Below are 288,358 nucleotides of genomic sequence, written 5' to 3' on the forward strand. Positions count from 1 at the left end.
TAGATTATTTGGTCAATATTTGTCCTGGCATTTTGAACAGAGTGTGGGAAGTTGACCGGCTCTTTATCGTTGATTCCATCATGATTACATTGACTTCCATTTCATCATCGTCATCACCACTATCATTATCTCTCTACTTCACAGTTCATAGATGACAACAGTAAGCCAACGGCTACATCTCATAGAACCGCATCTGTAGACCAGGGTGATGGCATGATCGATGTCAATGACCATCGCCAGCATGCCGGTGAAAGTGATAAAACCGTCTCTCGTAAGGTAGGCCTATAATTAAGCTGTTTATTAAACAGTTTGTATGTTGAATGTTATTTAATTAGAAAATAAATAAATAGTACAAATAAATGATATCAGAAGAACATTCCTTGTTTTCAATATGCATTTTGATATGTCTGATGTGCTCTCAGGTTCCACAAAAATACGTGAAAACGCCGCTATCCGAGCCCTTAATGCGTAACAGTCATTTTTGTTTATTTATCTGTAGAATGATTACTATCGCATAGTAATCTATAACGATAACCCAGACCAATGGCCATATATTCGGAAAACGAGGACAAGTTGGTAAGTTATCTTTAGGCCGTATAAAATTAATGTTTTGGTTCTCGTCCAGAGGATTTTCATGAATTGATGAGGGAGGGAGGTGGTTTTTTTTGGGTTTTTTTCAATGTAAAATTAGCATTGTCAGTAGTTTTCGGTCTTCTCCAACAGTGCTCGAGGAAACGATGAGGCCCCCTTTTTTTTTTTTTTTGTGAGATTCTGAGGGATAAACCCCCTAGAGTACCACAAAAAGCCTTGGAAGTGATGCTTGCTCTCTAATAAACTTATTTATATGTATGAAGATTTCATAAATCATTCCAAAGTCTAAAAAATTGAAAAATCTAAAAAAGAAAAAAATCTGACAAATCACAGAAATTGAGGAGGGAGGGGACGAGAACCAAAATATTAATTTTACACGGCCTTATGCCTACATATTATTCCGGGGTCACTCTCACATAAAGGTGCCTCCCACCCGCCTGAACACCTCTCTGAATGCACCCTTAATGGCTAATTTTCACATAACCAAATTGCACCCCTTAAAGGCGGAACACATGCAAAATCCTACCCTAAATGGCGTAGCACATGCAAAAACCATACCCTAAATGGCGTCAACTTTTAAATATCTAAATTTATATTGATACCCTAAGTGGCGTAAACAGGGAAATGAGCTAATTTGAATTTGATACCCAAGGTGTCTTTTTGATGTTGCAGACATATAGATAGGCCTACTGAAGAAAACATGCACAAAAGTAACAAGAATCAATTAAATAGTGGTGATTGTTATCAAATTAGTGCAAACTCACTCAAACAATAATATTACTAACCCTAAACGCCTAAGGATTTGGCTGGAAAAGGACCCTAATGAAATTATACTAATCAGAAGAATAAATCTATTAATTTTATCATAATTATTTCAATTTAGACGCATGCTGAAAAACAGCAAATTGCAAGTGATGGTGGCATGGTCATGATTCCACTGTCAACGGATAATGGGTGTACAGAAACCATCGAAAATGGCATCCCGGTAAGTAAAAATAACTTTTATGCTCACTTTTAAGTAAGTTGATTTAATGTATTAAAATGGCAATCGATATTAAAGGTAGGCCTAAACAGGATTAGAACTGAAGGTTTTGAACAAAAGGAAACAGATGAGAAAACAGCGAAGTTCAGAAGCCACAGCAAAAGGCTTTATCATTGTTTTACAGAATAACATTAGGTAGGGTACCGTAATTACTGTAGATTCTTATACAGTGGAAGGAATAAAGTATAGATGTATTATTAACACTAAAATCTCACATATTATTAAGGACATAATTTAGCAAAACAATTTTGTCTAACCACTTGATATTCATGTTCATATCAGTATATCAGCTGCAAAGGATACCGAACTTGGAAGGACTACGAATGGCCAAGATGGTGGTATATCACCATCCAGAATTGTGGCAGTTACAGCAAACCAGGAATAGAACTTTCCTACCAGTTTAATATGACCAATGGGGATGCGTTCTTGACAAGACATTTCTCTGTAGATGAGAAGAGTAAGTCTTGTCTTAAAAAATATTTGATTAAAAATTGAATGAGAAATGTCATTGCACACATTAAAAGTTAATAGTAATAGTGTTACACTATTAACAGTTAACAGTGTTAATAGTTAACAGTGTTAACAGTTAACAGTGTTAATAGTTAACAGTGTTAACAGTTAACAGTGTTAACAGTGTTAACAGTTAACAGTTAACAGTTAACAGTGAACGGTGACAACAAGTCAACAGTGTTCATGTGAATTTACAATTAGACACATGGGCAACTTCCCCAGCATATTTACTAATCTCTATTGCAAAGTTGTACCAAATTCATTAGAGAGGTGGAGGGAAGGGCGTAAGAGAGACAGTCAATGAAAGAAGATTGCACATTAACTTACACTTTACCTCAAGTGCATACTATTATAAATTAATTAATATTATGAAAAATCTTTTTTTTTTAAATTGTTTTGTGTTTGTTTTGTTTGTTTTCATCAGTCATATTGCAGACTAACATTGCCTATCTGAGCCTCTACGTCGGAGTGATTATCGTGTTGTTCATCTGCCGATGTAAGTACCTTAAAACCTAAAACACAATGCTTTATGAAGCATAATGAAGTTTCATCAATTTACAACTATCCCACACATCTAAGGATGGGAGTAGGGCCTAGGTACCTCTTATTAACTATAATTTCTGTCTCTTTTCATATTTTAATAGCCACATTGAAGAGCCGCCGAATGCTGCATTCAACTTTTCAGTTATTTTTCTGGAGTGTAGTTGCGCAGTTCATTGGTATGGTATGCTTGGTGGTATCACAGATGAATTTTGCGAGGACTGGATACATGTCACTGGAATGGCTTGAAACTACTGGTGAGAATATTGAGACTTCAGTTTCTTTGTTGTTGCAGACTGACTGTAATAAAGGTTACGGTACGCTAGCATTTGCTGATAGCTTACCATTTGTGTACCTTCCCTTTATTCTATTACTTTTTATTTTGTTCCTTGCATTATTATTTTGTATTTCCATTCGATATTTATAGAATGCCTTTCTATATTTTCTTCATCCACAGGCCATGTATTGTCTACGATTTCCAAGCTGACATTCATCCTGGATTCGATCCTTATCGCCAAAGGATTCACATTGACAAGGTACAAATTAGGCCAAATGAATTAAATAATTTTAACTTGACCTTAATTTCTTGGTGACTTGTTATGCAATCCTGACACTTTGCAACATTTACATGTTGAAATAAATAATTCTTATATAAATTATTCTTTAAAAGATAATTTTATCTGTTTGGCACTGTAGGGGCAAGATCTCTACCTCTGGATGCATCAAGATCACCATTGTCATGGTGTTGCTCACCATCGCCTCTGCAGTCCAATACCTCTACCAACATGCATTAGCTGATGACAGGGACTACTTCAATGTGAACCAGACTCCTGCAGCATATGCTGGAATTGGACTGAATATCTTTGGTAAGGAAACAAGTGAGATTGTAAATTTAGAAAATCTGATCAAGTTGCTCTGCCATATTCAATTTCATGTGTTTTCAGTGTGTATGGATGTACAAATTTTGTATTTTGGGACACATTTGTAAGTTATGTACAAACCAACCCAGCATACACACAACGTTTTACAAAACAAAATGTTGAAATGTCAGCTTATATAAAGGGCAATAAAACGTTTTAATAACATTCAGAGAACATTTTTGAAAATGTAAAACAACTTTTCAATGATTACAGGTCTTGCTTGGGTGCTTTACGCTTCCACTATCTCTGTAAAACATTACCCGGGTAAAGGGCGCTTTTACTGCTACTTTGGCCTATTCTTCTTGGTTTGGTTTTTGAGTGAACCACTTATGATTTGGATAACCAACAGCGATGTATCATCACATTCAAGGTGAGTTATTATTGGGTAAAATTGCAATAATCTTCAGCAAAAATAGAGTAGCTTATTGCATTTAAATGTGTTTTAATTTGATATTACCAAACCAAAAAGGCAACACTGCCTGGCAACACAGTTACCATGATTACTTTCATCTGCACCAGCTCTAAGGGCGGAAAAAGTGCTCAGCACAATTTTTGTTGTTGGTCAGTAGGAATGACCACTGTAAATTTAAGCAATACAATAAACAGTGATAATATAATTGACATGTAGCATTTGTAATTTTTTGTCAGATCATTTCAGCATCAGAATATCAGTGTGTCTTTGATTTTGTTTTCAGGGCCCAAATAGTGCACTGTGCACACCTGACCGTGATTCTCTCTGGACATGTATTCTGGCTGGTGGTTTGTTCTTTCCTCAAAGCTACAACACCCTGTTCCCTTATCACATGAAAGCCAACCAGGTGAGTTTGAGGGTTTCATGCAGTTGCGTTCTTTTGAAAACAAAACTTTCTACAATACTGCCATGCTATCCCAGCATGTTATGGTCATGTGAGAGAGACCCTACACATGTAAATAGAAAAATAATAGTATAGTGTTTGAGCACATGCCTTTTATTTATCAAATTCTTGGAATGCCCACAACAAGTTTGCTTAACTTAATAAAAACAATATGCTATAGACATTAGACTTCAAAGTCTAATGATGTCACTTAATTTTTAAATAAAATTTGTTATTTTTAATAAAATTGAATTGAATAATGCCATAAAGTTTTGAAATGGTATACACACTGCAATAAACATTCTCATTGGACTGTTGGATGATGGATGATAATATATTGCAACGCATGATGAAACAGCCCCAGATGTGGACTGTACAGAGATTGTGAAAGACTTGGTTTGATTGACTAAAATCTGCTCGTTTTTGTTCACCATAACAGGTTGGCATCCTACAGATAAGTGACGTAGAGGACACGCCTGACAAATACTTCGACAGTGTAATTGTTGATGGAAAAGTGGAGAACAAAGTCGTTAATGAATGTGAGACAGCTGCTACAGCAAAGGTAAGCTGACATTTAAAACGACCCTTCCCATTTTTTCCTGACACAGTTTGAACAGACACATGTAAAACCCAAGACAAAATATTGTCAATCTTATGTGTTTTCATGTTCTGCAACAGTATAAGCATATAAATGCATTCATATTGTTTGCTTCTTTTTGCTTTGCTTTGCTTCCTTCTTTTCACATGCATTTACTACATGAGCTACATTTTGTTTTTTCATTACTATAATAGTGTGTGTAATTATTTTAATAGTCCTATAATAACAACATTTGTCATTTCTTTTTATTACAGCCTGTTCGTCCAAAATATAACAACTTCTTCACAGATACCAAGAAAGTCCAGCCTGGCAAACCTATTCCCATGTGTGATGTAAGTTAGTTGCTCTATTTACGTATGCTTCCATAAATAATTCTTGTAATATTAAACTTACAATTACAGATGATATGTTTATATTGAGCGTGGCTTAACGCCGAATACCGATTCGTCCACTTGTTAAATTCAAGTTACTCATGAATTCTGGTGATTCAGCATGATAAGTGAGCTGAAAACACCTGCATACAGGGTTGGTTAGCAGTGTGATGGCGGCTGCATGATCCCTGTTCTATAATATCAGAGAATAAACATGATAAAATGCATATTATTATTAAAACAAATGTAAGATTTATGTGCTGTTTAGCAATATTAAATTTAGAATCACTGGTATTGTATGGAAAAAAGTTAGATTACACTGTTTGGCTATTTTATTTATCAACTTGTCTAATAATTTGACTTGCTACAGCTCCCTGTATCAAAGATCTTCTATGCATCTGGCCCTCTACCACAGCCACAGCAGGTAGCCCCTGAACAACAGACAGCCCAGGTAGCCAAGAAAACACAGAATGTCCAGGTAACAATAATAAATACATTTTAATTCTAACAGTATTAATACTGTTGGACATTAGGCGATGCCTGTAAAAAGTGGTTCTTCTATCCATGAATTCCATCCTTCAATTCCAAGTGCATACTTATAATTATGATACCAGTGTGCACACAAAAGGAGTATTTAAAGTGTGTAAAATGCGGAAATTGACGACTATATACTCACTTAATGCAGCTCCCCCATACTTATAATTTGTGTATCTGTCATATATCTCCATAAGGCTATTTGCATTGTTCAATAACAACACCTATGGGCTGAGTGTGCAATTCTTGCTCAATATTCACCATAAAGACACCAGTTATTGTTCAATTTCAGGCTTTTTCAATAATTTCTTTTCTTATGGCTGTGATTTAAAGTTTCAGCTTTCTGTAATGTAATGACTGCCTAATTAATGATGTGAAATATTCACTTTGTTCTTCCTTATCTTAGTACGCACCAGTTGCGCCGTCAACAAAAATTACACAGGTAATGCAGCTCCCCAATTTATCATAGATAACTTTGAATTCACCGTTCTATAGATTATTAATAAATCATTAGTATCAAAGTTATTAAAAATCATTATTTATCACAATTATTATTTTCATCATCATCATAATCATCACCACTCTCCTTACCATAAGTATCATTATAATCATCTTCATCATTATTAAAATCATCATCAAATTGTTATCTTCTTTCCAGCCTGCTGCTTGCAAGGATTTCTCCATATTTCTGGCTTCATCTATTACGGTAAGAGGCTAATAATATTTTCAATGAAGAATGAACAAATCTCAGTTTCCTAAATTCAGGAGTTGAGCACAAACAATGCATAGAAACTGACTTGACATTGCAAGAATATGCATAATTATAACAGGTTATCAGTTTATCAGGTGACATTTCAACAGTTATCAAGTTGTCTATTGAATTTGTCTTGCTACAGCTTCCTATATACTAGGACTGACTCAAACATCGCTCCTGGCATCTGGTCCTATACCACAGCAACTGGTCCATGAACAACAGCTAGTCAAAAAACCAGAGATATCCAAAAAAACACAGATAGTCAAAAAAGCACGAGTAGCACATGAACCACAGCTTACACATGGATCACAACTAGTGCAGGTAATAATGATAAATGCATACTAGGGCCTGTAAATAAATGAGATATCTTTATCTTTATACACTGTTAACGGATATAAATACAGACCTATGTATAGAATGGAAATATTTCTTTTTGTTTACTAGAATTAGTAAAACTTGAGAATTTACAGGGAAATTGCAAATTTAGGGTTGCTTGTTATAGAGGTGCTCATCAACATATGCTTACCCCGAGAGTGCATTATTGAATTATTATTGCTGCATTTATATTTAATTGGTACACGTTATTTATGATACTGCACCCTTCATTTATGGTTTTCCTAACCAGCTATTTGGAGTTGTGACTTAACCATTCTAATGACATGACTGCATAATTAATGATGTAAAATTCACTTTGTATTCTTTCTAATCTTAGAATGCAGAAGTTGCACCATCAGCAGAAATTACACAGGTAATGCATAATAAAACATTTGGTTGCTACCATGTCATTTAGTACATTGTCTGTGTTCAATTTTGGATGCATTTTGTTTGATTGTGAGTGATAGCCAAGGCACCCGCTGCCCCGCAGCTATCATGTAAATACATACAGAAACATAGATATATATATATGCGATAGCCTTGGATTATTATTTATAAATAATTATTATCACAATTATTATTATCATCGTCATTAGAATCATCATCCGCGTTATTCAGCATCATCATTGCCCACAATAATCATCATTATTATGTTCTTTCCAGCCTGCTGCTTGCAAGGATTTCTCCATTTTTGTTGCATCTTCTATTATGGTAAGAGGCGAATAATATTAAAAATTAAGTAAAGATAATCTTAATTTCTTAAATTCAGTTGTTGAGCACAAGTATTAGAAGAATGTGCATGGTATAACAGGTTAATAGTTATATAATTATCAGATGATATTTCTAGAGGAGAGCAAAAAACATAAGAAAACAGTTATAAGAGTACTGAAACAGAATTTTTTAGGATTTTAAGGTAAATTAGCATATAACTTGAAAACATCTTTGCAATATTATCCACGGTTTGTTTGATCAAGTTATATAAACCATGATTGATTGATTTTCCCCCTCACAGGCATCCATTCAGGCACAAAGCAACTCAGGACAAGATTCAAAAGAAGACGATGCTAAGACCGAGGGACTTCAACAGTCTCATGAACCAGCTTCAGAATCATCATCATTCACTAGTATTATAATTGAATAATTTTGTTTTTATCTCAAGTGGGAAAATGGGATCGGGGCCTGGTATAATGATGTTTGTACCAACCATGTCATATTCTACTCAATTGATAGTTTATACTTTTTATTTTATTTCTTAATTATTTCCCAGGATATAAGTTTTCAGGATAAATAACTCAAGATTTTTTTATCTTCCCCACCAGTACAAAACATATTCAGATATTCAAGTTTGTTTCCAGGATTTCAAGTTAATTTTAAAAATCTACTTTACATCCTTGCATTTCCTTTTGTATTTTGGTTATCAAATCTGAAAAAAATAAAATTCAAATTAAATACAGTATTAAAAAAAGCAGTTTGCGTCTTACGTCCCTGTCAATCAAACTCTCACTGCCTGTGATTGGTCAAGCATAGCATAATTAGGGAAGGCGACACCCTATTTATGCTTTACTGACTAATCATTGGTCACATGGAGTTTGATTTGACGAGGATATCGTATGTAAACTTCATTTTTTTAATTTCTGCTTTCCAAGTATAAAATTTCATAGTTTGGTAATTTTAAAACATACATTTAGAATTTACATTTTTAAATATAGCATTTAATTCACAATTTCAATAATTGATAAACCTTTTCATATTTTAGTCATTTAAAATGAGATATTCACATAATAATTTAGTAAACAAAGGTTGGTAGATACATATCATTATACCAGGCCCCTTCCAGGCAGGGGAGATAGTGATCGAATGATACATATAATTATTTACATGTCGATTAAAAAGGATATTCGTAATTATTATCTAAACATTACAATTCCATAAGATGTTGATTTTGTTGAATATTTATTTGCTGTGGTTGTATTTAGCTCATTTGTATTAGGCCAAACAAAAAATGGATTGTCTCAAAGCTCACGAGTGGTTTGAAAGCAAATGCTAAATGCAATTTTTTTTATTCCCGACTTTTTTCCATGGTATTTGAAGAAAAAAATCTGATTTTCGCTGAATTTTTCTGGAAAAACTATAAAAAAAAATTTGTTTGAAATAAAAACAAATTCCGCATTTTTTTTTTTCCAAATCTCACGATTTTACAAATGCGCGAACAAGTTTTGAGACGAACCTTTTTTTTTTTGCCTTAGCATTTACTGTTGCTTAGGGTGTGGCTAATATAAATAGTGGGTTATGAGCATCTTGCTTGGTATCCCATTGATGAGATACCTATCAGAAACTGCTGGTAAGGGAGTAGGAGACATACTTGGTATCTAATGCTGATGAGTGTGTAAATACCATACTTGGTATGCTTCTACTGATGATTTGAATGGCATAGGCCTACTTGTAATGCAAGCTATTGCTGACGATGGTGTAGATGACATACTGCTGGTATGTTATGCCATCTACTGATGATGAGGATGTAGATGACATACTTGGTATGCTATCTACTGCTGATGAGGGTGTAGATGACATACTTGGTATGCTATCTACTGCTGATGAGAGTGTGGATGACATACTTGGTATGTTATCTACTGCTGATGAGGGTGTGGATGACATACTTGGTATGTTATCTACTGCTGATGAGGGTGTGGATGACATACTTGGTATGCTATCTACTGCTGATGAGAGTGTAGATGACATACTTGGTATGTTATCTACTGCTGATGAGAGTGTGGATGACATACTTGGTATGTTATCTACTGCTGATGAGGGTGTGGATGACATACTTGGTATGCTATCTACTGCTGATGAGAGTGTAGATGACATACTTGGTATGCTATCTACTGCTGAGGGTATGGATGACATACTTGGTATGCTATCTACTGCTGATGAAGGTGTGGATGATAAACTTGGTATGCTATCTACTGCTGATGAGAGTGTGGGTGACATACTTGGTATGCTATCTACTGCTGAGGGTATGGATGACATACTTGGTATGCTATCTACTGCTGATGAAGGTGTGGATGATAAACTTGGTATGCTATCTACTGCTGATGAGAGTGTGGGTGACATACTTGGTATGCTATCTACTGCTGATGAGGGTGTGGATGACATACCTGGTATGGTATCTACTGCTGAGGGTATGGATGACATACTTGGTATGCTATCTACTGCTGATGAAGGTGTGGATGATAAACTTGGTATGCTATCTAATGCTGATGAGGGTGTGGATGACATAATTGGTATGTTATATACTGCTGATAAGGGTGTAAATGACATACTTTGTATGTTATATACTACTGATAAGGGTGTAGATGACATACTTGGTATGCTACCTACTGCTGATGAGGGCGTGGATGACATACTTGGTATGCTACCTACTGCTGATGAGGGCGTGGATGACATACTTGATATACTATCTACTGCTGATTAGGGTATGTATGACATTACTCGTATGCTATCTACTCATGGATAAGGGTGTAGAGGAATATTAGGTATGCCATCCACTCCTGATGAGGGTGTAGATGACATACTTGGTATGCTATCTACTGCTGATGAGGGTGTGGATGGCATACTTGGTATGCTATCTACTGCTGATGAGAGTGTGGATGACATACTTGGTATGCTATCTACAGCTGATGAGGGTGTGGATGACATAATTGGTATGCTATCTACTGCTGATGAGGGCGTGGATGACATACTTGGTATGCTATCTACTGCTGATGAGGGTGTGGATGACATACTTGGTATGCTAGCTACTGCTGATGAGGGTGTGGATGACATACTTGGTATGCTATCTACTGCTGATGAGAGTGTGGATGACATACTTGGTATGTTATCTACTGCTGATGAGGGCGTGGATGACATAATTGGTATGCTATCTACTGCTGATGAGAGCGTGGATGACATACTTGGTATGCTATCTACTGCTGATGAGGGCGTGGATGACATAATTGGATGCTATCTACTGCTGATGAGAGCGTGGATGACATAATTGGTATGCTATCTACTGCTGATGAGGGCGTGGATGACATACTTGGTATGCTATCTACTGCTGATGAGGGTGTAGATGATATACTTGGTATGCTATCTACTGTTGATGAGGGTGTAGATGACATACTTGGTATGCTATCTACTGCTGATGAGGGTGTGGATGACATACTTGGTATGCCATCTACTGTTGATGAGGGTGTAGATGACATACTTGGTATGCTATCTACTGTTGATGAGGGTGTGGATGACATACCTGTACGCTATCTATTGCTGATGAAATGGTGTTTAGTCATTTGAATTCATCACTACTATAAAACAAAAATAATGCAATAAGTTATTGTGATAGAGTAATCAACTTCACATGATTTTAAATAATACTGCTATAAAAACAAAGTTTATTTTTCATACAAATACAAAAAAATACAAAAATATCAAAAATACAATTATTGCTGTAATTACTTATAAAACTATTGGTGCATATACTGTACATTGTCAACTTTAATAAGATAATTTGCATAATGAGACAATTGAGATTTTTGGCCTCAGCCTTCGATTGCCCTGTATAATCTACCCATGACATTTACCAATCAATAAAATCATGCTTAATTATAAAGCAGTTACAATGTATTATGTCAATTCATTTCATTAATTCATCCATTCACTCTTTCATAAATGGTTGATCATTATTCAACAAAAACAAAAACTGAAAACTGAAATGCAAACTGTATCAAAATGATGGAACTGGATATGTGACATTTTCAAAAAAAAATTGAAAATATAAAATCGCCAATATTTGTAATGTTTGTTCTACTAATAGAAAGGGGCATAATGACACTGAATGATCTATGGAAGCCAATCCGCCATATTGGGTAGAGCCTCAAACTGGTAATAGACATGAAAGAAAGAATTATGTCACTTTACACAATGTTATGACTCATTCAATTCCTATTCAGATCGAGGGTCTACCTTCAAACTTGATAACAATGCAAGAAATTAATAGGCTGTTGCATTGTCAAATGAAGACAACACACACAACACAAGTTGAGTAGCTTCACTGCTCGAAATATTTATTGCAATGCATAGGTGCTCTATGTCCATGGGCAGAAAAAGCCTCCTATGTGTCTTTGGCCCCTGAATATGTTTAAAGCAAAACCTACTTTTTGCAGTTTTGTTTTAAATATGTTCAAGGGCCAAAGACACACTAGGCTGTGATCACACAGAAGTATACTGTATACGGTATTCACTATACGATATGTGAGTGTATACTACGAATGAGCCGTAAAGTCTGCAAATTGCATTCTGAGATACAGTATAAAATGTGTGTGAAGGTCGTATTCATAGGTACCTCGATTAGGCGCGACATGTTTCTCATTTGATAGCGATTAAACCAATCAATAATCCTATTGCTGAAGAGGATAATAATCTGAAGGAGTTCAATAAACCATAACCCCGCTTAAAGCTTATGATATATATTTTCTAAACACAAAATAAAACAAAATTGATCGGGGGCCGACTTTACGGCTGATTCGTAGTGTCCGGTCACATATACGCTCATTCGATCAGGCTGAGTTCACATAGTATACTCCTATGTGAACTCGGCCTGATTCAATGAGCGTATATCGCATGCACATATTTTTTTGGGGGGCTTTGGGGGCGAGATGTAGATATTTATATAGCGCTTTATGCCGTAAACAGCCTCAAAGCGCTTTACATTTATTTCGCCGTCATTAGATTGTGCCGGAACCACGTTTGCAGCCTACAAATGGCGCAGGGTTCATCAGAACAACGACTGTGACTAACCCTAAAAGCTTCCCATTGCACCTGGGTGGGACGGGGACTCGAACCCACGCACGTCGAGCAAGCTCTCGGATTATGAGTCCAAGGCCGTAACCACTGAGCCACCGTGCCGTGTAGGGGGCGGCCAAAACGAAGGGGCAGCGGAAAAAGGGGCGGCAAAAAGAAGGGCGGTGGAAGAAGAAGGGGCGGCAAAAAGAAAAACTGAAAAACTGAGTGTTTTTCAACTTTATGAGAAAGACACACAAAACTACCCACACACCCACAAGAAGTCCCTTACACACACCCACGTCTGAACATATAACTACCAATTACCCATAGGCTAAACTGGCGACAGCGCTGACAAATCATAATTCGCCGGGTGAGCGCAAAATTTTGATCAATTTGCAGGAGAATATTTTTTTGTGTTTCAACTTGTTTACTTATTGTTTTTTATCTTTTAATAACAAAAATTTAATCAATAGCGTCTAAGACTTGTAAAATAGCTTGTGTGTATTTACCTATTTCATTATGGTAATCCTTTTTAAAAATGGGTAAAAAAAAAAAAATTTTTTTTGTCAAAAACAGCGCATACAACTCACTCACCCATCAAATTGTGAACATATCTATGTTTATTTACTGATATATATTAATTCACTTCACTTTGGCCTATACATTAATGTCCTACCTATGGCTAAGGTTGGTCACATATTTCCACATTGGGCCATTCCATTTAAAATGTGCTCTACATTGTACCCCTGTGGAAGATTAAATAGCTAAAGTCCTCTACAGAGGGAGTACGAGGTTTGAATAGAATAGACAATTGTATAACTTCCATTTGAAATACGCACTCCAGTTATGGAAGGATATTATAGGTAAAGCCATAATACAGAGGGTATACATGTATGGGTTTCAAAATGATGACTGTGATCGTTTACATTTGAAAAACATACTCCCCCTGTGGCAGATATTTCCTAAATCTTCCACAGGGGTAGTGTGGATTTTAAATGGAATAGCCCATTTTACATTAAATCAAACAATATTATGACACATAATTCTGAGTAGTTGCATTATATACATCAAGTGCAAAAAAAATATAGTACTGTTGTGTCAAAATCCATCTCTGATATATCTAGTCCGGCTCCAGTGACACCTCATTAATTTCAAATAGGGCTGTTAGTCCTAGTTTTCATGCCCCTCCAGTGAACATGAACATTAAGGCTAATCCTACCCATGACAATATGCATGAGATGTATCTGGAATTGAAATAGATAATAAGACTACATCGTCAGCCTACTACGCTAATTGCCAAAATAATTTGTTGTTGTAATTTTGAGAATCAAGTACAAAATATACTTCAAACATGCATTTAACCCTATTCTATTACCCCCTTTCAATTTCGTGCCATGCATGTGAAAAAATTATTTACACAAATAAAGTCTTATCTTGTTACAGTTTTGATAATTTATCACTTCTCTATCCACAAAACACCTTTTTTCCTAATATAACTACCATTAACACATCATAAAGTGGTTTAAAATGTTGGAAAACTGCATATTTTAACCATTTTTAGGCCAAATTTTGCCCTAAAATTAGCCCAAAAATGTCCATAAACTTTTCAAATATAGTCCAAAGTAACTCGGATTTCTTTTTATTATATGTAGAAACACGGCAGTGTATTTAAAACTGCATAAAAATGCCACATTGGTGTACTCATACACTTCAAAAATGTAAATCAAAATAATTTTTTATCATATTTGGCTATGAGCTCATTAATTATTCATGAGCTAATTTGCATAAAATTTACATAATTAAATATTAATCTTGTTTTTCTTAAAGCTTAAAGTCCAAGCTTGCCAATGGTATGCCACTTATTGGTTTTTACCCAACCAATAACACTGCAACGCAGTAGTTAATATGATACCTCCACACCACTCAAATATACCACTTTTGTGGGGGTAATAGAATAGGGTTAAACATATTTATTCACCAATCTTTGCACATGTAAAAATGATAAAGATACAAATTAAAGGGAATAATCCAAAATAATTAGGGTGATAATGTAACTGATGTATGCTTGAACCACATTTTGTACTTTGTTCTCAAAATTACAAAAAATGACTTGGCAATTATCGCAGTAGGGTGATGGCATGTAATTAACAGTTCTACTTTTGCTACATCTTACCCCTACAGTAAATTGCTGTAAATCTTTGATGAGAGTGTACTTCCGCGATGTTGACAAGGTGCAGCTCACAACGAATACAACGTGTATGGCAATGGAATAAACATGCATATGACATGTAAAGCACACATACTACGCTTCAGAGGCACCTTGTTAATCATCCCAGAAGTGTGCTCTCATCAAAGATTTACAGATTTCTTGATTAATTGAGTTCTCAAATTAATTTCTAATCATTGTACATAGGTCGACAGAGCCATTATGTTTAATAGCGCAATTAAGAAGCACAGCAGGGGGCACAGAGTTACACCCCTTTCTATCCTGGATAGTTTGGCATTTCTCTTGACCGTTGGTAAATATTGCTAAAAAATAAAACAAAAGGTGCAGATACAAACTAAATATGTTCTGGTTTACACATTTAATAATGTAGAATTCAAAAATAGTAGATCTGGCAAGCCTATCATCCCACCACTAGAAGTTCCTAATGTGGAATCAGAATCCCCATGCAGCCTAAGCTGAGTCTTCATCTCTTTTAAATGGGCATGTTGTGATCCACAGTACAGCCTCATCCCCGCCCCACTTTTCTCATAAAAAAGTTGAGATTTTTTTACCACCTTTTGCTTATCAAAAATATTGTCAAATTATTATTCAGGTTCTGTTAAGAGAACGAAATTACAGCACAGTGGCCAAAAGAACTATGTAAAATATACATAATAAATCATGCAAAATCAGAATCACCTGAAATTTTGGGAATAAACTTTTTTCATGGATATCTACTCAACATACCATAAAAAGAGGATGCTATATCATAGAATCACAAAATACTCCTATACAGTGTTGTATTTGTTAGAACCTTATTTTGCATCAAATTTTGTACCTTCTAACACATGCACACAGGGCTCTTTATGCAGATGCGCAAATTAGGCTGATATAATTTCCCCCCTTCCTTCAAGATCTTAAGGTGGGATGATCTTCGAAATGATATCAACTGCTCAGTGCCAGAATTGGGTAAGTGCATTACATGTAGCTGTCATGTGTAGATGAGTACAATATACTGTGTGTAAATTGCCAAATTCACAAGGCAGCTATTGTACTTACCCACTTCTAGCACTGAGCAGTCGATATGCATCTGTTTATCCCAGGCTTTTTACTGCTTTATAAAACTGCCTGTCCTTTTTCTATATTTTAAATTTTCTATTTTTATTATCTACAATAATAATGCTTGATGTAAATTTAATACCACTGATGAAGTTTTATAAATAAATATATAAATAAATACTTTTCTGTGCAAGATTGATAATTACTGAATTTAACCCAAATATTAGTGCCTCGGTGTTTAAGTCAGTCATTTTCAGCACTTTTACATTGTGAAATGAAAGTCACAGTTGGGAATTCACACATATCGACATTAAAAATACAGGTTATATGAATGCAAAATCATCATAAAATCCTAAACTGCAAGTAAAATCATTTCTTTTGAACAATTTCTAGTGAAGATCATTTTACTTCAGATATTTGATGGAATTTGTTCATTCAGGTGCATTGAAAAGAGGCAGTTGTCACTCAAAAAATATGCAAGGGGCATTTATTAGCGATTTAAATGTATGTATTTAAAATGGGTTTGGAATTAAATCTAATATTGGAACTTACTTTTTGCAACTATTGCGACGTTGCGTCTGGAACCACCAGACTTCATCAGGCAACTGACCCGTTGGACTGGTCACGTGATAGACGCAACGTTGCAATAGTTGCAAAAAGTAAGTTCCAGTATTAGATTTAATTCCAAAACTCTGTTTGAAACTACTGGATGACTAAGAACATTCACTCATTTTTAAAATGGGTTTGGTTACTTTTTCAAACCTTATATTTTTGGCATATTTGTAATGTTTGCACATGTACCAACTTGCATTTAATTTGATTCATCCTAATTTGTTGTGCCTTTATATCACTCATAGAACACCACAGTTGAGTGGCTAAGAAGATATTAGAGAGCTTGCGAAATGGCGTTACTTTAACTTTAACGTCTAGAGGATTATAGAGGATTATGTATTCAAAACCACCTTGGTTTTGAATACATAATCCTCTATAATCCTCTAGACGTTAAAGTTAAAGTTAAAGTAACGCCATTTCGCAAGCTCTCTAATAATTGGGTTTTCTTTCCTTTTACCTCATTAGTTTGTCTTAAATGACCAGAAAACTTTCCTGATAGTAAGTTGCTACTAATATTTTATAATATTTGGCAAAGAATAATGCAATTAAAATTTGACCAAAATTGTATATTAAGAAAGAAAGAATGAGAAAGAATGAATCTTTATTTCCATAATAAAAAACAACAAAATACAAAGAAATCAACATCATAAAAATAAAACAGACAATTATGGAGGAGATGATCGAAAGGCCAATAAGGCCAGCATTGAACATCCCCTTACACAACTAAATTAATACAACAACAAACAAACAGAGTATATTAAGCCTATCACACAAGAACAAAAAAGGGGCTCCAAGAACTAGTTGTAAAATGAGATTAGCTGTGTTTTATATTTGTTTCGAAAATGTTTGATTGAGTTTGCTACTTTAAGGTTATCGTTCAGGGAATTCCATAACAGTGGGCCGGTAGTCCTGATTGAATGATCAGTGAATACTTTCTTGTTTCTTGTTTGATTATACTTATTACTGTTTCTTGTGTGATAGCTATGAATATCGGATCGTTTTAGAAAGAAACTGTCAAATGAACATGGCAGTTGTTTAATAGAATATTTATACATGTATACACCTAGTTCTAGTTTGAATATATCATATACATTGAGCATATTGAATTTATGAAATAGTGGTCCAGAATGGCTTCGATAATGGCTATTTGAAATAGTTCTCATGGCCCATTTTTTGAGCAAATGTATTTTATCAAGATATGTTTTACATGCATTCCCCCCCTGTAAGTATACCATAATTAATATAAGGCAAGACGAAGCGTATAATAAAGCGTGTGCAAAACACGCCCAGGTATAAAAAATTTCAACTTGTTTATCATACCTATATTCCGTGAGATTGTTTTTGAGATTCCGTTGATATGGTTTTTCCATGTGAGATTTTCATCGATAATTACACCTAAAAATTTGGTTTCGGTTACCCTTTGCAAGTTTGTACCATCCAAAGTAATATATCTGTTTTCTTGTGAATTATTTATCGAAGTCATTCTAGGGGTACCCATAATCATGTAATTAGTTTTACTAGCATTTACAGAAAGTTTGTTTGCTTTAAACCAGTTACTCACTTCGGATAACTCTTTATTTATTAATGACATTTGATTAGCAATATCATTGCTTGAGTATAAAATTGTCGTATCATCAGCAAACAATACAAAGTCTAATTAAGGGTGGTCTTAACCCTGGAATTATGGAAATGTTTGGGCCTCATAACTGCTGAATTGTTGGTCTAAAGAATATAAAAGTATACATTTTTAGAATGGCAAAGACTTGATGAATTCATCTATGAGGACAAATTTGGGCCAAAATGCTCATTTTTGGAGAAATTCCCCAAAACGTGTGTTTTTATGGCTCAAATTTTTTCGTTCAACTTAACAAAAAATTTCTTTGGTCAAAATTTTTTTTTTTAAACTAGATAAAAATATCTAGGAACAATTTTCGCCCAAATTTCAAATATTTTTGGTGAAGTTGGTCAAAATTCAAAAAAATATAAAAACACTTTTCCTAAATATTTTTGTCTAGTTTAAAAAAATTAATTTAAAAAATTGGCCCAAGAATTTTTTTGTTATGTTGACCGAAAAATATGTACTGATGAGTGAATGGATCCATCAGGATATAATCAACAACACTTAGTGGTAGCCATTATCACCATAGCTTCTTTGATTCATTGGAATACTACTACCATCACCATCAGGAGAGTATCCACTGCTCACATTCGCACTGAAGTCACTATTATCATATCCACTCGACGCAGTCTGGCCGCCTCCGTCAGAAGCATGATAACGTGCTCCAGCTCCTCTACCCATACCAGCCGAGGATGGGTATCCACTGCTTGCATTCGCACTGAAGTCACTACTACTATATCCACTCGACGCAGTCTTGCCGCCTCCATCAGAAGCGTAATAGCGTGCTCCAGTCCCTGTTCCTGTCCCTGTACCAGCCGAGGACGAAACGGGGGCACTACTCCTCCTCCTATCATCATCTCTCCGGCAGCAGCACCACGCCTTCCATGCTCTCCTTACCTCATTCTGACGAACGCAGAACAACAGGAAGATAAAAAATCCTTGCAAAGAGTTCAGTACGCAAAAGATGACCTGGAAGACAAAATTAGCGCCCTCTATAATTGTGAAGAAAGCGGACACCCACGTCAAACCGAGTAGTATGGAAATAATGATTGCGTTCTGTAGACGTTTGATAGTCTCTTTCCTTCTCTCTTTCTCCGTGCGAACAGAGGATTTTCGTCGTCCGCAGGTGAGTTTGTAGTTGACCATCACGAAGATTATTAAGTTGAAGAGGAGGATCAGGCCTATCAGTAGCAACTGTCCAAAGTAGAACACATTGCCTACGTTCATGAAACAGCTGAAATGGGAATAAATACGCATTTGTATTTTAGAGCAACAAAATAATTTGAGATTTTGCATGATTTTGCAAAGACTAATTCAGATACCAAATGAGCTGTTCTATCTGAAATATACACCCCCTGTGAGATCATGTCACAAATTAAAGTTGAAAACTGTGGAAAAATAACAGAATCCAGTTGCACTTTACACAAATTTGGCTTGTATTTGAGAAATTGTGTTTAGAATTCCAAAAAATCTTTTTCACATAGCTGTATTTTGATGAAATTTGTTGGACCTGGAATGCTTTAAATGGTTGAATTGGTTTGAATTCCAAAATATATGCTGGGTGTATGGTTTTCAAATGGAATAGCCCATTCAATGATTTTTTTTTCAAAGTACACAGCGTCGTTGGGTAGGAAAAACCTTGTATGTGCATTTGGCCCCTGAACATGTTTAAAACAAAACTGCCAACAGGTTACATCAGAGGTTTTGCGTTAAACATGTTCATGGGCCAATGACACATAAGCGGTTTTTCCTGCCCAACGACGACATATACATTCTAAATAGCAAATTGTACACAGCAAGAATCAGTTGAAATTAATTTTATAAAGCTTTAAAAGTCAAATATATAATGGTGTTCCAGGGGCTTCAACTTCTACATGCTGGCTACTATATTATTATGATACACTTAATATCAATGGGCAGGCTCCACTGAAAATTTTCCATTTAAACATTTAATTGTTGAGTAATTATTACTAAGAACACTCTACAGAATCTGAAATTAGTAATAAATCGACAACCCCCCCCCCAAAGAAATTCTACGGGCCTGACCAACCCTGATTTTGTATTTCAGGGTTTTATTGTTTTGCTGTATGCAAGTAAAAACAACTTTTTTTGGCTGATGTGTACTGATTTTGACTGAAATTTAAAAAACAATATTTCAGAATAGTCAAACTTTCTGTGATTTTTTTACGGTTTTTAAAGCATTTCCAAAGATAAAAACATCCTGGCTGGCCCTTCTTGGAAAGTCTGTCCACCCATAGAACAGGTACGTTTTTTGTCGGCTAACCTTTTAAAATATTTACTCTACTTCTAGCCCTCGAATTAACCCACGGCACCCATGGCATTTTGCCGTGGGTGCCCATCCCCACTGCCGTAATGCCCTCAAAATATCATGTCCTTTACCCAAAGCAGTCACTTGCCGTGCCCTCTAATGAAGTTGCTGTCGGTGCCGCAGCCCTGCCCCTTCATTATAAAATCATCTATCTATGTTTGTGTGTGTTTTCTTCACTTTTGAGAAATTGCCTTGGTGCCCTTCTCAAATTTTCAACAGTTGCCATGATGCCCTCTTGAAATATTACAAACTGCTGTGCTGCCTTGCCTTTTCAGTGATAATCCAAGGCAATTATCAACTTGCCCTACAAAGGTTGCCGTGCCCCTTCAGATCCTTAATTCGAGGGCTGTCTACTTCAACCATCATATACTGAGCAAATTCAAAACTTACTGAGACTCGTTTTCATAGACCTTGTAATCCAATGCTGCAGACACAACTACTACAATAAGTGGTGCACCTGTCAAGTACAGAAAAGAAATAAAACTTAACTTGCATACTGTCTAACAAAAATATCATTCTATTCCCTCCCGAAGAAAACTTAACAAGGTAAGGTAAAAGTAAAGGAGACGATCCTGTATAAACAGTGATCGGAGTGCCCATCTCTCTTTCATTGGCGATTGGGCCAGACTCCTCCATGTAATGGTGCTATAGGGGGATCGCTACACCTCCTCCACAGCGAGTCTGTTACCTTCCCAGCATTTAAGAATGCCGGTACCCATTTAAACACCTGGGTGGAGAGGAGTAATCGAGATAAAGTGTCTTACTCAAGGGCACAACACGATGGCGTCGCCGGGGCTCGAACGTAGGCATGTGTACAACCTTTCGATTATGAGTCAGTGCCCGTTCCGCTAGGCCACCGTGCTCCTTAACAAGTATAGTACCTAACATACTCCCTCCCAAATACCACATTTTTCTTTCAACTCCCGTATTCATTCCAACAAGCGCCCAGGGTGCTTCACAAAGTCATTATGGGTGGGCGCTTATTTTTTACCTGGTTTTTAGTCATCAATCACCGTCTGAAAGTATTTAGTTACTCTCAGTTAGTGCGCCCTCATATGTGTCTTAATTTAATATTATATTGACAAAATTTTTTTGAGGGCGCACTATAAAGATGGCCGCTGCCGCGCCGGCAAAAAAATATGAATTTGAGACAGAATTAGCTCAAACTTGGCCTTTTAAAGGCATTTGCAGGTGGTTATTGTGAAGTATTTTTAATATCTATACATCTGCATACCATGAAATAGCGTCATAATTTAATTTTGGTGAACATTTTGGATACTTTTGATGCTCAATTTCCCTCATGCATGCATGTAAAATCCCTCGACAGGTAAGCTTACTGGAAGTATTTTGACAACATTGGATGGGCGGTTAATAATTTCATATTGTGTTTGTTGCAAAGTCGCTGGGTGGGCGTGTATTGGGGCATGGGCGCTTATTGGAACGAATACGGTACGTCCATTCTAAATCATCCCTCAACCTGCCCAACAGTATGGTATTTTCTATGCCATTTGATCCTGTCCATACTTGCATCTCTGAGAATCAGATTTTCAAGTGATCAAAAACCACTAAATACGGTTGCATGCTGCTTTTAGTTAACTATGAAACTGCAACCCTGTGTAAATTGATTCTTTCCTATATTTGGGGAAAAATTGCTCTTTTACTGATTTCTTCAACCCCCCCCCCCAAAAAAAAAAATTGACTCCAACATGTAAAATTTCTATCGAGTGTGCAAGTCAAGCATGGTGTTCTGTCTTCACTTTTGCTGGGTTTGGGTTTCAGCCAATCCCAGGTAGCTTTTGTGAATTTGGTTTTCAGTCCATAATCATTATTGCAGCTCTTGTCTGGGTACTCCAGTTTTCTTCTCTGGGTACTGCGGTTTCCTCTCTGCACCTGAAACTGCTATATGGGCTTTTTACCCAGTGCACATTATTTGGAATGGTCTCCCATATTGATTATCATACATAGAGGTTTTGGAAAATGGTGCAAATGGCCTGATAATCGACAAGTGGCAATAAATCTAAGCATATAACCTAGCACAACCCCTGAAGTATTGTTTTCAGACAATAGAATGAGTCATTTTTACTGTAACCCAGGGGTTCTAAACAGGCACCCCACGAGCCAAATCCGCCCGCCAAACAATGCTATTTGGCTAAAATGTGAATGAAAACTGGGAGAAGAAACAGAGGTTTTATTTGACGATGCAGCATGCATATTTGACATTTGTATGGCCCCTTTTGCGACCCTCAAACATAAAAAGTTCAGAACACCTGCCATAATACTTACCCCATGCAATAATAGATGCTTTTAACAAGAACCGATGAATATGAGCATTAAGAACTTGTACAAACAGCATGTACATATTAACAGCTTCCACAGCCATCCACATCAAGGAAGCCAGGGTGAAATAGTGCAGTAGAATTGCCACTATGATGCACCCAATCCTGGAACTAGTGCCTTCAATGCCGGCTAAGAACACAATGTACAAGCCAATGAGAGCAAAACACAGACTGAGGAGGATACGCTGAGGCTGGGCCCTACGCAGTGTCCTGTAACAGGGCAAACAAGAATAACAATCAATATAATAATAAGTCCTTGCTATAAGAGGTTCATTGGGTGTGTAGAAACTCCTAAAATATATTTCATCTTGTCAAAACCAAAACTACTGACCTAACAGTTTTGACCATCTTTGAGTCCTGTTTGTCAGACCAACTTCTGTACACCAATAGAGGGTGTACTAACACCCAGAAGAGGATCATATATGTGACTAAGGTAATTCCTTGAGATGGAATGTAATTCAGGAGCCCACTGTTACCTTATGCATGTAAACAATGTCAATGTGCCCAGAAGTTGGTGTACATCACTTTAAAGATGACCATCATGCATGCAACATGGTCAAAAATGTCAGTAAATCATTTTTGGTTTTGACAAGATGGAAATGTATAGCATGAATAGTTAGTGCTATGGCAAATGAGATCTGGAAAATATTCAGTATTTTGAACCATTTTCGCTGAAAGACCCATTTCCTAAAACAACATTATTCCTGAAATCAGAAATTTCCAGAACTTACATCCCTGAATTAAAAAACAAATGATGAACAATTTTAAAGGTAGCTTTGGCAGCAATGACATTTTAAGTACAGGTTGTATGTCACTGTTTAACCCTATGAGCATTGCCAGCCCATTTAATCGGTCCTTCATAGTATAACAGTAACGGAAAGAAAAGTGCAAATGTTCATCATTTTTCGGCACAAATAATTTTGTCATAAAAGATGTCACAGACATAAACTTTAATCTCCTAATTTGCATATAACTGCCATGCCTCCAGCTAGCTCCTCCTGTGATTGGTCCTTTATCTATCTTGGTTTATATCTAATGTATATAAGTGGAGTTTTATGGCTATGTTATGTTGGGATGAAGATAATGCCAAGAACAAAAAATACTTGATCCAATGCTCCATTTTAATCAGTAGCGGCAGTCAGGAGCAGTTGGTGACTCGAGTTATGTTGTTGAGTTTATGTTTTGTGAAGTATGCACACCTGCTAACTGGGCTGTGCTTAGTGAACAAAAAACATATTTACTAGCTGTGAACATCAAGATTATACCAGTGTAAAAGTGCTAATAAAGTATACTAACCGTATGGCAAGGTATGTAATGATGGTAAACACCAAAGCAGCTATTGAGATGGCACAGCCAATCTTACTGACAAGATCTAGAGCTAAACTCTGTTTCGTCTGACCATGGATATCCTATAAAATAACGAAAGAAAAAGTTATTGTCCCCTGATGATGAGTGTGATGCTTATAATCACTACAATCACAGGAAAGCTTGTCAAATGACCATAGTGGCACTCCGGATACCATTTTTCACCCCGATGCACAGTGTCATCGTCCCGATATCTTCATGGCAGAAAATGCCATGGTAGGGTGAATCCACAGCCACGAATGGGTGTTCCCACCTGTTTATAAAACACATAATAGGCTGAAGGACATCCGACTAAGGCTAATGACATTAGCCTGTGACTGACCTCTGTGCGGTCAGCGAGCATACATACGCCATTGTCATATGCTTTTAACTGCCTTTATGATAGTCTCCTACACAGTCAGTTTGTGTCAGTCGGTCTGACACTCGTCGATCCTGTATGTTCGTGATAGCCACATACAGTCTGGCCCGAGACTACCCCCACGAGGGTCTATGCTGCGCTATATAAAATCTGATGATTTTGGTCACTTTTTCAGCTCAAGACGCAAGCTACTTTTTCAAAGCGCAACCTAACGACGATAATATATGTTGAACATATATGTTCAAGTGCAAGGAACCACATCTTGTTTCTTTATACGAAATCATTTACAGGAGATATTCATCATTTTCCACGCCGGTATCAAAAGATTTATCGTCTGAATATCAATCGTGCATAGCACATTTACGTGTGTCGATCCCGTGTATTCATTTCAGTGTCCCTGGCTGTACTAATGTAATTATTAACCGGGCGATGTCGGTGTGCGATGTGGCAGTGACGTACAAAGCGTTGTGCAGCTGCATGTATTTCGCGGCGTCTTTAAGTACATGCAAACATTAGCAATTTGTAGCTGCGCCCAATGAAATGCGCACTGAAGTCACTACCACATCAGGGTGGAAAATGATATATCTGTACCAGGTATGCGACATTCTTTAATATTATTGTAGACTAGTCTACTGTGCCATTACATGTACAACCATATAAAGCAACTAATACTGGCTAAACTGTTGAATACAATATAAAATCACACCAAGTCATGGTTTATTATGTGTCTCTATTGTATGCTGCATTCAGCAGTTACCGTAATACTTACCACAATCACAGCAAAGCTTGTCAAATGATCACATTGGCAGACCACTCTATCTGTGCCAGGTTCTATGACTCTCTCACACCCCTCTTCAGACCAGTCCCCTGTGCCTTCAAGCAGACTCCAGTCCCAAAAGACACACTTGCTTTCGACTATTTCTTCATCATCCAATAACCTCTCATCCTGTTTGAAAGAATTGAATTGAGATTTTAGTTTTTGAACTATTATTTTTCAATTTTGACAGATGGTAAAAAAGTCTACATGTTATCTATAAAATCATGGTGGCCAGCATCTCACGGGGGAAGAGGGAGGGCGAGGGGAGCTTCTCCTCTTCCCCAACCTTTGTTTTAAACCCACTAAGGTATAGAACATTTTTGTTTTGGCTATAGCCCCTCTTCAGAAGGCCTTATTTTTCAGCTCGAGTCAAGTTAGTGCACAAATTCAATGCAGGCAGCAAGTCAATACAAATCTGTCGAGTCATGCAAATCATTTTGAGTCAAGTCCCAAGTCCCAATTCTTTACAAGTGACTCAACTCACTACAAATTCAATGGAGTTGAGTCGATTGCAATATTTATAGCTCATCATGAATTTAACAATCCCAAAGTATTATAAACCTCTCTTTACAACATGTGCAGTTTCTTGTATGAAGTACTAAGCCCAAAATGGTTCTGCACTGTGAAAAACGTAATAACATCACACCATCATCTGGAGTAACATAATAAGAATGATTCATGGCAGTGGTTCTCAGTAGGTGACCCGCATGCCAGAACCAGCTCTGTACAGTTCTGAAATGTACAGTAAACATAGCAAAACAAGGAATATTTGGCCCTCATCAGACACTGATCTTTGAAGTAAATTTGCCCTCGCATGGGCAAATGTAACTGAAAACCTCAGGTGTACAGCAATATCAGATTTGTCACTATGGGGACACATGAAGATATGGAAAGTTTGATATGCTAACGGTAAATCACCTTTATGATGTCAAAAGCTGAAATAATAGGACTCATCAATCCTTGTACATCAGCGCCCTCTACTGTTGCAGATATAATACGTGACCCCACAATAAGTTTATATTCTCCATCAGATTGCAGCGATTCCTCAATAAGGCGGGCAGATTGGTATAACTTGGCATTTTGGTAGATGAAGAAACTGACTGGAACCATTGAACCACGGCCTGGTCTCCCTAAAATATTTAAAACGAAAAAGATGATTTCCAACAACATGTTTAATTAAAAATTATCTAGAAACACTACACGGATTGAAAGTTACACCAGGGTTCAATTCAAATTGTGCAAGAATGAATAATGAACGATCACCACACACTGTCTACCCCAGGTAATAAATTACAGTGAAACGATCGGTCTATAAATGCTCCACCAGCAGCCGAGATTACAACAATAACTCTGCACGTAGGAAGCGATTGGTATTGGTATCTCATTGGCTAAAAACCCGGCTAAAAACTAATCGCTGTAGCTCAGCGATTACGTATGAGTTGTCTTTCAAAATATCAAGGCCGTTATTGATTATTCTATTGCTGAATGTCGGACAATAAAACTTCTATTGACACAGTCTCTATAGAATCGAATCGCATTCCTTTGAATTGAAATGAATTGTGTGACCAACTATATACTTCCACTCTAGATAGACCTACATGTATGGCGGTGTATATAATAAAATCTCTATTCCTTGAAAATATTTCGTTGCAATTTTTTTTTGAATAAACCATATTTTGAGGCTTGCACATGAATATAGGTGTGTTGAAAGAGTGTGACAACCTTAACTCTGCATATTGATCCGCTTGTTTGCGTCTTGAAAACAAAAACGGACCAAAATAAATCAAATTTCCATGAGTTAAAAACGTTAAACAGGGTTATAAGCATGCCCAGATTGTGATTTCAGCAGCGTAGCATGCGTGGAATAGAAACGTTACGTATCTATCGTACATAGGTGGTGTTCGTAAAGGTACAGGTGGAGTGTTATACTTTGCCTGAAGTGCTCGGCCTTTATCTCGAAACCATAAAATCACGGCGGAACAAAATCACTATACCGTGCTGTTGATTCACCATACTATCATGGCAATTTCTGACACCAAGATATAGGGATAATGGCACTGTGCACCATAATATAATGTTTTTAAATTAAATATAATACGAAAATAAGCTACAATAAAAACAAAAATTTGAAAAAGGAAGACATCATACCCAACTCCCACCCACTCCACTATACTTCCCTCACACCCCAGCAAAGTTCTTCCCACCCCACACACACATTGCAAGACCACCATCAAGGTCCCATAAAAAGACAGAACAAAACATGGCTAGCGGGTAGCCAAGAATATGGCATTGATTTTAGGATGCTACAGAACCAATGACCAAATGCCCAAAGATGAAAGTGCAAAGGACAAGTGAGGGCGCCAGGGCAAGGGGATGGGGCAGACCATTAGAGCTAGCACTACAATCCCGACTACAATCTGCTTTCTGTACTTTGCACATTGGTCAATGTGGCACATACAAGTAAGAAATTTTCGCTGGTTATATTATCCACTCATTAAACTCCACAGACATTACCAGCCAAACTATTGACTTATATAACAACCATTTTGATTGGTTACAAAGAAAGGTATTCCATGTATTCAGCCAATCAGAGATATAGAATAGTCAATATAGGGCAGAAGGAGGTTAAAGCTTAATATTATAGCAGAGATATCTAAAAAGCTCTATTTTGATTGGTTATGCTGATGATCAAATCATAGAATGAACCAATCAGGAACTATGTAAGAAATGTACCCATGGGGTTAAACATGTTAAGTGATGAGAACAATTTACTGGAGTCTACTTTTTTGATAATCAAATCAAAACACACAGACTCCCACCCACACACCCACCTACTCATTTTCACCGACAACCGTGGACCTGTATTGTGTGTGGTTGTTAACAATGAAACCGTGGACCAACACACACAGACATATCATATTAAATCCAAACGTGGTCTTCTGTGATATTTCACTGCTAACTGTGGACCTTGTATTACACCTACGATAGAGGACCCTACCCCATATGCAATGTTATGCTGTATAGCACCCTCTGACACTGTCTTACGATCGTGGATGTCCACGTTTCGCAGTGTGTGTTTTTTCACTACATAAGTGCGGACTCAAAGTCCATGTTTGTAAGTGAAAACTACCTTACACCTACACACACACACACTAAAAATGCAAATCTTACTTGTGTTTAAAGCTTCTTCAGGTACGCTGATAGATGCCTCAACCTCATTCCAATCAATTTCATCACTGTCGTCGTAAAGAATCTCGGTGTCGTCTGGGACCAGTGTATCATCAAAATCGTCACTACCACCACCTTCAGGATCCCAACTGACAAATCCCAATCCCTCTTTCAGAGACTCTGAGCTCATTGGCAGTAACACAGTGCGTACTCCAACGTTCCGCCGCACATCGGTGAAATTGCGCCCTCTCTTTTGCAAGTTTGTGATCTGTCTCTCGAGTGATCGCGCAATACGAGAGGGAGCATCATAAGCCACTGTATCAATGAATTCTTGCTCGCCAATTTCAAGGACGTTATTGACCGTTTCCACGACGGATGTTGATACCTGTAGAGAGATTAAAGCGAGTAAAAATGATAATAATAATGTGATAAAAACATATAAAATCTTTTTTTCCCCCACCCACACCCATTTTCTGGAGCTCATCCATTATTATTTTCTTTTCTAATTTTCAAGAATAACTTACTTTTATTCATTATGATGATAAAAAGTTGATTAAGCAATATCAACCACTCTTTAGAATTCTACCCCTTATCTTCAAATAAATAGTCCCTCAAAGGATGTGTCAAAAAAGAATTAGAACTGATAGCAATGCCAATTTTGCGTTGTAAAAAAACAAAAACAGTGCACGGTTCTGGAACCACATGCTGTTTTTGCGATTACCACACCAAACACATTGACCTCAAATGACCTTCGACCTCAGTATGTGACACAAACTGTACCATTAAATGTGCTACAGCACAGCACTGTGATGGTATACAAATATTAACTGTCTATGAGTGTGATGGGCGAAATATAATCACGAGGTGAAAGATGGATTGTTCCATTCCACGAGCCGGAACGGCGAGTGGAATGGAACAATCCATCTTTCACCGAGTGATTATATTTCGACTATTACACAAACTTAAGACAGTTAATATTTGTTTTATATCACTCGTACATAAATTCTATTACTAAATACTATTTAAGGTAGGAATTATACATTTTTTCGTCAACATAACACCATGTTTTGCCGTGATATACTTCACATTTTGGGGTCCACCCCATAACTAAATCGGCGAGTCCAAGAGACAGCTGACCGCTTGGCGCAGGCGCACTACGGGAGAGCGCAATGATGGTAAAGACTATCACACGGAGGAGGTGATAGTAAAAATGGCAAACGGTAATCAACCAATGAACTGTCTAGAATTTATGTATGAGTGATATAATAAAACTTATCACAAGACTAAGCTGATGGTAAAAATGCTAAATGGCAATCAACCAATGAACTGTCAAGAATTTATGTACATGTGATATAATTGCAACTATACCACTATTATAGTTGAATTAGTTGAGCAATCTCACAACGAGTATATAAACAATATATGAGGAGCTTTGTTGCAAAACCCCTTACATCCACTTTGGACTTTTTGAGAAAAACAGCTTTTTTTAATTGTGCAAGTATTACTTGTTCGATTTGATTCAATTTGGGATTGGATAAAGTGTTGATGAATAGAAACTAAAAGAATAGGTTTGGGACAATTTTCAAGGCTTCTTATTTATTTTATTATTTCTTTTATATCGCACCTTTTGTGGATATAAGGGGTTTTGCAACAAAATAAATTTACCCCTTTTCTAGAAACCACCTTTGCGATCACATTTGAGCCCATTTGTTTGCACTACATTATGTAACTTGACTAATGCTTTGAAAATCAAAAAGAAAAATTGAAATACCTCATTTACTTTTTTAATTATGAATTTTTAATTAAATTCGGCAATTATGAAATTTTATACACCTTTTGTTAATTAAAATGATTTTTTCAAACATAGTGACCCAAAAACAGTTCCTTTTGGTTTTAAAAGGTAAAGAACATTCCAGGCTATCATTATACATCAAAAAATTTAAAACAAAACAACTCTATATTCATTTTAAGTTCAGATTTCCGGAAATTCCCTAAGATTTCCCAAACGGGAAATATGTGATGACTCCGGAAGGGAAGGTAGTATGAAGATCAAACAACCACCAAAATTTTTACCCACACTATAATTTTATGCCAATAACTCAATTTGGCCAAAAGTGGATGTAAGGGGTTTTGAAACAAAGCTCTTCATATGATGAGCCTAAAAAAATAGTTTGTATTGCTCTTTCAGGGTTGGTTGGTACAAAATACAATATTAATGCTAAACAATGATCTACAACTAAGGTTTGTCAAGTTTATATTTTTATTGTTGTGTGGTACAATGTACGAATTACAAACAGGCAACATTTTGTGAATTTTAAACCAAATATACAAAAATTCAAATATGAAAAAAAAACACCGCAACCCTTATTTTTCAGATTTTAGGGTTGGTCAGAAAGGGCAACAAATTATTTTCAGGCCTGATATCAGACTACCACTTACACCATCAGAGTCATCACCAACATTGGCGATGTTCTCCAGCACAATTGAAATGTCCACCAAGCCATATGGAGTTATATTAGCAGTGTCATTGGATATAACTGCTATATCAGTTGCTATGCTATCTATGTTGTCATTTGTTACTTCAGTCTGTAGATAAAAAATCAGAGATAAGGTCAAAAGAGAATAGAATTACGTATAAAGCTGTTACACACATTCGTTTTGCAGTGCGCATTGTCTCGTAGAAATTGGCCAATTTTATTTATTTCCCCAAATTTTTTGGTTGGGTAAAAATTGTGTAATTAACACTCTGAATTATTGAAGATATTTCATTATGTGTTTAAGAACGTAAAGTTCCGATCAACTCAACTATTATCAAGCTTATCCGAGTTTGAGTCGGGGGGGGGGGGGAAAAAAAAAAAAGCAAAAATGCATTCCGCATTGGTTTTTAAAATCCTTGATATAATTGATTGGGTTCATGGACCGTCGTTGGGCAGAAAAAACCTCCTATGTGTCATTGGCCCCCGAACATGTTTAAAGCAAAACCAAGTAACCTATTGGCAGTTTTGTTTTTAACATATTCAAGGGCCACAAGTACATATGGGGCTTTTCCTGCCCAACGACAATGTGCAGTATTATAGTCAGATTAAATTATCACTGTGAAACGTTAACCTCTATCTCAAGTTTGTGCCACATAAACATTTCTTCCTCTTCTTTTTTTACTGATTGTTTGTATTAAATTGAAAAGTATACCTGGTAACATAAAGCCAGAAATAAGGACATTGAGCCAAAGCTGTGTCCAGGTACCAACCACGTTTGGTTCCAAGTAAAGTGTTGGATATGCATGTGCAGTTAAGGCCTATCAATACAAACCCAAATGCCGACTCAGATAGAAGTCTTTGAACAGGCTATGGTTCCAAGTTAGCAAAAGCATCTAAATCCAGCGATGCTGAAGTCTTCATCAATGTTTGGGCCTATATTCTATTGGCCTTGTGGTATTAATGCCAGGTATCTGTCACTTTACTCGGAACCCTACTTCTAACTTTTACTTTGAATGCCTGCTGCACTTTAGCATTGTCTTCTAACAGATATGTCAGGGTGCATGGAAAAGGGAACATTCAAACCTTAACAGCTGAGGGTTTGGGCATGGTTAGGATCCAGGGTATATAGTCTAGTCTGGTCTGGTCAAGTCACAATTGATTAGATGGCATGCTGAAGGGAAATTCTGACGTGAAATTGACATCATGCTTTTACGGTTGAAATTAAAACATCTCCAAGATTGTACAGCAATTAGGGACCGTCTCTATGAAAAAAGCACCTCACCTCTGCAAGCAGGTCCAGTTGGTCATTCTGATCCTCCCCTTCAAAGCAGTCGTTGATAGTCCGTTCCTCCCACATAGGCGGTGAAATCAAATCGCCAACGCATCGTCTGTAAGCTCTTGGCATGCCAGCTGTAAACATATGAAGAATTGAATGTGAATATTGGGGAAAATGAATGATGGTATATTTCAAAATTGTGATAAAGTTTGAATGTGAATAAGGAATAAGAATTTATTTGGCATAGTTCAATATCCTGAGATCAGTTGTAATAGATATGGACTCTTTTTCTTTTTAAATTATTTGGAACTCAATTTCCCTCATAAAAAATTGAACTTTTGGAATTGTTTCACCAAGTCCAAGAGTTATGGCATGTTTCGTGACAACAGTAAGTGTCCCAGCTAAAACAACCAATGGGATGAAGCGATCTAGAGAGTGATACCATGTTGATCGACAGAATATTTTATGAAAAGGATATGATAAAGTTAGTGAGAACCAATCAGAGCAAACATTAGTCAAATACGAGGTGTGCATAAATATTTTATTATAGAAATAGCAAAAATCACTTCAGTTTTTTTTGTGTATGAAATAGGTTAATAAATGCGTATCACTTGTTGCTCGAGAAGCTATACAAAATAATGCACTTGTACTGCGATGTCGATGCGTTTAATGCACAAGCCCCGTAGACGTATCAACATCCCAGTATGTATGCATTAGTTTGTACAATTTCACTCCCGAGAAGTGATATGCATTTATTAACCTATAAATAAAAACAGGTTAGCCTATTTTTGATTGTTGATTGTTTGGTGCAATACTATATGTTGTACTGAAAATCTCTGCTTGTCACTTTAAAAAAGATGGCAAGGAAAGCTACAATTTACCTACCTTGTGCTGAATATGCCGCACATGTTTCCACTGACTCAGCTACTTGATTAATAGCAGTATCAGGCCATGTCAATACATTGCCACCTGGTTCATTAGTCACTCCTCCTGGACATGACCCTGAAGATTAAACAAAATCACTGTTTATCAGAACTTACACACTCAGCATTATAAGAGTACCTCTTTTTTTCTTAGGTTAAAACAAAATGATGCTATGTCTCAAAACCTGGGCAGTTTCAAAAACAAATGCAGAATGTATAACACAACTTAACCTACATACCTGACCTGCCAACCCACCGAAGTCAAAAAGAGGGACATTAAGGCCAAAACCTTGTACATGTACGAAAACCAGGTACCGACAAATTCACAGACTTGAGGTGTGCAATACTTTCAGAATTCAGGGAAGGTTTTGCAGGTCTAAATTTATCACAATAGACTAAAGAGATTGCTATAGCAAAATTTTAAAGTAAAATTTGCATCATTTTCTGCTGTTCTGTCATTTAAATTTGCCATCACTGAAATTTTCAGAAAGCAGGACTGTCTCTCTTTTTCACTTTGGCAAACCCCAAATGAGGGACAGTCCCTCAAAATGAGGGACAGTTGGCAGGTCTGACGTCAAAAATATATAGTTTATATAGGCCTAATTAGGGATAGTAAAAGTAAAGTATGTATGTTATACAACATGTTGGCATAATTATAATGATTGAGTACTTGAATACCCCGGAAAACATAAAAACAGCATATTATTCCTTAAGTGACAAACACACACACTTCTGTTGTTGACTAGAACTGGCAGGAAAGCTGGTCATTCAGCAAGAGAAAGTACTTCAGAGATGCCAATGGGTTATGAAAAAAAAATCTGAAATTTGCGAATGGTAAGACACCATTTCTGAGGGTAAAATTACATTCAAATGGATTAAAAAATAAGGTTATTTTGAGAAAACAATTTCAAGGCTTGTTTTCTCAAAATTATACCATAAAATATGCAAATTAGGTACCTAAGCCCAGGCAATTTTAGCAGAATTAGCACCCCCAAAGGCCATTTTTAACATAAAAACCAGTTTTAGACTTTTTTGAAAAAAATGCTTCCTTCATCCCAAAAAAGTGGTTTTAAATGTTCAGTTTCCTATACTTTTGTACATGAGAGACATTTTCCAAAGTATTTTTTTGGCCTAATAACATGGCCTACATGGCTGAAATGGATATATATAATGCCTAATATAAAAACGATGATTCATCAAATTTTTGACCCCCCCCCTATTTTTTTGTTAAATTTTCAAAAAATATTTTTGGCCAAAAGAAAGAAGTTATATGCCTAAATTACTTGTTATTTAATGTTGGAAACCATAGAAAAACTGCTACTTCAAAAAAAAAATTGCCAATTTTATTTTACAAAGTTGGATAAAGTTGTACATTTTAATTACTTTTACTTCTACTGAACAGCTAGCAATGTATATTAATTCAATGTGTTCCTGACTGTCCAATAGAAGCAAAAGTAATCAAAATGTACAACTTTATCCAACTTTGTAAAATAAAATTGGCAATTTTTTTGTGTGAAATAGCAGTATTTCTATGGTTTCCAACCTTGAATAACAGTAATTTAGGGCCTATAACTTGCTTTTTTGACCAAAAATATTTTTGAAAATTAAAAAAATAAAATTTTTTTTTTTTTTTTTTTTTTTTTAGAAAATCTGATTTTTTTGGGAAAAATACAAAAAAATCGGAATTCGATTTAAATCGGAAGATTGGTATCTCTGGTACTTAATATATTATACAATGTTTTTCCGTACAATTATAGAATGCAGAAATTGTCCAATGTCTGTAGGGCAGTCGACAGCTATTGCAGATAGTGCCTTCTTGCACTAATGACTTTGGATTTGGGCTATTCCAATTGAAATCCATACACCCTCATGGAAGACATGACCTTAATTCATACAGGGATGTAGATTTCAAATGGAGTCATCCATTCAGGTAACCCCATTTGAAATTCACACTACTTCCTGTGTGGAAGATTAAGGTAATGTCTTCCATAGGAAGTGTGTGGATTTCAACTGGTGCAACCCTTTGTTGAAACAGATCCTTTTGAAATTGGACACTAGCTATGATTAGAGCCAATCTTGAAGAATATCTTTCTGTGTATAACTAAGATCAGATCACAGTGTTTGCAATAATTATATTAATTTTAAGGCAGAGTTTGTACCTTTTTAATACTTGATCGCATGGTTTCAGACTTTGAAGTCGGCACTGTCTTGCTTTTTAATTTTTTGCTCATGGTCTTAATAAGGAGTCTGATTACATAATCACTGTAATATCTAGGGACAAGCGATTTGCGCGGAACTTTTTTTCCCGCGCAATTGACTATTTTTTCCTATGGGCAGGGATACATGATTTGCACTGAAAAAAAAATTCCGCGCAATATGCTTTTTTTTTTTTTTTGCGCAAATCGCCTGTCCCTGGTCATATCTAAACTACCTACCAATGTTCTCCACAGTAATACTTTGAAGATCAACCATTCCAAGTTCATTCCAGTTAAAGTAGGATCCTTGATCAAAATTCACATCATTTTCAAAAAACATTTGCAAAGCCATTGTCAGCTCAGTATCATTGTTGCTCGCCTCAAAGTAGACCAGCGTCTCCACGATGAGACTTCCTTTTATGTAATCTCGGGTTTCGGCACCGTAGAATTGAGCCAATTGAGGAGCAGTGTCGTCTTGGAAGTTATACCTCAATTGTTTTTCAAACTGTACGATAAAGGAGCAAATGCACATATTAAGAAAAGTTTAGATAAAACATAACCTCAGGCTCCTGATTTCATCATATGTGAGTGGACACTACAAATGAGCCTTAAACTCGGCAAATTGTATTCTGAGATACAGTGCAAAATATGCGTGAAAGTCGTATTCATAGGTGTCTCAATTAGGCGCGACATGTTTCTCATTTGATAGCGTTTAAACCAATCAATAATCCTATTGCTGAAGAGGATAATAATCTTCAACATATAGAATCATTAAATAGCTCTAGTCTTTGTATGATTTGGCTAAATCCTGTTCAAGTGGTGGGTTACAATTGCATTGTATTTTGTCTAGGTATGTATAAACAATAAACAATGAGAGGACTTTCCTGAACCTCGTTGACTTGGGGATGATTTGAAATGACCGCCAATTATGACTTAATTACCAGCAATATGGAAAAAGAGACATATGTAAAACCGAAAAAAAGGGTACCATTTTGTCGAAGGAGCAGAGTTCAACAAACCATAACCCCGCTTCTGGATATTGTTTGAAGTCAAATTATATACTAATTTAAAGCTTATGATGTATATTTTCTAAGCACGAAATAAAACAAAATTGACCGGGGGCAGAGTTTACGGCTGATTCGCCGTGTCCAGTCACATATACAGGCATGAGACTGCACTTTCCTAAAAAAAACTGAAAAAACTGAAAATGCACGTGAAATTGGGCAAAAAGTACCAAAAACAGGCTGAAATTAAATAAAGTTGCGGAAATTTTGACTATAAAAAAAACTGAATTCAGTTTTTAAACTGAAAATTCTCATGCCTGCATATAGCAATCATTGGGCTCTTCCATTTAAAATCCACATTAGCTAACATCTTCCACAGATCCACATTAGCTAACATCTTCCACAGAAGGAGTATGAGTTTAGAATAGAATGGACAGTTGCAGTTGGGCAACTTCTATTTGAAATACTCACTCCAGTTGTAGAAGATATAGGTAAAGCCATAATACAGGGGGAGTATGGGTTTCAAAATGAATAACCCTGCGAAATTACATTTGAAAAACATACTCCCCCTGTGAAAGATATTTCCAAAATCTTCCACAGGGGTAGTGTGGATTTCAACTGGAATAGCCCATTTAGCTGGTTATCGAAAGAATTAGCCATTAAAAGCAATGATGTGTGATTTGTATAAAGAATAGATTCCTGTTTAAAAAAATAATAATAATAGCCGAACAAATGAGGTACGAGGGTCATTCAAAAAGTTCTACCTCCATCATCACATCCCTGTTATATTACGCGCCAGGATATTGAAATTACCCATGCTCACACTCTTAGATCTTGGCTACAAAATAAAGGTTATTTGATGAAAATGTGATTTTTGGTTGTTAAGATGTGTTGGTTAGAGTGAATACAGATTTGGTATGTTGGAAACAATCTGGAAAGAAAGGCTAATTTTGATTAAAAAGGTTGCCCACATCTATGTAAAAATCATTACAGTTTTATTTCTGAAAATGATTAAATTGATTTATTTTTGTTCAAATAATTTAATCAAAATATAATGCTTGCAGATAATAGAGATTTACTGGGTATCATGTCTTTTGCACATCAAAACTGATACATGTTCAGAATATCCTTCATATTGACCCTTTTCCACAGGTTGTTGACTTCGATTGGGTGAGCACTTGTTGGTTCAAGTCGTATTAATTGGTTAAAATCTAGTTAGTCGTATCGACGTATACACAGTTTTTGTATTTTGTAAGTATATACAAGGTTATTAATAAACTGTTAATCTTATTTTCACATCAAGATGCATCCATTGTTTAGAATAAGGACGTATTACGAATTACCATGAAACGTGGTTTAGTCGAAATCTGGCAAATGTCACTATCATTTCTGTGTCTGTTGAACCCTTCGATGTATTCTTCATCTAAAACAGGTTTTATTTTATTTTGAAGTTCCAATGCATGTTAGGGAGCTATTTATCCTGGGTATAGGCAGAAGCGCATCTTAAAAACATTTTTTATGCAGATTATCCAAAGCTACAGTATGATGCTTACTAAACTGTTGCATCAATTTTTACTGTTTATACTGTATATAATTACCCAATTAGCCGGATCCCCTTGAGTTCCATCTCGCTCTATGATACTCGCACCATATATTGGATCTGGTATGGTAATAGACACCAAGAATGTTGATATTCCTATATTGAAAAACAAAATACATGCATCTTAATGAAATTAGGCCTAAAAACTAGAATAATTAAGGTAAAAAGACCAGCTTGTTTCCCGTAGGTGGCCTGAAACCAAAATGCAAAATACATTAATTTTTTATTTTTAGAGTCAAGATTTATGCCAGTAATGGTGAATATTTAATGTCAAATCAGTGCAGAGCAGGTTAAGGCCAGAGTAATGGAAGACACATTCGTTCATGCCCGAATTTGAGATTTCTTGATATTTATCAACACTAAGATGTATTCTTTCACTTGAAACTGATAAAATACAACTTGCTAATATTTACTCGAATTTTTGCTTGATTTGTTTCACTTTTCTCAACTCTAAAAAGTCACATGGCTCAAGACAGCTTAGTAAATTGGCGGGAAATAATGAGTCAGAAATGCGCGAATGCGAAATATTTTGATTACGCGTGCGCATTCGCTTAGCGTGATGCGGCGCAACTCTGCGCGTATGTCCAACGCAGTCTAGGCGCATTCGGTTTGTTGTTCACGCCAGCAAATGTGGTGTAAACAAAACAAAAATTTGCAGTCAAAATGCCACTTAGATTTTTTAATTATTTTGAATTTTGGCGCACGAAAGCAGACATTATAGATTTATTGGTGAAAAAAGATGCATATTTAGACCATGCACCAGATACAGCTTTTACAACCGTGAAAGTCTTACCGTTTTAAAATATAAGGACGTTTTGTGCATAATTTTGAAATTTTTTCACTAAAACGTCGATTTCTCAGAGTTCACTTTTGACAATATTGCACGATTTTTGTGACAAGATAACTCAAAAAATATGCAAGCATGAGGTAAACTTTTTGCACTATCGCTTAGAGTACATCAAAGCCTAGGGATTGCTTTTTTCACATGTTTTTTTCAATATTTCAAAAAAATAAAAAAACCTTCCCTAAGTTCATGTCTCTTCTTTATGAAAAGCTAACTGAATTTTTTTACTACGAACGGATTTTTTTCTAAGTTGTCACCAAAAAACATGGGGTAAAAAGTGAATTTTTGTGATTTTTTCAAAAACTCGAGATTTTTGAACAAATCTGACGTCACCATGGGATTCCTTGACTCATTTCCTTTCCAAAAATGTATAGTTTTATATACTTTAGACATACAATTCAGAAATAAGGATGCTCGAAAAGGTCCATGTTCTCTCCCATTACACTGGCCTTAAAGTTTGTTCGGCTTACACTTGGCAAAAAAATAAGACTCATTACTTGTGTATTGATATACAATGACGTGCACGCAGTTGCGCCAACACCTATGCTAGTTGCGTGTTGCGTAATGTGCAACTGGCACACACTTATGTGAATTTACATAAGCAAACAAACGAGAACAAACTTTAGATATAAATATTAGAAGTTTTTATAGATTGATTTTTGCATGTATTAATTTCATATTGCTTGTAAAACAGAATGTAGGAGAAAAAAACATCTTCGAAATATTTTGTCATTCATTCATTTTTTTCCTTGAAAATATAACTCAAATGAAAAAATGAAATGCTGTAAAATTGCTCTAAAACAGACAAAATGCCTGCGGCCTTTTGGAAACAAACTTGGGTTGGTTTTATTAGTCTCACCCCACAAACATTAAATATAGGCCCTACCCTAGACTTCTTAAATTACGGCCCCAAAAAGAATTGTGCCATGGTGCTGAAACAATGAAATGGCATAAACATCAAGATGGTTGCGCCCAGTACTAGAAGCAACAAAACATTTTCGGTGTAAATGCTTGCAAAATGCAGGGATTAAGATATTTTTGTTCAGCCCATTACTTACATCCCAAAGAAAATGTTTTCCCTTTACGAACAAACAGGCCCGTACGCAGGATTTCATTTGGGGGGTGCTGATTTTGAAAAAGTGAACTTTTTTCCAAGGGAGGGGGCGATTTTGTGAAAAGTGGCCAAAATTTGGACCTTTTTTTGTCCCAAAAAGTGTAAAAAACCTGGGGGGGGTGCATCGAATCCCCAGTATCCCCCCCCTGCGTCTGAGGCCTGTGGACAAAATACTAATTTAATATAACTGATCATAAAACTCACCATCAGCAACAAGAACTGCCACCTCGCTCTTTGCTACCATATCCGTATATTCTCCACCTCCGTACCCTATACATTGATACGCTCCCTGGTCCCCTGCTCGGAAGTTAGTAAACCACAATGTATTACTGGTGATGCTTGCCAGGTCTTGATTTCTTATATCGGTACTGACTTTTTGCCACTCGTAGCTAATGGCGTTGCGTATATAACATGAGAGCCTCTCGTTCTTGCCGAGTGATGCTTGCTGCGATCTGGGTTGGACTACCACTATCGGTTCTGTGAAAAATGTGTCAAATAAGTATTTAGGAATTAATGATAAAATGTTATGGATTGATTTAGGCATACATTTATAGAATAATACACCAAACTTGACACACATGTAACACAGAAGTTACTCTGTCAAATAACAAGGTTTCTTTGTAAATTTCAAACTTTCTGCATCTCACAAGCAATGGGCTATTCCATTTAAAATCCACACTACCCATGTGGAAGATTTAGCAAAAGTCTTCCACAGAGGGAGTGAGAGTTTCAAATAGAATAGACAATTGAGTAACTTCCATTTGAAATACTCACTCCAGTTGTGGAAGACATATGTAAAGCCATAATACAGGGGGAGTATGGGTTTCAAAATGATTTATAGCTGTGACCATTTACATTTGAAAAACATACTCTCCCCCTTTGGCAGATATTTCCAAAATCTTCCACAAGGGTAGTGTGGATTTCAACTGGACTAGCCCATTTCACCAGGATGTAGGATTTGTAGATATACATTCTAAATGTTTCATTGTAAATTTCAATTTTTTTGGGGGGGGGGGGTGCACAGGCCTTAAATTTTGTTCTCAATTTTCACTAGTAATACTATTAACTATATACTACAGCCATAATATAATCCCATGGTTCGTTCTCATAATAAAAAGGGTACATTTTCGTTGTCTATTCGCTGTCGTAGTGCACATTAGTAACCATTGGTTACTGGTTCAAGTCTAGGCTCATACACCTGTTCCGAATTTTGATATGCCATAGGCTTTGTGTTGTGATCATTTTCGATCAGTGGTTCGTAACGAAGAAAGTGTGAGCCAGTTGACCAGTTGACCTATATAACTGCAAGAGAGCTTGTTATACTGATTGAATTTTTACTATTACTCATTTGGGAAAACAGCGAACAGTACAAAATGTCAAATTAGAAGGTATTTTCATTTTGCAATAGACCCCAAACAGACTTCGACAATTTGTACTGTTCCTTGTTTTGCCAAATATGTAACAGCAAAAATGTACATAGGTTTTTCATGCCCAGCGATGACATTGACAAAAAGGTGTTTGCGGAGATAAGGCTTTGTGTTACTCGAAAGAGCTATTTCTGAAAATGTTAATACCAAAATCTCATTTCTAAAAAAGGGACACAAGGCCTTGTTTTTCTGAGCCCTCTCAATCTCAATACTCATAATTTACCTTCAACCGCTTCTCCTAAACAAAGTTGTAGCACGTCATATCGCTTATCATCTATACCACAATCATCCCTTTTAGCTTCCATCTCGACCACCGTCAAATTGCTGTAGAGGGTGCGGCACGTCAAATCAATGACAGGCTCTCCAGGACTCTGCCGTTTTCGTCTCCTTGGGTCGTCCGGGTTTGGTTGACCATCCCCAAATCCTGGTACGCTAATCTGATTCGGTGGGCAGGAAATATGATGGGCAACTGCTTGGATGGGGTCTTTGAATCGGAACATTTGATTTCCAGTGAAGACTATATGGACTTCAATCTGTGGTGTGCTACTGCTACTCAGATCACTTGATCGCAGGGGAGGATCAAGCTCGAAAGTGACATTGCCAGAATTTGGTTTGAAGAAAACGTCTTCATACCGTCTGCCATAGAAAATGGGATCAATAAAGCGCTTACGTCGACGCTTTTGTGGCGGTTGGCTTCTGATGACAAGATCAACTGTTGCTATAGGAGGAATCTCTCCTATATTCCGTATTGTATCACCTATTATGGTGATGGCGTGGAGAAAGCCACTGGAGGAAAGGACACCATTAGTTGTGAATTTAAAAATCAATGCCTCGGATTGACGGACAAATCTGTCTTGTAGTTTTTCCCTCTTATTTGAACATGTATCAAAGGTACTATAGTAGTTGTCTCTAGTGTCAATGTTTGTCTGACATTCAGCAGCTGAAAGAAAATAAAAATCACAGTCAGTTAAAGCATTGTACGTACATACATATACTGAGAGGTCAAAGGTCAGTATATGCACATAGGGGTCATCGCCCAGTTATGTGGAGTTTGCTATGTCCTAATGCCAGCAAACATGATAGAAATAAAAACAAAGAATGGCAGTCAAACATAATGACACTCAATACAATACATTTTCAATTTGTTGGTGCAAAAAGATGCCAATGAAGACTATGCACCAGATGCAGCATTCACAAGAGCGAAAGTCTTACCGTTTTAAATCATTATCTTTTGTACATTGTACTGATTTCATTTTTTTAAAAACATTTTTACTTAACAACTTTAATTTTCAGTGTTAAATTTTGACGATATTGCATGATTTTTGTGACATGATATCTCCAAAAATATTCCAACTTTCAATCTGTTTTGGTCTGTGTACGTACCACATAAACCTTTTAACATTTTTACTCACTATATGATTTTACTGATGCAGCATATAGCTTTATTTAGTGCAAGATAGCAGATTTGGTGTACAACTGCATATTATATTGCTTGTTTACTTAAGTTTGTCTGTAAGTGACACACGCTTGGATCCAGAAAATCCATGGTCACTAGGATCCACAACATGCTCATCTATCAGGGCACAGTTCTTTAACCCCAATACATTTGTACATTCATTAATGACATTTGAAAATTTGAGTACAAAACTTATACTCTGCAACTTGAGGTCAACATATGCGCTATAATTGTTTATTTGAGGTTATTGAACTATGCCACTAGAATGAGGCCATCCATTGTGGTATTGAGAGAAAGATTGGACAAATCAATACATGCATACTCAATGAGATGCTAATGCATTGTAAACAACCATAAACATTCAGCACAAGAGCATTGATTTGTCTAACTGGACTATTCCAGTTGAAATCCATACACTCCCTGTGGAATACATGGCCTTAATCTCCCACACAGGGGGTGTGGATTTCTAATGCACCACCAATTCAGGTAACCCCATTTGAAATTCACACTCCCTGTGTGTAAGATTAAGGCAATGTCTTCCATAGGGGTGTATGGATTTCAACTGGAATAGCCCATTGTTTGAGGAACAAGTAATATACAGTATTAACATATTTCATACGCACGAAAGAAATCCTGTGATTTTTGCTATTTTTATAATAAAATATTCACTACAAATGTTGGAAAATATACAAGCAATATCAATGCATTTATATAACTCATACAAAGATTCTTTTCATTTGATTGGTCAATTACTATAATTGATTATTTTTGCCATTTCCATTTAAAGAAAAAGACTATTGCATTCCGTGCAAGTGCAATAGTCCATTTTACGCTGCACTCACGCGCAGCTACCTTGGCAACACTGACAAACGCGAGCGTATAGTGTGCACAGTGACTACCTCGACTCGCCAATTATGGGTGTGGGTGATTCTAAAATAAATACACTTCAGGCCTATATTTTTGAATTTATTTTGTTTTCCTGGTGATTTATTAAGTGGAAGAAAAGGAATTTATATACGAGTTATATAAAACAAATATTGAATGTTTTATTTGTTCAATATTTTCATTCGGTGAAATATGAACTGTTCTAGTCAACTCGGCAAAGCCTTGTTGAATGGAACAGTCCATATTTGACCGCATGAAAATATTCTTACCATTGTACTCATAAACATTCAAATGAATCAATCTTAAGTGACGCACGTGCAATTTTACATTCTCAATACACTCCACATATTTTTCTCCTCAATGTCTTTGCTAATTGGCTACATGGTTCAAACGCGTTGTGTATGAAATGGAGGATTGATCACTGACACTATTTTTAAGCAAGCTAATATTATTTTATGATAGATAAGTGCATGGTATGATTAAATACTGCAAAATTATATGTAGATGTATCATTTTTGGTTTGTCTGGTGATTGTTTTGGTTTTCACTTGGACATGGGCTATTCCATTTAAAATGCACACTGCCCCTGTGGAAGATTTAGCTAAAGTTTTCCACAGAGAGAGTAAGAGTTTCGAATAGAATAGACAATTAGGTAGCTTCCATTTGAAATACTTACTCCAGTTGTTGAAGATATAGATAAAGCCATAATACAGGGGGAGTATGAGTTTCGAAATGATTAACCCTACTACATTTGAAAAACATACTCCCCAAATGGAACATATTTCCAAAATCTCCCACAGGGGTGGAATTCAACTGGAATATCCCATTTGTAACACTGATTGTATCACAGAATTAGAGAAGGAGAACTGAGACTCGGTCGCCATCTTGATACAGGCATGGGGCAAATATTGGGGTATTTGGTTTCCTTAGGAATGCGCTTGAGGCAATTGTTGTCATGCAAGCGCAACATGGATGTAATGGGCGCATTTGAGACACGCACTTGATGTGACCTGCACGCGAATCAAAGATTTGTTCAGATGAGATGCAAAATTGTTTTCATTCGTCATCTCGCACCACCGGCAAGGACCCAATTTTCTCCCCATAGCTGACAGCACGATTGTACATGGCGGTATATGGATAATATGGAGACCTGGTTCTCCTTCTCTAATTCTGTGGATTGTATATACTTACAATGTGTCCCCACCACTACATTTTGACTACTGCTTCCAGCAAAGTTTTGTATTGTACACTTGTATCTGAAAAGATAAGATTCATATAGTTTCATTATATTAATTTCAAATGTAAACCACTTTAATTTTAAAACACTATAAATGAACTAAAGTGTGCATACTGGAACAAATTAAACATGAAATTACACACTCGCATGAAATGCAGAAGTAAATAGACCTTGGGATATCCACCCCTGCTGGGACTTGAACCTGGGACCTTATACTTGCATTGGCACATACCCTAACCCCTTAACTGGCTGGAATGACTAAGCAGTCCAGGTAAACAATACACACAAGACACTCCAGTACACAAGATCAATACAGTTGCCTCTAGCAGGTTTAATATAATTATCAGGAACACAAAGAGGGTAAGAGGCTCCACACATTACATTATACATCTCTCCATCATAGATGTCAAGTGGATGCAGCAACAGTCCTCTACAAAATGCACACCAGTTTGTCCCCACCAGACCTGGAGGCACTGCTACCAAAGTCATTTGTAGTCAGAGGAGCTATACCCACTTCAGCTTGTCCATGCCATGCCATGCTCTCACAGTACCAGTTTCTAGAACCATATCTACTGGCAAGACCTTCATCCACACTGCAGTTCACATCTGGAATATAGCCTACCAGCTCAGAGACATATCTGACAACAGCGCACCATCCTTCAAGAGCAGAGTGCATAATCGTCTTATTTCTTGTGTCTGATGCTTTACTGTACCCCTTCACTCTTGTTTGTCCTAAGCTACTGTGAACCACTGATTGGCCCATGTGGTTGTCTTTTATAGTGCCTACATGTAGGTGCCTATTAAGTTCTTGACCTGTGTCACTACTCATCAGTCCAAGAGAACGCCAAATATGGATCAGGAGTATTACATAATAATACCCTGCTATGACAATAGCTGCACTAGGTTAATCGTATAATCTCCTTATGTGGTTAGCATGGCTGGGCCAGGAAATCCACAAGGTCAGCCAATGTATGTACATGTATTCGTACATGTGCCATATCTTTACAATGGGTGATAAATTTCTGGTTTGTTTTATTTCAAAAGCGCAACAGTCGATATTCTAAAGCTTGGTCCAAATCCAAGAGAAGAACCAACTCTAGTAATTTATGTGGTTTCAAATTATATCGGCCGTTGCCTTTTTGATAGAAATGGTGTTTGTTGATGTGCACAGTTTCCCATTAGATCATAACATGCTGTTGTACATCCAAGGTCAAAGGTCTTTTAATCCATATTTGGCGTTGTTCTGGGACTACTCATGGGCTATTGTTCACTCTAGCATTTTATAAAAAAAACCAAATAAACATCGTACAAAGGAACACATAAATGTTTGTGTGTTCCAGTGCATGAGGCCCAAAAAAAAATTGTTTGATTGGCATAACCCAACCTACCCTAAAATTATGCCCGACCCTAACTTTTTTTTTCAATTTTTTTCCCAAAAAATAAAGAAAGAAATTTACAGCTTAAAAAGTAAAAAAAAAAAAAAAAAAAAAAAAAAGAATCCTGACCTACCGACCCTAAATTTTTTTTTATGCTGCGCCAATCAAACAATTTTTTTAGGCCTGAGTTGTGAGCCTCTTACCCTCTATGTGACTATAAAATGAACTTAATTTTGCAAGTGCTCAGATTAGATAAATTGCATGATTCTGTTGAGAAATTTAAGGTTGATAAAGATCATAAGGGTTATAGCGACCTCTATTCTTAAATCAGCAACAGAGTAATTCAGAATAAGATGTACCATAATTGACCTAATTTTATAGCATTCCAAGCATGGAAGACAGTCATTTTCAAGAGGACACTTGTAAATGATGCCTTATTTCGAGGCATGTGTTTGATCGTCAATGGCGTAACCAGACCTGACCTTCTGAGGGGGGAGGGGGTAAAAATGTCACAATTTCTGATCAAAAGTTGTAGTATTTATGTGCAAGCCTAATTTGCCTATTTTTTCCTCTTCTCTTTCAAGTTTTTTGTGGCTGGGGGTGGGGGGGCAACTTTCCGCCCTCCCCCACTGGTTACGCCACTGTTGATTGTGTTATTTATAATTTATGTCTAAAACAATATGTATACATACATTTCATCCCTTGAAGGCACCATAACAGTCACCCCCAGCACTCCATCAGTGGCATTAGCGATGATCATGTTGTCACTTGAACGTATCCATTTCACTTCAGGGGGTGGCAGTCCAGAAGCAATACAACGCAGATTGATAGATGTTCCTGGCTCGCCACGTTGTGTTGGTTCTACAAATTCATACTGTGGTGCACCTGGAAGTTATGAGCATAAATATGTATTATAGTACAAATGCTAAGATCCCGAATTGGGAATCACTGCACACTTTCTGTGTTAGAAGTATGTGCGTCTCTACACGTACAAGGTCTAATGTTGATTTTAAGATGTGGAGCCATTTTGGATTCAAACCCTGCTGATCAGGGTACCCCATTTGAAATGTTTATTAAAGTTCTAAGAAATTATTTCAAATGTTTGAAAGCAGTTTTTGTTTCATAACACAGTAAATAATAATCAATGCCCAATAAAATATTACTTTATACTCAAGTCCAGAGTGAAAAAGTTAGGACAAAATGATATTGAGTTAAAATGTTAATCTTGCTACTTGCTGCTTGCTTTACCAGATTGACTTGAACACAGCACTGTATGAGATCCGACTGATATTGTATTTCAGAATCAAATGCATACTTAAAGCCTTAATGTACAATTTCCTTCACATTTTTAATTTGTTCTGCAATACTCAAAATGCTGAAATAATACTAGTAATAATTGTTAGGAAGGGTTTGTTTTATTTTTAGCTGAAATAACAAGGTAAAGTGAAAGAAACTCGATTGCTTATTTAATTGGCCATTTAACATGCAATTTTTTGGGAGGACATAAAGTCATAATAATGAATTATAACTTTATGTCGAACTCTTGCTCTGTTGACCTATAAACACAACAAATTTGGCTGATTCCATTTAGGTGCAATTTGGGACATGTGTAAACATTACAAATATGCCAAAAATCAGGTTTGAAAAAAATTAACCAAAAATCATATTATAAGATCGTACATTATGGCTTTAATGAAAAGTACTAACCAATCCTCTTCCGCATAGACCGTGTTATGTACATGCGGGCATTCATACACAAACAATCATCTTGCTGTTGCCAGCTGTGTTCATTCAAATGAAATTTTTACTATAAGCTATACATTTTTGCTTCTAGAATCCAAATCGTTAGAGCAATTTATCTCAAAATGGAATAAAAAATGTTAGGGTGATCACCTAGGTTTCATTATCATTGAGGTATAGGACTTTTTATTTTTTCGGAGGAGAGCAGGTAGGGCAACTACTTGATAATATTTCTACATGTTCATACTACATACATACTCTGAAAATTTTAGAAAATTCGCATGAGTCCGTTTTTTTTTAAATCACATTTTGTTCCTAAAATGGGGTTATAAGCGCCCTCAACGGGCACTCTCTCCATAGGGCTACATGTAAAGACTAGTTATAGATAAATGGCCCCAAAATAAAACGGACTCGTGCGAATTTCCTCAAATTTTGCATATGATGTAGATTTAACATCTGGAATGTAATGCAAGTGATGCCGTTGCTGCTCTTCTAAATTCATTTTTAAAATGTCCGCCCCAGACCAAGGTGTGATGGGCCTCAATATAAACTGAGCTCAAAAAGAAACTTTTAATTTTTTACAACTTGTGAATCAGAAGGTCATATCTTAAAATAGTGTCAATCAAAATGAACCAAAATTACACACAGGATTACTTTAATACTCTACTCAAAACACATGTCAGTAACCAAGCAGTTGTCCAACTGACACAACAGCAAAATGCACTGTCATGGGACAGCTTCCTGGACTTCCTCCACTTTCATAGCCCATTCTTAGTCAGTGGGAGTGGTCTAGTTCGTAGACGCATTTCTGATTGGACAATCGCATGATTTCGGTGCCGTCTATCAGGCCGTAGACGACCCCACGTCATCATGAGTCTTGATAATGCGTAACACGCTTGTAGAGGTGCTTGCGTGCGTATCGCTGCTATCGCGTAGACTAGTGCGGAATACGCGAACGCGCTAGCAGTACGCACAATAGAATACGTGAAGTTGTAAACAAGTTTCGTTCATTTTATAATGAGGGGAGTTTTTATGACGGTAACTTATTGCTTTAAACAATTGTTTACAGTTATTAAAATAATATTTAACTGACTAAGAATGAGAATAAGCGATAGGAATTTTTATTTTGCCTATCCTCTACCGTGTGATAGAGCGACAGGCAGGTCCAATATTTTTATCGTAGTGGATACCGCTGCGGGCATCCACTACTCAAAATATTGGACCTGCCTGTCGCTATCACACGGTAGAGGATAGGCAAAATAAAAATTCTATCGCTTATTCTCTAAACATTTGGCACCCAGCACAAAAAATCTGTGAGAATGCACACAAGATCCTTGCGCAGATGATAAAACGGTGCTGCTTTCTGCTTTTCATACACTTTTTTCATGAAACAGGGCTGGGCTGTGAATGTGATCCAGGAAGCTGTTCCATGTCAGTGCATTTTGCTGTTGTGTCAGTTGGATAACTGCTTGGTTACTGACATGTGTTAAGAGTAGAGTATTGAAGTAAACCTGTGTGTAATTTTGGTTCAATTTGATGGACAGGATTTCAAGATATGACCTTGTGAAAAATTATAAGTTTCTTTTTTGAGCTCAGTTTATTATGAGGTAGAAAACACAATGTGTTACAACGTGACCACAATCTGATCAAGCACATTAAAAATAAAAATTCCTTTTACATGATTCGCATACTTTAAGCATCCAACACATGTGTTACTGATGATTGGTTGCTCATAAAATTTAACCAATATAATTATTTATATTTTTTTATTTATAAATAAAAAAAATAAAAATAATTATATTGGTAAAATTTTAACTATAATTATAATTATAACATTCGGCCAAAGCCAGGCTAATCCCAATTGTGCTCAGAGGCTACTAATTTAAGGGACGCCATCCGGATATGACGGAACAGGGATATGGGAAGAGGTCCGATTTTAGACGCAGGAGGAAAACCGGAGCACCCGGAGAAAAACCTGCGAGGACGAGCATGGATTGGCAACCAAACTCACATGTGGCACCACAGGGAATTGAACCCCGGCCACAGTGGTATGTAGCGAGTGAGAAGACCACTACACTAACCCACCCTCCCATATACAGTAGGCCAGGGATGTCAATGGGTAGCAGACCAAATTTTTCGATCTGACCTAGGTAAGCAACGATATTTCGCTCAAGTTGTAAAAGGAATTCTGCTTGACATCATGTACTGACAAATTACTTACTGAAACACTCGTCATACAGGTCTCCATACACCCTCTGTTCCTCTGCTCTGATGCAGGTTTCAATTGTCGCAGTGGGTGTTACTCTCAGTGCTGCTTTATACACTGCCATCTTTTGCAGGCAAACTGAATCATATCCACCTGCGCAGTCAGGCCGAAAAGCGTGTGTGCGTGGAAAGACATCGATGCAATTCGAGCAGTAGCCGACTTGGAGTGGCTCGTAATCTCCGTTGAGGTAATTTTCCGTAAAAAACACCTGAACATGGACTTCCTCGCCTCTTCTAAGTTTGATTGGTGCACGGAAATATCCGTCGCTTGAGCCTGGCGAAATATAGGAATTAGGCGAGATGACCTTGCGTCCTCTTCCTTCTTGAGGCATATTGGCAATCTGCAATTACAATTCAGAACACATGTATAAATTGAATAATCATCACCTTATGCCTTGCCTACCATGCGCGTATTTTTGGGGGGCTTTGGGGGCTCCAGCCCCCCGGGGTAAAAGCAGGGGGCAGCCAAAATGAAGGGGTGGCGGAAGAAGAAGGGGCGGCAAAAACAAAGGAGAATTAGTAAATACAAAAGGGCGGAAAAATTTGATAAATCATAAATTTTTTGAAAAAATGGTACTATACATAAAAATGTGCTGCTTTTAGGGCGCTAGCGCCTGAAACCCCTTTTTTTTTTTTTTCTTCACTTTTTCAAACGACCGATAAAAAAATTGGGTCAACCTTTTCGGGCTGTTGAGGAAGGGGTGGCAAAATTGAGTTTTCTTCAGCCCCCCCGGGGTTGGGGCGGCCACGGTACGCCACTGCCTACCAGGCTTTCAGTGTGCTTCTCATGCACCTAGTGTCTGACCGACGAGGTCATTATCTGAATCGGCCAATTGGCCGATCAATTCCCTCTTTGATCGGCCGATCTGATCACCGATCACCGATACCCCAACAGTAAACAATGGCTGAATGGACTGTGAGTAAATGTCACCCGTACGTTGAAAAGGTACTTGTACGCAATGATTTATGTATGCACTGAGCATAAAAAACACTCCCGTATTAATTTAAAGTATTTAATTCGGCCATGATTATGTTAAGTTCAATTTACATCCCCCCTAATGTTCGAGTCCGTCGAATCAATCGATCAACCCATTTAATATTGTGTGTATAATTTGTGTTTACGTTCAACCAAAATCGGCACGCTGCACGTCGCTCTCTCCGATTTGTGACAAGCACATGTTTTGTACTTTGTACACGACCCGAATCACAGAAAAAATGTTGACTCGCTATGTAAATTGAATATCGACCCCAGCATGCTCACTGCTCAGGACATACGTAATCATTATTATTATCATGTTGACGTCACGTCAGTGAGAAAAGTTTTAAATAAAGAGAAATTTTAATAGAAAACGGACAAAAAATATTTTTACAGGTCCCCTCGAACACGAGTAGTGGTACGACAGCTGATTTTAACCACTTCAGCTCCATCGACATAATAATAATTTATGTATATGACGTACTCGTGTTATTGTCAGACAGAGAAAATCCAACACAAATCATCGTATGTTATGTGATAAGAATCTTATCAATATTAAAACTGCAATCATGCCAAAGAGAAAGTCTCTCACGAAATCATGTCTTGCGACATGGAACGCTCGCTCACTGAAAACCAAAACCACCTCAATTTCAGATTTTATCATAGACCATAATGCAGACCTACTTGCTGTCACAGAATCTTGGTTGACTGGTAGCGATCGTGACAGTCACCCCCTGGCTGATCTGAACAACACACTGCCTCATTTTCGTGTGCACCATCAACCTCGCACAGGTAGAAGAGGGGGTGGAATTTGTCTTTTGTCGCACAAAGGATTTAATGTTAATGAAAACCAAAATCTGACATTCCCCTCTTTCGAGCATATGGATTTCACAGTTGTCGCTAGTGACTCATCGCTCCTCAGGCTTATCATCATATATAGGCCTCCGCCATCTAAAGAAAACCAACTGACAGTAAATGCGTTTTTCAAAGACTTTTCTACGCTGCTCGAGATGGTGTCAGACGACCCTACCAGAACCATATTGGTTGGAGATTACAACTTCCACGTTGATGTATGTGATGATAGAAACGCCAGTGCCATGAAAGATCTTCTGGACTCTGCTGGTCTTCAGCAACATGTTATGGAACCAACGCACCGTCATGGTCATACCCTCGACCTGTTAATCACCAGAAATGTTGAAGATTTGGTTTCCGAGGTAGAAGTGGTCCGAGGCCTACCGTCAGATCATTATGCAGTAAAATGCAGCGTTGATTTCTCGCGTCCTGGACCTGTAAAGAAAACAGTGTGTTACCGCGAGCTTCGCAAGATCGATGCTGCTAAGTTCCACGACGACATCAAGACCTCGATGTTATACCCAGCGCCATCGGAAGATCCTTCTTGCATTGTATCTCAATATGAACAAGTTCTCAGTGAGCTTCTCGATCGCCATGCTCCTCTTAAGACGAGAACTATGTCATTGCGGCCAAATGCGCCCTGGTACACGGAAGATCTGCGTGCAGCAAAAGCGCTTAAAACGGTGCCATGGCGCAAATGGCGTAAATCCAAACTAGAGATAGACCGCCAAATCTTTGTTGATCAGTGTCAAATCTACACTCGCAAGCTTGAAAAAGCTAAGTGTGATTATCACCGCAATAAGATTGCTGAATGCGATGATCGGCAGCTATTCAGGCTGGTGGATAAAATGTGCAGACCAGAAACGGCTTCATCGCGTGTTCTTCCATCTCATGATAACGCCGAAGTCTTTGGCAAATAAGTTTGCCGACTTCTTTCATGCAAAGATCAAAAATCTGCGTAAGGATATTGATAGCTCGGTTCACAACTCTCCATCGGTTGACATACACGATACACGCTTGCTGCAGTAGTTTTAGATCTTTTAGTGCTGTTACTGAGGACACAGTCGCTAAGACCATCACTGGGTCGGCTGCAAAATCGTGCCCGTTGGACCCAATACCGCTGTTATTCTCAAGCAATGTTTGGAAGCTGTTCTTCCTACTATAACACGTTTGGTAAACACTTCTTTGTTGACAGGAGAAATGCCATCGGGCTTAAAGTCATCCCGCTGCTTAAGAAATCCAGCCTTGATCAAGAAGAGCTGAAAAATTATAGACCTATCTCAAACCTGAAGTTTTTGTTCAAAACTATTGAGAGGATAGCTTCTTCTCAACTTCATGCTTACCTAGATAAGAATAAGCTGCATTCACCGATGCAGTCAGCCTATCGTAAATTTCATAGCACTGAGACGGCCTTGCTACGTGTGCAGAATGACTTACTTCGGGCAGTAGACAAACATCAAGAAGCTGTGTTGATATTACTCGATTACTTAGCTGCGTTCGACACAATTGATCATAAGATTCTTATTCGGCGCTTGTGTCAACGCTACGGCATCACAGACACTGCCCTGAAGTGGTTTTCTTCATATGTACAAGGCCGTACTCAGTGCATTGATATCAATGGTACTTTATCTGACGAATACCCGCTTGATGAAGGTGTCCCACAGGGCTCGGTATGTGGCCCCTTATTTTTTTCTATGTATACGGCACCTATAGGTGACATAATTGCAGCCCACGGTTTGAGTCACATGATATATGCAGACGATACACAACTGTATCTGATTTTAGATCCATCAAAGCGTCTCGACGGTATAAACAAGCTTGAGAAATGTGTGTCTGATATCAAAGCATCGGCTGTGTGCAATAAGTTAATGCTAAATGACTCTAAAACGGAAGTTATCCATCTTTGTTCTCGTTTTATAAATAGACCTTCTTTGCCACCTCTTGCCATTGGAGACTCAGCCATTAGTGCATCAAAAGCAGCGCGTGATCTTGGTGTGGTCATTGATGAGAGCCTTGATATGAAAGATCACCTTAAAAATGTGTCTAAGGCTGCCTCCTTTGCCATTTACAGGATAGGTAAGATTCGCAAATATCTTGACCAAAACGCAACAGAACGGTTAGTTCATGCTTTCGTGTCTTCGCGATTGGATTGCTGTAATAGTCTTTTATTTGGTCTTCCTCAGTGTGACAGCGAATTCAAAATTCTGCGGCTAGATTGGTGTCAAGGGTCAAATATCGCGATCACATTACGCCAGTGCTTTTCGATCTCCACTGGCTCCCTGTTGTGTACCGTATTGAGTTCAAGATATTGCTTATCACTTTTAAAGCGTTAAATGATCTTGCTCCATCTTATATTACCGATCTTTTAATCACATACAATCCTGGCCGATCTCTGCGCTCTGCGTCACAAAACCTACTCCGTCTACCAGCAAGGGGTAAAACTCAATTTTATGGCGAGCGGGCTTTCTGTAATGCTGCACCCCTTCTGTGGAATAAACTGCCGGCTCACATTAAATCTTCTTCATCTCTTGCACACTTCAAAAGTCAGCTCAAAACACATTTGTTTAAAATTGCTTTTAATAATTCATAGGAGCCTTTTTTTGGTCTACATTTTTGATCCTTCGTTCTTGCATCGACTTTTTAATTGTCTTTGCCTCCGCAGTTTGGTTCCCCGCGTTTTGATACTGTTTTTTCATGTGTAATTAATTATGCTGTATTTTTAAATGATTACTTAAGCTTTACCTTGCACATAATTTTTTTTTTTGGTTTGTTTCAGTGTACTTGCGCTCGTTAAATGTGCAATGTTAGCTTATCTTTTTGCAGTGTTTTGGTATAGGTTTTAATTATTGTTCTTAATCATGTTAATTGGTTTTTAAATATGTGCCTACTTTTTAACCAGTGTAATATATATATTTGCTTTCCATGTTTAAATTTGTATAATGTGTTATTATCATGTTTATTGTAAAGCGCTTTGAGATATTATATTGTACTGCGCTATATAAGAAATAAATTATTATTATTATTATTACTAGGGAATACCTAGGAATTCCCTTCGTGATTGGTTGGTTGTGCAAAGCTGTTTACAGAATTCATGTGTTGGGAGATTAAGAGATGAAATCGTCCTCAACAGGATAAGCGCGAAAGTGCGCGATTCCAATATGATGGTCGGCTCATGTTTATGAAGTAAAATTGACAACAATGCAAACATTAATGTATGACATAGATAGCCAAAATGGACTTGTACACAGTCTAGTAAAAACACACGCTCATAAAACATGCTCTTGGATTAGTCGAAGAACGATCCAGTTATTTTAATAAGCTTAACAAACCAATCACAAGTATCGTTTTATGTTTGGATGGACCTGCGTGACATCGTACATGCTCAGTCAAACAAAACCAACAAACACGCTGCGCACGCTGGCTGATACACATGATACATGCAGGGAATAATTTACTGATTATCTCAGCTGAGCTGCATGCCTGAATCACGGTATGATTATAGCAGGGATGCAAGTAACCCTGAAGAAAAAATACGGAAAAAAGTGCGTAAATTCGGGCTAAAAAGTCCAAAATGGGCTGAAAATAAAAGAAATTGCGTAAATCTGGACTACAAAAATACAGAATTCTGTAAAAATACAGAAAACTTACATCCCTGTTATAGGTTTATAGCCTATGCCTATAAGCTTGTTCTTTCGCTAAATATCGCTTGATTTAACTAATTTAATTATCAAAATTTGAAGAAATTTACCAATAAATGTATACTTGTTTGTCTTGTTATCCTTCAACAATGATACTGGGTGATCGGTGCATTTACATCGGCGGATGAAGGAAAGATCGGCCGATGCCGATCACCACCGATAAGCTAAAAATAGGGCCGATTCGGAAGCTACCGATCTGATCGGTCAGTCTCTACATGCACCATATTGCTCCTCTCGGACCTACCTATTCGCTGTAAAAGTAGTGATGTAACAGGCTAAATTAACCACAGCAATAGGTGAAAACAATTTTTGATTGTATTGCCTTGCAGTAGACATACTCTGTAATTCTGCATTGCACCATTAATTAGCCCTGTTCTTTTGTTCCATTATCCATTGTATTTCTTTGTTCAAAGTCTGATCAACTGTCGATTATATCAAGTAATGTGGACAGATCAAGATAATCTTGGTCAGGTCAAGACTTTTGTATTCAAGATAATCTTGGACAGGTTAACAAATTTTGAACAAGAGAAATACATATTCGTATTTAGAAACACTGTTTTGTTAGTCGGGTCTTGCCCTTCCAGATCGACTAACATGCTTACCATATGGAAATTTCACATTATGCAGAGTCATGTACATGTCACTCACACCTGTACGATTAGTGTCTTTGAAAAGAGAGGTATTGTATTTAATCTATGATGTGTGCAGCCTACTTATAGTACGGGGAAATACATTCAAAAATTGTTTTCACCTAATCCTGTTACATCACTATTTATACAGCGAATCCTGTGTTTTATTTTCCTGTGTGTCCTATGTCCTTCTGACCTTAATTAAGGGTCACTCTTAAGTAGGAAAGTTTAGACATTGTTTCGTAAATCGTATATCTTTAAAGGTCTAACATCGTTGGCCAGTCCAACTTTGGACAAAGTCTTTGGTAAAGTTGTAACATTATATATACCACATAGCAAGAAATCTCAATCTCAGATAATATCCCATCATGCATGCACTAGGACCTTGCACTTATTCTGCATAAATGTAAGTTTCAATTTTACACCACCTGCTCCTGAAGGTCACCTGAATCAATTTGCATTGTGGGATATGGTGCAATAAAAGCCCCGTCTTGTGGGTGAATGTCACTAATCTGTCCTCATAAAAATGATGTTACTGGATTAAATGGACTTAAACATGCTACATTTCCAGATGTGTTGCTTTCACTTTAACAGTAATGATGATAACTTCTTAAGGGATCTGGAATGAGCGTTTATGGCATTTCGACAGTATTTTTTGTGGGACATGAGAGCACCTCAGACGTATTGAATTGCATTCTGAATACTGAAGCATGTCTTTCTGATATCAAATAATTTTCATTTTTTGAAATTCACGATATAATACAAATTTTATGACAAATTATTAAAATTTGATATTTTTCAAATTTTGATATATAACAGTCCTCAAAGTAAATTTGATCAATTTAATGATATATTCTTAAAGTGTATGTAGCTGGGAGAAAAGCCGACGATCAATTGAAAATTTTGACCTTTTATATTGAAGATATGGATTTTTTTCCCAAAAAGACCTAATTTTTTTTTGTGTTTTAGGAAAAAAATCCATATCTTCAATACGAAAGGTCAAAATTTCCAATTGATCGTCGGCTTTTCATCCCACCTACATGTATACACTTTAAGTATAAATCATCAGATTTATAAAGTTTACTTCGAGTACTGTTAAATATCAAAATATCAATTTTAATCATTTGCCATAAAATGTGTATTACATTGCAATTTCAGAAAATCAAAATTATTTGATATCAGAAGGACATTCTTCGTATTCAGAATGTAATTCGATATGTCTGATGTGCCCTAATGTCCCACAATAAATACTGTCTAAACGTTCATACCCCTTCCCTTAACAATTATATAATACATTTTCAGAAAGGCAATCGCATAAGGAATCCAACTAGCACAGTAATTTCGGACAAAATGAAAAAAGCACCAAATATGATTTTCTACATGAATACCAATTTTATTTTTGCCCACGATAATTAACAACTCGTCCTAAAATTTCAAATCAATAAAAACTACATAAATGTATTTATGTTATAAAGAAACAAAACAAGCTCTTTTTCAAATTTAAGAACTTTTCTTTGTTTCAAAAATATTATATAGGTCAAAGAGGAAAATGTGATAATTTTTTTCAAGTTCGACCAAAGTTTTGGATATTTCAAGGTACAAAACTAGCGTTAAGGTCATAATTAAAAATTTGAGAAATATAGCAACTAGTTTTGAGTCTTTAGAACATAAATATGCAGTTTTCATTCGGTCAGTTGGCATATGTCACTTGCTGCGGATTGTTTCATTGGTTGATTTGCCGGGATTCGGATGTTCCGTCTCGCACCCTCTGTGACGAAGGGGACACATACCGTTGCACTCAATGGGCGAAAGCACAAAACATGCCATAAAATAAATACCTCTTGGCGAAACAATACAAAATCTTTGATTTCTTATCAGGGAATAAACTCTGATTAATCACAAAAGAAAAGGCAAATTGGTGTTCTCTATGTGGAGAAAATCAGCTGGAACTGAAAGGCCCTGTACAAACATATATTGTGGGATTTTGCGAGAACATCCTCTCTGACAGACGTGAGAAATGGCTAAGTGGAATAGTTGGAACAACCCCGACCGAGAGAATCAATTTTGAAATTTAAGGAAAGTTGTTATGCTGGTTCTATTGCACATGCATTCAGTAAGAATTTGGTTTAATTCCATTTCCTATTTCAAGCAACGGTCATGGTTCCATGCATTTTAATATCCTCAATATTATATCGTTTACATCTATATTAGAATGATTTGAATGAAGGTTGCCTGCCCTCACCCAGCAACAGGGGAGGTGCATGGCAGGGATTGAGTTTTAAGGTGTGCAAGTGCGATCACACACCATCGCACACCTTAAATTGCCTGCCCGAGTGCAATTTATAGCACACCTGATAGCCGGCCTTTCCAGAAGCGTGATTTGTAGCATGCATGTTATTTTCAAAACTCAACCCCTGACGCATGGTATGGTTATTTTGTGTGAAAGCAGGTGAAGCTTACCTTAAATGCTGTTACAGAATGGTTCGATTTTGTAGTGAACACATCAACCCGCCATGCATTACTACCTTCTAACCGAAACTGCTCAGAAAAAAAATTGATCTGTAAGATTGGAAAAACAACATGTGAAACAATTAACAGGAGTGTAGCATATCCACTTGGCTATTCAAGTTTAAATCCCTATTCCCCTATGGAAGACATAACCTTAATCTCCCACACAAGGAGTGTAGATTTCAAATAGTAACTATACTTGAAATTCACACTCCCTGTGTGGAAGATTAAGGTATTGTATTACATAGGGGGTGTAGGGATTTAAACTGGAATAGCCAATCGCTGTTACACAGCCTGCAAGATGTTGATCCACAAGCCTCAGCACACTTTACAGGTTGTTGCTGACCACTACGGCCCCACATCATTTCATAAACTATATAAGAGCAACTCAGGGACTTTGCTGCTTAGAAGCGCACACTCTAGACATTCCACAATTGACCTTTCTCAGACAGGATCAGCTCCTTAAGTTTCGTAAGGGTTACCATGTGACAATTAGCAGTAAGTTCCTTGTCGAAGGGAATTTCAAGCTAACTCAATTTTTGCACAAGAACGTACTAAACCACCATCAGGGTTCAAGCCGCAACCTCTCGCACCACAGTCAAATGCGTTGTCATTTGAGCTAACTTGACTGCTTGACAAAGGGATTTTTTGAATTTTTTTTTTTAATTCACTATATCCACTCACCCCAAGTAAAAAGATATCGCTTCTGTCTATCGGAACACTGTATATTACTTCATTGTCTATCGACGACTCTCCATCATTGGAATATGAAGAAGAATAGTGACCCTCCTCCCCATCATTGTACCTGTTATCAATTAGATATGGTGGCTCTGGCTCGGGGCACGCAATTTCAAGGGCTTCAAAGCGTTTGTCGAGTAAGCTTTCACAGAGCGTGTACCCTGATGTGTGGAAGATAAAAAAGATGGAATACAGTATTCATTAAAAGAATTTGTCAAATTTTTAAAATTTCTTTACACTAATATTTATCTTTGACATTGCCAAATGTTGGTCAAAATATTTGGTAAGAAGCTGTGTATAAGTGGTGTATCTCAGTGAACTTAGGCCAAGAAAAAAAAATTGTTTGCTTGTCCTTAATTGAATTTTAACAATTGGGTCGGTCGGTCGGGATTTTTTTTTTTTTTTTTTTTTTTTAATTACTAGGAAACTCAAATGTTTGTATTAATTAAGGCTCAAAATATGAAAAATCAGACAATTTTGGTGTCAAAATGAATCAACTAACATTAGAAAACAACTAAAATGTTAAACACAAGCTCTAAAATAATTTTTTTTACATCTTCAGAATGCAAAAATTTGAAAAGAAAAAAAAATAGGGTCGGTATTCTTTTGTACAGTAAATAGAAAAAAAACTTTTTTCTGATTTCCAAAATTAGGGTCGCTCGGTTGAGGGCAAGCAAAAATCTTTTTTTTTTTTTTGGCCTTAGAGTACTGGAACATTTGATTTTGGGATTCGCCAAGAGATCAAACTGACGTATGGAGATGAAGATAAAGTACCTTTGGTATCAGTAAAAACTTGATATCAAATGAAAGCTTACACCTTCTGGGGGTTTGTGCATTATCGGCACAACGCATCAAGATGCAGAACTTTAAGCTCTAGGCAAAATAATTTGGAGGTATGCTATTTGAGCGACAAACAACCATGGTCGAGTCATTTCAGATCCCTGTCAAAGGCTGAAAAATGATTGACGTTAAGTTGTTCTCAGTAGGAACTCTGTAGCTCACTGTTTTTGATGTTTAAGTTAGGCCAAGTGTATAGATTTTAATATTATGTGCCCTATTAATTTGTTATGTAATGCGCCCAGAGGTTGCCTGCATTAGATGCTACATTAAATCTCTCTTTATTAAGCCTACATCTGTTTGGTACCCCCTTAGATCAACTATTTATCCTGCTTCAAAGTTTGTTATTAATAAACTATCAACTACTTTAATTAGTATGTTTTTAGCAGCTTCATCGTCGGACAAGTTTAGAACTGTCAAGCTTTCGTCAGGAGTAGCTCTGACTTCTTCAGGACAAAATACCTAAGTATGAGACATGCAGGCCATCTCTTGCTTACTCTGAAAAGAGCTGTTCACTAAAGACTACCCTTTGTCAACAGAGAACAGTATCAACTAATTAATCAGAATTAATGGTCAATATCATTACATGCAAAGATTCTTGTGTCATCACAAATAACAACATTAAATAGATGCCATAAATAATACAGATCTACCAAGCATTGATGATTGATCAAAAGATCAATCTAACTTAGTTCAATTGCTATACCTGTTGGGCAACTAGCCTCATCGCTCCCATCACCACAGTCATCAAAGTAATCGCACTCATATTTCCTGGGTATGCATCGTCCATTACTGCATTGGAATTCACTTGAAAGACATGTAGCTACAGTAAAAGATAAACAGAAAACAATCATTAACATCACTAGACAGCACAGTGGCAGTTGAGATTGGATTAAGCATGCATTTCCTTTCTCTTGACCCAAAGGCTGACAGTAAAATTCTCGCTATTCACAATAAAAGGCGCCGCCAGCGAATTTGCGATGTAATCGTGATGTATCATGGGAAAAGGTCGACATCAAGTCCGCGCCAATACAAATATTACCATGCTATTACATAGGAACACGTGACAATATTTTTTAGTTTGTCAATATAGCGGTATTACACGCAAATCGATAGAGCAAAAATTAATTCTGCACATTTCAAATCACATTATTAAGTATTATTGAGTATCGATTAGCGTGTAACACCTTTATTTTAAAAAACTAAAAAATATTGTCATGTGTTCCTATGTAATAGCATGGTAATTCAGTATTATGCTGGACTTGGATGTCGACCTTTTCCCATGATACATCACGATTACATCGCAAAATCCGCTGGCGGCCTCTTATTGTGAATAGCGAGAATTGTTCACATGATTGTTGGGAGTGGCCTTCTTTTCCTTGTTTTTTGTCGTCACATATGTTTCTCACTTCACTTTCCATATAGGCCAGCATGCTTACAGGCTTTTAAGCCTGGCTGGTCCCACCAGGATCCAAACGTGTCTCCACACTGAGTGACCGTTTAAACAAACAAACAAACAAACAAACCAAATCCCTTTAACAAAATGTGTGCACTATTTAGAAGTTAATGACTGCGCATCAGTTGTTTTTAGTGTAATTCGAACCAGAGGGTGTTGGTTCAAATCCTGCTTGAGTCAAATTTACTTTGTTCCCCTCTGACATTTGTAATTATTACTGCCAAGACAGTTTCTCTACATAAATTGTGTTTGATGCCAAAAATGAGAAATTACATAATTCTCTTCTAGTGTTTATTATGTAAGGGATCAGATAGCAACGTTTGCACAGTATTTTTTGTGGAATCTGACAACACATCAGACACAAGACAGGACACACATAAAAAGTTTAGGTCTATTTGGAAATGTACATATTCAATAAGAAAGGTCAACATTTTCAAATGAAGGGCTGCTTTTCCTCCAAGCTACATACATGTACACGTATAAGTAGATATCATAAGATTTATAAAGTTTACTTCGAGGACTGTTAAATGTTGGAAATATCAATTTTGAATAATTTGCCATAAAATCACAAATTTCAAAAAATCAAAAATTATTTGATACCAGAAGGATATTCCTTGTATTCAGAATGCAATTTGGTGTGTCTGATGTGCTCTTGGGTCCAACAAAAAATACTGTGAAAACATTGCTATCCAATCCCTTAACCCCATGAGAACTACCTGCCGATTGGTCAAAAAGAAGTTTTCATTATCAATTGGACTAATCAGCAACATTGTTAGAATAATTTCTCCATGCAAAAAAAAATGGGGTGAATTATTTGCAAAGCTCCATTCTGATTGGTGATTAAAGTAAATATATCATGTAATTGACCAATCAGAGGCAATGTTAGATCTAGTGCTCAAGGGGTTAACAAAAGAAGGATAATTTTGTCCACTTCAAGATTCTGTAAATTTGCAGTATTCTTTACCTTCCTCTCCCTTAATTTGGAAGTCACACTGAGCTGACTCATATGAGTATGTGACCATATGAGTCCCAGGTTCAAAGATATCACCAGGACTGTTAGAAGACATTGGGAAGAGACTCTCTCCACTTGCTGAGAAGAACTGCGGTTCTGTCCAGATGACTGAACTTCCAGTTGGAGCAACTTCAAGAGCAATATCTTCTGGACATCCCAATACAAATATTGAGTTTTGTTCATAGATATCAATTGTATCTGAAAAAGAGAGTAAAAGATATTTAAAATCATACATGGCAATAGCTAACACAAATATAGTCTGTGTTACAGACCGTGTACCTATATTACCCATAGGGAGAGAAACTACTGGGAACCACACACTCTCGGAAACCATAGTGGGCACACGGACCGGGTACCTACATGTATATTACCCATTAAGGAGAGAAACTACTGGCTCGAATTCACCGCTTCGCGGCTTCACCGCCACCCCCCCTTGACCACGAGTCCGACACTATCTCGAGTCAGTCTTTGACCAAGACTAACACAAATATCATGATTGTATTATTTTTGCAATTTTGAAATTTATTCTGTTGCCAAAAGGTGCTGAATTAACTCTGCTTCAAGAATTTTTTTTTTCAATCCAATTTTTTCCTATGTCGAAAAGAAATCTATGCCACTGCACAAGTTCACATACCGGGTCCACATGCAAAAAACATGTTCTCTTAATCAGTGGCGTAACTAGGGTTGGTAGCGCCCGGGACAAGAAACAAAATTGGGCCAGAGCCAAAAATGGTCATCACTCAACCTAAAATTTAGAAATTGTCACAGGAGTGAATTTCTCCTCTGATTTAATAGACTACTAACCAAAGATTATGAATCGGCAAAAAAAAAGTAAAATTTGCTCGTCAATTTCGGACTGCAAGCAATTAAATACACATGTAGCGCCCTCTCGGTGTGGCGGGACGGAATTGTTAAATTTGATGTTACTACATACTTAAAAAAGATAGGATTTTTTTGTTTATGGTATTATAAAGGGCTTCTGTATAGACAATTTCAGCACTAAAAAAAATGTCAGTGGACTTTGCAAAAATAAAGAAATAAATTAAAATATGTGTAAAATTCTGTCCCGCCACATTTTGAGGTGATTTTTTTTTTTTTTTTAAGGGACGAAAAAAAAATTTTAGTCAAAACTTTCCAAAATATCAACTATTATGGTAATAAACATTCCTGAGTATACAAAAATTGAATTCATCAATTTTGCTAGACTCAGAGCCATTTTAACTTCTTCTTTTTCAGGCCTTTTGTGGTAGGATGCCAGCAATAAGGCTATTTTCAGGGTCTGTGGTGTAAAACATGGCCCTGCCACATTTTAAGATGATTTTTTTAAGTTCAGGAAGGGATGAAAATTTTCTTTCTCAGTTTATATTTTGCAATAATTTTTCATTGGAAGTGAAACAAAAGACAATTTTGTCAGTTTTAAAGTGAATCAATTGCTTTTTTTTCTTGATTTTGACATAGTGTACAAAATTCCGTCCCGCCACATTCCGTCCATACAATGACATGATTTTTAAAATTTATCAGCGCTATAAAGAGGGGTGAATTTTATAATTCCTTCCATAACAAAAGAAGGATAGTTGAAGTTAATACCAATGTTAGAAACAAATGTTTTATCCCAGTACTTTTGACAAAAATTCAACAAATGTACTGTGTTCACAAATACATGAAGTTTATCATTCCGTCCCGCCACATCGATAAATGTGTGTTACCATGGCAACATGTTGATTCTTTGGACTATTTTTCTTGCGTGTGAATGTAGTCTGTAACTTACTTGTTTATATTAAGAACATGAAGAATCCATAAAATATACAGTCACAGAGCTACAATTTAAAAGGTCTATCAAAATTCCGTCCCGCCACAAACGGGAATTTTGGCTCTGGCCCAATTGGTGCCCCTACCACCCCACCCAAGAATAACTTAGACGCAGGGGTGTGGGAATGGCATTGGCATATTTGCGAGGCCGATTTGGCGCCCCCCTATAGTGGTAGCGCCCGGGGCACATTGCCAACTTGCCCCTACTAGTTACGCCACTGCTCTTAATTGACACTGCACTCACAGAAGATATCTTACCCTTCCCAGAATCCTTTGCAGCATTAAGTATCACATTACATCAAATGACACTCCTATTACTTTGTACATGTTCCCTTTCTTTTCATGTTGAGAAAAGACTGGCTAAATATGAGTCAATATAGTCACAAAATGAACATATTTTGCAAGATCTGGATCTATTCTGTTCATTGAGGTACTTTTTGTCACTATCGACCCATGTTGCACTGGATAGCAAATCAGTACAGAAAATTGAAATGGAAGAAATACATTGTGGGGCGTGTAAGGGATCTTCTCTGCACTGCACTTACCCAAACATTCACCCCACAGGCTGCGGAATGCTGTGGCCCACTCCTCAATGATACACTCACTCTGTGTGCTCACTACATGATCCCACTGATAATAGCTAATTAGGCATTGAGTATCATATGCCAAATACCTATCACAATTAGATTGCAGTGGAACAGAAATATTAGGGCTGACACAATTAGAGCAGTCACTATTATTGTTGCTTATTGGAACCATTGGTGCATTGTTAATGAAGTCTGGAGTGTACGATAGATACAAATCGATGAGGTCTAGGCGCTGCAGAGGGAGTGGTACACGGATGTACACACCTGCATTTTCCGCGATGGGAGCGCCTTTGGATCCTGGTGGAGGTGGTAGAAATGCCTGCAAAAAGTATGGACAGTGTACTATATGTTAAAATCACGCAAATGGGGTATAATAAAACCCATTACAATGAACCTTGGGATCTCACATATTGAACTCATACCTTTCACTGTGAGTGTGGACTTTACATTTCTCAATACTTGAGCACAAACACCGCTAGCTCAGGCACCGCTCCAACTTGCCTTAAAGAGTACTCTTATCACAAAATTAAAACAAACTAAACTAGGAGTGCTGTGATCATGCGACCACAGAAGACAGTCGTTTTGACCGTTGACCCTAGAGATATAAACATGCAAATTTGTGACAAACCCATAAAGAACCGGTTAATGTCAATGCATGTGTGCGACTTACAACTGGCGTCACTCTGCTATCTTGTTTGTTGCAGAAAAGGCATTTTGAAGTTATTTCATCTCTGACCGGAATTAAACCCTTAATGACCTTTGACTAAAAACCTGTGAACACCCTGGAGACATTGGCTAATGTCAATGCATGTGAGCAAGTGGCATCACCCTGCTATATTGTTTGTGGCAGAAGAAGCATTTTGAAGGTATTTCAATTCAGACTGGAAGTGAACTTCTGACCTTTGACCCTAAATCTGCATTTCGTGGACCCATCCTTAAAACTTTTAATGCAAAGGTTGACAGCTAGAATTTCTATACTGAATGTCATTATTGACCAGTTTAACAGCAGGTGGAGGGGTGATATGAACGTCCCATGACCTCGGGTACATTTCTCCCACAGTGAAAACAGTATTAGATCAGTTTATATAATTTTCACAGCAAGCATATATTCACTACAAGTTTTACTATTATCTATTTTCTATTGGTGATATTGAGAAAAAAGTCAGTATGGTGGCTGATGATACCACTTGTTTACTTCAGGGTGACCTGCTTTCCTTTGAGACCCTGTTTGATACTTTGAAAAGCTTCGCTACCATCTCGGGATGCAAAATTAATTTGACTAAATCTGAGGCTATTCATGTTGGTTCTCTTAAAGGCAGTGATTTTAGACCCTTTAAGGACAATGGTTTGCTTTGGAAGTCAAACACTTTTAAAAGTCTTGGTATTAACTTTTCTCTGAATACAAATGCACTTTATGAGCTCAACTTTGTTCCCAAGCTTTACCAACTCGAACTGATTTTGAATTGCTGGAGAATGAGAAATTTGTCTTTGATTGGTAAAGTAACTGTTATTAAAACACTCTTGCTTCCCCAACTACTTTACTTATTTTCTGTTTTATGTATTTCCATTCCCAAGCTTTTCTTTAAGAAAGTCAACACTTTATTTTTAAAATTTATCTGGAAAGGAGGGAATGATCGTGTCAAGCGTAACTTGTTTTATAATGACTATGAGGAAGCTGGTTTGAGAATGGTGGACATTGAAGCTTTTTTGCAAGCTCAAAAACTTTTTTTGGGCAAAACTATTGCTTGATCCTGGTTATGTCTCTGCTTGGAAATGTATTGAACTAAGTATTCTCAGTAAATTCCATGAAAATACATCTCTCTTGTGGAAAGCAAATGCCCCTATAAGGCCGTTCTTTCCTCTTTGAAAAACTGCCAGCTCTCTGAAACCATCAGGACTTGGTATATTTACAGGGATAAAATTAAGCACAATATGGGCCTTGGTGATTATCACTTACAGGATCTGCTGTGGTGGAATAAAGATATTCGTCTAAAATGCAGGAGCTTCTTTTGTTATCCTGAATGGATTGATGAGGGTATTTATACGGTTGCTGATCTGGATCGGGGCTATAATTTTGTTAAGACATTTGAGGATCTTGTGATCGAGTTTAATATTCCCATCAAACATAGGAGAAAGTATAATTCCCTTATGAATGGTATCCTTCTTGACTGGTTCTACAATCCTCCTAATGTTGATGTGAATATATTTGATGAAATTGTTGAGGGCCTGATAAAAGCTGACAAGGCAACTCGTCATTGCTACTCTGTTCTAAAATCTTGTAGTAAAGCTGATCATGCTGAAAACTTTTGGACAGAATCCTGTGATGTAGCTGAGGACGACATTAATTGGTCCGATATTCATGCCAACAATTTCAAATGTTCTATGGATACTAAAATCAAATCTTTTTACTTCAAAATATTCCATAGGGCTATTTGTACAAATGAATTCCTGCATAAGATAGGCAGAATTACATCGCCCAATTGCTTCTTTTGTGACAGGTCCACGAAACCCTTGTGCATTTATTTTGTGAATGTACTATTATCACTCCTCTTTGGGATAATCTCTTGGTTTTCATCAATGATATCACTAAGGAGAATCAAACCTTTTCCACATTTGAGAAATTATTTGGAGTTACTAAGGACGTTTCTCCTCATAGTACTGGCATTAACTTTTTATTTCTCTTTCTTAAATTTTATATTCATAGATGCAAATTTCAACAGGTGGCTCCTTCTCTTCAGAATTTCCGCAATTTTGTTAAGATTAAATTCAACATTGAGTACAAAATTGCTGAGAAAAATGGCAATCTTGGCAAGCACTTTAAAAAGTTTTCTTTCGACATTGATAAAATTTGATTGTGTGTTTGTTTTTTCAAGTAACTTTTATATTATGTATATTATGTATATATCATGGCTAGTTTTTTTAAGTGTGTGAGTAGAATATGAATCGTTTTTTTCTTGTTTGTCTTCTGTCCTTTTGTATGTTCTGTTTGAGTGTGAGTGTTCGTTGTCTTCGTCCATAGTCTTTGCCTCGTCTGTCTCTCTTTGTACCTGTTGCTCAAAAAGAATATTTTGATTATGTAATTATTGTTCATGATCGTTGGGAACTGATGGCTCATTATGTATGTGTTTTCTCCCTCCATCAGTTCCAAGCACAGGGAATAAAAAAAAAAAAAAAAAAAGTTTTACTATTATCTAGAAACCCTAGACTGTGGTTATCATGTTTAACTGTTGCTGTTGGTATTTTAAATTACTTCTTTGCACTAAAAACAACAGCATAAATTAGTTTCATATATTTACACGAGGAAACTTTATGAAGTGAAAATAAGTAAAAATAAAATAGGATACAAATATCATGGTCAGTGCATGGTCCAGACAGAGACTAGAAAATGCCCCAGGCAGTCTATGTGGCCTGGCACTATTTAACTCCTTGCATGAAGCAGGTATATGTTCGAGAATTCAATGAACTAAGATAAAATTATTACTAAAGAATAAAGGTTTAGAAAATATGAAGAGAAAGAATAACTCATCTTCTGATAAGAAATTACCCCTCCATGAGATACTAGGATAAGATGCTAATTACCACATGTATGTGCCAAATGTGCAGAGGTTCAGGGAAGAAGGGCAAGGGTTAATATTACACATGACTTGGTTGGAGCCAAGTTGGGTTGGAGCTCCCCTGCTGACAGTGGAATTTGAGAATAAGAAAATTTATTACCCCCTTTACTGGCTAATCGAGGGTAAAATCTTTCAAACTCTTTAAGGATACGTCGACCAAATGGTGAACATCCTATAGACACTGGCTATAAATGTCAATGCATATGGTGTTATTCTGCTATGTTGTTTGTGGTAGAAGACGCATTTTGAATGTATTTTGTCTTGGGCCAGAAGTGACCCTTACTGACCTTTGACCCCAAATCTGAGAACACCCTAGAGACACTGGCTAATGTCAATGTTGTTTGTGGCAGAAGCATTTTGAAGGTATTTCGATCTGTGAACAGTCCTAAAGACACATGGTAATAACAATGATATTCGTTCTAATGAGTTCAAAAGATTGAAGGAAAGTTTAGAAAGGAATGGTCTATTATATGTATGGGAATTATTTATTACAAGCAACATTGATAAGAAATTATTTATCTTGCTTGGGGGTGACTGCACCCAATTTTTACCAACTTTTCCTAGTGACTTAGTTCACACTTCTAATGTTTGTTTTGATGTCACATGTAAATCTTTACTGAAAAGAACATGGAAGGCACGTAATGATTTCCTTAAGTAATTAATTCTTCACCACAGGGACTACAATCTTGTCTATTGTATAATGTATATATCCAGTTGATGTAGTTCTAAGTGGCTGGCACTCAGCTTCCACCCAGGGGCCAATTGGCTTTTGATGCTGGCTTCATTTGCTTCATTCTTTTTTCCTCACTTCATTTGACCCATGGGCGGACGATGAATGCAAGCCAACTTGGTATTCTTTTTAGTATTTTTAGTTTAGTATTTTAAGTATTCTTTTTAGCATTTCTGTTTGTATTGTTAACTTTTGTAAATACTTTCAGTATCATCTTTTAATTCTTGTAAATTTTTGTTTATATGGATGCACCACCAAGACGATGGGTGCCACGTTTTCCAAATAAATAAATATATAAATAAATAAATAAATGCATGTGTGCAAGTGGCATCACCCTGCTTTGTTGTGGCAGAAGAAGCAGATTGACAGAATTGAAGCAGATTGACAGTGACTTTGTCAATGACTGTCTAAAAAGGAAATAACCACACAAAAAAACCCACAAATATGAAACACTAGATGTTGCTAATAGGATTAAATGAAAAGACATTATACTTTACTGTGTAAGATATTTGCAAGTCAAAGGGCAAAATCAAATTTTTAATACATCGCACCTTAAAAATCTTGCTGCCTGCTGTAACTGTTTACAATATAAATGAAGAAGCAGTATATACTTACAAACATCAATCTTTCTTCATGTTGAGATCTGGATGTCTTGACAATGAAATAAAATGCTGGAGCTGGAGCAGCTTCTATATCTATACCAAAAATACCAACAACACTGGCAAATTGCAAATTCAACTGATGGGGAAAAAGAAACAAATAATGTATTAGGGAACCAATCAATAAAATCAATAAAATAAAAAAAACCTGATCCAATTCGCCGTAGAAGTGATGATGTAACAGGCTACCATAGCAATAGATGAATACAATTTTGATTATCGTCGGGTGTATACATACATGTATGATCATGTAGTGACAGATGTCAAACCCAGGGTGTTTTTCATATAGTGACATATACAGATGTCAAACCAGGGTGTTTTACATAGTGACGGATGTGGATCGCAAATTTACCAAGAAATGGACATCAGAAAAACATTTGTGAATTGTATTGGGCATAGATTATAAACTTGCCAATACTGTTCAGCAAGTCATGTGTCTATTTTTAAAAGTAGACCTTTGAAAGTCATTTTCAAAACGTTAAAATGTTGTAAAATCGTACATCTCACATATATGTAATAGATTGCCAAAGTTATCCATCACAATGGATTTTGTGAAATCTCAACATCCATCACTATCGATTTTACCTTATTGTTCAGATCCATCAGAATGTAAAATAGTCTCGGTCCCAGCCGATTTGTGCTCCTGCGTCACTAAACAAACCATCTGGTGACAACCTCATAGTACACCTTTTCTGATTGGCCAATCATCGTCATAAGAAAATGTTCGATTGAGAATTCGTTGTCAATCAGTGCTGGGCTTCAACGCATGCAGCGGTTGAGTGACAGCTATGCGGTTACATAAATACACACAACGTACATGAGTACGCGCTGCGAGTCGCTGACATGAAAGGCGATATCAGACGATTGCCGCCTCAGTGGCAGCAAAGCTAGCGTATATTTTGCATTTGCGGTATCTACAAATAGTGAGGGGCCTACGATGTTTAGTGTCACTTTCAGAAGTCACGTCATATAGCCAATTGAAAACAGTTTTATTTGGAAATTCATTAACCAATCAGCGATCGTCATTTTGGGGTTGTCGCCAGATGGTTTGTTTAGTGACAGAGGAACACAAAGCGGCTGGGACCGAGGCAAATAAGTAAAACACATGCCATTACGTTGTTTACTTCATGAAATCAAAGCAAAAGAAAAAACTACTCCCTATTCCAGAAAAATACAGAACTAATTTTTTGGGATTAAAAAAATGTTATCCTGTTTTGCCAAATGAAACAAAGCAAAATCCTAATCCTTTAGTTAGTCCTAACTGGCAATAAAAGTCAAATTTTAATATTTGGTAGTAAATTTTTGGAAATAAGGGCCAAAAACATGCGTTTTTAGGGTGTTTTTCGTATGCTGTGACAATCAAGCCCAAAGACTTGTACCAAGACTAATTTCAGTTTATGCAGTCTAATTTTTGGAAAAGACATGTTTCATTCCGATAACCGATAACTTAATTAGAGAAACAAAAAAGTGAAAATAATAGCAAAATTTTGGCATATACTCAAGATTTTGAATGCTTAGACTTGTTTTTGGCTCTTTTTTCAAGAAATTAGTAAAATAGTGAATTTTTTCTTTTATTGCCAGTTAGGACTAACTAAAGGATTAGGATTGAGCTGTTTTTCATTTGGCAGAACTTGATAATATTTTTTTAATCCCAAAAAATTAGTGCTGTATTTTTCTGGAATAGGGAGTAGACTTACATTAACTAACGAAGCAGACGTAGCGTAATTTGTAAAATTCCATGGGTTGACAATGTTAGCAACCGAGTTTTGGTAATTAAGACCATTTGGATATAGTGTGTCAACTCTAACACAGTTAGATGTTAAGTTCCTAGTCTTATCAGTCACATCTTGACATGCATTGCCTATAGTTCAGAAGAAAAAACAACAAATGACATTTGAATATTCCTTGTTTGTGTTTTGGACAGGTTGGTGACCTTTATAGCATATAGGTCTAAATTTATTTACAATATCAGCAAAAAAAACCCCATCTTGACATTATGGCTGGAACATTTGTTTAGAGTTCAATTATTACTACATGTATATGTGACAAGATTTGGTCCATGGAGGCCAAAGGCGGCAAATTTGAAATTGAGATAAAGGCAAAAATATGGAGTAGAAAAACAATAAAATACATAAGAAAATAGACCTCAAAAAACTTCATAACTTTAGAACCAAACATGCCACATATTTGGTGTTTTCAGTATATGATAGCCTGATGTTTGTATAAGGTAATAATTATAGTGTCTCAATTTTCAAAATGTCTCCTTTGGCCTCCATGAACCGGATTGTGCCACAAATGATCTTCAGTGCAGTGGCGTCTGTTTTAACTTCTGGCCGTGAAGCCTGGAGCATAACTCCCGAACTATCTAAAAAGCTGGATGGCTGTTACACCTGAACATTTAGGGCAAATAGCGCATAATTAACAAAGAGCAGTATCAGTATGGAGACTTTGAAAAGCCAGTAAATGCGAACCTGACACAAATCTAAGCAATTGGACACCCAATGATGGAGCAAGAAACCTTTGTAGACCACCCCACAGCATCTACAGCAGGTAAATAATTATTTTATCCCTGCAATGAATCACATGGAATTGGAATAACACCATCAAGTGCCACTGTACTAAAATAAGCTGAGATATAGGCCTAATACGTTGGTGAGTGACATGCGATTGTTATTTCACCAATAAGGTAGTTCGCTTTTCCGAACGCAAGAGAAGGAGTCATATCTGATTGGCTAGAAACTTATCACTATCTCTCAGTGATGTAGCACAAACTCAGATGAAGAGATGTATTCAATTCCATTTAAATCAATATTCTATTATTGACGCAGACAATATAGAAAGTTGTATAGTGTTTCACTATATGCTCCATTGTATGATATGATATTGAATGATATTCAACTCGCCGTACCGGCTCGGAGATACCGGCGAGTTGAATATCATTCATGGCAAGTGCAGTATATTCTAATACAAGCCTCAAATCCATTCAATATTATATAATTACCTGTACTATCAACCACATACTTACTATTCTTGTTGCAAACCCCATTATCTTCATACCATGCTGTGATATCACTTTGATCACTACAATCTGTATATAAATCACACACATATTCTGATGGAATACACTCTCCAATGTTGCACAGAAATTCTCCTGCTGGACATGAAACTGTAACACAAACAAGAGTTTAAATACAGGGATAAGAAATTTATATCTATCAGCCCCTTCAGCAGTAGAAATAAAACTATGCAACTATTTTACACTGCCATTGTGTATTCATCAACACATCAACACATGCAAGCATCCATGATTTCTCACACATTTATGTGTTATATGCATCCAGCATTAATTGTATAGTGAATAGAGAGCTTGCAATTTCGAAATGTACGTTTCAACGCCCATGCATCTATTCAAAATCCCGTCCCATGAGAGTTATTTTGAATAGATCCACAGGCGTTTGAAATGTATGTTTGGAAATCGCAAGCTCTCCAGTTTTCAATTAACATTGATCATATCTGATAAATGCACCCAATGCACTTTTTTGGATGGTACACTCTCTGAAACTTGTAACATAACATGTGGAATGCCACAAGGGTCAATTGATGGCCCACTTGCCTTCCTTATTTATATTAATGACTTACCCAATTATGTTACACACTGTAAAGTTAATATGTATGCTGATGATACTATAATTTATTTTGCTTCCAACTCAACTACTGATATAATTAATTGTATAAATAAGGATCTTCAAATAATCAATAATTGGCTTCAAAGCAACAAACTTAGCCGTAACATAAAGAAAACAGAATTCATGATCATAGGTTCCAGGCAACGGTTGTATTCTGTTAAAGATGCTATTGAAAATGCTTCTGTAAATATAGATGGTATTAACATTAAGAAAGTTTATGAATGTAAACATTTAGGGGTCCTCATTGATGATACATTGTCTTGGACCCAGCAAATTGAACTAAACTGAGCTCAAAAAGAAACTTATAATTTTTTACAACTTGTTAATCACAAGGTCATATCTTAAAATACTGTCAATCAAAATGAACCAAAATTACACACAGGATTACCTTAATACTCTACTCAAAACACATGTCAGTAACCAAGCAGTTGTTCAACTGACACAACAGCAAAATGCACTGTCATGGGACAGCTTCCTGGACTTTGTTCACTTTCACAGCCCAACATTTGGCATTCAGGTCAAAAAATCTGTGAGAATGCACACAAGATCCTTGCACAGATGATAAAACGGTGCTGCTTTCTGCTTTTCATACACTTTTTTTATGAAACAGGGCTGGGCTGTGAATGTGGTCCAGGAAGCTGTCCCATGTCAGTGCATTTTGCTGTTGTGTCAGTTGGATAACTGCTTGGTTACTGACATGTGTTAAGAGAAGAGAATTGAAGTAAATCTGTGTGTAATTTTGGTTCAATTTGATGGACAGGATTTCAAGATATGACCTTGTGAAAAATTATAAGTTTCTTTTTGAGCTCAGTTTAGTTAGGAAAAAAAATCTCTTAATTCAATTCAATTCAAGAAACATTTATTTCACAACTTCAAAAATACATAGTATAAATGACAAATGCCATAATTTTCAAACCAAATACATACAAAGCAAAGTAGTGAATCCGATCACAAGCCCACTGATGACAGTCAAATGCGATCACGTAAGAACAAACAACCTATTAAAAGGCAAGAGACAGGACAAGAGTGGGCCTGAGACAAGATTAAGAGGGCATCAATAAAAACCTAAAATAAAGTTGTGGGGCAACACGCTGGGAGCAAGCTCGTGGAGTGCGGGTTGCCGACAAACAGTACAAACGAAAAACAAACAGGACAAGACAAGACATTACAAAAAAATAAGATGTGAACAGGAGTCAAAGAATAATTACTGGTAAACCGGTTTAGAAAGCAAATTGCTCTTAAAATGATGTTTGAAGGAGCTTGTGGATGTGGCATTTTGGATGGAAATGGGAATGGAGTTCCAAATGTTAACTCCATGCACTTTAATCGAGTTAGCAGCAAGATTAGAACGAACACGAGGCGGATAGAAATTATTCACACGCCTTGTATTATGACTATGAATTGTAGCACTATATTGAAAATAGTTGTCAAAAAGTGCAGGAAGCAAGCTATTGTGAGCTTTGAACATAAAGATAGCTGTATAAAGTTCATTTATATCATCCAGACGAAGAGTTTTAAGATTGGCATGTAAAAGGTATGTTTATGTTAAAGAAATGTAAATCTAACTTTATTTCTAAAGATATTTTGAATATGGTATATAATACAATCATACTTCCTCACCTAGAATATTGTAATGTAGTTTGGGGAAATTGTGGTACGACTGTTGTAAATAGATTGCAAATAATCCAAAACAGAGCTGCTCGCATTATCTGTGGAGCCCCCTGGGATACCTCCAGTGCAATTGTTCTTGATCAGCGTAATTGGAAGCCACTTTCGTATAGGCATCAATATAACATCTCAATTTGGATTTTCAAAATTTTAAACAACCTTGCACCTCCTTACCTTCTTACTGTTTCAACTTTTTCAAATAAAAAGTACAATTTTCGGCTAAGTGTTCACAACATCAAAACGAAGCTTTTCCTACAGAGGTGCAATATCATTTGGAATAACCTTGATAACAATGTCAGAAATTCTCCAAATTTAAATATTTTCAAAAATAAGCTGAAGGAGGTTTTGTTCTAATTTATTATATTTTAGTTTAAATTTATATATTATATAAATTTAGTTTTCTCTCAATGTAATGTAAATAGTTAGTCCTCACAAATTTGTGTATCTGTATTTAAGTAAGTTTCTGTAAAAATGTGTATATTTTATGCATGTATTGTATTTATGTCCATGGCCCCAAGGAAGAACAACCTTTGGGTTGATTTGGGCCCTCCGTGGTTAAATAAAGTTGAATCTGAATCTGAATCTAAACAGCTAGAATCAGGCTAGTATTAGTTCTGATTGGCTGGTCCATTGTGTGAAAAAAAAGGTCCAATTCAGGCGGGATCATTTCAAATTGTTTGGGATGGGTACCAGGTCGAGTTGGTATTGTAGTAAAATGGTATTCTGCTCATTCAATTTAGTGGTGTGCGCCTGTAAGCTGTTATTTTTGTCAGTGACCTCTGACCTTGGTTGCACGTGAATTGGAGATGGCTGCTTGCACGAGTGTGTTTACAATGTGAAACTTGATTGGAAAACCGTTTTATACAAAGGAAAATCATATCAAATCAATAATAATGAGGTGACATTGACATTGCAGAGGAATATTGTGATTGCAGAGCATGATTTGGGACGATTGACAGTGATTTTTGTGTGATTTTGTACAGTAAGATTAAACATTGGAGATATTGAAAGTACTTTCATCATGTTCATATTGTGATGTTAAATGAACCAAGAAAAGAACAAGAACGTTGAATGATTTTGTACATCTTGTGTGAAGTCTCGGTTACTTTTAGACATCACCACCCTGGTCTTCTATCGACCCAAACTTAACCCGCCATCGCCGCTCGGCCCGCTCGGGATCAGAACCCCGTTTTGCCAAACATGGTGGCAGCGGTGGGATTTGTTTTGTTGGTGCATGGATCATTATGGATGAGAACAGGATTGTAAACATGAGACTGTTGATCTCAACACATAAACCTATAATGTGATGGCCAACACATGTGTAGGCGATTTATTTCACCGCGAACTTCTTCCAATGAGTAAAAGACTCTGCTCTTGTTGTTAGAAACATGACATGAACATCAGGTACAGAAGATAACTAAAAAGTGAAGATTATGACATGTTCGTCGGGGGATTTATTTTGTGACGTGTGTCGGAATTCAGGATTGTGGACTTGTGGTGCCTGAATATTTTGTGATGTGGAGAAAAAGTAAATAATTTGGATGCTGAAATTGGGGTCAAGTGTGACTGTGGCTCCGTGTAATTCTAATAAGTTAGTTAAAAGCGAACATGGACTGTCTTCGATGTGAGGAATGTAGATATTTGAGATCTATTGCAAGGCGCAACAATGGAAGAAAGACTGACTTGCCTATTATTTATAAATGTGTGTTGAATGTCATTACTGAACTGAAGTGATAAACTGTAGATTTGTTATATAGATGCACGTATATAGACATTTATTATGAGATTGTAACTTAGGAAGGAAATTGCTTGCACTGAAAATCTGTGGAGTGTTTAGCATGGTAGTTAATGCATTATAGACATTTACTAGAAGATTGTACTGGGAGAGGAAGTCACTTTTGTTATTTTGGGTTTTTGTGTGCAACTGTGAGTTTGTTGATCTTCAACAGCTGGGTTCATTCTTGTTGCTTGTTAAAATGTATTCAAAATGTTTCTGATACACAATTTCAAATCGTAATCATTTTTTAAAGCATTTCAAGTTTCCAGTCTTGCCTTAACTGGTTGGGCTTGGGACTTGGATCTCCACGGTTGTCATCTATCTTGCTTTAAGTAGTTGGATAGTTGCCTTCCAGGAGAAGTTTTTTTAGATAAGTATTTCAAGTTTCCAGTCTTGCCTTAACTGGTTGGGCTTGAGACTTGAAATTTCGTGGTTGTCCTCTGTCTTGCTTTTACTAGTTGGATAGTTGACTTCCAGGGAAAAATTTAGCTTTTCTGAGTGATCAATCGTGTACTTTATTTTTTATTTTTATCATGTGATATTATGTGCCAAATATTGCTGTTTAAAGACACATTCATCGTTGATACTGCTCTGTAGACATTAGGGGCAGCTTTAAAGTTCTTGGCAATGCAAATTACTTTACCCAAATTATTTTTTCTTGTTTTTGTTGTTTCTTGTTTTGGACGCGCTGGATCAGCGCTTGCGCGAAGGAGGGGTTGTGTAGTAAAATGGTATTCTGCTCATTCAATTTAGTGGTGTGCGCCTGTAAGCTGTTATTTTTGTCAGTGACCTCTGACCTTGGTTGCACGTGAATTGGAGATGGCTGCTTGCACGAGTGTGTTTACAATGTGAAACTTGATTGGAAAACCGTTTTATACAAAGGAAAATCATATCAAATCAATAATAATGAGGTGACATTGACATTGCAGAGGAATATTGTGATTGCAGAGCATGATTTGGGACGATTGACAGTGATTTTTGTGTGATTTTGTACAGTAAGATTAAACATTGGAGATATTGAAAGTACTTTCATCATGTTCATATTGTGATGTTAAATGAACCAAGAAAAGAACAAGAACGTTGAATGATTTTGTACATCTTGTGTGAAGTCTCGGTTACTTTTAGACATCACCACCCTGGTCTTCTATCGACCCAAACTTAACCCGCCATCGCCGCTCGGCCCGCTCGGGATCAGAACCCCGTTTTGCCAAAGTATTATTCAAGATATGCCAGGATCGAGGTAGAAATATTCTTGCCCCGCAGGGCACTAATCCTAACGCTAACCAATAATCTAAGCCCTAATCCTAACCCTAACTCTAATCTAACACCAATACAAACGCTAACATAATCCTATCACTATCACTAACCCTGATTCTAACCCAAACAGAATCCCAAACTTGACCCTAAAACTAATCCTAGCCTAACATGCCCTAAACCATAACTTTAACCCTTTTTTGAAAATGACCCTTTGGACAAACAGGATGTTCCCTACATGACATATGGGAACTATATGTGACATGATCAAGAGGAATGAGTCACATGTCGACAACTTTTCTTTACAAAGTTACGTCAATTTATCAATCGATGAAAACAATATAAAACAAAAGAATTTTAACACTTTCTTTGCCAATATCTCAAAATCAATATTAGCGACATCGGACTCATTTCCGTTGACCGTGTCACATATATATTGCCTAACTCCATTGACTTTATCAAACTTTACAAAGAAATTTAAAATATTCAGGATAGTTCTGCAAGTATGCCTCCTACATGTATAAGACACTGTGTAAATAAGCAAACATACAAAAGTACAAGAGAAATAAGAAAAGGCATCAACAGCTAGCAGAAAAAACAACAACAAGGCAGTCATACAATTCATACACATTACCTTGTTCAACTTTAACAATGAACTGGCATTGCGCAATCCCTTGCCCAAGGAAGAATGCATATGATACTTGGGTTTCACCAAGTGGGAACATATCCCCAGGGAATGAGTCTCCCTCGCTGGGCAGAAAGTTGCCAGACACATCGTACACATTCAATGCAACAGGCCTTTCAAATAAGACCGGTACTGAAGATGTCACTGGAGCTACTGCAATGATGATGTCTTGGTCTGGGCATCCAAAAACTGTTATATTGCCCTGCTGGGACTGTGGAACATTTTCTGAGGAAAAAAAGGAAACAAAAAAGAAATAAAGTTACGTACAGAAACATTTAATACAATCATGTTTCACACAGATTAAGGATTTCAGCAGGTTTGAAGTCGAACAAGTATGAATCTTGTAATTTTTTGTTAGGATTACCTCTGACCTCTTCAGGACAAATTTATTGGGAGTTCTGCACATAGAATACGAATATTCCTCATCTATTCTTCTATACAGACAGTGGCGGAGCTAGGGGGGGCAATCAAGGGAGCATCAAGAAAAGAAAAGAAAAGAAAAGAAAAGAAAAAAACAAACAAACAAACAAATAAATAAATGGGAAAAAGAAAGGGAAAAAAGTAAAGGATAGGAAAAGAAAAGAAAGGAAAGGAAAGGAGGAGAGGGAGGAGAGGAGAGGAGGAGGAGAGAGAGGAGAGGAGAGGAGAGGAGAGGAGAGGAGAGGAGAGGAGAGGAGAGGAGGGAGCGGAGAGGAGAGGAGAGGAGAGGAGAGGAGCGGAGAGGAGAGGAGAGGAGCGGAGAGGAGAGGAGCGGAGAGGAGAGGAGAGGAGGGGAGGGGAGGGGGGGAGCGGGGAGGAGAGGAGAGGAGCAGAGAGAGGCGGAGAGGAGGGGAGAGGAGAGAAGAGAGGAAAAAAAGAAAAGAAAAGAAAAGAAAAGAAAAGAAAAGAAAAGAAAAGAAAAGAAAAGAACAGAACAAATAAAAATAAAAAACAAAAAATAAAATAAAAGGAACATCAACAAGGTTTCTGAGGCAGAGTAAAAGGTTTCTTTCTGATATGCATACTTACCACTACATGTTGAAAACAGATCTCTAAATTCTGCACTATTTTCAGGCTCATACAGACATTGAGGATTTTCAGCCTCTAACTCATCCCACAGGGAATAGTATGCCATACACATCAAAAAGCCATCACCGCTGCAATCTGGGTACTTGTTGTAAACGTAAGAGACTCTGACACAATCCGGGCATTGAGCATTGAAAGGGACTTTTAGAAACGGTTCGTTGTGAATATCTGGGGTATACTTTAGAGTAACTGTCACCTCATCATTTGGTGCTAGAAGATATGCTAGTCCTGTTCCTCCTTGTTGGTATGCATCCTAGGAAATAATAAAGGCATGAATACTGAATATTAGCTGATCAGGCAATGGTGAAAACTATCTATCAGAGACTCTAAGGCACTAAGATACTCATACCCGAGACCATTAGTACACCTATGGCAGAAAGTCCAGAAGCTCTGGCAGGTTGGCAAAAACGGCGGGTACACGAACCAATCTATAGTGCAGGCTACTTTTTAGAGCATATATAAAAACAAAACGTATTAAAAAAAAAGACACACACACACAATTTGAAAAGCACAGTTATAGATTTTTTACAGTAATCAGGTTTTGATTGAGTAAACTTCAACCAAAATCAAAATTGTCATTTGCATAATAAGTCCCAGGTATTTTTGTTGAAGGGTTTTCCTGTGTTTTCAGTCCTGTAGGTCAATAAGAGACAGAGCTATGTGTTGTGTCATCATTAGGCAGACACCTGTTGTGCATAAATGCCTCGTCAGGTCAGCTGCCACAAGCCAATCACAGGCCGTGGTGCTGAGACGTTGGCTGTCTAATCATAAATTAGTGCCAGGGAAATTTCACAAGGTGTTTTGATACTATCCGAAGAGGTCACAAATTTTTTTTTTAAACCCACCCACCACTCCCTTTTTGAAAGATATGAGGGTAAATGGCATTTTTTCTTTTTGTCATATTTTCCAAAATAAGAATCAAAATAGAATTGTTGCATTTGGGCAAGTGATTGGGGATGTTTTTTCAAATTTAATATGTAATATAAAATTCCAAATTATGCTGTTTGGAAATTGAAGTGAGTTGTCCTACTTCTTTACAAATACGTAATTCTTGTTTGTATATGTCTGCTTCAAATTAGCAATTTGAAAATTTGAATTGGGTTGTTCCATTTCCGGGCCAAAAACTTTATCAGATGATATAGCTGTCTGATGTGATAATAATATTAAAACTATGCAGTATGCACACAGTTGAATCTTGATTAACGTTAGTAAATTACTAGCTGTGTATAAATATTGTGTAATTGCACGGGCGCTCACTCTGCGCAGTACTTTCGGGGCTCATGCATTAGACTCAGCACGCGTGCATTATTTTGTACAATTTCACTCCCATCAAGTGATACGCGTTTATTAACCTATAATTGATTTTGATTATAGAGAAACTTAAAAGTCTGAATATGTACCTGCAGAACATGCAGAAACACTACTTTTAGGACTGGAATCACATGGGGATATAAGAGTATGCATGGTGACCACTTACCGCAATAAAGCTGAAGCTTTGGCCTGACGAGGTACTGAATATGGCTTCAAAGACTTCTGCATTTCTATCACCATCACCAGGAAGGCCACCTCCAGCTTCCAACAGTGTTGAAAAATCTATCTCAATCTAAATTCATAACAAAACACACGAAAATGTCATACAGATTGTATTTTGCCAACGTTTTTAACAGAAAACATGTTAACCCTATGATGAGAACTACCTGCCGATTGGCCAAAAAGAAGTTTTCACTATCAATTGGACCAATCAGCGACATTGTTAGAATAATTTCACCACACAAAAAATTGGGGTGAATTATTTGCAAAGCTCCATTCTGATTAGTGATTAAAGTGAAGATATCATGTAATTTACCAATCAGAGGCAATGTTAGATCGGCAGGTACGTAGTGCTCAGGAAGTTAACCATACCCAGGAAGGTAGGATCTTAGCCCATGGGGATTGACGATGAGTGCAGGTGTTTATTAGTGACCTCAAAAATAAAATAGTGCATATAGCATGAGCGTATATAAAAGGGAGCTTGTGCATAATTGCTAACAAGTTGAGCGCTATGTGTATGCTCAGATGATCAATGTCGCTAAGTTTAAACACTGTACCGGCGTCAGCCACATTCAAGCGTACGTAAGGCTCAGGCATGGGACTTTCCTATCTGGAGTTTATAAACTCAGAAATGCCTCCAAATTTGGCCACTTTAATTAAGTGCAATACAAAACAATTCAAGTGCAGCCATGTCCCTTATCTGTCGTTACCGTACTTCTTATTCTTAACCCCATGAGAACTACCGGCCGATTGGCCAAAAAGACGTTTTCATTTATCAATTGGACCAATCAGCAACATTGTTAGAATAATTTCACCAAGCAAAAAAAGTGGGGTGAATTATTTGCAAAGCTGGTGATTAAAGTGAAAATATCATGTAATTGACCAATCAGAGGCAATGTTTGATCGGCAGGTAGTGCTCAGGGGGTTAACATAAATATAATCATCATAATTTTTTTTAAATATCAGCCATCAGCTCAATTTATTTTGTTTGTTTGTTTGTTTGTTTACTTACATTAATTAGGTAGCTGTTGACATCCAATGACACCTTGTATTTCCAAAAATCACTTCCCAACTCGGAGGTTGATGTAAGGTATTCATTGTTAAAACAATTGGCTTTCATTTGCCCATCGAACGCAAAGAGGCGAAAACAAAAGGGATCTGTGGCAAAAAATCAGAATGAATTAAATCACAAATTGTTGCAAGACAAATATCAGATACTGGGTAAAAAATAAGCACATTTGTGATGCGATCAAGCAAAGTGAGTCGGAAGTCAGGAATATTGATTTTGAGATAGCCAATAATAGCGTTCAACTTTCTTTGTATTTTATTGTTCTGAGCACAGCAGTACTAAAATGGCCATAGCTCTGTAACCTTACATCTAATTATATAATTATGATGGGGTTTCCAGCAAAATAAAGCTCTGAGAATAGCTCATGTAATGAAATTGAAAACTAAATTTTGATTTGGATCAACATCATACTCATTTATATAGCTTGATCACATCACATTTGTGACGCGGTCTGGTCCATGGAGGTCAAAGGCTGCAAATTTGGTATTGAGATAAAGGCAAAAATATGGAGTCAAAAACATCACAAAACTTCAGAACTTGGGAACCAAGTATGCTATACCTTTTGGTGTTTTCAGTACATATGATAACCTAATGTTTGTATACTTTAAATTTTTAGGTAATAATTATAGTAACTCAATTTTCAAAAATGCCTCCTTTGGCCCCAATGGAGCAGATCGTGTCACACTTTAAACCCAAAACTAAAACTCCTGGAGTTCTGGGGATGTACAGTAACTACCAAAATGGGCTGTTTCAGTTGAAATCCACACTACCCCTGTGGAAGATTTTGGAAATATTTTCCACAGGGGGAGTATGTTTTTCAAATGTAATTGGTCAGAGTTATTCATTTTGAAACCCATACTCCCCCTGTATTATGGCTTTACCAATATCTTCCACAACTGGAGTAAGTATTTTAAATGGAAGTTACCCAATTGTGTATTATATTCAAAATTGATACTCCCTCTGTGGCAGACTTTAGCTAAATCTTCTACAGGAGGAGTGTGGATTTTAAACAGAACAGCCCAATGGTGTCAGTACAGGATGTGATCACTAATGATAGTTCAGAGCAAGGTGTACATGTACACATATGCACAGTGACAGTATGGCCCTACACAACTCATTAAGAAATGGTGTTGTACCATCGCAGGGAGTGACGGAAGATGATGCCCACCCCACCCGATGGGAAGACAAAAAAAGTTCCCGGTTGCATTAGTGACCTGGTATTATTGTTGGGATATAAACATATACTGTTTTTAAGAGAGACTGTGTATAAAAGTCTTTGAGCTCCCAAAAAGGGGTTTATTGGGACAATGTACATATAGCACGCAAAAATTTGGCGTGAATTTTGGTGGAAAACAGGCAACACAGAAGATGCACCAGACAATGTTTGGGAGCTTCTTTCCTTTTTTCCTTCTCCTGCATTTCTTTTCCTTTTTTCTCCTTTCCTTTTTCTTTTCCTTTGCCTTCCCAATTTTCTTGTTCATTATTTGTTGTGGAGACGGTACTTTTCTCTTTCATTTTTTCCCTCCTGCCCAGCGGCGGCGCCAGGAATTTGAATGTTTTTTTGGGGGGGGGGCATGGGGTAAAGTGAATTTTTTAGGGGGGGGGGCAAACTGGGGAGGACAAGTGACGCCACTGCCCCTGCCCAACTGTATACGCTGCTGTATGATTCTAACCATGCACGTACAGCTCTGTACTTGCTCATGGATTCATTCTTACCTTGTAACTGAGGACACTGACTCTCATCATTAACTTGTCCAAAGCAATCTTGATGGTTGTTACATCTCTGCTCTAATGGGATACATCGTCCATTGTCTTCACACTGGGCTTCATCTTTACCACATGTAACTGTGAAGAAAAAATAAACTTCACTATAACCCAAAAGAAATGAATCCTATGCACACCAACATTTAAAACAAACACAACACTATGCAATGTTGTTAATATTATTTCACACCATGACAACGAGATCATGCTCATTTCAATTGTGAAGAAAAAGAACGAATATCCAATGGGTTCCCAATTGTGTGAAATAATTAATTCTGAGGTAATTTATACCATGACAACCCTGCTCAACATGAACTGTGAAGAAATACATGAATATTCCATGGGTTCCTTCTGTTAACTATAACTCTAAGGTCATTCAAAAAGTTTTGCCTCAAGACTTCCTAACTTGAGTTCTAAAAATGACAGCCTCTTCACTCTCATTGTTTAAAGTAAACATTGGCAGTTCACATGCAATATGTGGGTTGTTTTTCACACATAAACACCCCCACCACACCCACCAACCCGGCCCACCAAACATGTGTAAAACCACTGGCAAACATGTGTAAAACCACTGGCAAACATGAACAGCGATACACAACTTTTCAATGTTTTCACCATCCAGCTAGCACACACACCTACCTCACCTACACTCATCACACACCACATACACTTTTCTCAGGCAATGAGAATGATCATTCATGAAAAAACCTGAAAAGTTTGAAAAAGCCTGAAAAAGTGTGTGAAATGTGGCTAAAAAGGCCCAAAACAGGCTGAAATTAAAAGAAAGTGCAGAAATTTGGACCACAAAAAAGCAGGAAATCCCATCCTGCAAAAGCAGGAAAATTCTCATGCCTGTTTTCTACTTTCATATAAAAGCAAAAGAATTAAGGTACCATACCAGTTATTTTCACCCCTGTACAAAATGTATCATCATTTCTTTAATTCTCAACTAATTTCAACAAAGGAGGTTTTAAATCAGAGCTAAAGGGTATAGAGTACAGGTATTGGCTGCTGGTTTTAATTTGTACAAATTTATGTGTCTTTGTTTAGGATCTATACAGAGATGAAAATAACTGGTACCTTTTACCCCTGGACACTAACAGCATTTCTGATTGGCTGATAACTTGAAATGCTCATTTCAATTGCCAATTATGACTAGGATTTAAACTATTTATGGTCAAACTTGCATTTGCATGTGATCTTATTAATACCCTCCTTGATCGGTTCAAAATTGGACACAATTTTCATTTTGGCCAATCGGCAGGTAGTTCTCATGGGGTTAATTATTTTGCTGTCTATAGTTTCTTACCAGGTGCAATACTTATCGTAAAAGTGCAGGTATGGCTGCTTTCAGATTGATCAAAAAAGGTGTAAGTGACTGTAATCAGCTGTCCAACATAGAAAAACTGGCCAGAATAAACAGACGAAGGTGATATGCTTGGTGGTGCTAATGCCCCTATGGCAGTAGGTGGATCCCAGTACACCGAGGTACCTTCATTATTATACACATATCTTGTGATGTTGGATGGGCAGTCTTTGATCTGAAATTGGTTGTCACCTGAAACAGAAATTAAATAAAAATACTTTGCATGTACACTGTCAAAACATAGTAAAATTTATATGACAATTATATGTGATGTTATCAAACAAAATCAGTCGTAAGTCAGAAATATTGATTTTGAGATATATAGCCAAACAAAGTAAAAATTTCCTTTTGGGGGGGGGGGCAACTTTTTATTTAATGCTCATATCTTTTGAACTGGTTGTCCAAATTCAATGGAGTTTTCTGCAAAATATAGCTTTGCAAATGCTGTTTACAAAGAGAAACTGAAAATTGAATATGTCCGACTTCAGAATGATTTTGCTTGATCACACCACATATTAGTTATTATTAGTTATTAGGTGAAGCGGAGGTATGGTACGGGAAATTATCGTGCGCGAAGTATCATACTGGGTGAAGCCGAATTTATCATACCACTAAGTCATTCTAAATATTGAAATAATTATGTTTTTAAACATTTTAATTCCTGCTAAATAGGAAAAATATTACAAAAAATAGATGACAGGTTGCGTGCATTTTACGCGCCCGGTTTACGCGATTCGCCTTTGAACGCGTACCTCGCCGTACACGCGTATCGGCCTTGCGAAATACGCTCTCACTGACTAGATATAAAGCGTAAAATACGCATTCACTGACTAGATACGAAAATATATCAGGTTAGCGGTGTTCTTTGATGTTTACCTTAGTGGTATGATAATACTGAATCCCCCGGACTGCATCTAGAAAAAGATGTACATTTTTTCCAAAAAAAAATGTGTAACATTTTCTGGACGAGATACTTGCGTATCGCATCCGGCCATGAAAAAAGACCATTTTTACTTCCTTTTTTGTATGCAGGTGATATACAACTTGAAATACAAATGCCCTGCACCTCTGTTTAGAGACCATTAAGTGTATAATGGCATCCAACACCATTCAGGGACACAATGTATACAATACACATGTATATACATGCATGCACTGAAGACCTAGATCAAGAGGGTCCAATACAGGGTTTGAATTCGTTTAAAAATTTTACACAGCAGTTTTTGGCTTATTGATCATAATCAGGATACTTCCATTATAATTAAGCAAAAAAAAATGCAAAATTGGGTAGCAGTTACTTCAAAATAAGGAGCAAGCTGCTATGCGATACAACCAAATTCGAACCTGGTCCATGTATACCAATTCACTTCACATAATTGTGCTTGCAAATGTTAAGGTATTTTTAAATGTTGAAATTTGATTTTCATCAAAACATTACAAGGTCTTAAAAGTATGCACCTTCCTAAAATATGAACATACGTATACATGTAGCTACATGTATATGACATTGCTCATGATCATGCAAGCATGAATACTGGCTACTGTTGCATAAGATTATTTTTATACATGAACAGAAAGGGGAACATACATGTACCTTATAGCTTTGTCAAAATATATCAAATAACCCAAATTTTGACATATTATTACTGGTTTTGTGGGAACAAGTCACAAATATTTTAAAAGAAGTGAGGACACAGAGTGTCATATAAATTATCCAATTATATTCAGACAAAGTTCTAGATGAATAGAAAGATTCCAATTTTATGACACCATATGAATCTACATGTCCGGGGTAATAAAATTATGTAACGGGTTGCCAAACTCGCGATTTGGTAGCCCAATTGGGCGACTTTTGAAGATTTTTCCCACGACTTTTGACAATTTCCTGTCCTATAGAAATCAATGGTTAAGAAAAAATTTGGGCGACTTTTCAACATTGGCTCCTGTGACTTCCAATAGCTTCCTGCCCTATAGAAACCAATGGCAAAGAGAAAAATTGGGCGACTTTTCAATTACTTGACCCGCGATTCAGGCTGAAATCTTTTGGCAACGCTGTGTGTAACTGGCCTTTAATTGGCAGGTGACTAATTGTGTTCAATCTTTATCACCAATCAGTGTTAACAGAATTCTTTCATACATTTTGCAGACAGTAAAAATCTATCTAATCTTAGTGTAGTCCTTCACCAAATATTACCATTTAGGTTATTTTTAAATACCATTAGTATATGGTCATTTTCTTTGTAACTTTGGATTTTTAACATTTTAATCCGTAGTGTTCTAATAAAGCCACAGAATTCCATAATTTTTGGCCACATAAGTCATCTAGTTAGCAGCTACCTTGGGTAGCATAATCAGCTTTGGGAGTTACTGCGTTCAGTTTTAGCAGGCTTAAATGTACTTAATATTGCCATTTTGAAAAACTATAAAAAACAGTAACATTTTTGTAAAACCCTGTGTTTTCTTCAGTTAGTTCATGGATAATTTTTCTTATCCTGAAAGTACAGTCATATGTTCAGTAAACACTGCCACATTAGATTTAATTGTGAACGGCCCTGTATTTTTGAGAACCGGACTTCATATTTATCGTTTCGGAGGCTTCATTTTCCGTTTACAATTGTTAACAAACTTTGTGGGTGTAGCTTTGGTTCATAATTCTTTGTTATTTCTTCACTTCTTCTTGATTTATAACAGTTGTTATCTTAACTTGAAATGGGTAACAAAAATTAGCCGATTTGCAAGCTTTTAAAATTTTTATAAAATCTTGACTTCAAATAGCCGTTTTTCCGTTAACTTTTTGAAGCCTCGAAACAAACTGTTCAGCAAGCTTGTGCAAATATAAATAAAAGAGCTCATCCAATCTATTTATCAAAATGTAGCAAAGTAGATCCTCAAGTCACATGTTTTTAAATCGTGGAGATATATATCACCGTTTGAAAATGGGACCCAATACAAACTTTCCGTTAACAATTGAAGCCTCCGAAACAAATGAAGCCTCCGAAACAACAGTAAACTTAATTATCATCTATGCATATCTAAATTGGTGTGTTTCATACTGATATCTGCATTGTAATTATTACTTGATATGTGCAGAATGTCATAAATTTTTAAAAAAATTGACATTATGGTTAATGTTTGAAAAATATACTGATACCTTAAAAAGCCTGTTTCGGAGGCTTCACATGCAAAAAACACCATACTTAACAAATGGGTGAAAAAATTAATGTGTGATAAATCTACAATATCTGCCGCATAGAATCATTGATTCAATACACACAAGAAAATAACAGCTTAGATGATCCCAACACTGTTGTTTTCAAAAAACTACTTCTGCAATGTTTAACAATTGTTAACATGAAGCCTCCAAACAAAAAAAAAATGACTTGCTGTGATAATTTAATTTTTGTCACAACTGAAATTCAATACTTAGAAGCAAAGCATGAAAATTGGTAATTGTGATATTTTTTACCTATTTTTTTATGTCAACTTGTAGTACTTAGCTAAATATTTTACTTTTATGATCACCTGTGTTGTTAACTGAAGCCTCCGAAACACAAATCGCTTGAATTGCCAATTCTAAAAAATAACTCCAATTTCTGTGAAACTTGGATGGGAGGTTCCTTTCATCAAGTAGTATTTGTACATGAAGTTAGACATTCAAATTATTTTAGGAACCCAATTAAAACTTAAAAAATATGTTTAAGGTTTGGACATTTCCATTGTAAATGACACTTGATGTTAAAAATTTTCAAAACTGCAATTACAAACATAGCAAAACATGGTATAAAATTTAACTTATATCTGTTGACTTACTTTGGAATGGAATTTCACATGTATTCCAGCTTTCATGTCAAAATTTTCTGAGGTTATGTAAAATACATTTTTTCTTAGATTTTAACCAAAATGTTATGCAAATGTCAAATTTTTTATTAGCAATCAAAAGGTTTAAGCCTTGAAACATTATTTTACTTGAATTTAAGTTGCTTCTATGCATGATTTCAGTAAACAGAAACATATTTAAGTGGTTTGAAATTTTGACCCTAAAAATCAAAAGTTACACCCTTTACCGTGAAAATCACCATATCAAAGCAATTTTAAAATTAAATGTGTACAAAATGTGTTGTTTTGATTTTTTTCTTTCTTTTTCAAACTAAGCTTGAGATGATCAAAACTTTCAAAACTTATCTCATAATGAGTCATACACATACTACAGGGGTCATGAGGTGTGTGAGTGACCACAGATAAAAAGTCTAATACAGGTGAGAAAAGTCAGAAAAACTCTGAAATTGGAAAGCTCCTACACTTTTATACAGAGCGATTGTTATTACTAAAAATATTATTATTGGAAAAGAAAAACCAAATTAAATCTGACAGAAATCGAAGGAGAAAATGCCCTTTGGAAAAATGTTAATAGAGTTGTATAGCAGCTTGATGCCCATGAGAGTCGATATATCTGTGATAAAAAGTAATAAAACCATCCAAACTAAATGATCACAAAATTAATGTCCATTTTAATGAGGGCTGGTAATGCACAGAGTACCTCGATGCAAAATAAAAATTATACATCAGAGTTTGAAAGGAATATCTTGAAAAAATCTCTTTAACAACAATTTTTAAACTGTTGCGATTTGGTAGTTCACAGCATCATGCGAAATGGTAGTGAGCTTTGGCAAAAATTGCATTGATCATTTCATAGTGAGTGTGTAGAAGAATTCAAATATCACCAATATACTTTTGTAGGTCCTGTGGTTCTTGAGTTATGTTGTAAAGAGGGCTGAAACAAAAACACTTTTGTAAAACGTACATTACATGTACTCATTCACATCAATAAATCAAGCAAGTATATGATATGTAGAATGAACTTTTGCAAAACATCAAAGTGTTATTTGTCAATAACATATTGATTTAGATTTAATAAAAATCATTTTTTTGGCTGCATCGACCAACAATACCTACATGTAGTCTACCCTTAAAGCCATATTGTGTGATTTGCTTCACAGCAACGCCCTCAATTTTACTCGGGTTTCTACTTTTTGCATAATTATAATGCCCAGTGGTATACTAAAATACCACGTAAAAGACTAAGCCTGAAGTGCTCTAATAACAGTAAAATGTAACTTTTTGTATTAAATTCAGGTCGACCTGGTTTTATTCAGAGTTCAACGATCAAGTACACCCCAACATGTACCGTGGATGTCAGCTTATATGTACACACGTCGAGCGCAATGCTCCGTGCAGTTACATGTAATACGATCGGCGAGCGTAGTACACGCATTGTAGGCGTTGGAATGAATTGCAATTTTCTTCGTTATAACTCATTTGTTTGGCTCGAAATTAAAAGGGGATAATGTGATCAGTGAAAATTACAAACATTTAAATAAGAATCTATTCTTTATGTAAATCACACATTATTGCTTTAATATAAACAACTTACCAATTAATTCACATCGTGTACCAGTGTATCCAACTAAACAATTACACTGGAATTCTTGGTTGCTGGTTGCGGAACATGATCCACCATTTTGACAGGGGTTTGTGCTGCACGGCCCACCTGACAAAAAGAACATTTAATAAATATACAGATTAATAATACTAATAGTTAAAAATGTTATCACTGATTCAAAGAATCCGAGAACCGGTTCTCCTGAAGGTTCTGGTTGGATTACAACTACGAGAACAACAATTGGTTCTTGTAAGCTTCCAAGTCTCAGATCGCATATATACTATCACCTGTACAAACATACCTTTCATTTTGTCGAAGCTTTATTTTGTTCCAAAATTCATGTTTTTATCACTATATTTGATGTCATAGAGCTAAATGCAAACCGGTGAGGTGAGGCTAGCTAAAAAGTTTGGTGGAGAACGAGCGCATGATATACGCTAGCTTTGACAGTAATTTATGCCAGCGTATCATGCATTTTCAAGCGTGTTTGTCATCTTTTCACTGCATGATGCAATTCTGTATTTATTCAAGATGGCGCATTTTCTCAAAAAATGTTATGTCTTTTTCTGAGAAAATTTCCTCATTTCTCAAATTCTCTGCCACTTAATTCCACTCTTTGCTCACCTCTTCATGTCACAGAAGTGATGCTGATTAAATAAAGGTCATGAAGGTATGCTTCTTGCTACGCTCACAAATGGGATTTTTTGGGTCAAAAGAGGGGACTTTTTGGCTTTTGGATTTGGGGATGCCATACATGTATATGCCCCCTTACGGGCCTGCACATTGCTAAAATTAGGGCCTACATGAATTTAAAGAACTTATTTAGCTATGTATAATTTATCAATCTGTGAACCAGATAAATGTAGAAATCATTGAGAATAGCTTTAAAATGATGTGAATTCCGCACCCAAATGATAAGGAAAAAAAAGAGCAGTGATTTATAGTGCACTACGCAGTACGCACAGGCACAACGCCTAGATGTTGATCCACAAGCCTCAGCACACTTTACAGGTTATCGCTGACCACTACGGCCCACATCATTCCATAAACCATTTAACAACAAGGACCACATGATGATTAATGATTCCATATATGTGAACTCAGTGGGTATTGAGTTGTGTCTTAGCTTTTGGGATTTTATGGGATTTTGAATGGTTAATGTCTCAACTAAAAGTACTATGGACTAAGACGAATATCACACCAAAGTACTCTGACTGACAAAAAATGGACGGTAAAATTATGTTTACTTTGGGAGTTCTGCCCTGCCCCAACCCCACCCTGAAGTTGGTCCTGGATGGACGAAGTTGCATTTTGAGGGCCTACAGGACTTGCAAGTTTTCTGATGGCAGGTTTGAATTCTACACAAAAAAGTACCCTAGGATCAGGGTCTTAGCTAGACACCCGTCTGGCCGTCATTTGAGACGGCCAGTTTGCTCCTGGGACGGGCAAAATTAATGCCTTTGACAGATGCTATATTATAAATTGTATGTTTTTAGAAGCTAATTGTCCTTTTTAGTAGACCCAATTTGTAGAACAAGGCCATATCAGCACATATTTGAACTCTTTGAACCCTCAATAGGCTATAGATATCTGGTAAATGTTTTAAAGGTCAAATTAGGACAGGCAATTTTATTCAAATGACGGGCAACCCTCAATTTCTAGCTAAGACCCTGCCTAGGATACATATTTTTCAAAGTTGTATGAGGTCCCTTTAAACATTTATGGCCCTCAAAACATCGTCTTTCGCGTTGTGACGCATTTTTTACGCTGACCCCCTAAATTTCAAATTGCTGCCACGGGAAATTGAAATAATGTTTGTATGTAAATGACCCAATGCACTGACGAAATACGCTGTTTTCATTGGTGGTGGGGTTGTACGATAATACCCGTCGGGGTCCCGTCCATTTGCTGTCAATCTTGCGGTCGAAACAGCTGTGCTGCACATTTACGGGGTTATGTGCATGCACCACTGGCGCGAGTGTTTACGTTGCAAACAATAAATGACAAACAAGATCTCGGTACCGTACATGATTTCAAGTTAGCTGTGTCAATCATGTGTGTGACACTAGTGGGAATCAGCACACTTCAAAATTTTTTTAAAAAAGGCGATCGAATCGATGTACATGACATGCATAGTTTTTGCATACAGGATTATACAGAGATTAAATTTTGCTAAATTTGACCTTTGGCAAGTTGAAAGTACAGCCTTAACTTAATTTTAAAGTCTGAAAAGGGGGGGCCCAAAAAATTTTGCAGTGAAAGTTTTTTGCATCAGGCCCCCCTTACATTTACAAGTGTTTGTGAACGGTCTCTTACAAACATTGCTTTAAAACCATGTTAACAAAGTCCTGCATGCAAGACTTCAGTCTTATAATAATATTTATTTGAATTACTTGCAAAAATACAAAAGTAACAAAATAACAGTAGATTTATACACACTCTACATTTCTTACACATGACAAAAGCAAGTAATTCAGGATGAGTGAATGGGCTGAAAAGTCCAAACACAGAAGTGCCCACTCATCCCGCACATTTGAAAATACATAAGCCAAAACATGTGACACCACAAAATCATTTAAGTATATTCAAGTAAAACGATTTACATTCAGACTTAAATACGACAAGGCTGTTAACATGATGTAATTCGGAGGGAATTCCATTCCAAAGACGTGGAAGTGAAACAAACATGGAATTAAAGAAAGAAGAAGATTTGGCAGTTTGGTGCAATAGTCTAGAATTATCCAAAATACTTCTTTGAACCAGAGAACTAAAAGAAGCAGGCCCAAATTCATTGATTATTTTATATCCAAAGGCTAATCTTTGACACTTGTAAACATCCTCAAGCTTAATCAATTTAAGGTCTACAAGCCTCTTAGAATAAGATGGACGATCTTCAAAATCAACTTCAGGAAAATCTTTGTAGAACAAAGTACGAGTGATTTTCCTCTGGATTTTTTCTAACCTATCAATATGATTCCTTTGAAATGGAGACCAGACACAAACACAATAAACAATGTGAGGCAAAATAAGAGATTTGTAAAGATTGAGTAAAGCATCAGAAGTCATATTCCTGGTACATCTAACTATGAAACCAGAGAGTTTAGAAATCTTATTAGCGACATTACTAATATGAGAGTCAAAGGAAAGGTCCTTACTGAAAGTAACTCAAAGCAGCTTGAATTCATCAACTTCTTTAAGCTCATCACTGCCCATAATATAAGAACTACAGAATTTAGGAGACTTAGATCTAGTCATGTGCATGGTGGAACACTTTGAAAGATTCAAAGGAAGTTTGTTACAAATTGACCACTGAAAAATGTTTTCAATGTCCTGCTGAAGAATCTTATGGTCTAAATCACCATAAATAGGACGGACAATTGAATTATCATCAGCGAACTGGAAAAGAGAAGAAGAAACCACATCATTTAAGTCATTAACAAACAGAAGAAATAAAATTGGACCAAGAACAGAGCCTTGAGGAACACCTGAAGTTACATTACACCATTCAGAAACTACACCTTTGAAAATAATCCTTTGCTTACGCATGTACAAAAAGTTCTGAATCCACCGAAGAAGTTGACCTCTAATTCCCATAGAATGAAGTTTACCAAGCAAAAGATTGTGATCGACTTTATCAAATGCAGAACTAAAATCTAAGAAGATGCCATCAACTAGCCAACATTTACGATCATCCAATGATTTACTAAGCAGATGGAAAAATGTTGACAATATTTGCTCACAATTTCTGCCACTGCGAAAACCAAATTGATTATCAGACAAAATACCATTTCCATTGACATAATTCATTATACGAGAAGAAACTATCTTTTCCATAACCTTACCAACAATGCTTGTCAAAGAAACTGGGCGGTAACTACTAACATCATCCTTGGGTTTACCAGAACCCTTATAGATAGGGACAACATTGGCCTCTTTCCAAGCACTAGGTACTTGACCATGTTGCAGAAAAATATTAAACAGATTACATAACACTGGAGCTAACTCATTACAACAGACCTTCAAAAAGACAGGAAGAATGCCGTCAGGCCCAGGAGATTTGGATGAATCAAGATTATTAAGAACATCCACCACTTCACTTACTGTAATAGGCTCAAAAGAAAGGGGGGCTGCACCATGCGAAGGAATAGAATTGGGCAAAGAATCAAGATTTATAGGATCATACATGTCATCAAACTTGCTTGAAAAATGATTATTAAATACATCAGCAATATCCTTTGGATCAGTAATTACATCATTATTAACAGTAAAACAAGTATTTTCAGAACACTTTTGGAAGAAGCAACATAAGACCAAAATTTCTTAGGATTACTTTTAACATTTTTGGAAATATCATTAGTATAATTTCTATGACTCTTTCTAATTGCAGCTTTTAACTTATTACTACAGACCTTAAACTGCTGCAACGCAATAGGAGATTTACTGACTTTAGACCTTTTATACAGCATCTTTTTCTTTGTACATAGCTTTCTAATATCCCTATTGATCTTTATCAATGTATTAAATTTAAAACATTATAAATGACATAGTAAATGAAGTGAGATGTTATTGTTAAAATTAAAACAGACTGTAAAATTTTAATGTTATTGACTACAGTTAATTTTTTATTACTTCCGTGGTCCGGCCGGTGCTGGCGCTGGTGAATTGCGATTATGTAGAAGTGACAAGGTCGCCTAGTATGCGCCCGCGCCGACGACCAATGGGTCAACCGGCTTGTTGGCAAGTGCGTTGATCAGCCAATCTGTCAGCGTGATTGTTTATTTCTTCTGTGTGTACGCTCGTCTACGCTTGGCGCACAGCTTGGACCACGGAAGTAATAAAAAATTAACTTTATGACTATATGAAAGACAAAGATAAAAAGACTAGTTTGCGTCTGACGTCATCTGTCAATCAAACTCCGAGCACGGTTTGTTTACAAGTGTCGTGAGGGGTGGTGCAATAATTATGTGTACCCCGGGGTGAATTATAGGGGGGCAAAGATTTTTTGGCAGGCCAAAAGGGGGGGGCAAGCCATTTTTGGCAGGTCAATAGGGGGCAGCGATTTTTGGCAGGTCGAAAGGGGGGGCAAGCAATTTTGGAACAGATATTTTGGGCACCGTTTCTATATTACGCCCTAAAAAGGCGTAGGAAAACGTTAGGAACACGTTCAAATATGCAAAATTTCCTGCTCGCTGCGCTCGCCCTGTATGATAAGACAATTTAAGGTTTTAAATTCGGGTTCCCCAAAATCTTGCATGTGTAAGGGGGGGGGCAAAGATTTTTTGGCACGCCAAATGGGGGGGGCAAAGGGCACGTCAAAAGGGGGGGCCAAGATTTTTTTGCACGGCCAAAGGGGGGGGGCAAGCGATTTTGGCAGACCATTTTGAGAATTCACCCCGGGGTACACATAATTATTGCACCACCCCTGATGATATGAGTTGCTGAACACGGCGGTAAAACCGGGCGCCTTATTGTTAATTTTGCACCTTCTAACATACAAACCATCTCAAAAGTTAGGTCTTAATCGTAGGAAACTTTCTTTGGTGAAGGCACCATGTCCACAATGCTTAGAAAAGTTGCTTTTTGCCTTGTAAGAGTACGTAATTTTTCGCCATTCACTGCTATTCCTTTTTTCCGATCGGCACCAGCCAGATGAATCGACCTTCCTTATACGCGCTATTAGCCAATCAAGGATCGTAGAGAATTTGATTGACAGTGACGTCACTGACGCAAACTAGTCTTTTTATCTTTGTCTTTCATTATAGTCTATGTATGTAATTACCTGTCCCTGACCTGCTTGCATCCGGCCCTGTGACTGATGCAAAGCTTACCTATTTTTAGTATTTAACCTTGATAAAAATATAGTCATTGATGGTGGTCTTAAAATCCGGATCGCTCAAACTCATAAACTTTATCCAAATTGTCAAACTTGGTTGGAGACGGGTATTTTTTGCAATGTCAACTTAATTGCCTTCAATGATTAGGAAAAATTAAAATTCCCTGCACAGCACCGCTAGTCCGCTACAGAGAGCTCGCACCTGCTGTCCAATCAACAGCTCGTCATCATCAGGGAGTGACACAACAACAACAAATGAGGCATGAGGCAATGACAATGTAGGAGGAGCCCGGCCCCCAACTCAACACAAAAGTTGACACCCATGAGAGTTACCAAATCTTTGAAAGGCCCCCTTTGCAATGATTTTTCATCAAATTTACCCCCCTTTTTCATTCAAAATCAAGGACAAATTTGGCCAAAAACAACCCCTTTTTTGTGGTTTTCAATGACTAGAATTTCACCCCTTTTCAATAATTAGAATTTGAAACTCAAACACCCCTTAGCAATTACACTAAATATTGACATAAAAGTTCAGGATTTTCTCAAGTACCCCTTTTATCCAAATTTCGCGGACAGTGCAAATTAAATACCCCTATTTTGCTGATTTCAAATGTTTCACGGACAGTGCAAATTAAATCCCCCCTATTTTGCCAATTTCGCGGTCCTTGCTACTGGTAAAAAAATTACCCCTTTTCCGCGCAATTTGGTAACTCTCATGGTTGTCAACTTTTGTGTTGAGTTGGGGCCGGGAGGAGGAGGTGGGGTGCCTGGGGGCACTTTGGAGGTGACGCGTATATGTAGGGCTGTTAAGACCCCCTTTTTCAGCGTCGCTGTCACCCAAAGACCGCATTTTTTTTAACGAACACATGTTCTGTCACCCGAAGACCTCATATTTTTCCATTTGATGTGTCACCCAAAGACCCTTACAAGTTCAATTTTAATACCAACTTTCATTTATCACTGATTTTGTCACTTATTTTGAAAAAAAAAACGCTGTTTCGGCTCTCACCCAAAGATTCCATTCAAAAAAATAGGTCATGTTCTCACCCAATGACCCCATATTTTTTACATTTTGCTCTCACCGAATGCCCCTTAGTGCGAAAGTGCCAGCCCTACACCTATATATATCCATTTCAAATTGAAGTGCCCCCCCCCCCCGGAGTGGGGTACTACCGTGCTGTCGATGAGAAACCCTAAAACAGTGGGTTATTTGGGTGAGAACCCTTGAAAATGGTCATTTAGTCAGACCTACTCCCTGTTCCAGAAAAATACAGAACTAATTTTTTTTGGCTTAAAAAAATATTATCCTGTTTTGCCAAATGAATCATAGCTAAATCCTATAATCCTTTAGTTATACCTAACTAGTAATAAAAGTCAAATTTTAATATTTTTGCAATTCGAGGGAAAATGGTCCAAAAATGCAATTTCGCATGTTTTCTTACAATTGTAGTCACAAATTTGTAAGACTTGGCACAAGTCTTAGCATTCAAAATCTTGAGTAGGCCCTATGAGTTAGCTCATAATTTTAATAATTATTATATGTTGTTTTTGCTAATTGGTTATGAAAAAGATTGGAAAATGTGTTTTCCAAAAATTAGAATGCATAACTTGAAATTAGTCTTTGTTCAAGTCTTTGGGCTTGATTGTCACAGAATACAAAAAAGGTCGAAAAATGCCGTAAAAATGCATGTTTTTGGCCTTTATTTCCAAAAATATGACCAAATATTGAAATTTTGCTTTCATTGCCAGTTAGGACAAAGGATTAGGATTTAGCTATGTTTCATTTGGCAAAACAGGATAATATTCTTTTAATCCAAAAAAAAAAAAAATAGTTCTGTATTTTTCTGGAATGGGGAGTAGACGCCCATGGCCCCATAGGCTTAGGCCCAAATAAATGTTGAAATACAAAAATGTCAAAAACTCCTAAATTGAGTAGGCCTAGCCCTACAATGTAACATTTTGAAAAAAACAACAACACTGGGATTCTTGTCATTTTATAATTTTTTTTAAAAAGGCAATTCATGGGACTCTCAAAATAATCTAGTCAAAAATGAATAAAAACTATTCAAATTTGAATAAGCACAAAATTCCAAAATTTTGCACACCTTTTTCACTTTTTGTGGACAAAAATGGTTGGATCCGGAATAATAAACTGTTGAATTTGGTTGGAATTCTAAAATCTTCCCCGGGTATGGTTTCCAAATGTAATGTCCAATATTATGCTTTTACTCGAGTACTAGGAATTAAAATTCTATGATAGAACCAAAAGAGGAAACATTAAGGAATCGGATAGCAACGTTTGTATAGGCTTATTTTTTTGTGGGACCCGGGTGCACATCAGACATATCGAACTGCATTCTGAATAGGAGCCTACGGGGAATGTCCGATCCTTCTGATATCAAATAATTTAGATTTTTAAAAAAAATTAGTGATATAGGCCTAATATAAATTTTATGGCAAATTAATATTAAAATTTGATATTTTTGATATACAGTCTCTGTAGCTTGGATGAAAAAGCAACCACCAATTGAAAATGTTGACCTTTCATATAGAAAATATATACATTTTCCCCCCACAAAAGACCTAAATTGTTTTGGTGTTTTGGGGAAAAATCTATATCTTCAATACGATTACGAGGGAAGGTCAAAATTTTCATATGATGGACGGCTTTTCATCCCAGCTATATACACGTAGGGGGTAAGTAGATATCATTTGATTTATATAATTTACTTCGAGGACTGTTAAATTTCAAAAATATCAATTTCTAATAATTTGCCATAAAATGTATATTAGACCATGCAGCTTAGACCCAAGGCCTATATCGCGAATTTCATATACAAAAAAAAATCAAAATTATTTGATATCAGAAGGACATTCCTCGTATTTAGAATTCGATATGTCTGATGTGCCCCCAGAGTCTTCACAGGTCCTGCAAAAAATACGTGAAAACGTCGCTAAGGGTAAAGTAGGCCTACGATTTAAAACAGAATAAAAATCAACATTAAGCCCACATGCTTCAGCGATAAACTTTATGCTCCTATTCCCAACGAAATTATATTATACAAGTTCTTTTTTCTAACAATCTTTTGTTTTGGCCACAATTTGACATTTTCCAAAAATAACTTTGAGAGGGTAGGAAAATGATTCCTTTATTCACAGGTTTTTAAATGTTTCAAATCAACGAAATGCAAAGAAATATTTTGTAATTTTAGGGGGGGGGGAGTTATTTTTGTGAACCCTTTATAATGCCATGACTCAACTCAATTTAACTCAATTCTAGAAAAATGGTTTTTTTTATAATTAACAATGTAAACATGGTAAAAGATAACTTACCTATTTGTCCATAGCAACTTCCAATTACCACCAAGAACACAGCTGTTATAGTAACCAAAGTGTTCGTCATCTTCAGTAGATAGTCCTATACAAGTATTGAGTTTGGCCTATGGAGATATCGAAACTTATTTCCCACGTTTGACCAAACACAGAAGTTCTATCATAGTCTATATTATTTTTTTTATCGGAGTAAATGGTATTGAAATAATATTCGTACCATCTGCATATCACTATAGTAAATTAAAGTTATTGCATCCAATTTCGGTAATGTTTACCGAATTTTTACCAAATCATATTAAATGAATCATACGCGGATTCATATCGGGCTGATCATGCCAATTGAGGACAACCAAAAGCGTGCAGTGTGAGTCACCAAATAAAATGGCAATTTATCGGAATTCCAAAACACACGTCAAAAATGTATTATTCTTATTACAGCCGAGGTCACCACACACAACTACCCAACCCTTACCATTTTCTGGTTCGATAGTTTGCTTATTCTATTATTTACAAAAATTAACAATAGGTGATCACTAGTAAAAGACGCAGGTATTGTGCACATATTTTTAAGTGGTAAAATATTCACGTAGCCTACTGACCACTAGGCACTAGACGACCACTTGACCTACTTTACTTTCAACTTAGGCCTAAAAAAGAAAATTGTTTGATTGGCGTAACATAAGAAAAAGGTCCGCATTTTTTTATTTATTTATTTATTTACACACATTTTAAGCGGTAAATTACGTATGATAAATTAAGGCCTTGGAACTTTTGTGTTTCTTTTTTTTATTGAGTTTTCTTTTTAATTTAAAAAAATGTTTGCAAAAAAAAAAAAAAAAAAGTCTAGGGTCGGGTCTATTTTTAGGGCAGGTCTGGTTACGCCAATCAAACATTTTTTTTAGGCCTTATCGACGACCAAGCACTTCAAATTTCTTCACAGTGCAAAACTCGGGGTAAACCCCGTTAGAAGGGGAGAGCTGAGAGGTATAATAATAATTGTATAGGATCATCTCTATCATCCCTATTCCCATGGTGTGCGATCCAATGATGCCCATTCACCCACGTAAGCAAAATTTGAACTTTACCATCATGCAAGGGTGGTTTTTTTTTAATTCGTGAACATTTTGTATTATTTCATATTTCATTGTTCAAATATCCTGGGAAGTTTTCATTCACAAATCTTGGGTCAAGTCTTAGCAGAGAAGATGTAAGGCAAGAAAGAAGATGCGACAGGATTTACCGACGGGATTATCTCAAGTATACTGCGCCAAAAAAGTATTCTTACACTTGGAAAAATAATCACAATTTCAAAACTGAATTGGGGTAAATGGTTTTTTTTAATAGATGCGCTATCTAATCCTGCACATTATGACACCACATTGAATCCAATGTGACCTCAAGAAGTAAAGTTAAGCAAGTGAAAAGACGAAGGTCCCGTTTTAAAAGTGACACACTTTGCGCCTACAAGGCGCAAAACTTGAGATTCCAACATTAACAAGCGCAACAAGCGACAACAGTACAACACCGTTTCTTCAATAAAGCTTCAGTTAAAGCAGTTTTTATTTCAGTTTTTACTTCTCTGTACTTTTCATTTCATTTTATTTGTCAGCTCATTTGTTTCAGTTTTCTTTTGTTCTTTTTGTTTTAAATTAAAGGCACGCACGGCTATTCACCACTCTCAAACCAGATGTCTAATCCGTGGAGTTTTGAATAGGCCAGTTACTGGACCTTCTATACCTACCATGGTCTAATCAAATGCTTGTAACTTCGCTTCTTTGAAGTCACATTGGATTCAATGGGTGTCATAATGTACCAGATTAGATTATGCATCTATTAAAAATAAATTTACCCCAATATGTTTCAGTTTGAAATTGTGATTATTTTCCCAAGTGTATGGATACTTTTTTGGCGCAGTAGGAGTAGGCCTATATATAATTCTGATAACGCTCCTCTTTCTTACCATGCTTTACATCTTCTCTGGTCTTAGATATGTAGGTCTAAGTTTAGCAAAAAATAATGCAAATTATTTTGTAACTATTTTTGTAACTATTTTCAACATCATTTTGTCCCCTAAAAATTCTCCAATGTAAAGTTTTAAAATGGCTGCCATTTGGTTTAGCTACTTTTTTTTAAAATTTATTACTTTCTTTCCTAGGAGGTTGAAGAGATTTGTAATTATTATTTCAAGGATAACCCAAAAAAGTGTTACAACTATTCTAGTGCTCCAATTAGATTGAAAGGTTTATATACTGCTCAGTGGCGTAGCTGCCGAGGGGCAGGGGGGGGCAATTTCCCCCTGGCAATGCCTATTTTGGGCCCCGCCCCATTTGGGTCCCCGCCCCCCCCCTAGCGCAGGGCAAAATAATAAAGGAGTGAGAAAGATAAAAAAAAGGGGAAAAGAAAGAGAAAGAGAGAATCCATAGGCCAACGATATAAGGTGCGGATAGAATTTGAACAATTTTAAAATTTTGTTAAAAAATGGAACTATATTATATCAAAATGAAGTCGCTACCCCTTGTATTCCTTTTTTTTTTTTTTTTTTTGCTCTTCACTTTTTCAAACCACCGAAAAAAAATTGGGTCAACCTTTTTTGAGGAAGGGGCGGCAAAATTTTTGTTTGGTGGATTTGGGCCCCCGCCCCATACAGGCTTGCCCCCTCCCCTGAAAAAAATCCCAGCTGCGCCATTGATACTGCTACGGATATCTTCAAATTAATTTTACACAAAGCAGCCTTTAGGGTTAGCACCTTTTGGAACCAAACTCTCCATAATTATTTAAAAAGGAATGGAAAGGAAAAAAAAAGAAGAGAAAAGGACAGCGAGCCTGAAGATCAGATAAATTTGTAGAGAACAGAACAGAACTGAGAACAGGACCATAAGGAACAAGAAAGAGAAGAACAGAGAAACGATATCTGTAACGATGTGCGAATTTGCGTAATAATGGCCATTTTCATTTTACAGTTACTATAGACCCTTCACCCCAAAGTAATTTGCAAGGCTATATAATAATAATAGAAAGCATCTCAACTTCCTATAAACTTTCAAACAAAATTATAACTGAATTGAGAAAAATAAAAATAAAATGAAGTAGTCTCAAAACACTAGGAACAAGAAACACTTTTTTAATTTTTACAGTACATGTACCATTTTCTTGTATGCCCCCTACCATGCCTACGAGTCGACCCAAATAATTGGTCATCTTGAGTTATGTTGTAAAGAGGGCTGACACCACATCACCTTTGTAAAACGTACATAACTCATTACAATAAATCAAGCAAGTTTTCAACTTCGAAACATCAAGGTGCTATTTTCCACTAATATATTGATTTAGACAATGAAAATCGATCATTTTGGCTGCCTCGACCAACAATACATCCTTTCGTGATCCTAGCACCCTCTTTTTATGAAATTATTCAGTAGATATCCACGAAAAAAGCTTATTCCCAAAATTTCAGTTGATTCCGATTTGGCGTTAGCGAGTTATGCATGATTATGTATTACACTACTCCATAGCCAATATGTTGTAATTCACGATATCTTTGCTAAACGAATCATTATCTGCAAGAAATTTTTTGCACATAAACATTGTGTAGCCAGAGGTTTTCAGTGATATAAAAATCGCAACTTTTTTTGAGAAAAGTGGGGGATGATGCTGTGGATCACAAAATGCCCTTTTAATTGACCTTATTATACAATATTTGTATGAAATAACTTGATGTTGAGTGGAATATTTTCATGAATTTCTATCTTTTTTGACATTTGACCTACGTTTATCATAATTCAAACATTATACCTACTTCATCAAAAATATTTGTATTTGGGCCCAAATCAGGTTTTTTTTATGATTTTGTTTTTGTTGCAAAATTTAGCATTTTCAACAATTTTTGGTGAAAATTGTCAAAGTTAGTAAAAATTAAAAAAAAATTCTACATATGTAGGCATATACTTTTATAAACTTTAGACCAACAATTTAGAAGATATGGGGCCAAAAATTTTCCATAATTCCACCCTTAATTCAGGTACGTCAGGTAGCTTTCATCTACAGATTTCGGGCACAACTTCCCTGGGTCCTTCCCTGAGCATGTCACGAATATTCATTAATGATATCATTCATCTCATGAATATTCAATTTAATGATGTCATCTCATGAATAATCAAATTAATAATGTCATCTTATGAATATTAAAACTACTGCCAGCATCTCATGAATAATCAACTTAATGACATCTCATAAATATTTATTAATGAAGTCATCTCATTACTCAAATTAATCATGTCGTCTCATGAATATTCAAATTAATGAGATCAACTCACAAATATTCAAATTAATGACATCATCACATAAATAATCAAATTAATGACATCATCTCATGAATATTAATTAATGTCATCTCATGAAAATTCAAATTAATGATGTCATACCAAGAATATTCAAATTAATGACGTCATCTCATAATTATTCAAAATACATGACATCATCTCATGAATATTCAATGACATCTACTGAATATTCAAATCAATGTCATCTCATGAATATTCAAATTAATGTCATCTCATGAATATGCAAATTAATGAAGTCATCTCATGAAAATTCAAATTAATGTTATCTCGTGAATATACAAAAATAACATCTCATAAATATTCATTAATGACATCATCTCATGAATATTCAAATCAATGACTTCATCTCATGAATATTCAAATTAATGACATCATCTCATGAATATTCGTTAATGATGTCATCATGAATATTCATATTAATGTCATCTCATTAATATTCAATGTCATCTCATTAATATTCAATGACATCTCATTAATATTCATTAATGACATCATCTCATGAATATTCAAATGACATCATCTTATGAATATTCATTAATTACATCTCATGAATATTCATTAATTACATCTCATGAATATTCATTAATGATATCATCTCATGAATATTCATATTAATGTAATCTTGTGAATATTCAATGTCATCTCATGAATATTCAAATTAATGTAATCTCATAAATATTCATATTCATGACGTCATCTCATGAATATTCAATGACATCATCTCATGAATATTTGTTAATGACGTCATCTCATTAATATTCATATTAATGTCATCTCATGAATATTCATTAATGACATCATCTCATGAATATTAAAATGTCATCTTATGAATATTCAAATATCTTATGAACATTCACATTAATGTCATCTCATGAATATTCATTAATGACATCATCTCATGAATATTCAAATGCTGACATCTTATGAATATTCATTAATTCGTTAATGATGTCATCTTATGAATATTCTCATTAATGACGTCATGAATATTCAAATGACATCATCTCATTAATATTCAAATTAATGTCATCCTCATGAATATTCAAATTAATAACGTCATCTCATGAATATTGGAACTAATGACATCATCTCATGAATATTCAAATTAATGACGTCATCCTCATGAATATTCAAATTAATAACGTCATCTCACAAATATTGGAACTAATGATGTCATCTCATGAATATTCAAATTAATGACATCATCTCATGAATATTCAAAAGACATCATCTCATGAATATTTATAATTATTAATAACATCATCTCATGAATATTCATCTCATGAATATTCAATGACATCTCATGAATATTCAAATTAATGACATCATCTTATGAATATTCAATGACATCTCATTAATGACATTATCTCATGAATATTCAAATTAATGTCATCTCATGAATATTGGAACTAATGTCATCTCATGAGTATTCAAATTAATGTCATACCAAGAATATTCAAATTAATGACGTCATCTCATAATTATTCAAAATACATGACATCATCTCATGAATATTCAATGACATCTACTGAATATTCAAATCAATGTCATCTCATGAATATTCAAATTAATGTCATCTCATGAATATGCAAATTAATGAAGTCATCTCATGAAAATTCAAATTAATGTTATCTCGTGAATATTCAAAAATGACATCTCATGAATATTCATTAATGACATCATCTCATGAATATTCAAATCAATGACTTCATCTCATGAATATTCAAATTAATGACATCATCTCATGAATATTCGTTAATGATGTCATCATGAATATTCATATTAATGTCATCTCATTAATATTCAATGTCATCTCATTAATATTCAATGACATCTCATTAATATTCATTAATGACATCATCTCATGAATATTCAAATTAATGACGTCATCCTCATGAATATTCAAATTAATAACGTCATCTCACAAATATTGGAACTAATGATGTCATCTCATGAATATTCAAATTAATGACATCATCTCATGAATATTCAAAAGACATCATCTCATGAATATTTATAATTATTAATAACATCATCTCATGAATATTCATCTCATGAATATTCAAATTAATGTCATCTCATGAATATTGGAACTAATGTCATCTCATGAGTATTCAAATTAATGTCACTCATGAATATTCAATGACATCATCTCATGAATATTCTTTATCTCATGAATATTCAAATGATGTTATCTCATGAAAATTCTTTTAAGGGTCATTAGTCCAAAAAGGGTTAAAGGGTATTTTATGATAGTAGGGATGCGTTTAGGGTTAGTATTACTGTTAGTGTTAGGGTTAGTATTAGAGTTGGGGTTAGTGTTTGGGTTAGGCTCATGTTTAGGGTTAGGATTAGGGCTTAGGTTATAGGTTAGGGTGCAGTTTAGAGTTACGAGTCTCGGACCATCGACCTGCAACCCAAAAATTAAGTACATGTACTTATTATTTGATAATTCATACCATTCACAATAATACAAGCTCTGTACTAGAATACTTTAGTGTAAGACCGTGAAACAACTCGAGACTATTTATTTATTGCACTATACAATAGTAAGTGTGTGTATGTGTACAAATACTATGATACATCAAGGTGAAACACACTACTAGATAGAGATATTTTAAATACATTTATACATATGTATACAAACATACATAATATACATACAAAACAATTATACATGCTATATGCTTAATTTGTAACTGACCTTGTATACTGCACATATGAAGTATCCAAACACTTAAAACAATAAAGCAATTTCTTAAAGACACTAAATCGAAATTGGAGATGCAGAATTTTGTTCTCCAGACTTAAATACCTTATTTGGCACAATGCGATTTTATTCCACTAAGTTACTCATTTGAATGACAAATGTTAAAGTTTCAAAAGTGACAAATTAAGATATTTCCCCCTTCAAGGCGATTTCTGCTATGTTTTGTTGTGGGTTCATTAATGCCTGATGGATGAACACTCTCTCCACTGTGAAAAAAGTGAGAAAAGTCAGTGCAAATTTTTGTCATTTTTGAAAAGGTCTCTATTTTTCTTCAAATTGCTTAAAGGTCTACCACCACATCGGGAATAATGAAATACATAATTGAGTTATGTGGCCCAGGGCATGTCAGTCCAGACACCACCTTAGTCCAGACAAGTATACAAGTATACAGGAGTGTGATCTATAAGGACATGGTCACCTACCAGTTGACCAGGCCAACGATTGTGGACCTTTTAAGTCATATCATACCAAATGAGGTATCAAAATGTGCAGAACAAAATCCTCCATCTATCGACTACTTTAACTCTTTAAGAAATGACTTTTGTGTTCGGATACTTTTTGTGTGCAGTATATTTGGGAAGGGTGAGAAATTCCCTTTTAAACTTCAACATTCTACATTATTTTAAACCGATCTAAGTATAAATACAATGACCGGACATATTTTGTGCAATTTTCGGTGGAGCAATGTCAGATATTGAAAAAAAAAGCAATTTTGGCAATCTTTTTTGTACGCCATAACTATACAAATTTCTTATCTGGTGGCCTATTACAAATGATTTCATAAAAACAATTATAACAGAGTAAATTGTTTTCTTCCTCAATATCAAACAATATAATTTAGACAAATATTGGAATATAGAAAAAAGGAGAATAATGAAATACATTGCAAGCTTAAAACCTTAAATAAAATAATGTAATCCTTAACCTTTCTAAGGTGATGAAATCAACGACAGTCATGTTCTATGGGCCCCACTGACCCATGTTATACTAGTCTGTGGTCATGTAATCAGGTGGATCCAATGAAGAGGCAACAGGCAAGCATTTCAAAAACATAAAAAATGGGCTATTCCAAGGGGCGTAGCCAGCTTTCTTGGTCAGGAGGGGCAAATTAAAATTTTTGGGGCACAGACGAAAACAATTGCAGTTGCATCATACAATACATAGAGACGGTATGTTTTCGAGCTTCCTGAAAAGGGCCTTATTGGGATGATGTGCGCGCGTAGCGCGAAAAAAATGGTATTTTACACTATTTTTTCCCATTATCTGGCTAAAAGGGCTTTTTGTTACAATGTCTTGCCAGAAGAAAAAATTTTGTATTTTACACTATTTTGGCCCTGAATTTTGCTAGAAAAGGGCTCCTTGCCCTTTTCTTTTCCTTTGCCCTCCTGATTTTCTTTCATTTTTTGTCAGAGGGGCACTTTTTCTTTCATTTTTTTGTCAGGGGGGGGCACTTTGCCCCCCGCTGGCTACGCTACTGGCTATTCCATTGAAATCCACACTACCCCTGTGGAATATTTAGCTAAAGTCTTCCACAGAGGGAGTAAGGGTTTCAAATAAAATACACTTGGGTAGCTTCCATTTGAAATACTCACTCCAGTTGTGGAAGATAAAGGTAAAGCCAGGGTGCTATGACCAATTACATTTGAAAAGCATACTCCCCGTATGAAACATATTTCCAAAATCGTTCACAGGTGTAGTGTGGATTTCAACTGGAATAGCCCAGTGGATGAAGAAAAATCGTTTTGATTCAGCATGTATGACCAACTATAGGAAAAGTCTCTACTGCTATGTAATACTACAGTGCGCAAAAGAATTAAGGTACTAGTTATGTTCACCCCTGTATACCCTAACAAAGACATATGTCATAATTAGTACCAGCAGCTAACCAGCAGCCAGTATATAGCTGCAACTTTTAGCTTGGATTTACGACTCATTTGTTGAAATTGTTCAAGAAATAAAGCCATGATAACCAAAAACCCAAGAAAGATGCAAATTCAAAAGCTGCAGTTTGCTCCACATGCCCTATTGATTTATTCACAAAGCGTTTTCGAACAAGAGAACTAGTAAAGTGTTTTCCATTGATTAGCACATTAAAACTAGTGTTGTGCTCTTATTGCATGTGATAAGAACATAAAATTACAACTTTTGATTTTGTTCTTTCCTTTGGTTTTAATCACTGTTTCTTTAATTCTCAACAAACGAAGTCTTTAATCAGAGCTAAAGAGTACAGGTATTGGCTGCTTGTTTTAATTTTGACAAATTTGTCATTGTTTAGGAAATACAGAGGGGTGAACATAACTGGTACTAGTACATTAATTCTTTTGCGCATTTTATAGCACTTAAAATATTTAGATAAGTTAAACTTAATAATATTAAGTAATAAACAAATAATTAAAATTTTCATGGTAAAAATTATGCTGCGGATATATACAAAATAAGAGCGTTTTTGTTTTAGCAAAATGAACCAAGTGATCAGCCTTTTCTTATTTGTTTGCAAATAATAGAATGCAAAATATAAACATAAAACTGCAGTAAACATATATTTTTGGCTTGATAAATAGAGGTAGCAGAAAGACATAGTGCAATTTATAGGAATATGATAATGGCACAATTTATAAAAATAAGCAATACATTTATTTACATTTATATTGTCGATCTATTCTCTATTAACCTGTTTTTACTCTAAATTTTACATAACCCTAACATGGTGCATGGTTTTTTGCTTTAGCAAGGCAGAAAAGGAACAAAAATGAGGGAAGATGAACTAGTGTGTCATTGCATCACACGGAATGCATGCATGCGCAGTGTTTTGTTTTTTTGTAAGATTTTATAGAGTTAGGGTTAATACATTATGGAAAATATCTGTTGAATAACCCTAACACAAACCATGTTTTTTTTGCTATCGGAAGGCAGAGATGAACGAAAAAGGAGAGAAGAAGAACCAAGATTTCACTTGGTACCCCAGGGAATCGACCCTGGGACCCCTCGGCTACTACGCACACGATCACCGACCTCATACCACAGGGGTTTGGTTGACTAAGCCAGCGATTTTGGGAGCATATATGACTTGGGGTGATTGCATCATCACATCATGTGGAATGCATGCATTGCACGCGCAGTGGTTTATTTGTAAGATTTTGTAAGATTTTATAGCCTTTAGGGTTAATGCTCTCGTGTGCTAGCCATAGGCTTCAACATAAAAAGTCAAAGTTTTGAGATATTTTCTCAAAATATCAAGAACTATAGATCTTAAGAACCACTGAACCAATAAAAGGCTTGTTTGTACCCATTTTATTGCACTTTTCATGCTGATTCCAAATGTGGTCATGCAACTTTACATTTCTAAAATATTTTGTCATGCATCACTTGGAACCCCCCGGCGCTATTTGAGAATGGCTGCTTTAGGGTTTGTTTTCAATGTCAAAATTGAAATCTATTTTGCTAACAAAATTACTACATATCTTTCTAAGCTACATGGAAATTTATACACAAACAATAACTTTTTGTAAAAAATAACCAGTCATGTCTGAAATGCCTGCAAATATTTGTCTAAAACAAACTAGTTGTTTGTTTACTTTGCACACAAACTTAACCCACGACTCACCCCTTTAGAAGGCTCATCAGAGTTTCTCAAAAGTGTGATAAAAATATGTGACACAATCAAGGGAAATGAGTAGGATGTCGCTAATATTGATTTTGAGATATTGGTAAAGAAAGTGTTGAAATTCTCTTGTTTTATATTGTTTTCAGCGATTGATATATTGATGTAACTTTGCAAAGAAAGGTCGTATCAACATGAGGTTTCTGAAAGCTCTAAATGTCCCCTTTAGAAATAGATGTAAAAACCATTTTCGACCAGGGTCGACATGTGACTCATTCCTCTTGATCTGAGCGGGAAAAACATTGTATGTACTTTTTGCCCTTGAACATGGATGAAGCAAATTCAATATAAAGTCTACACCTACATCCTACAAGCTTTATCCATTTTTAAGGGCCAGAAGTAAATATGAGGTGTTTCCTGCATGTACTCTTGGCCTTTGAACATGGATGAAGCAACCTCTTCAATATAAAGTCTACACCTACAAGGCTTTATCCATGTTCAGGGGCTAAAAGTACATATGAGGTTTTTCCCGCCCAGTGACGATATGTGAAAGTCAATTTCTATTGGCACACAAAAAGCAAACTTACATTCAACTGAAATCAAATAATAGTATTTCTTGTTGAACCATACATTTTTTGATCAAATTCAAATTTCAGGTTACAAGGTCACTTAACAATATTTAGTGATGATTTAACTTCCTTTTTTAGCAAAATTGTAATACTCATCCAGTACTGTGTAGAGACTACAAAACAAATTCATAAAGTGGGAAGTAATAAAAAATAAAACTATTTCCTAATTACAAAAAGACAATATATTACCATTGTTAATTCAATGCTTTAAAGTCAGAAATGGTTTATTTGTTTCAGTTGTTATCCATACACCTCCCTATGGAAGACATGACCTTCATCTTGCAGACAGGGGGCGTAGATTTCAAATGGCATTTGACATTCACACTCCCTGTGTGGAAGGCTAAGGATATGTCTTCCATAGGGGGTGTATGGATGTCAACTGGAATAGCCCAAATAGGCCACACCTTATTATTGGCTAATTTTGTCAGATCTCTCATATGAATTTTGTGGTTTTATTGATTGAGTATGCTTTCATCAGGATTTTCAGAAATATGAACTGAGCTATTTTTTACCTCCAAAAAATAGGAAATTCCATTAAATATGAAAAGTTGGCCAATACGTTTATCACTGAGCTAATACCCTTTGTGCCAAATATACTGGAACTATATCAAAACTATATACTTTATGTATATTGGAGGGGATCTATGGACAATTGAAAAAGAAATTTCTGGCCTAAATCTAATGCACACGGGGCACAGCATCATCATCCCTATATCTTTGTGTCAAAAATTGCCGTGATAGTACCATGAATCCTCTTGTTTTTCAACAGCTACGCATGGCGATTTTGTTCGAGATAGGCCGAGCGACTCAGGCTAAGCATACCATTTTACACACGATATGAGATTCCACAGAGCCTGCCACACAGTTTCTATTCTATGTTTTTACGATTTGCGCATGATCAGTATCCCATATGATATTTCTATTACAAGAAAATTTGATTTGTTGTCAGGTAAATCCCAGGTTTTATTATTAATACACTAACTGGGAATTAAATACACTAATTAGCGGGGACCGGTATTTTGCTGTGGATATATTTTACTGCATTTTATAAGTATCGATTTTGATCTTCAAAATAAAAATTGTGATATATTCAACTGTTTGAGAATTCCAATTCTATAAAGGAACACCTGTATTAGAAAATTAAATCACAAGTCATACAATACACACTATGCCACTTTCTTTATCTCGCCAATAATAGAATATCGATTTCAATCGAATTGAATACATCGCTCCATTTTGAGTTTGTAGTTCACCACTGAGCGATCCAGCGATCAGATAGAACTCCTTTTCTTTAGCTCGGTGAAATACCACTACCGTCAGCTCACCAACAGAGAATTAAGTTTATATTTATAATATAGGGTGTCGACACTGTGCGGGGGACATGAGACAAACTATTAATTGTTTTTTGGCCTAAGCACCTGTCTGACACAAAATTTGTTTCAATGTTTTTTGTGACTCTGTTCCATTCACAAGTAAGCCATATGAAATATTGGGCTATTCCATTTAAAATACACACTACCCCTGTGAAACATTTTGGCAATATCTGCCATGAGCGAGTATGAATTTCAGATGGAATTAGTACATTACGCTGCTCCATTTGAATTTCATACACCTTCTGAGAAAGATTCAACCTGAATCTTCCCCTGAGGGAGAGTAGGTTTCAAATGTAGCTGCTAATGTGTTAATTCCATAGGGGGAGTGTGTATTTTAAATGTTGCCCATTGTTAATTACTCAATAATGGAAAAACAAAGCAAAGCAAAACAACACAAACAAACTGGGCTGTTCCATTTGAATCCATACACCCCCTGTGGATGACATGACCTTACTCTCCTCATAGGGAGTGTAGATTTCAAAGGAATGATCCATTCAGGTAACCCCATTTGAAATTCACACTCCTTGTGTGGGAGATTCAGGTCATGTCTTCCACAGGTGTATGGATTTCAAGTAGAATAGCCAAAAGGTTACTTTCAAAGTTAACATTTTCACGCATGAATTTTTTTTAGTTTTGCAAATTTTGAAATTTTTCACTGGTCTTCAAATTTGTGGTTCTAAGCTTCTAATGAACTATACACAAAAGGAAAATATTTGCGCATTGTTATTTCCACGATAGCGCCTTGGAATGCGAAAGGCACAGAAATAATTGAAGCCCAAAAATTTCCAATTTACAGTACTAATCTTTTCTAGTGCATTCAAATATACTTTTTAAAAAGCATGTAGACTAAGATTGGACATACTTGTGTAAACAAATTCTGCCAAAATGTCATAAATTTTGACAGTCGATCTGTAAAGCCATATTGTAACATATCCATAAAGAAATAGATTATAATTTCTTTTCCATAAAATGTTAGCTTTTACAGTCAGATATGTCCCCTTTTAATTTTGAGCCGAACTGAGGTAAAGCAAAGAAAATTGGAATTTACTATCAGCACCTATACGTATCACTCTATTGGTCATGATGTGTTACGACCCTTTGATGTGTGTATGACCGTCCCGCACGCCATGTACGTACTGTGTTATTTCCATCGTAACTGCGCTTTATACAAAAACTTAAATTTTGACAGCTAAAATCTTGCAGGGTATGCTAGTTTAATGAAATACATTACATTCATGTAAAAAACAGAATTGTGAAAATATTGAGGGCGTCTTCCTCTGCAAATGTTACAATATGGCTTTAACTGACGATTTGAACACTCAAAATCTTGAAATGGTGGAAATTGAAAGCTTGTTTAACCAATTTTTGCCATAATTTGGAACTGTCCAAAAGAATCCAAAGTTTTGATAACTCCTGAATTTGGCACATCAACTGTCATTGTCATATTACAAAATCATGACCGACTGTTTCAGAATCAAGAATTGCATACACTTTGCACTTTACAATAGATTTATTCCAATTTCATACACCCTCTGAGAATGATTTCACCTGAATCTTCAACAGAGGGAGAATGAATTTCAAACGGAGCAGCCTAAAGTGTTTATTCCATCTGAAATTAATTCTCCCCATGTGGAAGATATTTACAAAATCTTCCACAGTGCGGATTTTATATGGAATAGCCCAATGCACAATACTGTAATAGCCCTTGTCCACATTGCCACAGCATCAGATTAAGCATGACTGGATGCATGGAAATCAGTCTATTACATTCACTTGCAATGCAATTTAAAGCAACAGATATTTACATTTGATACCATATTAACCTAATTGTAATACGTTCCAGCTTCGGTGACACCTCATCACGCTGGACAGATTTCATTCACTTCCATAGGGAATTTGTGGGTGTCAATGCAACAGAACAAAATTAATAAACATGTAATCAATACAGCATTGAGGAGGGCTCATCTGTCTCATCAAACCACTCCAATACCTTTTGAAAGTGACAGAGGTGTCATCGAAGTTGGAACAGATAATAGTAAGATTTGTTCCATTTCCACTATTAGCACTTGCCCATATGCAATATTTCTTTTCCTAGTCAACATCCGCACAAGAACCTCATAGTCAGAGGCAAGACTCATTATTAATCGCAGATTATATGCACATTTTCATTAGTAAAAGTATATTGTGTATGAGCTTTTTTTCTTATAAGTAAGATTAGCAAAGGCCTCTCTGTCAGACTAACTCATGTACATGTGCCATAGTGGTGTAGCCTCTGTTTCAGCACCCTCAGTTCACCAGTTCCAAAGCTCGGCTCAACCAGTCCTGAGAGAGATGTTTAAGTTTGTTCGGCATATATAAGGCAGAAAAAAATAGACTCATAACACCGTGTATTGATATAGAATGGCATGCACGCAGTTGTGCTAGTTGTACATTGCGTAATGCGTGACTGGCGCACGCTTATGTGAATTTACGTGAGCGTGAGTTAGGACTTTATTGATGCGCGCAGCAACAAAAGCCAAACAATTTCTGCCTTATATAATCCGAACAAACTTTACCAACAGCCACCCTCCAGAAGCTGTAGATGTCCAGATTTTTACTTGCACCTGTTGTATAATATTGTGAGCACCTACACACAGCACAGATTCCTCTGACGTCAAGCTTTCTACTTGCTTAATTGGAGTGTATCATATCAAGCATCAAGTAACAAGAGATTGTGGGTTCAAACCCGGGTCGAGTATTATTGATCAAATCAGTGTTATGTACACCATGGAACCTAGCTTCATATACATATTAATAAGCGATGTTGAATAGGATACAAAAATATTGCTGCCTATACATTATATAGACACTTACAACTGTATTTTCCTATACTATATCAGGTTTTGAGTTTTAAGGCTAGTGAGTGCAACACCCATGCAGGGCTCCTCTTAAATCACCTACCTGGATGCGATTTATACCTCACCTTACAAATCTGCCAGAACCTTAGCTTCTTCACAAGTGCAATTTATAGCACACCTGACAGCTCACCTTAACATTTCAAGGAGTGCGATTTGCAGCACGCCTGGTATTTTCAAAACTCAAACCCTGACTATATACTTCCTGACAGATCAAGTTATCAAAAAATTGGTGGGAGTTTACTTTTCCTAGTCACAGGAATGGGCATGTTATCAACCTCATCAGATTCTTCTTCCTTCAAGCTGCGACTTCCACCCGTACTGGCATGGTGCTTCCCATTGGCATGCGTTTGCTGTAGATTCTTCACTTCGGCTTCTTCGGACAAGGCACCTGGGCACGACAACTTCTTCCTCCTCGGTAGCCTACTTCCACTGTTCGAGATTCGCAATCGCAAATGGAAAACATACTGCCGTAGGTATAGCAAGAGCTGGGATGCATAAAACGACTCGCTGCCATTATCATCCTCGTCTTCGTCATCACTAGGGGTCTCAGGAGACTTCTGTAGCTCTTCATGTGGTATATGACACACAGCTTGGATGACACGGTATAGCATTGCATCTTCTAAGTCACGGTCTATGGGTTGTAGGCAGGCTACTAGCTTCAGTATACACTCCAATGTGTACTTTGGCCCCTGATTAAAAACAAAGAGAAGCAAAAATGGTGCACATGAAAAGAGAATAGGGATAGTTAGCAGTTGGATGGGATTCAGCAGTTGCAGGTGAAAGGAAACACTTTGTCCTCATTTGACAGAAATCACCCAGTACCAATGTACCCACACATACACATAACAACTGGCAAAAGTGGACAGTGACACACCACTTTTAAGTCCTTAGCGCCTTACTGTGGACAGACCCATTTTATTGGGGACTGATTCACTAAAATTCTACTGATTCTATAACATCAGTATACACTTGCCCTGATTAAAAACAAAAAAGGAGCACATGAAAATAAAACATGGATAGTCCGCAGTTGGATGTGAATCAGCTTTTGCAGGTGAAAGGAAACACTTTGTCCTTATTTGACAGCAATCACCCATTACCAGTGCACCCATGTACACCCACTGGTAAACGTGGATAGCGACACTTTTAAGCTGTTAGCTCCTTACTGTGGACAGACATATTTTCTTGGGAATTGATTCTACAACTGCGGACATAGTTTATAAAGTGGTTAATGCTATTTTTGATCTAGAAACACTGTCCTGCATGGGTGGACAACCATGATTCATGTGTGTAATATTATGGACTGTTACACAACAATTTCGTGTGTGCGAGTCAATGATTAATGATGCTTACAAAATAGTGCATCATAAACATAGTGTATCATAAAGCTCATCGGGTCATGTGACTTGGGATCAATACCCAGGTTACGTGATCCGATTCAAGCCTTCAACGTCTAGTACCAACAATCCACCAGAGTGCTTTAGAAGTGATGCTTGGATGAGCCACGAAAACACATGTGAGTGTTAATTCAATTGCTTGTGTAAATAGGTCAAAACCTACACTAATATTATATCATAAACACACACACACACACCCCCACCCCACCTGTATTCGCCGACAAATGATGACCATGTGCAGAACTATGCAAACATGAATGTATACATTCTCTTTCCAACAGCTAACTGCAGACATTTTATGTAATTAACAGTGGGCATTGTGTTTAAATTTATGCCATTTAGCATTATAGACCGTGGACTGCTTATTTACCGGCTGATAGTGGCCACATTTTAAACCTGCTTTTAAATGCAAGTAGTCGACCGCGGAAAGAACACGGTCTCTGTGATGTCCATGACTGGATAGCAGGGTGGAGTTTTGCATCCATGTTTGAGCATGGCAAGCAATATCTGTATCATACAAATGAATCATAACAGTATGACAAAACAAAGGATTACTACAACTTATCTATCCTCACCTTTTTGAGAGATTTGAATGCACCCACTGCATCATCATCTGAGTTGACAAGTTTGGTAGCTTCAGCTGGGCTCAAAAAGGGTTCCTACATGTAACAAAAAACAAAGAGGGAACATTTGCTTCATAACCACTCTTCTGTCAGTTGGAACAGATTGTCCCTGTTTTTATATTTAGTTGATCTATAGGGTCTATAACTAATAATTTTAAAAATTAATCGAAAAATATTTTACGAAATGTAAAAAGGTATGTATAGCCCTATTTGTTTGACACAATGTGGATCAATTTATAGCATCACACATCATTGCGTTCAGACACAATGGTTCACTGTGTAAGAAAAGAGGCTGCTTTAAAAGTTGCACCTGAGTCCATAGTATTCTTTAACAATCACATGAATAAACATAGCCAACGGTATTGTTTGAGAGTTGACTCCTATGGACTCAGATGCAACATTTAAAACTGTTTAAACCGGTCTCTTTTTAACATAATGAGCCGTTGCATTTTGTCAAATATTACTTTTAAAAAAGTATTGGGGGAGGTTGTGGACAATATACAACATATAGTTATTTCCATGTTATTTCCATGTAGTTACAAAATGATAGTCATCAGCATGGGTGTTAATCACCAGTAGTATTCTTCTGTGTAAGTTGCTTCAATGAATAGGTTGCCACTACTCTGCACAACAAATCTGTTTCACCTTCTCAGCATATGCTGGTAACCATTTATACATATGAGAGTGGAGAGAGGCAATAGAGACAACGGGTCTTGACAGATGGGTCATACAGATGAAATCAGTAATTACAGTAATTCCACCAGGAGGATTTTAATTTGTGATTATCTTAAAAAGTGTTTTTCATCACATAGACCAGTACACATACACTGCCAGATTCATACTGGGCCCCTTGGACAGGTACACCATCGCCAAAGTACTTGCCTGCTACTGTGCAGTACTAGGGTAGTACCAGTGTAGTACAAGTGCAGTACCACTGCTGGTGGGTCCTGTCCAGTCTTGATATAATTTAAAATGCTGTGTGACCTGCTTCATGTGAAAGAAAGAAGACAGAGTGATGGCTACTCATGTAAACTAACTTTGTCTAAAAACTGTGGAAGGACCCAATTACATAAATTAAGCAGTGCATTAGCTTACCTTAAGATGCTCCAACCAAGACCACATGAGAAGGCACAGAACAAAGGGATCCTCTTCAGTCATCACTATCTGCCAGGCTGATTCGCTCACATTCAAGTTTTGCTGTTAATCAAATCACAATTTAATCACTCAAGTTGGAATTACAATGCGCTATTCCAGTTGAAATCCATACACCCCCTGTGGAAAACATGACCTTAATCTCCCACACAGGGAGTGTAGATTTCAAATGCAGTCACCCATACAGGTAACCCTATTTCATACTTCATGTGTGGAAGATTAAGGTCATGTCTTCCATAGGGGGTGTATGGATTTCAAATGGAATTGCCAACATATTCTCAATCGCCTTCCCATTTCCCATTTGCACTAGAAATTGTCTAGTGCAATGACGTCATGGTTATTTGTGCTCAATTGTTGTCAGCCTTCTTATATTGTATTACTAGGACGTCATTGCACTGGACAATTTTGGCGCCTGGGAAATTTGAACATCGTGTGCTGCGCGACTGCTGTATTAATTTGTTTTTATCGTCAATATGAGTTTGTTTCAAATAAAACCATGCGATTCGTGCTTGATAATTAATTTTCTAACATAAAAGGCATAATGTTGTGATTGCCGGAGTGTTCCTTTAAAGAAGCTTTAGGCCAACAGTAGCATATTAAGGCGAGTTGGAGCCTACAGGCCGTATTTGTCCAGTTTGGATAATTTTGCAGTCTATTTCTTATTATCTTACAGGAAATGGGTCAAGGAAGCCACTGGTCACATTTATATTTCCATGTATTTTTGAGTTATATTATATGTGTTAATTGAGTTATGGTAAATAATTAGGCCAAAACAAATGTTTTTGCTATTTCCCACTCTCAGTGAAAATCATGTCCATGGGGGTGCCCATAACAACAAACCTTGAGATCTCACGCATTGAACCCATACCTTTCCCTGTGAGTCTGGGCTTTACTTTTCTCAATAATTGTGCCCAAACACCGCTAGCTCAAGCACCACTCCAACGCCCCTTTAATGGTGTTTTAAAATTATGTGTAAACTGCACCAAACTTACCTGTAATGATGCAACTCTTGCTTTTAAGCTCTGCAGAGAGAAAATAATAATGATATCATAAATATATTACATTAAAATTTGCCACAAGACCTAATGCACTTGTCCATGAAAACAATCTTGAATAAAAAAAAAAGCTAGGTTACACCATGCAACATCCTACATGCAAGTCGCAATATTGCGAGTCCGCGAAATCGCACTTACAACACAAGTCACGATATAAGTCAGGGGAATGACATAAGATAAGACACCATGGCACGCAAAGACCAAACATTAGCACATTTCAAACGAATTGCCTTTTTGGAGTACACATTGGTGCAAGTTTCTGTAGATTTCCTTAATAAAACAGGGCTTTTTAATATTTTCAATATGTTTCTGTACTCTATCAAACCTAACGGAACAGACCTATAAATGACTTTGTTAGGGAGGGGGTCAAAAAGTCCAAACTTTTACCTTTTGACGTTGGAATTTTCAATACTAAGTACTTCAAACGTAGCTGTATGTTACATGGAGGGAGAAAGGCGGGGTCAAAATCTTAATGAAAGCACTTTCATTTACAGGATGTCATTGAAGTTTTGGGTTGTGCCCTAACTTTTCATTTTCCCAGGCCACCTCTCATCAACTCTCTTCTGCCCTCCTCCTTTCAACCCAAACTCCTCCTTTCAACCCAATGAACTACTATTTAATCATGGGCAGGAAAAACCTCCTATGTGTCTTTGGCCCCTGAACATGTTTACAGCAAAACCTCCTATGAAACCTATTTGCAGTTTTCACTGTTGACAGTTCTTTTTATACAAATCCAATAAAAATGAAGATGTTAAACTCACATTTTAGTGACGTTTCACCACTACACTAGTAGTTTCTTCAGACTGGCAACTCATCACATCTGACTGCTTCCTTTTATAGGCAACAGGAACCGCTATAGAGGGCGTGATGAGTTGGTCAAAGATGTTGTTGAGTGAGTAGGCCCCCTCATCCTTGTTTAGAGTGTCTTTTCCTTTTGACTCAAAAGTCATCGATAGAGAAGCCAGATGGCTGAAAGAAGCCATCTGGATACGCTTAAAAAAGTGGTGAAACGTCACTAAAATGTGAGTTTAACATCTTCATTTTTATTTGATTTGTATAAAAGAACTATGTCAACAGTGAAATCTAACAATCCAAATGAACTTGTTCAAATATTTGCAGTTTTGTTTTGAACATGTTCAAGGGCCAAAAACACATAGGAGGTCTTTCCTGCCCATGGACGTAATATATTTTACCTGTACAACTCCACCAGGATTGTCAACATCATCGCCTTCATCAAAGGTATCCAAATCAAACATCAATGCCTTAGCCACCATATAAATCTCATCAAAATTCTCCAATGACCCATTGTGTACTAGAGACGAACTTGACAACCTATGCATTGGCATTTTGGTCACCCGATGACCCCCTGGCAAGTTTTTGGTCTTTGTAAAATCTCTTGAGTCGGCCGTCCTCGGAGCGTGCTTGGAGAGTCCTTTGGTCGGTTTCATATCGCTCTCTTCATCTTCATCAGAGCCTGCTGTTTCTCCAATCCGCTGACTCTGCATCTTTTTCCGTAAATCCAAGAGTGGACTTACGTGACCTTGATTTGGCTTATCAGGGGTAAAGTAAAGACTCAGAATTTACGTCTTCCATGCTAGAACTTCTTAGCGTGCTGCTTGAAGACTCAAACATCTGACGCGCTGTCACCATAAGGTTTGTTACTGGCGATTTTGAAATGCCCTGGGGCAGTTTTTTCACAATGTCTATGTTTTCTCTTGGACTTTCTGGCTGTGCTTCCAAACATTTGGCTAGTTCCTGTAGTCTTGTGCAAACTGTTTTGACCACCTAGAAAAGGACAAATAATCAGAAGATCAGTGAACAGCTCTTTTCAGAGCCACCAAAACCTTCTAAATTAGCAGATAGGCGAGATCTGCTTGTTCTCTATTGACAAGGGGCAGTCTTCACTGAACGGCTCAGTAGGCAAGGGGCGGTCTACATGTCTCATTCTTAGGTACTTTGTCCTGAAGAACTCAGAGCTACTCCTGACGAAAGCTTGACAGTCCTAAACTTGTCCGACAGCGAACCCGCTAAAAACCCCACTAATTGTTATGAATCCCCGTCGTAAAAGCCTATCCCACAATTTAAGATCAGAGTAACATTTTGCAGAATGGAAGTGCCTATGGTGAATGTAAAGGCAGAAGTATGTTTGTTACCACTACAACCTCACTTAAGTCAAATAAGTAGAATAATACATGTACAGTCAAATCAAAAGGGAGGGCAGCTTGTTGACAGCACATGAATCTTTTTCCACATGAACCACATGAAGATTGGTCTATAGATATGCTTGAACGAACCACTACACTGTTCAATCGCTTTCTTGTACTATATGAAATGTGGAGGGCGATTTAAAATGCATGTGGCCTGAGCAAACTACAATGTGTACGCACACTGAAGGGCAAAGAACAATGAAAATTGCCATAGTTCGCGCGCAAACTGCCGGGCAATGACGTCACATGTCAAGTGGTCTATACTTTCTGATACTTGCACAACAATCTGGTACCACAAATTAAGCTTTCAAAAATCATGTGCCACAAACAAGTGTCACAAACCTACCTTTGGAATGTACTTGAGTTCTCTGGATTCTAAACCATGCAGCATAAGCTTCTGTCTGTTCAGGTACTGGTCCAGTGTATATGGATATGCGCTAGGATCACTATAATACAAAACAAATTATGAATAAATAGATTGAATATTAATTAACCCCATGAACACCACTGGCTAAATTTTTTCAGCCTCTAAGAACTTTTGTTCAAGGCCTTGAAGTTGACAAAAGATTTGGGGCACTAAGACTAAAACAAAAAAAGGGCAGGTAATGGCCTTGGTGGCCTCCCTGAAATTTGAGCCCTGCAGTTGACGGGCATGTGAGAATTATATTTTAAATTCATTGCCATCTCTCATCAGGCCAATTGATGATATCCATGGTTTTAGCCATGACATCATTTAAACAATTGACTATTTATATGAAGTTCAGATTGAGTTGAACATGAAACTATTTCTAATAGCTGAGGTATACTTACCATGAAGAAAATACCACTCTGAGAGGAATGAGAAACTGTGAGAAAGCAGTGGCGCATTCTATCTGGCCTTTGGTCTGAATGGCTCCTTGCCTGTGAAATAAAACAAACAAACAAACAAACAAACAAACACAAAATATAAATTTCCATGCATCAATGCCAATAATCCCAGTAAAACAATTATTACATGTCAGTCAAGATTCTTTAAAGCTTCACAATGATCAGGATTTGACTTTTTCTTCAACACCTCAAAGTTTAGCCAAGGGGAATACAGAATGTCGAGTGGTTGTCATGTGCAGAACATGGTTGCCATATCCAGCCCATGCAAGTCCAAGGACTATTCGATCTACTGTGACTCTGTCTTGCACATGACACCTACTCTCTGCACTATGTATCCAACTCTTAGCTTTGATATATGTGATGCGATCAAGCAAAATCAGTCGGAACTCGGAAAAATAAAATTTTCAGTTTCTTATAGGATAGTAAAAGACATTTACAAAGCTGGATTTAGCAGAAATCCCTATTGAAATTGAACAACCAGTTCCAAAGATACGAGCAATTAAAGAGTTTCCAAAACAAGAGGAAACAAAGGGAAATATTTCCTTTGTAAGGCTATACCTCAAAATCAATATTTGTGAGTTCCGACTGATTTTGCTTGATCGCATCACATATGTGTAACTGATTTTCATGTCCAGGTATTAGATCTACATGGCAATGTGTTATTCAGTTGAAATCCATACACTATGTAAAACATGACCTTAATCACCCGGCCACACAGTGGGTGATGATTTCAAATAGAGTCACCCATTCAGGTAACCCCATTTGAAATTCACACTCCCTGTGTGGGAAATTAAGGTCATGTCTTCCATAGGAGGTGTATGGATTTCAACTGGAATAGCCCGATATACCTCTCATTAAATGAATGAAATTCTATGGGGCAATCGCCCATGGACAGTAAATTAGGTGTAATAGTCAGACCTTTCACTCATGTTGCAAATTTTGGGCAAAACTGTCAAAGCCAATTTTCTTTGAATACTAGCATCTACATGGGTAGCCTGTTACATGCACATGAGCAAGTCTTGACCTTAACAGTTCTAAAAAGTTGCCCATTGGGAGATGGGTCAAGGCCTTGCATACAGCAACAGTATACCTTGATCTTCTCCTATCACTCACATTCTATGGTGGATTTTATCATTTCCCAGCGTATTTCTTCCTTACCTCTTTTCCCTAACATATGTTATAGCATGATCCCCATCCATCCTCCTGCTGTATACCAGATAGCAAGCTATTAGCACACCTGTACGCCCAAGTCCAGCATGACAATGTACAGCCACCTGAAAACAAAATCAAGGAGTCCTATTGATTAGGCCTTGAAAAATGTGCTAAAAAGTCACAAGTATGTTGAGCTAGCTAGTCCCAAACTCCAAATCTTATTATTTTACATACCTTAAAAATGCAAAATGTTTTCACCCTTGGACAAAGCTTTAGAAAGCTTTTCTTGTTTCACTTGACGTACGTACCTTTCCTTGTGTGATAGCAAATGACATAACTTTGACCATATCCAAGATTGAATGTAATGATTGCACACCATAGTCGTCCCAACCAAAATTATAGAAGAAAACTGCAAAAGAGAGATAGTATATAATAGAGCTCTAATTTAAATATTTAAATATTTAATACCAAAACAGGCAAAGTTCGATGGCCAAAACCATTACCCACTTTTTTTAAAAATAATTATAGTAACTCAATTTTCAAAAATGCATCCTTTGGCCCCCATGGACCAGCTCATGTCACATAGGCAGTTGTCTTGTGTGTCAATGGTACATACCAGTACATGTCAAAGGCCTTTCATTTGCACCCCTGTGTGGGAGATTAATTCACCATAATGTATTATCAAACACCGCTAAATTATTTGTTACTTTAATTTGCATTTTATAACTTAAGATGGGTTCTTTGTATGTTTTGTGTATAATTAATGTTTTGATTATTTAATGTACAATTATAATTATATGTTATAAGGTGGTACATCGTTTTCAGGTCTATTGGCCTTGTGATGTACCTGCCTTCATCAATACTTGTTAATGTGCAATAATTTAATTTACCTCTGTTGTTACATTGTATGCTTTATGAGATTGATGAAAAATAAAAGATTGATTGATTGATTGATTGATTGAAGGTCATATCTTCCATAGGGGTCTATGGATTTCTACTGGAATAGCCCACTGTTGGATCCTCAGATAGGTTTCTTTACCATCTCAACAACGTTAACAGCAGTGCTGCACAATGCACTATGACCCTTCACGCCTTAGCCAGATACATTATATGTGCCTTGCACATGCAGGGAAGAGACTATTTCCTCAGGCAACTTGCATCATACACATGTCAATTCAATTCAATTCAATTCAATTCAATACAAATTTCAATCAAATTAAAAGTAAAAAACAAACAAACAGTAATTACTAATGAAATCCATCCATCTGACACAAAAGTGATTGTATTTCAACCAGTAGGCCTACACTCATAGCCAGTTAATAGTGGTATACTCTATACAACACTTACTATCATTATCCATGAAAGTCTGTGGGACATAAGAGAACTCATCTGGTTCAAGTGGTCTGCCACAGCTGGCGTGCTCCCCAGGCCTCTGAAGATTGATCACAGATCGAATACCTTGTCTGGATGAAGAAAAAAAATGGTTAAATGTGACACGATCAAGGGAAATGAGTCGGATGTCGCTAATATTGATTTTGAGATATTGGCAAAGAAAGTGTTAAAATTCTTTTGTTTTATATTGTTTTCAGCAATGGATAACTTGATGTAACCAAAAAGAAAGGTCGTATCAACATGGGGTTTTCAGTTTCAGAGAGCTCTAAATGTCTTCTTTAAAACCTATGTAAAACTCATTTTTGACCAGGGTTTACATGTGACTCATTCCCTTGATCATGTCACAAATACATGTATTCATTATAATGTAAGCAGGGAGATTGAGTTCTGATTGATAGCCAAATACTCCAGATACCAGAGGAATAACAGAGTACCTGGAGAAATACTTATTGGGATGGAAATGGATTGATAATCATGATCACTTTCTGCATTATGACTATACATTGGTTTGCTTCAAGTTTGATAGTGACGTCAGTGCTTTATTTCCGTTGCGCCGCAAGTGTGCCAACAAATCGTCCTGGTAGGCGTGTGAGTATGCTCTGCATTATTGAATTTGATGCGTGATTCGATACTGTTGCTAACGAAACATGCATGTATGTCACTACCAAACTTGAGGTGAACTAAATTATGAACTCTGTCCAGATGATATTGTACATCTATCTAAGGAGCAATTTGACAATAATTATTACAACCTTTACTTGGAGGTATACCAATGCCGGGCTACCGCTAGCTTTCAAATTATGGGGTCCATATATGGAACCAATAATCTGACAGGATTGTTTTGGGTATGTGGACATAAATTCTGACATGGTTCAGGATCATTTTGGACTGGCAAGTCCCAAATTAAGATCAAAGGGATAATTCTAACCTCCATGGTTAGACCATGTCTAAAGTTAGACCTGGAATAACTTGTTTTGTGCATAAGGACCATAGGGTTAGCTCGAGATACTCTAGCTAAAATACAGGTTTACATTTACTATCTTACATTATCTTGCTGTATTTCAGCTAGAGCTCCAAACGACAAGCTTCCGGGTTTTTTTGGAGAACAATACTGTTACGTAAGATGAAGAAGAAATCCGCCTCGGAGCCCGCCCTACTCATTATTTCATTGTACTTATTACAATTTGCCTCCACACATTACGTAATCAACACAAAGCTTTTGTGAGGATTAGTGAGTGGATAAGAAATTGACAGTGGAGGATCTGAAGGACACGCCGATTGTTAGTTGTCAATCATGAATTGCCGCATAGCGTATTAATATTTTACTGCATGGCATTCCGCAAACACCAATACAAATTATGCCGTATTTTTCCAAAGATCATCTCATATGAAGTAAGCTGAATGCGATCTGTACTTTTGTAACATTCCGATCGCTTTTGATCACCTATTATCGGCGAATTTGCTTGAAAACACATGAGTTCATGTTGTGTAAACATAATTAGCATAGACACAAATGAAATTACGATGCAATACAATGCAATCTGAATGCGCAGCAGATCTATAGAAATAACTTTGCCCGGTTTTATGCAGAATTAGACCCTGTCTGCATAGGGTCACCACAATAATATTGCAACAACAAAAAAACACAAAAAAAACCAGCAACACCAAAACTCAGTCTAGTGGAAACACTGAATAGAAAAAAAAAAAGCATTGAGTGGATGATGTGCTTGTATTAGCCTATAATTACAGCTGAATATGAAACCCTGTTCTCTGTGCAACATGCACATCAAAGTTTCAGTAGGGATTTGGAGGTGTAACACAGGTGCAGGTTCTTCACAAAGCAATGTTTTGTTTGGTGGATCACATACTAAAAATATGGGTGATGTTGCATGCATGGACAAACACAACAAGTTAGGTTACTTACTTTTTGAATTGTTTGACGATGTCATATTTTGCAATATTTTCTGTATTTGGCCTTGCCATGGCTAGTATGCTGTCAGTCACCCTGCAATAGTACACAATTCAAAAGCATTAACAGAAATTTGTAACTTTACAGTGTACGTACAATATTTATTGCAATTTGTAGAATCAAGAACAGAATGAATCTATGGCACGGTTTAGAGATGATGGTCATGGATTATGAGTTATCTTGACCCTTTAAACTGACCACCTAATATCTTCTCATTTGCAATATATACCAAGACTTCAGCCTGAAACTGACCATGATGACTCCAACTCATTTGTAATACGGTACTTTATTATTGCCTATGCTTCAGGGGGTATTATCCATGAGTAGCTACTAGGTGTGGACATGCCCATGCTGTCCTATAATTGGGTAAAATGATCTTACTCAAAGTTAAGACTTTTTACTTAATTAAGTGATCGGGTAGCAACGTTTGCACATTATTTTTTGTGGGACATGAGAGCACATCAGATATTGCATTCATCATTCTCTAAATATCTACCAACAACAAGAAGATACCACTCACCATGAGGAGTAGAGTCCTTTGATAGCCATCTGATCATCTCTCCAATAAGTACCCGATTCATACTTGCAGGTTTTCCCACCACAGAACATGGAGCATGAGAACCCCCCGGATGTCATCTGTCTTAGACTGTCCGACAGCGGGTTGTACTTGGCTGTAGGTCGTACGGTGCTGCTGATATGTGACCCTGTCCCTGCTGAGGAGGACCATGGGTCCCCCTCTTTTTGACGGCTCATTGCAAACCCCAGTCTGTTGTAAAAATGTACATTAGAAAGTGATGTTATCAAACTGAAGCTTATTGGGCTATTCCATTTAAAATCCACACTACCCCTGTGGAAGATTTAGGTAAAGAATTCCACAGAGGGAGTATGAGTTTTAAATAGAATAGACATGGGTAACTTCAATTTAAAATACTTACATGTACACCAGTTGTGGAAGATATAGGTAAAGCTATCATACAAGGGGAGTATGGGTTTCAAAATGATTAACACTGACTAATTACATTTGAAAACATACTCCCCGGTTGAAGATATTTCCAAAATCTTCTACAGGGGTAGTGTGGATTTCAAGTCAACTGGAATAACCTATTGCTAGCCTTGTCTTCACCAAGGGTGAAAATAAGAGAGCTTGAACCAGGGGCCACTTTGGCAAAAAAAGTGGCCCCTGGTTCACCAAGATTTAGAAGAACCAGGGGCCATTTCCAATTACCAAAGGGCCAATAAAAATAAAGATGTGCTGGATGAGTTAAATAAGCACTATTTGCTTGTAATTTGATATTTTTGGTTCACTATCCAGGGGGCCAGTTTTGTGAGAAAAGTGTCCCCTGGTCAATTAAAATTGAGATGGAACCAGGGGCCATTTGAGAGCTTCTGGGGGCCAAATGGCTCCCGTCTCCCACTTAATTTCACCCTGGCATAATGTAGACATTTCTAATCCTATTCCAACAATGTTAATTATGAAACTTTGATCAAAGTATTAATTATAGAAATAGAAGTGTGGATGGTTTACATGCAAGGGTTAATGAATTAGTACATTAAAGTTTATTGCTAATTTTAAACAAGGTGGATTACATGTATTATTACAAGCAAAAGCAAAATTACAAAATCTCCCGGGGGGGCCACTCAAATATAATGATGTAAGCATGCATGACCAAAAAAACACGTGAAAAGGGGTGCTTTTTCTTGGTTGGGCACGTTCTGCTGCGTGACGCGTTAAGGGGGCAAAAACGGTCATTTTCATGAAAAGGGTAGTTTTAAAATCGTTTGTAACGCATTTAGGGTACCATTTTAATCCGCTTTTCAAATCTGCTGAAACTCCGATTCCGAAAAAAGTTTATTCCACTGCCGGAATTCCCCGTTCGTATAATGTTTACAGATATGTATACTTCAAACCTAGAGTGTCACTATGTTATGCATATATATTTCATGACGTGTTACATGTGATTTAACCATGGCCTCGAACAATGTACTTCTATGTAAAATACCGTTTAGATTAAAAAACGTGCATATTAATTAATGACGACATATAAAATTATGATGGGTATATAGTTCAGTGGACAAACGGGAAGACAAAAATCCGGGACGAAAATATTTCAAAAAGATTTTCAGGACCTTTAGAGATTCCTCACATTATTTACAACTCCTGTTGTTAGATTTGTGAGTTTCCCCTTCTCTGGATTACTTTAGGAAATTATATTTGCAGTAGAAAGCTTGAAAAGGGCACACATGTGAGGGCACACGATATCGGGACACGATAATCAACTTAAGGTGCCTAATTCGGAACCAATTACGATGTGAATAATGCTAACGTTATAAATTACGCTGATATTGGTATTTTATATTCTCACAAAACTACTTCACGAGAATCCAATCAGATTCAAGCTACGAATATGAAGGCCTCATGCTAGGCCTACACACTGAATTCATTGTGTCATTATTTATCTTTTAAAGTGGTACATGTATGGTATACCGAGGAGGGGGTGGGTGTATCCGGGTAGAGTTAGTGTTCAATGACAAGTTAGTAGGCCTACAAAAAATTGTTTAATTTGTCAAAATCCATCAAAACTTGTAAAATGGGTCAAATTTAGACAAAAACTTGTTTAGGGGGTCAAAATTAGACAAAAACTTGTTTAGGGGGGTCAAAATTAGACAAAATCTTGTTATGGGGTTCAATTTTTTGCTGAACCATGAAATGGTATCAGCCTATATTAGTGTATGTTACTTACTTACTTGCTTACTTACTTGCTTACTTACTTACTTACTTACTTCCTTACTTACTTACCAACCATTTGGTCTGAAATGGACTTATCTTTAAATGCCACGAAGGTATGAACCCCCAAGTGGTGTCAAATGAAAGAGGAAGGAGTAAAGAATGTAATAAACATATTTCCTAACATCTGAGGTCATCCAAGGGGTCACAGGGGTCAAAAAAGGTCATTTTAACCGAAATGCTCCAATTGAGCTGAAATTTATATGCAATGATCCTTATGACATTCTAAACATGTTTAAAATATTTTAAAATTCAGTTAAGGTCATTAATGGGTCAAAGGTCAAGTTTTCAAAATGGTCCAATTAAGCTGAAATTTAAATGCAAAGATTCTTATGACATTCTAAACATGTTTAAAATAATTTAATATGTATTCATTTATGGTCATTAAGGGGTCATAAAGGGGTCAAAGGTCAAGTTTTTACAAATGCTCCAATTGAGCTGATATTTAAATGCAATGATCCTTATGACATTAAGGGTGATCCATGTGCCACAATATACTGCCAAAGCCCATGGTTCAGCTATGGTGCGGTAACCGCTCTAGTTTTGGGAAAGCACGCTAAAAACTTGCTTAGGGGGTCATTTTGCTCACAGAGGAAAACTTGTTTAGGGGGTGTTCAAAAAAAAAAAGGTCACGCATGCGTACACTCTCATATTTGAGTGCCCCCCACCCCCTCCAAAGTAAAAAACATCATACAATTCCACTTACACTGTACCCAAAATATCACACGTTTTTGGGACTTGTAACTTACATTTGAAAGACAAAACAAAATCTATCTAGGCTTGTTGTAGATCAAGTACTGATTACACACACACACTCTCTCTCTCTCTCAGCTCACCAAACTTGCCTTCTAATTCTATAAATCATTGTTGATGGTTTAGTTTGTCTCCCCAACACATATGACCATAAAGTTAGTAGGCTGAGTGATAGGCAGAATTGCAGATTTGCATGGTTTGATATCCAAAATTTCAATGCATACATGTATGTACATGTATGCAGAGTGCATTTTCAAATTTTGCCCTATGTACAAAAACAAGACCAAAGTATACACCATACTCATGACTCACTCACACAATTCATGTTGAAAAGCCCATGATCAAACCTCTTCTCCCACTTACGGTAGGCTACTATAATAGTTTGTCATTTTATGCTTTCTGCATGTGAGCATATACAGTATGTATCTTACATAGCTTCTCACCTTATTTCATTGCTAGCTACATGTATCTTGAGGTTAATGAAAATTAGTAACTAGTGCAAGCAGTGCACAGTGCACACTCCACAAATAACCATACAGGCAGAAATCTGGAATGGTACAAATGGGAATACAGGAGATGGATGGAATGAACATTTGAAAGGGAAACACGTGGAAAGGACAGGAGTCATAGGCAAGGAAGACAGTTAAAAGAACAGACAAAAGGATTATGTGTAGTTAGTGAGAGGAGCATGCAGTGTTATTAAATTGCTTTTTGACAGGCATGCTGCAAAGAATAACAAGGATTCTCGAGTACTAATATATACTATAGGATAAGCCACTCGTTTGCGCAAATGAAGTAAGGAGCTCTCCACGCATAAATTTGACCAAAAGGGTGAACATTTACCTGTATTGGGTCAGTTGAAGCATTATTTGATTTAAAATGATGGCTTTCTTGGATAAAGGTGTAACACTCATGATGTGACCACAAGAAATTGGCTGCATGCAGTTAATTGGCTGAATACTGACTTCCAACCTCCAATCTTTGTTGGCCATTTCTTCTTTGTCATGTACGCCTTTATTCAAGTGAGCCGTTGCTATAGATCTTTGCAACTGTTTCAGTCTACAATTTGCAAGTAAATTTTTCATCTTCTAGCCAGCGAAAGAAATGAGCATCACAATGCAAACCTTATTTTTACTCAATATAGTGATTTTACCATTTTTGAAACACCGACTGAAAACCCCATTCATGTCAAAATTCATGTCAATGAATAATTTTTTTTTATCCTGAAAGATGATTGCATGGGTGACTGAGTAATCGGATAGATAAAATTTAAGGGAACAAACCAAAAGATCGATGACGTCCTATAAACGTAACTGGTTTCGTTTAGGGGGGAGGGGGTAAAAATACTTGATTACGTTTGTAAAAAAACATCAGTCTGAAAAAATGTGTCATTATTACTGTATTCGTCCGAGTATAGTCCCACGTTCGAGTATAGTCCCACCCCCCATTTTTCGAAAAATTCAAGAAATTGTAAAAAAAAAAATCAAAATGCATTCAAATTCAATGCATTTTGATATCATTAAGGTTAAACAAAATCTGTTATGGCTTTGTCAGCTCAAAAAATATATTATCATCTTACACGTAAGAAAACATGCATACCAATCATGTGAAATTAAATTATTTTTTTTTTATAGTGTAAAAATGACCATTTTAGCTTATTTTGTCACCTTCAGTCAGCTCCTCTTGTTAAATTTGTTTACCGATGCTTGGTAACAAATTTGATTGACAGGCAAACAATAGCTTGTCACCTGTCATGCATAACACAATTATCTCTATAAAACATACTAAAGATGTCAGCCTCATGCAATTATACTGATCATCAGTTGCAAGCTCGACCCAAGACGCACTCGGCCTAAAAGACACTGCCCTATTGTAATGCAGCCAGAAAAAACCCGACCGGCCCGGTCAATATTTTTCTAGGCTTGTGATTGGTTGGGTGGGAGTGGGGCACCCAGGGGGAGTCGGTGGGGGGGATCATCCCCACAGATAATTTTAAGGAATACATGGGAACAGCAAAGAGTCCTTAAAACCGGGCCTTAAAATGATTAAAAATGAGATAAGAAATTTACAAATTGGGATAAAAATTTGTCTTTTCGGCCTATCCCTCACACTAAAAGCCTGGCCAATAACGGGCTGTGCTGGAGTTTGATTGACAGAATCGTTCCGGGTAGGCCTATCACATTCATGCTTTATATAGCACGAACGGCCGACGGGCTTGCGTTTCAAGATGTATTTGTTTGTAGGGCTCTGTTTAGTTAGTTCGTTGGGGTGGCTGTTTCATGTTTATTTTGTTTGTTTTAGCAGAGAAAATGGGGACATCTATAGGCTGTGCAATAATTATGAGCCCTGGGGAGGGAAAAATTAGAGGTGGGGGACAAGAAATTTTTGGCGAGCGAAAGGGGATGGGAAGCAATTTTGGCAGGCCGAGAGGAGGGCAAGTGAATTTTGGCACATAAAACACTCTAAAAATGCTTAGGAAAACCGTGCGGAAAAGCTTAATGCAAATTTTCCTTCATCGCTATCTTTCATAACATATATAAAGACCATTTAAAGTTGGTAAATTGACATCCCAAGAATTTGGCGTGTGCAATGGGGGGCAACAATTTTTGGCGGGCCAAGAAGGGGGGGGTGTTTATTTTTGGCGGTGGGGGAGCAATTTTGGTCTCATTTTCCCAACAAATTACTCTTATCATACAGTGTATTCTGCATGTACATTATTATCCTAAATTACAAATTACTCTTATATATCATACCATGTATTCTTCATGCATAAGTACCCCATGTGGGCCCCTCCCACATCCCGATTGGGGGGGGGGACAATTTGATGAATCATTGTTTTTATATTGCACATTATAGGCCTATACTATCAATTTCAGTCATGTAGGCCATGTTTAATATTATATTAGGTCAAAAAACTTTTCAAAAAAGTCTAAAACACTCAGGTTTTTATGTCAAAATGGTCTCTTTTGGGGTGCTAAATCTGCTAAAATGTTTGTCGTCTTGAAATTTTAACCAAAAGCACACTGAACGTGAAGGCCCAGGATGGGGTGCGGTAGGTGTGGTGGGGTGGGGAAGCAGTGGATACCAAGCACAAAAAATGTTTAATTATTGCCTTATTTTTCTGCTTCAACATCAGCCATATTGGTCATTTAATAAAACATTTTTTTAAGAGTGTCTCTTGTGCATAAAAGTATAGGAAACTCGTAACTTTAAAGCATGTTTTCTGGAAGAAGTAAGCATGTGTTATTAAAAGTGTAGAACAAGCCAGGAGCTTTGAAATGTTCTTTTTTAATAGCCTCTGAAATGTCCTTTCCTGTGGTGCGAAATGGGCAGAAAGCATCTGGCTTACCCCCACCAGGGCCCTTGAGTGGGCCCCGAACCCCCGGCCGTGCTGGGCGACAGCTCCACTGCCACGCTCGCTCACGATTTGCAAGTTCAGGATTTTTGGGGTCTGTCCAGGTGCATCTCTGAATTTTGTAACAATCCAAAAAGCTGAGGGGTCTCATTTTTTTTAACACCCCCTTAATTGTTGGACTGGGATTGACAAGCCAGTAGGCCTATACATGTATAAGCGCCGAGTATTTAGGTCCATTTTTAATATCATTAAAACTTTTTGCTCCATTCGTGCGAATTTGTTCCAGCAAAATCATTTTGATAGTAGGTCATCAAGACACAGGTTTTGCAATTTGAGGCCCTGCACTGGTACCACCCCGATGGTCGCGCTATTCCTGAATCCGCCACTGCCCTCTCGGCCTACTAAAAATTGCATGGTTTTTTTGCCATGCGGGGGGGGTATTTTTTGCAATGCGCAAAGGCCATTAAATTTTTTCTCCATATTAGGCCTATTTCACAACCCATTAGGTATAGGCCTACTTTCCATGTTTTTTTTTTTCTCATGGATTACTTTTATGTATTTAGGGGGCTGTGAAGTTTTCTTTGGAAAGGGGGTCCCAAATTTACAAACAGTCAGCGCCAATAAAATTGCGCCCCACCCCTTCCCGGCCACCACCGATACACCTTACCCCTTAACAGGCTAAAATTGTATTGAAATTGGTCCTTTTAAATAAAATAAACACACTATCTGTAGTCATCTTGTGACTCAGATTCTCTACATTTGGTCATTAAAAATTTTATGAACCCCCCTATTCCCTATTTTTCTTTCCAAAATTTATGACTCCACCAGTATATTTGGGACCCCCCGAAAATGCCAGCCCCTTAATATTTTTTTAAAGATTGGTTTTAGGCCTATTTTTTTTATATTTACGTATACTATTTAGCCCTATTAGATTTCATATTGTAGGCCCTATGTATTAATTATATTTTTCTGAGAGAAAGAGAGAGAGAGAGAAAATAGAGAGGGAAAGCAAGAGGGACTGAAGGAGAGTGCGGGAGAGGAAGAAAATGGCAAAGAAAATTGGACACAGTTGTTTGACATAAGCGCCGATAAGCGGGTCAAATTGAAATAAGGCCGAGTTGGTACTAGATACGAGTTGTCACAGGGCACACAACGTGAGTGACCTTGTGACCTCTTCAGAAATCAACACACGCTGAAATGCTGAATTCAAATCAAGTGTCCGGAGGATAAATAATTTGAAATTTTGGCATCTTTGGACCAAATTGGTAAGAAGTAAGTTACTGATTAGCATGTAACGCTATTCATTAATCGTCATGTCCATTTTGACATCAACAGAATGAAAGATGTTGATGAAAGAGCAATTTTTTCGGCGTGTATTTTATGGAGTGGCCGTAACTCGATAATTGAAAACCGTCACAAAATGACAGCGGAGTGTGCCTAAACGCCCAGATATTTCATTTTTGGTGAATCCTAACACTAGCATACCACATATGTTATGGTAAGGTATCATAGAAATAATGTAGCTAAGAATTCTGGCGATAATATGATACACAAAAACAATATTATTGTTACAAAAAATGACAACAAGTGGTACCAGATTCCATGCAAATTTTGTCAATGCTTAAGCTTATAAAATAAAATCAACACAAGCTTTATACAGGCTGAATAGTGACATTATTTTATTGAACTGTTTATTATCTGTAGCCAAATTAAAAGCAAAATCGGGGCATGCATCACTAAATTATGGCCACTGTCACAAAAATCTTCATGCTCATGTGACGTGAACAAAATTGAAACACTGACAAAGTACATTTGTGTCTGAGCTAGATTAATAAATCATAATTAATAATAATGCTTAGAATGTTAGCTTGAGATGACCTATGATTTTTAGGTCTCACGATGTTTATTTTCTGGAGAAAAAAAATTGGTTTAGGTGGCTACGTACAGCCCAAATTAGGATGAGAACCATAGAAATTTAGCGTAACCTTAATAGAGTATGACATGAATACAAATGATCAATTTTCATCTTAAAAATACAAAACATCTTTTTATTTTTTATTTTTTTTTTAAATTCGAGTATAATCCCACCCCTCAATTGTGAAAAATTTTCACCTAAAAACGGGTGGGACTATACTCGGACCAATACGGTATTATTATGTCAACATTTTCAAAATTGTATTATTATGTTTCTGGCAGGGAGGGAGGAGAGTTGGCTGAGAAACGAAACCAGTTACGTTTAAAGGACGTCATCAATCTTTTGGTTTGTTCCCTAAGACAAATTAACTAACAATTTACATTGATCACATTGATATCGAGAACGGTTTTGTACATTACATGTATACATAGGATGTTGAAAAGTGCAACTTTTATGAAAGCATCATTTTTGGAAAATGTGATAATTTTGAACAAAAAAAATGATTTTCAAAAAGAAGAAAATTGGGAGGGTAGCAAAAAGATTCCTCTATTTAAATTTTTCAAATCAACCAAATGCATGTCAAGTTATGCAAAGAAATATTTTGTAATTTTAAGGGGGGGGGGTTATTTCTTTTGAACCCTGTATTTGAATGGGGTTCAACTTTGTCATTACTGTGGTTTCCTCATTTTTGACAAATTTTCATTTCCAAAATACCTTGAGGATTTGATCCGATTTGTGCATAATGATGGATGCATCATAATATTTCGGACCGTGCTTGTACACGCCGTACTGGAAGTCAAGTTGTTTTAACCGATAGTTTTTGTTAAATTTCATGATAATTATGTGAGACCTTATACTTTGGGACGAATATGCTTTCTTGCTGATAAATAAAACGTTCAATCAAAAATAGTATATGCCTACAGAGTTTTTACGAGACATAGTTACTTGTTCCGCAATAACGGGAATTCCTTTACCAACCGGACTTTGCTGTCCTACAATATCGGGTAATCCTGTCATAACAAGACATTAAGTTTTTATCATGCTCTTCGGGCTAAACGATTGAGTATCGCATGTTGTGAATAGCGCCATCGTGTTCAGCGTGAAAAGAACCCCTTAGTCGACCATGGCGGGGGGTTACGGCAAAATGGGATGTTACTGATATTTTGCTATTTCTTGTTTTCCATTGAAATATCTATATCTATAGACATTTCAACAATGCAATACGATTTAGCAACGTAGGCCTAATATAAACAATTTTTGATTTGACTTATTTCAAACAAAATATATTTTATTTGTTCCAAGAAAGAATTTCCAACAACTGAGGAGTCAAATTTTACTATGTACAGTTAATTTCCCGACTCCAAACAAAATTTATAAAAGTCATTTTTTTAACCACATTCCACTGCATACATTTTCAAAATATCGTGCTCACATTCGTGGAATTATTTATCGATAAGCTGCTCAAAAAAGTAGCATAATTTGCTGAAAACTGAATCAATTCCCATCGGGTTTTCTTTCAGTGGGCCCCATGATGCTTATTAATATTCTGACGTAAAAAGGTCATAGGTTGCGTATTGGCATAATTCGGAAAACTCCAGAAACTCCGCTGCTAAATTTCATTCATAAATCCAAAGTCGGAAGCTTTTTCCGACCGATAATGGTGGTGACGCGTCATTTAAAAATGAGCCATCTGCGCTATACCGAGTGAAAATAACAGCGGTCATTTACACACTGCTGAATGCATACTTTGATCATGTCCTCTCATGGTAGTTTTCACGTTATAACGGGACTTCCTTCAATCACCGGACTTTAGGGTACGGTGGGAAATAATAATTACGCTTACAAGTGTGTCATGAATTGGGGGCCAAATGCGTTACATGCTCAAAATTAGAAAAATAATCACGCTTTCACACAAAAATGATTGTAATTCATCTCATGTTTATCAGAAAGTTGCAAAAACCTACAATTTTTATATCATCATAAAGCTGAAAGTGTAAGGAAGACAATTGTTCAACTTTTAAGTTGATATACAGGGTGCCACAAATATTATATAGGGTGGAAAAGTTACATTTTCGCTCAAAAAGTTAAAAAATTGGTTCCTCTCTTACTCACTAACATAAACACCTGTTCTGCTAAAACCTTTTTAGATGTGCTAATAACATTGTAGGCTCTCAAAAAAAGCAAACTCGTAAGGATGAGTTATGTAACCTAACTGAGATACAGGGTGTTCAAAAGTCGTACATAAATTTGTATGATTTTTATGACATTATCAATCAAAACTTTTTTCCTTCATGTCCTACACAAAAACCAATGGCATATTTGAATTCCTCATCAAATTTCCTTCTAAAAAATATTAACTTTTACTGAAGTAGGGTAACTTCTTCAAGAAATATCACTGTTGGCAGGGCACCCTTTTTAAAGGGTGCCACTTGGAAATTTGGAAAATCCTTAAAAGGGTGGGGGTTTAAACTTTGTTGGTAAAAAGGGTGGATTGATATAAAGGATGGGAGTAAAATAAAAAGGGTGGGAGTGCCAGCTTACAATATATTTTCATTGAATGATAAATCATCCTAGTTTCCAAGAATAAGTGCCAAACCACAAGAATAAGTGCCAAACCACTGCCAGCAAACCATATCGCAAGATAAAATTCCATTTGATGCATGTTTACATCCATAGGCTATCGTGTGATGATAGGTGCAGAATTCGGCGTACTTGATTTACTTCGAACCAAATTGCCTGTGACTTCATCAATGTATACAAATAGGGGAAAAAGCAAGTGGTGGGGGTCAGGAATTTTCAGTGTAAAGGGTGCCTCAGTATAAAGCGTGGGGGTCAGGAATTTTCAATATAAAGGGTGCCTCAATAAAAAGGGTGGGCGTAAAATATAAAGGGTGGGGGTCAAATCCCACTGCCAAGTATGAATATGACATTCAGAACATTTCGGAGCACAAATGCATGATTAGTACAGTAACGTATAGGAGGCTAGAACCCATGACACAGAATGCAGCACATTAACAACAAATTAAACTAGCTTGGAGTAAAATTAGTCAAGTTACCTACTAGACATAAATACCAAAACAATGGTACATAATCCATCCTAATACCTTGCTGGGTTATGAAGTTACAGTAAAAATAAATTTGAGAGGCACTGAAAATCAATATTCCCTAAATACAGTACTTTAAAACACACGCCTCAACCGTAGGCACCTCATCAGTAGGCACCACCACACAGTGACATCGCCCCGATATCTTCATAGTAGAAATCGCCATGGTAGGTTGAATCCACAGCCACCCATGGCCATTTTATTCGGACCTTATGAGATGCATATTATTAGCGAAGTGACCTGACTAAGGCTACTGACAATAGACGGGTAACTGATTTCTCGCTGTGTGAGCAAGCTTGTATACGACATTGCGGTCAATGGTTATACTGTCTCCACTTGAGTGAGTGCCGCTATAGCCTGCTGCGCACTGTAGTCCATACAGGACCAACGCAATATAAAATTGAGAGTTTTGGTCAAATTTTGAGTTCAAAGCGCACGGCCAATTTTCAAAGCGCACGCTAACTACTATAATATCTGTTCAACACGTATTTTCAAGTGTATGAGACCACATCTGGTTTCTTGAGAAAAATTCATTTACGGGAGATATTCATCATTTTCTAACCCAGTATCCGAAGATTTTCGCCTGATATCAAAATCGTGCATAGCAATTCACGTGTATCGATCCCGTGTATTCATTTTAATGTCTCTGCTGCACCAAATAATTATTAGCCAGGCGATGTCGGTGTGCACCACCCCTGGCATCATTTGAATTTCAATATCTCAAAAAGTAAATACAGTGTGAAGTTTTTACTTTCCACAGTTTTAGGTAGATAAATTAGCAACAAAATGAGACCATTTCTAGTTCAGTAGCCCTCTACATTCTGAAATTTAAAAAAAAATGTAACACCACCACCTTTTCCTATTATACTATACCCCAATTCATGACGCACGACCATACAAATATTTAATAATGTCTGTTTATTGCAAGACATCCTCTAATAAAGTCCGGTAAAAAGTCTGTGCGCCCGTACTGTACATACATGTAGACGAGTACAGCTGGTATAAACCAGCCAAAAGCCGGTACTGTGCAGTCCCGGTCTGCTATTCAATTGCGTGGTGCATTGGATGACATCTATTTTCTACAATGTACGTCATTTGCCTAGATACGATGATCCACCCAAAAATAAAAATCATCGTAGTGGTCATGAAAGAATTCAAAAGATATAAACCTCTGGCTCTGCCAGCTGCCCCAATATAGGTATGCTAGGTGAATTCAAATTTGCCATCAAACTGCATCAATATCAAATTAAAGCCCTTGAGTAAACAAAGCCAAAACTGAAAACCTTTTTTTCATAGCACTTTCCGTAGCAAAGTTACATCTTGTCAAAGATTGACTTTCATCAAAAAGATTCAGCTAGCAAAATCCCCCAAAACGGCATTTCGGGGGTGTTTCTAGATCTTAGTCTCATTATGTCTATGATAGCAGCTTTTTTTAATGGAACTGCTATCAAAATCCCTCTAAAATTCCATGTGCGATTGTCTTATCACCATAAAAAATCATATATTTGGGTCAAGTGAAGTATAGAAAACATATTTATGTAGGTTTCCTTCTTCGACCAGTTGCTTTAAATTAGACTATGTAAATATGCATTGACATTTTCGGCGAATTTGGCTGACTAGCAAATGTGTTAACTAAGGTTTGCCTGGCCCTGGGTGGGATACCTACCCAATAATAGCGAGTTCGGTGGAATTACAATGTAGGATTTTCCAGTTTATATCTGATCGTGTGTAAAAATTGTTCACAAACTTGATTTATTTAGAAGGGTTCAAAAGTGCCATATCGACAAATATAAACATATTTGGTAAATATATAGATGAATCTACCCAAATATTTTCTTTTTTGCACGAAAACCAACCTTAAATTGGTGAAATTTATAAGTCACTGAATATGACGTACGTAGAGTGAAAATTCTACGGTCTAATCAGATCCGACACCATTTTCATACTGACCTCGAAACAACAACGTTGTTTATAATTACTACACAACTGTATCTGATGATGTCATCTAATAAATATTCATATCAATTATCATGTCAAAGTTCAAAGAATGACCTTTCTTCTGATACCAACATAAACTCATTCAGACGAAGCAGAAACGGAGTGCGATCAGTCCAAATTAGGTGAAAAATACCGGATAATTTTGCGATTTTCTACTCTCAAAATCAGTTTAAAATGCATAAGGAGTTGATGAAACATATATGAAACATAGATTGTGATAAAATTTAGAATTTTCTGAGTATATTGCCAACGTTTCATTGGGATTGGGGCTATCACAAGGAAGCACAACAGCTAAATGTGAAAATTACGTGATCATCACCATTGTCAAAATGTGTCGTCGAAGCCAGAACTTCTTGGTGCCGCGGCGCTGGTGCCGCATTGAGAGCATCATCTATGTGATTTATGATCATATTTCATGTAATTATTACTAATTTAAAGATTTATAACATGTTTTAAGACATTTTGTGTATTATAAAAGAAATATAATCAATCCACTTTCCACATCAACAAATTCTTAGCACCATGTGCATGATGGGAACAGATATCGTGTGATATCAAAATATTGGGCACTGGAATAGGGAAACCCTGAAAGTGTTGTATGTCTTCCCAGGATGCATTGCAGTTTATAAACACAATTACATCACTGCATTGCATTGGAAAAACCTCAGTCGACGATGGTTTTCTGGGATGTGAATATTTTGTGTGTGGTGTGTGTGTTTGGTGTTACACTAAAATGCAGCAAACCTTTTACGAGCGCGACTACCGTGATGTTGCAAATTCGGCGCTAACAACGCGTACAGCGCACAGTTCATTCATAAATTTCCACTTGGCAACAGCAGATCGCCTCAGCAGCCAATCAGAGACAAGTGCGTGCAACGCAGTAAATATGCGATGTATCCTTACACTACGCGCTCGTCTAATAAGGTTTACTGCATTTCAGTATAGTGTATAGTGATAACTATTAATTGTCCTCGAACATCTTCCCATAATGCACTGTGTGTGACCCATCCTCACTGGTATAATGTTGTGTATGAACATGAGAAACCAGTGTATTCCTGGGGTGTATTCATGTCAACTTCTAGAAGATTACAGAAAGGGAGATCTCCAAATTATTGTTTAACTACTTCTGGTAAGTTGATATACCATTTGAATCACTCCTGTGTAGTCAGCAAAATGATATTTGCACCTATAGTGTTATTGTTCATGGTACAAAATGGGTAGGTAGTAAAAGGTAGGAATTTGTGAAATGCTGACAAATGTATCTAAAGTTGTCTTTATACTTTAAGCTATGAGGTTGATATAATATTTAGTTAAGTTTACATATCTATATAAAAAGTCTTGCAACAGCATAATTCATAAATTCAACTACTCAAAGTGTTATTAAACTGGTTTCAAAAGTGTATACCAAATGTTGGTAGACCTTGTGTAAGACAAAAACCGTCAGACACAAAACAGACATTTTTGACCTTAAGTTTAAAAGAGCATATAAACTTCCCTATACTTTGTCGTATTGGGGTACTTTTTGCATCATTGGCTTTCTTTTACAATGCTCTTTCCAGTGATACCAAATTTGTGCTTGTGGGGGTTGGTAAAAAAATCCAAAATCCACCGAACTCGCTACCAATAAAATCAAGCAAGCTATTGTCTGAAACTGCACCTCGGAAAATGTATGGTAAGAACAAAGTCCTCAAATGATAGTCATATAACGACCAAAAGATAAGTGACTGACTATCATTGAGGACTGAGTTCCGCAGTCTATAGCTGTACTAACTGACATGCTAACATGCTAATGTAACTAAATCATAAATGTTCATGTGTTGTTGACAATTTTTGATGCAGACACTGAGCATAAAATGGTCTCAAATGCATCGAACCAACGATGACTCCACTATTTTCTGATACGATTAATTAACTTACCAATGACGCATTGCTACTTTGTATATATCACACTGAATCTGTATACATAAACGGCAAAATCAGTCAAAATCGTTCGACACTAATTTACGTTGCTACGAAAAACATGAAATATTTAGCTCAGCTCAGTGAAAGTGAGGTCAAGGGTCAAGTCAATCAACAGCCGCTCTTTAGAGGGCGCTCGTTAAATTTTTTTCGCAGTGTTTTTTCGTATCAGCTGGAGATGGACAAGATTTTCAAATCATTGGAATTTATAGGGGCAACATTATGAGCTATTATGCTCATCTTGGATGTTTTTTTTTTTATCTCGATGGTATCCCGGGGGAGGGTATCAGGTCGTCCGATCATCCGAGTCATCATCGTGATCTTCTTCATCATCATCAACGAATACAACGTCATCATCATCATCATCAATGGACTTAGTCCGTTTACACCCCGGTTTACACAAGTTTACTCTCTATCCTACCGTACCGTTTAGGGACCGTTCACAAACACTGATGCAAAAAAGGGGGGGGCCTGAAAATTTTGATCCTCCTAAGGGGCCCTGAAAAAATGACCACAAATTTTCCTGGAAAAATTGAGTTTAGGCTATATGCTTTTCCAGGTGGTGGCCGTATTGCATCCTCTAAATTCAGTAAATTTTCATCGTCTACCGTGGGATTATTTTGAAATTTTAAAACGCTTGAAATATCACAAACAAATGGGACTATGTTAATAAGTAATATAAATACAAGCTAAAACCGTTGGGGTTCGATAATGAACCCCACAAAACTAACCAAGTAGGCCTAGGCCTATATTGAAAATGCCATAGGCCTCAGTACGGCCGGACGGTTTCACAAGTTGCCGGCTCGATCGTGTCATCCACCACCTGTGCTTTTCTATGGGTTGACCCCGGGGGTTGACCCATAATTTTGATGTCAAAAAGGGTGGCCCTGAAATTTTGAGGTCTGTAAAGGGGGCCCCCGAAATATTTCCGCGATGAAATTTTTTTTGCATCAGCCCCCCTTACAAATGTTTGTGAACGGTCCCTAGTATTAGGCCTATCATAGGCCCCTACTGTCGTTTTATCTTTTCTGTTTCGGGAGCTCTATTGTTCAGAAACGAAAACGCAAGGGATTAAAAGGGCATTTCGTGATCCACAGCCTCATCCCCCCACTTTTCTCAAAAAAAGTTGAGATTTTTATATCACTGGAATAGGCCTACTCTGGCTACATAATGTTTATGTACAAAATATTTGAAAAATAAAGTGGCAGTTGAAACTCTGGTGATAACACGTTTGCAGTGCATGATGGGGCTTCCTTAAATCATCCTCTGGTTTGGGGCATCATGCTTCTCATCAAGAGGTAATAATAGGTGCTGTCAATCACACTTATGTCTGTCTATAAAGGTTGAGTCAATTATATGCAACACTGGCGTAGGCAATGTTACCCATGTCCGTCATTTAACTAGGCAGGATAGGCCTACATCAGGGGATGACACTCTATTCACGTGGTTTCTTTTCCAACGCTAAAAGATTACGAATTTTGGTGGTTTGTAAATGAAAAGTGTCCGCACTATCGATTGATTACGTAACTGTTATGAATAATTTATTAGTTTTTCAATGCAATCGCCTCGACCCATTAATACATATTATCTGTATTTATCAAAGTACTTGGAATAGCAATCTGGTGAGTTCACTGAACTACGCCCAAATATTGATGGAGTTTTAATGGCGCTAATCCTCTCCATACACAGGTGAACAAATACAATAGGAGAAGGTCAACACATATGACCTCCTATATGACATGTTATATGAGATGTACAACAACCTGAATATCATAAAGATCAGTGTTCGTTTGTGCATATGAACTGCATATTTACAATACTAAATATTACTCGTTATATATTATGTCAAATATTGGTATTATGACAACACGGTATATACATTGTAGGCCTATATAAAACGACTAATAGATCCTACTATCATGGCGTCAGGTCATTGGTTCATCATATCCCGTATGTTTCTTAAAATTCATTTATATTTGAGACAAATTTCTGTGCCCATTTTATAGGCGTACAGGTGGATCCGGTTTTTTTTTGTCATTTTCATTTCTTTTTGATGAAAGAATTAAGGTTTTCCACTGCACGGAGGCCACTATGTGATACTAATTTAATGCTATTTGTAAATGAATGCGGATTCCCGGTTGTTGTTTTTCCACAGTGTGACAACTGTCCACCCATCCAGACAACATCATCACATAATAAAACGTCTGTATTTTTACGATGAGTATATTAAACTGAACTTTGCCTTGGAACATTGTGTAAGACGGTGTAAGATTTTGTGGGCGCCCTCAACATTATTATCCTCTTTGTATCCGTAAATGACATGGCATAGACCATGGAGGTATATAAATAAATGGAGACTGATCCAGCCAAGCCTCTTTTGTACTACGTTGGTTATGACCAATTATTGTTGAATAGGCAATTTCAGGTTTATATTGATTATGCTAAGCTGATTACATTGTGAAGTCTGTTTCACTGGCCATTGATTTCAATGGGGTAAAATGAAGTTTATACTTATTGGAAAGTGCTCATGTTTCATAAAATTTTGATATCAAAATCTCATTTTGCCAAAAATTGAGTGTTAAATTCTGAGACTAGTATACCTAGGTTTAGGTATACTTGTCTCAGTTAAATTGCATCAAGAAATCAGTCTTTTGAAAAAGAAACACCTTATCTGTTGTCATATTGTGACTCCCTACATTTTGGTCATGAAAAATTGAATTATGACTTTTTTTCTCAAAATGTTATGACCCCCCGTATATTTGGAACCCTCCTCCAAAGAAAATGATAGCCCCTAATAATATTAATATAATCATTTAGGCCTAAATACTGATAATTATTTATTATAAAATGAGAAGTTTAATGATGATGATTTAGGCGGCCTATACGATTTCATGACAATACAGAATTAAAAGTTTAAAAACAATAACATGACATATCCGTCATGGCACTCAATCAATTTGACCCGAAGCTTCAACCAAAATCACGGTTATCATACACTAAACTATGAGAAACTGTTTAAACAAAGTATGTAGGGCCTATAACATAACATAACATAACAACAAGAATTTATAATGCGCCTTTGCCTAAGGATTCAAGGCGCAAGAGAAAAGAAAACCAAAAAATTTAACCTATACATTCCGTATATCAATTTCTCTCTAGAAAAGATTGTCTGATCATCACTTTTGCTTGAATTCCGAAGTACTTCCGGTAAATTTTGCTCGCTCGTAACTCAAATGGCCCAAATTGGCCCAACATAATTTTTTCACAATCGGAAGGTAAAAACGTTTTGCTTTCATTTGCACTATATTTGAACTCCCTCAGACCCCCTTAAAAGCTTAATATATGAACATGAAAACTAAGTATATTTGTCAAGTTACGGCACAACTAGTGTAGAAAACAGTTTCATAACTTGAGAACAGAACATCCGAATTTCTTCGGGTTTTCGCACGATCATACATTGAAACTATAAGCTATCAAAACTGGTGACTTTGAACATCTGATTGACTAGCTGACGTCACTATACAGTCTTTTTTACAAGGCTTCCGGTACGGGTCAATGTAGGGTCAATTCCTATGAGGAAATTTTGGGAGTGACAATCAATGAACCATGGTAGAGGCTCATAACCATCGTGGAGATCAATAGCTTGGCTGAAGTGGCTGGTCAATTCAAGTTTGGTGACTCATTGAATAGAGGTAACGGGATAATCTCCACTTAGGAGATTAGAATTCTGGCGATCATTCTCCATTTATTTATATACCTCCATGCATAGACTGTGTGAATTCTATGAAGACTAGGGGCCTACTTATACATGGGGTCATATCCATGGACATTAGTAACGATAATTGACAACACGATACGCGACTGTATTTAGGGAGGCTAACCACTAATAATTAATAATGCCGGGTAGGGCCTACTCCTGGGCGACTCGTGTGGGCAACGTGGACCCAAATGAGTCTCAAATTTCACCGGGGAGGGGCACTCAAGTATGATAATGTAGGCCTATACGCATGTGTGGCCAACTTTTTTAAACACCCCCTTAAAACGAGTTTTACCCTACCAGCAAATTTAGGATCAATAGGCCTAAGCTAACTTAATACACTAAAGGAAGTTTTGGATGAGAAAACGGACATTTTGATGAGAAACGGTCAAAATGGTGAGAATTTAAATTTTCTCATTCTTTTGGATGAGAAACTTCCTGGTGTGTGTGTCAATCATTATTGTCTTATTAAAATCCGGGACTTTGGTTGACCTGTGCTAGACTCCAGCACATGTTAATGACGCAAAGACAGTTGTGGTAACACCATGGTCGCAGACCTGCAAAAAAGCTCAAAAACAGATAGTAATGAAACCAGTTTTTATTTTCCTTGCTCTAGCGAGTTCACAGAGAAGGTGTTTCTAGTACAATGCAGCGTCGGACTCTAGCTGAGAGCGTAGCCTGAGTCCAAACGGACTCCAAGAAGGGCTCTCCATACACAAATGAACAAACACAAAGGAAAGTAGTCTCCTCCGTGACCAGCTTGATTTCGATGGAGCGAAACCAAATTGGCTGCAGAGGAGACGGGTAATTTGCCATGCAAATGAGGTGAGTGCCCTCTCAAGAATAACTACTCTCTGCCTACATCAGCAGTCCAAGAGAGCGCCAAATATGGATCAGGAGTATTACATAATAATACCCTGCTATGACAATAGCTGCACTAGGTTAATCGTATAATCTCCTTATGTGGTTAGCATGGCTGGGCCAGGAAATCCACTAGCCTATCTCCGTCAGGCCCTATCGCGGCGGCGTCCTACTTTACCCACAATCCTGTTCGTTTTTACCCATAATCCTGTTCGGCCGCGAATAGGGCCTGACAAAACTTGTGTGTTAAGGGTGCATGCCACTAAATCCGCGTGTGAAGCGGTTTCCGGTAAAAGTTTATCACGACTATAGTCCCAACTTTGCATAAAAAATGTGCAAAATCGGTACAATATTAACAATTTTAGTGTTGCAAATCGTGTTTTGCTAGAACTTGTGAATGTGATCTCTACTAATTTGAACAGAAAACGCGAAAATTTGAGTGATGTTTACGATGATGAGCGCATGAACACACGAGGTCAAAACGCGGTTAGCAGTCGGACGTAAACACGGGAAAATCGGGTCTTTTTATATAGCGCTATTTTTCTCAAAAAGTAGACCTAAAATATGGTGTCATTTTCAGATATGTTATGCAGAATTTTGTTCTGATTAAGATGATATCAAATATATATTTCAAAGTAAGACGTAACTCGACTTATAGCCTAAAACGTGACCCGTATTTTGCACGTAAAGTCTATGGAAAGCTATTTTGTGGCATGTACCCTTGGAGCAATTCCATGCGTTTTCCGCGCGTCTTTATCTATTTAAAATGCACGCGAAGAAAAGAGGAGGGACATCAACAAGCGCGTTCATGGACGCCGCCAGGTTTTTCGCTGTATGTGCGTTTGCCGCGAATAGGCCTGCTTTTATTTCCAATTAAATAAAAGTTCCGATTTTGGTAGAAGTTTGAAACCTTTTGATATGAATAAAGAAGAGTTTCAAAATATTGAAAACATTTTTTATTGGTGTTTAAATTACAAAGAAGTTTTTCAATTTCATTGTTATTTTTTAACCAATTTTTTGTCATTTAAACTCAAGTTTTGGCCTTCAATTTTAATAAAATTACATAAAATATTAGATTTAAGATGTTTAAGTTTCTAGTTTGCTTTATTTAAACCACTGTCCAGTATTTTAAATTGTTATAACATTCAAAGTTTAATTTATATTAATATTTAATTTCAAATAGCCATTCATTACATTTGCTTTTTTGGACAAAACGGGTTAAAAGTTACGCTGAAGGGGGGTAGGCCTACTTGATTGACATTTCTTGTCTTTTTAAATATTCTGCAGGTACTGAGAATGTTTTAATTTTGAAGTTATGCACTTGTAAAAGATGTTTAAAGAACGTTTACTCTTAACATCAATTAATATCTTCATGAAAATAGCAAATCAGCAACCATTGTGCATTCATGTGCATCAAAATGACGAAAAATGGCAATTGTCGGCTATCATGCTTGTGCTTGAAATCGACATCCTGTCTAAAGTATGAAAGAAAATAACCCAAAATTTCTTACAATTAATTCAAAATGTAGTGAAAAAGATAACAAAATCATTTTCAAGGCCTAAAAACGATGTTTTAGCCTCTTCAAGGGTGCATGCCACTAAATCCGCGTGTGAAGCGGTTTCCGGTAAAAGTTTATCACGACTATAGTCCCAACTTTGCATAAAAATGTGCAAAATCGGTACAATATTAACAATTTTAGTGTTGCAAATCGTGTTTTGCTAGAACTTGTGAATGTGATCTCTACTAATTTGAACAGAAAACGCGAAAATTTGAGTGATGTTTACGATGATGAGCGCATGAACACACGAGGTCAAAACGCGGTTAGCAGTCGGACGTAAACACGGGAAAATCGGGTCTTTTATATAGCGCTATTTTTCTCAAAAAGTAGACCTAAAATATGGTGTCATTTTCAGATATGTTATGCAGAATTTTGTTCTGATTAAGATGATATCAAATATATATTTCAAAGTAAGACGTAACTCGACTTATAGCCTAAAACGTGACCCCTATTTTGCACGTAAAGTCTATGGAAAGCTATTTTGTGGCATGTACCCTTAAAAAGTGTAGCACTTTCTGGCAGGATTCCTGCCATTTGAGCGTGCGCAGTAGTGTCCTGTTTTGTCATAAATATCAGCGGTACAGGTTTATTGTGCCGGGATCGGGTCATCACACACTGACACACGTGAAGTTGTTTAATACATAAACTGTGTCGTTGGTCATCGTAATTTAACAATTTAATTAAGAAATAAAGGGTAATGCATTATCCTTTACACCTAAATAATGTGTCCGAGGCAGTAAAACGTAAATAATGGGTGAGGCGCAGCCGAACCCATTATTTAAACGTTTTACTGCCGAGGACACATTATTTGCGTGTAAAGATAATGCTGCACCCTATTTCTATTCTATTACCAGAAAATAGTGCAATTTAAAGAGAAAATATCATTTTTTGGCGCAAATATTTTAAGTTGTTTACTTCAAGGTGGAGCGCGTACGCGACAGCGCGTATCGCGGAAATATTGCACGCGTAACCAAGCGTAATGCTGTGCGTAGAATGTGTTACGGCGCTTGACCCATTATTGCAGAATAATGGGCTCTCACGTGACGCGTTTCAACAAATCACAGTGCGCGATTTTGAATAATGGGTCGTGGGGGTAATAGAATCATGTATTTCATGCATTATCTTGGAGGAATCGTGACATTTATTTGTTCCGAATAGCTTCATCATCAGTAAAAGGCCGGGTAAGGGCTTGTGTTTTCAGACTCGGACATGATCATGTCAAGCATGTACATGTAGGCCCGGGCATCATGACATGGGCATACTATTGTCAGATTGTAGGCCGAGTGCAAGTTTTCATCTACCGTCAACTTTATAGTCAGGTATTAATTATGGATGATATCTTTGTCAAACGACCTGCATAGTTATGCATGCCTGATCTGCAAGAAAGCTTATGCACAAGCATGCAATATTGCAATATTATCGCCGGTTTCCGATGCCTGGCCCTGAGCATGCTGACTGTCATGAATGTTTAGACTGATCATGCCGAGGCCGCACGGTGTAAAAAAAAATCTTTAATTCACAAAACTGAGTATAAGCTTCAGCTTATAATAAATTACTTTAAAAGGGGAAGGATTAGGGCCTATGAATATGATGTCATCCCGGATGTTATGTGTTTGTCTAGACCGACTTGTTTTCAACAAAAATATTATTGGTGTCCATAGTTCTACCATTTTGCAACCTGTGATGTGGCAGTGAGTAGATGTCACTCGTCAGTGACATGACTGCACATTTCATTGCATTTGGGCGCAGCTTCAAGTTCAAATAGCTAGCGTACCATGAAATTGCTGGTGTACACCTGCACACGAGTAAGGTCACCACATAGATTGCTGATGTGTAAGTTAAAATAGCCTGCTCAATGCGTTGACATCACTGACACATGGGTGAAAAATATAGCCTAGGACAGGACTCTTTATACTATAGTGTCTGTGACTACTAATGGCCTAGGCCTAGTAGGCCTATATACATGATTTATTGATATTGTTAAAACTGTCTATGATATGTGATGTACGACTGCACAGCTAGGCCCGACATGTAGGCCTGCGGCCGAAGGCTACTGAAATTCAAATGATTTTTGGAGTTCTTGTAGTTCACATGTATGCCCTAAAATGAAAGTGAAACTTGTGTCATGATCATCGATCATCAATGCACAAACAATTAAATTTGTAGCCCCTAGGCAGCAGGCTAGCCGAAACCGAGTGTTCATAACATACTTTAAAAGGTCCGTTCATACTTCCACCGCATTTGCGATCGTTGCTTTGCGATGCGGTGTGGTGCCAAGACTGCATCGTACTGCAAACTACTGCATTGCGATATTGCAATAAAGTGTGACGAGTTGCGGCAAAAAGTAATCGATATATCGGCATCGCAAAGCAACACATCGCAAATGCGGTGGTACTACGATGAACTACCACCGCATTTGCAATGCGTTGCTTTGCGATGCCGATATATCGATTACTTTTTGCTGCAACTCAACGCAACTCGTCGCATTTCCAAGTTAAAATGTATTTAACTTCATTGCAATAGTCGCGTTTTCCACGAGTTGCGGCAAAAGTAATCGATATATCGGCATCGTAAAGCAGCGCATCGCAAATGCGGTGGTAGTATGAACGAACCTAAGGTGTGGGTACTGTGGATCTGGTCACAAGAACTTCCTCGTTTCCCTTGGAACTAATACCCAAAAAGCAAGCGCTCTAAAGTCTAATACTAGAGCTAGCCTCAGCTAGGGCTAGGCCTATGTCACACCTTTTTATGGTACGGTACATCATGATCTTAAGGTCCGTTCATACTACCACCGCATTTGCGATGCGTTGCTTTGCGATGCGGTGCGGTGCCGCACTGCACATCGTACTGCAAACTACTGCATTGCGATATCGCAATGAAGTTAAATACATTTTAACTTGGAAATGCGACGAGTTGCGGCAAAAAGTAATCGATATATCGATATCGCAAATGCGGTGGTAGTATGAACGAACCTTAATTCTAGAGTAACGGCGACATAGTTCAATAAATATCCACGAATAAAGCTTATTTCCAAAATTTCAGCTGAAATTGATATGTGAGTTTACGTAGTAAATTACAGTACCAATAAGCTACGTTACTGCGAAAATGCAAAATTGGACAATATATCGTGAGCTTTGTCAAACAAATCTGCAAGAAAGCTGAAGAGCACACAATCATGTGATGTAGTATCAGGTAATTTAGGTTTCTGATGGTATACAAATCTCAACTTGGGGATGAGGCTGTCAATCGGGTCACAGACCTTTAATATGTCAATTGCACAAGATACGGTATGTGTTTTAAGGGTTTAAAATGGAACTTCTAGCACTTCACTATGCACTAGTGGTCAACTTGCATAAGTTGGTGGTGGTGCAATTCCACCCATAGTGGCTTAGGTTCCGTCTTCTATCCTTTTTACGTGCCTGATGGATGGTCATACTCATATGTCTACGGAGCCCCCGAAGTGACATGAAAGAAAATCTCAGACCCCGAGTTAGTAAGTCGGGGCCCCGAGTTACTATCTCTGGACCCTGGGTTACTAAAACGGGCCCCGAGTTAGTAAGTCGGGGCCCCAAGTTACTGGGTCGGAGCCCTGAGTTACTATCGCGGACCCGAGTTACTAAGTCGGGGCCCCGAGTTACTAACTTGGGGCCGCCGCCCGACTTAGTAACCCGGGGTCCGAGATAGTAACTCAGGGCCCTGACTTACTATCTCGGACCCCGAGTTACAGAGTCAAGGCCCAGAGTTACTAAGTTGTGCCCCGAGTGACTAAGGCGGGCCCCGAGTTACTAAAGCGTTGCCCTGAAAGAGGAGCATCTGAAGGGGTTGGAGTGTTGTTGTTTTTGTCACTTTGTATGATCAGGGAAGTGGTGATATATATTGTAAGAGAAGAGTCAATCTGGTCACAACATTAATGATTTCTTGCATGTTTTTAATAATAAATGCTACTTTTTCTTTGTTATCATTAGTGGTGAAGTTTGATCCGGTTGTGAAGTGTACACTTTTTTATTGTTTATTTCTTAATCATAAAAACTTAGAAAAAGATAACAACAGGTGTTTTAATTCTTTTTTCTTTTTTTATTCCCTGTACTTGGGACTGGTGGGGGGAAAAGACACATGACAGAGATGTAAGCCACGAAAAAACTCCTGTGAAAGGCATGAAAATGCCCCGAAGAACCAAACCAAAACAACCCCAGGAAATTTCCCGAAAACTTACATCTCTGGTACAAAGTGAATAACCACCAGCCCCCTGCTCTTAATCAACTACTGCTCATACAATCAAATCACACATTATGAAAGTTATTTTAAAATTAAATACCGGTACATGGAGATGATCTGTGTCCAGAAGAAAGTGAATGCACATGGCAAGAAGCACGGACAGCCAAAAAGCTGGGAAATGACAAACACAGATCAACCCAATAGTTGCATTGACATAATAATAAGGCTGGCATTTTTGGGCAGGCTCACGGGTACCCGCCTGAGATTACACTGCCCGGGTACCCGAAATTTATTTATTTATTTTATTTTTTTTTTGGTTTTGTAGTGTCCCTGGACCTAGACCTAAATGCTAGGATCATTCAAGGTTGACCAAAAAAAAAATTTTGCACAATGTTTTTGTGCATTTTTCAAATTCAATGCATTTTGATATCATTAATAGAGTATGACATGAAAACAAAGTATCAATTTTCATATTAAAAACACAAAACATCGTGCAAAAAAATTTTTTTTTAGGTCAACCATGAATGATCCTAGCATTTAGGTCTAGGTCCAGGGACACTACAAAACCGAAAAAATAAATAACTTTTTTTTTGCAATTTTGAGTACCCGGTTACCCGCCGGGTACCCGGGCAGTAAAATACCCAAAAATGACACCCTACATAATAAACAACAAAATCATGAAAAGTAATCATTATTCATAAGACAACAACACCGTCCAAGGTGTTTTAATTTACGATTCACAATGTATGGATGTAGAGTTACAAGAAATATAACACCTGTTTTTGTGACTGAACATCTACAATGGGATTGGTGGCAATTTTTTTGGAATCTTTAATATAAAATCTGTAACTTCCAATTATGAGCATGAAATCTGCCATAGTCTTGTTGGACTTGGATTCGAGTCTAGACTCAGACACAAATGAATTCGGAAGTGGCTGACTGACCTGGATACAAATGGAATCGCTCTGACTCAGATGACTGAGATGAGGTGGACTTGGATAAAAATCTGACCCAATCTTTTATTTCATTTATTTTGATGAACCCTGCAGGATACTGTTACTGTTAACATCAGTAAGGAAAACTACGGTATGAATTTCACTCCTGGAGTAATGTGAATTAAGAGTTACAAAATCGCTTTCTTAAACAATGATTGTGAATGTTACAATTGGTCTTTTTCATATTTTCAGTTCAGCAAAATGGCAGCACCCATTGCTTGCTAATCATTCATCTATTGTTGCTGTAGGCAAAACTTGTTATAGTTGAAATCCATCTTCTTGATCTGCAAAAAAAAAAAAAAAAATAACGCTAAATCAATAAAAGTAAAGAATATTGATATGCAATCATGTACGGTATTACAGCATGTTGGCTTTCAAGATCGTAACACATTCCAATTTCAAAAGTTGTTGAAATAGGAATAAAAATTGCTTGATTACGTAACCAGATGACCCATTTAGCTGAACTTTTCTTCTTTAAAAAATTTAATTCATTTATTTTTCATTTTGCAAAAAAAAAAAAAAAAAAGTCAGGGTCGGGACTCTTTTGGGGTCGGTTGGGCTATGCCGATCAAACATTTTTTAGGCCTCATGCGGAAGTGGTAATGCGATGAGGCCTCATGAAGGCCCCTCATTTGAACAGTTAAAATGTTGTTGTTTTTGCACATGTAACAACACCATTCATGCATTTTACACTATTTTTGCCCATGATCAGGGTGGATATTGGTGGAAAGGAGCTCCTTGCCCTTTTCTTTTTTCTTTTCCTTTGCCCTCCAGATTTTCTCTTTCATTTTTTGTCAGAGGGGCAGTTTTTTCTTTCATTTTTTGTCAGAAAGGTAGTTTTTTCTTCCATTTTTTGTCAGGGGAAAAGCCCGGGGCACTCTGCCCCCCTGCAGGCATACTCGGCCTACATTGGTTATTTGGTTTACATTTTCGTCTTAATATAAACACAAAACATTTTGGTCTAAATAACACAAAACTTATGACCTGTATGCATGACTTCCAGTTCAAAATTCAATATGGAAGTGATCATATCTTTCTCTCACAATGTTTTTTGTTGTTTAATTTGTACATACCTGATAATCGATTGTCATCTGAGTTGTGAAACTTCCAGTTGCTGAACACTATACAGTCATGTTGTGTACCGTACTGAAAAAACAAACAATACAAAACATTTAGTAGTCTTGGTTTATTTACATTTAGGCCTATTTTTAGAATTCATAAACATTGACCATAGTATTTTTTTTTTACTTGCTTCAAGTTTGATAGTTAACATCAGTTGGGCCTACTTTCAGTGTGCCACCTCCAACAGACCACCATTGTATGTGTAGGCTCTGCGGCTGAAGGATTAGGTTGGCGTGCCGTGCCGTGCCGTATTTGTTCCATTAACCGCCCACCTACATAATTTGTAGTGACTTTACATCAAGCAAACTGATAATATTACATTATTAGTTCTGCCCATGCAAATCTGAAACATATGACACACCACGATGATAGATGAATATTTTGGGCCTTTATTTACATCTTCTTGGCCTAAGAAATGTAAAAAATCAGCGCCCACCCAAAATGATTTTAAATGATTTTGTTAAGCGCCCTGGGCAATGGAACGAATCACGGTACCTGTGATTTGATAATTTGTTGCAATCACCAAAATGCGCACACTATTAAGACCCTACACCTTGAGTTTGGTGACCTGGTTTCAAAGAGTTCCAAATCAATTCAGAGCGGTGTCGCTCTGGCGTACATGAGAACAATTAAAATACAATTGTTGGAGTGGTGCTCGCGGAAAGAGTGCCATTCAGAGTCATGCCACTGCCGCTCAGTGGTGTGCCACTCGGCTTGCAGACAAGTACAAATGGCACGGTGAAGCGTCATGCCGCTGAGCGGCGGAAAAAATAAGACTCCTCTAGCTAGCATCCTGTTGGGTGCAATGCGTGACTGGCGCCGCTTAATATTAAATAAAAATTTACATAAGCGTGAGTTGGGACTTTATTGGCGCACGTAGTAACAAAACCCGAATAATTTCCGCCTTATATCTAACTAGATTTCGCGGTTCTCGAGTTGGGTGGTTCTTGTGACTATCTCTCATTACCCAACACCCGTTACCCATATAGGCCTACTTGCCCTGACCTTTTAAACTACTAATAGGCCTCTGCACGTGTGCCGTTTTGGAATCCGATGAGATGCACCTGCACGATTAACCACACTGTATTAAAATGCTTTCCGATGCTCGCACTACGCCCATGACGCTCGTGGGTATACTCCGCGCACTCTGCGATAGCTTCGCCGCGCGATAGCTTCGCCGCACGCGATCGCGCCCTTGAAAGCACGCGTTAGCGAGCCACGCGCATCTTGATAGCGTCGCGGACAGAGGGACGGACGGATGGACACGCCATGATTAGTATTATGATGCCAGTATTAAACAAACCAGCAGTACAACCATACAACGCTCAACAGACAACAGTTGAAGTTGTGACAGTTCAGACTTCTGTCCGAGTAAACTTACCACAAACGGCACAAATCTCAGACTCAGTATTCACCCATTCATCTCTGGTATGTCAGGTTGCAGATGCCATTAATGTGCAGGGCGGTGGAGAAGTATTACGATCAGGCTCATGTCATTTCACATTTTCAGGAGCACCTGCAGTTTTCAATACACATTTATGTGCATGTGTGTATAGCATGCATGCATTGCATGGTCATGATGGTGCCATCCCCGGTTACGATATTTGTCCTTATCAAATATACGTAAAATTGAGCACTGCATATGCCCGTGTGGTGTCCAGGTGTACACACTTACTCAAAGTTTCTACATGCTTCATTTAAAGTCAAGAAACATTAGACAAAGTTATTTTTTTAGGTGAAATACATTCGAAATTTACATCTAAGCGACAGACAAAATAAACTGAGCCAGCGCGTCGCCGACGTGAATTTCGATCTTATATGCTTGAAAATCCATATTCATGAAGTGACGTTTCATGACGTAGGGACAATTTTTACTGCTACACTCTATGCGCTATATTTTTGTCAGTCTCCGAACCGGCACAGAGAAGCGGCCGTGCGCATAGGTTAGGAGACTGACGGATTTAGTCTAGAAATCCACAAGGTCAGCCAATGTATGTACATGTATTCGGTACATGTGCCATATCTTTACAATGGGTGATAAATTTCTGGTTTGTTTTATTTCAAAACGCAACAGTCGATATTCTAAAGCTTGGTCCAAATCCAAGAGAAGAACCAACTCTACAGGGTGTCCCAGAATGATTTGTACCGTGTTTGCAAAAATAACTAAAAATAGAAGACGGGCAGTGTATCTATTTTTGATACCTGCATTATAATGTTGGACATGTCTCCTACTTATTCTATTAATTTCAGCACGCTACCTTTATTTGTTTTGGCGTGGCATGCAATAATGTAAAATCGAAGAAAAACGACTCGCATACCTTTGAAAAATGGCACGATACGATTAAATAAAGAACGCGGGAGGTTTGGCACAGCATTTCGATGACAACTACTGTTGGGGTTGCGCCTTAAAGCTTGCCGGACAGCTGCAAGGTTCGCTCTGAGTTCTTACAGTCTTACGAACACCTGAAGCTTCACTCTGCCGATTCCTGACAGTTCCATGCTCGTCAAACTTCTTTATGTTATACACTATCGTCTAATGAATCTTCTTTGCGTCTCAACATAGCTGCCGGTTTGCAGCAAGTTTTTGAAAGAAATCCACGCTGCTGTACAGTAAATTGAGGAGCCGTCTTTTCTGTACCACAACCAGTTCGATCTCTGCAAGCATTTCAAATGACATGGACCTCACAGCACAATAACTATTTAAAACAACCGCCAAAAAGAGAGAATGGGATTAGGCCACAAATCCTTAATTCCATATAATGATTGCTTGTAACGTCATAAATAATAGATAGATATCGGCTATTTAGTGGAAATATGAACAGGGCACAACTAAAATACCTGCATAACCTTTTCCAAATAAGTTTGTGCTGAACGGTTAGTAATGTTACAGATTTTCAAAATAGGTTGCGTTGTCAAAACTTAGAATTCACCATTTTTACGCAATCTTCTATAACTTCTACTAGAAACGTCCAATTTTTAAAATCTAAAAAATCTGAGAAAGCTAAATATATGTAAAACTTAAAATGTAAAACAATATGACCATTCAACATACCCTTCATACCTAAAAAATTCCATCTTTCCCGGTACAGATCATTCTGGGACACCCTGTAGTAATTTATGTGGTTTCAAATTATATCGGCCGTTGCCTTTTTGATAGGCCTAGAAATGGTGTTTGTTGATGTGCACAGTTTCCCATTAGATCATAACATGCTGTTGTACATCCAAGGTCAAAGGTCTTTTAATCCATATTTGGCGTTGTTCTGGGACTGATCAGGTTCGAACGCAAATTTGGTATCACTTGGTCTATATTACTGTGACATTTAAAAAAGGACCCCTGCTATATGCTTTTTCTCCTCTCGATTTCTTCTCTTTCTAGTCTGTCTGTCTCTCCCTCTCCCCAACTCTCACCTGTGCCACTTTTGAATTATGTGGATATTGTATTTCCTATACCCTTCTGCCCCTCTCACTGTTTTAGCAGTAGGCCTATGATCAACGTGGAAAAATTAAAATAAACGGAACAAAACTCCTCTGCTCGCCCTCCTCTCTTCTCTCGATCTCCTCTACTCTCCACTCCTCTCCTCTCCTCTCCTCTCCTCATCTCCTCTCCTCTCCTCTCCATCATCTCCTCGTCTTTATATCATCCCACTCTCTCAAATAATATACATTTAAAATAGATTTGATTCTGGCAATTTTGCCTGAAGCAATTATCAGATTACCAATTCCAATGAAAGAAATCCTATAGTTTCACTTCAACGCACTTCTCTGGTGTTACATATTACAAAGTTTTAGGTGTATTTGGGACGAAAATAATTCCCCGTTTAATCTCTACATAAGGGTCAGTCCATATCAAAACAGATTGAGTGTACACCCACCCTCTTGGATTTTGCTCTCCTTTGGCTCAGGGGTACCTTTCATGGATCCCTAGGTGAGGTCACAAGAAAAAAATTCAAATTCAATTTCGTTTGCGAATGGCGGGCAATCAAAGTTTGGCGACCTCGACCAAAATTGGGAATTTAAGGGGTCCAAATGACAAAGTGCTCTCTTTGAGGGGCACTTTCTTCTTAATTGAATCAGTTGTGATCCTCTTTTTGAATGTGGTCACTCACTGGCTGTGTCTGAAATACCTAATGCCAAAAAAGATAGATTTCGGAATTTCGTTGGGATTTCAGAGGGGGTCAAAATCAGCACTTCGTACTGTTCAATCAAATTATCTTGATTTTCGCTATGAATTATGTTCAGAATGGATTAACCATATGCCAATGTCTATGAGCAATTCAAAAAAAGAGAAATTTCTAGACCCCTACAGAATTTTAGGCCACCCTAGACCACAAATGGCGCTTAAAATCGGCAAATTTTGACCCCTAATAACTTTAGGTGTACACTAGATATGAATTTCTAGTCTTTTGCATCTGAAAGAATGTAGTTTAATGTTACTTGGAACATAAGATTTGTTTTGTATTTTTTGTGTTTTAGTATTAAGTTGACGCTTTCAAAAATAGTCATTTTTGCCTAACATACCATGCATACAGGATACGGTACAAAATGCCAATTTTAGTATAATATTTTTTATATTTTTGATCACTTTATAGCCATTTGTATTATTTATCCTGATATTTCAAGTTGCTTTTGAGTCAAGTAATAAGAAAAAACTACTTTCTAATCCTCTGTATGGATTTTTAAGGGGGTCAAAACTGCACTTCCTGGCAACGATGCACATGCAAAGTACAGGTTATGGGGGTCAAATGTTCAGAATGCTCCCAATTATGTCAAGTAATATATCAAATTACTCGTATGGTCATGAGGATTCCAAAATGTATAGTTTGTTATGTGTCAGACCTTTCAGGAGGGCGCTATGACGAAAAATGTTCATAGGTCAACGACCTTTTTGAATTCTGACCATAGTAGTTTACAACGTCTGATTTTGGTAATTTTGGTGTCTAATTATATATGTTTTCTTGCATGAGAAATACAAAGTTAAGCAAATTAATAAACTATACAAGGAACCGACGACCCTCTTTTGCAACATGGCTGCCAAAAGCATCCATATTGTAATAAGGAGGTCATTGGTTCCTTGTACAGTTTTTTAAGTTGCGTAGTTATATTTCTCATGCAAGAAAACATAATTAGACACCAAAATCACCAAAATCGGACGTTGTTAACTATATAATAACAGGATAAATAAGACAATTTGCTATAAAGTGATCAAAAATAGAAAAAAGGGTATGTTGAAATTGACATTTTGTACCCATAACCTGTACATTATTAGTCAAAAATTGGGATTTTTGGGACCATCAACTTAGTATCAAAACACAAAAATACAAAACAAATCTTATGTTCCTAGTAACATTAGACTACATTCTTTCAGATGCAAAAGACTAGAAATTCATATCTGGTGTACACCTAAAGTTATTAGGTGTCAAAATTTGCCGATTTTAAGCGCCATTTGTGGCTGAACCACTTTAGGGGGCCTAAAATTCTGTAGGGGGTCAAGAAATTTCTCTTTTTTTGAATTGCTCATAGACATTGGCACATGGTTAATCCATTCATGAACATAATTAGGACCTATAAGTGCACTGTGACATTATCATGGGTCCTTCAAAATCAAAGATAATTTGATTGAACAGTACGAAGTGCTGATTTTGACCCCCTCTGAAATCCCAACGAAATTCCGAAATCAATCTTTTTTGGCATTAGGCATTTCAGACACAGCCAGTGAGTGACCACATTCAAAAAGAGGGTCACAACTGATTTAATTAAGAAGAAAATGCCTCTCAAAGAGAGCGCTTTGTCATTTGGACACCCTAAATTCCCAATTTTGGTCAAGGTCGCCAAACTTAGATGGCCCGCCATTCGGAAACGAAATTGAATTTGAATTTGTTTCTTGTGACCTCACCTAGGGGTCCATGAAAGGTACCCCTGAGCCAAAGGAGAGCAAAATCCAAGAGGGTGGGTGTACACTCAATCTGTTTTGATATGGACTGACCCATAATCATAATATGACCGATTTTTGCGCGATTGCACGAACAAGTATACGTAATTCTTGGCAACACTGATTAGGCCTACTATTATAGATTAATGTATTAATGTATATTTCTACGCTGGGCTATTTTCACGAGCTACTCCCGCCTAGGCTGGAGCAGGGATCTACACGAAGGGCTAAGCATCCTAGACTAAAGCTGTATTGACGAACACGCATGCGTTAAAAAATAGCCTAGGTCGAACAATATCGTGACACAATATCGTGACGTAGGCCTAGTTTTCGGCATTGTTCCTATATGCACTTTCACCCTCCTGGCTGGAGTACCTATACACCCAACGCAAGTCAAATGAAGCAGTACAATTTATCGCGAATTTACGACCGTACAATTTAGACACTTCTTTTGTCTAGATTAGCATCAACCCTCTCATTTCACGTTTTTCAAATCAGTAACATAACTCCCGAAACCGAAACAGAAGTTATCTTCGTTCAACTTTTCTGTAGTCAACAAAAGACTAGAATAAAAGGATTGTTCACACGTACCATGCTAACACTTCAAAATAACAATGAGATCCGAAACCGAAACCGGAAACCGAAACAGAAGAGATAAAACGAATGATTATTTCTGTCTCAAATATGCGGCTTTCGGCTGAACATCTATGACAATGACAAAAGTACTAAATCTGAATGATTTTTATGATCGTCCGGATGAGCGAATCACTGAATGGGTCTTTAGTTCACTCCTCTCCTTACCCAGGCAATATGAATCAAAGAAAAATAAAGAAAGAATAAAATAAAAACATGGAAAAAAGGAAGAAAAACAACTATAGAAAAAATTAAACTAAATATGAAAACGGAGAACACGAAAGGAGTCTTAATAGAAGAATGTAAGAAAATATAAATGAAAAGTTTCCTCAACAATGTGACCATGATGAGGCTCGAACTCACTATTGATCTCACCTCGGGCCCATAGTTTTAACCAGAACCTCTCATGGCAGTATATAATATAATTTGTATACTATATCTCATACCAATATTATCTCTAAATTTTTATTTCATCATGTTGAGACGATATTTTTTCTTCCTAATACATCTCATTCAGTCCCGATTAGAAAGTTTAAGGGATATTACAAACTAATCACTTTCCACACCTGCCTGTTTCTCTATTTTTACCTCCGTATTTTTCTTTTTTTAATAGCGTGGCATTAGGCCCAATGCCGATTCGCGCACGTGTTAGGATTTTGCTACTGAAGATAGCATTTAGAATCTCATCCCGATTCATTGCATCTTTCTACTCTAGAAGTAATGTTTTACATTATTTTCTCTAAATTTTTACTTCATCATGTAGCGACGATTGTTTTCTTTCTAATACATCAGTCCCGATTAGAAAGTTTAAAGTGATATAACAGACTCATCACTTTCCGCATCTGCCTGTTTATCTATTTTTTACCGATTTTTACCCCTTTTTTTTTAATTGCGTGGCATTAGGCCGAATGCCGATTTTTTAAAATTCGCGCAGAGTAGCCGTGCGCGTTTTAGGATTTTTTTCGCTATATCTACTGCAGTTAATTTAGAATCTCATCCCGATTCATTGCATCTTTCTACTCTAGATGTAATGTTTTACATTATTTTCTCTCCGCCTCTTATTTAATAGCGTTGCATTAGGCCGGATGCCGTTTTTTAATTCGTGCAGAGTAGCCGTGCGCGTTTTAGGATTTTTCGCTATCTACTGAAGATAGCATGTAGAATCTCATCCCGATTCATTGCATCTTTTTACTCTAAAAGTAATGTTTTACATTATTTTCTCTAAATGTTTACTTCAACATATAGCGGCGAATTTTTTCTTTCTATAATACATCAGTCCCGATCAGAAAGTTGAAAGCGATATTACAGACTCATCACTTTCCGCATCTGCCCGTTTCTCTATTTTACCTCTTCCCCCCTTTAAAAAAAAAAAAAATAGCGTGGCATTAGGCCGAATGCCGCTGCGCAGTGCAGTCTAACGAGTCTATCATTATTAAGCCGTGCGAGTTTTAGGATTTTTTTTCGCTATATCTACTGAAGATAGCATTCAGAATCTCATCCCGATTCATTGCATCTTTCTACTCTAGAAGTAATGTTTTACATTATTTTCTCTAAATTTTTACTTCATCATATAGCGGCGAATATTTTCTTTCTAATACATCAGTCCCGATCAGAAAGTTTAAAGCGATATTACAGACTCATCACTTTCCGCATCTGCCTGTTTCTCTATTTTACCATTTCCTTCCCCTTTTTAAAAAAAAAATAGCGTTGCATCGGGCCGAATTTTTTAATTAGCGCAAAGTAGCCGTGCGCGTTGTAGGAATATTTTTTCGCTATCTACTGAAGATAGTATTTAGAATCTCATCCCGATTCATTGCATCTTTCTACTCTAGAAGGAGTAATGTTTTACATTATTTTCTCTAAATGTTTGTCGATCCTTCATGTAATTATTTCGTGTAAGCCAATCCTAACCCTAACCCTAATCCTAACCCTAACCCTAATCTTAACCCTAAACTAACCATAACCCTATATAACCCTAATTTCGTGTATAATTACATGAAGGAGTAACCAAATGTTAGCCGCGATTTTTTTCTTTCTATAATACATCAGCCCTGATCAGAATGTTTAAAGCAATATTACAGACTCATCACTTTCCGCACATGTATCTCTATTTTTACCTCATTTCCCCTCCTTTTTTCTCAATAGCGTGGCATTAGGCCGAATGCCGTTTTTTAATTCGCGCAGAATAGCCGTGCGCGTTTTAGGAATTTTTTTCGCTATCTATGAAGATAGCATTTAAAATCTCATCCCGATTCATTGCATCTTTCTACTCTTTCTCTAAATTTTTACTTCATCATGTAGCGGCGATTTTTTTCCTTTCTAATAAATCAGTCCTGATTAGAAAGTTTAAAGCGATATTACAGGCTCATTTCCGCGTCTGCCCATTCTGATTAAAGCGAAAATGGTCACCAATTATTCAGTTTGACACAAGAAACAAAAAGTTACAGTTTTGCATGCATGTCTAAAAGTGTGTGGGTCAACCATCAGTATAAACCCCATCTGATCCTATGTCACCATGGTCACCTTGACCATAATTAATATATCGATGCAAGACTATACTTGAGGGCACGGTGGCTCAGTGGTTACGGCCTTGGACTCATAATCTGAGAGCTTGCTTAACGTGCGTGGGTTCGAGTCCCCGTCCCGCCACCGTGTTGCGCCCGTGGGCAAGGCGCTTTGTCACGCTTGCCTCACCCCACCCAGGTGCAATGGGAAGCTGTTAGGGGTAGTCACAGTCGTTGTACTGATGAACCCTGCGCCATTTGTGGTTCCGACATACCGTAAAACCCGTCTACAAGCATATAGAGTGCTTCTGATGAAAGCTACATTAATCCAGGCGCCATTATGGAGTTTGAGCAAATAAATTACGGAAACAAATATACAAACAAATATTATTTTAAGACCAATCTATTGTATTGGTATATTTACACTTGCTTCGAATTAATTTAGCTTTCATAAAAAAACACTATGCTTGTAGACGGGGTTTTACGGTATTCTACATTTATACTTATTTGGGGTTTTCTTCCTCAGTATGATTAGAGGAAGAATTTGAGGTATTGCATAACTTGAACGGGCCATTTTTATTTTTCTTATTTAACGGGCCATTTTTATTTTTCTTATTGACCCCCTTAACCCATCAGAAAAATTGGCAGCATGGTTCATATCATTCATTGGTCCATGTAGATTGGATTTCAGCTCAAAACTCAAAATAAATATGCAAGTCCTACGGGAGGCGATTTTGCTACGTAAGGCCCTGGACTATTAATAGGCAGTATTTGGTAACCAGACGCACGCCCTTCTAAAATATTCGCCATGGTCGCTCAACCGAAAATTAATATATTTCTCCTCAATAGGAAGGGTATTCATGCAGTGTAATTTGCATAAGGCCAAATAAAAAAAGAAACATGTTTCACGTCCCGTCCCGCTTCCTTTTTTGAGGTTTCTTCAATTTTATTTTTATTTTTTGAAATTCAGTTATAACTCTTCAAAAAATATGTCTAGGAAGTAGAGATGCTTTCTATAGCCTGGCTAACATACAAGAAACACTTTTATAAGGTTTTGTGATAGGTAGAGGGAGCCTATCTCTCAGAACAAGAAATAAAAAGAGACCTCCTCCTTTTCCAGGCATTATTATGTACGCTAAAACAGCTCTAATTAAGGGTATTTACACCGATTTTGCGATAAAAAATAAAAAGTTCCCTCCTCCTCCTTTTTTTCAAAAATCCGGACGTGAAACATGTTTTTTTATTTTACTTGGCCTAATCGTATATAGGTCTACTTCAAATTCTGTATACATCTATACAAGCTTCCTTTATTGAACCAATGGTGGATATCTGCGACCAGAAGCTAGGCGAATATGTCCAGGGAATAAGTGGTTGATTTTATCATGATGTCGCTGGATTCCAAGCCATGCAGCTGGATATTTGTGGTCATTTTGGTTGGTTTGTTATCTCAAAGTTGCGCCCAACTCAATGACGAAGGTAAGTAGTCAAAATCCAGTGAAAAGTCGAATTATCTCGAGACTCAGATTGCTCATTGATGTTTACATTATGCAGACTGACAGTCTAGCAGACTGGATTGTTGCATGTTCATGACATTTGGTAGGAACGACCCCCGAAAAAATGTTAAGATCATTTTGGGGCATCGGCAAGATAATGTAAGATAGTAAATGTAAACCTGTATTTTAGCTAGAGTATCTCGAGCTAGCCGTCATCCTTAGATCGCCAGATTGTTACAGGTTCAACTTTGTCTGAAAGTATTCTATACAATCATTTTGCGTGACTCTAGAAATAGTCCTCATTAGTTTAATATTATTTACAGCCTGTCTCAAAAAAAATTGTGCAAGTGAAAAGCGCCCTCTGTGGCAATTAGAAAATACAGTTGTGACATAATGCTTACACCAACGCCATGGGCGTAGTCTTAGCTCTCAAATGCCGTTTGTTCTGTTCAATTTGCTTGTTTTAATCTTGAGATATGCATGATGCACTTATGGTCCATGGCAAGCCCGATTCGACCTTTGTGGCATTAAACCCAGTTAACAGGATATTAATCCAGTAAATCGATTCAGTAAAGCAAATAAGCTCATGCATTCGATCCGATCACTAACGACAACCAGCTTCGGTCGATTACCCCAGCTGCAGCGTGTGTAAACTCTAATTTGCATAGAGGCTGTACGTGAAATTATTGATTGGCTCCAAACAAAGGATTTGAACCGGTGCACCGTAATCATGTCGCAGTGCAGTCCATTCAATCAAATGTTGTCATCAACCTATTTGATCGCAGTGCATTGTTATGTGTGTGAGACGAACTGTCGCGGTTGATTGCAATCAAACAAACGATGTCTTATGTATTACTTTGTTCCGTGATGAAAATCGTGATGTTTTATTTAATCACTCTCGAAAAAAGTATTTCTTTTGTAGGCCTATTACTTTGTTTTGTGATGAAAATCGTGATGTTTTATTTCATCACGCTCTAAAACAAACGATTTCTTATGTATTACTTTGTTTCGTGATGAAAATCATGATGTTTTATTTCATCACTCACGAAAAATTGATTTCTTATGTATTACTTTGTTTCGTGATGAAAACCGTGATGTTTTATTTCATCATCACGCTCTAAAACAAACGATTTCTTATGCATTATATTTGTTTTGTGATGAAAATCGTGATGTTTTATTTCACCACGCTCTAAACAATAATTATAGTTAAATGCATTTTAAGAAAAAAATCTTATTAAAACAGTATGTTGTTTAGAAAAAATGTAGAAAGTGATGATGATGATGATGATGATGATGATGATGATGATGATGATGATGATGTCTCCAAAAGTGTCCCGGGTTTTTTCTTGCCCTATATCTATTAATAAGGCACTTCAATAATCAATAATCAGTCCCGTGACGGCCTCCACTAACTAGCTACTAACTTGGGTTATGGGCGCTGAATTTCATGTTCACTGTCACTTACTCATCAGCGAAGTACGACCCTTTGTCAACCACCTACAGTACCCAATTTCGGCATACTATGTAAGAAACTCATCATGATGATCGAACAGAGAGTACTTTAAATGTAGCTTGTACCGTTTTCGTGTGGCATTCTTCAGAAGTGAGCGGTCCGTTTACCAAAATTTTCGGTCAAATCTCCATTCAATTAACACGGGACGTTGGCTAGCTATGTCTTGCCCTCACTCACTATTTTACCAAAGTACGAATATTTCTGAGCATCTAACCTAGCTGTAATTTTAGGTCATGTTAGAGGAATATATTTGCTAGAAGTTTTTGAGAGTACTTTTAATATTGGCCGGTTATTTTTCACACATTGACGTTAACTAGACAAATGCCTATTCTTCTAACATGGTACGATTTGTACAGGTCACAGCTCAATGGTGAGAGCACTGTGTATTGTGTATAGGAAAACGGACAGTAACTGCAGTATGGCCTACTTAACAACGAAAGGGTAAAATCACAATTGTGCCACTTTTACTAGCGAAGAGGGATGTACATGTAGTGAAAAGCGCCCTCTGTGGCAATTAGAAAATACCTTTGTGACATGATGCTTACATCAACGTCAAGGGCACAATCTTAGCTCTCAAATACCGTTTGTTCTGTTCAATTTGCTTTTTTAAATCTCGAGATATATTTAGTTAACAACGAAAGGGTAAAATCACAATTGTGTCACTTTTTACTAGGGCTGTACATGTAAATCAATGATAGCTGATGTTGAAGCGTCTAAAGCACTCCCCCTTCGGGGCTCGTGCATATTTAGAAGTGCAGCATCAGATCACGTGCATTTCATTAATTTGCAAATTTCATGAACTTGTCTAAGTTCATTAACCTATTAAATAAGTGTGCAATATTTGTTTGTCTTTTAACATGTCTTGAGTGACAAAGAAAACAGTTTTTACCATGATAAAATTATTGACATGCACATGTATTTAACTTTACAGCAGAATGTGAAATACTTATTTATCTTTTTATTTGTCGTAAGTGGAAAAAGAGAATCATTATACCTGTATTATGATAAAACAGTACAAAACAGTTTAAATAATTTTGTATTGTTATGTAATTGATGCATTCTTTTGATTTCACGAAGGAACTCTTGATAAACTTGATTGATAGCATCATGTCACAAAGGTATTTTCTAATTGCCACAGAGGGCGCTTTTCACTTGCACAACTTTTTGCGCCGCACCCGCCCTATTAGTAGTCTGACTATTGACCTACTTTTTGACACATGCAGTGTTGAGAAAATATTCGTGCCGGTTATATACCCAAACACCCACAGATGTGATAGTTTACGGCGAGTTTTGTACTTGATTTTGATATTTAAGTAATACGATAAAGTCGTCATAGGCAGTAATGTGTTTGTATTAAAAGAAATAATAAAAATAATTATTTAAGTAATAGATATACTATTTGGAAATTGCAGCAAGATTTGCAGATGTTTTTATTTGAACATGACCAGTTCACCTGTTTTGCTATTACCTAATCTTTGGGCTAAATTAATAGCATCGTGAAGGTCATATATATCATTTTATACCGACAGCTTTGGTATGTACTTTAAAGCTTGTGTGCATTGCGTTCAGTGTGCACATAGGCTAATTACTTTTCAAATCTTGTGACAAATTGTGCTTGCTGATGCTTGTATAATATAAGGTATTATAGACAAATTATTAGAATGCATGTGCATCAGTAGAAATGGCCCAGGTTGAATAAAATAAATAAACATATGAATGAATATTTTATTCCCTGGATTATTTTTGTTTGGACAATAAAGTTACAAAGTTAAAAAATAATATCGAAATATTGTAAAATCAAACTTTTCCCCTCATAAGTTGTATCAAAACAACATAATTAAGGAAATTGATATGACAGATTTTTAAACTTTGATATGGAAAGACACCCCAGCCCTGTTGTCTCACCAGAGAAGATGAGCAGAAGTCTTTCTATCTGATGATAAAAAACCCTCTAGGTATATGATTACGAAAATGTTTTAAATAACTATTATCTACAAAAGTGTTATAACAATGTTTTATATGAAATGTTAACATAAAACGTCTTCTGTTATGATGTGAAGGGTTAATATAAAAACAGGGAAAATCTGTTCCAGCTGACTAGCAGGGAACCAAAGGATAAGCAATGGATAAGATTAAAATCAGGGAAAATATGACACAACCTCCAATGGGGAATAAGAAACGTATAAAGTTAAAAACTCTTTTTGCCTTATCTCGACATGGGTGTGGGGCTCAAAGTCTTTTAACTTTGTTTATACGTTTTGTGTTTAATATTCACCCATTGGAAATCGATGTTGTGTCATATTTTCCCTATTTTTAATTGTGAAGAGTTACTCATTCTTTCAATTCTCTTGACAATTTTTCATTTGCCCGCCCTATTCCTTTTAAAGGAATTTTTATTTTGAGACAGGCTGTAGTTTCACTGGCACAACTTCCTGATTTTCTAACTTGATTCTTATACTGATGCACACGATAGGCCTACGTACATACGTATAATGTCTCAAGTTGTATATTCACGATGTCAATTGCAGCCAATGGTTCCTAATTTCAAGGACTTTTATCTTTCATGTTATACATATACATACATACAAAGTAGGCCTACATTTAAAGGGGCATTTCGTGATCCACAGCCTCATCCCCCAGTTTTCCCAAAAAAGTTGAGATTTTTACACCACTGGATACCTCTGGCTACATAATGTTTATGTACCAAATATTTCTTGCAGATTAATTCGTTTAGCAAAAATATCGCCAAATTTGAATTTCGTTCTGGTGCACCAGAACGAAATTACAACACATTGTCTATGGAGCAGTGTAATACACATAATCATGCATAACTCGCAAACGCAAAATCGGAATCAACTGAAATTTTGGAAATAAGCTTTTTTCGTGGATATCTACTGAAAAATGTCATAAAAAGAGGATGCTAGGATCACGAAATCCTCCTTTAATATAGCGCTGTTACATCAAGATCAAAGCGCAGTATGAACCGGTGAAAACGGCAATAAGAGAAAATGGCAAATATAATATACAATACAAGCAAAAACATTATTCATCATTTGGATACAAGTGTGTTTTCAGACATTTTTTGAACTTGGAGAGTGTGTCACAGTTTCTGATTTCAGCTGGTAAGTTGTTCCAGATGTGCGGAGCGATATATGTAAAAGTCCGGTTATGAGCAGATATGAGTGTTTTAGTAGGAGTGCGTTCGGATAGCCGGGTGATGTCAGAAGCTGAACGAAGACTAGCTCGTAGCGGCTGGTACAGAGTCAGGCAAGATGCTAAATAGTCGGGCGCAGCTCCATGGAGGCACTTATAGACGAGTACAATGATCTTAAATGTTATACGGTCTTTGACAGGTAGCCAGTGCAGTTGTTGTAAGCACGGCGTGGCATGGTCAAATTTCAGCGCACCACAAATTAACTTCGCAGACAAATTCTTTGGTCAAATTCAAACAAAAAATTGCTGAAAATAAAAATAAATTTAGTCTTCATTTTTGATTTGTTGTTTGAAGCTTGAAAAGTTGAATAAGATGTACGCCTATGAAGACAAAAATTACAAAAATAAAAATACAAAACTATTGGAGGAAATCAATCATCAAACACACAAATGAATTAGTTTTGAGCTTCTTCTTCTTTCGTGTCCTTACATCAAACTGTACTTATCCACTGAGAAACACACTTTTGTGCCCGTTGAGAAAATTGCGCCAGATCGTCACAGGATCTTCCAAAACCGGGCATTCCAGCAGATGCTGCATCGTCTGTGGCTCTTGTCCACAATCGCACATGGTCGGGCCACTGATGTATCCCCATTTGTGAATGGTATCCTTGCAACGTCCAACACCGGTTCGGAGGCGGTTAAGGCAGTTTTGAGCTAACCCTGCTTCATCTGTATTATGTTCTAAGAGAATTGTTGTACTACTCATCAATTACGCATTTCAGTTCAGTTCAGTTCAGTTTTATTTTCATCTCAACACACATACATATAAATAACATGATATAGAAAAAAACATTTTGTAATAAATTAGTAACAATGCAATGCCAAATAATTTACAATTGAGATACAAATATTAATATTACAAAATAATATTTTAATAATGTGGTATGAGAGATGTGGATGCCACAGAAATGCAAAGCGTGTAAAGTTGTGGCACCCATTTGAAGGTTACAGACAAGTCTATATAATAGCTTAAATACAATATTCGATATTTATAAGGTTACAAATTCTATGAATGCCATATAGACAGACCGGCAACATAAAGTCCGAAAAATCAATGAAGCATACAATGCGAACTAAAGCAGCGCATGTAAATCCATCATTTTGAAAGTATAGAATAAAATGGTAATCACCTGAAGGCTACTTTTCTTGAATAAATTTACCTTTGAATAGAAAAAATGTCTAGGAATAGGATTGTGTCTAGGAAAATGTCTAGGAAAACAAGTGAAAATGTTCTAACATCTTCTCTGATCAATACATGTACACAGAAGAAAAGTAATGAATTTTCATTCAAATATTCAAATATAAAATATAACAGCACAACAATTAAACACATACATTGAATGAGGAGGTTCTCGGAAGGCCGGATGGCCTTTATTAAGAACCCCCTGTCCTAACAAAAAAAGTTTCAAAATAACAACAACAACAACAACAACAAAATATACCGCAAAAATGTCAAAAACACATCCCCCTCATTTACCCCAGAGGAGGCTTAAAGGCATTCCTACAATGCACTATGATTGGGAAATTTGATCAATATAACCTAATTTTAAAGGCAAAGTCCCCATTGCCACACACACAAAATGGTAATTTTAAAACTGCAGCCAACGAGCTAATAGTTGAGACTTAGGAATGATATTTGATTTTCTTACAGGAAACATTCATATTGTCCCACTGCATTAATTTTATTCCTAAGTCTCGATGTTTTGAATGTTAAATAATAGGATGAAAACACCAGATATTTGCACACAATTCGAATGCAAGGTATGCTCAACTGTACTACATGTGTACAAAAGCCAGACATACAAGGTCAGAAACCCCATTGGGTTGTGGGAATGTCTTTAAACATCCTCTGCATTTACCCTAACAAAAACCAAAAGAGCCTGTTTTGTGATCAAGAATATGCAAGAAATTACAGAGATAAATTCAATACTACATTAACTATATTACAGATAATACGATACACAATCAAATGACTTTAAGCCGTACAGGGAAATTAGATAAAATACTAAATATAATTAAGAATAATATTATCTTTCACTTTGGTTTTGAAATGCTTGATCGTCTTTATAGTCTTTATATGTTTCTCAAGTGAATTCCACTTAATTGGGCCCGCTGTTTTTAAGGTTTTATGAGCGAAATTCGTTTTAGATTTAGGAACCTGGTAATCTTCATTGTTTCTCGTGTGGTACTTGTGGAGAGTACTCTGCCTTACAAAATACTTTTGAAATGTTTCTGGAAGTTAATTGGTAAAATGTTTATACATAAAAGTACTTAACTCAAGATCATAGGTATCGTAGACATTAAGTACATTATAGTTCTGAAAGAGGGGAGCTGAATGACTTAGGTAATGACTATTTGATACAATTCGAAGTGCCCTCTTTTGCAGCTTGAAAAGTTTATCTAAGTATGTTTTACAAGTGCTGCCCATGCTATATCTAATCTAAACAAATACTCAATAAAATCGCAAAAGCGACATCTAATTGAGAAGAAAAATGGCCTACGACGAAAACACGAAATGTTTAATTTTGTTAATGATTCCTATAATACCGTAATTAACCTAAGGAAGTATCAGTGTACAATATAATGAATATAGAATATGCTCAGGTACGAAATGTTTAATTTTGTTAATGATTCCTATACCCTTAGACATGTTTTTTGCAATGTTATCGATATGATTTTTCCATGTCAGGTCAATTGTTACTCCAAGAAACTTTGTATTTTTAACTCTTTCCAAATTCGTATTATCCAATACAATGTTAACACTATCATTGCAAATACATGTTTTACGACTTGTACCAAGTAGCATATAATTAGTCTTGCTTGCATTTACAGACAGCTTATTTGCTTTAAACCAATTATTGACCTCTTCTAGTTCCTTGTTAATGAGATCAAATTTAGATATAATATCTGGGTGTGAATAGGTAATAGTAGTTTCGTCTGCAAACAAAACAAATTCTAGAACAGAGGTAGCATCTATAATATCATTAACATACAGTATAAATAGTAATGGGCCTAAAATCGACCCCTGAGGTACACCACATGAAATGCTCATAAAGCTGGATTTATATGAATTGTAATATACATATTGTTTCCTATTGTACAAATAATCTGTAAACCAATTTAATACGTTCCCCTGAACCCGTAATACTCTAACTTGTATAACAAAATGCTGTGATCAATTGTGATCAAAGCTTTAGACAAATCTAAAAATATTCCTGCTGTAGTTTCATTATTTTCAACTGAAGTACTGATTTTATCAACTAATTCCAAAATTGCCATATAGTAGAACGATTAGACCTAAAACCAAATTGTTTTTCAATTAAAATATTGTATTTATTAATGTAATCCATGCATCTGTTGAACACTAGTCTTTCAAGAATCTGTGAGAACAGAGACAGGTCGATAGTTGGAAAATATTTTGCAGGGGTCAGATACCTCCACAACACCAACACTAGCTAGGTTTGTGGTCTATGACCACCATTTGCCACTAGTTGTTCTATTGTGTCCGATTAGAGCGCTGACATATTGGAAAATGTTGCCAATCGATATTAATGGGAGTGTACATTCAACGTCCAATTTTTGAAATTGGGTGACTTGTGTTTGGCAGGTGTAAAATACATCTGACTGGGTGTTTTAATTACGTAACGCATAAAGGTTTTGGCATAATTGAATGGCTGCCAAGTGCTGTTATGTGTTTATTTTCTATAATAATAATAATTTTCTTTATTCATCCCTTTCTTTCCCTTTCTCCGCACTTATTCTTTCTTATGCCTACACTTTAGGGCTTATCACACCCTCGCTCGCCATCTCCTCCTCTCCCCTTCTGCCCCTCTTCCTTTCTTTGTCTTTTCGTTTCCACCCCTCCCCTCCCCTCCCTCCAATCTCGATCGCCCATCCGCTTCTCCTCTTTTCACCCCTACCCGTTCTTCACTCCCTCACTTGCCCAGGGCTTTTAAAATGGATATTTGTGATATTAAGAAACACATTTGACTTTATTAAACATACTGAATAGGCCTATAACCATGATAACAACATTTGCTGAGAAATAGTTAATAAATAGATATCTATATACCTGGCAGCCACGCCACGTTGTTACGAGTAATCGATCAGCAACTCTATTAAATGTATTTAAACATGTTAAATAAGGCGCCTTAATTAAGGTGGGCGGTAAATAACTGTACGTCGATGGTAAAGTGTGCTTTTGTGTACTGGCGAAGACTCAATCACACCTGTGGGTTGTATGAGAACAAAAGGTACCTCTCGCTCAAGTAGGCACTTTCACATGACATTCTTTGGTCACTTATTGGCAGTAGTCTGCCTAGTAAAACGTTAGGGTATTTTACTCTTTCTGTTTTTGTAAGTCTTTTGTTCAGAATCGAAAACGAAAATGTGAGTTGGTATGTAATTTAACTTCATTGTTACAATTGGCACACCAATGCTTCTCATTTCAATAGGTTATAATAGGTGCTGTCAATCACACTTGTATCTGTCAATAAAGGCTGGATAAGTCAATTTATATGGGACATCGGTGCTTCAAGTGGGTAATCTTACTCACATCTCTCATTTCACTAGGCAGGATAGGCCTACATCAGATCCGAACGCAAATTTGATGTCACTCTGGTCTATATTAATGTAACTTAAAAAAAAGACCCCCCTCTTTTCCTCTCGGTTTCTTCTCTTTCTAGTTTTTCTGTCTCTCCCTCTCCCCAACTCTCACTTGTGTCATGACGGTTCATTAAGCAGTTACTGTCCGTTTTTCCTATTCAGTGCACACACAGCGCTCCAATTGATGATTGACCGCTAGCTCACTCACTGTATTGTAGGTATAGGCAATGGACTAGTTAGTGGGCTGGTGGGAAAACCCTTCACCCAATAACAGCCATAGAAGCTCACATGTGAATTATAATGTTCATCCTTAACATACTACAATTTGAAGTAAAAAATGTCACGGGAAAGATGTTGTCGAGCTGTTTTCCCGAAGAGAGTCTTCCAAAATGTCATAACAGTCGGACATGTAATTTCAATGGCAAATTGTGCTCAACAGCTAACTCGCGATAGCTCAAACTTCGAACGAGCACCATCGTGTGATTGATTTGATCAATTTTCGCCATAGAAGCTGTAAATAAACTTCAATTCTTTCCCTCTGTGGTCATCTAAAAATGATTAAAATGCGATTTTGGGAAGATTGTTGTCGAGCCCTCCCAAATATGGAGTTATGACTGGCTGATAGGGAGCTAAAAAATGGAAAAAACTTTTTCCAAACCGTGTTAAGTCTAAAATCACATGTTTCTCATTTACTTGTGTGATACAATCACAATAACTGTGACAAGTTTGACATGAGTTGTACCATCAACATGGCTGGATAACAATACGCAGACTATTGTTCTCGTTTCGGAAACAAAGGCCACGCTCAGTATTGTTAATGTGCGTTTGCTTTGTAATGGTGCATCCAACTGAAATTATAATACCTATTTCATCACAGCACATTGAATATCGCACAGGTAAATCAGAAACATATGTTTATGGATTTAACCAGGGCTATGAGACACATCCCTGATTTAACATAGTTGAGCTGTTTTCAATGAGGTTTATCTTGGTTTAATGGGGTTTAAGTCCTGCAAAGGTCGTGGTGAATTCTGCTGTAGACATGACTGCATAATGTTTGAATTATACAGATATCTGAATTGCATTGGTTGTTGTATTTCAAATCTCTCCTCTGCAAAGTTAGCATTTCCCCTCTCACTATTATTATGTTGTTTGTTTGTTTGGTTTTATTTTTTATTGTTTGTGTGGGTTATTGATATTTGTATACTGCGACAAAAAAAGCATCCTTACACGTGGAAAAAAATCCCAATTTTAAAACTAAACCATATTTGGGTAAATTAATCTTTTTAATAGATGTACTATCTAATCCTGCACATTATGACACCCCATTGAATCCAATGTGACCTCAATAAGTAAAGTTACAAGCATTTGATTGGACGAAGGTCCAGTTTTTAAAGTGACAAACTTTGGGCATTTTGAGATATGGCGGGTCAAAGTTCATACAGAGGTCAAAATTCAAACTGCTCAAATGCTGTTGAAAAGTTCTCCAAATTATTCCTCTTGTTATGGCGATCCAGAGAAGCATACTTTTACATATCTGTAACATACTCTTCTGGAGTTATAAGCAAAAGGTCAAAAGTCACGATTTGGCCTCCACAGGGGTCAAAATCTGAAAAATGCTCCGATCTTTACCAAAATAGTCTCAAATTGTTCATTATAGAAAATCCATGCAGAAAAATAATGGTTTGTATTGTGTATGATGTTTATAGAAGACGAAAAATTTAAGACTATTTTCATAAAAATCGGAGTATTTTTCAGATTTTGACCCCTATGGAGGTCAAATGGTGACCTTTGACCTTTCTGCTTAGAACTCCAGAAGGAATGTCACAGATAGGTAAAATATACTTTTCTGGATCGCCAGGACAAGAGGAATAATTGGAGAACTTTTCAACAGCACTTGAGCAGTTTGAATTTTGACCTCTGTATGAACTTTGACCTGCCATATCTCAAAATGCCATTGCTGGCAGAGGTCCAGTAAACTTATTTTTTGAAGTTGGTGGTCTGGAGAAGCAATATCATAACAAAACTATGGACACCAAAACAGCGTCATACTCACTGGCAGCCGGACTACTAGAATAAAAAGATTGGTTACACCTAAGAGGCTAAGGGTCTTTTTTATCTTTTCAGTTTCTGTTTTCGTATTCGTTTTCGTATGTCATTCTTATTCTCCTAGGTGTGACCAATCTTTCAGGGTTTAAGGGACTCAATTAGATCAGTAACACTATAACATTGGCTCCTTCGGTGGAGGCAGCCATCTTGAATTGCAAACCCTTGCCCATACCAAATTTTGAGGATCCCTTAAGGGCTCGGATAGCGACGTTTTCATGTTTTTTAAATTCGCTATATAATATAATTTATCAGTTCAGTTGCTATCATGCATTTTTGTGTATACCCCACACAGTGTCTTCGCCCCGATATCTTCATGGCAGAAATCGCCATGGTAGGTTGAATCCACCGCCACGCATGGCCATTTTGTATCGACCTGTTTAATAGTTTTGAGTCGCTTAAGGGCCGAAGGACATCTGACTAAGGCTACTAACAATAGCCCCGCTGTGTGTGAGTCGAGCATGGTACGCCGTAGGTCATATGCGTTTAGACTACCTCCACGATTGGCCTATACACTACGCTATATAATTTGGCACATATAAATCAGAATTATTGTCAGTTTTTGACTCAAGACGCAAGCTTCTTTCTCAAGACGCAAGCTAACGACTATCATATTTGTTCAAAATATATATTCAAGTGCAAGGAACCATATCTGGTTTCTTTATACGAAATCATTTACGGGAGATATTCATCATTTTCTACCCCGATATCCAAAGATTATCCAACTCGTGCATAGTACATTCACGTGTATCGATCCCGGGTATTGATTTTAGTATCTCTGCTGACAAAGTAATTATTAGCCAGGCGATGTCGGTGTGCCCCATGACGTCAACTATCGGTGGTAGCAGTGCAGTTGACCCCACTGGTACCATACCCCCATCTGAGGGGTTTAGGCTCATACATTATATACCCATAACTCAGTATAAGCCTATTTGCTATCTTAGTTTCATAAATCAATCAATTATCTAGTATTGTTTATTTGCTTGAATAATCATTGCTTTTCATTTATGTTATAATTTTATTTCAGAATGTATTAATGTAACCCTAACCGATCCAGGCTACTTTCCGTTCTACGGTATCGCCTCATCATATATGAATGCCAAATACGTAGGGTCTTACGATGTCAACTCTGGGCCACTTGTTGTGCAAAATTTTCCTGGTATCACTTCAAACCTGATGCTATATTTTTCCAACCACGTGGATCAGAATCCCCGCCAATTTTCATACATTGGTGAGTAAAATAACAGGGCATAGCTACTCCAAAATAGGTGACATTCGGTAAGAGGTTTACACACCAATATAAAAAAGAGTACCGTACAATTTTTAGTGGACCGAGAGGTGAAATGGATTTTTGGCAAGAAATTTTTAATTTTAATAATTATTGCTCAGCTCTTATTCTAACGAGTTTGTTTTGGAACTTAAAATAATTATCTCTTTTTTTTTTTTTTTTTTTTTTGTGTGTGGTTATTTTACAGCTTTGGACACTTACGTGCTGGATGGCACAAATAACACTGGTTTTTATGGGGGTCTTTATTATGGTTTACCCACGACTACTTGGTCCAATCAGGCACAGTCGTGGCTCAAGTGGGTTCCATGGATTGAAGATGCACAATTCATGCAAGGTACTGCAGGAGAATACATTCAAATCAGTTTCAATAATACATTGGCAGATTTCGAAGTCTTTCGGAATATGGAGGCAAATCAGACGTTGGCTCTTAACGCCGGTTATATTAATGATGGTATAATAGATGACACTGTGCACATATTTGCGCATGCTCACGGTCTTCAAGAACTTGGTCTATCGTCTGCTGAATTTGGATTCTGTAACCTTGGTATGTATAGCCTATTAACTCTGTTCTAGAGCTGACAATTTCTTATAAATCAAATAATTGTTTTATGATATGTTCACAATTGACTAATGCCTATAAATAGGGAGAGACTGGGCTGTGTGAAACTCACTATAAAAGATGATATAACCTCTTTGATGCAGTGGCGTAGCGTCATAGGGCACGAGGGTGGGGAAGAAATGCCCCAACCGATTTTAAAATTTAGAAAATCCCATGGGAAAATTGCCAAAAACAGTTTGTGCCCTCCCTCCATCAGACCCGATGCCCCTATACGCCACTGCTTTGATGGTATTCAGCGGAACCAGGTAGGGGCGGGGAGGAGGGACACATCCCATTATTTTATTTTCAAACAAGAATGCCCTGCGCATCTTCCTTTTTAGCCCGTTAAACACTATGTTTTTTGAGCTGTAAATGCCAATTAGCTCACGCTGCAGCAAGAAGGTAATTTTCTTAGCTTTAATTTGATTGTTTTATCTTGATCATTTTACTAACAAAAATACACCCAAAATATGAATTTGATACGCCACATTTCAGTTAGATGCACTAGAGAGCATTTTTTTAAAAAGATGTTTATACTTATAATTACAAAATCTGACTTTGTCACAATCAGAAAATTATTGTTGTCAATTAGTAAATTTTCCGGAAGCCAGTTTCCCGGGAAAGCGGATCAGATGCTCACATCTGATGAAGTCCTCCGACGAGATGCACGAAATATTAGTAAGTAAAAACTTACTAATTTTGGCAGTACCCATGGTGGTACAATACGCGCTAGATGCGTACGTTCATCCACCAACTTTCACGCCAGCACAAAAGCGCCTCATTCCATAGATAGTTGTGTACCATGTATAGTTAATGGTACGTGTCGGGAGGATTAAAACAATAAATCTGGGCGACCAATCACAAGCCAGGTTCATTTAAAGATGCATTACATCATGACCAACTCTCCACAGAGTCCCTTGTTAAAAATGTTAACCGCAAGTCAAAGTCCAGAGGATGATTTAAGTCTGTTGGCTTATGTTAAGAAAGCAAATTTTTGGGTAGATTCTTGGCACCCATGTTTAAACACATCTAGAAACATCACTGATTAAGAAAAAAGTGGGTGCCAGTCTTTCCATTAACATTTAGAGCCTCCATTTTGAATTTCAAAATCGTTCAAATGTCATACAATATTTATCATATTTTATCTAAACTCGTATAAAAGGGTCAACGATTCATTGGAAACAAAATAAGAACACTAGAAATACTCCAAAGTAGCAAAAATCCAAGATGGCCGCCATATTTCAGGCTTTTTACGTAAAATGCCATATCTTTTGAACCAATGGACATAGGAAGATGCTTTTGATGACTAACCATATGTTTTGGCACATGCGGATTCCAATAATAACAACATATTTATGATTGGAACATATTTTGCTGCTCCGTTAGAACGTCTACCTCACTTCCAATGTAACAAGTATGTTGAAACTTACCTCTTTGTTTGATTGTTTGCTTTCCATTATTATCTTGTTCTTTGAATTTCCGGACACAAACGATTTTCGGGAAAAAAAGCGTCTTGACATTAAAAGTGTTCGGACACCGATTCCGGACACTTTTGATGTCCAAACGATTTTCGGGAAAAAAGCGTCTTGACATCAAAAGTGTTCAGAAACCGATTTCAAACACTTTTAATGTCCAAACGATTTTCGGGAAAAAGCGTCTTGACATCAAAAGTGTTCGAAACCGATTTCGGACACTTTTGATGTCCAAACGATTTTCGGGAAAAAAGCGTCTTGACATCAAAAGTGTTCGAAACCGATTTCGGACACTTTTGATGTCCAAACGATTTTCGGGAAAAAGCGCCTTGACATCAAAAGTGTTCGGAAACCGATTTCGGACACTTTTGATGTCCATACGATTTTCGGGAAAAAAGCGTCTTGACATCAAAAGTGTTCGGAAACCGATTTCGGACATATTTGTTGTCCACACGATTTTCAGGAAGAAAGCGCCTTGACATCAAAAGTGTTAAATCCCCTAATTTCCCTTAATTCTTGTCAATTTCCCTTAATTCACCTGAATTTCCCTTAATTCTCTTCAATTTTCCCTTAACTTCTACTCTCAATTTCCCCCATTCCCCTCAATTTCCCCAAATTTCCCTTAATCCTTGTCAATTTCCCTTAATTGCCCACAATTTCAATTAATTCACCTGAATTTCCCTGAATTTCCCTTAATTTTAACAAAATTGCCCTTAATTTCCCCATTCCCTCAATTTCCTTAATTCTTGTCAATTTCCTTAATTCACCTGAATTTCCTCAAACTCCTTAATTCTCTTCAATTTCCCTTAACTTCCTCAATGTTCCCAATTTTCCCTCAATTTCCCTCATTTTCCCAAATTTTCCGTAACTCCCCTCTATTATCCCATATTTCCCTTAATTCTTTTCAATTTCCCTTAATTCACCTGAATTTCCCTCAATTTCCCTTAATTCTCTTCAATTTTCCCTGAATTCCCCTCAATTTTCCCCAATTCCCCCAAATTTCCCTTAATTCCCCTCAATTTTCCCCAATTCCCCTCAATTTCCCTTAATTGCCCACAATTTCAATGAATTCACCTGAATTTCCCTTAATTTCCCCAAAATTGTCCTTAATTTCCCCCATTCCCCTCAATTTCCCCAAATTTCCCTTAATTCTTGTCAATTTCCCTTAATTGCTCACAATTTCAATTAATTCACCTGAATTTCCCTTAATTTTCCCAAAATTGCCCTTAATTTCCCCCATTCCCCTCAATTTCCCCAAATTTCCCTTAATTCTTGTCAATTTCCCTTAATTCACCTGAATTTCCCTCAAATTCCCTTCAACGTCCCTTAACTTCCCTCAATGTTCCCAATTTCCCCCCCTCATTTTCCCAAATTTCCCTTAATTCCCTTAATTCTTGTCAATTTCCCTTAATTCACCTGAATTTCCCTCAATTTTCCTTAATTCTCTTCAATTTTCCCAAAATTGCCCTTAATTTCCCCCATTCCCCTCAATTTCCCCACTTTTCCCAAATTTCTCTTAATTGCCCTATAGGCCCTCTCCCTCACCAAGTACCATAGCCATGCGACAAACGATGTTGATGCAAATAATGCCAGAAGAGTATTTGCATCCAAAAAATCTATGGATTTATGCAAATTAGGCACCTTTCCCATACTTGGATATTTTGGGACTTTTAATATGGTACTTTGGGGACCTCAAGGAAATGCATTGTGGTGAAAACAATTCTGTTGCAATTAGTTCCTTAGTTGGCCCCCAAAAGTGCTAGATTTACTGGCCTAATTGGCGACATATGCGCTGGTAGTAAATTCCAATTTTCTTTGCTTTGCCGTAGTTGATCGGCTCAAAAATAAAAGGGATATATCTGACAGTAAAACTAACATTTTATGGCAAATAAATGCTAATCTATTTTGTACGAAAATGTTATAATATGGCTTTAAGTCAATGTACATGATCCAACTCCTCCAAGTGAACATTAGACTCGGGGGTTTTATCCGCTTGAAGCTTTGGCTCCTCAAAGATCTCATATCTCCTTGAGTAACTAGTTGCAGCGAACCAATCCTCAGTTACCAACCCTTCCTCTGCACCAGTCTCAAACGCCCAGAGTACCACCGTCCGAATTCATTTCTGCTCCGATGTAAACTCACACTCCAAACTACCAATCACAACAGCAATGTCAATATACCAAGGGACCAACCACCGATCCATCACAGTTCTACTCCGTAAGAATGCGACCAGTCGATATTCCTCGAGCAAAGCAATATCATCATAGCAGCCTTGATCTCTCGGCATCAGAACAATAAGACCAAATCTCTGCGAGTGCACCCCAACTGTAACTATGAACCGACATCCCTGTAAGCAATCAGTTGTAGCCTACCATTTCACAGTTACCAACCCTTCCTCCAAATCGTTACCAGCTGCAAACAATTAGAGCACTTCCGCTCCAAGCCACGTCTACTCATCTAACGCAAAATCAACCTCCAATCTCCCAGCCACAGCAGCAAAATCAAAACACTCAGAAACTAACTCCAGCTTCATCACAGATTCATCCTGCTAAAGTGATTCCAGTCAATTCCTCTCGACAAATTCAAGCCACTCCCTCATATATGCAGCTGCAGTTTATTACTCAAGGCTTGCCCACTCCTTCCTTCCAACAGCTAGCAGCTGAAGTCGGAATGTTTTCAGTCATCACAAGCACTGACCAAATCTGAGCCCGCCTCTAGGCAAAGTAGTGATAACTATGTAGCTCCCTTATACATTCTTTAGAGCAAGAAATTGACACCACCATCAGTCCACATTTCTCCTCAACAATCTCAGCTACCACAACAGTCAACTACAGACCTGTTAGTATTTTGTATGTGGCCTCCAAAATTTTAGAGAAAGCAGTGTTTGTACAATTTAACAGGTATCTCACGGAAAATAACATCTTATTTAAATTTCAGTCAGGTAAATATTCCACAGACACATGTCTTATCTATCTTCAAGATCATATCAGAAACCAAATCAGTGCTGGTCTGTTTACTGGACTGGTGCTTCTTGACATCCAGAAAGCATTCGACAGTGTTAATCACTCTATTTTATGTCAAAAGCTTACTGCTCTGGGAATGAACTCCACTTAATGGTTTGAGTCATATCTGAATTGCAGATCTCAGATTGTTAATGTTAATGGCTCAGACTCCAACTCTATGGCTTTAACATGTGGAGTTCCACAGGGGAGTATCTTGGGTCCCATTTTGTTCCTTTGTTACGTGAACGACATGCCCAACTGTGTTGATTGTATGCTCCTTCAGTATGCAGACGATAGCGCTCTTTTGGTTTCTGATAAAGATCCGTTAAAACTTGGGCAGCAGCTTAGCAAAAATCTGGAAAGCTGTAACAAATGGCTCATTGATAATAAACTGTCTCTCCACATGGGTAAAACAGAACTCATTCTTTTTGGAACAAAACGTCAATTGAAGAATTGGCAAAATTATACCATTGAGTGTGAAGGGCAAATAATTCATGCTACTCCCTCAGTTAAATACCGGTACTTTATAGGTCTTACTATTGACCAGTGCTTGAATGGCGAAGAAATGGGTCTTGGTGTCATAAAAAAAGTAAATTCTAGACTCAAATTTCTTTACAGACAGGCAAAGTTTCTTGATCAAAATATCAAGGAAATTTTATGCTCTGCTCTTGTACTTTGTTTATTTGATTACTCTATTTCTTCTTGGCATGCTGGCACACATAAGCAGATGAGTAAAAGCCTACAAATTGCTCAAAACAAATTTATCAGATTCATTTTAAATAAGAATTGCATGTATCATATTACAGAAGATGATTTTAGATCTTAATTTCCTTAACATACAAAATAGGGCAAAACAACTCAGGTTGAACCATGTTTTTGATATTCTTAATGAAGTTGTCCCAGACTATCTTAGTTCAAATTTTACCAGAGTTTCAAACGTGCACCAATACAGTACCAGAAACAGTGCTCAAAATTTTCGTGTTCCAAAATCCACTACCATCACTTCTGGCTCTTTTTATTATAATGCCATTCAGGATTGGGCCAACTTACCAAGTGCAATGCAATCAATTTCTGATAAATCAAGTTTCAAAAAGTCTGTGAAAACTCATCTTTTTAACTAAATTGAGTTTCTAATGATTTTAATCATCTTTAAATACTTTTTTTTACTTTTAATATTCACTTGTATATATGCATTTATTTGTATGTTTATGTTTTTATTTATGCCTTTGCCCTTCTGTGTATAAAGGACACCTTCGGAAATAAGCCTTTGGGCTTAAAGGGCTATCCTGTGATATCTCCTTGCTTTGTTTTTTATGAGTATTATATGTTATTTATCTTAATTATATATCTATTTACCTTGTATTGTGCAATATGGAGATACCGAATAAAAATTTTAAAAAAACCCAAAAAACAAAAACAACGACTACAAGCTCCTGCCAGTGAGCCTCAACTCCAATCAGGGGTACCAACCAGTTACACCTCCTATACAACTTATCTGCACAACATCCATGGACTCACAAAGTTGGATTCTTCCTTATCAGTTACCGTCAACACCTGATGATAGTACACTGTCGAGAAATGTGCAAAGTATTACCAAGCATCTTCACCTGACAAGGCCGTCTCCTCAAAGATGGAACAACTACCTACCAAGCACAATATGAAAACGAAACAGGTTTCCAGGTCTCAACGCGACTACGCTTCCTTCTACAACACCCCCAAGAAAGCAACAGGTAATGATAGGCACTGCTTACAAGCACAAAGCAGAAGTGACCGTGATATAGCATGGCGTATTAAAAATCAGGGGTATGGCATTAGTCTCCACAGCAGCCAGTTTGGTTCCGCTCCCTCCACACAAACAGTCTGCCAATGACCACGAACTGGTCCTTTTTGATTCGCTAACGGTTTTCTGCCGACGTCATCCAGCTTGACGTCAAACAAAGCTTTCAATTGGTCGACCGGCTAGACGGCTACTTCATTATTCATTCAAGTTTTACCCGCCATCTCGCCAGCTGACTGAGGTCAATCAAGTTCCCGTATGTACAGCTCTACGGCTATATTCGCTACTTGCACGGTTCCGCCCTTATTCACTATGTGCGGGGAGAGCCTCTAACTGGCAGCCTACATGAAAGGAAGAATTATGTAACCTTACACAGAACGTTATGACTAGTTCAATTCCCATTCATGTATGCTGCCAGTTCGAGGCTCTCCCGCACATAGTGCATAATGGCGAACCGTGCAAGTAGCGAATACATACGTGTAGCCAATCAGAAACGGCGTTATAAGTGGCCATTGGCAGACTGTTTGTGTGGAGGGAGCGTAACCAAACTGGCTGCGGAGGAGACTAGTATGGCATGTACCAAATCTCTTACTAAAAGAGTTATTGTTGATACATTGCAGACACGGATCGTTCACAGATACCAGTCGTTAGTGCATCGCAAGCTGGGGATGATACTTCCATGGGCCCAGCCAGTCTGGCTATAGACGATGGTGTAGACAGTGTATTTGAAAATGGATCATGTAGCGTAACAGGTATGGTCAAATGATGTGTGGAGGGTGGGGTGTGTGCAGGGCCCGGCGGGGTGTAGGGGTGCGTGGGGAGTGCGCTATGTGTAGGTATCCGCAGTTACCACTACCGACACCTGTAACAACCACCAAAAACCACATGGAAATAGCGCGGAATGGAGGGCAAATACCCCTGCACTCTCTAGGTACGTCACTGTACATAGGGGATGTCATTTTTTCGAAAGGGGTGGGTGGGAGAGGTATGTCAGTGACCAGAGACAATTGTTGTGACTATATGCCGGGACTATAGTGAGCTAAAAGGTTTTAGTATTCCCCTATCTCGGGCTGGAAATTTTGATGATCCCCTTCTGCCCACACAGACTCAATCCATTGTTGGAACTAAGGCGCGAAGCGTGCCAAACTTCTGATTGTAAGACGTGTAAACAAAGGGCGCGGAGCGCGCAAACATTTTGATTGCATGTGTAAAGAACAGTGGCGTAGCTATAGGGTTGCTACATATGAAAAATTTGGATCTTTTGTATTGCATTGTATACTACAAAATTTCATACTCTATCTTGGCCGGTCCCTGGTACATTACGACAGCGAAAATCGCCCCCCCATTATTAGGAAGCGCCAACGCCACTAACTATTTTTTGCTTTGTTTTTCTCATAGGTGATGTTGAAGACCCATGGTTTCGCCTTGACTTTGGAGCTATGTATAACGTCCAATCAGTTTATATCTGGGGAGTAGCGAATAACGACACTAGCGGACTTGATTGTATGTATTATCTTATATCAGTTTGCATGCAAGGAGTCTAGCCTAATTGATAATCGAATCACTAAATTGATTGTATGTTCAGTGCATATTATTTGATCTTAAAAACCGAGAACCTTAAAATCAGCCCGGGAAAATCAGTTAAAATACAAATAGTCATGACACAATCAACTAAAACCATTCTCTCTAATCTAGTCTCCTCCACAGTCTGTTTGATTCCGCTCACTCCACAGAATTTGAGTGGAGAGCACACCCAACCGGCGACTATACTCTGCTGCATCAGAATCCTGGAATTGTCGAAATTCTATAGAATGTTGACAATTCCATGATGACCTCTGTGTTCACTTCTGGTATATACCTATGAAATCAAGGAGCTAGGCTTCCTCTGCAGAGTGTTCTGCTCATATACACATGTGATGCAAATTCGAATATTTTTGCAGTAATGTTTTGAAGGAACAAGCTTTCAAATGAGACCAAATATATTACCGTGGTAAAACTGAGTCATTTTAAAGAAAAGTTGAACAATGATGGCGTTATATTTCAAAAATCTTGTTTGCATCTTTACAAGAGGTAGACACTTGTATAGTTGAATTAGAACATCAGCAAACAGACTAACAAATGACAAGAGAATTTTCAAAAAAACTTTTTATCAAGAAATGTAAGGTATAACTCATTATTTGGCGAATTTAAATTTAAGATATATGTAAATAGCGCCCTCAATTTGTACACAAATGGAATACCGCAAAAAGCATAAAAGATGAATAATTTGATATACAATCGAAAATATATGTTCACAATTGCTACAAAATATATGTGTATACAGTTTATTAGTGTGATAGCTGTTGGTATTATTCAGGTCTAGAATTGAACATCATAATGATATTTTGTTTAATAGGAAAAATTAATAAATGATCACATCAAACAACCGTGCCTACTTTTAACGTTTTGACTGCCCTCGGTATTTATCACTATTCGTTATTAGATTGGGATAACATTGCCAATAATTTGAAGCCATTTTCAACAAAATTGGAGCATTTTATCTATGTCAGCCTCAGATAATTAACTAATATTCAGTTATCTTTGGATGCGTATACTAATTTGATTATTATCAATTATTATAGATGATGATCTTGACGGGGCACAAGTATTTGTCAGTGCCTATGACAGGATGAATTTCAACCAAATGACCGAGTGTGGAGGTCCACTCAACACCACCGAACCGAGGGATTTACAATATTTATGGCCCTTCATTAACTACGGTTTCATCCATCCTACGCCCAACCCTTCTATCGGGCCGAATTATCGGGAATGTGCACCAGACACGATGGGACGCTACTTGTATATTAGACTTAACACAGCTCCTGGTGAGACCAAGGCGTTACCAATATGCGAAGTTCGAGCTTATGGAAAACGTAAGTACGGGGTTTCATCCATCGTGTTGTGCCCTTGAGTAAGGCACTTTATCTCGATTACTCCTCTCCACCCAGGTGTTTAAATGGGTACCGGCATTCTTAAATGCTGGGAAGGTAACAGACTCGCTGTAGAGGAAGTGTAGCGACCCCCCTATAGCAACATTACATGGAGGAGTCTGGCCCAATCGCCAATGAAAGAGAGATGGGCACTCCGATCACTGTTTATACAGGATCGTCTCCTTTACTTTACCTTACCTTACCTTCATCCATATAGGGCAGTATACATGGTATACTGGATGATATTCATTATAAAGGTTACGCAATATTTTGACAAAATCTGTCCTCAAGTTTGATGTAGGTAGCCACATTCAAAATAATTTTTTACTGAAAATAAATATCATAGGAAGTACATTCACAGTGCATCTTAAAGTTAAAAGTCTAATATAGACTGGTTCTATTTTGGAAATATGTGCTTATTTAAGCATCAAGCGGCAAGTTCGCGTAAAAGCTGGCAACGTGCAACCAAACCACTTTGTTTAATCCGGGTATGCTGAATTCAAATATTTTGTCTGCCAAGCTATATTGAAAAAAAAAAAAGCGCAGTGATTTATAGTGCGCTACGCACAGGCATAACGCCTAGACGTTGATCCACAAGCCTCAGCACACTTTACAAGTATTAAAACCCCTTGATGACCCTTAAAAAGACCCTCAAACCCCATACATGCTCATATTATTCGTCTGGGTCTAGGGATCACAAAAATGTAATAGCGTAGGACATATAGTTACCAGTCACTGAATAGATTCATCAGGTTTGTAGATATACAGATTAAATAAATTTCGTTTGCACAAAACCAGAAATTTACTCACGATTGACGGTTTCGTCTATCATGGGCGATAGACATCTTCAGAATGATGATGGTAGATCCTCACCACTTCCGGTTTGCCGGATCCCGACCGTAGATGGTGTATCAGCCAGGAGAGGATCATATACGTGACTTAAGAAGTGGGCGCCCTCGTCTCTATTCATGACGCTGGCTCCCCTTTTCCTGATCCAGATGGATTCCTTTATGTATCTTGAATTGGGATCACACTCTTTGCAAAGGATTTTCGCATTGTCCCAATTAATGATGTGGTTTTGTTGCACGGCATGATCTGTTATGGCCGATTTTGACTGTTCACTACTTGACTGTTTACGAGTTTGACGAGTAAAGTTTTGCTTTGTCTTGGACACCCTGGTTGTTTCTTTCTGGTGTTCCTTGAGCCGAGTTTCGAATTTGCGACCGGTTTCCCCTATAGATGAATGAGTACAGTTGGTGCACGGGATTTCATATACACAGTCAGTGGTGCTACGGGGTCGATTTTGTCTTTTGGGTGTACAAGAATCTTACGAAGAGTATTGTTGGGTTTCATTGCCGTGGCTATGCCGTGTTTGCGGAAAATCCTGTTAGCTTTCTGTGACAGGCCCTCTACGTACGGGACTACCACGAGACCTTTTGACTTGTTATTGCTGTCCTTCTTGGTCTTCGGCTTAACCTGTTTGTTTGCCATTTTCTCTTTAACCTGTTTAAAGGACCAACAGGGGTAGCCACACCGGCTTAACGCTTGTTGGATCTTCTCCTCTTCCTGTTTCTTGTCTCCCTCTTCCGTAACAATACTGTTCATCCTGTCAAGGAGTGTGCGGACTACACCTAATTTGTGGTGTATCGGATGGTGTGACTGGAATTCAAGATACATAAAGGAATCCATCTGGATCAGGAAAAGGGGAGCCAGCGTCATGAATAGAGACGAGGGCGCCCACTTCTTAAGTCACGTATATGATCCTCTCCTGGCTGATACACCATCTACGGTCGGGATCCGGCAAACCGGAAGTGGTGAGGATCTACCATCATCATTCTGAAGATGTCTATCGCCCATGATAGACGAAACCGTCAATCGTGAGTAAATTTCTGGTTTTGTGCAAACGAAATTTATTTAATCTATATAGTTACCAGGTTATGAGGCTCAACAGGTCCAAGGTCAATTTGCATGTTATACAGGGGAGAAAATTGAAGTTACTCCGATTTTGGTAAAAACGGATGCAAGCTCAAGGACACAGAAAAAGAATAGTTTTTACTATCTGCGATGTCAGAAGATAGATGATAAATAAATGCAAATTCTATTGAATGCTATACAATCCTACATATATTTTGACTCTTTGCTGTGTAACTTGCCAACTAGACATCGCAGACAGTGCAAACTATTCTTTTTCTGAATCCTCTAAGCTAGGCGAACAATTTGCGGCAACTTTTACGAAAACTGGAGCAACTTTGACTTTTGACTCATACACAACAAGCAAATCGACCTGTGACCTTTTGTGCCCCATAACTTCTCAACTATAGGCCTATGTCGTATACGCATGAACATTACATTTCTGGGATCCGGGGATCCAGACGCGCAATTGACATGTTTGAAAGTGTCATTGGAATAAAATTTTAGGCTTAAGCAGTAAACTATGATATCATGCTAATGAATACAGATGCTTTTGAGTAATTTCCCCTCTTTTACAAAATTATTCACTTGTATAGCATTTTTTAAAGTTTTTTGGATATAAAATGTATCTGTTAATGACAAAATTGGTGGCGCTATTTAGTAACTCTTTCAAGCTTTTAATACAAATAATTTCTTTTATTGTTTGATAAAATATGTTTATAAAATTTGCTTGTTGCTTGTACCTATTCCAGCTGTTTTAATGGCAGTATTAATCACCCACCCCTTGCAAATGAAGAAATATGATTTAGGATAAATAGCGCCATCTATAGTTTGCATTTAGTTAATAATGAAGCCAATTCTATATACATCAAACAACCGTGAACCGGCAGTATAAAAACAAGACATAGCATTAACGACGGTTTCTATTTTGTCCCGTCTAGCATTGGCACCTCCATTAAGATTGAGAGCCAAAGTCTACTCATCCTGGCGCGGAGGTTTCATTGCTGATTTAACTATACCAATCAACGGTGAAATTAATGGATGGCACCTAGAAGTAGTGTTTCCACGACAAGTTTTTGAACTTGAGGTTTGTTTTCAATTTTTCAAAGCTATATTCAGTATACTCAAGAAAATAAACACTATGAACACTAAAGCTGAATTTATACTCAATCGCCGAGCGATTGCGATAAAACGCTTTTGAAAAGCGATTTGCAATCGCCGAATTTTGCGATGCATCGCTCGTCGCTTTTGCATTTATACTTATCACGGCGATAGCGATTGCAGACGACAATTAAAATATTCTAAATGCCACAAAATACATTTTTAAAACATCAGTTGCTGTCAATAATTATTGCTTTGAATTAATTCATCACCAAAAATATCGCTGGGAAGTTGAGATTTCTTCAACTTGCAAAAGCGACGTCGTTTTTGCCTCGGCGATTTGAATCGATTGATCGGCTGGTCACTCTGGAAATGTAAGTAAACATTGAGCATGCGTGAAAATCGCTTTTCTGCAAAAGCGATCGAGTATAAATTCAGCTTAACGATTGACTAACGAAAAATTGTGCATGTGGCAAGTGTAAATTTTTTTCAGAAATTGATGACCAACATCGTGTCAATTATATCTCGTATAGTGTTGATGCTAGATGTTGATTTTGGGGTGCGGGTGTTTGCAATAATAATCTTCCCGGAGGGATGGTGGTACGCCGAGGTACACGGGGGAACTGGTCCAGAGTTTTAGATGTCCGTGGACCACAAGAAGCCTGTTGATAAATCATACGCCCCATTAGGATCCATTCATATTTATATTTAACAGTCGTAGCACCTTGAAACTGCTTTGCCAGGTAATAACCCAACAGTGGCGTCACAAGGAATGTTTTTTCGGGTGGGGAGGGAGAGGTGCAAAGTGTGTTTTTTTTGGGGGGGGGGGGCTCAACAAACTTAAAGTAAAATTGCCGCAGGAATTTAACATTTTCGTAATGTTGTGTTTTTAAGGCTTTAAACGTGGTGGGGGAAAACTGGGAGGGGGCAAGACAAATATTGGGGACCCCTCCTTGCCCCTCTTCCCCATATTGACACCACTTGAATTCATTTGTACATCTATTATACGGTCAACGTCATTTCCTCGCCATTGCATAGCCTACCCTATATCATGCTGGACCGTTAAGTCATATTATGTAACTCAGATGCAAGTCACATAATGGGGTGAAAGGGTCATTGATTCCCGGCCAGATGAGGGGGGGGGGGAGCGATTTTCGGCAGACCAGTTTGAGAATTCACCCAGGGTACACATAATTATGGTAACTCTGAACTGCCACGGCAAGTGCCTTGTTCTACACTCTTAAAAGGGTTCTTTTATGTTTTTCAGGGATCTGCAAAACGAAACATACAATAGTCCGCAAAGGGTATTTAGCACCTTCATTGGATATGAGGAACTGTTTGTGTTCTTAATTAGACGTATACAATGAACCTTGGTTTCATGAGGATTTTTACGCGCTCTATGAGACAAAAAGAACCCTTTTATAATCGTTTTTTCTAAAGCTGAATGTATACTCCATCACTCACTGGGCGATTAGCGAATGATATTTGACAAATGAGGTATTTCGCTTTTCCAACAAAAAACGCTCTACCTCATTGCCTAGAAACCAGTCGCTCGTCGCTCAGCGGTGAAGAATGTATGTTGAAGCAAACTTTAAACGTTCCTTTTGTCATTCTCTGATTAAAGATTATAGGATGCGAGGCCGTGGTAGTGCAGAAGATGAAGCTGGATCTGCCAGGCAAACAGACTGGTACCAAATATGTGCTTCGTAACGGACCCGATGAGCTACCTGAGATGGGTAGTAAAGTGCAGATTAGATTCGTCGCAAAGGTCTTTAAGAATATTAAGAGAGGACCTAAAAGGCCTATACAAGCCGATTTCTACCAGTTTTAATTTAATGTATAAACATGATAATTCTTTAAGCCTGTGTCAATGATTCTGAGCCAATATGTCTTGCAATAAAGCACACTATAAAATGCATTATGAACAATAAAATATACCACACCTGCATTATCATGTACTGACTGGTACACACAGAGTACCTACACAGTACCAATGCTGTGTCTGCATAGGATCCACTGTGTCTGCATAGGATCCACCAGAAGTGGTACTGCACTGGTACTCACCCTGGTACTGCACAATACCAGTACTGCGACAGTGTACCTACACGTGTACAATGGTGCAGGTGGCTACAATAGGAATATGGATATACTATATAATATTTAATAGTCTGGCTGTCATTCATATTATTGTATATCAGTACCAAAGCAAAAGCTCATATGTACCGTACAAAACAAACTCGAATTTGTATTCAACCCGTGATTATATAGTATTAATAATGTGGTGATTGTGGTGCCCAAACACAGTTGTTTGATGGGATCATTTAATAGTTTTTCAAACAAAACATCATGCACAACCAAATTTTAGGCTTAAACAGCTAAATGTGATATTATGCTAAAATATACAGATGCTTTTGAGTCATTCTCAATTTAAATTTCCCCTCTCTTACAAAATTATTCACTTTTATAGCATTTTTGGTTGGAAGCTTTTCGAATACAAAATGTATCTATTAATGACAAAATTGGTGGCGCTATTTAGTAACTGGAAATTACTCTTTCAAGCTTTTAATACAAAAATTCTTTTTATTGTTTGATAAAATATGTTTATAAAATTTCCTTGTTGCTTATTTCACCTATTCCAGCAGTTTTAATGACAGTATTAATCACCCACCCCTTGCAAATAAGAAATATCATTTAGGATAAATTGCACCCTCTATAGTTTGTATTTAGTTAATAATGAAGCCAATTCTCGCTATTCACAATAGGGGCGCCGCCAGCAGGTTTGCGATGTAATCGTGATGTATCATGGGAAAAGGTCGACATCAAGTCCGCGCAATACGAATATTACCATGCTATTACATAGGAACACGTGACAATATTTTTTACTTTGTCAAAATAAAGGTGTTACACGCGAATCGATACTCAACAATACTTAATAATGTGATTTGAAATGTGCACAATTAATTTTTTCTCTATCGATTTGCGTGTAATACCGTTATATTGACAAACTAAAAATATTGTCACGTGTTCTGTAATAGCATGGTAATATTCGTATTGCCGGACTTATTGATACATCACGATTATATCGCTAACATTGTGAATAGCGAGAATTTATATACATCAAACAACCGTGCAAAACATCCGGGCCAAAACATATGGCTGCAGGCAGGTGGTGGCTGACATGATCGAGCCGGCAACTTGTGAAAGCGCCCGGCCGTATGGCATTTTCAATATACTTGGTTAGTTTTGTGGGGTTCATTATCGAACCCCAACGGTTTTAGCTTGTATTTGTATTATTTATTAACATAGGCCTATTTGTTTGTGATATTTCAAGCGTTTTAAAATTTCAAAATAATCCCATTCAATAACACGGTTGACGATGAAAATTTACTGAATTTAGAGAATGCAATGCGGCCACCACCTGGCTGCAGGTATTCAAATGCTCGTATTTGATATTTATAGGTCGATTTTGGCTTAATTTCTTGCCGATGAAAGTTGAAACACGCATTTACTTTACAATAATTATGCTAAAATCTCAAATCTTAGGAGGTGACTTGCGTTAAATCGCTGACACAGGCTTTAAGGGACGCACCATTAGATTCTCGGGGGGGGGGAGGAAGTTGGGGTCGGGGAATTTTGTTTTTGCCGCCCTCGGCGGCAAGGTTTTTTTTTAATTTCATGCATTTATACACAACAGTTAGATGGGGAAAGTTTTTTTTTAAATGTTGGTGGGTGAAGTTCTTTTTTGCTCATGTAGTGGGTGATTTTTTTTTCAAAAACTTCCTACCGCCCACTTGAGAATCTAATGGTGCGTCCCTAACTAGTAGACAGTTTATCATATCTAACAACATAAATCCAAGGTTGTAAGGGACCGTTCACAAACACTTGTAAGGGGGGGGGCATGATGCAACATTTTTTTATAGCAAACCTTTTTCGCCCCCCCCTTTTACAGGTCTCAATAAATTCAGGGCCCCCCTTTTTGACATGAAAATTATGGGTCAACCCCATAGAAAAGCATATAAACTCGATTTTTCCGGGAAAATTTGTGATCATTTTTTTTCAGGCCCCCCTCCCCCCCCTTAGGAGGAACCGATCAAAATTTAAAAGCAGGGCCAGGATGGAGGAATTGAAGGATAGAGGAACCGGGAAAAATCGTGGAAGGAAAGAGACTAAACCCAAAAGTTTTCTTCAAAAAAAAGAGGAGAGGGTAGTGAACTTTTAAATTGAGGAATTCCATAAATTGAGGGTGTAGAATGCAAAACATTTGTAACAAAAGCTATAGGGATCGAACGCGAAATTTGTCATCAAAACAAATGTGAATCGTATACATTCCCCCTGGTTTTAATATTGATCGGACCTCGATCGGACCCTTAGTATCAAAATGTCATTTTGAATGTCATTTTGAATGTCAACTTTGGGCTTTCTACACGGCCGCCCACAGAAATAGATATTAGTGAATCTGGTCTTTGCCACACCATCTTTGTTCCGGTAATGGGGGAACAAATTTGGGTTATCGTAAACATTTGTTATTACGTTATGTGCGAGTCCTACATTTTATTTGCGTTAATTATGATCATTATTTTGTACACGCGAGAAAGTACGCAACGTACGCGTAACTTCCGCGGCAACTTTAGGTCCATATGATGTAATATTTATTTCTTTGGGCAGCATGCGGTCCACTTTGTGTCTATACACGGTCGAACCGCAAAACTAACATTGCATGGTGATTGCATGAAATGAACTCTAAAGCTTCTGCCTTAGCGTTACACATCACATGCGGGTACTTTACTTCACAGTTGATTTTAAATATCGCAACACTCGCTTGTAGATGGGCTACGCGGTTTCGGATTGGTGCCAGAACCAATCTTGGAACTGAAACGCCGTGTAGAGGACCCATTTATTCTTATGATGGAACATATTTTAAAATAGAATTTAACAATATTAAATTATAACGTGGCTAATTAGTCCTATATTGTATATAGATACGGTGACCCTTTTAGGGTTACACATAGGTCTATTTCTAAAAAAAATTACGAGTGTTTTGAAAAGTCATTGAAGGAACTCAAAAACAGCATTTAAATTTTAGCACGTACGATAGTTCCTGAGCCTGTAACCATGGTAACTCCCAATATCTTTTGATTTTGATACATTTTTACTATAGGCTTAACTCAAGATCTTAAAAAGTTTTGAGAAACCTGAACACTAATACTTGATGAGGGTATCAAAGGAGGCATCTCCCTCATCATGCCCAGGATCATCCTCTGTTAATTCCAAAGTTTTCAGGTTATGTTAGACGTATCTAATTGAGGAAGCATAAACAGTAGACTTCGGTTGTATATATAAATGCGCTTTTATAAATGCGCACGTGACCAGATGGCCAGCGCCATATTTGCATTACATCACTGTCAATCACTGAAATGGCGACCATTGAAGGAGTGGCTAGAGTTGTGACCTTGTTTCGTGGCTAGCACTGGCAAGGAACATTGGCTGGAGGTTCGATGCTATAAATTTGCAAGGATAAATCATGGATATCAAAGGATCATGATTATTGCACAGCACCCCCCATGTACAAACATAACTAATGTTTATTTATTTATTTTATTTATTTATTTATTTATTTATTTATTTATTTATTTATTTATTTATTTATTTATTTATTTATTTATTTATTTATTTATTTATTTATTTATTTATTTATTTATTTATTTACTTATTTATTTACTTATTTATTTAGGCGACGAAAAACGAAAACCCTGCTCTATTTTGAACAAATTGGGAAACAAATTTTTCCTGTACAGATGAATGCCGACCCGAAATTTCGAAAATTTCAGGACAATTTTCTTTTTGTATTTTCTCAGATTTTTGTGATTTTTTGGGTTATTTAAAAATTTTAAAAAAAAACCAACCGACCGACCGACCCTACTTGAAAGGTCCGTTCGCCCGTAGAACAGGGTTTCTCTCTTTCTCGCCTTACTTATAATTTTATAAATATTATTTGTCCCCCACCTTTCCCCCAAAACCACCCCTCCCCCCTTTTACACTCATAAATTAATTGTTTTTTGCTAACTTTCCCCTTCCGTGTAAAGTAAAACTTTATAAGCCGGTTGAATCAAACTGAACAAAATTGACGTATACAATTACAATATAATACCATGACAATAATGTGTATGACGAGATCTAACTTACTAGCTGAATAAACCTCAAACCATGCATCACATACGTGATTGTACGTCAATTTGTCATATAACGTATGAGCGTGATGTATAGTATACGAGTCTTCCTCAACATCTTCCAGCCGGGATGATTAGATCATGTACAGTCATCTACGTGTTTATACTTTAAATTGTACGTCAAAGGGTGACAAAGGGTGTACAGATTACCGATTTAGCATGGGGACACAAAAAGGTGCTTAAAAACACATTTTGAATTTGCTTTTTGTCCATTTTGCGAGCGAATGAGTAAGTTAGAGTTGAGGAGGTCGGGCGCGGGGACATCTAGCCTATTTGTTTGAGAGGGTCATTATACCGAAAAGGGCTAAAGTTATAGTTTCCTCAATTTACGTTATAATTAGAGTTAAAATTAGGGTCAGAGTTATGTTCATTGGCGGCACTACGGGGGGAGATACTTATCGTGACTCCCAAATAAATAAATCCATAACCCCTTCCTTCCGAAGAAAATGACAACCCCCTAAGTTCCCTACGTGCAAACATTATCAAATAACATCATCGGCAGCTACCCAGCTCTGACCTTAATGCCAGTAAGAATCACATTTCGTCATCAATATGGACAATTGCCACGGGCATTTAGCACGGAAATAATGAAATATAACTTTTTAAATCAGCTATATCTAGCTTTTTTTTCCGTAATGGAAAATCCAAATAAAGAGTTTATGTTTCGGGTCAAATTATTTTGCCCTTTGCAATCAATGCCACTATTTTGCAAAACCAATTTTCCTTGTATACTGTCATTTTCGCCTACACTTTTGCGTGTGGAATTTGTGCACATCCGGGTACCTTACATCGTTGAACACGGTATGGCGACTTGTAGATGTCACGTGCGCATTTATAAAAGCGCATTTATATATATACCCGAAGTCCACGGATAAAGCGCTCCACAGACTCCGAGTATTAGACGTACAATATTGTATGTATAACATATCTACGTTATTTAATCTATTGCCATTCTATTTCCAGTAAAGTTCTAACGAATGTTTGAGGACGAAAAATCGATAAAATGTTACATATAATATCTAGCAGAAATACAATAAAAAGTCTGCATACTGCTTAACATAGACATATTGCGATTTCCAAACGTACGTATCGAACGTACGTGGAATCTATTCAAAATCACTCTCCTGTGACGGGATTTTGCATAGATTCCACGTGCGTTCGATGCTACGTTTGGAAATCGCAATCTCTCTAATTGCTGGAAACTGATGGGTACCAATCATTTTGATACAACATGTACGCTCATTGCGACTGTTTAGTATGATATGGAATACAAGATGGCGGAAAGTATTTTCTGAGCTGAAAGTGACATGCAAAACATAGGTTTCCACAGACGTTTTTAATATGAGCTGTACGTGTAACTGGTGTAATTAAATTTGTTTTTAATTTGGTTGTTACCTGTGTCATATGTGTCGTGGGATGTGCCCTCAACTGGACTTCATTTCAAATAGTATAAAACAACATTTACGGGTTCCATGAATTATTTTCATAGTTCCATGGAAATTGCTGAAAATAATTTGAATAATTTTAGCCTCCTAAACATTGTGTACGGTGTGATATTTATTCCTGCTCCGAAGTTGTAATCAAACTTCAATTTATTTATTTATTTATTTATTTATTTATAACAATAGGCTAGAAAGCCTGGACAAACCCAATAGTGAAATCACCTCAAAATTCCCGGGATCATGCCACCCAAAAATGTATCATGTGCCACCCCCCACACCGACACCGCCTGGCTAATAATTATTTGGTGGAGCAGTGACACTAAAATGAATACACGGGATCGATACACGTGAATTGCTATGCACGATTTTGATATCAGACGAAAATCTTCGAATACTGGGTTAGAAATTGATGAATATCTCCCGCAAATGAATTTTTCTCAAGAAACCAGATGTGGTCTCATAAACTTGAAAATACATGTTGAACAGATATGATAGTCGCTAGAATGCGCTTTGAAAATTGGCCGTGCGCTTTGAACTCAAATCTGACCATTTTATATTGCGTTGGTCCTGTAATACCCTGTATGGACTACAGCGTGTAGTACAGCTGCACTCACTGTAGGCAGTATAAAAGTCGATGACCATTGATCTCAATGGGGTATCCCTGGGGTATACAAGCTTATTCACGCACAACCAAGATCAATTACCACGCTATTGTGAGTAGCCTTAGTTATGTCCCTCGACTAATTATTAGTTCTAAAGAGCTTTAAAGGTTTGAACCAAATGGCTAATCGTGGCTGTGGATTCAACCTACCATGGCGATTCCTGCCATGAAGATATAGGGTCGATGACACTGTGCCCCCCACCCCCGCACAGGCCTAAAATGATTTTATTTGATTGATATTGACCCATCAATTAAAAATATAAAACTACGTATGTGAGGTAAAATCTTTGACTGAAATGTACATACCATTAAGAATAGCTGCTAGCTATAATAGTAAAATTCAAGTTATCTCTGCTATCTACCAGTGCACACAAAACTTTGATCATGATCATTGTAAGTCCGTCGTGGTACGGTACACAACAAATTGTCATATGACTAATAGATTCAAAATGGCGATGTTCATATTGTTACTGCTATGGGTAGGTTCGGTATCAATGGTAAGGGGGAAAGAATGCTGTCTACCTCCCGTGTACGAAGTTGGATACAGTAAGTGTAGTCCTCTATCTAAAGGATTTCTTCTTCAATACTTAAATTATAGGCCTATATATTTGGTCTATTCTATTCAGCCAATTACTTCAGCGGTGTCCGTCTGCTCTGTTTGATTACCGCGTAAATAGAACTAGGTCACGCGATGCTACGCAGCTTGACCAGCGAATGAGGTGCCGGTGTGATGATGACATGATTCAATTAGCCAATCAGAACCCCACTTCCGTATACGGACATAGATTGCACCAACGGATAATGTAGTTGTGAACAAATGGTTGAACCGTTTATTGCACTGTCTTGATGCTACGTACTTTGAATAAACATGTGCACATACAGTGCCTATATGACAATATAAATCCAATAAAACAGTCATTATGGTCATAGGTGTCAAATGTCTTTTGGAAAAGGGATCGTAATTGGTACAAGCAATTTCTTGGCTATTTATATTACACTAACACATAATTGTCCCGAAAATACAAACACACCCTTACGAAAATGGCACGCAGTTTTTGAACGCATGCAGCACGCATGCAGCATGCGTGCCGCACCGCATGCAGCACGTGTGCAGTAGGTAGCGTGCGGATGCGTATATTTGGAACGAGGCACGCATGCAGGGAAGCGTGCAGATGCTTGCTGCATGCATGCAGGTCATGAGTGTGCGCAGTTTGCATGCAGCATGCAAATCCATTAGCGTGCATTGCATGCGTGCGGCACGTACTGGCCATATATATAATGCGAGATAAAATCATGAAAAAAAATCAAAAATAGTTGCTAACAGTGTATACTGTCCTTACATTAAGTCTTACATTACCTGGCTATCTATTTTACAATGAACCAAAATTGCCTAGCTTAATTTTATACAAGTCACTTATCTAACTTTACCTACCTGATTTTGAACCAGGGACCTTCTGCATGGGAGTCTGATGCTTTACCATTTGAGCTATTGGGGTGTACACATTTGATGAAGTGTTTTAAGTTAATATAAGCAATATTTTGATGACTAAACTGGTCAAAGTGCATCATGTTATGAATATTGATCAAATTTACTGTAAATATTGATAACATTCACTATAAAAATGTTGAATTTTGTTTTGATTTTTTTTGCAGTGCCAACTGTTGTGGCATACCAATTGCATCATTGGCATTGCATCATTGGCATTGCATCATTGGCCCAATGTTGCAATGCCAACTATCATAAAAGGAATGGCATTCCAACATTGGGCCAATGATGTAATGCCTACTATCGAAACAGGAATGGAATTCCAACATTGGCCCAATGTTGCAATGTCCACTTTCGAAACAGGAATGGCATTCCAACATTGGCCCAATGTTGCAATGCCAACTATCGAAACAGGAATGGCATTCCAACATATCGGCCCAATGTTTCAATGCCAACTATCGAAACAGAAACATTTGGCATACCAACAATGGCCCAAAGTTGAAATGCCAACTATCGAAACAGGAAATTGCTTGCTCTCCCCTCTAGACCTGCCAAGAATTGCTTGTCCCCCCCCCTGTTGGCCTGCCAAAACTTGCTTGCCCCCCCTCTTGGTCTGCCAAACAATTTTGGTCTGAAGGCTAACTTATTTATTCATTGTAAACATTTAAATATTTTCACTACTAGTTCATTGCAAAATTGTGACTTGATGTTAGTTGTGTAAAGGTGAATTAGTCATTGAAAATCCTGCATGCATGGCTTGCATGCAGGATTTTACCTTTGCTGCTTCTGGAAACCCTGTATGCGTGCAGCATTCTGACTTTGTGATCTGAAAATCCTGCATGCGTGCAGCAATATGCGTGCAGCATGCGAGATGCGTGCAAGATGCACGCAATTTGCATGCAGTCCTACAGTCCGCACACAAATGTAGTCTGCACGTAATTTGCGTGCAGATTGGTAGTCTGCACGCAGGTTCTGCAAGCAAATTGTGTGCGCGGTGGATATTAGCGTGCGATGCCTGCATGCAGACAGCTGGTTCGCACGCATGAACACGCAACCAGCAGGCCTTGCATGCATGCTGCACACATCTGCATGTGTGCTGCACACTGCCGCACGCGTGCTGCATGCTGTCGCACACATTTTTTATTGCTTGCATTTTCGTAAGGGCATATACTTTCGGGACAACTATGTGTTAGTGCACTAAAAAGCAAAGAAATTGTCTTCTAACAATTACGAGCCCTTTACCAAAAGACTAATTTTGACACATATGGCCATTTAATAGTAATTATATCTTATTATATAAAGCACTGCATGTACACAGGTTATTCAAAGTACGTAGCATCAAGACAGTGCAACAAACGGTTCAACCATTTGTTCACAACTACATTAACCGTTGCAAAATTTAGAGTGTATAGTTCGCCATCACATACCGAGCAGATAATATTGTGCACATGATTTGAAGGTTTCATCATTTTCACCTGTTCAATCATCAATGGATAATTAAAACTATATTTATTTCGATTTTACTGCCTAAGAAGAAGGGTACCCAAATACGGAACGATTACCGAATAGGGTGCATGTAACTATACCCCAAATAGCAATGCTAAAGGCCGAAGGACGCAGTGCTCTCATGCCATTTAAAGGCCCATTCAGTGATTTGCTCATCCGGACAATCCTAAAAATAATCAAAATTCAGATTTAGACCTTTGTCATTGTCATAGATGTGCTAACATAGCTTGCTAGTGTTTCAGCCGAAAGCCGCGTAGTTAAGGCAAAATAAGGCATTTACATGTAATCTGTAATTTATATACTTTTACATGTAATTGAATGGGGATTCAACTTTGTCAACACTGCAGTTTTCTTCGTTTTTTGCCAAAGTTTTCATTTCAAAAACACCAAATGACAATTTGAATGACTTTTCCTTCACTTTTAAACAATTTATAAACAATTTTCCTTTTTTTTACACTTGCGCTGGGATCACTGAATGGGTCTTTAAACAATCGTCAAATTTGATGGTCAGCATAACCCCGGGTAAGGAGGTGGGTTATTTTCATTACCAAAATGAGCGCGAAGGATGGATCTACGATTAGCATAAGTCATTTGGGGGTGTAAACACAAGGGTTTTAAGCTTAATTTATACTACATCGCCGAGCGATAGCGATTTGTTTGAAGCCAATAAGGCAGAGCGCTTTTTGTTGCGCTGGGAAAGCGCGCTACCACATTGGTCAAATACCAATCGCTCGTCCCTCAGTGATGGAGTATAAATCCAGCTTTATTATGCCGGATGAAAAACCTCAGGGGGAAAAATAGCACCCTCCTTTTGTAGGACAATGGTTTTAAGTGTCTTAGCATGGTCAAGGTTAATGAGCTAGTCTCCTGACCATATAAGCAATGGTAATTTTTCGTACCTTCACTATAGTAAGTATAGAGAACTTACCAAATATTCCAAAATTGTTTTTTTTTCTTTTTCAATCACAATCATTGCAGTGTATCGTAAAATTGTTCGTGTGTCACGAAAGAGTTGTTTACTTTTTCAATGTTTTGTACCTTGCTCTTTTCTAATTTATTGTTTATACCTCGATCCTTCTTTCTCTCAAGACGCTCTTGTATCAGAAGGATTTGACGAAGGACCTTTGGTGTACACATGGGAGTCACAAGCCGCTATTAACGTGGGTGGGCAAATTTCTGGATCCATTCTGACCATATCTTATGATAATGGTACGATAGAGACTACACGAATGATTGCAGATTATAAAAATGTAAGAATAAAGTTTTTATTGTGGGAAATAGTTAATTAATTGTGGTCCTGATGGTACGCCACAATCTCAGAATCATTGGGTCTACTATTTCATCATCAATGATAACTGACTCCGGGAACTGAATGCTGCCTGTTGTCAAGGTAAAAAAAAAGCGCAGTGATTTATAGTGCGCTACGCACAGGCACAACGCCTAGACGTTGATCCACAAGCCTCAGAACACTTTACAGGTTGTCGCTGACCACTACGGCCCCAAATTATTCCATAAACCATTTAACAACAAATCAGGGACTTTGCTGCTACAAGAGCGCACACCCTAGACATTCCACAAATAACCATCGCAACCAGGATCAGCTCCCCGAGTTTTGTACGGGTTACAACGAGACAATTAGCAGTAAGTTCCTTGTCCAGGGAAATTTCAAGCTAACTCAAGGGAAGGTTCGAAACAGGATCACAGTGGTATCTGTCAGTCTACATGAGCTCATTATTGATCATTTAAACGCTTTGAATTGGGTTTGAGGCAATATTATCTAAAAAATGACAAAACAGTGTGTGTACGTTGGTTCATCAGACTCGGAATTCGGAAACCTGACTGTAATTCTGCAGGAGGAAGAAAAAACAAAATAAATATAAAAAGTAATTTTCCAAAAAAGTTTTAAAAAATAAAGAAATTGATAATACTTATCTATTTGCATTAATTTCATGAAACCGTGATGCACATGTCACATGGTCAACATGTCGACTGCTCATTGCCAGAAGTGGGTAAGTGCAATCGCTGACATACATGTATAGATGAGTACAATATACTGTGTGTACATTGCCAAATGTTCACAGGACAGCTATTGCACATACCCACTTCTGGGATCTGAGCAGATGTATGAAATGTGTAGTTTCAAAACCTCGTATGTGAATTTGTTTGCCGTTCCATTGGTTTGGTCTGCCATTTTGCTTACAGGTCATTATAGTCTGAAACCCAATAGTTATAAACCCTCATCCTTACCCCCAAACCCGAAACTTACCGTAACCCTAACCTATAACGTAAGCGCTAATCCTAAACCTAATCCTAAATAACCATGATTCTAATTCTAACACTGACTTTAACCGTAGCATGCGTATTGCGTAGTATAACCTTACCCCTAACACTAATCCTACCCTAAAATGCCCTAAACTCTAACTGTAGCCCTTTTCGGACTAAGGACCCTTCGAACTAATGGCATGTTCTCACCATTTTAACCGTAACAGGGGATATTATGGACGATTAACGGTCTAAAATGTGTGAAAGCACAACTTGGTGGCAAACTTACAGAAAGCTGTGTGCCAGGTAAGTTGTTTAAGTTGTTTCAATTTCATAACCTTTTCAATATACCGTAAACATTCGTCTAATGGCGCCATGGGCTCACTTGGCATAAGTGGAGTTTTAGGCATAACTTAAGAGTGTCCTGCCGTAAAATTCCCACCAGCAAATTAGGGCACGGAACCTTCTTGTTGGGATTTGATAGCAGGGGCTCGCTAATTGCACATGAAATTTACCCCAAGGCAACAACGGAGCCCAAGTGCGCCATTAGGCGAATCTGGAAGTATCATCTAACCCAATGGTAAGGTACATATACCATATTTCACGGTCAATGCAAACACTTGCACACGTCCCGTTTGATTTGATTTCAACCATCTCTAAATTCCGCTGTTACACTCATAGAAATGACTTGTTCGCCTTGTTGGCGCAATTCAAAAGGAGTAAGTTTGGACAACTCAAAAATAGTGTAAAAGTTTCCAAAACAAAATTCGTTTTAGTTATCCGAACTTAAAAATGCTGAAAAAGCTCAAAAGTTCCGTCAACTAATCAACTTTGTTGGCATTACTTAAAAAGTTGATGTAAGTCGTTGCGTCAACTTTTTAACTTAGAAAAATAAACAAGGTTCAAAGAACCAATTAGTTGAGTTATTGTAACTCAACATGTAAGTTGATGTAACTCATTCATATTAAGTTACTGCTACTTATTGTTTTGAGTTATTCCAATTTGGTACTTTGTTACTTAATTCACGTAATTGGATCATTTTCTGCACAATTAGCAGTATTCAAATATTTATTTTTGTAATCAGTGCAAAAATTTCTAGAAAATTATGCTAACCTAGGCTAGTTTCATTTTCTGAGTTGTAACAACTCAATAAAGTAAGTGCAAATGAGTGCGACCAATATAATGATATCGAGTCAGCGTTACTCAAAATTTTACGCGTTGGCATTACTCGGAAAGTTGACGCAACGACTTACATCAACTTACTGAGTAATGCCAACGAAAAATTTCTATGAGTGTACTGATTGCTCTTTCAAACTCTTATACTTCCACCACGTCTTTAATTAACACATGAAAACAATTCAGTCCATTTCTGCTATTTTAACTTGGCATCATCCAATGAAAAACATCATTCCATTCATAGAATAATTATCATCAACGAAAATACTTTAACTTGCTAACCATATTATTAATCGTTTGCAGTCGGACTATTAGTATTTGAAACTCGGTGTTGCAAAACATAGGTTATCAAAAAGATATTAATCTTGGTATCCCATCCTAATAAATCTTATTATTTCTAGATGATGCCAACTATGATGGCGCAGACAGGGCGGCGTTTGCACAAATTCCTCTTGAAGTTGGTACATGGTCGTGGTGGGAACCGGAAAATAATGGTAACTACCTTGTGGGCAACATCTCCGTCACGCACCTGCTGTATGACTGTCGTCCAGTACAAGAAATGTTCTTTGGAAGATCAAAATATGATGGAAGTAAGGAGTTGTTTATTTTGATATTATTATTCGCCCTTCATAGCCCTTTCATAGTGTCTTTCCTTCAGGTGGTATAAAATCGGTAACCCAGATCGGTAACCAAAAAAAAAAAGCAAAAAAAAAAGCGTGACTCAATGATTCGGTTGTAGTTCGCAAAATCGGAGCACTTGATGATGTTTTGACCCACATAGAGCCAAAAACGTGACCTTTGACCTTTTCATTAATAACTCAAGAATGGTATGTTCTAGATTTTTCGGAATCCTTACGACTAGAGGAATACATTAAAATGGTTTTCAACACAATTTGAGCAAGTTTGAAATTTGAACCTGTGTAAAGTTGACCTTTTCCCGCCAAAAGCTACTCCGGTTCAATTGCTATCATTCATTTTTGTGTAGCCCATGATGTCAACTACCTATGGTAGCAGTGCAACTTTGCCCCCCCCCCCCCACTGGTACCAAACACCCCATCTGAGGGGTCAGGCTCATACAGTATTTGTCTCTTATCGTATTTCTTTATATCCATCAGAGTATTACTACACAGCACTGAGTGGAACATTCCATAACTACCAATATGGAATCATGAATCCGGACAAGTACTTCACAGTTCCACAGTTTTGTCCAAAGGAATTTTCAAGTGTAAGTAACTATTTTAATGCACTGATTTTGTTTTCTATTTTTTGTGTACCCCTAAATAAATATTCCCGCAATAAAATGTTTTTGATAATACATGTATATAGTAAAAAATATAAATGGAACAACGCCATGTATTGATTTCAAGATCTCCCCCCCCCCCCACCCCATTGAATGACAAAAATCCTGAATTTTTAATAATCTGGTTTGAGAAAAGAATTTCGAAAGTTAATGGAGTTACTTAACTCAGAAGCCAATATCAAAGATATTAAAAGTGATGTGATCAAGCAAAATCAGTCGGAAGTCGGAAATATTAATTTTGAGATAATAGCCAAACATCTTTGTCCTGATCCTCTACATTTTCCGAAAGTAACCAAAGATATCAAATGTAGATAATAACCAACGCGAATTGGTTGTTGTGATTATTATTGTTTGTTTTTTTGTTGATTTTTTGGGGGGCAATGCGATTCCGGGTCCATGTCTATTTTTATGCTGGTTTTGATTTATATAAACTAACGTATGCATGTATAGTAAAGAATAAAGACTGCTAATTGGAACCAACACCATGTACTGGTTTCAAGCGAAACTCACAGTTCCATCGTTTTTGTATTTTTTTTGGGGGATTATTCTGAAATACCCTGCACCCTGCTCACAAATATAACATAACCCCTAACCCCCCTAATGATAACCCTAATCTAACCCTAACCCTAACCCCAACCCTAAAACACATACCGTTTTTTAGCTAACCGGCCCAAAGCACATAACGTACATAGCCTGTACATTATGTCACATGAAAGAAAGTTGGATTCTCAAATACACTAAATTCTTTATTCATTACCAAAGTAAAAGGTAAATTTTAATAAGGCCAAAAAAAAAATTGTTGTGTTGCCCTCAAGTGGAAAAATGGGAAAGTTGGGTCGGGCGGTCGGATTTTTTTTTTTACCTTCTTATTTAAAAAATCCCCTCAAATATTAAATAATGCTTCTTCAATTAGGAGACATTTGTCAATTTTGACTTCTGGATACCTGTTAGACATCAATTAAAGACTAGTCTTTCAATATAATATTAATTTTAAGTGAAAAACATTGATTTTTTGAACAAATCTGTAAAAATAAAAAAAAAAAAAAAAATTGCGACCCTGATTTTTCAGGATTTAGGACCGGACGGTTGAGGGCAACACAACAATTTTTTTTTTTTTGCCTAACTTATGGTTTTATTTTATCTTAACAGGAGGCGCCTGGATGGCCAATAGAACTCAACTCGGCTAGTCATTATCGACCATTTTCACCAATTGATCTTCTCCACAGAGATTTCAATGATCTGTCATCGTGGCCTAGAACACCAGTTGAATGAAAAACTTCACGATAAGGGGGTAAAAAGATGAAATAAAATTTAGGTTTTGACACATTTTTATATTATAAACTAATAAATGTCAGCACCCCAGCCAACACACTACGTTTTCACGACGTTGACTGACGTTGTAATTAGGTTGAAAATACGTAAATGTTTGAACTCGTATTCGTGTTGTGAACTCAAGCGTCCCTATTAAGTCCGATCGAACGTTGTAACATTATAACGTTACACATAACGTCGAAACAACGTCATAATGACGTTATATCAAAGTCCGAAATCAGCGTCGAAATAACGTTGTCACAACACGAATACGAGTTCACTAATTTACGTATTTACAACGTCCGTAGATGACGTCGCGTTAGTCATGACTTTTATACGACGCTGTAACAACGTAAAATTGTTGGCTGGGATAGAGCTTTGAGAGTGGACGTGATTGTAAGTATTTTGACTCAAATAATACCAGCCGAATAGGCGTTATTTCATCGTTATAGTCGCCGTCATCTTTGGTCTATTTCAACAAACAGATGCACACCCCCTCTAGAAGAGTTTCCGACCAGTTATGATTTGGAAATCCATATTTTCAAAGTGTCTAAATACGAAAAAAATCCATGATTTTGTATACATTTAATGTTTTATCGCATTTCCAAGGTTTTTCCAGTAACATTGGCAACTGGAATTCCAGTCGTTTTCAGGAAGCAAACCTGGAAATCCAGGCATTTCTTTTAATGAAAATGTACTCCTCTACAGGGGTGTGGATTATCTGGAAGACCCGCAAAGAAGTGAATGGACTAGCTGCAGCAAAGCAGAATGCTGAACTATATTAAAAACGGACTCTCTAGATGAAGCGGGAAGATTGGCAATCAATGGGATATGCCTGCGTGGGGCACATACCATGAATCATATAATCAAGGCCAAGGCGGTGTGTGTTGGGGGGGGGGGGGAGTGGGGTAGGGTTGTACGTGCTAATGAATTGTCATCTTTACTGTCCTGCGTTTGAGTGGCGACTCTTTTTAAACCACTGGTATTACGTAACAGAACTTAAAATGACGCCACCTATTTCCTTTACATACGTAAACAAATAATTTAACCAACCTATTTCTTTCACGTTACTATTTGTTGCATATTTTGAGTGTATATTTCACCACAATCTCTAATTAAGCAACACACACCAAGAACACTGTCGCCTTTGGGTTTAATATGCTATACAGAGCAAGCCTGTAATATCATAGTTTGAAATAATGAAGAAAAAGATAGTATATGAGTTGACATTTAATCTTAGAATCAGAGAAGCATTTTAATTGAATTTAACACATTTCACATTAAATAGTTTGTTAAGACGTAAATGTACTTGTATCGATTGATAATATGTACCCGGGATATTTTATCACCTATCCTTTTTTTCTGCAAATACTTTGGATGCATCTCATGCGATGCAGCGCTAATAAGAAAACGACAGGAACTCTTGAAATTATATCACAGGAGGAATTGAAAGCTATATTTACAAATAAGGTAGATAGCTGCCTTATTGATTACCGTTCGAAAATTTAGGACTGCATACTAATGGAGACCTTCAGTACTTAATATACTGTAAATAGACTAATCCCAAACAATCCTTTAAGGGGGTACTACACCCCTCGATAAGTTTGTGTCTATTTTTGCATTTTTCTCACAAACTAATAACACAGTGGTAACAAAAGCTATGTATATTATAGGGGCAAGGAATCCAATTACTACACTGGAATTTCAGTGACCCAAGACAAGCCGTTCGTTATTTATGATAAGAAAAGAGGTACCGCTAGAATGTACCTCATTTCCGATCATATATACTGAACCGCTTGTCTTGAGTCACTGAAATTTCAGTGTAGTAATTGGATTCCTTGCCCCAATAATAAACATAACTTTTGTTACCAGTGTGTTATTATTTTGAGAAAAATGCAAAAATAGTCACAAATTTACTACAGTGTAGTACCCCTTAAGGGTAGCCATATTGTTGGTCGAAGCAACCAAAAATCGATTGTCATTATCTAAATCAATATATTATTGAAAAATAATACTTTGATGTTTTGCAAAAGTTCATTCTACAAATTATATACTTTGAAAACTTGTTTGATTTGTTGTTGTTAATGAGTTATGTACGTTTTACAAAAGTGTTGTTTTTTCAGCCCTCTTTACAACATAACTCAAGAACCACAAAAGTATATCTGTGATATTTGAATTCTTCTGCACACTCGCTATGAAATATTGAATGCATTTTTTTCCAAAGCTCACCACCTTTCGCAAGACGCTGGGAACTACCAAATCGCAACAGTTTAAAATAGTTGCTAACCTTAATAGCTTACCTCTTGTCTTCTACAGACGTATGTGTCGTGGTCATGGGCGTCAATCCCGGGGCGACAGAGGGAACCTTTTCTCCCACCTTTCGGCTAAATGACCCATATTTTGTACTTTTCAGCCACTTTTTGACAATTCAGGCCGATTGTTCCCCCACATTTTACGCCGGATTGGCGCTAATAATGGTTGTGGTTTGCGATACTAAACCGCCAAATGCCTCAAGGTACTTGTTGTGGAACCATGGATTTCTATACAAGCACCTATACTTTTCTATTAGGTACCAAATGATATGTGTTTTTTTTCTACAGGCTGTATTAAAATGATCGGTACCCATCAATTTTGATATTTATTAAAAAGCCTGCCTCTTCCAAATGCAACATTGAATATTCTTGAAATGTCCAGAATGTATAGTTTATGACTTGTCATACAATCACTCTACAAACTAGTTGGATGATATGTTGAATATTGATGCGTCAGACTCATCCATTATCAACAAAAACGGATGGGTAGCAATCATTTTGATACAGCTTGTATCCAGTAATACCATAATACGTACCAATACGTCCACATGGCGTTATGGTGTCATAATGTGAGTGCGCTCTGGTAATTCTGGCTATTTATACTAAGCAATATCGTTACACTGAAATAAGAGAAATGTTGTTAATAAAGTTAAAACTCAATATGAAAAGAAATAGTTTACGTCTACAGATTATGTTCTTTATATTTTGACTCATTGTTGACTTCATTTTGGGCAAGATACGGCAATTAACTTGACAGGTATTAAGTTGACAACTATTTTAACTTCCCTAAAACGCTTTTACTCTCCTTCAGAAACCCAAACTGTCTCACTGTGACGTGGTGTGATGGTTTGAGAGGCTTGGCACCTTGCTCATTGTCGGCGTGTTAGAAAACAAGATCAATCGAAATATTGTCATTTTTGATCTATATACCTTTTGGCAAGTAAAACATATAAAGACCCACAGCCACTACTCAAATTAATTTTGAGGAACACAACGCTTAAAAGGAAGTCCCGCTAAGAGGTGAATGGACTAGCTGAATCAAAGCAGGCTGCTGTAACTGAAAACTGACATCTCTGGTTGAAGCTGGAAGATTGGCAATCAATGGGGCACACACCATGAACCAGATGTGGGGTGGGTGTGTGTGAGGTGTGGTGTGTATGCCAATGAATTGGCATCTTTACTCTCCTAATTTTGTCAACTTCACGTTTGAGTGGCGAGTAGCTCTCTTTTCAAATAATTGGTATTACGTAAGTTTTAACCCCGGGGTTTTAACCTTATAAATAAGAGCAGCATTTTAATTGAATTTAACACTTTTCACATCAAACAGTTTGTTAAGACATCCTAGTATCGATTGATACTACGAGTATGTACCCGGGATATTTTTTTATCACCTATCCCTTTTTTCTGCAAATACTGTGGATACTCATGCGATCAGTGTTAATATGAAATCGACAGGAACTACATTACAATCACAACCTAAAAGCCATAATTATAAATACGAGAGATAGCTGCCTTCATACCGCGGAATCATTCCTGATTGGTTGATAACTTGAAATGCTCATTTCAATTACCAATTATGACTAGCCTATAAATTATTTACGGTCGAACTTGCATTTGCAGATGATCTTAATAATACCCTCCTTGATTGGTTCCACATTGCACGCAATATTCATTTTGGTGGCCAATCGGCAGGTAGTTCTCAAATTAAGACTATAAATGAAATAACTCAAATATTACCTCCATTACTTGTGAACTCCTCTTAATCCTAAAACAAATTCTATCAATCTCAAACAACCCTTAGTTTACCCCTTGTTTTATACTGACGTATGTGTTGTGGTTACACGCGATACTCGACCACCAAATGACTCCAAGTATTTGTGGGAACATTCAATGCAAATACATATATTGTTCTATTTGGTAAAATTTATTATTTTTGTCTCCTCTATCCTGAGATACCAAAATAAGTACCAACATGCTTCGTATTTATGGCACTATGACGTGATAATGTGAGTGTGCCCTCGCAAGTAAAATCTGTCTATTTCCATAAAATAGGCTAAAAATGATTTTTGACTAAAACTAAAAACTCGTACAAATATGCGATTGCATCGGATGTTTGGCTAAATATGTATGGAAATTACTGTTCTAATCTAAATATCAAGTTTGGATTCAATATCACTCAGAACAGTTTTATAAGAGCACTTGCAAATCAAAATCGCGGGGCTTAACAACCAGCTCACCCTTGTATGTTGGTATATCAAAATAAATTCCGCTAAAATGAGCACTAAGCCATGAAAGCGATGGACTTACAATTAGTTAAAGCCATTTCAGCACTTTTTGAGCGTTTTATCGTACCGGGAAAATCTGCCACTATAGTTTGATCAGTTCGTAATTGTATGGTCTATATTTTGCGTGTTATAGAAAGTAGACAAAGTATAGGACAATCAATATTTTGTGACGTTTCTGACGAGACAATTCTCAAAATTAAATATATTGATATTAATCCGAGATGTAATAAGGTCTGCCGATTATGAGCTGATCAAACTATAGTAAGGGACGTGCCATTAGATAAGGGGAGCTGGTTAGTTGAGGTCATGACAAAATTTAATATCTCTTTTTAAAATATAATCTTCCGTTTAAAAAAAAAAACCCTACCAAGCCCTCTTGATAAAATGGTGCGTCCTTTTAATTTTATCACGAGGTTTAAGTTCAGAAGGGTATTTGGATGTAATAAATAGTACGCACGGCAGCCATAATAGTCTTCATTGCATTGACATGTAGAATCATCCGACCAGTTTCTGAGGAATGTTGCCTGCAGAAAAATGAGCGGATTCATTTCTTAGAAATCGATAGAAGGGAGCTTCACCACAAAGAATGGGAGAGTTGATCACCTTTACCAGATATGAGTGTGTCAGTAAACTTGTCTCGCTGAAAATACGCCCGAGTCTATACCAATTATGAGGTTTATATGTAGAGTTCAGTCGCCAGCGATAAGTATCCACATTGAGGTGCCATTGCTAACGAACTGATTCGGGTATCATGGGCAAGAAAGTAATTTTAATTGGCTTGTGAATATTACCGCTTACGACAGAAGTATGAAGCTTATAAGAGTTTTCATTTTCAACTTCATCACCGTCTTTACACTTCTATTGATAGGTGTCAACAATGATAGGTGATATTGTAATACGTAAATATGAGAAATTTGAAATTGAAAAATGTAACATTGAAGGGGATATGCGTAAATCATGTTACAATATTTGTACACATGAGATAGACAAACATATCAATAACTACCAAACCACCCCACACCCATCCATATGACACCTAAACACACCTACAGTGTACCCATACACATACATCCTACACATCCCACAAGACATTAAAACTATATTTTGATCAGCTCGTAATCGGCGGACCTTATAACATCGCGGATTAATATCAATACATTTAATTTGGAGAATTGTTTTGTGACATCTCGCCAGAAGTATTGCAAAGTATTAATTAAATTCCTGTACTTTGCCTACTTTCTGCATGTTCCTTAACAAGCAAAATACAGACCCGACAGATCAACTATATCAGTCTTAACGGGGAACTACTTTTCGGCGTAGTGGTAAAAGCCTAATAATTCCCGCCGATTACGAGCTGATCAAAATATAATTGCAGAAGTGCAAATAAGGTTGACGAGATTTATCTAGTACTGGGAAGAGTGCTTTTTATCTCGAAATTATGACACGCATGTGTAGGATACATAATTATTAATGATTTTAACTCGCACAAACATGCCACATACTCTCACACACATTACATCTCTACACGCATCCTCAACACCCCATACACACCCCACGCGCACCCCATGCCCATTACTTCCACGGTCCGATGTTCTCTTTCCAAGCTCGCAAAATCCAAGTATTTTTTCCCACGAAAGAGTGCGTTAAGGTCGTGGTATTTTACTTCAACCACATTCCCAAAGAGAATTCAGATGAAAGCCGATGTGCATGCTACATAGCATGTAATTGAGAGTCATACTGTAGTTCTAATATTGACTCTGTCTTTCATCTACTCATTGCATCAATCCCTCTGGATGAAATATTTTAGATTCATTGAAAATAACACGGGCGTCAACAACCGATCATAATAGTTAATGCCTTACTGTAAAAGACATTATCCAGGAAATGGATAACAATGATAATGTAATGATGACCCCTGGACCATTCAATATTCATTTATCTCTTAATTCGTCAATTTAGAATGTCCTTACATTGGGGTAAATACATTATATACTACTATAGGAAATATACTTGACCTCGTTAAATTATAAATTCTCATAATAGGGTGAAATATTATATTCGTGACACTAACACCAGTTTGAAGATATTGGAACTCAACCGTCACAAAAGATGTATCAAATCAGGTGACAAATTCTTAGACGAATATTTCGCACATTTTTTTCTACTAAGCAAGTATATGTTATCTATCAGTCTGTAAACCCATAATGCAGTGCTCATTATTAGGTTTGCGTTTGAATAAACGCATGAACGCATGGATAAATGTAAACACGCGGCGAATGAGCCGTAAACTCGGCAAACTTCATTTCGAGCTACAGGTGAAAATATATGCAAATCTCGTATTTTGGCGAAGTTGAGATTTTTGGAGATTTGAAATGTTTAAGCTTTCTTCTAAACGCACACAAAGTTTTATTTTAAAGAAATAAGTGGAAATATGAAATAATCTACATTTTCTGAGGCCCATGTGATGAATGGTCATCATGCTTCCCTAACTTTGAACGCGTTTTTCTCGGTTTCGCGTTTTGATTCATGACAACCTATAACAAGCCATAACTTCGCTTCTGATTGTCATAATGAAGTTCATTGAGGTGTCATTTTAATCCCTGAAACATGCTCTTTGCAAATATGTAAAAAAGTAAAAATGACCAGAGGGGGACTTTACGGCTTATTCAAGGTGTCCAGGCACAAATGAATGAATGAATGAATAAATCAAGCAATCAATCGATTAATCATTAATTAATAAGTATTAAATTCATCCATCTATCACTGTAAAAATGTAAAAAATAATTATAAACACAGCATTCCAACGCATTGCAAATAAGTTGGATTTAAAAGTGGCATATTCAAATCGTGAACGGTAACCGTTTGTCCAACCGCATTGATTCGGATATACCACTGCGAAATCTAAGACGGCCTTACTTGGGACGACACACACATATTTATACCGCAACCATTTATAATATTTGACTGCAGTTCAAAGTCAAGTTTGCTATGGTCGCCACCCGCGGTTGTCGAATCGCGCAAGGCCCTTATAACGGGTTATTATATAGAGACGGTGTAAATGATAAAGACTGTTTTTCGGCATTATGCAAAAATATGACCTGTTATCGCGAAATGTGAGTAAAGTCACAAATTGGTAGTTTCGAGACGTCCTGGCTACTGCGTTGGTGTTCTTTGTTTCACACGCACCTGTTCAATCCAAAAGTATGTCTGTATGTTCTTTGTGAAGTCGGACACAATGGGCCATTCACGAAGGACATACTGCTGGTTTGTGCAGGTGCGTGGCAAACAAAGAACATCAAATCACCAGCCAGGATGTCTCGAAACTACCAACTTGCGACTTTATTCTCATTTAGTGGTAGCAGGTCACAAATCACAACCATATAAGGGACCGATCGTTATTTACGGCGGGGGGGGGGGGGGGGGGAATGGGTGTTTTGGCAAAAATATCGACAAAAAATTTCGCGTTCCCCCCTCGTGTCCGCTCAAAATTTTCGCGTTCCCCTTGTTTTCCCAATTTTCCCATTTAAAATTTAACAATCCCCCTCCTTGTTCAACTAAAATTTCAGGTTCCCCTCAAGACCACAAAAAATTTCGTGTTCCCCCTAAATGTACCCATTCCCCCTGCCATAAATAACGATCGCTCCCTAATGGAGTGAACTTATCGTGATACAAACATTGTAGGTCAATGTTTTTGAACAAGTCATTGTATTGCATTAAAAATAGTATTGACATGGGTCCTGACGGGTAGGTGGTTATTATGATTTACCCGACGTCACATATTCTTAAGATACTTGGATAAGTTTAACTGTAAATATTCCTTGAAACCGTCTCCGTAACCTAATCCTACATGCGATCTGCCCAAGTATGCGCATGAATTTATATATCCGGATGTCTTCACTAATTTCTATCTATTAAGGGCTGGGGTATGAACGTTTGGACAGTATTTATTGTGGGACATTAGAGCACATCAGACATATCGAATTGCATTCTGAATACGATGAATGTCCTTCTGATATCAAATAATTTTGAATTTTGAAATTCGCAATGTAATACACATTTTATGGCAAATGATTAAAATTGATATTTTTGATATTTAACAGTACTCGAAGTAAACTTTATAAATCTGATGATTTATACTTAAAGTGTATGTAGGTGGGATTAAAAATGGTAACCTTTCGTATTGAAGATATGATTTTTTTCCCAAAACACCAAAAAAATTAGGTCTTTTTGGGAAAAAATCCATATCGTCAATATGAAAGGTCAAAATTTTCAATTGATCGTCGGCTTTTCCTCCCAGCTACATACACTTTAAGAATACAATTTTAAAATTTACTTCGAGGACTGTTATATATAAAAAATGTGATAAATATCAAACTTTAATAATTTGTCATAAAATTTGTATTACATTGCGAATTTCAAAAATCAAAATTATTTGATATCAGAAGGACATTCTTCGTATTCAGAATGCAATTCGATATGTCTGATGTGCTCTAATGTCCCACAATAAATAATGTCCAAACGTTCATACCCCATCCCTTAAACTCGTAAAATTCACTTTGTGTCACAAGCTTACCTTGAGAGATCTATACCGTAAACACGTCTGACGAAATAAGTTAGTTGTTCTACAATGTTAAAAAATCATGTAGAATTTGGGACTTACACCACAGTGTAATTATGCTGACCCATTCCATGTCAACTCCAGGGATGTGCACCGCAGCACCTCTTCATTTTTTTTCTTTTTCTGTGTGGTGGTAGATATTGATGAGAAAGTAAAATCCCGAAAATTTGAGCTTCATACTCCATTTTGTTTTCCCGTGGCATCAATTTGAAATTTAGGGGGGGGGGGGGGTAGGGGTAAAAAATGTGTCGCAACGCGAAAGACGACGTTTCGAGGTCCATAAATGTATAAAGGAACCCTTTACAACTTTGAAAAGTATGTATCATGGGGTACTTGTTTGTGTAGAATTCAAATCTGGCATCAGAAAACTTGTAACTCCTTTACTTTCAAAGATATAGGGGCCTCAAAATGCAACTTCGTCCATCCAGGACCAACTTTGGGGGGTCAGAACTCCAAAAGTAAAAATAATTTTTTGTCCATTTTTTTGCCAGTCAGAGCCCTTTGGTAGGACATTACTCTTATTCAATATTGAGCCTATTAGAATACTTTTAGCTGAGATATTACCCATGCAAAACCCCAATTGTACATTTTTTGTACATTTTGACCCCCCTGAAAACCAATGTCAGACATTTTGCCCCACCATCAACTTCAGGTATGTTGAAGATATGTCTTTGGACAACATTTCTGAGAGATATTGGCTTGGGGTCTTGATGGCTTCAACACATCACTTACTCCATAGAGTTGTACACATTTTTAATTTCGCATGTATAATGACTTGTGTACAACTCTATGGAGAATGCAAACCTAACTAATGTGTTGAAGCCATCGAGACCCCTAGCCAATATCTCTCAGAAATGTTGTCCAGTACATATTTTACCTGAAATTGGGTGGATCAAAATGTCTGGAACCAGGGGGGTCAAATGTTGAGGTTTTGCATGGGTAATATCTCAGCTAAAAGTATTCTAATAGGCTCAATATTGATAAGAGTAATGTCCTTTTAAAGGGCTCTGACTGGCAAAAAATGGACAGTAAAATTATTTTTACTTTTGGGAGTTTTGGAACCCCAAAGTTGGTTCTGGATGGACGAAGTTACATTTTGAGGGCCCTATATCTTTTAAAGTAAAGGAGGTACAAGTTTTCTGATGCCAGATTTGAATTCAACACAAATAAGTCCCCCATGAAACATACTTTTCAAAGTTGTAAAGGGTTCCCTTTATACATTTATGGACCTCCAAACATCGTCTTTTGCGTTGCAACACATTTTTTACGCTGACCCCCCTAAATTTCAAATTGATGCCACGGGAAAACGAAATGGAGTATGAAGCTCAAATTTTCGGGATTTTACTTTCTCATCAATATCTACCACCACACAGAAAAGAAAAAAAATTAACGAGGTGCTGCGGTGCACATCCCTGGAGTTGACATGGAATGGGTCTGCTACTAAACCAACTGAGAATTACATTGGCAATTCTACCTCACTTCACTAAAAGCTTTCTGTGAAGAATTAAGAATACAGCCCTTATAAATTAAATATAGTCAACATCAGAACCACAAGAATGCATTCTATGAGGAATTCTATCAAGAATGGATTCTATTTTCGAGAACGAGCGTAATTTAAATTCGGATTTTCTCTTTTAATTTAAATTTATCCATATACTTATACATGAAAAGTGTGACTCAAGATATGATCTTTGACTTTAAAGAAGTGAAAGCCCCATAAACACATTGGCCGTTGGAAATTTGTTTGAAGGGAAGCTTTAGAGCTGTATGCCATTTATATAATGGACCATTCCAGAAAATAAGTGCACACCCATAATTGAGAAGTAACTTTTTCAATACAAGAAATGTCTGGATTTCCAAGTTTAATTTCTGAAAACGACTGGAATTCCAGTTGCTAATATTAATTAAAAATGCTTGGTAATGCAAATAATGAATGAAAAACCACAGAAATGTCCCAAATGAGCTTTCAAATTCACGATTTCTTATTTCGAACTATTTTGTTCGCCTTTGGACACTTTAAAAGTCTCGAATGTCAACAATCACGACTGGACAAAAAATTCTCCTTTATATGGTGTGCATCTATTAGCAATATCTGGAATCTATTAGCAATATCTGGATTAGTCCAATAGGTGTCGCTTTTCCAAATTGAAATCATGGTAATCATCTGAAGCAGGTCGACTTCGAGGATACAAGACACATCCTTATTTTATTGGCATAAAAAACGCGTATTGTTTCGGTTTCAGCAATGTGTCATGAAAAGAATCTGGTCCAAGTCATAATAATTGATATTTTCAGAACTGGAATATTTACACTTTAATACGCCAATTTTGTTTACAAGACCGTTATAAATCAACAATAATTTAACCAATATTGTTACGTATAAACAAACACACTACCCGTGAGCGATTTATGCAGAATTACTTGATTTCAGCTATAAGTATTATGTTGTAGAATATTGTAATATTACGTTACAAATACTTGAAGCATAAACTCTATTATTAACGGTACAGAATGTGTTAAAACCATATATTACTGATGCTTGGGATTTTCTATCAATCGTTGAACTATGTTGAAAGCTGTCGGCAATTTACCAACAATAGAACATTTTTATAGAAAATGTGCCGAGGAGCTGAGAAGCTCTATCTTAATAAGCTTGTGGTTTTTGAAAGCATTTCATTTTGACTATACTTGGCATGTTATAAAGCGGTATAGAAAATGCGAAACTGTGGTACAAAAGATATATACATGGTATACACAGGGACGAATATTATTTTTTTCAAACGCCATAAGCAATTGTAAGTTAACAAAATTCACTTAATTTATAAAATTGCAAACTATCCAGCCGACCGTTGCATGGATTAACAATACATCAGCTTAGCTAACCATCCAACAAATGCAACTTCCTATCCCTCCACCAGCCAGCCATCCAATCATCTACCTCAACTATCAGCCAATATACACACCCAACAAGAAAGCAAGCAACCGCCTAATGTTCGCAGGTCCTAAGGTTTACTTGTCATATGCTTGTCTCAAAATTATGTTAGCTAGTTCGAAAAAGGTTCACGTTACTTGTCCAAAAACAAAAATAAAAAACTAGTCTAAAATTTGGGCTAGGTTTAGGGTTAGGGTTTAGGTAAGGATTATGCTTAGGTTTAGGGTCAGGGTAATAGCGAACTTTCAGACTGGCGACCCTTAGGGCTAACAGACCTTTAGACTTATAAACCACCCAACCATTCAGCCAAGCAAGCAAGCAAGCAAGCAAGCAAGCAAGCAAGCAAGCAAGCAAACAAACAAACAAACAAACATATATAAATAAACGAAAGGAAGTAATAACACAGACAAACCAACTGTACAAGACTGTACCAGTATATGCTTGTAGTGTGCAGACTCAGCATCATGTTTCTTAATCTGTTACCTTTGCAACGGTTAGTTCTTCGAAATGTCACTTCCGTGTTAAATCAAATCTATACAATGAATAGCAAGACAGACAGACGGCTTCAATGTTAATTATTATGATCAAAGCCGAGACGACAGTATACCGTAAAGAACAACAAATAATTGAGGACAACATCCAATACATTGAGGCTTTCTTGTCGTCTACTGTTCTTTTATTTTACACAGCCAGATTATTCACACATTGATACCAGTTTTGAGACATCACCCCAGAACACATATGGCCCACTCTTGGCACAGCGCAAAGTGCAAAGTATACTACAATTTCAGGACACATCCCATGTAATTATATTTGCATATCCTACACAGCCATTACGTCATTTGTTTCTCAATTGTGACGTGGTATATTAAAAATAGACACTTTCGGGCATGCTATCAATTTTGAGTGTTTTACAACACCGTTTTCCCCAATGAAAGCGGACATTCTTATTTAAAGCGAAGACATTGAGTTCGTAACCCAGCAAACACAAAACGTTTTCGACATCATTCGCAAAAGGTTATAAAAGGTTGTCAGAAAATGTTTAAATGTCGGGTTATATAAAGGGTATATTAAGGGTATAAAACGTTTTCATAACATTTAAAAACATTTGTTGATAATCTACTGCCCAACAAACACCATATGTTTTACAGAAAACGTTTAAATGTCGGATTATATAAAGAGTATAAAAACGTTTTAATAACATTCCAAAAACATTTTTGAAAACTTGATACAAAACATTCTAAACAGAATGTTATTTTGGGGTTGCAAAAAAAAAAAAAAAAAAATGTTTGCCCAAAATATTTGCAATAACGTTTTAAAAACGTTTTCATGACCTTTATATAACCCGACATTTAAATGTTATTAAAACGTTTTGAATAAAACATTTTAAGAACATTTCTGTGTTTGCTGAGTGCAAATATTTTAACATAATGTTATTTAAGTGTTGACAAAATATTTGGCAAAAACGTTTGCGAAAATAGTTTACAATAACATTTTTAAAAACATTTAAAAAATATTGTTGTAGTGTGTTTTCATATAAAACGTTTTAAATCGTTTTCATGACCTTTATATAATCCGACATTTTAATGTTATTAAAACGTTTTTACCTAAACCAAAAGCCAAAATATAACTTATTTATAACGTTTTTAAAACGTTTTTGTGTTTGCTGGGAAGTTATGGTATTGTAAAATTGGAAATTGAGATACTGGCGTTTAAAAATATTATTGACAATCTTGAGAGTAAGAATGACCTTGAAATGTCTGAAAAAATACAAGATGCTAGTTATATTCCGGTCTGAAACTATCAGACATTATTTTAAACATTATTAACATCACAACAAGCCCAAATTATGAAAAAATCACCCCGGGCAGATTTTTTGCTCCATTTACGATCCTGCCCAAAAGTGTCCCCTTTCCATATGCTACGTCACATATTCACCACAAAATGTTACTTTAATATTCTTCCCCAATATAATCATCAGAATAGGTTAAGGATTGAAATACCCACGATAACCCGCCTGTATTATATGTGTATCACACCTTAAGGATATTCTTAAATAAGACATCATTCCGGCTAAAATTGTCAAAATCTCTTATATTTTCTAAGGCGAATTTGTATTCACGTTAACACTTTCGTAAATGTTCCCCCAAGAAATAGAATAAGAATTACTTGGTTAATCAATAAATTGTAAACACGGAAGGCAATGGTGAGTGGCGAGCATTCCTCCAGAAGAACGACGGACGCCTGTCACAATAAAGCGGGTGACAAATTAATGTTAAGTTTGTCATTTTTGGTCACAACAGACAAGCTGATGTCGTAGCTATTACAAAAAAACAAAGTTTATGTCGCCGGCGATATTGGACTTGAGGTTAGATAAGCATTATCATACTTCAATGTGTCGCTAACAAACAGCGAATGTGTCTGTGAATGGCCAATGAGATGGGTTAAGTCTTACAAGAAACACGAACAACGTCGTTGGCCACAAGCAATCACTCAATGTTGACCGTAGGACTATCTAAGGACTAAATAACCTACCACATTCATATTATGTTAACCGCCAGACACCCGCGTAAATAGTGATAGAATATCAGAATATCAGAATATGTATTTGATGTTTTAGTTATAACAAAATAATCCAAAGGAAAACGTGTCCAATAGCGCAAAAGATTGTGCAAATTCCTGCTGTTTTAGCGAAAATGGTACAGGTACTGCACAATAGTAGTGAACCTAAGCAGCAAGCTGTGGCTACTCAAATCCACTCTTGCCTATAGCTTGAATAACTTTCCAGAAGACTTGTTGTCTGATAACTTTGTGCCAATTTAGCAGAAAGACTTTGAGCTATTTGAATTTACAGGAATACTGACCCGGCCACTTGAGAGTAAAAGGGCTGCGTTTATGATTAGATCCATACCAGGTTTACGTTTGTAGAATAAATGGTATGATTCCGAGTACCTAAATATAATCCAGATCTGGCAACATAGCCTGATCAGGCAATTGACTTTGATCTTGCATCACAGCCTGATCGAGCAATTGACTCTGATATGTACATTCATCTTAACAAAGAGATATGCAACCCCCCAAAACAAAAAACCAAACAAACCGGTAAACATGGTAAAAAGATCATTACTTCTTGGGTAAATTATTTGTGTGTTGGGACACTTCTTACAATTATTACCTGACAGTTGTTGGAGAAGTAACACTATATTCACTGTGAAACAAGAGCAAGACCAACTTTGGTTTCCCATAATCCTCAGTCAAAATATTGTGTATTTCATTTCCCATAAAATATATCATAACAAAGCAAAAGCATTAACAAACTTAATACAAAATAACCGAAAATCGGATTATTTGCAGTGTTGACTTCTTTCCTATTTCCAATTTGTAAAGTAAAATATTGCAAAAAAGGAATTAGGGTTCTGCATCAGTATTCCTATTTGGAATGATGGTACAAATTACGATGTCTAATCTCATGACCTTCTCGGGGACATTCTGTACAATTCAACCATTTATTCGATAGAACGCAATGTCAGTTCATCGTTACTGTAATACTAAAACTCTGTATGCTTATATGTCCTCTACATTCCACGATAAATTTTGTTAAGATTATTTGCACTTATTAATGAAAGTTGGTTGAAAACTTTCCCCACTATCGCTAAACAAACCACGTTACCCACTTACACTATAAAATTAATTTCCCCCACATAACTGTGTATACAACAATGCATAAAAATAACAAATTCCCCCAACCTCAACTTCCAGCCCCATGCAGTCAAATGGTGCGTCCCTTAGATGTCTAAACCAACGTTCCACAATCAATATATCAAAAATACAACAAAATAGTTTTGTTGCCGAGATTCGCCGACATGTCCGCCTACAAATGATAGCCTAATTATTGACTTCTTAGTCTGGGTCTGAGCATGTTCTGATTCATGACATTGTTTCTTTGATGCAGTTTGTAGAAAATACAAACATGGAGAATAGTGGCATAGATTTCTTTTTGAAATTGGGGGATGGCGTTTGGAAAAAATCTTAAAGTAAAGTGAATTCAGCACCTTTTCGCGACATTATAAGTTTCAGCTACAAATGCCGTGACTCGCTCGAAAAATGTTGCCATATTGAAGCTAAAATGGTGAAATATGGCAAAAGTAGAACAAATTCGCGCGAAGAGGGCAAACATTTTTTAGACTAAAATGGCCATTTTTTAAAATTTGGTCGGGAACCCACATACAGTGTCAATATGGGAATGATTATATGGACCAGTCCCCTAATCAAAATATTTGGGGATTCATACCCCCATTCCCCAGGATCTACGCATATGAATAGTAGAAAGCAATCACTGGGCATAATTTGTTGATACTAATAATAAGGCCAAGTAAAAATAAAAATATGTTTCTCGTCCGGGTTTTTGAAAATTAGGAGGATGAGGGGCTTTTTTGATTTTCTATTTTTTATTGGAAAACGACACTAAATACCTGTATTTGGCACCATATCTTAGGTATTCGACATCCAGATTAATATCTGAGAAAAAGGAGGAGGCCCTTTTTATTTTATTGTATTGAGAGGTAGGCCCCTCTAATGATCACAAAACTCTTCTTAAATGATGTATTATGCATTTATTAAGCTGTAAAATAAGTTTCAAATTCTGAAACATCTTTTTGAACAAGTTATAACTAAAAGTTTACAAAATAAAAAGAAATTTGAAAAATCTTCAAAAAAGGAGGAGGGTGCGGACGAGAAACATGTATTTTTGTTTACTCGGCCTAATGTTAAATGTATAAGCATACACAAGTAACGTCTATATTATATATATACCGGTTTATACGTTATTATACGTTTTTCAAGAGTTATTCTTAAACAATGTATCTTTACAGTCCCCCATTGTTTCTCAGTTCTCTCTGTCCACGATCACACTACTTTATACACATACTGATGCCCCGGTTCTTTGAACATCCAATCTGCAATATACTGGTATGCCTCTTTTACCCACAATCTATTGCGAACCAGTTCCTGCAAGTCGGCTTCAAATTTTCCATCTTTGAATGCGTCAACAATATCCCTGGATTCCGAATCCACGTCCAATAGAATTAGGCCGCTTGTAAATGATAAATAATGTGATCACCGCACAGGGATGTACATAGATGAATCCAACAAGCCAAGTGATGGACAGAATTTAGTCGGCCATGACTGGTATTGTGACTGCCCAATTGGGTAAATTAAATCATCATTCTATTGTCTACGTGTAACACGGGTGATGAAGTGCAGTTTAAAATCCCCGCCAAGGACGCATCATTTCATATTTTAGGTGGGATATACCCGACGGGGACCCAGCTATGGCTGCCATTGAGGTGTAGGAATGCGTGAAATTGGATTCGTCTGTAGAAAGTGAATCTTCCTCAGGAGCAATATTCTTTTTTTTCCTAGATCCTTTTTCTCCCACATGACCTTATTTCCTCAATTTGATTTTTTAAGAACGATGCTCCCAGCTGTATCACTGTCACCTCATATGGACTAATAGCATGGAACTAGAAACCGTCCTTTAATACGCCCCCTCCCACAAGTGTAAAGGTAGGGGGGACTGACCCCAAGACGGCTTTACTGGGCTAACCAGCTCTATCTACCGGTTGGTTAGAAATTGACCAGAAATGACATGTATTAAAAAATGCGCAATATAAATTGTGTTTAATTTTTTTCAAATATTTTTTATTATCATTTTCAATCCGATTTCATAACATGATATATATCAATAAACCAGCTGTGTACTTTCATTGAGTTGCAGCAAGCTAAATATATAACAATTTAATTAAAGGGATTTACATTTTAAATGAAACCTACCCTTTATGATTTTCTAATTAGCATTTTAGCTCATTTTAGAGAGATTGTAAATTTACGAAATTATTGAAAGTATTGAAGATACACATTTAACCCCAAAAGACCTAAATTTTGTAGGTGTTTTGGGGAAAAAATCTAGATATTCAATACAAAAGATCAAAATATTCAAATGATCGTCGACTTTTCCTCCTAGCTACATACACTTTAAGTAAGATTTATAAATTTTACTTCAAGGACTGTTAAATGTCAAATATATCAATTTTTAATAATTTGCCATCAAATTTGTATTAAATCGCGAATTTCAAAATTATTTGATATTAGAAGGACATTCTTTGTATTCAGAATGCAATTCGATAATTCTGATGCCCTCTCGTGTCCACAAAATACTGTTCCAAAGTTCTTCCCAGAGCCATACGTACATTAATTTTTTACTGGATCATAAAACGGGACCAGCCTATATTACATGTATTACTATTAGTGTATGTTATTTGTTTATAACAATTCTGTCAGAGACCAGGCAAAAACCCAATAGTGACTAGCACTAAATTAAAGGGTGACCAGAATACACCAAATTAAAGGGAAAGACAAAAATGGAGAAACCAAATGGATGAGAAAAATTTAATACAGACAAAGCAGATGAGGTGGAGGAGGAGATGGGAAGACATGGTCAGTAATAGCAGATTTGAAGGAGTCAGGGAAATGGACATTTGACAAGAAAATTCTATAGGGTAGGCGCATATGGAAATAAATATTTTTGAGATAGGGAAAAAAGGGAAAACGGAGTGACAAGGGCGCAGCTGCTGAGTCTGCAAAGGCCAGCGCGCGGGTGTTGTTTAAATGGGTTTGGAGAAGATAATAACTTGTGGAAAATCTTGTGCAGGTGGCAGAGGGTGGCCATTTTACGACGTTTGGATAGGAGGTTTGAAAGTAGATCGTCATGGCAAAGTTTCTATTCCTGCAGGATCACACAGAAGGTATTACTTTCGTTATCTGTTTACACCTCCGCTGTATTTATAAATGAAAATCTAGAAAACAATATCTGGAATGATTTTTATACTTCGCATCACAGTCGACTCACCAGGTTTGACAATGCGTATCAGTTGTGGCAATATTTCAAGATTTAAATGGCCGCTCGCAATAGCTCCGCATACAATTAAGCCGTCATAGCTGTCTGAAATTTTATAATAAGTAATTAACACATTATGATTCTATTGAGTACAAGAAATATGCGTACATCAGTGGCATACATTTGGGTGCCCTAAAATTGCCATGTGCATGTCTCTAGCAAAATTCACGTTCATTTTGGGCTAAATTTGTCCAAAATTGAAATTTTTTTAACGCTTCGCGCGCAATTCTCCTAGCAAAATCAGAACAAAATATGTTCGTCTACCTCTAAATTTTAATGCTTCTGCCACCACTGTCGATCTTATAGTAGGCACCCAATTTGTAAATCAAAACCTGGCCATTTGAGTTCACATGCTTTCCTTACGGTGAATTTGGGGCCTCCAAATTTTGACCTGGCCCAGGGGTCCCAAAGAAGTAAACCCGACCCTGTGTACATCAAAACACGTGCAATGAATTATCGAATCTCCGTAATGTCATCTGATGTCAGTGGTGTAGCTAAAGGAGGGGGGGGTAACAGGTTTTTTTTTTATGACGGAAGCATTGTTTGGGTGCGTAAAGAATCGTCACCTGAGATTCCTGGGGCACATTGTTCGTGTACCGAAGCAGAAGCCTACTAGAAAATATATGCTCTCAAGAGGCCTATCCCGGGGCATATCCACGATGTCCACACTAGGTCGAATACCGTAAACTGGACTGGAATATTTCCTCCAAGAACGTTGGAGTCTAATACATTCACCTGCTACTGGGCAGCTGCGGTATTCGTACGAGATGATCCTCCAACGCGGTCCGACAGTAGTGTCGCCAGGGGAAGGGTGCCAGCCGGCCCGCTGACAAAAGATGAAAGCTCCCCCATTCTGATGATGACGATACCCGAAAAGAATTCGTTATAAAACATAGTAGCTTACCATCTTTTATATCCAGTTTATTGGTTCCAATGTGACCACATATCAAACGTCTGTAGATTCCCCTTCCTTTGCTTAATTTCAAACTTTCCGTAGAAAAATCAACCCCATCTATAGTTTTAAAACCTAGGCTTCTCAACTATGCAAGTATAAAATGAGAACAGGCATGATTATTATAAAAATGTATTTTGATATGTCAGTATTCATGACTGTGGAAAGATAATCCACCAAAAAGCAAACATTACAATCTGAAATGAAGTGGCAAGTTTCAAAAAGCACCCACTTCTACCCCTTTTGGAAATTTTGGCTGTTTGGAAAAAGCTTATTATTAATCTAAAAGATTCCCCACTCAGCAGTGTTAGGTGTAGCTTCCATACATACATGAGACCCCATTTAATTAATTCATTAAAACAGAAGTTTATAGAAAATGATCAGTTGCGTCTTATTAATGGTTTTTGGCTTTCGGAAAACAAAGAAGAAACGAAAAAGGACAGAAGATGACCAAAAAAGTTACTTGGCATCACCTGGACTCGAAAGTTCCATCCGTAGACCATTCGGGTGCCAGGCGCAAGATCACCAACCGGTATCCACGGGTCTTTTGCTGGCTTGGTAACGAAAGCGTGGGTATAATTTGACTGAGGGTAATTCTGTCCGGCAGGGGGTGGTGGGGGTTTGATGGGTGAGCGTAAAGATGGTCTTTTGGAGATACGAAAAGTAAAAGGGATCTTTTGGAGCTGCGAACAGTCAAACTCAAGGGTCTTTTATGGCTTTTTGGTTGAAAATCAACCGAATAACCCCAGAAATGTAAGCAATGAGCAATATTTAGGGTCTTTTAGAGCTGAAATAGTCAAAATCAAGGGTCCCTTGGAGCTCTAAATTGGATAAATTTAGGGTGCCTTTCGGAGCTGCGAAATCCAGAAAAGGCTTTTGTTCGTGGAACATACCCGTATAATCATTGTAGATTCAGTCATGGTCATAGGATCACGTGGGTGCATGTACGCGCAGTGGTGTTGCTTTGGTAAAGGAGACGATCCAGTATAAACAGTGATCGGAGTGCCCATCTCTCTTTCATTGGCGAGTGGACCAGAATCCTCCATGTAATGTTGCTATAGGGGGATCGCTACACCTCCTCCACAGCGAGTCTGTTACCTTCCCAGCATGTAAGAATGCCGGTACCCATTTAAACACCTGGGTGGAGAGGAGTAATCGAGATAAAGTGCCTTACTCATGGGCACAACACGATGGCGTCGCCGGGGCTCGAACCCGCAACCTTCCAATTATGAGTCAGTGCCCGTTCCGCTAGGCCACCGTGCACCGTGAACATTGGTATATTGTAATATCTTTGCTATCAATTCGCAATCAGTAGGCTGAAGTGGTGATTACAATACATGCAAATGACACTGCTAATAGGTCATTATGTGTGGTTCAATGTCGTATTATACCATATCACTACGCCAAAACCTATAGACCAACTTCAGGCAGTTTGGTGTCCATTGGGAATTAGTTTTCTTATGGGGTTGGCGAGTCCTGGTTCAGAATTGAAGACGTTGATCACTTAAAAATGGGCATGAAATTAAAAAGATCTCGATTTTGCATGAAAAAATAGGTCCTCTCAAGGATATCATTGACAGAAGCAATGAGGAGTCATGTTACATACTCAATATTCATTAAATACAGGGTGTCCCAGAAAAAATTACCGGGCGAATGAATTTGAACGTAAGTCGAGAAATAGACATCAGAATCCAAAAATCTAAAAATCAGCGTGTAGCCGATCTTATTTTGCATCTTATACGCTAATTTTACTGGAATCAGTCGATTGATTGCGAAGAAATGAGCGATTACATAACGTATGCGTCAATTCACTTCATTCCAAGTTTGATGCGCAATAGTGGTTAAATGTCAATGGGTTTAATATTTTGTACCGTGAAATCCTTTTCGTTCTTTTTTAAATAATCTGTTTCTTGCAAAACATTTGATTAGGTTTTGTTCAAATTTGAAAACCTACACGACATTGAAAATGAAAGCTTGTATGTAAGATGATGCTCGGTACTTGTAAATATCTTTTTCGTTAATGTTGATATAAATGTTGCATAAAGAATTCCAGCTGGCTTAAAAAAATTCTCACACACATTAATGTTTTTTGAAAATTTCCAAGAAATTGTAATGCAAAGTTTGAATCTTTTAAAATTTCAACAATAATGTTGCATGGTATCAAAAATCACATGTAAAGCTGTAAGCACTTGTTCATTGTCATTCTTGGCTCAAATGTTCTTTGGAAAGTTAAAATATAACATATTTGCACAACCTAAAGAATTAAAGTTAGAAAGCAAACTCACTTTTGGAGACTCCTGAATTCCGCAGCTGGTTGCCAGGTTTGCGTGGAGAGAATGGAAGAGCATTGCGCAACGCCAACCTCCTCTCCACTCCCAGGGTGCGAACCCAGAGGTACGCCAACAGTCCAATCCCTTATATGGTTAAGCTGTGGAATCAGGAAGCTGCAAAGGTTTGATTGAAGTTGCTTCTTTTTTGCATCTCTTGGTGGCACTGCTAAGGCTCAGTTTTGTATTTTTTGCTTAATAGCGCATGTATTTTGAAGTTGGTTATTTTTCTGTATTTAAGTGTTAGAGAGGGGTGAGAGAGAGTGAGTGAATGAGTGAGTTGGGATGTGTGTGGGGAAGTGGTTGAGGAAGTGAATGAGTGAGTGAGTGAGTGAGTGAGTGAGTGAGTGAGTGAGTGAGACTGTTTTCATTTGTTATGGGCTATTGTATTTTTGCTTGTCATATTGTATTATATATGCTATTTAATTGTTTTTTATATTGTGCAATGTATGTAATTCAGCTGTTTGGCTGCGATATGCATTTTAATAAACCTTGAATAATAATATAATAATAAAAGCTTCCAATTGCAGAAATCAAAGTTTTCTCGGACAAACTGTTATACATTTTCAGTGAAAACATGAATAACATAACACCGTTGTATTATAAAATAGATAATGTGGACTAATTTAAAGATACACAAACCTTAGGAAGCGGTGAGCGAGTTTGAAAAAAGCGCCTGTTGATCAAACTTGGAATGAACTGCATTGATACGCGCATTATGTAATTGTTAATTTCTTCGCAACCATTCAACCGAATCAAACTTAATTTTTGTATGTGATACACAATAAAATAGGCTATGCGCTACGTTTTAAATTATTTCATTTTGATGTCTAGTTCTCGACTTACGTTCAATTTTATTCACTCGGTATTTTTTTATGGGACACCCTGTATGCTGACAATATCACATTCAACCATTGCGTGAGAGAAGTGTATCTGGCATAGTTTAGGTGTCGTCATGTTGGCTCAAACAAAGCAAATTCGCGCTTGTTATGAGAGAAACTTCCCACATACGGCGGAAGGAATAAAGCAGTTCTATGATGAATGGGCTCCCACTTATGTGAAAGTAAGATTATATTTTGTTATCTACCATTAATATCTCAAATTTAAGGAAACAGAAGTTGTGCAATATGCTTAAACTTTCAGCTTCAATTTGCTTAGAAATCGGACATTCGGTTCTCATTTTATGATTCATAGACGTAGACAAGATAACACGAAATTCCTATAGTTACCTAAACTAATGCACGTAATACAGTTTCCTTTGTATTTTATTGTTTGTAAGAGGCTATTTTGACAAATTTGCAGTTAAAGGGAGTCTCCGGCAATCATAACATTATGCCTTATATGTTAGAAAAAAATTATCAAGCCCGAATCACTTGGTTTCATTTAAAACAAACTCATATTGACCATAAGAACGAATAAAAACAGTCGGCTCTAAAAAAATTGTCTAAGTGCAATGCACTCGACAATTTCGGCACCCGGGAATTTTGAATATCGCGTGTTGAGGGACGGATGCTTTTATTCGTTTTATAGGGGGGGGGGGCAATGTTTGCACGCCATTACAAAATTAGCAGTTTTTATCACACTAGTGACTTGAGTTGACATTGTCATCCCAGTGTCCTCGAAATTTCCACTTTATGCAGGATATGACCAAAGAGGGTTATCATGCACCTCGAAGGGCAGCAGAAACTATGGCAAAATTGCTGACTAACAAAGATGCAGAAATTATGGATATGGCCTGCGGAACGGGTCTTGTGGCACACGAGGTATGATCGAAAATTGAATAAAATCTTACAACGCAAAACCACTGCGCGTACATGCACCCACGTGATCCCATGACTGAATCTTGGAGGGGGAACATAACACAAATGACCATACGGGTATGTTGCCCGAAAAAATTTCGCAGCTCCGAAAGACCCCCTAAATTTATCCAATTTAGAGCTCCAAAAGACCATCGATTTTGAAAATAAATTTAGCTCTAAAAGACCCCTAAACGTCTAGACGGAGTAAGAGTTTCGAATAGAACAGACAATTAGGTAGCTTCAATTTGAAATACTCACACCAGTAAATCCATAATACAGGAGGAGTTTCAAAATGATTAACCCTGACCGATTACATTTGAAAAACATACTTCCTCAATGGAACATTTCCAAAACGAATTAGACAATTTTTATTGCCACGCCAGCCAATAAGTGTCGCCAACAAACTGCCTCCTCATTACTATACAAATGTTGAGGTCTCATGTATATCAACATTTGTATAGGAATGAGGAGGGCAGTTTGTTGACGACACTTATTGGGTTGTTTAACTCTTGAGATTTACTGCCTTCGGATATTTGGCTATAACACATTATGCTTTATGGGACCAAATTTCCAAATAGAATAGAGGTGGGTGCTTTTAGAAACTTCCTTTCCGCTTCCTTTCCAATTGCAACGTTTGCTTTTTCAGTGTGTTTTTGGTGGATTATCTTTCCACAGTCATGAACACTGACATATCAAAATACATTTTTGTTCTCATTTTATACTTGCATAGTTGAGAAACCTAGGTTTTAAAACTATAGATGGAGTTGATTTCTCTACGGAAAGTTTGAAATTTAGCAAAGGAAGGGGAATCTACAGACGTTTGATATGTGGTCACATTGGAACCAATAAACTGGATATAAAAGATGGTAAGCTACTATGTTTTTATAACGAATTCTTTTCGGGTATCGTCATCATCAGAATGGGGGGATTATCCTTTCATCTGTTGTCGGGCGGGCACCCTTCCCCCTAGCTACACTACTGACAGACCGCGTTTGCGGATCAGCTGTTACGAATACTGCAGCTGCCCAGATAAGGCAGGTGAATGTATTGGTCTCCTACGTTCTTGGAGGAAATTCCAATTTAGCCTACAGTAGGCGACCTAGTGTGCACATCGTGGATATGCCCCCGGGACAGGCATCTTGAGAGCATATATCGAGGGTTTAGAGCAAGAACTAGCTATGTCCACAATTACATGTTACTCATTTCGGCAGCAAAAAGACGGTTCATTCGGCCCTCTATAATATAATGTAAGTGAATTTGGGGGTATGTACATGGTCACTTGCGTCTAACTAACAATTCTAACTGTTAAAGTGCTCCTGCATATACCCCAAAGTCACGTGTATTTATTATGGAGGGCAGATGCAGAATTAACCATCCATTTGTTGCCGAAAAGAGTAACACGTAATTGTGGACATAGCTAGTTCTTGCTCTAAGCCCTCGATATTTTCTAGTAGGCTTCTCTTTCGGTACACGAAGAATGTTGCCCCAGGAATCTCAGGTGACGATTCTTGACGCACCCAAACAATTCTTCCGGCCTAAAACCTGTTACCCCTCCCCCTCCTTTTGCTACACCACTGACATCAGATGACATTACGGGTATTCGATAATTCATTGCACGTGTTATGTTGTACGCAGGGTTGGATTTACCTCTTTGGGGGCCCTGGGCCAGGTCAAAATTTGGAGGCCCCAAATTCACCTTGAGGAAGACATGTGCACTCAAGTGGTCAAGTTTTGATTTACAGATATTGGGTGCCTACTATAAGATCGATTTTTTAATTTTTCGCACGCTTAGCGCGCAAATCTCCTGGCAAAATCAGAACTGTTACAAAATATGCTCGTCTACCTCTAAAGGAGATTTGCGCGCTAAACGTGCGAAAAATTTTAGACAAATTGAGCCCAAATTGAAGGTGAATTTTGCTATATATTTTTTTTAAATTTTACCAATTTTGATCCACAACATGCACAGGGCAATTTTGTGTGCCCCAATTTGGGGCCCTGGACCTAGGCCCATCTGGCCCAATGGTAAATCCGGCCCTGGATGTACGCCACTGATGTACGCATAATGGTCCACTTTCTTGTACATATAGGATCATAATGTGTCAATTACTTATTATAAAATTTCAGACAGCTATGACGGCTTAATTGTATGCGGAGCTCTTGGGAGTGGCCATGTAAATCTAGAATGCATGCCACAACTGATACGCATTGTCAAACCTGGTGAGTCGACTTTGATATTATATATGATGCGCAGTATAAAAAATTATTGCAGATATTGTTTCCTAGATTTTCATTTATAGATACAGTGGAGGTGTAAACAGATAACGAAAGTACTTTAAACTAGTAAGCTAGTATAGTAACATATAATATAGGCTGGTCCCATTTCATGGTCCAGCAAAAACATAATGTACGTAGCACACTGACATCGCCTGGCTAATAATTACTTGGTGCACCAGAGATACAAAAATCAATACCCGGGATCGATACACGTGAATGTGCTATGCACGAGTTTGATATGGGACGAAAATCTTTGGATACCGGGGTAGAAAATGATGAATATCTCTCGTAAATGATTTCGTCTAAAGAAGCCAGATGTGGTTCCTTGCACTTGAATATATGTTTTGAATAGATATGATAGTCGTTAGCTAGCGTCTTGAGAAAGAAGCTTGCGTATTGAACTCAAAAACTGACAATAATTCTGATTTTATATGTGCCGACTATATAGCGCAGTGTATAGGCCAATCGTGGAGATAGTCTAAAAGCAGATGACATATGGCGTACCATGGTCACTAACACACTAGCGAGGTCAGTCACCCATGGTCACCGGGCTATTGTCAGTAGCCTTAGTCAGATGTCCTTCGGCCCATTATGCGACTCAAAACTATTAAACAGGTCGGAACAAAATGGCCATGCGTGGCGGTGGATTCACCCTACCATGGCGATATCTGCCATGAAGATATCGGGGCGATGACACTGTGCGTAGGGCTCTGAGAACAACTTTGGAACAGTATTTTTTGTGGGACATGAGAGGGCATCAGACATATCGATTTGCATTCTGAATACGAAGAATGTCTTTCTGATATCAAATAATTTTGATTTTTTTTCAATTCGCGATGTAATACAAATCTTATGACAAATTATTAAATATTGATATTTTGGTTTGGTTGCCCCTCAAATTTTAAACTTGGCTACCCAGCTATTGTGACATTAAACGGTTTTATGTTTTAATAAAAATGCTACTCACATTACAAAACCGCAGACAAACGCTACAAAGTTGCATTAAATGAACCCACGTGCCAATAATTTCTTAAATTTAAAATCTCTGTAACAGATGTTAATCGGAAAATAAAATATTAAGATTTATTTTAGAATGGTAGGTTTTCATTTAAAACGGTAATCCATTTAATTAAATTGTCATATTTTTATCTCGCTGCAGCTCAATGAAAGTACAGAGCTGGTTTACGGATATCAGTAACCCAGCTGTGTACTTTCAGTGAGCTGCAGCGAGATAAAAATATGACAATTTAATTAAATGGATTAACATTTAACAACATAAATTTATGTTGTTAAATGTTAATCTTTATTTAGAAGGGTAGGTTTCATTTAAAATGATAATGAGATGTGAAAGGAGGATCGTCGTAATGGGCTATTCCAGAAAATAAAAGCACACCTCCTATAGAGGAGTTTGGATTTCCAGACTTTTTGTCCAGTCATTGTTGGAAACCCAAACTTTTTTTCATTCAATTGCATTTCCAAGCTTTTTCAAGTAACATTGCCAACTGGAATTACAGTCGATTTCAGAAAGCAAACTTGGAAATCCAGACATATCTTTTATTGAAAAGTTACTCCTCTATAGGGTTGTGCATTTATGTTTTTGGAATAGCCCAATACCGCGAGTCATATCGCAACGGAAGAGGCGGCCATGTTTGAACACGTTTTAGCCTCACTTTCGTTTCCGAATGGCGAATTGTTTAACCAACGTTGCTTAAAATACTGCCCGACTTAACCAACATTGTTTAAAATAAATATTGTTGTATTTTTTCCTCTTTAACCAAAGCAGTATTAAAAGTAATTTTTAATCAACACTTAATTTTAATCAATTTTGTTTGATTGTAACTAACTATTTTTAATATATGGTTTATAAATAACGGTTTATGTTTTAACGGTAAAAAAAGATGCACATGGCATTTCTGGTCAATTTCTAACCGGTAGATAGAGCTGGCTAGCCCAGTGAAGCCGTCTTGAGGTTACACTGCCCTGGGGGGTGAGGCATATAAAGGACGGTTTCTAGTTCCATGCTAAAAATGACTATCGAAATTGAGGAAATAAGGTCATGTGGGAGAAAAAGGATAGGGAGAAAAAGAACATTGCTCCTGAAGAAGATATCACTTTCTACATCCCTGTGCGTTGATCACATTATTTATCGTTTACAGGTGGCCTAATCCTATTGGACGTGGATTCGGAATCCAGGGATACTGTTCATGCATTCAAAGATGGAAAATTTGAAGCCGACTTAGAGGAACTGGTTCGCAAAGGATTGTGGGTACAAGAGGCATACCAGCTTATTGCAGATTGGATGTTCAAAGAACCAGGGCATCAGTACGTGTATAAAGTAGTGTGATCGTGGACAGAGAGAACTGAGAAACAATCGGAGACTGTAAAGATACATTCATTAAGAATAACTCTTGAAAAAACGTATCAAAACGTATAAACCGGTATAAATGTCGGATAGGTTAATATACATGTAGACGCTATTTTTGCCTGCTTATACATTTATAATATCATACCATTTATCCTACAAACGTAAACCTCGGATTATGGTAAGGATCTAACCAAAAACCCACTATTCGTGCATGCTGTATAGCCCTTTTACTCTCAAGTGGCCGCGTCAAAAGGCTTCCCGTAATTTATTTAATATAACCAGTCTAAACTTACCTCAACATATTTAATATAGGTTGACATCTTCAGACAAATCTTCTTCTAAAAACTTATTCGAGTAGCCTCAGCTTGCTGCCAACGTTGTTTCACGTTGATTAGTTTCCAGAGATTATCGGCCACATGGATTTGTGCACAGAATTGAAGGATCCCAAAGATTATCGCCCGCATGGATTTGAGCACAGAATTGAAGGATCCCAGAGATTATCGCCCACAGGGATTTGTAGGCACAATTAAAGGATCCCAGAGATTATCTCCCACAGGGATTTGTAGGCACAATTAAAGGATCCCAGAGATTATCGCCAACAGGGATTTGTAGGCACAATTAAAGGATCCCAGAGATTATCGCCCACAGGGATTTGTACACACAATTGAAGGATCCCAGATCGATTATAGCCCACATAGATGTGTATTGAAGGATCCCAGAGATTATCGCCCACAGGGATTTGTGCACACAACTATTGAAGGATCCCAGAGATGATCGCCAACAGGGATTTGTGCACAGAATTGAAGGATCCTAGAGATTATCGCCCACAGGGATTTGTGCACATAAGTGAAGGATCCCAGAGATTATCGCCCACAGGGATTTGTGCACACAACTATTGAAGGATCCCAGAGATGATCGCCAACAGGGATTTGTGCACAGAATTGAAGGATCCTAGAGATTATCGCCCACAGGGATTTGTGTACAAAAGTGAAGGATCCTAGAGATTATCGACCATACAGATTTGTGCACACGATTGAAGGATCATAGAGATTATCGTCCACATGGCTTTGTGCACACAATTGAAGGATCCCAGAGATTATCGCCCACGTGGACTTGTTCACGCAATAACCAAGACATTAAAAATACTAAGCCATATCGTTTGTATTTATAAATGTATGCAGAGGTGTTCTTTCGTAGTATCTTCTTTACTCCTTTCATCTGCGCGCTCCCAATCTTTTCAAATAATCTGGAAGTCTATATCGCGGTGTTTCGACTTCAGCGTACATTGATGATACGTATGTGATTCAATTGATGGTGTTTCGGGATGTCTAGTCCAAAAGTTAGGGGTTAGGTTTAGGTTTAGGGTTATGGTTATGGTTAGTGTATTAGCGAATTTTCGAATTAGTGATGCTTGGGACTAGAGAACCTTTAGGACTAGCCGAACATTGGACTAGCAAGACCCTATAACTCACCCAATCACCAACACACCCACCCACCCACCCACCCAACCAACTTGCTTGCTTGAAAGCTGATTAAGCTTTACAAGCAAGCAATATAAACAATTGAATACATGAATCCAAAACCCACCCAAGTCCATGGGAAGTGATTTTGAGAAAAAAACCTGTGTATCATTTTAATTCCTTCAGTTAGATTTACCTGGACAATATGGTAAGTTGTAAGTGCAAATGGGTAGGTTAAACTGTATTAGGTATGACGATTAGCATTTCAGGGACTTCGTGGGGTTCATTTTAAATTCTGGACTTGGGTGGTTTTTTGAATCATATACAAAGACAATAATGTTGGAATGATATTACCACTAGTAAGATAATACAAAATAAAGCACACAGTTATGTATAATGTTGATAAGCATTCTGCCATGTAATATAAACCACACACTTTCCTTGATTAAACCAATTTTTTTTCAAAAGTCACTCTCCAGCAATGAAGATGTTACAAGTGGACTTTTATACATACTGGATTTCAATCAATGTGTTACAAGACTTAAATCATGGATTTGGGTTGATTCTTTCATACATGCTATTTTTCGCATGCTCAATAGACACAGATGATGAATTTGAGTTGTTCTTTCAAACATATGACAGGCCTATGTATAGCAACACTTTCCCATGCTTAACTCAATTTGGCTAAAGTATGGACTTGGGTGGCTTTTGTATTCATATATTCAATTGCGCAAGGAAGTGGTGAGACAGGCAAACTATACAAGACCGTACCAGTATATGCTTGTAGTGTGTAGACTCGGCATCAGGTTTCTTAATCTGTTACCTTTGCAACGGTTAGTTCTTCGAAATGTCACTTCCGTGTTAAGTCAAATCTACACAGTGAATAGCAAGACAGACAGACGGCTTCAATGTTAATTATCATGATCAAAGCCGAGACTACAGTATACCGCAAGAACAGCAAATAATCGAAGACATCCCATATATATAGGTTTTCTTGTTGTTTACTGTTCTTTTATTTCACACAGCCAGATTATTTTCCCATTGATAAAGTCGGCAATAATGAACTGAGATATAGGCAAAAAGTGAGAAGAAAAAACAATAAATAGCATAAGAAAATAAACACATTTAAAGAGACCTGGGGATTCAACATTAGTAAGTGTGGGTATTGATCAAGTTAGTAATGGTAGTAACTAAATTTTCAAAATTTCCGATTTTGGCCTGAGTGGATCAAATCGGGTCACAAATAGAATAAGACTTACTTGGTTATCTTTGAGTAAGCTTACCGATTTTACTGTGAAAAAGTAAAATAATTGTAGATTATTCTAATCATCATAAGTCTGGCCAAGTAATCTATCACTAGTAGATCAACAAAGCGGCTATCTTGGTTATTTTTTATTATTGTGCGGTACAACTCTGAAGATCCCGATATGTATATGGTATAATCCGTCGGCAATACGAAACGAGACAAATTGTCGAGACTTGTTTATTGTTATTGAGTCGCTATATCTAGTGCAGTTACATATATATCGGAAACTGGTTCACTCATAAATAACCCAAATAACAATAATAATAGCAAGGCTGTATCAACGTGATTAGAAATAGATATTTGTAGACAAGTACTAATTTTGCAATACCAACTGCAATCAAAAGTTGACGTTTTATTCATTGGCTAAAATAATCGTCACAAATTTCGTTGCTTTCTACTTTGTTAACTTCATTGTTCAAAGGAAATAATCATTTTAATGTTATAATACTTTTCTTGAACGGACTTATACAATAAAGCATGAGATAAGTAAACCAAGAAGGTCATTAAAAAGCTGGTTGGTTGTGGAAAAGGAATAGTGATAAATTATGAAATAAATAGTTTTCTACGCACGTCATTTCGCATTGGAATGTTTTCAGAGTGTTTGGTTGGTAAAATACGATTCTTCACCAAATTAAAATGCCACCTGAGCACTGGTATTTTTACCCCGAGTACTGTTTAACGATTACCTGTGTTGAGACATAGCCGTGCCGCATTATATCACATTACTGAAATCAAGTTTAACTTAAATCCTCGAGTGGTATGATGAAACGTGCTTAAATGAAAGAAAGCAAAGGAGTAACGAGAGAAAAATTAAAAGATAGACGTAGAGGAAAGATCATATGAAAAAACGGATAAAGAATAAAGAAAGATATAAAAAAAAAAAAAAGAGAGAGAAAGAAAGAAAGAAATTTGGTCATTAACTTTGATAGTGTTTTTTGTTGTTTGTTTTGTGATTGTGTTTTTGTTGTTTGTTTGTGATTGTGTTTTGGAGGAGTCTGGAGATGCAAGCAACATGTGCTCGGAGTAGGACTACTTTAGGGTAATTTTTCAGAAAGTTTAAACTATTTAGATTTAGCAGGAAGGCTATGACCGTGCTATCACTTGAGAGTAAAAGGGCTACAGCATGCGATAATAGTGATTATTGTTTAGATACTTACCATAATCTGATGTTTACGTCTTTGGGATGAATGATTTGATTCTGAATACCTGATTATCGCCAGATCCGGCAACATAGTCGTATCTGACAATACTTGTGATGCACAATACGATGCGCCACCAGCGGTTGCTCTTTCCAGTCCAATTGACCTCCAGGTCGACATCTGCGTTCTAGCCACCATTAGATTTACACACGATGTGATAACAATATTGTTGAAAACAGCTCCACGGAAATTCCGTGTGATCAATAGATAGAAAATGGATCTATTGATCGAATCGCATGTTCATGCTTTAGATGTAGAAATTTTTCCATGATGCACTGCGTATTTTAGCTTCTCCCCAGCAACCAATTGAGGTGCTTCATATTATGAATTGGCCTAATTGATTTGATTATACCAATTCATCTTACCAAAGATTTGCAATTCATGTTATGTAAATAAAGAAGGTTAAAACAGTAATTCGTTCTAGGGTAAATTATTTGTGTGTTTGGGAAACCTCTTACGATCTCGTGACACAAATTTGAGCAGTAGGACTAGCCACTTCGGAGGTTTAAAGTTTTGGTTTTATGCATACCTAACAAAGTAAGGTTCCCTTTTCGTATAAGGGTATTTCGATGTTAGTAAAAGAGCTTTATCATTAGCACTTAGCAGTTGCCTAACCGTAAATCTTCATTTAAAGTTCAATCTACAGAATTGAGCGAAGAGTCTTACACTCATCGCTCAACTTACAAATTCCTGCTTGACAGGCATTACACAATGTTACCTCCATTCTTTCTATATACCTATTACGTGTAATGATTACAGTTGCAAATTAATAACGAGGAAGTCGAGCGAAGATATACATGGTAAACATTCCAAACCTTTAATTTGCAACTCATTCACGTCTAGCTGAATAGCAAAAGGATAAGCGATTGCTTGTATAAGTTCATAAGTAATAGCCACAATTATATAATATGCAATATTATAGCATAACAACGCAATTTAAAAACATTAACAAAATTAAAACAAAACAGCCACAAAATCAGGTTATTTGGAGTGTTGACTGATTTCCCATTTCCAAATTATTTGTAATGTAAACTATTGGAAAGCATTATGGACTTGAACCAGTATTCTTGTAGTACAAATTGCTCTTTCCAATCGAATGACCTTCACTTGCATTTCAACTATTGTTTCGATGAAAAGCATTATAAAAACGCAATGTCCTCTTTGTCTTTGTAACTGGCCATGTCTACGCTGTGTTTTCCTATGTACGTATTACTGTGAATGTTAAGACTACATGTTTTCTCAATCTAAATCTAATGATTTCTTTAGCATTGCACCCTTTATATGGGAAAGACCAGATGTTTACAATTTGAAACATACATTTTAATCGAAGGATCTAAATAAGATACACTTGGAATTTTTATTGAAAATATTCCATTGATTTTAATTTGGTAGAATCTTGAAGCAATATACTGCGATTTACAATGCCGGTACATGTATATATCGGTACCGTATATATCCGTTACTAATTTACACATATGCGTCAGTAGATTTGTTTAAGTCCGTCTTTTTTTAGTATTATATGAGTTTAATCTCAAATAATAAAATAACTTCTTTGGTAGAATATCTATCACAACTTAATTGTTTTTGTATAAGTAGCAGTAATAATTGTGTAAGTTGTTATTATATTTCAAGGTCAAATTAATGTTAATGTTATTTTGTCATAATATCATTTGTTTGATTGTTTCATATCTATAATGATTATATGTATAACATATCGGCATAGAAGAGTTTCCAATACGTTCAATATATTGGTAGCAGGTAAACTTCACATTCCAGATTTTTTAAATTTTTTTAATGCGGCAATAGAAATTCCCGAGTATACCTTCCAGCTATTGAAGCGCATTATCACTGCAGACGAAGTACATGAAGCTTAATTGCGATAGGGTAATGCCAAACCTAGCTTTTAAATAATTTCCTTTATTCGCGCTGTCAAATTTATTCTTGTTTTCTGTTGTGTCGAGACTGTGTAACCACCGAATGTCGACAAAATCGAAATGTTCCGATTTAAGTTATAAATGCTCTCAAATATACAATTACGGAGACATTTATAATATGCCTCGATCTTAATAAACAAGAAATCTGTAGCATTAACGTTCTTGGTTAAGAAAAAGAAAAATCGCACAAAAAGCTAAAATAAAATGGTGCGAAAACCCGTTTAATAAAGATTGATCTGAACGCCTGTGTAGACTCAGATAAGAAATAGATAAAGCACGTCTTACAAGTTAGTACGGCAACTGATAATTAAGAAACCATATTAAGACTATGTTAACGTCAAACTGGGGAAGAATTAACAGAGACGGAATTATCCAACTGCAGAATTGACTTTGATTACCCGTAAGACACGGTTGTTCAATTAGAAACCATTTGCATTATTATTATTATTCAGATCTATGCTGAACAAATTCTCCTAAAATCGAAGAAGATAATGTTTCAGCTGTTTAATGTCGAATCAGATTTACTGTAGCCACGGTAACGGATGGTATTCAAGGCGTGAGAAGTATTACGCAATCACCAGGTGATAACACAATATCTGCTAATATATTACAATACAGATACTGCCATTTTACTTGGAAGGGCAGTATTAATGAAGGATTGCAGATCAATTTTCGCCCACAGGAATTTGTGAGCACAATTGAAGGGTCCAGAGATTATCGCCCACAGTGATTTGTGGGTACAATTAAAGGATCCCAGAGATTATTGCCCACATGGATTTGTGCACACAATTGAAGGATCCCAGAGATTATCGCCTACATGGATTTGTGCACAGAATTGAATGATCCCAGAAATTATCTCACACATGGATTTGTGCACACAAGTGAAGGATCCCACAGATTATCGCCCACATGGATTTGTGCACAGAATTGAATGATCCCAGAAATTATCTCACACATGGATTTGTGCACACAAGTGAAGGATCCCACAGATTATCGCCCACATGAGTTTGTGCACACAATTAAAGAATCCTAGAGATTATCGCCCACAGGGATTTGTGTACAAAAGTGAAGGATCTTAGAGATTATCGACAATTCAGATTTGTGCACACAATTGAAGGATCATAGAGATTATCGCCCACATGGATTTGTGCACACAATTGAAGGATCCCAGAGATTATCGCCCACGTGGACTTGTTCACGCAATAACCAAGACATGATAAATACTAAGCCATATCGTTTGTATTTATAAATGTATGCAGAGGTGTCCTTTCGTAGTATCTTCTTTACTCCTTTCATCCGCGCACTTCCAATCTTTTCAAATAATCTGGAAGTCTATATGTAGCGGTGTTTCCACTTCAGCGTACATTGATTGCGTATTTGATTCAATTGATGGTGTTTCGGGATGTCTAATCCAAAAGTTAGGGTTAGGTTTAGGTTTAGGATTATGGTTATGGTTAGTGTATTAGCGAATTTTCGAATTAGTGACGCTTGGGACTAGAGAACCTTTAGGACTAGCCGAACACTGGACTAGCAAGACCCTATAACTCACCCACCCACCCAACCAATCAACCAACTAATCAGCTTTCCAAGCAAGCAATTATAAACAATTACACAAGAAAGTGATGAGACAGGCAAACTATACAAGACCGTACCAGTATATGCTTGTAGTGTGTAGACTCGGCATCATGTTTCTGTTACATTACAACGGTTAGTTCTTCGAAATGTCACTTCCGTGTTAAGTCAAATCTATACAATGAATAGTAAGACAGACAGACGGCTTCAATGTTAATTATCATGATCAAAGCCGAGACGAGAGTATACCGCAAGAACAGCAAATAATCGAAGACATCATTCCATATATATAGGTTTTCTTGTTGTTTACTGTTCTTTTATTTTACACAGCCAGATTCCTCTCCCATTGATACAACTACGCTATAGCGACATCATACCACAATACCTATGGAGCAGCTGTGGCATAGCGCAGAGTCTATCACAAAGAAACAATAATAATTTTTAAGATATATCCCATAAAATTTCTTATTCTACACGGCCACTTCATCCCCCTTTCTCAGTTTATCATAATAATATACACAGTCAGAATCCTTAACTCTTCTTCCCGGATATGCCATCAGAGTAGGTTACGGGTTGAAATACCCGCGGTAACATGTGGCTGGCATAATAGTACGTGTATTACACCTGAAGGATATTCAATATTGCTTTAAAATGGTCAAAATCAAGCTAAAGTCAGCAATAATGAACTGAGATATAGGCAAAAAGTGAGGAGAAAAACAATAAACAACATAAGAAAATAAACACATAAAAGGTTCAAGAGACCTGAGGATTCAACATTAGTAAGTGTAGGTATTGAGCAAGTCAGTAATGGTAGTAACTGAATTTTCAAAGTTTCCGTTTTTGGCCTGAACGGATCGAAACGGGTCACAAATAGATTAAGACTTGTACTTTGATCAGCTCGTAATCGGCGGGAATTATTAGGCTTTTACCACTGCGCCGAAAAGTAGACCCACGTTAAGAGTGATGAGTTGCTCTGCTTGGTCTATAATTTGCGTGTTAAAGAAAGTAGACAAAGTATAGGACTTCAATTAATTATTTGTAATACTTCTGGCGAGATGTCACAAGACAACTCTCCAAATAAAATATATTGATATTAATCAGCGATGTTATAAGGCCTGCCGATTACGAGCTGATCAAAGTATAGTTCATGTAGTTGGTTATCTTTGAGTAAGCCTTTACAATAGCGATTTTACTGTGAAGAAATAGAATAATTGTAAATTATTCTAATCATCATCAGTCTGGCCAAGTAATCTATCTTTATTTTATTAATGAAAGCTACGAAAAAATTGTACTTGATTATTGTGCGGTAATACCGAAGAACTCCAGATGAAGATCCCAATATGTATATGGTATAATGAGTCGGCAATACGAAACGAGACAAATTGTCGAGACTTGTTTGTTGTTATTAAATCGCTATATCCAGTGCAGTGATATCAGTAAGAGGTTCACTCGTAAATAACCCAAATAACAACAATAATAGCCAAGCCGTATACCTTACTTGGTATACTTACTTACTTGGTATACTTGGTTGGCTAGTCCTTTATCCCTGTTGGCATTACGTTTCACTACCTGAAGATTGATCAACAATTGAATTCCTTCCTGAGGTTGGTATCAGTCAATGAGTTGACCACATGACCAGGTTGTCATTATAGCTAGAGGCAGTATATGGCACACATGGGTCAATGAGTTACATAAAAATGACCTTGTGTGGTATTTGAATCCCAGGATGTGAGTTATTACCGTCAATGTTGTTGAAAAAGGAGGTGAGACATGATCAAATCTCTCCAGATAACAAAACGTAATGGGAGGACTCTCATAATTCTCTTGAATGATTCCACAGTAGGTGCAGAAACAGCTTGATCTGGTAACCTATTCCAATGCTTAACCACTCTATAAGAGTAGAAGTGGTTTACAAGCTGCAATCTGGAACTTGATTAGAAATAGTTATTTGTAAAAAAAAATAATATTTTGCAATACCAACTGCAATCAAAAGTTGACGCTTTATACAATCGTCACTACCTGCATGCTTTCTACTTTGTTGACACCATTGATCAAGCGAAATAACATGTTAATGATATAATACTTTTCTTGAATGGACGAATACAATGACGTATGAGATAAGTAAACCAAGAAGGTCATTAAAAAGCTGGTTGGTTTTGGAAACGGAATAGTGATAAATTATGAAATACTGTAGATTGTTTTCTACGTACGTCATTTCGTATTGGAATGTTTTCAAAGTGTTTGGTTGGTAAGATACGATTCCTCAACAAATTAAAATGCCACCTGAGCACTGGTATTTTTACCCCGAGTACTGTTTAACGATTACCTGTGTTGAGACATAGCCGTGCCTCATTATATCACATTACTGAAATCAAGTTTAACTTAAATCCTCGAGTGGTATGAAACGTGATTAAATGAAAGAAAGCAAAGGAGTAACAAGAGGAAAATTAAAAGATAGACTGAGAGTAAAAAAAAAAAAAAAAAAAACCGGATAAAGAATAAAGAAAGATATACAAAAGAGGAAAAAAGAAAGAGAGAAAGCATGAAAGAAACTTGGTCATTAACTTTGATAGTGTTTTTGTTGTTTGTTTTGTGATTGTGTTTTTGTTGTTTGTTTGTGATTGTTTTTTTTTTGTGCTTGTGTTTTTGTTGTTGTTTTTGATGTTGCTTTTTTGTTAATTTCTAGAAGGAATCATTTAAGGGGGTACTACACCCCTGTGGAAATGTGTGACTATTTTTGTATTTTTCTCAAAAACTAATAACACACTGGTAACAAAAGTTATGTATATTATTGGGGCAAGAAATCCAATTACTACACTGAAATTTCAGTGCCTCAAGACAAGCGGTTCCGTATATATGATAGGAAATGAGGTACATTTTATTATCATAAATAATGAACCGCTTGTCTTGGGTCACTGAAATTCCAGTGTAGTAATTGGATTCCTTGCCCCTATAATATACGTAACTTTTGTTACCAGTGTGTTATTAGTTTTTGAGAAAAATGCAAAAATAGACACATTTTTATCGAGGGGTGTAGTACCCCCTTAAACTGCTTGAAATATATGAAAGAGGAAGACACTTTTGGGCAGGTTATCAATTTTTAAGTTGTTACATATGAAGGGGTGGGTGTAATAAAGTCCTAACCCACCTAAAACACATGTTACTGGTTTCGCAATATTGTTGAACACAGCTCAACGGAAATTCCGTGTGATCAATAGATAGAAAATGGCGGGGAAAATGGATCTATTGATCGAATCGCATGTTCATGCTTTAGATGTAGACATTTGTTCATGATGCACTGCGTATTTTAGCTTCTCCCCTGCAACCAATTGAGGTGCTTCATATTATGAATTGACCTAATTGATTTGATTATTCCAATTCATCTTACCAAAGATTTACAATTCATGCTATGTAAAAAAAAGGTTAAAACAGTAGTTGGTTCTTGGGTAAATTATGTGTGTGTTTGGGGAACCTCTTACATGTTTGTGACATGATTTGGAGCAGTAGCACTAGTCACTTCGGAAGTTTAAAGTTTTGTTTTTATGCATACGTAACCAAGTAAAGTTCCATCTTCGTATAAAGGGTATTTCTATGTTGGTGAAAGCGCTTTATCATTAGCACTAGCCTGACCGTAAAACGTCATTTAAATTTCAATCTACTAAGTTGAGCGACGAGTCACTTCGGTCTTTGGATCGTTAAAAGTCTCACACTCATCGCTCAACTCACAAATTCCTGCTTGACAGGCATTACACATTGTTACATTCATTCTTTCTCTATACGTATTACGTGTAATGATTACAGTTGCAAATTGGTAACGAGGAAGTCGAGCGAAGATGTACATGGTAAACATTCAAAACCTTTAATTTCCAACTCATTCTTGTCTAGGTGAATACCAAAGGAATCTACAGATGTAAAAGCCACAATCATATGAATTATTTGATCATAACAACGCAATTTAAGCATTAACAAAATTTAAACAAAACAGCCGCAAAATCAGGTTATTTGGAGTGTTGACTGACGTCCCATTTCCAAATTATTTGTAATGTAAACTATTGGAAAGAATCATGGACTTGCATCAGCTAACTCCAATCTTGTGCACGGTTGTTTGAAGTGTTCATTTACTAAAACATTATATAATGTTCAATTCTAAACCCGAACAGTACCAACAGCATTAACACTACTATTTTAAACTTAGATTTTCGTTTCTATATCAAATTTTTCATTTTGTCTGCTTTTTTTTTGTAATTTTTATTCTATAAACTGTACATTTGTGTTTAAATTGAGGGCGGGATTTAAAATTAGCCAAATAAACTGAGTTATACCTTACATCTCATGATAGAAGTGTTTTGAAAAATTCCTATGTTAACGTCATAGAAGAGTTTCCAATACTTTCAGTATATTGGTACCAGGGAAAATTCACATTCCAGATTTTTTTAATGGTACAACTTTTCATTAGAAATATACCTTCCAGCGATTGAAGCGGATTATCACAGCAGATGAAGTAGCCTAATTGCGATAAGATGATAAAGTCAAACCTAGCTTTTAAATAATTTCCTTTATTCGCGCTGTCAAATTTATTCTTGTTTTCTGTTGAGTCTAGACTGTGTAACCACCGAAATGTCGACAAAATTGAAATGTTCCGATTTAAGTTAGAAACGCTCCCAAATATACAAATACAGAGAGTTTTTTGAAATATGCCTCGATCTTTATAAAGGAGACATCTTTAGTATTAACCATCTTGGTTAAGAAAAAGCGCACAAAAACTAACATAAAATGGTGCGAAAACCCGTTTAATAAAGATTGATCTGAACGCCTGTGTAGTCTCAGATAGGAAATAGATAAAGCACGTTTTGCAAGTTAGTACGGCAACTGCTAATTAAGAAACCAGATTAAAACTATGTTAACGTCAAACTGGGGAGGAATTAACAGAGACGGAATTATCCAACTGTAGAATTGACTTTGATTAGCCGTAAGACACGGTTGTTCAATTAGAAACCATTTACATTATTATTCAGATTCAGATCTATGCCAAACAAAATACTCCTAAAATCTAAGAAGAGAATGTTTCAGCTGTTTAATGTCGATGCAGATTTACTGTATGGTAAAGGAATAAGGCGTGAAAAGTATTATGTGATCCCCAAGTGATAACGCAATATCTGCTAGTATATTACCAAACAGTTGCACTCTTTTTAGTGGGAAGGGCAGTATTGATGAATGATTTTAGATCGATTATCGCTCACAGGGTCTGATCGCTCACATGGATTTGTTCACGCAATTATTGGCAAACCTAAAAACACTTACAGATAGTTTTTTGACGAAAGAAAGGCTTATAAATGTATGCAGATTTGTGACCTTAGTTGCTGTTGCTGGTTTTTGTATATTCTTCCATCCTTTATTAATAGTAAATGATAATAATAAATTGGAGAGCTTCGGACCATCTTTTAACATTGGGCTGTTTCAGTTGAAATCCGTATATCCGATACGGAAGATAAATTTCGAGGGCTTAAAACGACAAACACCTATGTCCATTTGTATTCTCAATTACACGTTACTCATTTCGGTAACCATTGGACGGTTAATTCTGCCCTCCATTTTAAATGCAAGTGATTTTGTGATATATGCATGATCACTTGAACAGTTAGTTAGACACAATAGACCATGCATATACCCCAAAGTCACTTAGGTGGTTCTGGTTTTAAGCCCTCCATATGACCTTAATCTTGTAGATTTTTGTAAATAGGGAGTATGAATTTCAAATAGTATATACCTATAGTCTTATCTATATCTAAATAGATGACTCGGTTTGAATGTCTTCCATCGGGTGTATGGATTTCAACTGGAATAGCCTATTGCATGACAGTCATAGTGTCTGATCGACCTAAATGGTAAACTTCTGAAAGGAAATCTGTGTAATTTCCTGTAAAAAGTAAATAAAACCAGGACCGCGAGTAGAAAATAAGAAATACATATACCAACATTATCTCATGTCGGTGTAACATCACATACTTAAGGAACAGAAGAGAAGAAAGCAAATTACTTTGGGTCATATAGTGTCCCACATTTAAAACATTGGGAACCATTTCTGAAGAGTGGGAATTAATGATAGGGGCGTATCACTTTGGTGATAAGCCCGTATCTGTTCTGCAGTACTAAATCTGCAGTTTGCTGAATTGGAAGATGCTCTGCCTATGGGCCAAACGCATCAACATAAAAAGTCACAAGTTCTGAAATATGTTCTCAAAATATGAAGAGATATCGCAAGAACCACTCAACAAATACTAGGTTTGTTTGTACTCATTCTAATGCATTTTTCATGCTGAATCAAAATATGGTCATGAAAATGTACAATTCTAAAATGTTTGAATTTTCAAAGAAAATTTGAAACTTGTCGTCTGCAGTCTACATCCACGTGGAAAGGGTTAACATTAGAGTTATTAAAAAGAGCTCATTTCGCTATTGTCTTTTTGATGTTATAACCCTGTGTGGGATGCAACATATTTTTAAAACTTACTTGATGCGTAAATATGTCCTAAATGTTTGATGAGTAAAAAAGGTCCTATTATAAAAAATACTGTAAGACACTTGTCCGCTGGCATGGTTGGAAAGTGTCAGTTTTAAACTGTTTCTTACCAGGACATATTAGCTGCAATTTTGATCCGTGTAAACAAATCCTGATGCGGTATTGAATGCATAGCTATTTTTTTCTTTATTTATGACACGCCCCAAACATGTCCATTAAAATATGATTCCGTCTTGATATCATGTATACTGCTTGTTGTCATAAGTTTGTTGATTTACTGATTTATAAGACATTCCACCCGTTGATGGAGCCTTCTCGTCCGTTCCTCTCAATTCAGAAACAATGGAATCACTGCAATTATCCAATTGAGATTATCGTTTGGGTATGTCAAAGAATATAGTTTTCATAATCATATTACTAATATTAGATCCGAGACAAAATTAGGGCCAAAGGCTTTTAGCTATAAACCTCCATACTGTGAAAATGCCCGCAAAGATTTTATGATCTCATAAAGCGCAGTAACATGACTATGACACGGACATATCAAAATAACATTAGCTAATGGACTACATGGGTTCATGCAGCGCTACAAGATAAACTTTCATTTTATATTTTTCACTTATCGATTTCAGTGCAAAAACAGTTTTGTCTAAATATTTCAAATGTTATACCAAGAGCTACTTGTCGAATATGGTATGTTTCTACTCACTCTTGGTATGTTTCTACTCATTTTAATGCATTTTATGTTACTGAAAATGAACCAATATTTCTTTCGAACGTAAGCAAATAATTCCTCGTCCTCTGTAAAATTAATGTTGATGTTCGCGTGGAAACGGATTTAACATCAAGATAGCTGATCTAGCTAAGTGGCAAATTGAGAGAAGACCTACGTAACATGATTTTAGGTATTAACGTCATATCTTGTGTTTTAATTTAGGTGATGAAAGGATACCTCATGCTGGATTCTCAGAATGATAAGCATCATGATGTCATCAGGCTGCAGATCATATTTGGAGGTGCCCTATATCCTACATTAGACTTTTGTTACTTAAGGAGCACAGCTGTGCTTACGGAGGGTGGTCCGGTTGCACCATATTCTCATCACATGAAAGAAGAGAGAGAGGAAGGATGAGAGAGTGGGAGAGAAAGTGAGAGAGAGAGAAAAAGCCCAACCTTCAATAAAATATGCAGCATGGGACAGGAAACAGCACATTAGTTTATTGCACTGTTCATCAAACATCGTCTATGTGGCGTCACATACATGATGATAGACATGAAGATAGATGGCAAAGATGATGATGATGATGCTGATGGATGAATAAAGAGAGATTGTACCAAATCATCAAAGATATGTCATGAGGAAAAGAAACAAAAATCAGTTAAGGATAAAGACAAAAAGACAAAAAGACAAAAATAAAGACAGATAAAAGTGAAAAAATTAAAGAATGATAGAAGAAGAAAGAAAGAAAGAATGAAAGAAAGAAAGAAAGAAAGAAGGAAAGAAAGAAAGAAAGAGAGAAAGAAAGAAAGAAAGAAAGAAAGAAAGAAAGAAAGAAAGAAAGAAAAAAATATGACACTATTAATTACGATATCTAATCACTAGGACGACGGAAATAGACTAGTGCACTATTACAGGTTCTCCTAACTTATAGTAATAATAGGGCTTATATCCAATATCTAATACACATGCATGATGAAGCATCGATATTATTGTTAACGGTTAAGTAAACAGAAATAATAATCTTATTAAATGGTAAAATAGAAATGAACTTAAAAGGGTAATACTCAAAATATTTGGAACATTTGGATGATTACCAGTACATATTTTAGATGGGAGATTTTTTAATACATTTACGTGCATTGTTCTTGTCTCACTAGTGGGCAAGTGTTTTTTCCCAAACCTCCCATACCTTAACATTAAATGATGCGTCTCAAAGTAAATAATCCAACTATCACATTAAAGCTCAGTTTCATTACCTATACATTTTGAGCACTCCTTTGAAAAACGGACAAAAACGGATCCTTGGAAAGTCTAAAAACATGCAGATAAAATCACGAATATTAACAGTTCAAACTTTAACCTGGGTTGGGCCAACAATTAACCCCTCAGGTGGTAGGAGGTTAACGCTTTTGTAAGATTGAGATCCTCAAGTAGAAACATTTCTCTAAACATTGTACAAACTGGATTCTCTGATGATGTCTGTTCTACATGTGTGCTAATGTGTGATTTGTTTCAGAAAGAAAATAGTCTTATAAATATTCTGCATTGACATTTAAAATTGCATCATGTGAATATAAGACGTCGAACTTACAGTTATTATGTAGCAAGGGATGCAAACTACTTAACATGACTGTAGAATAACAGTAAACACTTGAGCAGTGTAAACAGTGGAATGGTCATTAATAAGGAAATCATTGCGATAAAACCACTTAAATCAATACTTCTTGCATCAATTTAAAGTACTTGAATCTCTCTTAAAATATTAGCGTTTACATTTCAAATTCGACAATTTGTTGAATCAGTCTCTGAATGACTCTCCAGGGTCCGTTTATGCAAATAATCACAATTTTGACATAATCAACATGATAAGCATCAATTTGATGTGGATAAGGGTTCATCTTTAGGACTATAGTTACAATAGCACAAACTATTTGAACATTACATGGAAAACCAAGTAAGTGACTATGTTTGTTTTTGCTTACTTGCTTAATTTGAATGGTATCCTCGAATTGTAATGGCTTTCCACAACTTGTTGTCCTCCACTGCTGTCCTGAAGTCTGCTGCATCCAGTCCAGTGTCATCGTTCAGAATGTATATGTAGGTCAGGGTGGGTCTTTCAGGTTTTCGCCTCCGGTGCTTGGTATCCAATGACCCATTTTTGATGCAGGCTCATCACTTATGGAACAATGGCCAGCAAACCGGGTTCTTCTTTCCCTGATCTTGTGGCTTATTTTTGGAAGATCTCTATATAGTTCTGCATTTGTCATATGTTCCTTTGAATGCATATTCGGAACAGCCATCCACAACCTTCGAGGTTGGAATTCCGAAAGGTGGTTTAACTTAAGCCGGTGCTAACTTAAACCTGGGTCTAACTAGTCCCGGCTTAAGCCTAAACCTAGGTTTAAGGTATTTTACGATTCCGAAAGCTCGGACTAGTTAGACCTGGGTTTAAACCTAGGTTTAAACTTAGACCTGGTTTCGTAGCCGCATAGTACTAACTGTGGTGTATACTATTATGCATATTACACCGAACTTTGTGCATGGGTATGATGTTTCAATTTATTTAAAAGGCTATAATAGGCATTTGCGTGGGAAATTGTGAATATACAGCAGGTAGTAGGGCCTAGAGTTGTTATCTTTTTCATGTTTCTGAGTTTATTGATGAAAATGGTTTTTATTTTTAAACCAAATACGGAGATCTATAATCCACGTATAAGTTCAGTCTTATTTTACTATGATTTCCCCAAGTTTTTTTAACAACACTCACGTTGCATCATTGTAGGCTTAACAGTGATTAAGCCGAAATGGTATTTTCTAAAATACCGGTGCAATAATTATGAAGCCTGGGGGAAGGTAATAAAAAATAGGGGGGGTGGGTGGGTTGTTTTGGCAAGCCAAAAGAAGAGCAAGCATATTTTACCCAGCTATTTTTGCACACATTTATGTGGCACCTTTTAATAAAACGCTCTAAAAGAGGCTTATCCGACAGAGTATGAAAACGTTCTTTCCGTTTTTCACATGATCAATATGCTCGAATTTGTACTTGCGTTAAATCGATAGGGGGCCTAATCACAAAAAAAAAAAAAAAAAAACCAACAACAACCAAACAAACAAACAAGCTTGTACATTTTTGATTTAGTTACCAAAATGCGAAGGGGGCATAGGCCTTCTCGGACATTATGTCCCCCTCCAGGATAGACGCCCATGCTGGTTTCATATAGGAAAGTATGGTGAAGACTAGTAGACCCTTACAGTAAAGCCACAATTTTTCCGTGTTACAAAATTTAAATTCCGTGTTACAAATTGGACGATTCCGTGATTTTCCGTTTTACATTATAAAGCACTGAAAAGTGAATACAAGCATGTTTTTAAAAGTGTATTTTGTCTTATACATGTATAATTATATGTACCTTTTTACTGTAGTCTCCCCTCAACATCCCCATTAAAATTAAGCATCATCAATTGTCTTGTGTGTACTTCCGATAACTGTATCGGCCAGAAGATTGCATCGTAGGCCTAGAATAAATGCTAGAATGGATTGTTTAATGGTTGATTACTGCTAAATTATCACTTTTATTTGTTTTCCTTTGTAAATCAACACAAAAGTTAGACATTTTACACAGTTTTCACTATTTTGTGGCATTTTCCAATTTCCGTGAGCAAACCCCGAATTCCGTGAATTTTTCTGATTTTCCGTATCACGGAGAAATCATGGCTTTACCTTACAGTGTTCTAAGGACATGTTTAAAATTATTAATACCTTTCTAAGACTTAATAATAATTACTATAGTGTGTGAAACGTGCAACGTACAAAACTTGTCTTCATTTCCATTGAGTAGTATACACAAACTAGTATTCCGGAGTAATAAATATCGATACCAAAAGTCTCATATGTTTTCATGTTTGTGTTACACTATTAGGCTTACAGGCCTATAACATTCAGCAAGGTAAAAATTTTCATGTTAAAAACACTTGTGGTTGTACTGCTCATCGATTCTGTAGTCCAGTGGATCTCAGCCGGGGATCGCCGTTACTTCATCATGTAGGAGATTGTTCTGTAGTGAAAGAAAGAAAAAAACAATATTTGTAAAATATGAATTAGACCTATATCCAAATCTTGCCCCCCCCCCTCCACACACTCTCAATTTTGAGATTTTGGCATGTGAAGAAAATTTATAATTTTCTCATAATTGCTGTTGTCTGTTGAGATGTTTCTTTTACTAGGCCTGGTATCATATTGATGAACAAAAAGTACATAAAGATTTGTACGAAGTCTAATTTAAATTTATGCATTCTAATTTTTGGAAAAAGCATGATTTATTCTTTTAATCAATCATTTCAAAAGTAACACACAAAAAGTAAAAATTGGAGCAAAATTGTGGCATATACTCAAGATTTTGAATGCTTAAACATGTTCCAAGTCTTTGATTTTTGTGACTCGATTGTCAGAAAAATATGTCGAAAATGCATGTTATCACATAATTCTGCCCTATGCCCCTAAATGGTACAGACCGGTATTAAGGCTAGGGCCTAGGATGTTCCACTACCAAGCTTGAACTTGAAGCCTGGCCTATTATTTACATAGACAAAATCCTACATCTTGAAGAACATAGGCCTACGGAAATTATCTGTCTATAGTGGGTACCGGTACTGATACAGTTTTTGCCTAGGCTACCATGGCTACAGCCCATGATAGCCTAAGCCCTAGGCTAGCCAGCTATGACCATCATGACCAGGCCAGGGCCGCCTGATGGGGTAGGCCCACATTTAATGCTGTGGGTAGGCCTAAATGTTTTACTATCGGCTTCTAACACCACAACATCACTCTACCGTGAGTAACTCCTGAGTCCTTCAACCATCTTCATTTCAAGCCGTTTCATTTCAAGCTGGAACTCATTGGAAAAAAGCCCGGACTTCCATAAGGGAACATTGAAAAAGCTTTGTCCGAGCTTCGTTTGCTGATAAAAATCCACAAAGCCTCGGCTAGGCTATTCTCATATGCACGGTATTTACATGTAATTTGTTAAGCCTAACCTAATTGATTCCTAAGCTTGACTAAAACAATACCACAGCCTAAAATCGTCACTAATAATGAGTGAAGATTTACATATATAGGGGCTTTTAAGTGGTAAAACAGTAGGCCTATTAATATGTCACGAACAAGCCGACGTTTCTTACCTTCACTGTCATGACGCGGCCCTATGCTATTGCACTGTGCCGTGAGTACCGGGTATCGGTATGACTGTCACTGCCGTGTATTGCGCTGTCACTGCCGTGTCCATGATTGCAGCTGTGTACAAGCTTGGCCGATCATCTCCGCTTTTAAACTCTGGTTACAATTCTCACAACTCTTCTCTATTCATTATGGAACATAATCCTTTTATTATGACTTCCAAAAATTGGTTCTGTGGCACATTTTTCCAGTTGCAAATACCACGAAGTGCAGTGGTCCGTTCCGTAACAAGCAGGCCTCCGTGGTTGGCATGCAGACAAATGCACTTAAACCTGGACTTAAACCTACCCCCTGCCAGGTTTAAGTTAGACCCGGCTTTTGCGACTTTAGTACTCAGCTTTAGACCCAGGTTTAACTTAAACCAGCTACGGGAAACGCAACTTTGGTTTAAACCTAGGTTTAAACCTAGGTTTAGCTAAACCTAGGTTTAAACCACCTTTCGGAATCCCAGCCCGAAAGTTTAAGCGTGATTATATGGTACATGCTTCACATTCAAAAACCAGCACCGACTCCACTGTTGCAGCAAAGATTAGAAGTTTGGTTTTAAGCCGTTTAGAATATTGTAACAAAATAGATTGTTTGCCATAAAATAATAGCTTTTACTGTCAGATACGAGTCGCATATCTCCTTTTAATTTTGAGCCGAACAACTAAGGCAAAGCAAAGAAAATTGGAATTTACTACCAGCGCCGATGTCGCCAATACGTATGACTCCTTCGGTCGTGTTATGCTACGATCCTTTGTTGTGTAGATCATCGTCCCGCACGCCATGTACGTACTGTGTTATGAACATCACGTATGCGCCCGACTTAATATTTCCATCGTGATAATAAAACGACGATTCCTGCTTTTTATTCAACTAATCTCGGATTTTGACAAAACTACAGAAACTAGGGTCTTGATTTTTGAATCGTTAGGACAAAACCAAAATCAATAATTCGATCACGTGTGACACATAACAAAATGTTAACAAACGTAATGTTATGTTAAACATAATATAACAATTAAGAATAAGTTTGGTATTGGAAAACCCGTTACGTTCATAATGCCTTTAAAACGCCAGTGGACATCTTTTTATACACTAAATGTTAAGGTACCTCCCTGACCCTTATGTATACATCATCTGGGAGCACTAGTGAGGTAATAAAACATGAATAAACAGTCCATGCCGTCCAGGAACTCAGATTAATTGTACAGAGAGGTCCCTTTCATTATTGGTAGGACTGAGATAAAGAAGTCGGCTCAAAACATATATTGCTTACATCACCTGAGCAAAAGTGAGAAAATGGTGAAGAGTTAAAGGCCTTTATTTATAGCTTTCTAGAGCAGTGGACTTTGGGTATATATATAAATGCGCATATATAAATGCGCACGTGACATCTATAAGTCGCCATAACGTGTTCAACGATATAAGGTACCCGGATGTGCACAAATTCCACACGCAAAAGTATAGGCGAAAATGACAGGTTACAAGGAAAATTGGCTTTGCAAAATAGTGGCATTGATTGCAAAGGGCAAAATAATTTGACCCGAAACATAAACTCTTTATTTGGATTTTCCATTACGGAAAAAAAAATTATGACGGAAAAGCTAGATATAGCTGATTTAAAAAGTTATATTTCATTATTTCCGTGCTAAATGGGCGTGGCAATTGGCCATATTGATGACGAAATGTGATTCTTACTGGCATTAAGGTCAGAACTGGGTAGCTGCCGATGATGTTATTTGATAATGTTTGCACGTAGGGAACTTAGGGGGCTGTCATTTTCTTCGGAAGGAAGGGGTCATGGATTTATTTATTTGGGAGTCAAGATAAGTATCCCCCCGTAGTGCCGCCAATGAACATAACTCTGACCTTAATTTTAACTCTAATTATAACGTAAATTGAGGAAACTATAACTTTAGCCCTTTTCGGCATAATGACCCTCTCAAACTAATAGGCTAGATGTCCCCGCCCGACCTCCTCAACTCTAACTTACTCATTCGCTCGCAAATGGACAAAAAACAAATTCAAAATGTGTTTTTAAGCACCTTTCGTGTCCCCCATGCTAAATCGGTAATCTGTACACCCTTTGTCACCCTTTGACGTACAATTTAGAGTATAAACACGTAGATGACTGTACATGATCTAATCATCCCGGCTGGAAGATGTTGAGGAAGACTCGTATACTATACATCACGCTCATACGTTATATGACAATTTGACGTACAATCACGTATGTGATGCATGGTTTGAGGTTTATTCAGCTAGTAAGTTAGATCCGTAATACACATTATTGTCATGGTATTATATTGTAATTGTATACGTCAATTTTGTTCAGTTTGATTCAACCGGCTTATAAAGTTTTATTTTACAAGGAAGGGGGGGGGGAGGGGTGGTTTTGGGGGAAGGGGGACAAATAATATTTATAAAATTATAAGTAAGGCGAGAAAGAGAGAAACCCTGTTCTACGGGCGAACGGACCTTTCAAGTAGGGTCGGTCGGTCGGTTGGTATTTAAATTTTTTTTTTTTAAATAACCCAAAAAATCACAAAAATCTGTAAATAAATTTCAATTTGAGAAAATACAACAAAAAAATTGTCCTGAAATTTCCGAAATTTGGGGTCGGCATTCATTTGTACAGGAAAAATTTGTTTCCCAATTTGTTCAAAATAGAACAGGGTTTTCGTTTTTCGTCGCATAAATAAAAAAAAAAAAAAAAATAAATAAATAAAAAAAAAAATAAAAAAAAAAAAAAATAAATAAATAAATAAATAAATAAATAAAAAATAAATAAATAAATAAATAAATAAATAAATAAATAAATAAATAAATAAATAAATAAATAAATAAATAAATAAAAATAAATAAATAAACATTAGTTATGTTTGTACATGGGGGTGCTGTGCAATAATCATGATCCTTTGATATCCATGATTTATCCTTGCAAATTATAGCATCGAACCTCCAGCCAATGTTCCTTGCCAGTGCTAGCCACGAAACAAGGTCACAACTGTAGCCACTCCTTCAATGATCGCCATTTCAGTGATTGACAGTGATGTAATGCAAATATGGCGCTGGCGATCTGGTCACGTGCGCATTTATAAAAGCGCATTTATATATACAACCGAAGTCTACTGTAGAGAGGTCACTCCCAAGCCATCGCAAGTTTAAAGTTATGTTAACACAATTCTTTTCCATTAGTGTCGTAACTCCTTATCGACATATCGAAGAGACGGCTTCTTACCTATTAAATTGGTGGGTTCAAGGTCTTCATTTTTAGCTTTCTAGAGAGGTCACTCCCAAGCCATCGCATAATAGTATGGGTCCAGGATACACTCTTCGCCTTTAAGTTTAAGTAATGTTAACACAATTCTTTTCCATTAGTGTCGTATCTGCTTATCGACTTATCGAAGACATAGCTTCTTACCTATTAAATTGGTGGGTTCAAGGTCTTCATTTTTATCTTTCTTTATAGGTCACTCCAAAGCCATCGCATATAGTATGGGTCCAGTATGCACTCTTCGCCTTTTAAGTAATGTTAACACAATTCTTTTCCATTAGTGTCGTATCTCCTTATCGACTTATCGAAGACATAGGTTCTTACCTCTTAGATTGGTGGGTTCAACAGGGTTCGTTGGTGCAGAAATTATAATGATGGATAACACTCACCAATCTAGAGAAGAAGGTCTGCTTGTAATGAACTTGGAAATATGCGTGCAAGAAGAGCTGAATTTGACGATTTTGAGGTTGAGATCTTTTAAAGCAAATTTGCCTAGCATTTAGCCCCTTTTTATAATGCTCATGGATAGGTCAATTTGGGTCAATTTTCTAAAGTATAATTCTAAAGTGAATTATCAAATGTGCAGACGTTTATCAAAAATAGTTCAAAATGTAAGCCTCTTAAAGGGACTTACTATTTAAGTACATCAATTACGCACCCATGAAACGCCTTAACATTGACGCAATTAGCAAAATCAGTCATGAATAACGGCCAACATCAGCATTAATTTCGCATGCGTGACCAAAAAACAAGGAAAAGGGGTGGTTTTTTAGGCAAGGCAAGTTCCGCATTAAGGGTCTAAAATACACTGATTTTCAAGAATAAAGGTAGTTTTCTGAAAAATGAACAACTTGTTTAGGGTACCTTTCCAAATTTTTGGTAAATTACGAGTCCAAAAAGGGTACATTTTTTAATTTTTACCAGCCAATAAACTCATTAGGGGGTAAATTTGATATTAAATTACCTTATTAAGGACCTAAATTTGCTGGTAGGGGGTGTTTAAAGAAAATTTGGTCATGCATTCGTACACTATCATACTTGAGTGGCCCCCTGGGATGCAATGAAAATTCTTTAAAACGAATAGAAGAAACCCAACATTAGTTTGGTAGCCCTAACTATAAACTTTGAAATATTTGGATAAATAATAAAAGTTTATCTTACAGCGCTGCATGAACCCATGTAGTCCATTAGCTAATGTTATTTTAATATGTCCGTGTCATAGTCAGATTGCATCGCTTTATGAGATCATAAATTCTTTACGGGAATTTTCACAGTATGGAGGTTTACAGCTGAAAGCCTTTGGCCCTACTTTATAGCTATTATCTGAAGACTATAATAATTGAAATAATCTCATTTAGTGTCTTTCCTTGCAAATGCAGTGACTCCGTTGTTTCTGAGGATTGGAAGGAAAATCTTCATTATAACGACGGGGGTACATGGTTCTGTTAATCAACAAACTTATGAAAACATGCAGTATATTGACGGAAAATAAAGAGAAAAGATGAAAGATGGGAGAAGGAAAGAGAGAGAAATATTGAGTAAGAGCGGAGAGAGTGTGTGCTTCAGAGAAGAGTGGCAGAGCATCCCTGATTCACGTCCAGCCAGGGACAGGAAAAAGCACATTAGTTTATTACGCTCATTATCATACATCGTCTATGTGGCGTCAAATGCATGATGATAGATATGACGATAGATGGGAAAGATGATGACGATGGTGATGGATGAATAAAGCAACCGGGTACCAAAGTATTATAGATTTATCATGAGACAATTAAAGGAAAAGGAAGGAGTAAAAAGAAAGTAAATAAAATATATACGATATAACAAAAAAAGAACAAAATAAAATACGGTTGTTTAATGTGATCATTTATTAATGTTTCTAATAAAACATAACATGATTTTCAATTTTATACATTTTCAATACCAACAGCTATCACACTAATATATATACACATATATATTTTAAAGCAATTTTGAACTTAGATTTTCGTTTCTTTATTATTTTTTTCCTCTATTTCTGCCTTTTTGTGGTAATTATTTTTCTATAAACTGTATATTAGTGTGGAAATTGAGGGTTCATGCCAAAAATGTTTTAATGCCATCATACCAGTGTCTACCTCTTGTAAAGATGCAAGTAAGATTGAAGATAAATAGCGCCATCAGTGTTCAACTTAGCTTTAAAATTAACACAGTTGTACATGCCATCAAACAACCGTGAAAGAAATTGTAAACGAAAGATTGGAAAAGACTTGGAAAATGAAAGAAAAACAAATAGAAAGAAAGAAAGAATGAATGAAAAGACGAAAGAAGGAAAGAAAAAAACTAAAAAAGAGACGGAAATCAACAAAAAGAGAATGAAAGAAAAAACAACCACATAACAAGATTAAAGAGAGAAAGAAGACAACGCAAATGTAGGAAAAATGAAAGTTCAATAAAGAGAAAGACTTAGTTCATTACTGAAGAGAAATGAGTGAAAAGGCATTCAAATAATCTATGAAGACAGAAGCAACATCAAACTTATTCCTTTTGACATATTTTTCATTACATGCATCATGCCCCAATAAATTACGATATTTAATCACTAGGACGACGGAAATAGACTAGTAGCTTATTACCGTTTCTCTTGACTTCCATTACAGACTAGTAATGTAGGGCTTATATCCAATATCTGATACACATGCACGATGAAGCCTCAATATTATTGTTTACGGTTCAGTAAACAGAAATAATAATTTCATTAAATGGTAAATTGGAAATGAACTCAAAAGGGTAATAATCATAATATTTGGAACATTTGGATGATTACCATTACATGTTGGGAGGTTATTGCACTAATGTATTAAAATCAAGCTAATACTAGTAATAGTACGTTATGCAATTATATTAAAATATAACGGTAAATGGCACATTATGATCATGATCATGTAATGTTGTATTTTTACAATTGTCACTTATGAAAATGCGGGCATGTCGCTATAGTCATGGTGAAAATGTAGTCACCTTTGTTTCCAGAGTTCAATCCCTGATATTGATGACTTGCTGGGACATGAACTAGTCACAAGGGTCCGATTTCTCGAAGCTTGGCTAGTGTTCAAGCTTCCTCAGCCAATAGCCATACCAATGTGGATCCATTTTATTGATTTATCTTTCTATAGGCGAAATATGATGTAAAATTGTAAGCACTGATATATAGGACTAATTTGGCTTAAGCCTGATGGCTTATGAAACCTAACCACGAGCCATTCTTCGCGAAATCGAGCCAAGGAGTTTGAATTGAATTAGTAATGCATATAATCAATATAGACGTCCACTCTCGCACATAGCCCAAGACAGTGCTTCTTCCTTTGGAGTGGCTGTTACATTGTCTGTCAATGTAATTATGTTTTGTTCCAACTGAACACTGCCATTGCCAATAAAATCTGAGCATTCTAGCAAGGGATCCTTGTAATATTTAAAAAATACACAGGAAATTTAACTCACACAAGAACTATCAAAATGCAATTTTTTGCAATTATTGGTTAAATATCTGGACCTTTTCATGTAAGATGGATATTTTTCCTCACGAAAAATATTTCTAAGCATATTTACATTACATTTTGCATTTTCAAGTCAAAGATGATTGCTGGATTTGTATTCAAAGCGTATAAGTGTTGTTTTATTTGTTTTGGCAGAAAATAATCACATACATATTCTTATTGACATTAAGATCATGTTATGTGAAAATAAGTCGTTGAACTTACTTACGGTTGCTATGTAGCAGGGGGACTAATGTATTAATGACGCCATAATTTATACAATGCTTATACACCGCAACAGTGTAAACAATGTAAGGGTCAAATCATTGCAATAAAACCATTTAAATCAATACTTCATTCATCGCTTTTAAAGTACTTCAATCTGATTGAAATGTTAACATTTGCATTTCAAATTTGACAATTTGCTGCGGCAGCTTCTGAATGACTCTCTAAGGACCGCTTATGTAAATAATCAAAATAATGACGTAATAAAAAACGTAATAAAAGCGGATAATATTTCATGTCAATCTTCGTGATTCTAAATAACACTGTAATAAAATTGGTACAAACAGTAAATGGGTAAATGCAAGAGAAGTACTTATGTTAGTTTCAAGTCCTGAGAAAAAAAAACGCGTCTATTTATTGGCTTCTATACGACGTATTTAATAAATAGTCAAAATTTAGATGAAATTATGCTATCATACGGAAATATGGTATTATACAGTAATCGTCATCCTGCTACGATAATTGTTTTTATTGATACTGGGGCCCGGTGTCAACAAAAAAGTATCAAGGCCTCAGGGCCGGCGACTCCTATACGACGACTAAATACTCCAAGTAAGACAACACTTTAAGGGCTCCGCAGGGCTAGAAAGCAAGACAGCCCGTCACCTAGTTCGTGGTGATTGTCACATATAACAATTAAGCACATGTTCATAATGCCTTCCAAAAGCCATTGGACAACTTTTTATATACTAAATGTTAAAGTACCTCTTTGACCCTTATTTACTTGGGTTAATTTGACATTTTATAGAGGGGTCATTTTCATATTGGAGATAAAGAAGTCGGCTCAAATATATACACATATTCTCACATCACTTGAGAATACAAGTGGAAAATAGTGAAGAGTTTTAAGGCCTTTAAAAAGGTTATTTTTAGCTTTCTAGGGAGGTCACTACCATTCCATATAGTATGGGTCCGGTATTAAGCACTCTCTGCCTTGAAGTGATGGCTGTTAACACAATTCTTTTCCATTAGTGACGTAGCTACTTATCGACTTATCGGAGAAACAAGTTCTTACATGATCAATTGGTGGGTTCAAAAGGGTTCGTTGGTGTAGAAATATAATAATGGATATCACTGGTGATGTCAAAATTTGACGATTTTGAGATGTTGATGATTTGAAGGTCATTGGTGGTTGAGTTGTTTAAAAAAAAGCTTTGGAGCATAATTTCTATTTTGATAATGGTCATGGGATATTTCATCACAGTGTATCATAACTTTATAATAGACTTACAAATATATTTGGTTAGTAAAACCTGGTAATAGAAAAACCAATTATTCATTATATGTGACGTGTCATGTCAAAAGGAGACACTTTTGGGCAGGTCATGATGCAGTCATGGTCCATGGCAAAGGCGATTCGACCTTTGTGGAATTAAACCCAGTTAACAGGAAATTAATCCAGTAAATCGATTCAGTAAAGCAAATAAGCTCATGTATTCGATCACTAACGGCAACCAGCTTCGGTCGATTACCCCAGCTGCAGCGTGTGTAAACTCTAATTTGCATAGAGGCTGTACGTGAAATTATTGATTGGCTCCAAACAAAGGATTTGAACCGGTGCACATAATCATGGCGCAGTGCAGTCCATTCAATCAAATGTTGTCATCAACCTATTTGATCGCAGTGCATTGTTATGTGTGTGAGACGAACTGTCGCGGTTGATTGCAATCAAACCCTGCAATCAAACAAACGATGTCTTATGTATTACTTTATTCCGTGATGAAAATCGTGATGTTTTATTTAATCACTCTCGAAAAATGTATTTCTTTTGTAGGCCTATTACTTTGTTTTGTGATGAAAATCGTGATGTTTTATTTCATCACGCTCTAAACAATAATTATAGTTACATGCATTTCAAGAAAAAAATCTTATTAAAACGGTAGGCCCTATGTTGTTTAGAAAAAATGTAGAAAGTGATGATGATGATGATGTCGAATGATGATGATGATGATGATGATGATGATGATGATGATGATGATGATGATGATGATGATGATGATGATGATGATGATGTCTCCAAAAGTGTCCCGTTTGTTTTTCTTGCCCTACATCGTGCGTATCTATTAATAAGGCACTTCAATAATCAATACCGTGACGGCCTCCACTAACTAGCTACTAACTTGGGTTTATGGGCGCTGATATTTCATGTTCACTGTCACTTATTTATCAGAAAAGTGCGACCCTTTGTCAATCACCTACAGTACCCAATTTCGGCATACTATAAAAGAAACTCATCATGATGATTGCCAGAGAATAGTTAAAATGTAGCTTGTACCGTTTTTTTGTGGCATCCTTCAGAAGTGAGCGGTCCGATACCAATATTTTCGGTCAAATCTCCATTCAATTAACACGGGGAGTTGGCTAGCTATGGCTTGCCCTCACTCATATTTTACAAAAGTGCGACTATTTCTGAACATCTAACCTAGCTGTAATTTTAGGTCATGTTAGAGAAATATATTTGCTAGAAGTTTGGAGAATAGCTAACATATTGGCTGGTTATTTTTCACACAGTGATGTTAACTAGGCAAGTGCCCATTCTTCCAACGTACATCATTTGTAGGGGTCACGCGTCAATGGTGAGAGCACTGTGTATTGTGTATAGGAAAACGGACAGTAACTGCAGTATGTTATCAATTTTCAGATTTTTACATATCTTAAATTAAGAGATATTAAGAGGGGCAAGCGATTTTTGGCGAGCCGTTCGGAAATTTTACCCCCCCGGGGGGCTGATAATTATTGCACAGCCCCTAATAACATCACAAATTCGCAACAAACCCAAATTGTAAAAAAATGACCCCGGGCAGATTTTTGGCTATTTCTCCATTTATAATCCTGCCCAAAAGTGTCTCCTTTTGACATGACACGCCACATATTTGCTGTTAATATTTCTTTAAGAGGTGTCACGGGTCACATTTCTTGTGATTATAACTTAGCAATACAGAAAAGAAGACACTATTTTAAAGAAAGATCTCAAGCGATATTTCTTTCTTTCAACGGTGAATAAAGTTACAAATATATAATGGTAAATATTTATCTCAAGGTAGTTGCAACTGAGTTATGGAAGTAATCTATATTTAATCATCAATTGGATTAAATTCTGGAAATCTGACGCCGCCATGTTTTAACAGCTCATATGGATATTCTTATCACATTTTGTCAGTGCCTAAAGCTTTTTATTCTATTAAAGTACACTTCAAAATTTGTCATGGTATTTGTTGTTCAGTTTCGGGAGTTGCCTGATTTTAATTTTTTTAATACTATCCACTCAATTTGTATTTTGACGAAAAGTAAAATTCTCAGAATGTTATTTTGATATATCCGTGTCATAGTCAGGTTACAACGCTTTATAGAAGATCATGAATTCTTTTCGGGCATTTTAACAGTATGGAGGTTTATAGCTAAAAGCCTTCTACCCTATTATACATTATGTTTCCGATAGCTATTATATAAAGACTATTATCATTAAAATACTCCTTCACAATCTCATTTGGTCTCTTTCTATGACTATACCCGATGACCCCCTTTTCTTAAAAGTCATACCCGATGACCCCCCTTTTTTTAGTTGCAACTACCCAATGAACCCCTTTTTTTGGTTGTGGCTACCCAATGACCCCCTTTTTTTCTAGATTTTCTAGAATAGCATCATCAAAATGCAACAAAATAATGCCGAAACATTCAAATGTTGCTCCATTTTTTCAAAATTATGCTGAAACTTTCAAAATTGTGCTCCATTTTTTCAAAATTTTCTACCCGATGACCCTTTTTTGAAATCTTATACTCAATGACCCTCTTTTTTCAAAATATTCCAATGACCCCCTTTTTGATTTTGTTTGTACCCAATGACCCCCCTTTTTTTAAAATAACGCTTTGAACCCGATAGGCCCCTACTCCGCGACGCCGGTAGGCACATACCCGTCACTTCTAAAGTTGAGTGCCCCCGGGGGAATGGGCGGGAAAATTTCATCACAAAGAGAAGTAGAGAAAATAATGGGATGAAGAACAAATATATGACTGAGGAGAAAGGGGTTACCATCAATGAAAGCCGATGTAGCATCAAACTTATTCCTTTCGACGTAATTTTTCATTACATGCATCATGTCACAGTAAATTACGATATCTAATCACTAGGACGACGGAAATAGACTAGTAGCTTATTACCGTTTCTCTTCACTTCCATTACAGACTAGTAATATAGGGCTTATATCTAATGTCTGATACACATGCACAATGAAGCCTCAATATTATTGTTAACGGTCCAGTAAACAGAAATAATAATCTTATTAACTTGTAAATTGGAAATGAACTTATAAGCGTAATAATCCAGTATTTGGAACATTTGGATTACTACCATTAGCCTACATGTTTAATTTAAACTGGGAGGTTATTACACTATAGTGCATTAACTGATACATTTACGTACGTTATACGTTATGCAGGTATGAGGTAGCTCCATTATAGGGAGAGCGTTGCATAGAGGTCATGGTGCACGCTTCTGGTTCAAGAGGTCCAGGGTTTAATCCACACCTTTAAATGTATAGCTCGCAGTCATTATCGTGAAGAGTAGGGTATTGACCCTTAAATTATATTATAAATAGTTGCTGATGATATCTATTCCACCTTTGTTTGAAAAAAAGCGTCTTATAAATATTCTGTATCGTGTATTGACATTTAAGATTACATCAAGACGTTGAACTTACGTTATAGCAAGGGATACAAGGGATGCTTCAATGTCGTCATGGACGGTCATGACTATAGAATGCTTATATACCTGAATAGCGTAAACAATAATAATAATGACATTGCTATACAACCAAAATCAATACTCGTTCATCGCTTTTTAAAGTACTTCAATCTCTCGTAAATGGTAACATTTACATTTCAAAATTGACATTTTTTTTGCGTCAGCTTCTGAATGATCCTCCAAGGTCCGTTTATGTAAATTATCACAATTATGAATTAATTAAAAAGCTGCTCTCTTAAGAAGGGACGTTAAACCATTGAAACCTTGTTCAGAGACCTTTACTTGTCCATGATGATCAGTCACCTGTGAAAGGAACGATATGATGAACTTTCTCATAACCTATCTGCCCTATAAAGCTGTTTGAAAATTAGCCTGTATTCGTCTTGGAAATTAAGTTAAAGACACGGGTAAAAAAATATAGCAAAGAATGAAAGTAACACATATTCTTTACATAACAATTAAGAATAATTTTGCTATGAATCTAACACATGACCAACACTTCATATTGTCTTTAAAACACCAGTGGGCATCTTTTTATATTCTAAATGTTAAAGTACCTCCTTGCATCATATTTACCTCACTTAAGAACGCTAGTGAGGTAATAAAACATAAGTAAACAGTCAGGATAATTTGACATTTTATAGAGAGGTCACTTTCATATTGGCACGACTGAGATAAAGAAGTCGGCTCAACAACATATTCTCACATCACTTGAGAATACAAGTGGGAAAATAGTGAAGAGTTAAAGGTCTTTATTTTTAGCTTTCTCGAGAGGTCACTCCCATTCCATATAGTATGGGTCCGGTATAAGTACTCTTCGCTTTAACATGATGGCTGTTTTCCATTAGTGACGTATAACTCCTTATCGACTTATCGAAGACACCAGTTCTTACCTGTTAAATTGGTGGGTTCAACAGAGTTCATTGGTGCAGAAATATAATAATGGATATCACTCATCCCCGATCTAGAGAAGAAGGTCTGCTTGTAATGTACTTGGAAATGTGCGCGGAAGAAGTAAGATGATTTGAAGGTCATTGGTGGTTGAGATCTCTTAAAACAAAACTTTGTAGTATTATGTTGAACCCTTTTAATTATGGTCATGGATAGATTAATTTGGATTGAGATTGTAAAAATATTCAGACGTCTATCAAATTAACCGCCTTGATATAAAGATCATATGCACCCAGTCATTTTACTTGGGGAAGCGGCAATTAAAACATTTTGTTTACTTCAACATTTGAGTGGATCAGATTGGGTCCAGTATACATGTATATATGCCCTCTTCGCCTTTAAGTGATGGCTGTTAACACATTTCTTTTCCATTAGTGACGTTGTCGACTTATCGAAGAGGCAGGTTCTAACCTGTTAATTTGGTGGGTTCAACAGAGTTCGTTGGTGCAGAAGAAGGTCTGCTTGTAATGTACTTGGTAATATGCGTACAAGAAGTGCTGATGTCAAAATTTGAGATGATTTGAAGGTCATTGGTGGTTGAGATCTCTTAAAACAAAACTTTGTAGTATTATGTTGAACCCTTTTGATTATGGTCATGGATAGGTTAATTTGGGTCGAGGTTGTCAAAATATTCAGACATTTATCACATTATCCATGTTAACCGCCTTGTTATAATGATAAGCACCCAGTAATTTTATTTGGGGTAGGGGCAAAAACTTCACTCGTACCTGTCAAATTTATCAACACACATTTTATTATTTTTTTCATTACAAATTCTATAATGGTATAAATAGTGACGATTATTCCTTCAAAATCTTCCAAGACCGTAAGTATTCTTTTGGGGATGAATTCATAGCAAATTGCACTCGGAACACATGTACATTGTACAACCTGATAATATTTTCCATATGCTACTGTGAACTTTGTACAAACATATTGATATTAGCTGATAATATTACGTATTATTAGAATTCCGATGCCTGAAATAATCATCAGTCACAACCTGCGTTTGCACTTTCCTGAACACCCTTTAACGGAAACCTTATACTCAATACTCAATTTCTTAAAATAGGAAGGAAAGAAAAATATTGACGTAATTGTTGACGAATTTAATTTAAAAATTCAATTTGGATTCACCACCTAGAAATTATCCGCTTTCAATCATATAACTAAGGTCTATCCTCCGGCTACCATTCCTACTACACCTTGCTCCTTGATTTCCTCTGTGACGTTTTCAATTTTACACTCATTCTATTCCCGTGTTTTAATCCTACCGAAGTCACATTTCATTTCAAAAGAACATTACATTATACGTTCCTTTGGTTTACCGCATTTGTACCACCAATGTTAGATGAAATTCACTTTGAAGGTATTTGTATTTAATAATGATATTACATGAACATACTGTCTTTCTTTTATTGTTATTCAGAAACAAGACTTTTCAATCAAGATAAACGTTGATATCTTTGATAAAAGTAATTGTCGGTAACATGTTTAAAACGATAATGTCGTGTTTTCATAAGCTTCTAAAATATATTTGGAAGAATTTGGGTTGCAGAATTATGTATGATAACCGAAGAAAAGGATTTTTTAGAGTTCATGTTTACTCAAAAGGTCATATTTCCTGTGATCAGCTCAGTGATACCTTAACAAAAAAGATATCTCAAATGATATCGCTTTCTTTCAAAGGTGACGAGTTTATAAATAAATAATGGTAAATATTCATCTCAAGGTAGATGGAATTGAGTCAGTGAACTCATCTATATTTAGTCATCACTTGGATTTAATTCTGGATATCTGACGCCGCCATGTTTTAATAGCTCATGTTGATTTTCTTAACACATTCTGTCAGCGCCTTAAGCTTTTCATCCGTTTAAAGTATACTTGACAATTTGTCAAGATATTTGTGCGCACTTCTGGGATTTACTTTCTTAATTGTTTATGTTTTGTTAAATAAATCAAGTATTTAGATGAAAGTAGAATTCCATTCATTTAGAGTCTTTGGCAAGATAAAGAAATTGACAACACATCAGAATATTTAACTATATTTGACATTTGTGTATATTTTAGAGTTTAGAGTTATCTGAAAGTGACAATTCAAATTGTTGGTCACTAATTGTGACGCACTACCACCAAGAAAGGTCTTATAATACCAGTCAAACATTTCTTCTTCTTTTTTTTGTGGAATTTAATCAGACCTATCTTGTTGCCTTTGAAACACAATTGTCAGACGGGCAACATATTTTCTACCCTGGGGTGTAAAAGTTTAGCCTTACTTAAAAACACATTTTATGGATAACAACATTGACATTCAAACATCAGGCAAAATAATTACTCTTCAATCTATAGGCACTTCAGTTACGGGAATACTACTTTAAATTGGGAGCCTTTATATTCTAGTTTATTAATTCACTAATCTTACACAAGTAGACAATAAGTAGGGATGACCAATGAACCATCAACTTGATTAGAACACTCCCATAGACACGCAGGGAGCTCAACTGTGCACTGCTTGCACAGACATTTCTAAATTGATCTCATTCTTTTATTTTTCAATATATTTCTGTAAAAATTGGGGAAGTTAATGCCAATTATATTTTGTAACTATCTTGCAAATTACAGCAACATAACTTATTTCATTTTCCTGTAAGTGCGAGTCAAAATTGGTCCATCGCCACAGTGCGCTTAATTGCCAGTGGCTGAGTTCAGCACTGCTCAAGAATGGCACAAAATATTCATGTCAATAATTTCAGGTGAAAAACGTGGCCTACGGAGCTGTAATTTTGCAGAGTTGCCAGTAATACCTCTATCATACCCTCTGTAAAAAGGTTAACATATTGAACAAGTAGATCTTGAGTTACAAATTAAATCACCAGCTTTCCTTTGGAATTTCCATACTCCTTTCGAATCATGCTAAGAAGACACCTTTCTGAACATAAATGTGAAGTTTCGTGCTCATTTGATGTATTTTTCACCTGATTTCAACCCTAAACGTTTTCTTATATTTAGGCCCATACCATCTACAACTTGCTGCTGGCTATACCTTGTTTAGAACTTTCAAAAGAAGTACCTGAATGTGCAACCATAACTGTTTCAAAATAGCCCGCGAAAGTCATGCAGGTAACTCCGAGGTCATGTATTGAATTGTTTTGAATGAGGAATACTACGGGAACCAGCACCTTTTGTTAGAAGTCACACATGAGCATGATGAGTGAAGTGGATAACCTCTATTGTTGTGAATGAGTCAATGACCTTCAATGACACTTAAGATTTAATTTGCATACACCAACTAATTGGTCATATTAAATCCAATAACATCGACATTTTTGGTTGTGAAAAAAAAGTTTACCTGGACCAAGTGCAATTTTGATTTTGTGCCATATCGGCCATCTTGGATGATTTTTGGCAAATGTTCGCTAAATGCATGATTTCAATGCCTCGGTTTGAAAAAATAATTTATGCCATTGACTAGTAAAGTGCCATTTCATAAGAAACCCTTTGATACTTTCACAATATGCTTGTTTCATGTTTGCATATATGTTAAAATAAAGAAATATATAAAGGTAAATATATGCTTATGCCAATTTTGCTCCCAATTGATATTTTTGGACCTTGTCATTTTATTTCGTTCCAATGACCGGTCAGAATGGGAAACTTTGAAAATTCATAATTCGAAAAGTTTTTGACCGATTTTGACCATTTAACCACCAAAATACTTCTATTGATGAGTTCTATCCAGATAATAATCTTTTGTAGCAATAGGGGCAACATGAAATTTTGATGGTTATCCCTACAAATAAGGTACAACATTAAAGCCCCGTGATTGTGTCTTCTATTCTTTGATTTACAAGATTGGTGGTTTGAGTATCTCCTTGGGTTACAAGTACTAATTAAGCTAAAAATAATTTACATTTGCCTCTAGTTATAGTATGTTCGGCTAAAATATTAAGGCGAAAAATAAGACTCATAACACCGTGTATTGATATAGAATGGCATGCACGCAGTTGGGCGCAATGCTTACGCTAGTTTTACGTTGTGTAATGCGTGACTAGCGCACGCTAATGTGCATTTACGCGAGCGTAAGTTGGGACTTTATTGACGTGCGCAACAAAAGCCGTATATTTTTTGCCCATTATAAGCTGAACAAACTTTAGTAAGACATTGCCTGCTGCTAATTGGCCAATGTTTACCGAAATTGCCTTTAATAAATTTGCCATAGAAAAATATGATTACGACATGTGCATGTAAAGGGATATTGTCATCACATTCCTTCACCTTTTCATAACTACCCAATAATGATATTTGAAAACATGCCCTACTTAACGACCTAAGCAATGTCTGAGCTTGATTGATGATGATAAATACGGCTTAACGCTATCTAACCCTTGTATCTTTGGCAAATCATATTACCCCTACTCCGCGAAGATGTGTCACAATGTCAATATGCATGACAGTGACATTAGTGTTTGAAAATGGATTAAGACTTTTCACAGAATTTTACATTTTTGAGGTAATATTTAAAATCTTCTTAAAAGATGCTTTCAAATAAGTACAAACATTCATAGTATTGGTACAGTGATTCTTGAGCTAACACTGAAAGAACCACACATCAGGTTTGTTAATGGTAGCTATATGTATTATATTTGACCGACGCGACGTAGCTAAAGAGCGAGGTCATTTTATCTGTTTTTATCAATATCAATATAATATCCTTCCATTTTCTTACTTGATTATATTTCAGATGAAAACCAATAACGACGCTTTTCATCTTGTTTATGCTAATTAGCTTCAAAGCTTATCTTGAACTTCCCCTGGAGGGTCATACTTTCGAATGCTACTCACGCGAACACTTTCTACTTACAGAGTCAGTTGAAGTAGAATATGATTGGTGGAAACATAACTAAAGCTGCTGTGGGGTATTTCTCAATTTAGGAGAATGCAATAAACATTAATAATTCAATAAACTCGCCATGTAATTCTGATCAAATCCGACAGAACAAATAGCATCAGATTTTATATTTTATTTTTTATTTTCTTCTTACTTATTTTGACATACACTGAAGGTTGGTGGAATATGCAGTTCTCGTGTATCGCATATTTATTCACAACGATTTTACACCCGTATTCTCATATTAGGTATTTCTCAATTATATATGACCCCAGATGACTCCTATATGACCCCAACTTCTTGAACACCCAGAGGAAACCCTTCTTATCAATAGTGGCAAAGAATTGTTCCTCGAGAATGGAGGTAGATATATATTTGACATATTATACCAAAAGGTAGCTTTTACACATGATACAGTTTCGTACCCATCAAGTAAGATTTTTTTCTCCGTTTGCACGAATGCCATTGAATTACATTTTGGGGTTTGAATGAGCTCGCTAGCTCTGCCAAGGGACAAGTTATTGATATTAGAGGTAAATTATGTTCAACATGTCTAAGATGGTGGTGCCTGGGACAAATAGTTAAATTTGTTGAAATTGAGAAATAAAATACCTCAATTAGTTTAATTCGAATTTCTGTCACTAAAATACGGGGAGGAAATGGAAACAATAGTGTTTTGAGTAGTTTCAAATTCAGAGACAAGTCATTATTCCAATAACATAAAAACGGGGAAATTAAACCGTAAGAGTATATGAAGAGCTTTGTTGCAAAACCCCTTACATCCACTTTTGACTTTTTGAGAAAAACAGCTTTTTTTAATTGTGCAAGTATTACTTGTTCGATTTGATTCAATTTGGGATTGGATAAAGTGTTGATGAATCGAAACTAAAAGAATAGGTTTGGGACAATTTTCAAGGCTTCCTATTTATTTTATTATTTCTTTTATATCGCACCTTTTGTGGATGTAAGGGGTTTTGCAACAAAATAAATTTACCCCTTTTCTAGAAACCACCTTTGCAATCAAATTTGAGCCCATTTGTTTGCACTACATTATGTAACTTGACTAATGCTTTGAAAATCAAAAAGAAAAATTTAAATATCTCATTTACTTTTTTAATTATGAATTTTTAATTAAATTCGGGAAAATGGCATTTTTTGGGTGTTTCCGAAGCTACACCTTTTGTTAATTAAAATGATTTTTTTCAAACATAGTGACCCAAAAACAGTTCCTTTTGGTTTTAATAGGTAAAGAACATTCCAGGCTACCATTATACATCAAAATATTTAAAACAAAACAATTCTATATTCATTTTAAGTTCAGATTTCCGGAAATTCCCTAAGATTTCCCAAACGGGAAATATGCGATAACTCCGGAAGGGAAGGTAGTATGATGGTCAAACAACCACCAAAATGTGTATTTTTACCCACACTATAATATTATGCCAATAACTCAATTTGGCCAAAAGTGGATGTAAGGGGTTTTGAAACAAAGCTCTTCATATCGTCAGCAAACACATATTTTAATATTTTACACGTTCGGCATTGACACAAACCACTTTAAACAACCTCGTTTTAATATGTTGTTTTTTGGGTTAAGCAAACTTCATATGACGGCAAAATTATTATTAATAATGATCAGAGTCAGAGTTGTACAATATGTCTTGTATTTTGAGCCCTAACATCAAAAGGTTTCGAGTATCGGTATCAAGTTCTGCTTTATGATATTAATTGCACGATGAATTGCAATATCTACGTTGGGACAAGAAAGTAAGCCACAAGCAAATCGGCAACTATACATTGAATTACATTTTGGGGTTTGAATGAGCTCGCTAGCTCTGCCAAGGGACAAGTTATTGATATTAGAGGTAAATTATGTTCAACATGTTTAAGATGGTGGTGCCTGGGACAAATAGTTAAATTTGTTGAAATTGAGAAATAAAATACCTCAATTAGTTTAATTCGAATTTCTGTCACTAAAATACGGGGAGGAAATGGAAACAATAGTGTTTTGAGTAGTTTCAAATTCAGAGACAAGTCATTATTCCATCAACATAAAACGGGAAAATTCAACCGTGAGAGTATATCGTCAGCAAACACATATTTTAATATTTTACAAGTTCGGCATTGACACAAACCACTTTAAACAACCTCGTTTTAATATGTTGTTTTTTGGTTTAAGCAAACTTCATATGACGGCAAAATTATTATTAATAATGATCAGAGTCAGAGTTGTACAATATGTCTTGTATTTTGAGCCCTAACATCAAAAGGTTTCGAGTATCGGTATCAAGTTCTTCTTTATGATATTAATTGCACGATGAATTGAAATATCTACGTTGGGACAAGAAAGTAAGCCACAAGCAAATCGGCAACTATACATTAATCATGGTTAATATAACTTAATAAATACTACGATAATTGCAGATCAAGATTGCTATATCCTCCGACTGTCTTTCAATAATCGTGCAGAATAAGTGCAGAACAAACCTTTTTAGTCAAACGTTTTTACCTGGTTTATCTGCCTATGCATGTTATGTTTCCATTTGTAATTTCATGTTTAATTTTGCTAGTGTGCAATACGTGATTCTTCTGTCCCTTGTATTATATATTATATATTGATTATTAAGAATAACGATTAAGCATCATGCGCTAGAATGTAATGTTTGAATGTTTCTATGTTACAGTGTATGATGCGTGAGCCTCTTCCCTTCTTTTTCAATCGAATATACACATTCTGGAATGGCATCCCAGTTGCTGTAAGAAACTCCATTTTCATTTTTAAAAGCAGCTTTTAAACCACTACAACGATCAAACATAGTTCATCTTTTTGGGCATCTTTCAAACTTAACACAGTTCTTAATTCCACAGGTTGAGTTTTACATTTGTATTAATTTCTCTGGACTTGATAATGCAGTTATATATTTAGTTTTGATAATGATCTTTAGATGACTGTAAGTCGCCATGCTAATAATTTAAAACTAGGACGATGATCATCTCTTGAAAATTAAATAAGTCACAAAATGCAACAGAGAGAAACATGCTTACATAGCCGGTTCTGCTTTGGTTGGTTTGAAATTTAAAACCGATGAAATATCTGTTCCTACTGACAAGCTCAAGTTGAAAACCCAATAATGAACCTCGAGACGTAAAATTCTTACTGATGACATTTAATTTCATAGTTTAAAATATTGATGCCAAAACATTTTGTGTTTTGCTACATTTAATTCCGGAAAATGTTTTTGTTTGTAGCAATAATTCGAATATACATCAGTTATAATAATACTAATAAGGATACCTGGAAAGGAAACATTGCAAAACAAACTGGTTGTTTAAATTGCGCGACGCGTGCACGTAAAGGGATATAATTGTCATCGCATTCCGCCACTTTTTCATAACTGCACAATAATGATTTTTGAAAACATGCCCTACATAACAACCTAAGCAATATCCGAGCTTTACTGATGATGATAAAGACGGATAGACGTTATGTAACCCTTGTATCGTTGGAAAATCATGGTACCACTTACACCACATTTCGCCATAATTTATTCTAGAAACGCTTGCTGTTAGAATAAGAAAAATTTTAATGCTAAATTATTGCACATTCTAGGGAAGCGTGGTTACCGTTTTGAAATAACCGAGTGAGAGGGTTTTCAAGAAAATATTGTTCCTGTCAAAACTGAAGCATCCTCTGTATAAAAGAAAATATGAATATTAACTGCACATCATATATAACGATTCGATATAACCCAATTGTGGCACATTTGATGTCGTTGATGAGGCAGAGAATTTTATTTCAATTTTATATACGCCAAAATATTTTTTTAATTGAGCAAGAATAAGGATAGAAAAAACGTTGAAAATTCTATGTATAAATAACATTAGACCCGGCAAAAGATTACTGTTTCGTTTTTATGGTAATCTAATCTTTTATTTCCTGAAAAAACATTTGGGGTCTAAAATGGATTTTTATGTAATTGATAAAAACATCGAACGACATACAAGAAAAATGGTAGGTTCCTCTATAGTATTTTACTGACCATGGAAATGTACTGACACCGTGCGAGCACATGTCAAAATCAATATAATGTATTGTCCATATAGACGCGCAATTATCATGTTTATTGTCGGATTAACAACAATTGAGCGCTATTAATACACATTTATGTTTTTAGGGAAATAAAATTCCAAAATATGGTACGTTTTCTGCTTTTGCTTGTCACGTGGTAGGCCTATATTGAAGTTGCGATTATATCTTCAAATAAGTTCCAAATGGATTCCATCAAGACAAGTGGCCGAGTGGTTTAAGGCGCTAGGCTCATAGAGCATATCCAAAGCGGCGTGGTGCGCCGTGAGTTCAAACGAGTTCGAACCCCGCCTCTGCCAAACTTTAAAAGAAGTAAAATTAAAATTAAATTTCAACTTTTTTTAAATTTCATATTGGGGAAATGTGACTGGGAGAATTTATGTATGGCGTGGAGTGGTGTGGGTACCACTACTCCGCGAAGATGTGTCGCAATGTCAACATGGCAGCGACATGAAATTGTTTAGAAATTAGATTATAATTTTGCGTAGAATTGTACATTTTTATAGTCATATTTGAAATCTTCAAATTAGTACAACATGTGATTTTGTTTAAGATAACAATGTAAGGGACCGTTCACAAACACTTGTAAGGGGGGGGCCTGATGCAAAAAGGGGGCCCTGAAAATTTTTTGACCCTCCTAAGGGGGGCCCTGAAAAAATGACCACAAATTTTTCTGGGAAAATTGAGTTTATATGCTTTTCTATGGGGTTGACCGATAATTTTCATGTCAAAAATGGGGGGGGGGGGGCCTGAAATTTTCGAGGTCTGTAAAGGGTCTGTACAAGTGTTTGTGAACGGTCTCTAAATGGCCAAAGATCCCATGTGTAAGTTATGTGTTAAAGGCAGCTATGCATTATATTTGACCGACGTAGCTAGAGAGAGCGAGGTCATTTTATCTGTTTTTATCAATATCAATATAATATCCTTCCATTTCCTTTTCTCGATTATATTTCAGATGAAAACCAATAACGGTTTTCATCTTGTTTATGCTAATTAGCTTCAAAGCTTATCTCGAACTTCCCCTGGAGGGTCATACTTTCGAATGCCACTCACGCGAACACTGTCTACTTACAGAGTCAGTTGAAATATAAATGATTGAAGGAAACATACCTTAAGCTGCAGTGGGATATTTCTTAATTTAGATGAATGCAAGAAACATTAATAAATAAATATAAACTCTCCACGTAATTCTGATCAACTCCGACAGAGAAAAAAATATAGCGACAGATTGATAATTTTCCTCCATTTTCCCCTTATTTATATTGACATTTTCTTCCACAAGCTGAGGCTTGGTGGCATTTACAGTTCTCATATAACGCATATTTATTCACAACAATTTTTGAATTTACACCCATATGACATCAAGTTCTTGAACATCTCACAGACGCCCTGTTTATCAATAAATATCACAGAATTGGGATCAATTTGGTTCCTTCGAGATTGGAGATAGTTATACAGTAAGCCAAAAAATTAAGGTACCAGTTACGTTCACCAGTGTATATCCTAACCAAAGACATTATATCATAATTAGAACCAGCAGCCAATAGCCGCATCTTTCAGCTTGAATTTAAGACCTAATTTGTTGAAATTCATCAAGAAATAAAGACACAACGATCCAAAAAAACCCAAGAAGATACCAATTTAAAAGTTGCAGTTTGCTAAATTGCATGCCCTATTTCGCAAACAAGAGAACTAGCGTCGTGCTTTCATTGATGAGAACACAAAAGTGCAACTTTTGATTTCGTTTCTTCATTAGGTTTTAGATCACCGTTTCTTTAATTCTCAACCAATTTCAACAAATAAGGTCTTAAATCACAGCTAAAGAGTACAGGTATTGGTTGTTTGTATTAATTTGGACATATTTGTCTTTATTTAGGATATACAGGGATGAACACAACTGGTACCTTAATTCTTTGGCTTACTGTATTTGACATATTATGACAAAAGGTAGCTTTGACACATAATACAGTTTCTTCTTCATCAAGTAAGACTTTTTCTCCGTTTGCTCGAATGTCATTGAATTGCATTTTGGGGTTTGAATGAGCTCGCTAGCTCCGGGCGCTAGCTCTGCCAAGGGACAAGTTATAGATATCTAAGGTAAATTATGTTCAACATGTATAAGATGGTAGGTGCCTGGGACAAATCGTTAAATTTGTTGAAATGGAGAAATAAAATACCTCAATTAGTTTAATTCGAATTTCTTTCACTCAAAACGCGGCAGGAAATGGAAACACCAGTGTTTCGAGTAGTTTCAAATACATCAGTCCATCAGTAGATGTTGGTTAAAAAGACCTACAAAATATGTCCATAAGTGTGACTTTGAATAGTCATCCTATATCGAAATTACGGTAATAGCTTTTCAATTTACAATTTCTTTCCAAAGATTTTTTATTACAATTTATCATAGTATTAGAGCAGTTTTTGCCAATATTAACCAAATCATTCTGCTTCATGTGTTTCATAATGATTCTAGCATTCCAATGTAGTCTTGGTCCCAGCCGATTTGTGCTCCTTCGTCACTAAGCAAAACTTGTTTAGTGACGGAGGAACACAAACCGGATGCGACCGAAGACAAATTCAAATTTTGAACGTAATTGAGAATGACACGCCAAATTCTCATCTTCAAAGTTTTGACGCAAATATATCGTCATATTTTATACCTGAAATTTGTTACTAGTTTACAATTGTGCCTCTGTGGCTCAATTGGTTAGAGCACCGGACAAATGCAATGTTTTTTCAACGTTTATGTGCGCTTGCAGCTCTGGGTACTGATTGATATTAATCATTTATATTGCAGAATAAGCTTTGTTGCATACAAATCAACAAACCGAAAACACGGCCCTGATTCCCAGGCATGTATTTATAAGAGGACATGTGATTTAAACCTTGAATATAATATTTCAAATTTATGTGCTATTCTGTTACATTAAATCTAATGTAAGATAGGAACCTGCAGGGACATGCATGCAAGTCACTGATAAAGTTGTTTTGCTTCGATCTTGTGTATAGCTATGTCTGAATGTTTAACCCTCCGTATTCAGTAAACACTTCAAATAACTTGACAAAGTGTTCGAGATTTTTGGAATTTTATAATTTTATGACTTGTTTTAAAATCAAAATTTACATAGAAAGCTTAAGGAGTAAAAACATTACTAGTACTGGTTATGTTAAGAGAACGCAGATTAGAAATAAATGTTAGTTTGATAAAATAATTTTGTGTTCTGCAGATTTTATTAACCAGTACCTGATACCGTGCTTTCACTTATTAACACTGAAGATGTTTTTTCATTTATATTCAAGTCTGTTTTACTTTATTTATTCCACATCTAAAACGAAAAATAATTATGGCTTTAAAATTTAATTCGTGTCAGAAGTGTCAAACCAAACCTCAAAAGTCTTCTAAATTGACTGGATTGATGCTAATTCAACTGTAAATATCTTGCAATTTGGGAAATAACTATTGCTGTATAAATTCTTTAAAAATTAAAACGAATCCACTTGTTTAGCTACCGATTTATTACTAAGCTTGTTTGTTCTGTTGAAAATATGTATTTAATTCCTGATGTTTGAATGTCTCATATTATATTTCCTAATTGATTGGTTCCAAATAACAAATGAACAAGTCAAGAACAAGTGTGTCAAACTTCTTATGCAAGAACCGCATATTACTGTATTAAAATATACCTATTTCCCATCAGAAAATATTCCAAGATCTTCTTCACAAACCCTGAGCCAAGGTCTATCTGTATTCATTATGTGTTTCTATATAAATAAGGATTTTGAAAAAAAATTCATAACATTTATATCCTTGAAACTTTGACAGATGCGACTTGTCATTGCCGCATAGAAAACATTAAAAAGAATGTGGTATCGCCAAGTATGGACTGTTAACCCTTTCCTAGTTTTATATAACATCAATTTTCCCAATTCACGGATCATACAGGCAAAGATTATGACCATTATTAAACATCACATGACACTTTGGGTACAAACATTCCTGAGTATTGGTTCTGTGGTTCGATAGATAGAGTTGCAATATTCTCAGACATAGGCTTCAAATTTGAGAGACTTTTTTTGGAACGTTAAACTCAAAACCCATGGTTAAGACTTAAAGCGTTTCCTTAGAGGAAACTGCTGATGTTCTCTCATACTGAATTCCACCTGCTGTATAAATGCTTTGGGGGCAAATCACGTGATGGTTTTTAAATTTACCGATATACTCCGATGTCATTTTCAATTTCATATTATTGGAGATTTTTGTTCCGCGTTTTTTCTATCAATGCAAGCTGGAAAGATTAAACATGACTTTTGTATAGAAAATCTGGTATTCAGTTCAGTTCAGTTCAGGAATCTGGTATTGCATTACACGGGTATTGTTTATTTATTAAAGAATTGAATACAAATAACATATTAATGATAAATAATTGTAAATGAATGAAGTTAATTGTTTTCACGTTTGGCAAATTAGAATGTATAATAAAAACAAATTGACGTTGAAATATATATGATGACTAGACGCCGGCTAAGATTAAGGCGATAAACATTTCTTGTAACAAATTTCGTTACGAATACCTGTATACTATTCGATTGTATATTGTTTAAATTTCAGTTGATCTTTGTCAAGGAATCAATTATTTTAAGTCTTGTGTAAAATAATTACTTTTATCATTCAATGCGGTGCGATATTATCGTTACGTAATTACTTGGATACGATCTGATTCATATCAATATAATGCTTTCTTTTAATATAATCCTATCTACATCCGCTAATGTCATTTGTGGTGTTCCTCAAGGATCGGTCCTGGGGCCGTGATTATTTCTTTTATACATTAATGATCTCCTACTTTGTTCTAAAGCACCCTGTTGTTTTTTGTTCGCTTATGACACCAATATCCTTTTCTCACATCAAAACCCTAATACACTAGAAACAATAGTTAATAACGAACTTAATCATATTTGAAATTGGTTCAAACTAAATAAATTATTAATATTAAAAAAAAAACTAATTATGATTAACTACAATAAATATAATAATAAAGCCGATATTAAAATTGATATAAGAATTAATAATACACCCATCCAAAAATTCAAACAACTAAATTCTTTGGTATTCTGATTGATCATAACTTGTCCCGGACCTCCCGTAAACAACATGTTTCAAAAACTATATCCAAATATAATGGTGTTATTGGAAAGGTCAGACCCTTCGCAAACATGGCAAGAGTCTCTTCTAACCCTGTACAATTCCCTTGTTCTTCCACATTTGTCATACGGTGCAATGATTTGGGCTGATTCCAACAATTCCAGTTTTGAATCAATCTTTTTACTTCAGACAAGAGTAATTCGAGCATGCATTAATTCCCTCTGGCTAGCCCACACAGACCCTCTCTTTTCATCCCTGAAAACCCTTAAAGTTCATGATATTTATAAAATCCAACTTAATTTCATTTATGTTTCAATTTCACCTGTTGATCTCAAGCTCTGTCCCACCATTATGATATTAGATTCGCCCACGAGCCATTTATTGAACCATCTAACGCCGTCCTGGCAAGAAATATCTCACGTTCTCAAGGTCTCAAGTTTGGAATAATCTTACCTCAAACCTAAAAGCTTCCCGTTCCCTCACTTTCTTTAAATCTTGTATGAAAATAAAACTCATTGGTTGTTATAATCGTGTCATTACCCCGTAAACATTTTCTATTAATCCTCTAGCTGTCCCTAGCTTGACCTTATTATTGTCTCAACCAATATCCTTATTTTTTCTTCCTTATTTTTTCCTCGAGGCATACTGAAATAAAGAATAAGAAATAGCTTCAACTCTCATTTTACCAAAGCGGTACCAATCCACCCCGTAACAGATTTTCTCGGTGTACTAAAACACTCAAATAAGCGCCCAAATGACTCAGGCTAATTTTGACCTACCAACTTAACCTGCGATGGGGTGGTTGATCGAACCTCGTGGTAAAGGGGCTATACATTATACATAGCAATAATTTACCAATTTTGCGAGGGCGCACTTACTATTATGACGTCATGGCGACATTATGCAAAGGATGTTGGTACTTATTTTAGTATCACTGGATGGAACAGATCTATAGTTGACCATTTCTTAAAACAACTGAAACAACTGGGGTGTCATTCCAGAATTTGCATTTGCGATTGAAAACGTTTGACTAAAAGGTTTGTTTTGCACCTATTTGGATACAGTCGGATAATCTAAATGTACCTATTTGGATACAGTCAGATAATCTAAATGTACCTATTTGGATACAGTCAGATAATCTAAATGCACTTATTTGGATACAGTCGGAGGATCTAAATGCACTTATTTGGATACAGTCGGATAATCTAAATGCACTTATTTGGATACAGTCGGATAATCAAATTCACTTATTTGGATACAGTCGGATAATCTAAATGCACTTATTTGGATACAGTCGGATAATCAAATTCACTTATTTGGATACAGTCGGATAATCTAAATGCACTTATTTGGATACAGTCGGAGGATCTAAATGCACTTATTTGGGATAATTATAAGACTTTAATTGCCCTGCAATTATCGTGGTATTCAAATTATATTTTATCATTAACATGATAAATGTATGGCCGTCGATTTGCTTGTGGCTTACTTTCTATTGGCGACGTACATTACTCGTGTAATTAATGTCATAAAGGAGAACTGAATATTGATCCTCGAAACCTTTTGATGTTAGGGTTCAAAATACAAGACTTTGTAAAACTTTGATTCATTATCATCATAATATTTATTTTGTCGTCATATAAGGTTTGCCTAACCAAAAACAAAAAACAACATATTGAAACGACGGTGTTTAAAGTGGTTTGTGTTGATGCCAAACTTGTAAAATATTAAAATATGTGTTTGCTGAAGATATAATCTTACGGTTTAATTTTCCCGTTTTATATTGTTGGAATAATGACTTGTCTCTGAATTTGAAACTACTCAAAACACTATTGTTTCCATTTCCTTCCCGTATTTTAGTGAAAGAAATTCGAATTAAACTAATTGAGGTATTTTATTTCTCAATTTCAACAAATTTAACGATGTTGAGCATATGCGATACAGGAGAACTGCACATGGCACCAAGCTTCAGTGCGTAAAAGACAATGTCAATATAAAGGGGGAAATGGAGGAGTGATAAATTTGACGCTCATTCTTCATTCGGAGTTAAGCAGAATTGCGTGGCGAGTTAATATTGATTTGTTAATGTTTCTTGCATTCTTCTAAATTGAGAAATACCCCACAGCAGCTTTAGTTATGTATTCACCAATCATTTCTACTTCAACTGACTCTGTAAGTAAAAAGTGTGTGGCATTCGAAAGTATATGACCCTCCAGGGGAAGTTCAAGATAAGCTTTGAAGCTAATTAGCATAAACAAGATGAAAAGCGTC

At 36.7% G+C, this 288,358-nt stretch overlaps 6 protein-coding genes and 2 long non-coding RNA genes across 9 annotated transcripts; 4 read left to right on the top strand and 4 right to left on the bottom strand.

The window, feature by feature from the left end:
* The first annotated feature begins 2,348 nt into the window (after positions 1 to 2,348).
* On the top strand, positions 2,349 to 8,793 carry LOC140170892 (uncharacterized). Its single transcript, XM_072194095.1, has 14 exons — positions 2,349 to 2,427; positions 2,568 to 2,639; positions 3,141 to 3,219; positions 3,380 to 3,549; positions 3,817 to 3,973; positions 4,299 to 4,362; positions 4,897 to 5,019; positions 5,310 to 5,387; positions 5,797 to 5,904; positions 6,619 to 6,673; positions 6,857 to 7,035; positions 7,427 to 7,462; positions 7,753 to 7,800; positions 8,102 to 8,793. Exons 1-14 carry the CDS (start codon positions 2,349 to 2,351, stop codon positions 8,228 to 8,230), a joined length of 1,377 nt encoding a protein of 458 aa, XP_072050196.1. The 3' UTR covers positions 8,231 to 8,793.
* Positions 8,794 to 18,053: 9,260 nt separating this feature from the next.
* LOC140170893 (uncharacterized) lies at positions 18,054 to 101,551 on the bottom strand. The gene is made up of 33 exons (XM_072194096.1): positions 101,168 to 101,551; positions 91,993 to 92,109; positions 86,505 to 86,753; positions 85,148 to 85,276; positions 83,375 to 83,520; positions 82,310 to 82,435; positions 80,776 to 81,085; positions 79,717 to 79,992; positions 73,723 to 73,863; positions 72,395 to 72,558; positions 70,654 to 70,776; positions 65,653 to 66,013; positions 63,251 to 63,496; positions 61,537 to 61,653; positions 59,940 to 60,154; positions 59,208 to 59,306; positions 50,549 to 50,933; positions 47,280 to 47,472; positions 45,166 to 45,230; positions 41,858 to 42,574; positions 40,412 to 40,684; positions 38,248 to 38,345; positions 35,886 to 36,150; positions 33,413 to 33,529; positions 32,534 to 32,661; positions 31,214 to 31,360; positions 28,778 to 29,159; positions 26,525 to 26,736; positions 25,559 to 25,735; positions 24,363 to 24,475; positions 23,014 to 23,276; positions 21,121 to 21,187; positions 18,054 to 19,635 (listed from the first exon to the last, which is right to left on the bottom strand). Exons 1-33 carry the CDS (start codon positions 101,235 to 101,237, stop codon positions 18,906 to 18,908), a joined length of 7,221 nt encoding a protein of 2,406 aa, XP_072050197.1. The 5' UTR covers positions 101,238 to 101,551; the 3' UTR covers positions 18,054 to 18,905.
* Positions 101,552 to 115,449: 13,898 nt separating this feature from the next.
* On the bottom strand, positions 115,450 to 144,531 carry LOC140171527 (protein tyrosine phosphatase domain-containing protein 1-like). Its single transcript, XM_072194796.1, is given in 14 exon segments — positions 115,450 to 117,466; positions 118,747 to 118,830; positions 119,890 to 119,991; positions 120,939 to 120,968; positions 122,195 to 122,558; positions 122,560 to 122,786; positions 123,555 to 123,654; positions 124,019 to 124,108; positions 125,234 to 125,349; positions 125,536 to 125,636; positions 126,575 to 126,690; positions 128,544 to 128,624; positions 129,109 to 129,354; positions 144,416 to 144,531. Coding segments are annotated over 13 exon segments (2,115 nt in total). The 5' UTR covers positions 129,342 to 129,354; positions 144,416 to 144,531; the 3' UTR covers positions 115,450 to 116,995.
* A 2,882-nt stretch (positions 144,532 to 147,413) lies between these two features.
* On the bottom strand, positions 147,414 to 148,227 carry LOC140172195 (uncharacterized). The gene is made up of 2 exons (XR_011861698.1): positions 147,586 to 148,227; positions 147,414 to 147,492 (listed from the first exon to the last, which is right to left on the bottom strand). It is a non-coding gene; the product is annotated as an uncharacterized lncRNA (long non-coding RNA).
* A 7,117-nt stretch (positions 148,228 to 155,344) lies between these two features.
* Positions 155,345 to 158,767, bottom strand: LOC140171528 (uncharacterized). The gene is made up of 3 exons (XR_011861616.1): positions 158,348 to 158,767; positions 156,918 to 156,990; positions 155,345 to 156,128 (listed from the first exon to the last, which is right to left on the bottom strand). It is a non-coding gene; the product is annotated as an uncharacterized lncRNA (long non-coding RNA).
* An 8,565-nt stretch (positions 158,768 to 167,332) lies between these two features.
* On the top strand, positions 167,333 to 194,970 carry LOC140172196 (uncharacterized). Of its 2 annotated transcripts, XM_072195514.1 has the most exons (8): positions 167,333 to 167,508; positions 179,990 to 180,193; positions 180,438 to 180,794; positions 187,720 to 187,851; positions 188,498 to 188,602; positions 189,721 to 190,011; positions 192,921 to 193,066; positions 194,705 to 194,970. In XM_072195514.1, exons 1-8 carry the CDS (start codon positions 167,415 to 167,417, stop codon positions 194,909 to 194,911), a joined length of 1,536 nt encoding a protein of 511 aa, XP_072051615.1. In that variant the 5' UTR covers positions 167,333 to 167,414; the 3' UTR covers positions 194,912 to 194,970. The 2 variants fall into 2 exon arrangements, with proteins under 2 accessions (XP_072051615.1, XP_072051616.1); XM_072195515.1 differs by lacking the exon at positions 180,438 to 180,794.
* Positions 194,971 to 206,384: 11,414 nt separating this feature from the next.
* LOC140170894 (development-specific protein LVN1.2-like) lies at positions 206,385 to 210,504 on the top strand. Its single transcript, XM_072194097.1, has 5 exons — positions 206,385 to 206,411; positions 206,892 to 206,970; positions 208,242 to 208,430; positions 208,956 to 209,065; positions 210,290 to 210,504. The coding sequence occupies exons 1-5, from the start codon at positions 206,385 to 206,387 to the stop codon at positions 210,410 to 210,412; spliced, it is 528 nt and encodes a 175-aa protein (XP_072050198.1). The 3' UTR covers positions 210,413 to 210,504.
* A 23,270-nt stretch (positions 210,505 to 233,774) lies between these two features.
* LOC140170896 (methyltransferase-like protein 27) lies at positions 233,775 to 239,249 on the top strand. The gene is made up of 5 exons (XM_072194098.1): positions 233,775 to 233,895; positions 234,473 to 234,595; positions 235,362 to 235,497; positions 236,756 to 236,848; positions 239,062 to 239,249. Exons 1-5 carry the CDS (start codon positions 233,788 to 233,790, stop codon positions 239,247 to 239,249), a joined length of 648 nt encoding a protein of 215 aa, XP_072050199.1. The 5' UTR covers positions 233,775 to 233,787.
* Positions 239,250 to 288,358: the final 49,109 nt, after the last annotated feature.

Source organism: Amphiura filiformis, chromosome 15 (genome assembly GCF_039555335.1).
Source record: "Amphiura filiformis chromosome 15, Afil_fr2py, whole genome shotgun sequence".
NCBI lineage: Eukaryota > Metazoa > Echinodermata > Ophiuroidea > Amphilepidida > Amphiuridae > Amphiura > Amphiura filiformis.

Bases quoted from the DNA above. Each gene is read 5' to 3' on its own strand.
- LOC140170896 (XM_072194098.1), top strand. From the start codon at position 233,788: ATGTTGGCTCAAACAAAGCAAATTCGCGCTTGTTATGAGAGAAACTTC. The intron at 233,896-234,472 runs GTAAGATTATAT...CACTTTATGCAG, and splicing joins GGGCTCCCACTTATGTGAAA to GATATGACCAAAGAGGGTTA. The intron at 235,498-236,755 runs GTAAGCTACTAT...ATAAAATTTCAG, and splicing joins TAAACTGGATATAAAAGATG to ACAGCTATGACGGCTTAATT.
- LOC140170892 (XM_072194095.1), top strand. From the start codon at position 2,349: ATGGGCAACTTCCCCAGCATATTTACTAATCTCTATTGCAAAGTTGTA. The intron at 2,428-2,567 runs GTAAGAGAGACA...TGTTTTCATCAG, and splicing joins AGAGAGGTGGAGGGAAGGGC to TCATATTGCAGACTAACATT. The intron at 3,550-3,816 runs GTAAGGAAACAA...CAATGATTACAG, and splicing joins AATTGGACTGAATATCTTTG to GTCTTGCTTGGGTGCTTTAC.
- LOC140170893 (XM_072194096.1), bottom strand. From the start codon at position 101,237: ATGACGAACACTTTGGTTACTATAACAGCTGTGTTCTTGGTGGTAATT. The intron at 61,654-63,250 runs GTAAAGAATACT...CTTTTACTGTAG, and splicing joins CCAAATTAAGGGAGAGGAAG to CTACATGTCTTTCAAGTGAA. The intron at 50,934-59,207 runs GTAAGCTTCACC...TTGTAATTGCAG, and splicing joins ATTCTGTAACAGCATTTAAG to ATTGCCAATATGCCTCAAGA.
- LOC140172196 (XM_072195514.1), top strand. From the start codon at position 167,415: ATGATGTCGCTGGATTCCAAGCCATGCAGCTGGATATTTGTGGTCATT. The intron at 190,012-192,920 runs GTAAGTACGGGG...TGTCCCGTCTAG, and splicing joins AGTTCGAGCTTATGGAAAAC to CATTGGCACCTCCATTAAGA. The intron at 193,067-194,704 runs GTTTGTTTTCAA...CTCTGATTAAAG, and splicing joins GACAAGTTTTTGAACTTGAG to ATTATAGGATGCGAGGCCGT.
- LOC140170894 (XM_072194097.1), top strand. From the start codon at position 206,385: ATGTCGACTGCTCATTGCCAGAAGTGG. The intron at 208,431-208,955 runs GTAAGGAGTTGT...TATATCCATCAG, and splicing joins AAGATCAAAATATGATGGAA to AGTATTACTACACAGCACTG. The intron at 209,066-210,289 runs GTAAGTAACTAT...TTATCTTAACAG, and splicing joins GTCCAAAGGAATTTTCAAGT to GAGGCGCCTGGATGGCCAAT.